The following is a 288,358-nucleotide window of genomic DNA, read 5'->3' on the forward strand; positions in this document are numbered from 1 at the left end:
GTTTTTATATGCACAGTTAAGAGAAAGATTTAAGGAATCTTTGGAATTGAGGAGCAGAAGACAGAATTTGAAGCTGAACTGTGTATAGATGATGAACATGTAAGTGCTAAAATGTATAAACTTTTATTGAAATTTGAAACTGAAGAAGAACAAGTGAAAGACGGTATGATAAAATGGGTTAAGAACTTTGGACACAATATGCTGATGGAACAGTGGGAAAATATGAGGTTAAAAGGATTGAAATTTACATTGTTATAACTTTAAATATTTTTTTTTTAATAAAATGATGTGCTGTTAGTATATGACTCCATAAAATTTGTCTAGAATGTATAAAGGTACTTCAAATTTATGTTGCAATTTGGACAACATGAAGGGTCATTTTATCATGCCTGGTGGACTTGAAAAACAACAGAAATTTTGGGGTTCAAATAGATATAATGATACAAAATTTTAAAGATCAATATTCAACTGAACCCAAAAATTTTCTTGCTTTTAAATCTTGAACAAGTTTTTAAGTTGAAAAACTTGTTCAATAAAAAATTATTTAAAAAGAAATACTAAGAATGAGAATGAATTTTCTCATTAGCAACTGAAAAATCTAAATAAATTTATCCCAACAACTTATCTTATCCCTTTCTTCCTTTTACCTCTTACGTTCAAATTTATCTCAACCATGCAAGTTATAGCAATGAAAAATTGCAATTTTCTTGAAAACTATAAATGTATGCATATGAGTTTTGATTTGTACTGTGGTTTGTACAAATCACAATTTTAGATATAATCCCAAATTATGGTTTGCCATAAAAACAGATTAAGTAGGTACATGGAGTGAATGGTAACATATAGACCTGAGGTTCAATCAAATAATGTAGAACCATTATTATATCCAATCCAAATAATTCTTACTACATTTATTCACAATAATATTTCTAATTTTTTAAATAAAAAGTTGTTATTATAAGACTTCAAATAATGCTACTTAGATGTAAGTAGCATCTAAGTAGCAAAAGATGTACATATTTCTGCACATCTTTTGAGGTTACACAAAGTTTTTTTTTTTTTTTTTTGCAAATAATGTTTCAAACACCGACACATATTGGAGTCCACTGGAATTGGGTGGCTAATATATTTTAATAACAACAACAACAAATCTAATATTATTCTTAGAATGGAGGCAAGACAACAAAAAAAAAGGTGAATACATGGTTATTAATACTCATCTATTTATGGTCATATAGATGCCCTTTCTCTCCATCCTGTTCCATTGGTCCTGGCAGACCAATTTGAGTCCTGGCAGCAATGAAGAATATTGGGAAACTATGACTTACCACTTGAGCAATTGCTCCTTTTGGAATTTGGAATATTCTCAAGTTAGGAGATAGGAATTGTCAAATTAGGTCAGCCATATTCCAGTCCATATAAAAGCTTATATAACATATCCTATATGGGAATCAAGCACATATCTGACTGCATTAGCTGCTCCTACTCAGCAAAGAGCACAAAGCCTCTTTTGTTGCTAGACTCAAAGTCTTATCCTACACAATTCTTGGCCACTTTTCCATTGAGGGAAACAAACAACTATTTCCAGTAAAAAAGCATATAACATCCTTGCAGTAGTTGGCACATGCAAAGCTGATTCAGTATGCTTTGAGGGAATATATAGTGTAATAAATTTAACAAAAATATTTCAGATTGAAATGGGAATTCAACTTTTAGGATTTAGGTATGAATTATTTTCCAGAATTGCTAGGTTTTACAACATTGCCACCAGATATGAAGGGATTCAAGGAACTAATTACATATCTAACAGTTTTTGGAAAATTAATTATCCATTCTAGTGATAAAAAACTGAGTGATATATCAATGGTAAATCTTCTTCTGCCAATTTCTTATAAGTATAATATTAGGTAAGTAAAAAAAAAATCTCAAGAATAATATTTGGGTAAATTTAATATTTTTCTTTCATTGAAAGCTCAATTGTTGCATAGTTATTACTACATCTAAATTCTGTATCTACTGTATTTGTATCAATTTTTGATTCCCCCCCAGTTTCTGAGTCATTTTTCACCAGCAGCAAATAAAGCCTAGCAAATATTCCCAATTACATGTAATAAGATTTCAGGTTCAATCAAGTCTTTTTACTGCTTGTTTCTGCTATTCTTTAATATTATATTATTTATTTAAAAACACTGAAACCAGTCAGGTGAACAAGATCATTGTAAAGAGTCTCAAAGAATTTTATCTTTGCTTATTAATAATAAAAACTTGCAATCTAAATGAACTGTTGTCTCTTCACTGAGCATTTTTGTGCTTTCTTTTTAATAAAAATCAATATTTAATAACTAAGCAAGAGGAGAAAAATATGGACTTATTCTTTTTTATATACATTTAACCCTGACATTATTGCATGATCTCTTGCCATCCACACTGTAACCCTTGATAAGCAACTGCCATGGCAGTACAATTTAAAGTTTAGAGCAATCAGTTTGCCTCTCTCTTTGAAATCCTGTAAAATCTTGGTCTTTATTGAATCATATATAGTTTTTGGGTTTTTTTGGCCAGTCACTTGATATCTTTGTTTTCAGTATGTATTAGAATCATTTGGGGGAAAAAAAATTAAGTTTTGGTGAAATATTCAATTCTTCCTAATGAAGACAATTTTTTTTTCCTACGTGAAAATATCTTGTGTTATATTTTTTTCAGCTCATAAATAACCATTTTTAAATAATTCTTTATTAATCTCTATCATGTAATTCCAAAGTATTTAACCTTTTCTGCAGTAATGGTAAACCCTGTTACTAGATGCAGGTATTGCTTTTTTTCTACTGCCAGCTCACATGTCAACATTTGGAGATAGATAGATAGATAGATAGATAGATAGATAGATAGATAGATAGATAGATAGATAGATAGATAATCATTGTTCCAATACCTGAAGCAAAACTATACTGCTGTACGTATTCCATTAATGGGACTTAGAAATCTTCTAGCTGAGTAACTGTGAATATAATATTGGCAGCATATAATTTCAAGTTATATTCTTCAATTGCTAGTTTAACTCCTGAAATTTTATTTTCTTGACATATTTTCATTTGACAGTCATTCTAATGCCAGTAAATAAAGATGGGGAAAGGGCAACTTTGTCCCTTTCAGTATTTGTTACATTTCTTATAAAAAGCCATTTTAAAGTGCCAATTTCTGAAGGAAGGCCTTCTGTTTAATTATTGATTGCACATCACCTAGACAGTTTATATTCATGGAAAAGGAAGATTTTTTATGTTTGTGCTAATAACCAGCAATTTTCTAGACAAGTAAATGAATAGGTATAAGGATTTAAAATTTAAAAATATAAAAAAGGCTCTTAAATGTCCTCTTTCTTAATATAATTAAAATATTTTATCACTTGAAAAGACTGAAGAGAGAGAGTTAATGCAGTATTATGGGAGAAAAACTAGAAGAAAAAAAGTGTTTTAATCAGATCCAAATAATGACCATTAAAAAAAAAAAGTGTTTTAATCTCCCCTTGGCCTTGCTCCCATTAACCCTGAGTGATAATTTTCAGTCCACATGGAAACAGGCAGTGACAACTTCAAGTGTTCTACTTAGCATGGTAGCATGATCAGGCCAAAGCACTCATTAAACAGCATGTAGCAGACACAGAGCACCAATTGGTCTAGCCAGATCCCCAACCTTTATTGCCAGTGAATCCAACAGGTGCTGTGCCTGTCCTATGGCATACTTAACTAAACTCGAAGTACCTAAACACTGGAGGGTCATACTCTATGCACAGTGCCATGCCATCCCCTCAGCTGTCCTTGAAGGCTGAAACAGGAAGATCCCTTACCCAGAGAGACAATGCCCCTGTGACTCTGGACACACAGAAACAACAGAGCATGTGTTTCTCCAGTGCCTGTATAACAGACATTCATACTAGCCTCATCTCACCATTACTGCATAAATACCCAGGGTGCACAGGGCAATTTTACACCTCCCTGCTGCTTTCAGTTACCAACCCCACTGCAACATATAATGTTGCCAGGTTCTGCGCAGCAGCAATTAAAAACCTTCAGATGACGACCTGTGCCATAAACTAGACTTAATGAGCATATAGTTCATCATACTAGAGTGCTCTGTAATTTGATAGATATAGTCCACCATATACCAACCTTTATGGTCCCCCCCCCTTTTTTTTTTAGATCCTTAAGGTGGTTTTAGACTCTTGGTCTATATATGTATGGATATGTATGTATGTGTATGTGTGTGTACACACACTCACATACACACACATACACAGACACACACACTTTGTTTTATATCTTTAGCTTGTCAAAACTTTTTTTTAATATATATATATATATAAACCCCCGTGTATCTTTTATGCTTTTTAATTGACTGTATCCCAGTCTCTTTATGCTGGTCTATGGCCGTAATAAAGAATTGATTTGATTTCTATTTTAATCAGATCCAAATAATGACAATTTCTTCTTCAAACTAATCACTGCCCAGTTCAGGCAGAATCTGGCTAGAATACAGTAGCTTAAAAAAACAGTTTATTTTGTGAATGTTAGCTCTTATGAGCACTTGTACTAGCAATTTATTAAATATCAAACTTCAGCACAAGCAAGGACTGCACACACATTTTCAGTGCAGGGTAAAATGATATCAGAATACTCAGTGAAAATAATGGCATCCAGTGCAGACACAAGTAAAAGTTATGGAGAGAGAGAAAAATAGATTTCTGTCTGGACCTACATAAAAAACTGAGAGCCTTGCAACAAAGAGCTTGAAATGCTAGTGACAATGTTCAGATGTTGACATGTCTTTTATAAATATTGTAAAATATTAAAATAAAATAACATCCAAATTAGGCAACAACTGGTTTGATGTATTTCAACCCCCTACTAGATTTTTTATGTTATTGCTGCAAATTTTCTCGCTGGCCTGCCTATCTTGTCAGCATCTTCCTGCTGCCCTTCTCATCCTTGATTTCTGCCTACTCCTAATCTTCCCATTGTATCTTCCTAGCGTCTTCCTAGTGGCATGCTTTATCTTCCAACCAGCTTGCCCATTCCATTCTTCTAAACATCTTCCCACTGGTGTTAACAATATTCCTGCAGCCCATCCCTTTTCATCACCTTAATGCTACTGCTGCCAATTTTCTTCCCAAATTACTCCCCTTCTTAAATTATACATCTTACAACAAGATTTCAGATTTAGTACAAATAGCATGTGTGTGTTTATGTGTATGTATACGTGTATGTGTATGTTTATGTTATAAGGGGAAAATGAGTTAGCATGAATCAGACTTAACCAGTTAGATACAATCTCTGCCTATCTCAGTGAATTCTACATGTGCTCGGCTGGCATACGGATTTTAAATGGTAGCTCTGTCCTAATGTTGCTATATCCTGACAACTTGCCATTTGCTTCCCTTATCTCTGTACATTTAGTCAAGAGATTTAGAGTTTTATATTCATATTTCTTTGAACAAGCAGTTGAAGTTGTTTTCCACTGACTTCTTCTGGAATGGATTTTTACTCCCAATTTTGCAATCTATCTACAGTTATGACATTCTTTTGTAGATTTCCATTAAGGTATTAATCAGCCCTGACCCTGATTAAGGCAAGAACAGACAAAATAAGCCCAGTGTTGCATCTTCTAATACTTTTTTTAAAAAAGACCTGAATCATTAGAAACAAAATGTAGGTGAAGCCAAGTACATAAACTTATTTAAACAACTTAAAGATCAGTATCATCCCAAAGTGAGGAAAATATTGTTTCCCCCAAAATGTTGTCTAAACATTGGAGGCTTAATCTGATATTAGGAATTTTGCAAAAAGCCAATAATCATAATTAGTTCAATTCACTAGGTAGTGTTATTTCTTGTGTACCACTGAAAACATAATTTCAAGACAGTAACACATGCCTTATTGCTACAGCATTTTAGAGGCTTAAGGCCATGCCAAGCACAGAATCATATTGTGGATCTAGCAGATACTACATACATAAATGGGGATAATTTGAAAAGTACTTATCTGGATATCAAGGTGGAAGAAATGAAAAAAAATGAATTATGTCCATTGAAGTAGGGATTAGATCATAGATGAAGTAAATATTACAAGATACAATGTTTAAAAAAAAATCAATCTAGTTCTAGAAGTAAAACAGTGTGTTGAAATTTTTATGCAGGACAATGAGCAGGTTGTAAACCAACAAGGAAACTAATTCAAGGACTGACCATGAAAGAACAACATGATTTGTACTGTCAGGAAATAAACAACAACAATTATGAGAAAAGCAACTTCAAAGAACTATACCCACAAAGAATGAGAAACAAACAAACAAAAAAAATAAACCCAAAAAAACTACACATTCTGGCATTAAGTGAAAGTCAGAGGATTTACTGAAAAACAGTAATTTAAAGGCAAATCAGTAACTTGGAGTAGCCCTTAGCAATATTTTAATTGTAATACTAATGCTGTAATTTTTAAAGGTTTAATGTTTCACTGTTGGGTTCTTTTTTCTGCCATGTTTCAGGATTAGACAATTCAAAGTTTTAAATAATTAGCAAAGTGGTTTTCTTAATTAATATACAATACAACATCCTTTCATCTTAATCTCAGTCTTGGTCAATTTAATCAGGGAGATATATATATATATATATTCCTGATTAAATTGACCAAGACAATATATATATATTCACTCCCATCAATTCAACTATGCACAGAGATACACAGTCAACAATAGCAATCAGGATCATTTGTTCCTAATGCTTCCACCAGCATTTCCTAGCTGGACCATAATTTACAGAAAACAGAAACTCAGGGTAATGCTAAGTAAAGCATGAGACACTAAAAACACACAAAGAGCCAGCATATCTGACCGCCTGTATTGATTATCTTGACTTACCAGAGTATTTAAACAAGAATTAATTTAAGAATAAAAAAAAATACATGGGTTTGTTTTGCTTAGTAACTTATTTTTGAACACAGCAACCTACATTCTGCTTGGAAATTAACAAGCAGGATATAGAGACAACACTATTTCCATGTTTTCAGATATTTCTCAGCCAGTTGGTACCAGATGTGTATTAATTTAAATCTGATCGTTTGTTGACAAGTATAACCAATAAACATGGATAAGGCCTAAGAATGTTTTGGTGGGCAATCTGAAAAATTAACACATGTTCTATTCTGTTTCTCTTGTGTATACTCTTTTAATTAGCTACCCTTGAAATTTCTTCTAGTCTTAGTAAAGTCAACACTATGGAAATGGGACTGGAGGAAGGCAGCAATGGGTGGGGTGATATTTTAACATGTATTTTCAGAGGGCAATACAAATTGCATGAAGTGTCTGAATTAGCTGAAGCATGAGAATTTTACATAATTCTCAGATGAGTAAATGACGCAGCAATAAAATTATACAAAATGACTGCAGTGATAGATTGTATAGTAATACAAGCATTTTTTAAAAAAAGTATGTTGCATAACTAAAACCAGCATCATGATGATTCTTTTTGATATGCCATCTTGACTCTTTTAACACTTATACAATTTCCCATGATGACTGTAATGGTACTGATACTATTTGGGATTGGTACAGATTTGAACTTCAGGAATTTAGGAAGGAAGGGAAGATTCCAGGAAAAACAGCACCTAGATAGAGACTCTGTAATGTTTTAGCTCATTGATTATAATTGCTTAAGCTACATCCAGTCACACATTCATACTCAAAAGCCCACTACAATAGTGTCCATGTAATGAATGGGGTGTTAAAGAAGACAGAACACTTGATAGATGATTGCATATATGCATCAGGTCGTCAACAAATCCCTGTAAAGCCTGTTAAAATAACATGACAACAACCCTCCATACACATCACCTAAAGTGTCATTTCCTTCAAGTTTATTGGCTTTGGTTGCTCTGACTGGGTTATGTAAGACTTTCTGCTTGTGAGTCACTTTATTCTTTGCCAGCTGTCTTTGGTCTTACCTGATTTCAGCTGATATCAGCATACTTGCCACTTGGGGTTATTCTCAGTCACTTTCTTATTTCGGATTTTCTTACATGGTGCCACTTTTATAATATAATCAAAATCAATTAATAAAAATAATAACCAAGAATTGAAATTATTTTTAAACATATAAATTAGAATTTCCTCTTATGTAGTAGTGAGAATAAGATTCAATCTTCTTTCTACATACAGAGTAGCCTTTAGTTGAATCCATGCCTATATTAGTCACCTTGAGTGAAAGGATATTTAACAAAAGACAAGTGAAGAACAAATCTCAACCTTTTTCAAATGTGAATATTTAAATTTTCTCTATAAAATCTGGGCATTTCATTTTTCCTTCTGATAATGAATTAACCCAATCTCCTCAACAACTCTATGTTTTATTTTGCCAATAATAGTAAAACATTTGCCAATAAAAGTAAAACAGTCCCATATTCAACCTTACAGTTTGTCATGGCTCCTGACTGAAAGTATGACTGATGGAAATTTTTATTGTTTTAAAGAAAACATACTATGCATTTTTGTATACAAAAATACAAAACAATTATGTTTAATAATTATTCAAATAAGTTTTATCAAACAATTATTTCTGATAATTAAAAACAATTATGAGATACAAAACAATTATATTCTTGATTTATGTAAATATATTTTAAAACCTTTTCCACATCTTTCTGTTTGGTTGAATTCTCCTTAGATATATCCTAGTTCAAGCAATATGTTTGTTCTTTACCACACACCTTGCTTAATCAAATGTTTCCTTTTATTTTCACTTGTAATTAATTATTTTATTTCTCCTTATTGCTTTTCTCCCAACACCCTTTGGGAGTAAACAGTTTATTTATTGCTTAGCAAATAAATACCCATACTAGTCCTTAGCCCATTTTGCCTTCATTTTACCTTCCTTTTCATGTGATATAAATTTACAGAGTTGGTACTTTCACTATGCTTCATAACAATGAACAAGTAATCCCCATTTCTTTCAATAAGAATCACAAACATAATCAATTAACAAAGGTTTCTAGCAATTGGAATGGACAAATAATTGATCATTTATATTTAACCTTAACTAAAACTAATTAGAGAGCCAATTCAGGCTACAAACCAGGAAACCGTGATTTCTCATCCCGACTTAGGCATGAAACAGCTGGGTGACCTTGGGCCAGTCACTCTTTCTGAGTCCTAAGAAGAAGGCAATGACAAACCACTTCAAAAATTGTTGCCAAGAAAACTGCAGGGACTAGTCCAAGTAGTAATCAGGAGTTAACACTGACCCAAAGTCACACACACACACACACACACATGCACATTAAATTAAAATGACATTTTAACATTAAATGTTAGAAAGTTAAAAGTTATTTCTTAGTGCACACATTGTTTACACACATTCCAAAGCTTATCCCCAAGAGGCTGATTTCCATTTAGCATTATGGGTAATCACTATCTGGAAGCATGTTCCATGCTCTCAAATTTTAAGTGCTTTACCATTTCTTATTTATTTCTCTTTTTAGATCTGAACAAAAAACTGTCTGTAGTTTCTAAACTTTTCCCCAAAACATTGATGTCATCTAGTTTTAATGGAAACCATGAGAAAAGGTTGAAGGAAGTATTTTTGGTCTGTAGAACTGTGAAAAAAGGGGACGAGAAATAACCTTCAAATATTGTCAAATACTATCCCAATTACAGTGGCATTTTTTCTGCTTTCTCAAAGGGCAGGACGTAATGTAAGGATAGTTATTGGTTAACTAAAGGATAGTTATTACTTAAATATTAGGTAAACCTTTCTGTTGGTGCAAAATATTACAAATTAAACAAACACAGGTGGTGGGGAATTCTTCCTGACTTGGACTGCCATCTCTGGACAAACCAACTCTGGACTGCCATCTGCTGGGGATGCTTTAATTCTGGATTTTCTGCACCAAGAAAAGGGTTGGTCTAGCTATTCCCTCCAACTCTATGGTCTCAGCTAATAATTTATGTGATTTTGGGACATACTTAACAACAAATGGAATATAATGCTACTTCAGTGAATCATGTGAAGCAGGTGAACTATGAAAGACAATGTTATACAGTGATTGAAGTACTGGATTTGAATGTAGGGGATCCAGATCTTATTTTCATTAAGTCACAAATCTCAGGGTATAATTGCTGCCAGGTAGAACATCCAAGATTTATTTGAAATGATAAAATGGAAAGTGTGTGTGTGTGAGAGAGAGAGAGAGAGAGAGAGAACACTATATATGGTGACTTTAATTTCTTCCATAAAAGTGGACACCCAATAAATTGTGTGATGGTCCTGTCTGGAGTTGATTGCCCATGTAATCTGCTTCATTTCAATCCTATGGACAAGGTTTCTGATTTCAAATTCACAACAACCGTGGAATTATTTTGGGATCTCTGATGATCATTTCCTTTATTTCCATGTGCACTGGTTTCAAATGCATTCCAGACTCCTGATTTTTTTCTCTTTTCCCCTCCAGCCATTTTGTTTCTTCCTAATCCTTTTATCATCCCAACACACACACACACACACACAGAGAGAGAGAGAGAGAGAGAGGGTGCTTTCCTAGGGCTGGCATGCAATTTTACATCTGGAAAGAATCACCATCATGAAATTTCATTTCGACCCCTGCTCCACCCCATCTACAGTAGCATTTAAACAGTAGGCTTCTTTCCTACCACCAACTCCAGCACATGCCTGCAGTTCCTCCACATCTGCTACATACTTTCCAAACACGTCTGTCAACCTGTCCACTGTCTATGCATGCAAGTCTCAGTGCTTGCCCTCACAATCTGCATATGCATTCATGCCTTTGCCTTCTGTAGCTTTCAGCTCCTGTGAACTTCTGCCTCCTTCTCTGCCTGTTCTTTTTTCCTTGCTTTTGGCATTAGGAGCTGATTCCTTTGGAGGAAAGGGGCTTTCTCTCAGTTCCACATCGAGAGAGAGAGAGAGAGAGAGAGAGAGAGAGAGAGAGAGAGAGAGAGAGAGAAGCTTAACCCCCCGTCTTTTCCCCTGAATAATCCGTTTCAAGCAAGAAGAGAGGGTTGTAACGCTCAGGCTGAAAAAAGACACGGAACACCCTTAGCAGCAACAGCCGACACTGCCGCCGCCGCCGCCAGAAGCTTTCGAGGGCAAAGAGGCGGAAGAATCAGTCTCCTTCCTTCCTATTTCTTCTTCGCTCTTGCCATTTGTAAAGGCTGGTCCAGGTCTTCTAAAAACGTGCATCTCTGCTCGCGGAGGGATACTTTGCATCCCTTCATGTGTGTAGTGGGTCTGTTTTTGCTACTGCTGCCGCCGCCGCCGCTGCCTGCCTGCCTGCCTGCCTGCCTGCTGCCTGCCCGATATAGCCAAGCGGCGAGAGGCGCTTGCCGTCAGTCGGTGAGCGGCGCTGCTCGGCTTTCCGGGCTGGGGTTGATGTGAGTGTAGATGTCTCTGCGCGGGCACGCGCGCGCGCTTGATTGAAGGGTAAGACTTGAACGCGAAGAGAAGACGCAGGAGCAGGCAAAGCGGCGGCAAAGTAAGCGGCAAGAGCTGGCTTTTCCTGGGCTCGGCACCCTCTCTTAACTTGGGAACTGTCCACCAGCGCGAGCTCCTGAAAAATGAACCTCCCGGCGCTCTACCTGTTCGGATTGTTTCTCAGTAGCGGGCGAGGTAGGAGTGCCTGTTCTTCTAATCCTGGTTTATTTACCGTCCAAATCTCTCTCTCTCTCCCCCCCCCCCCAATCGTTACAATGCAAATCAAAGACGAGCATCCCTCTCACTTCTTTGCCACCCCAGCAGATTAACGGTTGAAACCATGTTTGCCCTCACACCAATTTGTTCCTTAAATCTATTTTTCGGGGTGGGGGGAGCTGTTACATTTTGTTGTTGTTTAAATGAGGGTGAGCAAAAAATGCTAATTCCAGTTTCTTGAGGGTTATCTCTTTCTGTCCTCTTATTATGGAACAAGGATTGTCCTTCTTCAGAGCCGTTTGTTTTTTAAATGCAGTGAAAAGCATGGGTCTGAATGTATTTCTGAATGTACTAATTAAAGTTATCTCTTTTTAAAAAAAGAATATTAACAGGGCAGGAGAGTTCTAATGAGGGAGAAAATTTGGGATTCTGCTATGAAGAAAAACCAATCACCCTTCTTTCGTGCCTCTGTAAAGGAGGCTTCATTCTGAATTTCCTGTTATTTGTCTGGTGTGTTTTGTTGGGCATGACATATCTGTACATATATAGGTATGTACACAGCAGTTTTGTTGCAAGGCAGAGCATAACATACACACAGGCTTAAAGGAATGACAGTTGCAAGGAAGTAGTGGTTAGATGCACAGGGCTGCATTTATATTCCACTGGTTTTTATCTTTCTCTGTGGTTTCCAGAAATGTGTCTTTTAAAATGGATAGATGATGATTTTGTGGTGTTTATTCCTAGGTTGTCTTTGGATTCTACTAGTTTTGATCAGGGGAAGGGAGTACTGAAGTGTGTCAATGTAACACACTACCAGAGCCTCTCCGTATAAATGAATTGCAGTGCTTTGAACAGTTCTGACAAGTTTTTGATAGGGCAAGGACTGGACTACATTACTAAAGGAACTTATTTTGTCTATTCGGTGGAAGGTTGAATGAATTTCATCACAACATATTTGTGCTGAAGTTTATATACCCTAAGAAGGAGGCAAAAATGAGGTGGGGGAGGGAGGGAGGGAAACGTATATATTATATGTATGCCATATATTTTCCAGGGTGCTCTTTTTAGTGACTTGATCTGTCCAGCAGGGGGTGATAGAATTCCACTGAAATACTATATTCTTTAATTCTCCTCTGTCTAGGCAAGTTGTTTTACACTGACAGACTATGAGTCTGTCTTTTATCATTCTTGAAGCACAGCTTGACATTTTGAATTGGACTTCTTCAGTTCTCATCTCTCCATCTATCGCCCCTCCCCCATGCCATACTTTAGAAACTGACTTCACACAAAGATATGTAAATTAGATGAACAGGCCATTTTCCTCCAAGGCTTCTCTTCCATCACACATATTAGGAATTATTCTCCGCAGTATCGATAAACTGTGTCTTTGCAAACTGTTGCACAGTGCTAAATCAAATGTCCATTCAAGACTTATTCCAAAGAATAATACTGTAAGTCTTTGGATGAAATTGTTTCTTGCTGAAATAGTGGTGTAACAAAGTGATGCATTTTTATTATCTCTAAAGCAACTAAAATGCATAGCCCTAATAATGTGCAATGGAGCTATATTTAAGAGAAGAAAATGGGCATTAGAAGAGATTAGTTATTAGTTATGTGTCCCCCTCCCCCCAAATTTGGTCTTATAGTATGGTTTTGTTTTTGTTTTTCAAATATTTTTAGACTCATCAAGGAAGATTTCATATCTTAAAATGCTTTGTTCAGATAGCATTTATTGATGTAATTACTGAACATATTCATCAGTCTTTTCTGAGAATCCAGAGTGGCTTATATATGATGCCTAGACCTTTTTCACTTCCGCAGTAGAACTAGATCATATATCTTCGGTCAAGAGCTATCCTCTGGATTGGATTGCATTTTGTACTGTGACAGTGTGGAATGAAGAGGTTCCAAGAGAAGTAGGACGCTGTTCATTTCTTAAGTTCTTTCCAGGGTGCTTCATGCAGTTCTTGTATTCATCGTATATACAGCAATCATATGAGGCAGCAACTTGTCCTTGGCAACTGGGATCATTTGCCAAATAGGTAATAATTTACCCTTAACTTTTTAGACCCCAATGCAACATATTATTGCTTGCCTCTACATGAAATAACCTTCTTAAACTTGTATACAGATTTGCTTTTGTTCGGAGTAATCCATCTGATGCACAGCTTTTCTACTGTGAGATACTCAAGAGATTTCATAGTAGCATCTAATTATCTACAATAGATAATTAAAATGTTGGCAGAACACGTAGATTTAACAATATTTCCTTGACTACCTAAAGCCTAAAGATAAAGAGAGAGAAACACTGTTTATTTACATAAATTATAAGCATCCTGGTAGGGTGAGGGTAGGAAGAACAAGCTACAAAAATTTGGGACAATTTCATTGAGCATTAAAAAAAAAAAAAAAAAGGAATGCCATGCCATTTTGAAAAAGATTTTTCCATACCTTTATCTAAACAGAATGCTTTCTTTGTTAATATTTTGAAAGCAATGGGAGCATATGGGAGGCACAAATAAAATAGGCAGTAATCATTGGGGTCATTTGCTTCCAATATATAAATTGCCAAGGTCCAGGTTTTATGTTGGCAATATAGTTGCTGTGGATTTTATGAAGCATGATGAAATCTTCTTTTTTTCAGATGCATTGCAAAGTTAGAGTAGCAGAAGGATAATGTATTTCTTTTTAAGCAGTCATGATATTTTGAGCTTCAGCAACTGGATTCTCAAAATGACTGAAGTGAAAATTGACAAACATAAGTGCTCTCTGATGTCGTAATTAGATAAGGACACAGTGTTCCCACTCTTAACTTTATTCAGATATGTAAAAAAAGAGGTTGCTTTAATGGCAGCCATCTGATAAAATGCATCCAAAAAGATATTTTGAAAGCAAGATTTGTTTGTTCACTCTGAATTGGGGTTTTTGATTAATAATGTAAAAGTTATTTAATTCTTTGTTGATAACCTCAAATTTCTGGCAAAATATATATTCAGAATGGAAAAGGGTTAAACTATAATCCCATGCACAGTTGCTAAGAGTAAATCCACTGAATTTAATGAAATACTGTTCAATATACATAGTAATCTGTCTGTCTGTCTGTCTGGAATGCTGATTTATGGAGAAGGCTAAGACTGCACTTCAGGATCTCATGGTATTGATTTAGGACACTAATATTTTCCACTTAGCATGCTTTTATATTTGAAAGAGTATGTAGTTTCTATACTGTGATGAAATATACTGTAAATGTAGTCTGCCAGGTCTTGTTGCTGTGCTCAAAATACCCAAATATTTTACTGAGGTAAAATGTATAGCTAGGAGACTTTTTCTCTGTTACTTCAGTTTTCCCCTTCAATACGTAAATGTTTTCAGAAAATTCACTGATAATCAGCAACTTCTCTTCAAGAGGCTCAGCAAATGGCAGACTATAGTGGTAGGATAAGATTAGGAAATCATAGAATGTCACTTGAAAATTGTTTCTTGAACTTTCCTTTCTGACTGATAAAAAAAACAAAAAAAACAAAAACAAAAACAAAACTCACCTCTGACTGAACAATTAAATAATATATATTTTAGAAACAACAATAACAATGACTTTTCCCTATATTTCCCATAAATACATTATCTACCCCTGCCAGTCTTAAAGAAAAATAGCTAATCTAGAAAGAAAATTTATACTGATGAACAACTACTTGGAAAACACAGGAATATAGTCTAATAGTAATCTGTTATTCTTCGTTATTACATTTCTCCAGCACAGCCTTAAATGAAACACTGAAAACAATATTAGTCACAGATGACTTTTGTTTCTCCAATACATACAATGTGGCTTAAAAGTCTTATTTGTAAATCTGAGGGAGAAAAAATTGTAAGGCTTATTTTTGATGGAAATCTGTGGAAAGGTCATAAAAAGTTGTTCCCAAGTAAAGTTTGACCATTAGTAGCAGGACACTATAAAGATGGCCTTTTTCCAGGATTTTTTTCCCCCCAACTTCTTACTCTAACATTTTCCCATCAAAGTACTAATCAGGTCCCATCCTGCTTTAGTTCTTTGAGATCAGCCAAAGTCAGTTCTTAAGTCATCCCAGACTTAAGCAGACAAGTAGGTCTATCCATATTGACTGCAGAATCCTAGTCTCCAAGGAATGGGGAAAGAAACATGTCCGGGCTTACCCAATAGGTTCTCTTAAGTGTCACCCTTGCTGCCAAAATCTTTGCCTGGAGCAGAAGAATAAGGATTCTTGGAAAAATACCTGGGAAAGGAAAAAGGAAGAACAACCTCTGGAAGAGAAAGAACACAAAATGGTTGAAAAGATGGAAATGGAAACAGCCAACATGGTTTTGGTTAGCTAGTTTCTAAGATAAACTGAAAGTTAAGCAACTTTATGTTTAGATTATGCAGTTAGTCTGCCTTATTGATTATGATAATTGGAAAACACCTGTTCCCTGTACCAAGGAATTGCCTCTTATGATTGTATCAAATCTTCATTATCTTAAGCTTTTTGAGCCCAGTCTCCACCTGTTGGATCTGCACCCCAGTCTTCCCATAGCAAACAATGCAAAAGTGATGTTTGAGACACTGTAAGTATTTTTATCAATGCTAAATATTTCATTCCATCCAATTGTAACTGTTTTGGCATTTGACATTTGTTTTCATTTTCTTTATTTTTAATAAAACCAATTTTCAAACAAGAAGGTTGATGCTTTTATTTTTATCTTGGCAGAAAAGATAGAGCTGCTGTTCTTTGGACACGTATCTCAAAAGTACTATGGCCCAGAGCTGATACTACATAATTGGATGGCTGCTGCTGCTGCTTCTGTTACTGCTATTATTACTATTACTATCACTATTATTATTATTATTCAGAAGAAGCAGCAGTATTTCCAGTTATGGAGTAAGGAAATTGATCAGTCAGGGACAGCCTCATATTGATTTTCTCACAAACTCTTGTTCTGAAATAAGAGCCTGTTAAGGCATTTCCTTTCTCCAGAAAGATGGTGGTGGCATCAACAAATACTACATAATCTATAACCAGAAACCGTGCCATGCATTTGGGCAGGAAGAAGGTAGGAACAGAGTACCTGGATTGAAGAATCAAAACTGTTCGAATTGATGCCCTCCCTGGCTGGTTATCACTTCACAATCCAATAAAGCAATATAATTTCAATGGACATGACAAAGTAAGGGAAATTAATCAATACTGTACCTTTGGTCTTGTAAACACCTTAGCAGATTGTCCATTTTAAAGTACAGTTGTTATTTGTTCTAATAAATGAGCCCTTTAAAAGTGTGTGTGTGTGTGGGGGGGACATAACTTTCCAAGAAGTCTGTGCAGTGCCCCAAATCAGCAATTTCATAGATACATATGTATCTTTTTTTAAGTTTGATGCATCTTAGAGAAAAAATTAAATCTTTACAGATATGCTTTTCTCACATTTTGGGAAGAATCACTATAACTAAGATCCTGTATATTTTAAATTTGATGTCTATCAATTATAAATGAGGCCTTTAAAAGTGTGTGTGTGTGTGGGGGGGATATTAACATAACTTTCTAAGAAGTCTGTGCAGTGCCCCAAATCAGCAATTTCATAGATTGTCAGTGTGTCAGTGTGTGACAGTTTTGTGTGAGACCTTTATTGTGAATGTATAGTTGTTTGTATTTGCATCTTGATTATTCACTTCTTGCACTGTGTACTTAAATAAAAATTCAAGCATAATACAATAACTTCACAAAATATTGTAGAAATATTTATGTAATCAATCTCTTGTAAAACACAAGCATATACAGTATGTAATTAATTATTTTAGAATATTTCGTAGGACATTGGTTTTAATGGTATATAAATGACTCTTTATTAATATCACTACTGTGTCAGTCTGAATTTGTGAAATAGGTTAAACTTCTGCTGCAGATAGTGGCATGATCTTCTATAACAAAATTATGAAACAAACATATTTTTCTACTTTTCAAGAAAATATCCAAAAAATGGCAGATGTGGATTATAACATTTGATATTAAATAATGCCAAATATCAGTAGTAAAGATTGATGCTATATGTAATGCCTTTCACTAAACAAAATGACAAACAAATGTGAGATGCAAGGTTAGGAGAACTGAACATTTCAGAAGTGGCAGAAACCAGTATAGTGTAATGTAGTGGTTCAGGTATTGGACTAGGACCGGGGAGAATAAGGTTCTATAGGATCTTACTGGATGACTTTGGGCCAGTCACTCTCTCTAAGTCATACCTAATTCACAGTGTTGTTATTGTAGGGATAAATAGGAAAAAGCAATATGTATATTGCCTTGAGGTCCTGAATGAAAAGTGAGATATAACATATGATTTATATTTATTATGCATATAATATTAAATGTTATGATTTAAGAAGGTTTGACTGTGCTGACACTGGCATCATATCATGCTAGTAACCTAAGAGGGAAATTTTGTATCCTAATGCTTGCTCAAAAATACATGGACATAATATTTTATCCTAGGGTATATATTGCTGTTAAAATAATCTTTTTTTATTGGTCAATAGCTATAACTAAGAAAGTTATTAAGAAAGAATTAAGTTATAGAACATTTGGCTTTCATGAATGAAGAGTTTTATTTTACCTCAAGAATAAGCAGTACTGTTTCAAATTTATGGAACAATTTTTCTCTGAAATCAGACTAGTGCTATAGTACAAATGAATTTTTCAGTCATCAAATTGGTACTTTCCACAGTGTTTCTGTCTCTCTCTCTCTCTCTCTCTCTCTCTCTGTGTTTGTGTGTACACACACATACATGTACTACTATTTTAAACAAGTTTATTCTTTGCCAGAAAATCTGGCAAAATTCTAGGCAATTGTGCAGGTTCTTTCAAATTAGTTAAATGAATATAAACTGAATAAAAATTTTGTAATGTACATCATTTTTGGTTTTTTGTTTTAATCAGTCATAATAGGATACACTTTGTAAACTACAATACCAACAAATTTATACTCATGGACTCTCACAATTCTGATCATTCTATGTTGCTTTTAACAACATTATAATGAACTGTATTGTGTGTGTGTGTCTGTATATATATATATATATATATATATATATATATATAATTATTATTATTATTACTTAGCAGTGGTAGTAGCAACAGCAGCTCAAAATCTTTTTTTCACTTTCAAAGGCCAATATTTTTTTTTCTCCATCTTTGCAAAGAACCAAAGTTGACTCTTTCCCTATTTATCCTGGTAATTCTATTTACATAATAGCAATGTAATGCAAATGATTGAATGCAACAAAGTAGTGAACTGATTACATCAAAACCCAAAGTCATCAAAACAATCACATAAAATGAATTTATCATTTCAAGTCATAAAACTCTTTCTGTGTGTGTGTGTGTGTGTGTGTGTGTGTGTAGTATGAAGCCTGGTTGGTACTTATATAGAAAATACATTGTAATACTAGGGCTGTGGGAAGTGGTGGTGGACAAGTTAAAAAATATGCAGGAAGAAACCAATGACTAACCACTTCCATTGTGTTGGTAAGATAATTGCATGGTTATGTCTTGTGTCATCTTTCAGGTGACTTCACTTATATAAATAAATAAATAAATAAATAAATAAATAAATAAATAAATAAATAAATAAATAAGGATATACCTCCAACTACAGTATAATACTGTTCAACTGATTTCCCAGAAACTTTACAATATAGGTAATATCTAATCTATCACATGAGTTTCCTTTATTATAATTGTCAAATCTTATTTCCCATTCAAGTGTTTGTTTCCCTTAAGAAAAGATCCAATCAGTATTTCCTAACATAAGAACATAATATGTCAGATCTTCTAAGGCTACTGTTCTCAAAATATATAGTCTTTCTTGAAGAAGAATGTCAGCCCCTCCATACTATAGAATCACCAAAATAAAAATTACATAAAAGATCTCTGTTTATACTCCTTGCCCATGCAAAACAACACTTTTTCTTGTTTGAAACTGCCAAGAAACAAACCATTCAAGAAGCCATTATATCATATTGTACACCCATCCCTAACACTTCATTTAAATAGTTTCTATCAGCATTTTGTGGCAAAATATTTATTTTAAAAAATTAAAATAATATAATAATACATTAAAAATGCAAAATTAAACTAATACATATAGGAACCATAAATTTCTTATCCCAAATGCACATTTTCTTCAGACAGTACTTTAGGAATTTGCTGCATTTATCTGTGCTACTCAAATACCACTTTTACTTTTTTTTTTGTTTTTCCCCAAATAAATTACTTGTAAATTGAAGTGGGTATCCTGTTATATTTGATGAGAAGGGGGGGGGGAAGTAGGTAGAAATAGATAGAGATTGAAATGGCTACTCTTGTCACTGGTAAAAGTATGAAAGCTTTTGAAGATTTACCTGGAAATAGATGTTGCTTGGGAGGACCTGTTTGTCTAGTGAATTTAACCCTGTCTGTAATGATTAAACAGCCCTTTCCCCTCTTTCCTTCCTATTTCTGTTGATTTACTTCTTCACCTTGCACCATCTTTACCCAGTCAACACTTCTCCTAGAGCAGCTTTCCTTCCTTCCTTCTTTCCTGCCTGCCTGCTTACTTGCTATTTCTCCTGGAAGGATGAAAATGTTTATGTTCATGTTTCTCTGTGTGTGCATATTGTAGTTTTTCTGTGTATATGAATAGTTTGTGCATGAGAGAAATAAATGCTGGTGTATGCAGATAGAAAATTGAAGTTAATGTCAATCCCACACACACACACACACCCACACACCCTTTCATTCATGATGCATCCCCACTGAAATAATCATGAGCCCTTGCTTCCTTTATATTTACTCAGGCATGCAGCCAAGTCTATCTTACATCTAGGCAATGAACCTCAGACATCCCAATACACTTATTCTACTTGCCTGAGCAGACTGGCAGGAGAGTTCAGAATAAGTACAAATAGAAAAACGTACATAGGCAAGAGATTGATTACCTCACATATCTGCAGCAGATAAACAAAAAGAGAAAATAGATTCCTAATAATTTTAAATCCAACCTTTGTCCAAACATGCCCAGGTTTTCTCCACACACACACACACATACACTTTGCTGGTTAAAACCTTTTTGTTGAGATAAAAGGTTAGGAGATGCAAAGGAGAAATAACACTTTATAGTACATCTTGTAAGACAAAGAGAGATTACTGCAAGAGGTAGGCAAAGTGGAAATTGGAAAAAAGTCACAAGGGTTTTATGAACTAGTTTCCAGGACAGAGAAGAGAAAGACAACATTTGGTGGAGAGCAGTAACTGTCATAGTGTGTACACCTTGGAAACAGTAAGAGTGAAACTAAATTTCTCTGGTACTTGAAAGGAAGGAGAATGCAGAATCAGATCCAGTAAATTTCCAGGGAGCAGAGAAAGGCATTTTTTGAGTGGGGAGGCAGTTTGGCTGGCTGGGGAATTCTGGGAGTTGAAGTCCACTCATCTTAAAGTTGCCAAGGTTGAGAAACACTGATCTACATAAACAGATTGGTAATTGCTTTGAACTCAAGGTAAGAGCACATTAGGACCAGGAAATCATGATACAGAGTGCCATGTTCCATGATGATGATTGATGATGTTGATGATGATGACTATTAAAACTATTACTCACATTATCATAATGTCTGATTGTCAACAAGTAAGTGTTCAAATTGGAATGTCTTCATATCTCACAAACTAGTATTAAGGGAGGGAATGAAAAGTTAGGCAACCCCATCCCCACAAAGATGTGGCAGCAGAAGGTACTACATAACCCATAAAGACAGTGCCAAGGCAGGAAAGTGAAGTAGGATTGTAGGGCTTGATCAGAAGGGTTGATATTCCTCCCAAGTTTAATTTAATTTAATTTAATTAGAATTAGATATTTGCTTTTTGTCATGGATGATGATGATGATGATGATGATGATTGTAATATAGCTTCTAGCAGACATCTATCCCCACATACACCTGTGTATTCTTACATAATACCACCTATTTCTGTGTTTACAGACAGACAGACACAAAGCAACAGTGAATGAGGCAATATCTAAACATTGTATTATTTTCTATCAGCTCGACTTACCTATCTGAAAATGAACATTTTCTATTTGGAAGGAAATATTACTCTTGAAGAACACATCTCCCAGTCAATTAGCTGTATTTGTCAGCATTTGCTTTTCCCCTGAAAAACTCCTTTGAGAGAACCAAAATTATGTCTTTTAAAACACCATCAAATACACAGAGAGACTTGGAAATCATTTTACAAATACACAAGATATTTTTATCAAATGAGCAAAACACTGAAGATCATCAATTTTTTTTCCAAACAGAAATTTTTAAGCAGTGTTAACTTTGAATAATATAAAGTCTGTAATGATATTGTAGATATGATGGACTTAATTGTGTTACACTACTGAAATTTCAGATTAGTCACATTAGCTTGCTTGCCTGGGATATACATGTTAAACTGGTACAGTTTGTTTTGTGTGAGGAAATATAAGCTTTTCCTTCTGGCCAGAATGAAAGCTGCTGAGGAATAGCTGATACTAACAAAACAATGCAGAGAAGCTAAGGAACAGATTAAAGTAAAGAGTCTGACTGAAGTTGCAGAATAGGTGATGGTCAGCAAAATAAGAATTAGAAGCATGTAAACGGAATTTACATTAGTCCCACCTAATAACAAGGTTTGTAGGAGTAGCATTTACAATATAAATCATACTAAGATACCAGGTTATCTATTCCATGTCAGTAGACTCTAGGAAAAAAAAAAAATTCCCCCAAGAAGGAATTTCTATAGTGTTACGGATCAATGTGGGGAGAAAAACCTATAGCTTTCCAAATATTGTTGAATTATAATTCACAGAAGACCCAGCCAGCAAGGCCAGTGGTGAAGAATGCTAAAAGTTGTAGTTCAGCATAAACTGGATGGTCACTGCTTTTTCCAGCTGTGCAATATTTTCTGGAGAGGCAAATGAATTCCCAATTTTTTATAATTCTTTGGCTGCAGTCTTTTGGTGATCTTTGTTTATATTAACTGAATTGATCTCTTTCTTTTTTGATATTTAGAATAAGATGAAAGCAGGATTGTAAGTACTAAAGAAAAAGCAAAGCAATTCATTTCTGGGAATGTCAGTCTTTCATAATCTGAATTTGTTGACATCAAGGATATAGCCTTTTAGGGAACAGATATTTGCACACAAAATGTAAGCTTTATGCCTTAGGTTATGGTTTTATATTACCAGTTAAATCAGTATTCAAATCATGTTGCTAGCCATTCAAGCATTTGGGCTGAATGATTGGATATTAAATGGCATTGTGCCATTTATGGCAGTTTTAAGCTTTGATTCCAGCAATTGCTAAGCGCTTGAATGGATCATTCCATAGATTTACATTTGATTTTTATAGCTACTTCACCTCATAAATTTTGAGTGCATATGGGATTATTACAAAATGTTGTTTGTTGATTTTTAAAGCTTATTTTTAAAATAGGAATACTTATTTGTGTTAGAATAGTTCAGTTCTAGCACTTCTAGTTCTGTATCTAGAACTAGATATTAGATTCTATATATTGCTGATTTAATAATTGAAGACATGGTTGAATTTAATCATAGCATTTTTACACCCATTTCCAAATATATGGAATTTTATTTTAGTTGTCTTTCCCCATTTTTAAATTATTATTTAAATTATTATATGCCTATGACATAAAAAACATGGGCTTCTCCTAACACATCAAATTCTTAGAGAGTTTATCTTGCTAAGAAGTTGTAGAACTTCTCCCATCCCAATCTGTTCTTGGAGAGTTTATCTTGCTAAGAAGTTGTAGAAGACTCAAATGGATGACCATGAATTAGGATGATAATTTTTAGACATTTAATGCCACTGGCAATTGAATTTAATTATATTTAATTATATTTTATCTCACTATTCCTCTTTTTTATTGTGTCCAGGTTGTGTATGGTTTCTTTATAATTAGTTTTCACTGAAGTAAGTTAAAGGTCTTGATCTTTAACATGTAAGTATATGCATAATTAAATGACTGCACAGCTTGTTTTTCTGATTGATGCACTCTTGACATCTGAAAAAGCAATAAAAGATCACCTAGCTATGTGAAAGCTTTTTTACATCAATGTATATAAAATAGAATATTTTCAGTAATTTGTGGCTACAAAGGAAAAATATCTGACATTGAAAAGTCAGTTTACTATTTGTTTTATTGTTCCTGTCAGGGATCACCCTATCCAATAGTGGAACTAGAAAGCTTGTAAGAAGATTCAAGAACAGAGCTCTTTTATTACAGATAGTAAAAGACCTGTTAGTGTGAACAATTAAAACAAACAGAAACTATAAATTATAAGACTCATTTCATACACAAAATTTGATTCAAGGTTTAATTCATGTGCTTTTTTCTTTCTTCTGGGGATCATAACAGTTTAAGGATCATTATTTCTTTTAGCAGAAGAACAACTGATATTTGTGCCTTATAATTGGTAATGGGCCCAGTTTGGCCTTGCACTCTTTGCTTCTGACTTCGTCTGAACTAGTCCTCACAGTTTTAATTTTGGTTAGCTGCACTTAAACCAAACCAGAACAAAAGAAAACAGTTGTTCACTAGCTATACAAAAGACAACACATACCATTATATACTCAAGTCCAATAATTTCTTTTATGGAGGCTTTACGAAGACTTGTTTTATGTTGGTCATTAGAGCTCTATACATTAGCTGCAAAAATCAACTTTGAAACAGCAGCGAATAAAGACCAAAAAGCAAAGCAAGACGTACCGTAAATTCCACAATAGATTATGATTTACCAGGCCAAATACATCTTTGTCCCTAGTATAATGACCACACCATGAACATTGTCTCACTATGAGTTAAGTTATTTTTCAGTCTTTGTTATGACTTCATGTTTTCAAGTATAAGCTAATATAACTTCATAGCTGCTAGGTTGTCCTTTTCTATACAATATAAACTGAGCAGACTGTAAGTTACTCTACTGGGTAACATTCATATTCATATCCACCAACGTAAGACAAGCAACAACAAAGTATTCGAAGACAGAACTTGTACCATAAGCAGTGAATTGTCCCAGTGTACTTTTCCAAAAAATAAGATGATTGTTCATATCAAATTGAAATTGATAGTTATTTTGTGAAGGTGAGAGCCTACTGAGATTACTAGTTGGATCAGCATAGACCACTTATGAATTTATGTCCTTTCCAATACTTTGACTTCAGTTGACTATTCCTGCCAATAACAGCTATAGTCTCTGTGTGTACTAAATAAATAATACTAAATAAAATATTGGGCCTGGACTGAGGAGACCAGGTTTAAATCTCCATTAAGTCATAAAGCTTGTTAAAGTGGTATCTTGGACCAATCATTGTCACTCAACTAAAGGGTTGTTGGTAAATAAAATGTGGAAGTAATAAGGATAATAATATATCCCAAGTATGTCCTTCCCTAAAAGGAAGTGCCTGATAACTGTCATAAATGGAATAAATACATAAAATAAATACAGCATCATATTAGAATGTCAGAGGTTTGTTTTGTCCATTTCCCTCCATGCTACCACTATATCTGCTTCTTCTGTCTTGTTGTTTGAAGAATTTCCAATGGCATTAGGAGATGGTGTTTTGAATAAAAGCTGAAGAGGGTCATGACCATCAGAAGACATCATCAGGAAACATTTTTGTTTTACAACATTATTGCTTATTGAAGCCAATAATATTATAATATTATAAAGCCTATCTAAAAACACTGACTCTGGTATAAATTGCCAGACTACTGTAAAAGCAGAATAGTGTATTTCTAGCCCATCTGAAAGTGACATGGGCTAGAAATACACTAATTTGTATTTCTCTAGTCAAAATATGAAAAATACCTGTACTGTATAGTCATGTTTTGATTATTTGAGTTTAATTAGTTGTATCCTGAAATGCATAACTTACTTTCAAACAACAGCAAGAATAACAAATAGTTTATTGGAAATTGCAGGATTTTTAGCACTAAGGTTTTAGGTTTACCAGTTATACCTTCTTAAAAAATATTTTATATTTTATTTTATTTATTTTGTAATGTTGTTGAGAGGTTGGGTTCTTTTCATCCCTCCATGTAAGTCACTGAAAAAGAGCTTTTCTAATTAAAAAAAAAATCTTTGTTGTTATGTTGCTGCTGTGTATTGCTGATCAGAATGCTAAGTAGTTTCATTCTACATATCCCTTTTAGTGGTGGAGGATAGCTGCCAAACTTATGTCAGCAATTAACTTTGGAAGATTTTTATATATAAAATGTGACCAATTGAAATAATAACTTTTTTTTCTTAAAGAAGTAACAGTATATTTTTAACTCTGAGGATTGTGTAAATTATTATAAATCTACAGGAAAAAACCCGTTTCTAGAATAATTTTTAAGGAGATTCTCTGAATAGTCCCTGAACAGTTGAATCAGTGATAGTTCAACTTTAGCTATAAACTGTGGCGGTTTTCAGGTGCTTTTAGAGGAAGTACAGAACATGATTATTCCAAGCTTTGTGATTTAAATATTGGACCCTCTCATACTCCATATCTGTTTCTTGACTTCTAGAGTAATAAAAATATATCCATCTATATGATTGATGACATTTTTGTAAAGAAGATTAGCAAAAGTGGAAAACTGATCCATGTTATGAATATGTTAAGACTGTCATTGCTCAATCATGAACCTTAACAACTTTGGAATTTTCATTCTGTTTTAAGAAAGAATTATTTCTCTGCATCATTAAATTATCATTTTTAACTATTGTTTATTTAAGACATGCTTCAGAACAGTAATTACCAGTTCTCAGGTGTGATTTGTAAATATACCATATTTTTTTTAACATATAACATTTTTTTTTTATGAAAATGAAGAAATATTTTAGTACTAAGTTATACTATTATAAAAAGGGGACCTGATTCAGGTAAAATTATTTATTTGAGTGGTGAACTGGTAGAGATTGCTCATTTTCTTTCTTTCTTTCTTTCTTTCTTTCTTTCTTTCTTTCTTTCTTTCTTTCTTTCTTTCTTTCTTTCTTTCCTTCTTTCACTTATATGGTTGCCCATATAAATCTTAAACCATACTCTGGGTGGCTCATAACCCAAGGATAAAAACAATATATACCAACAATAAAACAATAAAACCCAAAACAGAAAAACCTGGCAACACAGCTCATTTTCCAATGCAGCCCACAGTACATTTTTCCCATCTTACCCTATCCTGGTACTTGGGGAAAAAACAGGTCTTAAGTGCTTTTCAGAAGGTTAAAAGGGTAGGGAACTTTTTACTTGGTGTTCCCATTCATAAGAAAACAAACCAAGAGTCCTGTTCAGTGCTTTTTTAAAAAAATATTATTCAATTGACATCAGAATAATTATAATAATAAAAACATATTGGTGCATGATAGTTGTGGAGCCATGGCAGAAGCAGAAGGACTTGAGCATCCAGCAATCCTAGCTCCTACAGAATGAGCTACACCTCTGAGTGAATGCACACATTGCCATAAGCTCTGCTTGGAAAGGATGAATCTTCTAGTCACATTCCTGTATGGTACATTGCTATGAGGCTGACTGTTGAAAATATTCTGCTTTTTCATTTTAATCTTCTAATCACCAGAAAAGAACATCATAAGTTGTTAGAGCAATATGTGAAATAATTCGGTAATGCCTTATTGATATTCTTCTTTTAAAAGCACAAGCTTATATCATTCTTTTTTTTCTCTCCTCTTCTCATCCAATTCTCCCCCCTGAAAAAAATTCTGATAGGAGAGATGAAGAACTTGTTACTAGGTGGCACAAAATAAGACATTGAAAACACATTAAACCACAAGTTGGCTTTAATTCACATCTGCTATTTAGGACCCTGGGCCAATTCTTTTTTCCCCCCTGAGACAGACATAGCCAACTTCTTGCTTTGATCTGGAATCTAGCTGCAAAGGTCCCGGTGAGTTGACTGATACACAGTCTAGTATAATCATCTGGGAAGAGTCTGAGCCTATTGGTCCAGAGGATATGGACAGGGTTCCCAGAGCTGTTAAGTCATCTTTTGTTGATTAGATTCATGCACCTCTTGGTAGGACAAGGCCCCTTGGAAATGGCATGTCTCCCTTCAGGAAGCCATCTCTGAATCCAATAGTGTTGGATAATTTCTGATTGATTTTCAAGATCGATCCATCCACCCATCCATCCTATTAATATGGACATCTTGGTTCTTATACTCTGGATGGCTAACAATAAATTAAAATCATAACAATAAAACCCCAACATTTTGAAAAACAGACACCATATCAATATTAATACAATATAACCAAGGTCATCAAAAAGATTTTCACCTTACAGCCGTACAATTCTACTGCTGGGCTGATCTGACTGCTAGGTCCAATGACAAAGAATCCAGGTTTTTAAAGCTTTGGGGAATGAAAACATGGTGCACTAACTCTGTCGGGGCAAGTGCTACCCATTCATAGACAATGATAGAAAATGGTTCTTTCCCATTCAAACCCTCACAGCTGTGAGACACTGGAAAAGGACCTGGGTGGCATCACATAGTCACCCTAAGGCAGAGTTTTACAATTCACTGTCATGAGCATACTGAGGATACTTCACCCTGAGCTGTCTCCCAAGGTATCTTAATACAACTTTTTTTGATGCATACATTTTTCATCCTATAAACTGCTGTCGAAGACAAGGAGGTTTTTAATTATCTGAAAGATGCAGAGCTAGATTAATCTCACGTCATATAACTGGTATAATAGCAGTTGCATTATGGAATATTTTCAATCTGATAAATTTGTCACAAATTACATATAAATGACAATCCTTAGCAGTTAAACTTGTTGCTAATGCTATATTTTTATGCTGTGTATGAAAATGTATTTAATACATTGGCATATGCTTTATTTGAATAGACTTTTAATACACTCCTCAACACAAGCAATTTCTTCATACAACAGACACCCACTTTTGTTTTCCTGGCAAACCCTCAACTGCTTATTTTGGCAATTCTTATGTGTTTGCCTTTGGTAAATTCATTGCTGATTTGTGTATGTGTATAAGGGAAAAATAACACAAAGAAGGATGGGTATTAATGGAGAGAGAAAATTTGGTTATTCCCTGTGTTTCAATCTCTACCAATTTTGGGTTCTGGATCAACCTATCATTGTCTCTAGTTTAACCAAATAATGACTGCTGCTGATGTTGCCCATGGGTCAATATTTTTTTTCACAGGATTAAAGTTTTCCACCCTAGCTCACACCATTGGGAAACAGTTCCTCAAGACTCAAATGGGAGGTGCCCCCCCTCTTATTCTGGATATGGACTGAACCTAGAATCATATGCATGGAGAACATGTGGTTTATCACTGAGCCAGGAATCTTTCTCTAATGGTGTTATTAGAGATGGAATTTTTATTTGTTTTAAGGAAGTAAACCAAACATACTGCCCTATTTTGGACCATGTTCTTCATGAACACCTATATTATATACATACATACACACACATACACACACATACATACATACAAACACCCATATACATAAATACATAAAGAAAAAAAATCAACATTATTTTTATACCCTGCAACTGTATATGCTAGCTTTTGAATTATGTACTGTAATCCCTTCCAATTTACCCAAAAGTACTGTAACATATTGAATATTTTTGTTCCAGCCCTTACTTATTAATTTGGTTGTCTAATTTGAGTTTGCAATTATACCCCTGCAACCTTACGGATCAGGAAGCAAAGGATGACTTTAACAGAAGCAATTCTTAATTGACATGTAAAAGAAGACAATGGCAGGTAGCTTCCATAACATGTCCAGAAAACAACCAGGAGCTGTGATCAAGACTGAGGGTTTCTTTAATAGCTACCTTAAAAAAAAAAAAAAGTCATAAAAGCAGTAGCATTTAGAAAGGAGTATAAATTGGGATATATTTTTATTTAAAAAGTATAAAATTAAATGGCATCAACATTTTATTTGAATTATATTTGAATCCTAGGCCTGCCTCTGCCTCCTTACATTCATTATGTCTTATGTTCACTAGACAATTACACCTTAAGAGGTCAATTTGTCTCTTTTAATACAAGAAAGTGGCTCATAAATACTGCCTTATTCCTCAAAAGCTGGAAAGAGAAAATAAGAAAAAGAAAGGAAAAAAGGTATAAATACAACAGGGCAAAAAATAAAGATAAAAAGGTGTTGAGATAAGGTCTGTAGCTTCCTTCTAAAAGTGACCTCAGCTGAAAATCAGTCTTCTTTTGCTAATTTGTGCTAGCAATTTAGTTTTCTAGTGGTCTTCTGTGGAATATTATTTCTCAAGACAGCAAATAACCTGATAAATAAAGTACTAACTCAGAGCATAAGAACATTTAAAAAAAAATCATCATTGTTTTGGGGCATTTTAAAATGATTTTGTGGCCTACATCCATGCTGCCTCAGCTTTCCACCTACCTTCTGGATTGCATTAACCTTAAGAAAAGTAATAATTAAACCTTTTCTTGTGTCTTCAAGGAGATTGGAACCATTCAACACTTTTAGTCCAGTCTCCTTGAAGTGAGTGTAGTTCTACTTTTCTATTTTTTAAAAAAGCCATTTATTCCATATTTTACATTTTTAAATTGATTTACTAATCTTCCCCAGCTAAAAGAATTCAAATTTCTTGTAGCTTTATTATTTCCAAAGTAATTATTTGAATACTTTGATCATGTCAGTACTTGAACTGGCATCAAGAAGTGAAAGGTCAGAATGAGCTGAGATTAATGAAGTATGCTAAGAATAACAGAAAGATCTGTTTTAGATATATTCAAAATATAATAAAAAGACCATGTTTGCTGCTCAATGAAGAGGGCAAAATGCTAGCAGGTAACAAAGAAAAGGCAGAACTACTTGATTATTCTTTTTGTTCTGTCTTCTCCCTCAAAAAAAAATTATTTTCAAATTGTAAAGAGCAGAATAAAGGGTCATGATTGAAGTTTGAGATTGGTAGATACATGGTCAAGGAAAACTTTTTTTTTTTTTTATGAGTAATCTATCTTAGGGTACCAAAAAAGTTGCTGATGTTCCAACTGCACCCTTGTGCACAGCGGCATCCACAAAGGTCAAAAGAGGCAAGATGGCAGAAACAATGGCATGATTCAACCCATCTCCTTTTGTATATACAGTATGTGTGATGTTGATGCACGTACAAATGAAATATTCTTGGAGATAGCCTCTCCAACCATCTTTTTTTTTTTTTTTCACCCTGAAAACAGTGCTGCATATTTATCATTTGGGATAAATTCTGGAAAAACTAGTGAGGGTACTGATAACTGGACACACATAAATGTGTCCCTATATTCAAAAGTAGGCAAAATGAAGATCCAACAAACTGTGAACCAGTCATATATCATACGTCAGAAACATCTCAAAAACAACCACAGACTATTACAATCACCATAGCACACAAAGCAACTAAAGCCTTCCGAAGCATCTTAACTAAACCAAAAGACTTATAACCAAGAAGAAAAAACAGGAGTCATCTACAACATACAATGTAAGGACTATAACAGCCACTATGTAGGACAGACAGGTAGCAGACTAGCAGAGTGCATCCATGAACATCAACTACCACTCAGAAGATGAAAACTCCTTAATCTCACAACATATGGATAGATTCAGTCATAGTTTCAACTGGGAAATTGTCAGTGTCTTAGACCAAGCTAAATCCAAAAACACGAGGGAATTCCTGGAAGCTTGGTATTCAAGGAAATACAAAAGCCAGCCATCAACAGGCACATAGAGAAAAACAACATTTACACACCATTCAAAAGAGACAACAAAAAGCTAAAAAAGGAAACAACAAGTCCAGAACATCTCCTTGCCAAAAATCAACACACAGAAAGCAGGGATTAACACCAGGATTAACACCAGACAAATAAGCAATAAACAATAATCAAGCAATAAACAACTCAAAGAATCAAGCAGTAAACAACCTAATCAAGGAACTACCAAGAAGAAAACACCACCTCCTTCAACACTGACAGGGCAAGCTACTGTATATAAACAGAGAGCAAATCCCACTCCCTTCTAGCACTGAAGATGTTACCTAGTTGGGTAATTAAAGATCTGCACGAAAACAACCAAGCTCAGAGAACACCAAGGACTCCAATGTGAACCAGTCAGTTGGACAATAGATAGTCTGGAAGATATTTGAGCAAATAAGAAAGAAAAATATATGTAAACATTTTGAAAACAATTAATAATATTTGGCACAAGTCAGCGAGGATTTGTCAAGATCAGATCTTGCCTGACTAGTATCTCAGTTGATTCCTTAATAGATTGTAGGAATGCTTTAGACATCACTTAGGTTCATTTTGTCAAAACATTTGAGAAGTTGATTAACAATCCTGTTAACAAGGGGACTTCTGAGGGAGGTATGGCGAATGGAAGATGGTTCTGCAAAGAGGATCCAATGACCACAACAAAGATCAAGGAACTGGTGAGTAGAACAGTTCCTTTGAACCTCTTTGAATAAAGAGAGGACAGGAGATTGCCCACATGTGCTCAGGACAGTCGTTCCCTACAAGGAAACTACAGGACAGATCCAGGATTCACTGGATCTTTCCATGGGTTTGAGTGCCAGAACATAATGAAATTAGCCATCTTGCTCACAACTGTGGTGTAGACTTTTAAAGGACACTAAGTTTGCAAACCTCACTTTCTAATCATTTTCAGAAATTGCTCATTAACTATTTTTAATGACAAATTAGACAAGAGACCTTTGGGATGACAAGTTTGAGAATGGTGGGTGAGTCTGCCTTTAATCCTGAACTAAATAAAATTTTAATCATAAGCTTAAGAAGTTAAAGAACCTGAAATAAACAGCAAAAAGCTAAATAAGAGTTTGATCCTAGAAAATTATAAATGGACTAAGGATCCAGATTAAATTGGAATATTGAAACTGTTACAATAAGATTTTGGAATTCATTATAAAGTACAGACAGCTTCTTGTAGGAAATAGATCCTGTTTTGGTTTTTACAAGACATGACATATATAAATAATTTCATGATTTCAAAAACTGGACACTAGGGGGGACTAAAGATTTTAGGTAGAAGAAAGATATACAGGCCTGCAAGATGGTGCAAAATGTTATAATAATAAAAATACTGAAGGAGACTTTTGAAGAATGGAATCAGAAAATAGTAGCCATAATACCTAAAATGTCAGTAATGATATCTGCTTCTATAGATAGACAAAAGGTGTTATTGAAGAAATGTCAGATATAGAACAAATTTTACCTGACAAGATAGAGATGGTATCAAAAGTGGATTTACAACTGACAGGCCAAGAGGATGATTTAGAAAAGGATGTTTCTCTAGATCTACAAAAAAAAATTGGCTGAAATTTTAAAATTTAAAAGGGAAATACAAATGACAAACCAAGAGAATGACCTGGAGAATTTTTTTCCTACTGGCTTAACAAAAGAGGCTTGTTAAAGCCTTGAAGAACTCTGTGCAATGGGAAAAAGAAGAAATGACAATATTTGAATGAACTAAAGATGAAGACAGAAGTAAAAGGAAGGAATATGAAGTTGGTTTATTTGATCAAGGTTAAAATAAGATATGTTGTTTTCGACTTTCTGCTGACACTAGAACTGAAAAGATGATGCTTTATGGATTTGTTTATAGATAAGAGATGGGTTATGGGATGAAAAGATAAATGTTTCTAATTTTAGAAAGGGTGAAGAGTTACTAATTTTGTTTATATTTGTGATATAAATATAAACTTCTTTATATATTTCTTTTCTCTTTATTATATTCTTACTTTTCTTTTTCTTCTCTTTTTTCTTACTTTTTCATTGTACTTTTTACTCTTCTCTATTCTCTTTTCTTTCTTTAAGTTTAGTTTGTATTAGATTTTACTATTATAATCAAAATTCTTCATAAAATTATACACACACAGACACACAGACACATATACACACAACTCTATTAACAAGCATGATAAGTAGATATACAGTTGGCCCAAAACTTGTTCTCAAAGAGTATACAGCATACAACAATGGTACCTCATCAGACTGAAAAAGGTATTGTGTGCTGTACAAGATTCAGTTCTTCATCATCTACTGTTCAATATTTTGAACTTGGATAAAGAAGCATAGAGAATGCATATAAAACTGGCAGATTAGACAAAATGAGATGGGATAAGTAGCAATCGCTAAGACAGAAATAAAATTCAAAACCATCTTGATAGGTTACTTAAGACCTTAAGTAACAGAATGAAATTCATCAGATAAATGTGAAACTCTTCTCTTAAGAAAAAGAAAAAAACGTTCTCTTAGGAAAAAGATAATATACTTAGGCATGCGGTGGATGATTCCTAGCTTAATAATAGTACTTGTGATTGTTACTAAAATCTTGGAATAGTAGTTTATTAGTGTCCAGTGTGATGTTATTGCAAAAAAAGCAAATACAATTTAGGCTGTATCAACAGAGTATAATTTTGAAATCACAGTAGGTGATAATTCCACTTTATTCTGTATTGGTCAGACCTTTTCACATACTGTATGAGGTCAAAACCAGTTCTGGATACCATATTCCAAGAGGTATTCAGAGAAAATGGACTTCAGTTCAGAGAAGGGCACTGAAGATGACAAGGGAACTAGAAACCAAAACATATGAACTGAGATTGAAGGAGCCCAGCCTATTTAACCTTCAAATAGCCACAAAAAATGACATAAAAGAAAGTCAGGATCTGTTCATATTATAATGTAGAATCATTTTATAATGCAGAATACAAAATAATGGATTTAAGTTAGGAAGGCAAATTTTAATTAAATGATTAGGCAACAGCCAGGGTACGGGGGGAGACTTTCTAACTGTAAGAACAGTTCAACAATGAAATCAATTATCCAAACAGAAATTGGGTTTTACCTGGAAACACCTGAATGTGTTCAGGTGGAGGCTACAGAACTACTATTTGGATGTTTCAGTTGTATTCCCACAAGGAGAAGGGGATTGGACTTGATCTAAATGACCCATTCCAACCCTATGATTCTGTACCACTTTTATCATTAGAAAGCAAAGTTTGGAACTAATCTGGTGTGGAGATGGTTTTATGCAAGAGGAATTGTCTGACGTTCTGAGTGCAACCTGAATTAGTCATGGGATAGATCAACTGGAAAGACAGAAAAAGTACATAGGAAATGGAATAAGCATGTGAAAAAAGATAGCTGACCACATTTTTTAAAGATGTATTTCAAAGAAATAATATGGTAAGGACTCAATGTTTCTGAAGTATACTCAGCATGCATCAGAACAAAGAGAATACAGGATCCTTAGACTTTGTTTGATTCTGTTACATGAACAATGATGCTCCTGGCTATACAGTTTTCACTGCTGTGTCCTCCAGAATCTTCAGAGTGTCATCCTAATTCACAAAAATTTTCAAAGCACCTTGCTCTATACATATTTCAGAATATAGAAACTTGAGCAAATACATCTGCCATTATGCAAAGCAAAATGAAAAGCACTATTATACAGAAACGATAAGTCAGAATATCTGAGCTACTGTATACCACCTCCCACTTCTACAGCATAAAGTTAGTATTTCACAGAAGCAGTTAGTTTGAGTTTTATAAAAGTTTAGTGAGATGAAGTTCTGTAACTCCTGAAACTGAGGGCCATCTGGGACCTATCTAGATTGGCCCAAAAGAGAGCTTTCTAAGGCCTTTTCCATGGTGGCTCCATTCTTGACAAGTAAAATATAATTTGAATAAAATAATATTGTGCAAAGTACAGTTCTAATGGATTCTGAAATGATTGTTTCTCATGCAGTTTGGATGATAGTGGTGGTCTAGACATAGATGGATTCTTTTATGTTTGAGACAGAGAACAAAAGCATGCCACATATAACATTTTTCATAGCATAGTTCCACAACTATGTTGACATAACTGTGACTTCTTCAGACGTAATTGTATCTGCATTTATTTATTTATTTATTTATTTATTGACTGGAATTACTTCTTTTCAAAGGCAGATTTTACTTTCTGTGTTACATTCTGTTAATTTGATCATTCATCTCTTATGTTTCATTTTCTTTAAATAAACCAGAGATATTAAATTTTCCTTATTTATTATGGGAGGATTTTTTTAATTAAAAAGTTGATTATGCATAACTGCTCCTGATGAAATGCACAAGGCTACTGTTTATCAGAATATGCTTTGTATATAACTTTACCATCACATTACCCAATCTAATTTTAAATATGATCCCAATATAGATATTAAAGTTTTATTTTGTTTTGCTTTTGGAGAAGCAAGGGTTCCTTAAAGGACAAAATCAGCATAGAACAGTGGCCATATAGTCAACCTGTATTTCTCCTGAAGTTGCTCTTCTATATAACATGCTTTTATTGTATACTGCATTGCCGTCTGCAATTTGTTTTATTTGGTGATTTGTGGTGACATAGAGGAGTGAAATATACTCCTAAGCTGAAAAGTTTTGCAAGTGAAACAGCTTCTAAAAGGAATTTATGCTGACATTTTTTGCTACTGAACCATATGATTGAGCCTTCATTTCCTTCTGATGTAATCTGAATAGATAACCAGGAAGAGTTATAAGAGATGTATAAAGATACCACAAAGAAGTTAATCAGACAAAATGGTGGGGGTAATTGTTCATCAAGTTTGATGGTATCAGACCATCAAGGTAGTCCAGATGAGGAAACAGACACTACAAGAAAGATAATACAGATAGTCCTTGTTTAGTGACTGCCTTGGACAGCGACTGTTCACAGTTACAATGGTGATAAAAAGGAACTTTGAAACCCATGAGCACATTTACAATGGGTGAAACATCTCTGTCTCAGTCGTGTGTTTGCCATTACAGTCACTGCATTATGTCCTGTGCCTGAATGATTTTTTTTTCTTCCCCCCTCTTCACAGATTGAAGAGATTGCCTAAACAAGCTATCTCTTCCTGAGCTGCTTTTCTCCACAAGGCAGCACTTCCCTGAAAAGTGCTAACTGCAAGTTAACAAGCTCAGCTCTGTAACCTTAATTAGTTGATTAGAGCTCTTGGCTGGCTTGTGCTACTGCTTGAAATTGACCAGACCCTAATCAGTTTCACACTAAAGGCCTTCTTTTGCCTCCTAAGCAGCTCTGGGCCAGTGCACTAGGCAAACAGCTGGTGCTAACACATTCCTTCAATATGTATTTTCCATTGTGTGCCTGTATACTTTCTCATAATCCACTCCTCTCCAATGAATGTAAATATAAATATTAATTCTCTTCTTGCTAAAGGGCTGAGGAGTGAGGAAACGGGGGTATAAGATTTGTCCTTTTAACTGGCTTCCTCATGAGTCAAGTTCTGGAAACCTTCCCCACTGTTTGGGGTCATATCCTTCTGATGCTGTAAAGCAAAGGAAAGCTGAAGTAAAACTGTAAGCAGAGTTTCAGTCACGTGATTTTCACTTAGCAACTGCTTTGCTTAACATAACAAAACAAAACATATACAGCAGAAAAGGCTATCCTCCTAGATCCTGCCAGAAGATGCTCCTTGGGTGATTGGATCTGGAACATGCCTCCTCCTTGCTAGACCTGATGGGATAGAGAGATGTAGTTGGGAAGAGGTAGTCTCTCAAGTAACTCTCAAGTAATATAAAAAGAAAATAAAAAAGGAGAAAAAATGAAAATAAAAAACTCCACAAAAACAAAATAGAAGAAAGAAAGAAAGAAAGAAAGAAAGAAAGAAAGAAAGAAAGAAAGAAAGAAAGAAAGAAAGAAAGAAAGAAAGAAGGGAGGGAGGGAGGGAGGGAGGGAGGGAGGGAGGAAGGAAGGAAGGAAGGAAGGAAGGAAGGAAGGAAGGAAGGAAGGAAGGAAGGAAGGAAGGAAGGAAGGAAGGAAGGAAGGGGCAACCCCTGAGCAGCAGCACAAAGGGGCTTTTTGGCACATGCGTCTCAGGGGCTGATTTTTGCTTTTTTTTTTTGGGGGGGGGCAGCATGAATCCAGCCCCAGCCCAGCCCAGGAGCATGGCGCAAAGGGATTTTTTGGCATACCATGGCTCTAGGACTGCTTTTTACTTTTTATTTTTTTGCCAAGTTTCACCCAATCGCTCTAGATAAAATCTGTCCCCAATAATGTCATTTAAATAACAGTTTCCATAAATGTCCACAGACAGCATGGATTTCACCAAAGTGAAAGCATTTTATGTTTGTGTTGTGATGTATGGACTTCTGCTACATGTGTGCATTGTAACTATTGCATTGTTTAGTGCATTGTTTACAGTCTTACCAATAAAATATTTGTCCCTTCAGATGTTCATGCTATTCCCATGTATATCCCAACCTAAGCTTAGTTGGTACATTTTCTTTTAAAATAAAGCACTATCCTTAAAGGAGGGAAATATATATATATATATATATATATTCCAGGAAAAAAAAGGCTGAAGTATCATTACAACAGTTAACATATATAAAACCAGCTCAGTAAATTTTGTAGGTAAAGCTCCATGGATATTCTCCTTCTTTTTTTATCTTTCCACCTGTTATGGCCATACAGGAATGGAGGGCGCTCCAAGAATTAGTTTTCTTTTTATTTATTAAACAAAAAACACATACCCTTGCCAGGCACATTCACAATAGCCCTCTTATGGTTACTCCTCATCTGACTGGGGAGTAAATATTTAACCTGGGGAATGCCTGACTAGGTCAGTTGTGTGAAAATAATAACCACTACTTAGTTTGTAAGGTTTTAGGTACATGACCAAAATAGTCCTTATTCTAATATATGATGTGCAAAAGGCACATATTTTTGGTGGAAAACCACCAAATCTACAAGACAAGGGAAATTTCTATACACCCTGTGTTGTATAGCTTGCCACCATATATCTGGTTATATAAAGCTGCATATTCAAAGACCCTTATTTATGTCTTATGAATTATAGACTCTTAGTTTTGATTCCTTGTGAAAAAAAGGAAAAGTGAAGAAGATTTCATATAATGAAGGTCAAGGAATATTTGAGTGACTATGCCTGCAGGGAGCTGGTTATCAGAAGGCTGTGCATGTGTTGGTGGGGGTGGGCGGGTATCTTTGTGCAGTGATTTTGGTTTGGATATGGTGGGACATGTTCTTTCAGTAAGGCAGAAAGGTAAACTGTCACCAGATACTTTTAAAATAATACAACATATGTAAATTAATGGGTTTTGGAGAGATCTAAACCTACACTTTCCATCACTTGTTAAATGGTGAACTTGAATTCCACAGATATGTTTATATATTGTAAAGGTTCCTATCTGATTAGTACTGATGACTTCATTGGCATCAATGAGCCCAAAAACTGAGTTTTCAGTGCATTTCCAATGGCAGGGTAGGGTGGGGGGTTCAGTGAATACTAGTGTGTCCATTAGTGCCACTCTTCTGATTTTCTTAAAGGAAAATAAAATCTTAGGTGGGATGGGGGGGTATTTTTCAAATTATGGGCTGCATTGAAATTATGCAGCTTGCATTTGTTTTTATTATGCCAAAATGTATTGTTAAATATTTATATCCTGTAACTTCTTTTATGCGTTTAAAACATTTTACATGATGTACATAAGGTCAGTAATTCATCCAAAAATTTAGCCTCTTATTTCAGTGGTGTTCAATCCACTGTAATATTAAAATTACATAACATTAAATTGTATTTTAATGAAAAAATAAATGGGCAATGCATTCGTAGGTGATGGGATGACTTGTGAAAGTGAGTTGAGCTTTTAGAGAAGTCTTGTAGAACTGTTAATATATCAATTTATTTTCTTTTCAGGTTCATTCCCTTTTTAAAACCTGATATGATAGCACTAGTAATATTATTACTGTTGTTGGTAATATATTAATAATAGCTAATTTTATATTGTGATTCTGTCATGACACAGACTGCTTGGTTTCAAAACCAAAGGATACCAACATCAAATAGCTAGCATTTACTAATTAGATAGATTGTCTATCTTTTTTTTAAGCTTTTTTTTTTTTTTTTTGCTGCTTTGAATTTTTTGTTTGAATTACTTGTGCTTTTGTTTTGCTATTAATAGTAGCCACCTTTGAAGGGCAAATATGCTATGTAGTGGCATTCTGAAACCTCAGATGTGCTCAGTTATCATATGATCATCACTACTTAGTCTTTCTCAGGCTCTTGCCTTTTAATGTATTGAGACTACAACATCCAGAATTATTCATGTGTTGTAGGTTATTTAGAAACATTTAGAAGATTACATTTAGAAAGTTATAGTTTGGTAGATGCTGATTTCAAGAAATCATCAGAGGAGACACTTGACAGTTAATAGATCCAGCCCATGCTACATTGTTGTTTATTCAGCTCTGGAGCTGAATCTCTCAGTTGCCATGTTCCATTCTTTCTTTGTTTTAAATTGCCTGCTCATGTTGATTCTTCCATGAATAGCTTCCAAATATATGATGTTGAAAACATTCCAAATAAAATGAGCTAAAATATGGATATTATTTTATTACATTGTTCAGGGTTTTATTTCTACTAAATGAATGCTTACAAACAAGGAGAGAATATTGATTACCGATAGAACAAAGCACTTTTGCTATTTCATGAAGAATGAGAATTTGGTTTTTGCAAATTAGAGATTTGGATCATGCACAAGCACATAACCACAGCTTTACTGCATTCCCTGTATGTTTTTCCCCACACATCATATACAACAGTTTAGACAATAAAGAAAGGAAAAAGAAACACAAGTATCCACTGCCAAATCTTTGTGTAGGTAGTCTATTTTATCTAGGGAGCTTTTTGCATAAAAGACAATGTTACCCAACTAGAATAAAAGAAAGAAAGAAAAGACATTATTTTTGTAAGGGGAACTATAAGCAGAGGTATTAATTTTATATATGGTGAGTGGAAAATCATGGGTAAGCCTCATAAAAAGCAATAGCAGTTATCCGTGAGAGAAAAATAATCCAAAAAGCAAAGAAGAAATATATTCATTAGACCTTTTAGTTTTATTAAATTGTTGTAAACATCTGCTTTTTGAAAGCCTCTCACAGTCAACCTTCCTTTTATGACATTTGGATTTAGGTATCCTACAGTAAAATTTCATCCAGGAAAAAGAGGACATTGCATCATTTTACTGGTTCTATTACATACGAATCCGTTTTCCACAATTGCTAAATAATCCTATCCAGTTTGGCTCTTTCTGTTTTGTTACTAGATGTTCACTCCTAACCATGCTGACCACAACATGACAAAATGTGCATCATGATGTCACAGTGCAAGCAGTGCCCTTTTGCACTGAAGTATATAAGGGGCAGAGTTTGCATTGCAATACCCTAATTTGCTCACTCTGCAGATGTCTCATATCTCATATCAGAATCAAGACTAACTAATTTCTGTTCTGCATCCCATTACTTAAGTTCTTTGTACCTCAACTAGGACTGAGACAGTTTTGACTGTAACAACTAGAATTTATGTTTTTACAATTATACGGGACTTGTCAATAATTTCTTGATTTTTCTTCCACAAAAGTATGGGAAGAGTCCTTGTTACAACCTGACAGTACTTTTCTTTATCAATGTTCCAATTAGTGACTGTAAGCCTTCTCTTTATTCTGTTAATAATATAAACTGATTCAGACATTGCTCTAAGAACCCACATTTTTTCTTCTCTCCCTCTCCCTCTCCCCAGGTTGACTAATGAATTCTGAAAACCCAAAAGCTTTCAATAATTTTACAAAGTTTGGATTGCTTTACCTAGATGAGGTGGTCCTAACCATACCTGGAAGCTAAGCCATGATCAAACCTGCATTCAAATTATGCCCAGGATCTTATTGAAGCCAATGCAATATAGTGCCTGTCAACTTCTAGCATGTAGCAGCTGCTACAAAAGCAACCCCACATAAATCACATTAGTAGTGTGGCCTGATTGCCAGACTTTACTATACATTTAATGTCCCATGTAGATTACCTGTCTATCTCCATTTTATATATAACAATATAACAATTACATAAGAGAAATTGTCTCAGAATGCCATATCTTCCACTTTAATAACTTATTGTTCCCTTTCCCCTTTTATGCAACATCTACATGAATCATCTGGGGGTCCAGTGGTTCAGAGTAAAGGTCCAGCCATATATGTGGTTGGCAGGAATTGGCAGCATATTCTAAAAGCTTCATCATGGCCTGGATCATAACTAAAAGCTTGTCATTTGTCATACCTCTACTTGTTATACAGAACTGCTCTCTGTTCAGTTCATAACTGATGGCCTAATGGAGTTATAGCAAAAATTCTACTGATTGGTCAGAAGAAGTAACTTTGTACTTCCCAGGTGTACAACAGAGGGGGAATGGGCTGTTTATTCTGTTTATGAGGCATTTTATATCTCCATTTTTTTGAAGTGCAGAACAATTTAGTTAATATTCAGACTTAGCAGCTGATTTGCCAGAAGTGTTTTCAAGACCTCACAGAGAGGGAGAGACAGAAACAAATTGCATCTCAACAGTTCATCATCTTATCAGAAGTCACCTCAGGTGCCCCATTTTTCTGGGGTCCTATGCGGCAGGAAATGCTGCAACCCTGCTAAATTGGCTCCCATCAATCACCTCCTGATCATCTGCTCCTGCTACTCACTGAATTACTCCCACGTACAGTCATCTCTCCTTCAGAAATTCTTCCTTCAGCAAATAGAAAGGAAAAAGATTAGGTGATGGAGATTAAAGGAGTAATGGAGATTTATTAAATAAATGAATAAATTACATAATCACATAATTTAAAATGTATTGAATACACTAATAAAAGCAATTGACTCTCCTTCAGAAATCTTCATACTGGCAAACAGAAATCTTGATGTTTCATATATTCTGCAATTACTTTGGGTCAATAATGTTTGTGAACTGGCAGAATCTCTGTTTCTTTCCTCTCAGTCTGTATATTTAGAAATCCTATAAATTTCTAATACTAATAGATTTGTTGCTATGTTATGTTTTATTTAGTGCTCAACTAAGTGATGTATCACCAATTAAAACAGCATCATAATCAAACTGGAAATGCCTGCAGTATCCAGTTCTCTCAGTATATTTGGAGAATATAATTATAATCTCTCAGTAAATTTGGGGAAAGTAAGCTTTGATCCAACCTTATAATACAGAAAAAGTTGTCTCGGCTACTTCCTGAGCTTTTACTTTAAACCAGGAGTGCACCATTTTGAGTCTTTTGAGTGGAATGTGAGGGATAAACTCAAATTGGTAGAAGAAGGTAAAAATTAAATTTGGTTATACTGAAGTAAAACTTAGATTAATTAGATTCAGCTAATATCACGACTCTCCATGTACTGCATATTTTTTTTCCCCTTCTGTAACATTAAAAACTACAGATATATGGGACTATTGGGAATTGTAGTCAGGAATTCAGGGTGAGGCATATATTGCTCTAAGACCTCAAACCGTGCACTTCAGCTTTAAACAATCTGTTTAGATTGCGGTCTTAATGCTTGCTACTTCAGAATAAACCAAATTAAATGGTTTAGGGCTTACTTCCTAGTCCTTTGCTTTGAAATCTGGAAGGATTTTTTTAATTACTGTTTTCTTTCCTTGACTGCAGGAATTACTTTCGAAATGCACGTTCCTGTGTTTGCATCTCAGCAACTTTCTTTACTCTTTCTTTTGTCATTATCAGTTCTTCCTTTTCTTCTTTTCTCTTTAGTAGTTTATTTCCTTCTCCTTTTCAAATACATAAGAGCAGAAAAACTAGATATAAGTAACTTTGTCAATATTGATTACTGATTTAATTGCAAGAAAATCATGACGGGTCAAAGCTGAATTTTCAGCATGCTATTCAACAGGTTAACCAGTCACTCCAGGATTACAAGGGGGAATATGACACAAGAAATTTCACTAAAACAAGCAGATCCAGCAAGGCACAATGACCCTTTAAAAAATACCAACACTGGATTTAGTTTTCAAGTTCACCTGCTTTATTGAGAAACTATCCTATTGAATGCCTTTTCTCACCAATATAAGAAGTGTGCATGCACACACACAAAAGACAGAAAGAAAAGAAAAGGAAAGGAAAGGAAAGGAAAGGAAAGGAAAGGAAAGGAAAGGAAAGGAAAGGAAAGGAAAGGAAAGGAAAGGAAAGGAAAGGAAATCCTGCCATTTATAAAGTAAATTGAATCCTGCTAAAACAATAATTTTGTAATCATCAGCATAGACCACAGTTTGCATTATTCCTTATAACCTTCTGTCTAATTATGTCCATTCCAGGTGGGTCTCCCAAATCACCTGCTACAAATTATGTCCAACTTTCTAAATGCCCTTTTTAGTAGTTGTTTTGTAAAAATATACAATCTATTAACCTGTCATGAGATGGTTTAATGTACAGATAGTCCTCAGTTAACAATTGTAATTGGGACCAGCAACTGCATCGCCGAGCAACGCAGTTGTAAAATGAAAAATCATGTGACCGCACTGACTTACAACAGCAGTTCTTGCAGTTCTGATTGCAGTCATTAAGTGGATGATGCAATCACTGACATCATGTGATTGCAACTTGCAACTTCCTGCTGGCTTCACCATTGACTTTGCTTGTTGGAAGCCAGCAGTGAAGTTTACTAATGGTGATCACATGACCAAGGGACACTGCGACTGTTGTAAAGTTTCCTCATTCAGCACTAGCATAACTTTGAACATCACTGGATGAGTAGTTGCTAAACTAGGACTACCTGTACTCATTCCTGTTATGCATCAAACAGTGTAGACTCATGCACAGAAGTATAGGGATTTACACAGTGCCTTGCAGAACTGAGCAGTTGCCTCAAGCACTTGAAGCCTAAGAGTGCCATAGTGAAGAAGATTGTTACCTTGAGCAGTAAACTGGATTTTTTGGTAGGCCAATAAATCTGGAATCTCTAACCAGGTTGCCTGTGTTTATTGGAAATTAGTGAAAATAATCAGCTTAGTTCCAGCAGGAAGAAAGGCTTCAGAGTATGAGTCACTTTATACAGTACACTGCATTAATGTACAAAGTGATTTGCTTGTTTCCAGATTAGCGTATTGTATGGACTTAGCCACTGTAATTTGTAAACAGTGGTTTATGGCTTAACTCAATATGTGAACCCAGATAATTGTGGCATACACAACAATCATTATAAAATAGACAATAAGTTCTGCTATTCCATCTGATCCCTTTGCAAGCTATTCCCAATGCACATAAATGCAAATCACATTTTACATACTTTCTCTTCACTGTTTGCAGCTTGAAGAGCATTTGGCATGCAAATTTGCCCACATGCAGAACCTGTAAGTGCATCCAACCTCAGGTAGCCAAATGCTACCACTGCCTGCCTTAGTCCTTCTGGCACTCTAAATAAAAAAAGGAAGAACAAGGGGGGGGAAATGCTACCATCCTGTCCTTGGCTTCTCTCTAGCAAATGGCAACAACTTCCATCCTAGGGCTTCTATCTGGTTTTGTCTGCCATGCACTATAGATAAGACTGTAGTATACAGTTTCGAACATACAGGACCATGAATTGCATCCATGGCTAGTGTGGGAGCAAAATCATGTTTTTTTGGAAATAGAAAGAAATTCAACTTCCATCTTATTTAAAACGTGACAGATGTGGAACAGACAGGGATGAATTCAGGTGCAGCAGCACTGCAATACAGTTCTCATCTTGTAGGCCTAAATAATGTGGCTGATGTGCAAGTAGCTGTAGTCTTATGCTATCTATAGTCATCATCTCCTTATTCCAGCTAGAATCCATAGCAGCAGGTGACAGTATACACTGATTCCACCATGTACACAGAAAGAAAATAGAAAGAGATAGCGTTCATTATATAAATATACATTCTACATAAAGAAGGTAAAGAAGGAAGCAATATGCAGCTATGTCATTACTCATTTTGATTAGTTTTTCCTATTGCAAAACTTGCTGAAACTTCCTTTTTGAAAAGTTTGTCTTTTATACATTATTATGTATTGGTAGATACTCTTTTGTAGTAGTTTGCCTTTTAATATCACTAGGTGTTGACTACAGATTTAGCCTGTTAGCTCCATCGATTTATAAGTCCATTTTCTGAAATGGTTTTGTAATGACAGATACAGCCATTTCTACAGATACAAGAAGTTTAATATTCTTACCTAATTATAAAAAAAAAAAGTGACAAGCAGCTTTATTTTAGTGGAGCATGTACTTTATGCTATATCTTTGTAAGACAAATTAAAAATGCAAAATATTGGTGGGATCAAAGAAATCATTGTGTAATAGCTGTCTTAGTGTAATGGTCTTTCGAACATAAATAAGTCCTTATGTGCAATGATGGTCCATGCCTTTTATTTTGAATAAAGGGTGGCCACTGTCTGTCATCAAACCTGAAATATTCATTTTTCCTTTATCATCAAATTGATTTATAGCTTACCTGTGCTACCAACTTACCCCACAGTCAGCAACCATTTTTGAAGGACAAGAACAGACAATATCATCCCATACTCACACACTGCAAACGCAACTTCTTGACATGTTTTTCTTTTCTACTTTCCAAGTAGTATTTTCCTGCTGCTGTTCAGGTTACCTGCTGTGATCTGCTATCTTTTAGGCTAACTCCTGCACCTTAATTGGCTGTTTCACCAAGGTAGGAATGCCCTTTCACCATATTTTCCCTGGTTTTCCTGAAGAACACCTGCTACAGAGACTCTAACAGCAGGTCTGCTTACATGAAGAACATCCTTGCTTTGAAAGCTGGCAGGGTGGTGTTTTGTTTTTTTAATTACCATTTCTCTTTCCCTAAGCTACAGTACCTATTTTTCTTCTGGCCTTTTTCTGTTTTAAAATAAACCTACCAGAACACCATTTCATTATTTTTTCCAGTCATTTGAGGGACACCCAGTTGCTTTATTATTACAGTGGTACTGGCAGTTAAAAGGAATAGCTTCTTGTGTCAGCCATAAATCAAGTGTTCCGTAAATGTATGAGATTTTTTGTGGAAAAAAAAATCATACACTGTAATTCTGATATGGAACTTGGATGGATGGATGGATGGATGGATGGATGGATGGATGGATGGATGGCTGGCTGGCTGGATAGATGGATGGATGGATGGATGGATGGATGGATGGATGGATGGATGGATATTTATATATTCATTTATCGTATGGCACATTCACATCACAATTCAGTAGAATTGAAACACAAGAGATAAAATACAAAATATGAAATATAAAATATAAAATTATAAAACATCTAGTTTACAAATATAATTTTTTACTTCATTTGTCACAGCCAGGAAATCAACAAAATTTCCATTATAGCCTTTGTTTTGGCATTCTGTCCCTATATGTTTGATAGTTTGTTTTTCAGTCCCACAATCACAATTTGGCGATCTTATTTTGCCCACTTATAAAGGGCATCTGCACATCTACCATGGCCCATGCAAATTCTGTTCAATGTTATCCATATCACATGGGGCTGGTCAAATCCAGATGATTTCTCTGAGATGCAGAGCAAGCTTCAACATTGTGGGGGGCAATTTTCTAGCCAGTACTGTTTCCACATGTTGTGGATATTAAAGTCATCTTCTACAAGTGATTTAGCAGTTGAAATGGCTGGATGTCTAGTTCTCAGCCTATTTCGCTCCAGGCAGATTATGTCACTCAGTATTGGTAGCTGGGGATTACCAATAATCTTCCGGTATTCTTGAAGGACGGCATTTTTCCATCTTACATCTGGGGGTGGTATATGAGTCAGAACAGGCAGCCAGTATGTGGGAATAGATCACATTGTCCTACTGATGATATGCATTCACTAATGCAGTTGTGCATCAATCCTGCTTGTGTGTGGACTGTTAAGCCACACTGGGGCACAATACTCTACTGCTGAGTACACCAAACTGAGTGCAGAACTCATAACGTATCTGTTGCCAAACTCCAACTAGTAGCTGCATAATTTGTGTAAGATGTTATTTCTACTTCTCAGTTTGGTGGCAGTCTTCATCAGATGTTCTTTATAAGAAAGTGTCCTGTTTAAAGTAACCCTGAGATACTTAAGATCCATGTTATGATTAAGTCGATTTCCCTTAAATCTTACACTGAGCTCTCTGCCTGCTGATCTATTGCAGAGATGGAAACATGTTACTTCTTCTTAGTTGGATTAGGCTGTAACTTCCACTTATGAAAATATTCATCCAGTATTTCTAAATCAGTAGTAAGAACATCTTCAGTTGTCTCAAAAGATTTATGTTGGGTGGCTGTAGACCACTCATCTGCATAGCCAAACTTCCTGGACTTTGTATAGGGTATGTCGGCTATGTATAGATTAAAAAAAAGGGGTGCAAGAACCGAGCTTTGTGGTAAGCCGTTATTTAGTATTTTAAGGACACTAATATCCTTTCCCATTTCCACAAAAAAAGTTCTTCCGGCAAGCATATTATCAATAAGTCAAATACTTTTTCGACATGGGATTACTTGTATTAATTCATATAACAATCCATGTCTTCACACTGTGTCATATGCTGCACTCAAATCTATAAAGGCAGATGACATTTTTTGCTTCGTCTGATATCCTGCTTCTATATATGTTGTTAGTGAGACCGCTTGATCGATGCAACTTTGGGCAAGTCGAAATCCAGCTTGTTCTACTGGTATCATTTGGAAGACCTTCTGGTTAATTCTATTATATAAGAATCTTTCAAGGAGCTTATAGATTGTGTTTAGCAGTGCTACTGGTTAATAATTTTTTGGTTGACCATTTGTTTTTCCCGGTTTAAGTATTGCAATAATTTTTGATTGCTTCATCTTATGTGGTATTATGCCTGTTTTCATAATGTCTGAAAAAAAAAAAATCTGTCAACCATCTTTTTGCATATGTTCCACACTACAAAAGGAATTCAGGGTGTAACAGGGCCAAGCTCCTTTGTCCTAGGGTCCTGAAAAGGACCATTTATATTCATGTCCTTAGGCATAATGTAATGTGATATAGCCAGGAGATCGCTAAGATTAACTGGCTGCAGTAACTTCGAGACTTCAGATGTTTACCTCAAGTGACTGTTCTTTAGCACCACCCAGGGGACACGTGTGACTTATGAAATGTCACGGATGCGAACAGTCCTTGTTCCCCGATAGATAGATAAATATATAGATACTAATATTGGTATTTGTTGGATACCAATCTTGAGAACCAGTCCAGGGTTTATGCAGCAGCCCTCTGGAACAACATTCCCTCAGAAATTAGTTGACTCCAACTCTTTTGAGTTTTCATAAATCTATTAAGACCTGGCCTTTTTAGCAAGAATTTAGGATGTGATAAGTTGAGTTGTCCTTGCTGCAGGAGAAAGGATTGATTGTCTTCTTGCAGATACTGTTGCATATAATCTGGCTGTTCTTTGGTGATTGTGCATTTGTTATGCTATTTCATTAATTTCTGTTTTAATGTTATTACTGTATTCAGGTCTGAAAGCTGTTCATAGTTTGTTCTGCAAGTAGATCAACCTAAGCCCACTCTGTCAGTCAATCAATATATCAGTAAATGCTTTTTCTAAAGGCTGCTATACACAATGGTAAGGAAGTGCACTGTGAGGCAACCTGCACATGACAATCAAGAAAGTATGATTAATCTTACCTATTTTTTGAAACAAGCAAAAGTAAAAAAGCATACCTTAATACATAATTTAAAGCAGAGGTCCTTTTTATCTGAACAGAGGGCCACACTTAACATTTGAATGGTATAGTGGTACACCAAATATTAGTGGGTAAAACCATACCAAAATATACCGTATTTATCGGCATATAACACACACTTTTTTCCTTAAAATTTGGGGCTGAAATCCTAGCTGCGTGTTATACGCCGATACTCAAGCGGCAGGGCTGGGAGAGTGGAGCCTTCATTTGAGCCAGGGCTGTAACCAGGACAGCTCCAGAGATGAGAGGCAGGCGAGCGAGTGAAAACCAGTGCTCCCCAACGCTCGTGTGAGTGCAAACAAGTGCTCCCCAGTGCTCATGCGAGTGAAAACCAGCACTCCCCAGTGCTCGCGCAAGCACTGGGGAACACTGGTTTTCACTTGCGTAAGATGGGGAGTGCCATCTTAGTTGTCACTCACTCGCCTGCCGCTCACCTCCTGCTCTGCGGAGCTCAGGCGCTTCCACGAATGATGGGGAGTGCCAGTTTTCTTTGTTCAAAGAGGTGCTTTTTCTTTCATATTACATATTTACCTTATAAGTGGTATAAATATTAATAAACAAAAAGTTCAGAGCTCCCTTTATTTTGCTTCCAAGTCATTTATTTTAAATTTAAGTTTTTTTACTCATACTTCCTTTTTAAAATTAAGGTGCGTGTTATATGCCTGTGTGTGTTATAGGCCAATAAATAGGGTAAATTTCATTTCATTTACCTTTACACTTAATTAAGAGTGTATATTGGAAATATGATTAGTCACTAGTCATGTATGACTTTCTCCCTTGTGTTGCATTAAAACTTACAGAGTCCTGAGCATCAGTTTATAAACTTCTAGTTTAAAAGAATAACAGTTTGGCCTAATTTCATTGTAACACCTACTTCACTCATCAGAACAAGCCATCACTTTTTGAATAAACTACAGTTGGCTAAGCCATAAATCATGATTTACAAAACAGAATTGTCAGTTAACATACTGCATGAAACTGAAACCATGAAACTACAGTATAGTGTATGTCAAACCAGTTATGAATAGTTAAATACTTCCGATGTCCATCCGTGTACTGATTCTTAAGGAAGCAGAAATTGGTGAATCTTGCATCCCGGCACAAGAAGGTATATTCTATGAATTCTAAACTCTATTAAGCAAGCAACTCTATTAACTCTATTATATCTAAGCAAGATGGCAGTACTGACTGAATCTGTATATATTATTATATCATGAAGAATCCTATGGTCAAATGTCCTGCTTTGGGTATGCTTAAGTCATTATGATTAATGATAGTAGCAGGAATTAATCTGTGGTAAAAATTTCATAGATATATATTTTCTCTTTTCAAATTGAAGTTGTAAGTTATGTTAAAAACAGTTGTTTAACAACTTCATTGGTTAAGAAGTTTCTGGTTCTTGCAGTTCAGGGAAGTAAGTGGGAAATGTGCATTCACAGTTAATCCTCCAGATACTAGGTCCCAGGCAATTTAGAAAGTTAACAGGGTGGGAAGTGAGTCATTATGCCCATGGTGAAGGTAATTCTATAGACAAGGAATGAAACCAGCACTAATATGAATTACAGACTGATATAGTAGTCTCAAAAATCTGCCAAAAATGCCCCCCCCCAAGTTAGAATAATGCATTATTTAAGGAAAATGCAACCAGGATCTGGAAGTTTTTATAGTAGGCTGTATAGCTAGGTGGATTGTTATGGAATTGAACAGTTTTTCCTAAGGGACAGCCACACCAACTTGTTCTGAAATATTTTGACACAACAATGAAGGAGAAGTATCCATATGGTGGGTCAAGAAGGAAACAAGTTATCATGCAATCTCTACCTCTTTTGCATATGCATCATGTCACATGCACATATGAAAGGGATGGAGCTATCACAGTTTTGCTGAAAGCATTGGATCCTGTAGATGTATTCACACTGAAAATGTTTATGTCCTGCTTGCTTCTGATACAATTTATTCTGCTAATGAACATAACAACAATTATATTCTGGAAAATGTGAACAGTTCACAATGCATTATAACAATATGTGAAAAGGTCACTGCAAGAAGCTCATTTTTACTAGAGCAGTTTCCTGATAGTAAGAGATAATGATGTTATTTGCAAAATAAGAATAGTTTATTTTCTTTATCAGTGTGTGTGTGCATTCAGATAAGATGGGAAAATTTCTCATATGATATGCACATAATTATGTGGTGAGTACCCTGCCTTTCGTTATGTAGTTATTTCTCTAAGGGCTTACCTGCACTGCCTAGCTACCTTGTCATCACCACCTCTTACATACTAGGTAAAGCTCTTAACCACTGTGCCTTCTTAGCACTGGCGATTTATTTATTTATTTATTTATTTATTTATTTTAAATCCCACCTCTATTATTTTATAAATAACTCAAGGAGGTGAACATACCTAATACTCCTTCCTCCTCCTTTTTCCCCCCACAACAACAACCCTGTGAGGTAGGTTGGGCTGAGAGAGAGTGAGTGACCCAAAGTCACCCAGCTGGCTTTCATGCCTAAGGCAGGACTAGAACTCTCAGTCTCCTGGACTCTATGGTCAGCACCTTAACCACTAGACCAAACTGGCAAAGGTAACTCTAGAAGTGCAAAAGGCTGACAAGAAAGGAATGTTCCAATTAAAACTGCATTTATGTGCACTTTTATACTTTGTATATATAAATATGTTACTTCATATAGATATATTTGTGTGTGTATATACATGTCCACACACATATACTTACATATATAGAGACACACATATAAACATATGTACATGAACAAGTACTTATGTCCAGGAAGATCAGCTCACTGAAAGGAAAGCACTTCACTTTTACTTTCCTGGAAAAGAAAGATGAAAGGGCACCATATCAGGGGAATTGTTCAAGGATGTAGTAGCTTGCAGTCAGGACTGAATGCCATGGAAGGTATCGTCAATGTATCTCAGTCCAGAAGTGTTTTCTTAAGCCACTTTAGCCTTACTCTGCTCTGGGAAAATGACATAAGCTGCTTAAACAGTATAGATGTAAGTTTTTGTGGTCTTCCTGTCTTGCTATTCTTTTAATAAAATCTGGAGTCCCTTCCCCCCCTCCCCCCCACAGAAAGCCAGGGATGGAGACATTTACAAATACAAAGATAATATATTTTTTTCAACTTTACAAAATAAAGCTTGAAAAGACTTCCAAAAAAGATGTGAAAATATTTCTAAAATGCCTTGGATACGAGGCAGAAAACTTGAAGCCCCTTGCAGTGTAAGAACATTTTTGAGAATTTGATGATGTTAGCACAGTTTTAATTGTGGTATCACCATATTTTAGGAAAATGCAATGTGGGTTGAGAGTAGGATATGACAAAAACGTCTCGTGCAGGTAGGATAAGGGTAATACATCCATCCTTGTACTCCTTGATCTGTCAGAAACTTTCAGTACCATCAGTCATGCTATCCTGGACAGCTGTATGGTTCTGGCACCAGGAGTTCATTCTCCTCCTTTCTCTGCTCAGCTCCAGTCAGTGTTGATGAAGGGAGAGGTCATAATGTTGGCCCTTCATTTGTGGGTAAGTAATGGAACAAACCAACATCAGAACAAACATAAGTATCACCCTTAATACCTGGATAAAAATCGTTTGCAGTCAATGACTGCCTGAAGTCTGGAACCCATGGACATGACCAAATGCTGAGTATCCTCCCTCAAGATGGTTTGCCAGACCTTTACTGCAGCTGCCTTTCAGCTGCTGCTTGTTTGTGGGTCTTTCTGCCTTCAATCTTGTCTACAGTAGATGTTGAGAGTTCCAGTGAACAGCTACCGAATGCAGATGTAACACTCAGAACCACGTCCAGGACTTTTATCTGCTTGATTGGTCATGGGGTACCCAGGAAACAGGCCACACGTCCCCATGCAGCTGCTTGTCAGCCATTTGTTCAGTTACTTATGAGCCACCAACAATGGGTGTGTGTGTATGCCACTGGCTGAACTTCCTTAATCGTTAGTGCCCCACTTTTGTCAAATCCCTTGAATTACAGCTGAAAGTCCTGACTTCGCTCCCATCTGACTTCACTCCCATCCAAATCCTGTTGTCTGGAGATTGTGCAGTTCTAGAAGGAAGAACAGACTCGGGTACAATCCTGACAAGACTGAATGGCTATGGATTTTTGGATCACCGAGATCCAGGGATATTAATCCTTATTCTTGCACTTTCCCACTCAAGACTGATGTGCAGTCTTGGGGTGGTCATGGACTCATAGCTCCTGCTTGAAGAGCAGATGGCAGCTGTGGCCAGGAAGACTTTTGTACTGTTCCATCTAGATGCCATCTGTGCCTGTTCCTAGCCTGGGATGCCCTTCAGATGGTGACTCAGGTCCTAGTCCACATGGTTAGACTATTGCAATGTGCTCTAGGTGGGACTGCCAGTGAAGTCCACTCATAAGCTATAGCCAGTCCAGAATGTAGCAGCGCAGGCTGTAATGGGCTTGCTACAGTATTTCTCCCTGAACTACATTGGTTGCTGCTGCACTTTTGGGTCCAATGCAATGTGCTGGGTATGACCTATAAAGCCCTTAATAGCATAGGGTCAGGTTATTGGAAGGACTTCCTTCATGATTTTTGTCTATCCAGTCAAATTGGCAGCGATCGTGCATTTTGGGTCCTTTAGATTAAACAATACCAACTACTGGGACATAAGAAGTGTATCACATTGCCTTCTGTCAGAGAGATTTGTGTGTCTCCAACTCTGAAGTTCTGCTGGAAATCTTTACAAACATAGCAGTTCTTCCAGGCTTTGAGGTAGATGGTTGTGGAGCTCCTGTTGATCACATTTTTGTGGTACATATAGTGCGGCCTATCTGGACATACATGTTGTGTGTGTGTGTGTGTGTGTGTGTATTCATTCTTCACCTTTTATTGTTTCCTACTTTTTTTTTAAGTGTAAGCCACGTAGAGTTGCTTTGCAGTTGAGCAGACTCTAAATGTTGTAAGTAAATCAAACAACAGTATTTAATTTTCTTTTACGCATAGATAAAACAGCTTGCATTATTATTGTAATATTGCATTATGGTTAAGTTGATTTATATTAGTTATTCTGTGTTTTGTTTTGTTTTGTTTTTACTTTGGCTGCTGAATAAATGTATGTTGCTGTTTTAATTTTTCTGTGTTTCATGGTGTTTTTAACTGTTGTTAGAAGCCCAGAATCCATGAATCTGAGATGGATGGCCACATAAGTTGAAATAATAACAAATAAATGAATAGGTTTTAGTTTTATGGCTACTTCATCAACACTGCAGAATAATTTACAGTGGAAAGTCCTTATTGCTTATTAGAATTCTAAGGTCACTAATTAGCTAACTTGAATCTTTGAAAGGGAAGACAGACCCATATAATAGGGTTATTCCAATTATGGTTCAGGACTCTCTGGAAGGTTGAAGCAACCGGGAGCAGGGTCACAAGTTCGTTTTTTAAAGTGGGAGAATTGCCAAAACCTATCTGGACTTAACTTCTAGCTTTGTCATTTCACCTAGTTATAGTTTGCCCAAGAAAATTAGAACTTGTGCCACAGTTTGGTTTCAGCTTTGTTCTTTGTTTTGCTTGATCAAGCTCACAGTGAGCACTTTTGGTACTTCAAAGTTTCTGAACATTGAGTAAAATGTAATTATTAAAATAAATTAGTATTTTTTTTTGTCCAGCCATAACTCCAATGGAATCATTACTTTATACATGCAGTGGAAGGGGTCATAAAAGTTAAGTTATAGTTTCAGTTGAATGTTATTTGAGTAGTAATTACATATCAGTCCAAATGTCTAGATGAATAGTTCACTATGGATATAAGATGGAGCAGAGAGAGAACACAAAATATTTTGACCAATCAACAAAATGTCTAAGAGAAGAGCAGCTAGTATGATAAGTACATGATTATTGAAGTGTAGTGTTATAGATTTATCTGCTGAGAATAATTATCATGGTTGTTACTGTTAAAGTATAGAGAGATTCAAAATACTTTGATTTCCCTTTTATTTTCTGTGACTAGCAATTTCCATTTTAGTTTTGACCCGATTTATTATAGTTATCACAGAATTGAAATCTGATACAGTGAAAAATTCTAAACATAAGAGACATGACTCCTGATTCAAGACTAAGCTGAGGTGTTTTTTTTTTTAGCTAGGCAAATACATATTCTTTCCTTTTTAAGTTGGTGGCAAATCTAATATTTCCAAATCATCTAAATATGGAGTTGTTCTACTTGTTTAGAGACTATACTAATGAGAAGCCTTCATGCTTGAAAAACCTCTAGGCAAAAATGAATGAAATACATCATATTAATACAGTGCATATTCCTGCTGGGATGTAATTTGTGTATTTATGAATAAATGCTTGTTTCAGAAAATTTCCTTTCTTATTCCACCTCCCCTCTGTTTCCTATCTAAGGGAACAGTGATCATAAAACATATTTGCTACACTACTGAAATTCTTCAGAGAGAAGTTGCTTTCACTGTTGTGCAAAAATCACATCTATAGACAATATTAATAATTCAAACCAAAAAGTATAATCCTACTATTCACTTGCTCCCCCAAATAATATGTGGTAGATCATAATAATCCCCAGACAAATAAATTAAAAGTAGTTGTGTGATGATTTTATGCTTCAGATATATAAAGGCCATTGCAGATACTACTGGACCAGCATCACAACCTTGAATTAGTTTAGTGACAGGTAAAACCAAGGTGGCTAGAACAGTACTGCAAAAAACCAGACAGCTATATATGGTGGAGAGGAGTTGATGTCTTTTATCTGCTGGCATCTAGCGGTAGTCTGGATTTTTTTGAAACCCAAATCTGGCAGCCCTAGGTAAAATAGAAATTAAAAAAAAAAAAAAATCAGGGCACTTTTTGTTTAACTTCAAAGAGCCCTTTGTGGTTTAGGTAGGTAGGTAGGTAGGTAGGTAGGTAGGTAGGTAGGTAGGTAGAAAGACAGATGGGCAGACACACAATCAAAAGAACACAGCAACTTTATCCAGTTTTCACTAGAAAGAATTATTTTTCTACAAAGAATGTAGGAGCAAATCTAATAGAATAGCTTTTCTTAAAAGCCGTTTATAAAAATATTCCATATGAAATGCTCACAGATTGTAAAAAACAAAACCAGTAATATCATATTACTGCTGCAGTTGTAAAATTAAACCCACCTTCACTTTTCAGAACTGTCAATCTTCACCTACACATTTATGAATATCACATTCTCTACAATGTACCAGAAGAAACTTACAGCATAATACTAGTGAACAGCAGCAATATATTAAAATGGTTTGTGATCTGTGTCATTCAATGTTTCTTGTTTTTATCATACTGTATTAATATAGTATGAGGTCAAAACTATTGGCTATTGGAATGATGTGAGGCAGCAGAACTTTGTGAAGTGGTCCTGGCCATCATACATAACTCCATTATTCAATGATATGAAGACTTAGAATGTTTTTTCCCAGCCCATCATAGCAAAGGAAGGAATAGAAGATTGAGATGATTATTCCACCTTTTCTTTCATGGAGAAAGCTACCTTTACTCCTTTTCATCTACAACTAAAGCTGGCATTCAAGTGCTCCAGTTGAGAATATCTGCAGTGTTGGCCAAAAAGGAAAGATGTAGGTGCTAAACAGAATTAGACTTGTGAGTTCTCTCATCTGAAAATGTTGTCTTTGGCTATGGTGATGAGGCCCATCATTACTTTAAAAAAATAACAAGCCTGTGAGAAACATCTGAAAATGTACAAATTAATTTTATACATTTTCTTGGTAGAAGCAAGCAAATAAACCAAAATGGTATTTGACTGTCTCTATCCACAGCAATTTTCAAAGCTGTAGTTACCCCTATTTCTCTGCCTAGACCAAGAAAACTCAAGAAGAAAAAGAGAACTGAAATGTTCTGAAGGTTGCTTTATTCCAACTTTTTAAAGTTAATGGAACATGGTGGTGGCTCAAAAAGAGAGAGTGCAGTTAAAAAAACAACACCCATTAATTTTTTAAAAAAATAAATAGGGCAAAAGTCCTATTTTCAGTACAACAGTAAGAATGTGCATAACAGTACATTGGAATGTGTTACTGAAGTAATATAAATGTCTTTTCTGCATTTGCTTTGCATGAAAGGCTTTGAATGAGGACCATACTAGATATTTGAATGTGTACAAATATGGGAAAAAAATAAGTCCAATAGTGAAGTAAAATATTTACTATGCACACCTGAAAATAAAATAGAACAATCCTTATTAGCACTTATTTGCTAATTTTATTCTTCCCAGTATTTTTTGAAGTTTCCAGAAATGAAACATATACAGAGATACAAGAACATTTGACAAATTTCTTTTCTGCATTGACAATTATGGATTGCTCATTTAACTAAATATTTGATTCCTTGCCTACTTTTAAGAACAACATGCTAAATTCCTGGAAACATGCAGTCTGGGAAATGCTGATGTAGGGGTTTCCAAGAATCCAATAAACTTGATATGTGAGGTGAAAAAACAATTTCAGTAAATGAGGTATTCCTTACTTAATCATCTTTATTAAAACAAATAAATATAATGGTCTATGTCACATAAGCATTCTCTGGATGCAGAAATAGCATCAAGATAAGTGGGCACATTATGAAAAGATCTAGCTCTCTGGAGAAAGCTCTAATGCTGGGAAAGGTAGAAGGATAGAAAAGAAGAGGATGACCAACAGCAAAATGGATGGACCCAGTTAAAGTGGTGCTAGGTGCACCTTTGTAGTATCCAAAAGACTAAGTTAGGGACAGATCGTCATGGATAAAATCTAGCTATGTATTCACTAAAAGTCAATACCAACTTGATGGCACAGTATCAGTCAAGTGGAAAACTCCCTGGCTTTCAAAATGATGTTGGTAAATTGACAATATTAAAATGTTCAACTGCAAGCTTTAAAGTAGGATTAGGTAATATAAAAGGGAAGCAGTTCTGTCATCATGTGAGAGGGCTGGCTTTTTCTTATTTTTCTTTCTGGCAATACTTTTTCTTAAATTTGTATTTAAAATTGCTTCACAATTTTGGTGTGCTTCTTATGTCAAAATGGTAGGAGACTCTGCAGTTGACATTCAGCTATGTGGTCAGTCAAGTTCCTGTGTAGGCTGTGTACAATTTCTGTGTTCTTTTTCCAGAAACATTTTTTCCAGCCTCATTCTTCCCAGCATGTTAATTTGTAATATTTTCCAGAAATAACTACTTGAGTTGCATAAGTAAAACAAATATAAGCTGCTGTGTGTAAGTTGCAATAACATCTTAACTCTCACTGAAAGGTTCACAAGCTCAATTTACACATTGTGAGAACATCCAGCTTCTACCATTTTAAGAGCTGTAGAGAAAAATCAGACTGTCCTTTTTACCATCCTTCTTTTGAAACTGATATGTGGAATGAGAAATGATATCTTGAAAATAAACCATATGAAGCAGAGATTAATTCTAAAAGCAAACTTCTTTTTAGCACTGTATTGTAAGAAGTATTTACCTGACATTAAATAACATAGATTTTATTTTCCTCATTCCTATGAAAAGTAGATAGATAATAAATAATACAGCAGAAAAAGTAACATGGCAAAAAATCAGTGTGGGATATACTTTCTAGACAAGAACAAATCAGTACTGCATAGAGGTATGTTACAGAGTGCTACATTTGCTAGAACATCTTACAAATTTTTTTTTTTTTTTTTAATCAAAACAGACTTGATGGTTTAAGGTGCATTAGAAAAAACAGGGATGAGACTAGGGAGAAAAAAACGGCAATTCGTATCACAACATCAGAACAGGAATTCCAGCTTGTATATACTTGGGTGTATACTTGCACCATAAGTACAGAAGAGTGGAGGTTACTTCATGACATTGCAAGGAATGTTTCATCAATTTAGCATCATTGTGGTTAGGAATGGATGCCTATGCAAAGAAGACAAGAACAAGGACAAAAGTATATATTTTAAACCTGAGGCAGTAAGCAAAATTAACTCCATAACAGGGATATTTGTAAACAGGAAAGAGAAACATTCAACCACTTTTAGTGGTTTGTAATATTAACAGGAGTGATGGCTATTACAAAAGGCTTCATGCATTCCCTTGTATGCAGGGGAAATAGCTGCTAAGAAGCCATATAACTGAAGCACCAGTAGAAAGTATAAATATTATATAAATTTGAGCTAACTTGTAACATGGGTTCCACTATCATTAAAGAAATCCTTAAGCCTCCCCCCATTTTTATGTCATCCCCCCACTTCTGACTGGAACAGCCTCATTTCAGCCTGTCTTCGGGGGGGGGGAGGAGTCCCATTTGGTTCTGTACTTATATGTTTCAGTTTGGGCATGATCCAGAGGAAGAGGAAGAAGAAGAAGAAGAAGAAGAAGAAGAAGAAGAAGAAGAAGAAGAAGAAGAAGAAGAAGAAGAAGAAGAAGAAGAAGAAGAAGAAGAAGAAGAAGAAGAAGAAGAAGAAGAAGAAGAAGATTTCTGTCTATGGAATGGTTCCTGCACATCTCAGTTTTGCACATTCATCCTAGATATGTACAGTATGAAGAGAATAAAGTGCAGGATAATTATTTACTGATTTCCATTTGGTAAATTTGACAGTCAAAAAACCATGTTGCATGCACAGAGTCAAGGTTGGCATCATATAATGACACCCATTTCATCATTTCCCTCCTCCATGGATGTCTGGGCATATCAAACATCAAGCCAACTGTGGATCCCAGAAGTATATTGGTGATAAATATTTTATTTTCCTCTCTGCTTGAAAGTTGCATATAAACTGAGCAATGAATCAAGTTGCATGTATAAAGGCAGGGGACGTATTATTCAAAGAAGTTAGAAAGATATAAAATCAGGAAAAAAAAGAACAAGACTGTCAGAAGAAGCTTAAGTCATTCATTTCCATTAAAACTGGAAAACTGACCATCTTTGTCTTCTGAAGGTATATTTTAGGCTGCATTGAGCTATTAATTCTTGGTGATATAGTTTCTGTTGTGTATATAATTCTGTAGGAAAGGATATTATAGAAATCAAGTGAAGGTTTAATTAATATGACATAGCTCCTTTATAGCAGCATGTTATAACCCCCTCTGTGCCCATATACACATACTGTATGAAGCTACTAATAGTCGACAAACATTCCACTCATTTATGACTGTTTGTTGAATAAAGCAATTAACTTCTCATCACCGATTCTGAAAAAGGTCTTTGTGCCAGTTACATTTTACCTAATACAGATGAAAAGATATTGTCAAAAGAGTAAAAGCAATGCATTTAAAACTAGAATTTAAAAATGTTGGGTTTTCTGCAGGAGGAGGAGGAGGAGGAGGAAGAAAAGCTAAAAAGACCACAATTAAGAATATGAGAAAGAAGCACATTAAAATAATTTACTTTGTAACTATAGAATACATAACAGAGAATTAAACCTTCAGTCAGTCAGTCAGTCATTGTATTGTGGTCTCAGACCAATACAAGAAATATGTCCACTAGTGATCTGTAAGTACCTATAAAACAGTCAAGCTTAAGAAATCAGTAAATAAAAAGTTAAGACAAAATTAAAATACATCTATAAAATAGCCTGACATGTATTTCTAGTACAGAGAAAAATGAAGTATCAGATTAAATATGCTAACCCCAAAGTTTGAACCAGAGGTCATTCGAAATTTGACTGAGAATGCACTCAAAATCTTTTTTTTTTTTTTTTTTTATTGCTAGAATGCTACAAAATTGTGACAAGGTGAGGAATAAGGAAACACATATGTATTATAATTTTAAAGCTTGATATGCAGATACTGTCCAGCAGGCCAATACGCAAGCAACAACATTTTAAAACTATGCTTCCCAAAGTATATATGGATCTCAAGAAGCCACATAAGCTCCTGAGAAAGAAACTGTTCAGAGGAATGACAGAATAACAGCATGTCAAAGGGAAATGTCAATGAAAGCTCTCAATGGGGTAATAACATACAAGCCATAGTAATGGCATATACTGTAAGCCACACTGTAGGCTTTACAACTGGGACAGATTTGTGGAACTCTTTGGTGTTTGAATACTGGACTGACATGGACCATTCTTGTTTCTTTGCTACTGCCTCATCCCATTTTCCTGATCCTGCCCTGCCTGCCTTCTAGTCCTGCCTCTTATCTCTTATGGCTATTATTCTAGACTGGATTCTGTAAAATCCTGGCTCTGGATCCCTGAACTCATGGCTTCAGGCCACACTGGCTCCACAGGCACTCCATCCCAGTTACTGGGCAAAATCTTGCTTTCCCTGTACTGTATTTGTTTGAGGACATTTATGTGACTGCTCAGCCAGCTTGAAGTACATACAGTATTCAATATTAAACCAGTTGCAACTTGCTTTGATGGATTGCCCAGTCTAAAACAAGGCAATGCCTGACTTAGTTTTCAGAGTCACATATTGGGAACAAAAAGAGGAAGAGGAATGTAAGGAAGCAGTTACAACAAGATCCATGAGTGAGGGAGGAGAAAGGAGGAGTGATGTACAGTCCTGATATTCAAGAACTGGTAATAAGACAGCATCTCCAAGAGTTCATGGAAGGAAAAGAAGTAAAGCATAATTATAATTATCAATACCAACTCATCCTTACACTTTGGACTTTGTACTGCAGCTTTAAATAGCTTGAGTCACTTTTCTAAACTAGGTAGAATGAAGACAGCTTAAGAAATCACTTTCTGTATTGCAACCTGATCCTCCAATTTTTCCATGATGGTGGTGTTCTGTATAGACCACACTTACACTGGTCCCTGTTTGGTGGATTATCCTCCCACCATGTCGGAGAAGTAAAAACCAATTGCTTTCTTGTCCATTGGTCAAACTTTCCACTGATCTTTTGTATGAACATCCTCTGTTGATTTCCACTTGGACATGATACCAATAGAAGGGGTGGGGAGTGGGAACGCTGCCTTTCTTGCCACTCAAACCCTAAGGACAAACTGACAGAACTTTGGGATTGAAATTTGCCATCTTGTCTAACTTTCTCTTGAGTCCCGTGATCCAGTCACTCAAAGGAATTATTTTTTTCATTTTACCCACAGGTCCTAGGAATCTCTTTTCACCTTAAATATGGTCCCAGGTGCTCACTATTCCTCATACTTTTGCCTACCTGCCAAACTGCAACTGAATCAATGTAATTAACAGCCCAGAAATGTGTGTTGATTTATTCCTTATGCAAAAAAAACACAAAAACCTGAATATGAACATTTGATAATACAAAACAAACAAACAAACAAGCAAAGCCTAACTTGACTCAGTTGCTAAAACAAAACAAGTGAGTGAAGAGGATGGTAGCTGAAATAAAAATGGAAATTAGGAGAAAGCTGGGTAATAATCTGGTTTAAAAAGCTGATCCAGACCCACCTTTCTTAACTAGCCTGATGAGCTAATGCCCTAATATCCACCTATGGCATATGTGCTCTGTGACAAATAGTTTGTGAAAGAACAATTTAAATATCCATTTTGATAGGAAACTGTGGAAAACAAATGGAACAAAATTATAAATAAAAAAGTATGAAGGTATTCAGGTTTTTTGGTCAGGTCATCTTTCCGTGGTTTCTACAGCTACAGTACACCTTAGTAAAGACTGTCATTTTTACTAGGTCACCATACTATTGTTGGCAAGTGTGGCTAAACTTACTAAAGAAACAAACCCTATGAGTGAATAAGCATCCTTGTCAAGTATTTTGTTGCCAGTTATTCAGAACATATACTTTTACATTTGTTTGAAGTGTGCCTCTTGGCTTGCAAGGACTACTAGTGAAATGGAACTGGAGTATGAAGCAATTTCATAATGAAATTGCTGGGGAAGCAATTTCAACTGAAAACTTGGCTTTATTTTGCCAACATACAGGATAAAGTTCATCCACCTTTTACACTGGATTATTTTATTTTACTCATAGTCGGCCACTGATGAAATAAAATTGTGTGGATACAATTTTGTATGGCATTTACATTAACTACACCTGTGTTTCTCAACATATATGAGTATGGGATTGGATTCCCCTTTCTTGTACATTTATTATGCAGATTGTAGTTAATAGTCCAGAATAGCCTTATGATAGGTAGTAACAGTTAGAAAATACATCAATTCTACTAATATACATACAATTTTAATAGTCAGTGCTAATTGACTTGCCTTTCATTCTGCATAACTGTCTGGAATGTCAGTGATTATGGACTCTGAATAATGAAACATAAGTGTTTGAATGTGTGAAAGTGTCAGTGAGTCTGCCAAAGTTACACTTCAGATTTCAGGAAGATATGAACAAATTTCTCCTAAATAATATCCAGTAGTAGTAGCTGAATCAGATCAAACCAAATTAAAACAATCTTTGTTATGGACATATTATTATGATGATAGACTAGCATAAATAGCTAAATGAAGAATTACTCTGATAATCCGAAATATATATTGGCTTCAGCACCCTCCCCCATCTGCAACAATTTTTCAGCAATTTCCCATTGCAGTAGAAACATATAATTCTAAAGTTTGAAATGATCACAAGAATCACCTAGGCCAACTCTCTGCAACATGTAGAAAAACAGTTAAACCATCCATGAAACTTGGCTGTCTAGCCTCTTCTTAACAACCTTGAGAGATGGGAAATACACAGATTCTACTAGATGTATAAATTATGTTTTTGAAGCATGAGGTGGCTCACAAAGTAATTGGACATGTTCAGTCTACCAATTGTGTGTTCAACAATTACCCTTCTTAGATTATTAAATTTAACAGCAAGAGGCTTTCCAACTGGGTCTTATTGAGAGAAGGAGCAATTCCAGCATCTGTAAAGGAGGCAGTGATCAGGCTGCTTCTGAAGAAACTGAATCTGGACCCAGAGGATGAAAACAACTGTAAGCCGGTGGCCAACATTGCCTTCCTAGGCAAGGTGCTTAAGCAGATGGTGGTCAGTCAAGTCCAGGCTTTCTTGGATGAAACTAATATTCTAGATGTATTGCAAACTGATTTAAGGCCTGACTATGGAACAGAAATCACTTTGGTTATCTGTGAGTTACCTGGCTGGAAAAAGAAAATGAAGGTTCTTCGACCCTGTTGGTCCTCCTAATCTTCTTGGTGGCTTTTGATACTATCAACTATGATATCCATCCAAGCAGTCTGTCAGAGTTGGGATGCAGGGGTAGAGTACTATGATTACACTCCTACTTGGATGGCCATTTCCCAAAGATGGTGCTAGGATTAGTCTTCTACCTCTTGGTGGTTGGGATACAAAGTCCCTTGGGGCTCCATTTTATTCTTATGCTATTTAAATCTGCATGAAACTTCTGGGAAAGGTCATACAGGATGTGGGCTGAGGTGCTATCAATATGAGGATGACACCACTTCTACTTCTTCTTTTCATCTAATGCAGGAGAGGCAGTTAGCATTCTGAACCAGTGCTTGGACAGGGTAATAGGCTGGATGAGGGCCAGTAAACTGAGATGTAATACAAACAGGATGGAGATACTGTTTGTGGGCAGTGCATCTGTCCAGCTGAGTGGTGACCTGCCTGTCCTGGAAAGGCCTGCAGTGTCCCTAAAGGAGCAGCTTCATAATTTCGTGTGCTCCTTGATCCTCCACTGTCACTAAAGGACCAGTTGGTCTCAGTGGCAACAAGTGCCTTTTATCAGCTTCAGTTGATTTATCAACTGCAACTTTACCTAGACAGAGATAGCTTCATAATATTTACTCGAACATAGGTAACTTCCTAGTTGGATTAGGACCAGGCTACCTAAAGGAGTTCCTTCTTCCATATGTACCTACTGACTTTAAGACCTTCTAATGAGGTCCTCATCCAGGTCTCTTCACCAAAGGAGGTGAGATGGACCTTCACAAAGGGGAGAGATTTTTGTGTGGTAGCACCCCATTTATAGAATTTCCTCTCCTGAGAGGCTTGATTGATGTCCACATCAGCATCATTTTAGTACCAGATGGATATTTCTATTTTCCCAGGCTTTTTAACTGGCTTTTAATTGTAGTTTTACCGTATTTTAATTCTTAGTTGTTGTTTTTAATGATCACTGTACTGCTGCTTAATTTACATGATGCTTTTATTTTGGTATTTATTTGATTTCATCATTTATGTTTTTAACTCAGGTTGTATTTTTAGGGTGTTTGTAAACTACACAGACAGCTTCAGCTATTGGCTGGTTTACATTTTTATTAAATAAATAAATAAACAATCTCATGAAAAATGTTCCTTATATTTTAATGACATTTATAAGAAGAAAGTATTTAGTGTGGGACTCACTACAGCCCTGCCAGATTGAGCATTTGCCATCTTGAGTTTCTCCAGATGTCTCTGGAGCAACTTTCCTTGGCCAATTTTTTCTTCTTTCTTTGAATGCCAAGCAGGAGCAGCAGCAGGGTAGAGCCTATAAGATGAAAGGTTTCAGATCTGTTGCTAACTTAGAGGCAGCTCTGTTGTAAAGAGGTTTTAAAGTTACATAAACCACACACAGTTACTGATCTTACACAGATAACATTCCAGAGAGAAAACAGCAGGTTTAAACACACAAAGAGAGCCAGTTTAGTGTAGCGGTTAAGGCACCAGGCTAGAAACTGGGACTAATGGGTTTTAGTCCCACCATAGGCACACAGTCAGCTGAATGACTTTCAGTCAGCTATTCTCTCTCAGCCTGAGGAACAAGCCAAGGGCAAACCATTTCTAAAAACCTTTCCAAGAAAAGTGCATGGGCTTGACTTGAAGGCATAAAAAGATGCACACACACATGATTAAAATTCTAATGTAGTTTTCTCATTTGACTTGTTTGCCTATTCTTTAGACAGGAATGGATTTCCTGAAACAAAAGCATTTTCCTTTCTTCTCTGGAATTTTCCAGTTTCTTGTAGATTGTAGCTACAACAGTAGAGGTTCCTAGCCTGCCCATTCACTACACAAGTGGAAGAAAAGTTTGTTTAAATGAAGACAAAGTAAAGTTGGAATCAGTTATCATGGATTTCAGTACAGCAAGTTACAGACATTATTTCCCTATTCTACACCTCTTTTCAGTGAATTCAACAACGGTCATAAAGGGCTCTAGTTAAAACCAGAGGATAATGTAAAGCTGCACATATTCCCATATATCTTAGGATAAGCAATGGCATAAAGACTGTGAACAAAGTTATTGAGGCTGTCTTTACACATCACATTAAATCATAATTTGATTTGGCTTTGACATTTGGATTGTGAAAATCCAACCACTGGAGGTGGTATAACATGGCTCATGGTTTACACCGAATGAATCTAGACAATTGTGAATTATTTAATAGGCAAACCATGGGTTAATGCAATGTATGAATCCATTAAATCATTATATTCAAGCCATATGTTAATTTTTATTCCTGTTTCAATTATCTTATAAAAAGGCTTTTTTAAAAAAAGTTGTAACACCCATGAATATTCCAAGTTTTGTCTTTCTTTCCTATGTTACTATATGTTCATTTAGATTCCAAAAAAGAATCTACAGATGAGCTACAGATGAGATCATTTGCTTTAGAAAAGGTAAAATATTTGAAAGCCTAGACAGAAGGGAAAGCAGTGATAAATCTGTAAAATCATTGTTATAAAAATTTAAGGAATTTCAGAGTTCTGGTTATAAAACAGACATTAATTGTTTGAGGAAATATGCTGGGTTTATATGTTATGCAAAATTTATTTCACTATATTTTAACATTAAGCTTCAAAACATTTCATTTTTCATAATTCTCCATTGCTTATATCATTATATTCCAGATTCACAGAAATTTTTAAAAAGTAAGTGCTAATTTTAAGCAATTTTTTTTAAAAAAAAGTTGGTTAAAATAGTATATTTCAAAGCTGATGTGCGGAACTAAATAAAACTGGACAATTACTCCACTTTTAATTATAGTAACAGCAAAGCATACAACATTTCCTTGTATAGTATGTGGTATATAAAAATCCTATTGTATAAGATTACTAGTTTTGATTTTTAGAAGAGCAAACAATTTTCAGAAAAAAACCCAAATTATATGTATTTCTACACATCATGCAGTTCAGTCTTTGTTATTTTTAGCCACACACAATTACATCTTAATTGGGAAGGATTGATACATATACAAGGGGGACCTGGTGGCGCAGCAGCTTAATGACGCTGAAAGTTGCCAGCCAGAAATGGTCAGCGCTTCAGCGGTTCAAGTCCAGCCTTCGCGTTAAACAGGGTGAGCTCCTGTTTCCTCCCCAGTTCCTGTCAACCCAACAGGTCGAAAACTCACGTGAGTAGACAAATGGGTACTCTCACTCCGGTGGGAGGAAAAATGCTGGCAGCGTCTTGCAAAAAGGAGTTGGGAGAAGTTGCTGGTAAGCGTGAAAAACCATGCGCGCCCGAAAAGGGCGCGAAGCAACGGAAACCCCGCCTCCTGCGCTCGCCAGCTGGGCTCTGCTCTAGGAAGGAGGCTCTGGCAAACCACTTCCGAAAAACAATTGCCTTGAAAACTGCAAGGACTCGTCCAAGCAGTCACTGCAGGGTCAGCAATGACTGAGCGCAGACCAAAAAAAAAAAAAAGATACATATACAACATACATACATAAATGCATACACACACACACACACCATAAGCAGCAACGGTTGCTATAATATTTAATGATAATTAAAGTGGTTTTATGGAAAGAACAGTAGCAAAAAGCTATAGTTACAGCAGAGCTGATAAAAGGAACACCAATAGTGAAAGAAGAGATTTGTATAAGATATAAACTTTATTCTCACATATCTGGCTTAACTTTTCATCTTTTTTTTTTTTTGGTAAGCAACTGCTAAGATCAAGATAGCCTTTGGTAGTAAATTAGAAAATTATCTCCCATATTCCAGAGCACTTGCCTCAGCACATGATTTGGCACAAGTTTTCTTTTCTTTTAATTCTGATCTTTTCTGCATGACAAAATGAATAATATTGGCTTTTCAAAATGTTCCTGTGTTGCTGAGGTAGACTTTCTAAATCAAAACTTATTTAATTTTTCTAATGTATTATCAATTTATTTTATTGTTTTGTTGCCCAATTGAAATGGGTTGAACCTCCATCAAACACTTGCCATAAATGAAGATCCAGTCTCAGTTCCTCAGTGTTCATCGAAACAAGATACAGTAATCATTAAGACTTTGTACCAAATATTTTGCACTTTAAAGAGCATTGCATAGACTTACTGCATAAACCCACTTCACAGTTAACTGCATATAACTGAAAACTATGTGTAAATGCAGGATTGTATGGGTATATATTGTCAAGAGTATTATCAGAAATATAACTAAATAAAAGAAATGACAGTCCCCACAATTAAACTTAATGTTGCATTAAGCTGTGCATATCCATAAACAAGATATTTCTGAGCAGTACATTAATGAAAATACTTCTATATCAAATGTAATGCCCTGATTACAAAGCTTCAGGAAAGTGATTAGTGAATTTGCTGACTTTGTTTCCCATTCCACTATCTCTGCCAGCAGGAAAATAACCACTAATCACTTCCTCACTAACATAGGACAAGGTGAGTTTGGGTTAGTTTAAGTGAGTGTTTTGAATTACATGCTAGCCACTTGTCAAGTTGCCTGATGCAAGGTGTAGTGCTCTGTACCTGTTGACCTGTTAAGCTATTTCTGAACAAGGATCTAGAGCTTCTGAAAGCATATTTAACCTATATCCAAAAATAATCTGGCTGACAGGCCTGAAAGAAATAATGATTGAGAACAAGTGTGCAATGTCTTCTGATAGTAATGTAAAGAAGTGGTAAGCAGTGTGTCCAGTTCTGTTCTTATGGATGGCAGCACTGGAAGTAGCTCATGGATGCCTATTCAATCAGAATGGAATAGGCAAAGCGGCATCAGCTTCTCCACCAAAGTAATAAAACAGCAAAAAGACAAACAATAAAAAGTATGGCCAGCCAAAGCCCTTTTTGTCAAAGGCAAAAGAAAACCTGTACAAGCCAACAGGGATAGAAGAAGCAATACCCAGCTCGTACTGTCAGTTCTAATTCATGGTTGAAATCTACGTTCTTTACAGCACAGGAGTATCTATCTTGTTTCTTGAAATCATGCCTTACATTCTTGCTAAACCTGTAACAATTTCCCTTAAGGCCCAACACATATAGTAACCACCAGACAGGAATTATACAGGTAGTCCTTATTTACCGAATGCCTCAGACAGTGACTGTTCACAGTTATGACAGTGCTGAAAAAGTAACTTTGTGACCAGTGCCTGCATTTACAACTTTTACAGCATTTCTCTTTCGGTCATGTGTTCACCATTACAGTCAGTTAGTATGCATTGTCCTGTGTAAAATCGTAAGCATAGTTGAGTCTTGTGATTTTTCATTTACTGTGCCTCATTTAATGACTAAGTTGCCAGTCCCAATTGTGGTTGCTAAACGAGGACTACCTGTATCAGCAAATGGCTCTTCAAAAGTCAGTTTTCTGCAGCCCAACCCAAACCAGCCAGAGAAGGCAGTTTCCACCAACTGGAGGAGAAAGGACATGCTCATAGTAGCTTAAAGGAGCTCAAGAGATCCCAACTTTGATGAATCAGCAAGTGCATTGTAAATGAAGCTTTTGGGTCAAATCTATACCAAAATTGTGTTAGTAGAAGAGGAGAAATGTTAGTTTAAGCTGGAACAGCTAAAACACCTTTAAATTAGCTCAGCTGTGGGCTTGGTATAAGACAAAGACACCATCATTAGGATGTGGCATAAAAATGGTTGTTGGTGTAGGAAGACATGAGAACGAGCCATTTAACTGAGTCCTATGGTTCTTCCCCTAAAGGAAATTAATCAGACCAAATGAAGAAGAGTTAAACCTGAATCTGCAAGGCCAATGGAAGAAATATATCTGAAAGTGGCCAAAGGAGTAGTTATTGTCTGTTTGCTGTGTCTGTCTGTAAAAATAATATGTGTGCACATTAGCCATACCCACTTATGTATCTTCTGAATGATGCTACAGATGTCAAGATTTCTTCTCAAGCATAAATCAGAGGTTAATGTAAGAATGGCATTTTATCTTTTGTGTGTTGAAGCAAGTCTCTAAATCATATTCTTTGGAGCATATAAAATCTTATCCATGCATAATTATTCATGTGCATATGCATATGCACAACTTAACTAACAACCAGTTGTGGGTGTGATGTAATTTGGGGACATTAAAGTAGCACAAGTTTAAATAATATTGTTTTTATAAGTTGTAGCTATTGATTTTCCCTTGAAATCTGAAATGCCTATTGTACATGGCGAATCATTAATCAAAATGTGATCAGAAGCTGACTATAGACTAAATCAGATGTTATGTCTGAATAAGCTGAATGTAACTCACATAAACTTTCATGTATGCTAGTTCTACCCTCAGAATTCTTAAGTGTACTTCCCTCCCCAAGCTCACTATCTTGTGTCTAGATGTTTGTAGCAATCTTCAATTTGTTTTCATGTGCTAGAGAGTTGAACTTCACTTGCATTTAACCAAAACAACTAGGAATCACCTATAACCTTCAACAAAGCAAGGTGGTGGACATAGAAGGTAGTAAGCATCTATGTCCTTGTCTTTACTATTCATGTGGTTTGTACATTATTAGAATGTAATAATAATTATTGTAAATCTTAAACCAGACAAAATAATCCAAAATTGTGAGTTACAATACAATACTAATGTGACTTATACTTTGAACTGTTGATAATTCCTCAAGCCTTGAAAAAGTGAAGCATTTTTCAAAGGAAAAAAGTGTAAGGTTGGGCAGAGGGCATCTGGAAAGAGAGATACCTTTGTCTTTGTGTCTTCTTTCTATCTCTTTGTTATAAAATTACCTTCTTTTTATTTCATATTTTTGTGTTTTTCATGTAAACGATATAAAGATTCTAGTAGGCCTTTAATTAAATATACACAAAACTCCTATTAACCTTGACAGCTGGTCACATTGATTTGGGCAAATAGGTGATATGTTTCAAAACATCTGGAAAGCATGAGGTTGTGAAATCTGTTATGTTAAAGATATTATTTTATGCTAGATGGTTTGCAAGTTAGCTTAAGATGTTTTTGGGAAATTTTACTGTAATGAAGAGGATGAAAAGTACAAGTCCAACAAAGAAGTAGCAAATGAATTGTAAAACTGGATTATAAAACTGAACAGCATCTGAAACTTCATTGTTCATGTGCAATGTTGCTGTGGTGGTTGTCTTTTAGTTTGTAATTTTGTTGGTAATTACTTTTTCCCTTCATCAATATCATGAACTATACCATCTCTCAAATATAATTAAGGACAAATGAATATTTGGGTGGGAAAATCAGTGATAAAAGAGAATATATGTTTGGCAGCTGCAAGTAAAGTACTAATAATTAGTTTTATTTATCTATCCACAGATAACAGGTAGACAAAAAAATATAGGTGGCTCCATAACTACATTTTAAAAGAGATCAAGAATTCCACTTAAAATGCTTACAAACTTTCCTAAGGTTTATGGATTAATTCATGAACCACTGTATTGGTCACTGACTGCAATTTAGTTCAAGTATACTTTTTTTATTTAGTTCTACTGGGTATTAGATTGAGGCCAACATTTCTTACCCTTCTTTTTAATAGTGGGATTACTAAGGACCTCATCAAGAATATTGTTGCTAATGAGGTTATTAGCATACTATTTTTAAACATGCTGATGTTTTAGAGCAATTTATACCTTGTAGCACTTCAGCTGACTAAATTTGCAATAATCTGAGTAGGCAGGCTTAGTTGCTATTATTTATTTATTTTTTAAAAATACAGCAGCAGTGGGGGGAGGAGCAGTAGAGAAAGCCATGATGGCAAAATGGGGGTGAGTGCTTGATCAGGATTGCTAAAATACTCCAAAGCATTTCGAATTTAGAGGTATCACTCAGAAAATTGCTGTCTTATATATGAATAACTTTTAAAATAATTTTCTTGAGTTTTTTTAAATAATTAAGATTATAACACTTAAGAACAAAACTTACGCATTCTATTTGAAACAATATAAAGAACAACGTGCATACTTTAATAAACAGCAGAATCTAAAAGGAAGAAATAACTAAATAGCACTAAAAGTGACAAAAAAGAAAAAGTAATACAATGCAATTAAAAATTTACCTCTTTTCTACAATATCAAACCAGTAATATTATATCTATATACACTACAATTCAATTTTTAAACAACAAATTAAACTTATGTCATATAGCTACTGTCCAATCTTGCCTCTCTGTCAGTGCAAAACCAGTTCAGAGGTGGAGAGCCAATAAAAGTTATTGGCCGTCTTTAAAGTGTGGTATATATCCATTCTTCCTAGAATACATAATCACCCTTTTGGCAACAGTTGTTGTTGTTTAGTCGTTAAGTCGTGTCCGACTCTTCGTGACCCCATGAACTATATTGCGCCAGGCCTTCCTGTCCTTCACTGCCTCCCTGAGTTTGCTCAGTTTCATGCTCATTGCTTCAGTGATGCTATCTAACCATCTCATCCTCTGCCGTCCTCTTCTCCTTTTGCCTTCAATCTTTCCCAGCATCAGGGTCTTCTCCAAAGAGATCTCTCTTCGCATTAGGTGACCAAAGTATCTGAGCTTGAGCTTCATTATCGATCCTTCCAATGAACAATCAGGGTTGATTTCCTTTAAGATTGACTGGTTTGACCTCCTAGCAGTCCAGGGGACTCTCAAGAGTCTTCTCCAGCACCACAGTTCAAAGGCATCAATTCTTCGGCGCTCAGGCTTTTTTATGGTCCAGCTCTCACAGCCATACATTACTACTGGAAAAACCATAGCTTTGACTATGCGGATCTTTGTCGGCAAGGTGATGTCTCTGCTTTTTAATATGCTATCTAGGCTTGCCATAGCTTTCCTCCCAAGGAGCAAGCGTCTTTTAATTTCATGGCTGCAGTCTCCGTCTGTGGTGATCTTGGAGCCCAAATAAATGAAGTCTGTTACTGCTTCCATTTCTACCCCTTCTATTTGCCAGGAATTGATGGGTCCAGATGCCATGATCTTAGTTTTTTTAATGTTGAGTTTCAAGCCAGATTTTGCACTCTCCTCTTTCATCCTCATCAAGAGGCTCTTTAGTTCTTCTTCACTTTCTGCCATTAGGGTGGTATCATCTGCATATCTGAGGTTGTTGATGATTCTCCCTGCAATCTTAATTCCAGCTTGTGATTCTTCCAGCCTGGCATTTCTCATGATGTACTCTGCATATAGGTTAAATAAGCAGGGTGACAGTATACAGCCTTGTCGTACACCTTTCCCTATTTTGAACCAATCGGTTGTTCCATGACCAGTTCTAACTGTTGCTTCTTGGCCCGCATACAGATTTCTCAGGAGACAGGTAAGGTGGTCTGGTACTCCCATCTCTTTAAGAATTTGCCACAGTTTGTTGTGATCCACACAATCAAAGGCTTTTGCATAGTCAATGAAGCAGAAGTAGATATTTTTCTGGAACTCTCGTGCTTTCTCCATGATCCAGTGAATGTTGGCGATTTGATCTCTAGTTCCTCTGCCTCTTCGAAACCCAGCTTGTACATCCGGTAATTCTCGGTTCATGTATTGCTGAAGCCTAGCTTGTAGGATTTTGAGCATAACCTTGCTAGCATGTGAAATGAGTGCAATTGTGCGATAGTTTGAGCATTCTTTGGCATTGCCCTTCTTTGGAATTGGAACATAAACTGACCTTTTCCAATCCCGTGTTGGCAACAGTACAATCCTCATATATCCAGAGTTCTTCATAAATAAGTGAATTCCAATATTTTTAATCTAAATTAACAATACATTAAGATATTTCAGTTGCAGTTTCCTTCCAAGAATCATGTTTACCCCTGTAATATTTAACTCATAGGAAACCATGAGAGATGTGGCCAAAGCATATGCACCAACATTTGTTCAAATTTATTACACTCAATCAATAAATATATATAAGATATTACAGTCAACCTAACTAATCTAGTTTTTAAATCAAACATAACATATTTATTAGAACCTGAGGTAATTGGTTTTACAATATAGGATACTCCACTTCTGCATTCCAGATTACTTGTACAGTATATTGTACAAATTTATTTTTGTAATTTTTCAGTAAACCTTTTATGGTATGGAATTTTAGTTTCATCTTTATAAAATTCTTCTTCAATATACTCGAAGCTTCCGGAGACAAGACCAAGGCATTAGGGCTAAATAAGGAATCTAACAAATATTTTGTCTTTATTTATTACTGCTCAGTTGTTTTTGGTAAAACATATTCCTATTCAAAATTTTCAAAAGTTTTAAAGGCATCATTATTTATTAATTGATTTAGAATAATTATGCCATTTTCAATCCTCCCCCTCCCACCAAATTCTTTTTTCCTGTCATTTTTAGTAAGGATTGTTCTGGAACATCATTTCTAATGAGAACTAAAATTTGCCTTAAGTTTTGGAAAATAATGAAGTCCTTCCTATAGTTAGAGCTGATAACCTGCCAGGTACCAAATAATAACTCTCAAATGGAAAGCATAACTGTGCATCATCATCAATGTGTGTCTGTGTGAGTGTGTGCATGTATGGATAGATATGTACTGTACATATATTGGATAATTGAAGTTATCCAATGGTATATCTTAAAATGAGGAAAATTAAAACCACTGGTATTACATGAAAGCTGTAGCTTTGAGAGAAAAATCCTGGAAATGTATGCCTTCTATTTAAAAAGAAACACACACTTGCTTAAAATGTATAAGCACAGCCAAATTAGGCCTGCCTTCTGTAACTATGCATAACACAGAGTCCATTAATCAGCACTAATGAAATTCAGTCTCACTCTGAATTTTTGTACAAAAACTATTTGTACAAAAAACAATATACTTGATTCCTAAACCCTTTCAGTTTAGAATACTGTCAATGAACATAGATTTTCAAGATCCGTATAGGCTCATACTAAGAAGCGAACCTCATTAATGCTATTTAAACTATCAAATAGCTAATGGAAAAATATCAAAGGGTTAGAGAAGCCTAGGTAATAATTTTTTTCAACTAGCTGAATTGCATAATATAATATTCAGCACAACATACCATAGCAACTGTTCATGAGATCTCTTTGAATAGTAATTACTCAAGCTTTTTCTTTGAAAATAAAATTTATTCAGTAATTTCATAGTTAAGGCAGTATCTAGGCAAAGCTCAGCTTATTTCTGGTTAATTTTTAATTTCTACATTGGACTAAACTGGACTTTAAGATTTTTCTCTTTGGTGTATAACACAGTGATTTAAAATCAATAGGATTATGGCTTTTTAATACTCCTAAATTTCTGTGGATTGTTATCCACTATATTTATTTTATATAGTTAAGGATGAAACCCTTGCATCATTCTTTTCACAGTAGAAACATCTTTATGCCCCATGGGTTGAATGAACTCTATTTGACTTCTAGTTCAATCCCATCAGACACAAACAAAGCTTGCTTGCTGTAATTCAAGTTGCATATCAAACTAAGAATTTAATATACTAGCATATTGATCTACAGTACAATTATTGGTTATAATCATTAGATATAATCACTGCTAAAACTAGTCATATTGATTCAATTTATACTGACACATGTCAACACACATATGTAATAGAAAGGCTAATAAATAAAACACTCAACACAAACTATTAATGATAAAACAGTTCAAACCTTTTCCTTTTCTTAATTACTTATTGAACTTCATGCCAAATCATTACAATGTAACAAACAAGCCTTATTAACTTGGGACTCTGGAGAATGCCGTTTCCCAAATATAACCAGAAAAATTAAACAGTCTCCATAGAGTTTTAAGACTTGAAGCTGGCAACTATAAGTTAAGGGAGACTTGTGCAATTATTAATTTTCTGGGAGGGGGAGGGGAGATCAAGCTCCTTTCTGCCAAGCACTACTATCTGATGGAACAAAGGAAATGTGCTTCCAGTTGCAGTAACTGCCCCAAGGAAGAGCTTGACCGTCAAAATTCAAATAACACTGACTCTATTAATGTTTAATAACCATTGAAGATTTGGCTGCCTTGCAGACACTGGCCAGTGTGTTGAGTCCATCTCTAAGGAGAATTGCAGTATGTTGATTAAAGGGTAACTAATGAAGTCCTTTTAAAGTGTAGAGCAACCCAGAGTCTATGGGAGTGGGCGGCAATAATAATAATAACAACAGCAACAACAACAATATTAATGTTCAAGTGGAGTCCCAAAATATCTGGACCACCACTTGAACACCATTGGCATTGACAAAATCATTATCAGTCAATTGCAAAAGGCAGCTTTACTTGGAACAGATTATATCCTGCTACGGTACTTTAACACCATCAGACAACAACATCTGCCTATCCCAGGTCCTTGGGAAGGACTCAATATGTGGATAAAAATGCCAAATCCAGTCTAAACATCTGGCTGATTGTGTGACTAACCATAATAATAATAATTATAATAATAATTTTAAAAAGTGGTTTGTAAAAATATTGAAAATAATTTAAAGAGAGATAATAGTGTCTAAATATATCTATTATTTTAAAACGTGATAAGTTAGAGAGTGTGTTTTTGGGAAGAAAATGACATGTAAGAAGAGGCAGAGGTGAAATTAGAATGATTGCAGAAAGATAAAAGAGCAAGTCTTGTTTGATGAGATAATAGAACATAGAATGCTATTTGAAAAAAGTTCAGTTGCTCAATAGTTTGAGCACACTTTACCACTGGTCTTTCTTGGTTTTGGAATATAAAGGAAAATTATCAGTCCCATACTTGCTTACATATCTCAGTTATCATTTTAACTTAACACTTTATTATCTTATAAGATATTAAAGTTCTGCAGTTATTTCATCAGCTCTTGCAGGTTTGTTATTAGCAATTTTTTAGGGTCCATTTACATTCACTTTCCAGAATGTCTAGTCTAGTTCAGTCATAAACCCATATAGTCAATTTCGAGATCATTTCTGTTCAGTTCTTCTGTTTGTTCATGTTCTCTCTTCTTTATAGCTTCTTTCTCCTATTGCTTTTTGCTCTGTTTTTCTTTTTATTTGCACAAAGATGGCTTATTTGCTTTCTATCTTTCTTCAACAATTTTCAGTATATTAGCAGATCCCCATTTGGTCTTCTGCTTTTTGTATTTTGGGTTATTTTTGTTTTTAAAATGTCACAAATTTCATTTCAAACATTATTTATAAAACCTTATTCATAATATCTGTTCTTTACCTTCACTGTATGAAATATTGCTGACAATGTATCTCTTGATGTGATGACTTTGTTTTCCTTAATTTCTAATTTTACAATGGATTAGTGATTTGAGCTGTAGTAGTTTTTCCTGACTGAGTAGAACTTATACATATTTGCTCACAGAGTATATAGTCAATCTGTGTCATCCATTTTGTGATATCTGCATGTGGGTTTATCTTACAGGTTTTTGAAAGAGTAAGCATTGCATTTTTCTTCTCAGAACTCTATTACTCTGTTCCATGTTTTATCTCATGAACCAATGCTAAATTTCCACATTCTAGAATATATTTTACTTCAAATTTTAGTATTCTAGTCTTCTCTAAGGAAAATGGCTTTTTTTGTGTGTGAATTGTAAGATGTTGCAAGCTGGCATAGAATGGTTCAAATTTAGCCTGCTCTCCATCTGCAAACACAGTCTTGGAAAACTATAATATTGATTGGCTTGTGTTAGACTTGAATTGAAATTATTCTACCAAGTTTTGGGATACATCCAAGCATTGATTTTGACACTTAAAAAAATGTTACTATATTTCTTCTGTAATTTTCTGCAGCTGAACAACTTTTCAACTTTAATCCAGGCATATCATAAGCACTGGTAATATTCATATTTCACCTCTGCATTTCCCTCGTATTTTGTTGAGGGTGGTGGTGGTCATTTTCCAGTATAACACCGAGGTCTTTTGTTCATGAATGTCATTCTGATTTTCTTGGAAGAATACTAGTGTGAGTTGCAATTTTCTTCTCCAGTAGATCATACTTAATGATCTGCCCATAATGGGTAAATCTTCTGGGAATAAATAATCAGAACAGTGAAGCTCATAGTATCATTGGATTTCTCAAGACCCTTCACTACTACAATATACAATCCACATAGGGGTGGAGGTGTAGTCATTGTATAACAAATAGTTTCACACCCAGTATGGAATAAGACAAGATGTGTCATCTTGATTGCTGAATGTATTTGCATATGGATCAATGTTTGTATAAACATTATTATGGAGTTGTTAGAGATATATTGGTGGGGACATGAATGTTCCTGAATTGTTGTATGTAGAACATGCCATTCTGTTGGCTGAGATTAAAATAAATTGAAATAGATAGATTATATGAATCAATGAAGTGTATTGATCTGAAAATCAATACATCAGAAACTAAGAAAATAGAGAAAATAGAATGAATGATTGCAAGTCTTATTAAAACGGTTAGAAACTAAAACAAGCAGATGAATTTGTATACCTTGGTGGAATATTTACCAGTGTTTGAAAAGTTAATGGACAAATTAAAAAAAAATGCTGGTAGAAAGGTAAGAGGTAGTATGCAGTCTATTCTGAGAAATGAATATTTGTCAAAATAACTGAAAACAGCTGTGTGTAACAGCATACTTCTTTCCACACTGTTTTATGAAAGTAAGAGTTAAATGCATCAGAAGAAATATAAGTGTAAGAAGCAGGAATGGGTTACTTAGTTACCAGTATGAAAGAAGTACATGGATGTGATTTATTCATACAGAGATAGAATTGGAAAACAAATACATGAAGGAACATTGAGTAAGTTAAAAGATAGGGGAAGAAAGTCACAGTTGGATGGAGTTATTGATATTCTCAAAAAGAGAAGAAATGTGAAGAACAAAAGGCAAAGTATGAACTGGTATATGGGTGTAGTGGGAGAAAGGATGTTTTGCAATGTTGAAAGAAGTATAGTAAATGGCATTACATGAACTACATTCATGTATTTATTTTTCTTTCATCATGCCCTTAAATCTCATTACTATTTTTTATTCTTTTTTGTGAGTGTGCTTTGCATAATATTACTTACCCCAACAGGAATTGCAATGGGCATTTACACATGAATATATGTGAACTGAATACAATGATCCTTGCTTTTAAATAAACAAATGTAAATCTGCAATGAGTAGAATAAATAACTTACTAGATAGAGGAGACATATATCTCAGAATATACTGAAGCGCTGATTATACAAGAAATTTGGGCCAGGGTGGAAATTAACTCTGCTAGGGCACCAGGGAGATTATATTTCGGGGAGGGGGGTTGCTTGTTTTTAATCCTGTAAACTGCCCAGAGTCACTTGTGTGAGATGGGTGGCTATATAAATGATATAAATACATTATCTAAATAAAATAATGTATGAATAAGATTTATAGTCTAATTAATGGGGGGGGGGAGTTTCTTTGAAGTCACTGATACTTCTCTCAGCAGAGTGATTGGAATAGTTGAACTAACTTGTTGTCTTTTATTTTTTTATTTGATTTATAATTTACCTTTATTTTTCCAACTCCAGATGGCATGCATAATGTATCTGCCTCTTATTTTCCCCACAACCCTGTAAGGTAGATTGGCTGGTAGGGATTGAATGACCCAAAGCTACCCAGATGCCTTTCATGCCCAAGAAAGGCCCGGAACTCATGGTCTCTTAATTTCTAGTCCAGCACCTTAACCACTACACCAAATTGGCTCTCAATGTTATTCATGCATATTGAATGGATTCATTCATGTTGGACTTCAATAATTAATTTGTAATAATTATGAGAAAAAAGGAATATAAACAATTTATATAAGCTTTTTATACAGACACATATTCAGTGAGAATATACCAAGAATATTATATGCCGGTCTGGGTATTCTAACCTGGTTTGTAGCTCCGATTGTTTTGTGTATCTGAATTATTAATTGTCTGATAGCCACATTCTGCTTCTGAACTGAAGTTTAATAAAACTTATTTAAAATTATTATGATGTTTACAATGTTCAAATCAAGTTTATATATAAAAGAAAAAATGTACTGTATATATCAATGTATGCATTTTTCTATTATTTTTCTTGTTTTCTAAATTTTCTTATTTAAGTAGACTACCTTAAATCTATTACTTTATGTCTTACAGCACTTCAAGTGTCAATTTCCCTCAGCAAGGTAGAAGTCAGTGTGGGTGTATCCAAATTCTTCACATGTACAGGTATAATGAATTTTATTGTTTTGTATTAGCTTCATTGTCAATATTATTATAAATTTTAACTGGAAAAGGTATGGTACATCTTAGTGGCTTCTTTAAATACTTTATTAAAAGTATTAGAGATTGTGCAAGTACAGAAGTCAAGGATAGTAGAATGAATTCAAACTTTTAAATCAAGAATATTATAATTACCAGGAAATTATTCTTCAAAAGTCAATATGAAATACAATTGTATAACAAGAGTTTTTAAATGGTTCTGTTTGGATAGTTTATTGTGAGCCTTTTATATTTATTAAGGATTTTTCTCAAGCAAAAGCTTTGTGTTATATATCTTTGTCAGTATATAGTAACCTAGTGCAATGCTAACCAGATAACAATAGTCAATGAACCAGCAAAAACAGGATCTTTTTTTTTTCATTTGTAGTATTCAGCAACAAGAACAGCATGCATAGAGAACACAAAACAAATACAGTAACGCTCAACATTCCAATGAAATCAATTCAATCTTTCTGCACTGAAATGCAAACAAGCCAATAGTCTTTTGCATTTATGATTTACAATCTGAAATTCCCAATTGCATTAGAAACACTTCTATGGTGCACGTAGTACATTATTGTAAATGCTTTGTGTGTGTCTAATGGCTATTTGCTTGCAAAATAAAGCACAATATAGGACACAATACACATGCAGCACATCCTGAGAACTATAACTTAAAACAGTAAACTTACTACCTAATACACAGGCATCCATCTATACTGGGATTGGCTAATAATTATTGTTTCTTTACAGCTGATGCAGCATATCAATGTGTGAGAGTTCAGAGTCAGTGCCCCTTCTTTGACCCAAGTGAGCTACTTAAGTTTAAAGAAAAAGATCAGGAATTACCCCTTCCAGTGGCAGATTAGGATACTCCAGCAGGAATGTAGAACAATTTGTCAGGACATCCAGGGTTGAATACTATGAAACCACTATATTTCTTCCCTCCACTATGTGGAGAACTCTTCATACCTGATTTGGTGTGCAAAAGAAGAAGTTCCAGGCAATAATTGTCAGGTCTGGTCACATATCAGAATTAACTTTTATAATGAATTGGAGTGTCCCACAGTGCTAATTCTTCCAGGACTGAACACTAAGATCTTAATACGCTTCTAATATTGAACATTTAATATTCAATCACTCCAATCCCAATATGAGTAATATCAAGCAAGGTTCATAAAACATACATAGCATTAGACAGACGACTAGGAAAGTGAAAAAACAAACAGAGAGTAGGATCTGAAAAATTAGGGTGAAATCAAGAAATTGTGGTGGAATCAAGAAGTGTGTACACCCTTTGGAGAATTCAGTAAATTTAGTTCAAAGAACAAGCTCAAAGAAAAGCAGAGAATGCAAGGGATTTTGACAGTCCATTCACATTAATAGAGCATTGACAAAGCTCACCTATAGAGAGAGAAAGCCAAGTTTTTTTTAAAGCTATTACATTGTGAGGCATCTCTTAAAAGTAAGATTATGAGAGATCCAGAATAAGTATGAAAATAGAAAGCTACATGCCCATTTGAAAAAATGAGAACCTTAAAGATAACAAAAGATTTACAGAAAGAACCGTTTTACTACTGCAAAGACCTTACACTGAAGTTCAGGGGAAGCAGGCTGAGAGTCTCCTAAGGCATAAATATTACTAGTTCAGGAGTTTCCACCAAATAAAGATGGGAGGAAGAGAATGTGAGATGAACCAAAGAGCATCACGATGGAGGAAAAAGAAAAACAGTTGATCAGCTGTCTGTTAATTAATGGTTGCTGGCTGAACAAAAGGTTGCCAAGGAGGTTAATAGCCTTAAAACCTTATCAGCCCCTTTCTTTTAACTAACAGAAGGAATTGCCAAGGAAGATAGTTTGAGGCTTTATCTAGCAAATCTCTTGATAGTTGTGTTATTATGTTATCAGGATCTAGGAATCAACAGTGCAAATGGGAAGAGGCTAGAGAAGGATTTTATCCACTCCTATAGCTGTTTGGGAAAGTCATCCTTGGGTCACTTTAATATCATACCGTAACACTGTTAGCTATGAGCAGGGATCATAGAAGTGTTCTCTGAGGGTACGTGGCCTCTCTACCATGGTAGGCTCCCTTTATAAGCCATCTAGATTTGTCTGTCAGCTAGTTTCTAATATATAAGAATGCCAGTTTTAGAAATATTGAGCCAAATTAGGGATTAAAGCTTTTGGGTAGATTAAAATCCTACCAAAAAGAGCAGTATGTCTATGTTCTTGCCTGCCTTAATAAGGATATCTTCTTCTTGACAAGGTATCAAACATAGCAGTTTAGAGGACACTAGACAACCCAATACCCATTGGGTCATCATTTCAGAGATATTTCCTTACCTAAACAGAGAAACAGAATGAGCAAGGGAAAAAAAACAGTGGGAGTGTGAGCAGTTTATGACTTGCTGCTGGCTTCCCCATTTGACTTTGCTTGTGGGAAGCTTGTGGGAATCTTCCTCTCTCCTTTTCTTCCTTTCCACATATGCTGTAATATAGGCTTGCACTGTTTGCCCTCCCTCATGACTCTCAGGAGAGCCCAGTGAAGTCTCCTTCTCTTCAGTTGACCAACAGAATTGCCTGCCACTTTGCTGGGTGAAAAAAAAGAAGAAGCCATGGACTGTGAGGAAAACTGCACCCCCTCCCTCATTCTGGAGTGTCCCCAAGGGCCCTGTCTCTCAAGGGAGGAAGAGAGCTCACCTTTTGACTGCAAGCACCTCCCACCCAGCCCTAGCTCACCAGCAGGCATCCAAGTCACTCCCTCATCCTTCCCTTGAGAGATTTCAAATTTCTGCCTCGTTTCCAAAGCAGCCAATTGCTGCTCATCTGTAGGGCCTTGCTGCCACCCAATTGGGTACAGGGGCCACATGAAGACAGGAAACAGGTTGGGGATATGTCCATGATGATCATGTGACCTGGGCTGACAACATGAGAAGTCATGGCTCCCACATTTTGGACACATTCTGTAAGTTAGCCATGTGAGGTACCTTGGTTCAAAAGTTGTTGCCCTATAACACATCATTTTGCCCAGCTGAAGGTTACAGACACAAGAGTTTTAGTAGTATATAGATTAGAATGCTTGTGCTCGCTAAGGAAATACAGTGCTTGGGTGGACAGAGAGGTTGGAATCCTGCTTGTTGCTGTCCAGCCTTCTTCCCCTGGCTTGCACAGCTTTCTTTCATTGGTCTGGATCTCTCCACAACCAGGAAGGAGTAAAAATACTGACAATCTCTTCATCCTTGGAAAGACAGGCTAGACAGCACAAAGGAGCTGTTCTTCAATTTCAAAAGGCATACGACTCAATATGAGGTCAATCTGCCAAGACTCTGCAGTCTTCAGGAGTCAATTTTTTTTTCCTGGAGGTCACCCAAGGTCTTTTCTGAAAAAAGAACTGTGAGCAAAATGTTACAGAACATGGTTTTCTCTAAAGTCAATAAATTAATCATGAAAAAAGTATGGTTTGAATTTGCACACATCTTCATCTATAAATCAGTTACAGGAGGTGCTATATAAGACATAATATTATGTTTTTATTGTCTCCTAATATTGCAAAAAGAACATAATTGATTTTTTTTAAAATGTTTGATTTGGTATAAATTTTTAAAAGCTGCTTAATTTCATTCAAATAATATGTTTGCATTTAAGTATCTTTTGAACATTTGTTATATTCATTATTTCTTTTTTCCTTTTTAGTAATTGGTGAACCTGAGAGTATAGATTGGTATAATCCACAAGGAGAGAAGATCATTTCTAATCAAAGAGTAGTTGTGCAGAAAGAAGGTGTCAGATCACGATTAACCATTTACAATGCCAATGTGGAAGATGCGGGAATATATAGGTGTCAAGCAACAGATTCTTTAGGGTTTAGTCAAGAAGCTACTGTTGTTTTGGAAATTTACCGTAAGTTAATGCATTATCAATCTTTCTCCTTCTACTTATAGTGCTGGAAATGTTGAGTAGAAATCTCTGAAAATTTAATTACAAAGTGTATAATTAAATTATATTATTTCTTCTAGTGAACTGTTAAGAACAGGGCTATCATATCTAAGCTTTAAAAATCCAGATAACCAACAGATAGTAGCAAAGAGAGAAAGAATAACTCTCTGCCCTGTCTCATCCAGATCTTTGCTATCCAAATATGGTAACTATTGTATATGTAGGTAGGCTTTAACAGAGCATGTTAATTCAAGAACACTATAACCAACACACTTAGAACATCAATGTATTATAGCACAATGAAAACTCAGCTTCCTTAAAAAGAAACTACCTAAGAAAATTCAAAAATCTGAGTAATAGTTTTGGTTGATCACTCATCCCTTACGTATGAAAGATGTTCTATATTTTTAAGTTCATGAAGTTATATGGACTTTAAAATATTTTAAAAATCAAGAAATAGATTTTCTGAATCATAATTATACATAGCCTTTTTGCCAACAAAAAGTGGTCATGGTGACTCATAAATGATTTATCTACTTTGAAATTCTTAACAAAATAAACGATAATCTATTAATTATTTTTAATAAATAAATAAATAAATATTTCATTTTTTTTTTCTTAGAAAAGCTCACATTCCAAGATGTCTCATCACCACAAGAGTTTGTACAGGGAGAAGATGTACAAGTCATTTGCCGTGTTACTAGTTCACCTGCACCTATTGTCAGCTGGTTATATCAAAATGAGGAAGTCTCAAATATTGCTGACAGTTAGTATTTTGGTAACTCTTTAAATTATATGTTTTATTACAAATTCATTCAGATTGTATACACATAATACTCTTCATATTTAAGAAAGTGTTACGTGGAATCAAGAAATAGAAGTCCTTGAATATTTAACTTGACATGGGTATTGCATCCGATTTTACTGTTTGCTCTATGATATGAAGACTATGTACAAAAATTTCCAAAGGTTTACTAAAAAAAAATATGACATAGTAATTTAAATGGTAATTCACATTAGAAAAACCTTGACATAAATCTGAGGTTCAGATGTCACATCTGTTTAGTCAAATTTCCCCCAAAAAATTCAGCTCCATTTTTCCCCCTTTTAATTGTTTTTTATCTTAGTTTTTCACCTTTTTAATTGTTGTCCTTAGAGCTGTCCTTCTTTCTCTAAAACTCTTCTGTACATTGAGTTAGCCAAAATGTTTTAATAACTTCCACTAACTCCACTAATCAGTTCCCAATAACTTCAGTTCAGTTTTGAACTGAAATGGGGCAGGCAAGGAGTTGACTGTTGAATGGAACTGATTGACTACAGTACATCTATTACCATCTTTGGGTACAGACCACAAGCTTGTGGTTTTCAAATCATAGTCAGGATTCCACTGAGTTCATTTCTGATATGGGTAAAATTTTGAAAATGCATGTTTTTGTGCTATTTTGAGGTTTATCTATAATAATTAACTTTGTTTATAATAATAAATATTTATTCATAATGTGCCATTATTAAAGAATTGTTAAGCTAGCTAATAGCACCTAACCAAGATTGGCTGATCATAGAAAGATAGTCAATTTTGAATCAGGTTAGTATCTGGAAAGGAGAATATCAAGAAATACCAGAACTGTTGACTAGACTAAGTATTAGGAAAAAAAACTTGGAACAAAGCAGTATAAACTAATGAATTCTTGCCAAGAAACTACATGAACTTGTCCATAAAGTCACTATAAGTCAAGTTTGATAATAGGAAGATTATTTATCTTTATTTAAAGTATATTTTTTTAAGTCTTGAATTTTAAACTTTATCACTTGTTACAAAATAATCATCAGTTTAGATTCCTATCTACTAATCTCCTGTTAAGTAACTATGGCTGTTCCTTATAGTGTACTAATATGCATTCTTCTGGTTCTTTAGTTGACAGAAAAATACGCTGGCATAATTGTTATTACATCAGTGGCTGAACTTTTATTGTTTCAGTAATGAGGTTTGCAAATAATTCTGTCCTTATACCTTTACTGCAAAACAGTAAATTAAAAATCTACCTAGTTTTGTTTCCCCTCCTTCCTAGCATCACTAGCTGGTATGTGGAGGATACACATACCAAAAAGTGGAGGAGTGCTTCACTTTTTATCTTTAAAGTATGATGGGACAAGTTTCAACAAATATGGACAGGTGGAGAAAGGGAAACTATAGCTACCTTTAATTTTGCCCAAGTGGCATGTTAGCAGTGTGGAAATGCTCCATACTGGTAACTTTCACTCAGACTATTTATGTACATCGCTCTGCTGGAGATCTAGAAGACTGTTCAATCTGTGTCCAAAAACAGCCCAGCTGAAAGGTCTGTGGGACAGAGAAACAGTGTAAGGTGAAGTGGGAGAGAACTCACAAAAAACCTCAAAATGGTTTCTTCCTCATTCATCCCATGCTGGTCTTCCACTCCATTACCTATTGGTTGATTATTTTGGGACATGTGTTAACTGGTCTTCCAGAAGACTGATAGATCTCTTTCCAGAAATAACCTGAGTGGTTATTACTTTACCCCTTTACATTAATCTATCCCCTGGTGGGGTAAAAGGGTTATGAGGAACCTTGAGCTTATCCTCTTCTGTCTCAGTCCCACATGCTTTGTCTTGCCTGTCATTCACCCATTACAGACAAAACCAGCTGCAGACTACTGGCAAACCTGGCTGTCTCTCATGGTTTAAAATTACTTTATGTGCACGGTGCTAGTTCGGTTTTTTTTTTTTTTTACTTAGATCTACAGTTTTTTCAAAGGACTGCTAAAAGTTTTTGTTTTTGTTTTGTTTTGTTTTGTTTTAAGTCTAATGCTCTTTCAGAATAACACAAATCCTACCACTGGAAGCTTCTACTGGTCCGGAATGCAGTGGTGTGGCAGTGATGGCCATGTCTTTGTATGTCCATGTAATCCAAACAAGCTGCACTTGTTGGCAGTTTGGAAGTTTATAGGCTATGACCTATAGAGTCCTACATGGCATAGAGCCCAGTTATTTGGGGAACTGCCTGTCTCCCATGGTGCTTGCAGGTTGGTACAAGCTGACAGGGTTGGTGCACTCCCTGAGCTTCAATCAGACTATGTCATTTATCAGGACCCAGGAAGTGTACATTCTCTGTTGCAATGAGATCTCATATATCATATCTCATATCTGAGATCTCATACCCTGACTCATACCCTGATGGTATTCCAGAGGGTCTTAAAGGCCTGGCTTTTCTTCCATGCTTTTGCCTAGGGTAGCTAAAGCCCCTTGCTGGTTGTGTTTGCATAGGTCTTGTGCTGCTGGCTGGGTTCAACATCTGTTGTTTATTTAATTTTCAAATTATCTTGTACTTTTATTCTGTTTGTTACTTTGTGAGCTTCCTGATATTGGTTTGGAATTGGGTGACAGCTAAATGAATGAAAGATGAATGAAAACCCTGTATATAACACCTGATTAGTGCTTCACCAATTACTAATCAGACATAATTCAAGTAGATGCTTCTGTAGAAGCCACACATCCAGTATCTCTTGATGCCCAAGCCAAAGTAGTCATGTAGGCTATGACCAATAACCAGAGGAAAGGGGATAAACCCAGACTTGTTGGGAGGAGAGGAAAACACTGAAATACTACTTTGTATTTGAGATGAAAGTTGCATTGTGAAAATGTACCCTCTATAAATGGATAGCAGGGTATCTTCCTGTGCCACTTAGCAGGATGGGAAGATGAGCTACACCATCAATTATATTTGGGAAAGGATGGGAAAATTTACTTTTTTTTTTTTTACTTTGACAATTTTTCATCATTTGCTTTGGATTTATTATATAATATTTTATATGAATGATATCTCAGTCTTAGCTTTATAATGGTTTTAGCATTTTTTGTGCTAAACACAAAAGAGGCACAAATTTTATCCTTCCCAGCCTGAGTTAAGTGAATAAAACCCAAGGCTCAAATTGCTTTGTCAAGACCAATTGCATCATGTCTTTAATTCAACAAAAGGAATCATGTCACCCAGCAGTGCAAATCTCTTTATCAAAATGAATGTAAGTAGTATTGCACAGATCTATTATAAATACAAGATGTAAGAAATCTAAAATACTGAATTGAACTTTCAGGATTACATATTCTGTGAAATTTGAAATATGTTTTGCTGATAAATGCTTTAATAGTATAGCAGAAGTATTTAAATATGTCAAAAGTCATATTTACTCATTGCCATTACTTATGGATAATATTTTTCTTGTATGCTTTTCCAGATAGATTTGCCATGTTGCCAAACAACAATCTTCAAATTCTTAAAATTAATAAAAGTGATGAAGGAGTATACAGATGTGAAGGAAGAGTCGAAGCCAGAGGAGAAATTGACTTTCGGGATATCATTGTAACTGTAAATGGTAAGAACCTAAACTAAACTGTATTTCTGATGTTTTAGTGTTTTAGAATAAGGTAAATTAATTTGTAAGGGTAAAACTATAGTAGTCACTCCAACAGAAGAGAATATATGTAGCTCAAGGTTGAACTGTAGAGTCCTTGGAGCTCTCTGAGCTTGGCTGTTTGATTGTAAATATTTCATTACCTGACTAGATACCTCACTTCAATGCAAGTGGTTTTCTCCCTGTTGATATACAGCTTGCCCTGCCGGTGTTGGGGTGGGGGGTAGATCCTTCATTAGGGTTCCGTGATAGTTCCTTCATTATGGTATTGTTCTCTGCTTGATTGTTTGCCTGGTGTTAATCCCTGCTTATCTGGCAATTGGGTGCTGGAGTGGATGTGTTGTGACTTTTTTTTTTCTTTTTATCTTTTTTATTGTCTCTTTTGAATGGTGTGTAAATGTGGTTTATCTCTTTGTTTCTATTGATGGCTGATTTGTCTGAATGCCAAGCTTCCAAGAATTCCCTAGCATCTTTTGGCTTTAGTTTGGTCTCTGTAGTAAGGACTCTATAGCAGTCAATCTTCAGCATTGCCCTTTGAGCACTAACTCATCACTTCCAAGATGAGTATATGTGGTTCACTTGTATAAATGTGTCCTCTAACTTTGGTATCATTGCAATATAGGCTATAAATCATTCCAAGTTTGTACATGGATATGTTATATGTTATCATAATATGGATGATTTGGATTATATAAAATATATCAATATTTTTTTTTGTTGTGAAATTTATCTTGAAGAAAAAAATATATGTAAACGCAAGAGACAGAGGGTTATACATTTTGAATGCATTACTCAGTGACCAAACTTGCTATGTTGCATGACAAGATCTAAAAAGATATTCTTATTTTAATTTCATAAAAAATGTTTGAAAAGGGTAGAAAAGTATTACATTTTCCTTTTTTTTTCATTAATTTACTTTTTTCATGAAAACAAACTGTAGAGATTAATAAACTCTTACAAGTTATTTTATGTGCACTAATTTGCCTATTCAGAATCAGTGAGTTGGATTCAGTCTTGCTTCTTAAGAATTGAAGAACATTCTATTCCTTTCACTCACAGTGAGGAATCACAGTGTGACTTCCTATACTGTTTTAGGAGGCTGTAGAATTAAGTGAGAATCAGCTAAAAATGCTCCAGGACCAGAGGAGCAGTGCTAAATATATTCTTGGATTCATCTCAGAATTGTAGCAATTCAGGAGATTAAAAAAAAAAAAAGTTAAGTACTTATATGCTACCTTTTTTTAAAAAAAGCAACCCAACGAATAAATTATGGTTGCTTACATTGTTCAGTTATCAATACATTGATAAAACAACACCGAACATTGCATTCAATCACTACTAAATTCTAAGCCAAGACGTTAAAAAAAATGCACATACTGTACATATACACACAGAGACACATATCATCTTTTCATATTGCAATATATAGGATGGTGAACAGGAGACCAGAAAGCAAACTAGGAGAAAATACAGTAAAAAATTGACAAATGTAGCATAATATAATTCACAGTATAATTACACTTTGTGAATTTCTTGTTCTATTGCTCTGAAATGTTAACAGCAGTAAAAGGTTCTTTGCAGTTTAATTGGCTTTACTTGGTACCTATGTAGTGATTCTGCCACTTAAATATATATGAATTCCTTATCACAGGAAACTGATAACATAGTTATTATTTCCTGAAATCATATAGATAGATCTTTATTACAGTCCCAAGCAAATTAAGCAATTGGCTTCTTAAAGAATAGAATACAAGATGCCTTTTGTTGGAAGAAAAAAAAATATGGAAAAACAGTAAAATGTCTAAAATCTAGAATGTTCATAAATAAAAGTACACACAGAAATTTATAATACCAGTGAGTATAAGAGTATAAGAATAGAGTCCAGGTAATAGAAACAGCTGGACACAGCATCACAAGGAACTGATTGTCTAATAGAGGTCTCACATTTGTCAGTCAGTGAACATGTGGGTGAAAGAAATTCCAAAATTCCAGTAGGAGCTCATTTTTAACAATATTGGGGATCAGAAACAAACTGGATCCTTTTTTCTGCCATTCACATTAGGGAGCCACTTAATACTCACAAGACCGATAGTGTAAGTCTGGTCTCTACTATTATTTGAGCCAAATAATTGGCTCAAAGAAAAATGAGTAAAATCTCTTCTAGACCATCTTCCTGCATTAATATTGCTATGGAGAACAAATAAAATAGTTGATTGTGTTGCTAAGTGGGGAAAAATCCTTTTTATTGTCTGGACTTGCAGCAGCAGTAAATTTGCTGCTTTCAAACTATATGGCATGGAAGCTTGGTGAAAGGGTTTTTTGTTTTTTTTCTTTTTATCTCTTGGGAGGAGTCTGTGTGAGCATCAAAATTTTTCCTCAGGTCATCAGTTTTAACAGAGATAGCTGCTAGTTGCTCAAACAAAGCTATAAACAATTAAAAGACAGTATTTAGCAGAAAAATCTGAGGGAGGTTTTGCAGTTACATCCTTGTAAAGCTCATCTGTGAATACCTCATTAAAGGCATAAGTACAGGTGGTAGGCAGAATGCTTCCTGGATACAATGTTTTCTTGAAAGTCATTGCTCCAGAGGAATCCATTGCCTTGTTTAGAAGAAAGGAATCCAACACTTCTATTGGATTGCTGAGGTAACACCTCAAATCTATTCAGAGAGTTCATGGGGTTCCAGGAGATTAGATCTTCAGCAGCAGCCTTTGTACGGAGAAGCTGGTTAATATTCAGTTGTTTTGCTGCCTCAGCTGGTTTCAGAATTCCCAGGCTGGTTCTGTGTCTCTTTTTTGTGCCTGTAATTTGGGTAGTTTGGGGTTCATATGATAAGTAAAATAAAATGAGATAAAATAAAATATCAAAAATAAAAGAAAGCAAAAGGTCCATAAAACCATGGCTAAGTGCCAAACAAAACAAGCACAAAACAGAGCTTGCCATCAGGGCCACTCCTCTGACTCCATCTTAGGAGAGGGGGTACTCCTAACATCATATACATAACAATATACAAATGTTTCAATACTAGTCTTTCTCCTTCTCCTTCTCCTTCTCCCCCTCCTCCTCCACTAGAAGGGGGATAAGAGCAATATTATTGTCTGATGTTCCATCTATTTTATCTTTAAATCCAAACTTATATATGTCCAGTGTTTTATGACATTGTTGTCTTTTTTTTTTTATGTCACCTTCATATTTCAGAGCTTTGGAAGTAGGTATTATCATCTGTGTGTGTGTATGTGTGTGTGTGAAAGAGAGAGAGAGAGAGAGCGAGCTGCTTCCTAGCTTATTCTGCTGAGCAGATCTCTTAACTTCTGATATTGCCCGTAGCTGGAAATGCTACGAGACAGCACAGACTGTTTTCCTGGTTTCACTGGATAGCAATGTGACTTTACTTCTGTAAGGAAGTGGATGGTATTTTATAATTTCATTTGATTAACAAGTTATCTTCACACATCCTAATTCCATGCTGTTCTGGAGGCTTTTAAATGTTAACTTCTGGAATCAATATTTCAGATTGTTTTGAAGAATACAGTCGATACCCTTTTGTACAAGTGGAATTCCAGTTGACAGTTATTTATAAAATTATTAGTCTTGAATACTTGCATACCCTACATGTACCCTTGCTTTGATGTTCCTTTTTTTTAAATCATTCACAGATTTTGTGAAACAGGGTGGGGTTTTGTTTTTGTTTTTTTGCTTTTTATTAATTTGAATTGCTTTTTCAGTGAAACAACTCATAACGATCAAACATGAGAATGTAATCAGAAAAAATAAAATAAAAAGAGTTGGAAAAGAAGCTATATATGTTAGAGTAGATTTGTATTCGTAAGGATAAATGTAGAAATATTAGCATCTATATTAAATGTTCAAGATGTCAGTATAGGTGTTTGTAAAGCTCAGGTAATACAATAGCCAGTATGTATTGTCCAACCATATTCTAAAGTGTGACTGAAAGGATGGTGATACAGGCTTCCTTTTGATTCCTCCTAGCAAAGGTTATTCTCATGTATTTAACAATGGTATTATAATCCGCACATTTTCATTACGAATGCTAGAACCTATTGACTTAAGATTTAATATTGATTAACTCATCTAATACTACTAAAGTCATTTCACTTAAAATACCTGCAATTTGAAAACTGCTTAAAATTACTTCATGTTTGAGCTGCTTCCCATGTGAGACATTTATGTGAAGCAAATTATCTTTTCTCCAAACTGTCTCCACTATTAAAGTTGGAGTAAAATGAGGTTATATTACAAGGCTTGGCTCTGTGCTTAGAGCAGTATTTGGTTTGGTGATAACATGTTCTTACGTTAGTCTTTCTCAGTGTCTCACTTTCCAAATATGTTAGAGCTGCATTTTCTAACATACCTAAGAATTTTCCCTCAATATACAAATGGTAAATACTGTATGTCATCTCTTGATCCCCATAGAGGAATATTATAGATAAAGGAATTTCTACATTGCTGAAAATTCTGCCTCAAACTTGTATTAAAGGTTATCGCAATATCCTTGACAGGGTTGCTAATCCCTCCCCCCCAAAAAAAACCCACAAATGTGACCCCTCAAATACTTCTGTGATAATATTAGCATTACATCAATTCCTGGGCTCAACTTGCTAAAAAATATTTATTTGCTTGCATACACAAACAGTAACTTTCAAGATAAAATATTATAGTATCTGAATGGTATATGGATGGTTCAGCCTATATTACAGTTTTGTTGTTGTTGTTTTCCTACAATTTGCATGTGTCCTTGCATTTGCAGGAACATGTACTCTCTGTTTTGGGAATCATACCAATGAAATTCAACCTTGTCGAAAGTTTCACAAAAAAGAGGATTAGTGTACTTGTGAAGGGCTGCTCACCTTGTTTTAGATCTTGTGGCCTTCAGAAGGGGATAGAATTCTGTATATTAATTTAAAATATGACTTTTTTTCTTTCTTTGGGTAACAATTTTGATTACTAACCCAGCCTCTAGAAATGGAGCAAATCCATAAAATAAATAATAAATCAGAAAATAATATGTTTTGACCTTCATATTTAAAACTGCTCATAAAATATTGCTATCCAACATAGTATCAGTTGCAATTTAAATTTCCTCAAGTGAAATTGTTTATTTAAATATATATATATATATATATATATATATATTTTACAGGAACATTTTCTGCATTAATAATTCTCATATAAATAAATAAGGCTGGAACCCGGACCATTAGCTGCTAATTAACTTTATTCTCGATATCAGTAAAACAAAATATCATCAGATGTTTTCAAGAAGATAAATGACACTTTTTTTTTTCATCCTGATTTCTCCTTTATAATCTTCCAGATTCCATGTTGAAATCATTATAGAGAGATGTTTTGAGGGACAAAAGAAATCTGTTTTCAATTATCTAACATCACATCCATGTTTTATATTTATCCAGTTCCTCCAACCATTACTTTGCTCCAAAAGTCCTTTAATGCTACGGCAGATCGGGGAGAGGCAGTTACTTTGTTCTGTAGAGCTACTGGTTCTCCTGAACCTGAAATCAACTGGTATAGGTAAGTTTTGCAAGCAGAGATATTTAAAATACAATGGGTTTTGGAATAACTATATAATGAATGGAACTTTTAAGTCAATAGGAATTTTTTAAAAAAGTGCTGATTGAGAAAGTTTTTGTTCCCAGTCTGAGTTCAGTTCTGAATGTGAATGACTTGCTAAATATTTTCTTCTTGTATCAGGTTCTGTGTAAGCCATTAAATTAACATGCACACTGGCTAAGTGCTGTAAACATACAGCAAAAAGATGCACACTGAAAAATGTCTAATTGGATTATGAACTACACTAGCATAGTAAATAATGTGTCATGCTGAAGAAAGTCTCAACATCCCAAACAAGTATTCTCAGAAATTCTTCCAGTGTGCCTCTAGGGCCTTTTAATGATATAATGATTAAACATAGTTAATAATATTAAAGATAATAAAAAATGTTATTTTTGTATCAAGACAGATTTTTCAGATTCTGCAGTACAGAAAGGAATTTTCACTCAAAATTATGTTCTATAGTTTTGAACACTGCCAATTATATAAAATTAAATGTAATAAATAAGGCTAATCACTCGGGAAATCTATATTATTGGTTCATATATTTACATTAAATTCAGACTCTACAGCCATACAAATATATTAAAGAAGAAATAATCTTATTATTCTTTTGGGGAAGTGAGTATTTATTCTGAGAATCATAGGAGAAAGTCACTTTGTGTACTTTTGCAAAAAAATATATTTGAGCATACTCATTTATTACAGGTTGCTGGTTAAGATTTTTGTTCTTACAAGATGGAGAAATTCATTTACAGAAAGCTTCAGAAATCTCTTGCTGTATACAAATCACATTTGTGAATAGAAGTAACAGATTTAGCATATTAAGTAAAAATGGTATATGAAAATGTCTTGATGTGTAAGATATTATTTGAAATTATTAATGGTAATGAAAAGAAATTTTCTTGGTAATAAAATAAATATAAAATGTTAATAGTTTCATTGGTGATATTTTTCTTGAGAATTTCTGCAAATATTGATAGCATTCTGATCCTTGCATCATATCTCCTCAGTGATATATATCCCTGCATGAAGTTTACATGATTTACATCTTTTGGAATATAAATCTTTCTTTATATGAAGGTATTCAGTAATCAAAATGAAAGTATTCAGAAATCAACTCAAAAATATTTTTCGGTTTTCCTTCCCCTTCTTATAACTATGAGGAAAAAATACATTCTTCATGGCATGAATAAGTTATAAATACCATTAATGAATGATATTGTAATATTATATTATAGAACATTTTCTCCTATATCATACAGTTAAGCTACATGATTTTAGCTTTGTTAAGCAGCCAGCTTAAGTCCTCAGGATATGTCCAATTCATTATGTCATTTGTGATAGTTGATTACAAGTTTTAATTTCAATAATAAAACAGGTAGAATTTGAAACCTCATGATTATAGAATGTCAGATGCATTAATTTAATTTATTTGAATTAATAAAATTGCTACATCAATTACAAATTAAGTTATATGTTCTTATTTGATTAGACAGTGAAGCCTATTAAAATGCATTTTCACATATAAATGAAATAATTATAATTTATAATTTTCCAGTTAGTGATGAAAATCTGTGCTTTTCCTGTTACTAGCACATTACACAGTAGTAACAAAGTTGAAATTTTAGAGTTTAGTAGGATCATTCACCTTATAAAGAATACTGTCTTTATATATTTTTCTTATTCTATAGGAAGGGCAAACATATTGAAGAAAGTGATAAATATACACTAAGAGGAAACAATATGGAACTAACCATAAAAGATATACAAAATATTGATTCTGGTCCTTATAATTGTGAAGCAAGAAATAAAGCAGGAAAAATGACAAATCAGACTTTCATGCAAGTTTTTGGTAAGTATTGTTTGGTTTGGCTATCTCTGAACCTCAGTTCAAATTTATTGGATATACAATTTCTTAGAAATGTTTCCATTTACTTTGAAACAAATACAGAGGTCCCTAATTATATTAGTTGGGAAAGCCATCTGATCTCAGGTTGCTATTAATTTTCACTCTCTCTCTCTCTCTCTCTACATATATATTTAATCAGGCCTTTTAAAAAGAAGGTTATAGAAAAAGTGTTGGGATTTTTTTTTCATTTAGTACAAATTAAAAGTTTGATTTTTTTTAAATAAAACCCACTGCTACCATAAAGATTGTAATGAATGTATACTGAGAAATTATAAGTTCCTCTGTCCAATCTACCAGACCATGTCAAAATTCTACTCTTTTATACAGAGGAGTAACTCTAAATCAAGAATCAGGAAATCTGTGACTTTCAACTTGCAAAGACCCAGCCAGATTTTCTACAGTCTGAGAAAAGATGAAAGACTCAAATGGAAATTAAATGATGATAATGATTAGATGATATTGCCATGTTGATATGGGTGTAAAAATTAGTTATTGCTGATAGATAGATAGATAGATAGATAGATAGATAGATAGATAGATAGAGCAAATAATATGTATTATTTGCAGCATCTTTAAATTATAACATATGCCAAAGCTTGTAGCTTTTCTATCATACTGAAATATCTATTAATCTTTTGAAAAATGAGTAAACAACTTACCTGAAGAAGAGAAATTTATTGATTGATTGATTTAGTCAGTATGAGTCTTGCAAGATTCTGTTACTATAGCCTATCTCAGTGAAGTATAGTTCTTGTCTTTCTAAGGAGTCTGTTGTTTGATCTGGGCTAACCTGCATGGCTGTCATAAATCTTGTAAGCCTCTGTGCTTATAGCCCAGTAAATCAGGGAGGAACTTGCTTGATCTCTTCAAAATACTGTATGGTTTCCCAGGACTTGTTTCAGCCCTTTTTATTTGTGCAATGGTCCCATCCTTTCTTACACCAAAAAGAATCAAGGTAGAGTTGATGCTTTCCTATTTCCTGGGAGTTGTCTTTTACTTTCCCTTAATGGCTCCTGTATACCTTTATCAAAGTTACTTTTGCTTACCCCTATAATTTCCCCTATAATCATTCAACCTGGAAAGTCTTAATGCAGTATTTTTTATCACCATATCTTTCCAGTTGCCTCCATAAAATTAGGAATTAATGAAATTATCCTATATCAAGACTACAAAAATAATAGAATATTCTGCAGCACATTCTATATATGCAGATTATTTTTAAATTAAGCCATTTTGCTATTTTCAGAGGCACTTAGTCCATTCATAAAAAAAGTTGAAGAGGAAAAGCACTGTGACAACGTTAGCTGTAAACAGTTCTCTTTCACAGAACCAGCTTCTGGAGAGATCTGCTAGGATTATATATAAATTGTGACCACAGCAAAAGAACTGGGGAGGGTGGGGGAGAAGAGGAGGATGAAGAGGAAGAGGAATAGGAGAAGAGGAAGAGGAAGAGGAAGAGGAAGAGGAAGAGGAAGAGGAAGAAGAAGAAGAAGAAGAAGAAGAAGAAGAAGAAGAAGAAGAAGAAGAAGAAGAAGAAGAAGAAGAAGAAGAAGAAGAAGAAGAAGGAGAAATAATTAAATAAATAAATTCAGGATTTAGGCTTCATAATGTCCCATCTATCTTATCTATAGAGGATCATAGTGTGGAGAGAAAGATCAAGGATAGAGAAGAATATCTGAGATTGAATAGACTATTATTTTACACAATCATAGTTATTTTCATTAAGCATATGGAACTAAATTTAGTTTACCTTAAATGTATGGTGTGCTGAAAACAGGCAAAAAATATGCCAATGTTTAATATTCTAAGCTACAAAACCTGTAGCAAAAATGAAATAATGTTACAATACAGATAAATATAAGGAGTAAAACAAATGTGTGTATCAAGATTACACGGTGTTGTATGTATCCTTTCATATCAAGAACAAGTAATATAATTTGTATTTCTAACAGTACAGCCTCAAATAATACAACTTAAAAATGAAACTACCTTTGAAAATGGTCAAGCTACTCTGGTATGCGAGGCAGAAGGAGAACCAGTTCCTGAAATCACTTGGAAAAGAGCCATTGATGGAATAACTTTTTCTGAAGGTGACAAGGTAAATTAATATATGTTATAATTATCAATATTTTATTTATTCAAAATATAAATATAACTTCAGTTAGATAAAATATTTTGTGAGTGAAATACTCATATATTAGTATAAAAATCCTGCCTTTCCAGGTTGCAGAAAACAAAACAAAGCAAAAAAAAAAAAAAGACTAAGGAGAATACTTCTTCCTTCAATTGTTTTCTGGGTAGCATTTAATATTAAGCTTGAATTACAATTTTATTTTTATTTTTATTTTTTTTGTCCAGCAAAAAATGGCTGTTTTCTATGCTATCCTTAGGCTGCTTGAGAGTTTTGTTCAATTTTTTTGTTGGTGTCTTTGAAGTTACTTTATTATTGGAGTTGACAAGAGGTATTATTGCTGGTGTTGTTGCTTTTTTATTTCACATCTTCCATCATTCTGAAACCACTCTGACTGCACATTGGCAGTTATTTCTTCCTAATGTTTTCCTTCCTTTCCTTTCTTCATTTCCTTAAATGAAATGTGGGGAACTACAGAGGATACAGATTACTTAAGAAATAATGGTATGATGAATACAAGGCATTTGTATAAAAAAATCTGGTGACTAAATAGGTAAATCAAAAGACCACACTCCATAATTATTTCACCAAAATTCCGTCATCATTAGAAATAAATTTCTAAAGCATTTTAGCAAATGGAAAATTGGTTGGGAAAAAGAACACAAGGTTTGGGGTTTCTTGCACAGCACTGGCACCAACCAGTGAAAGCCAAACAAGACAAAATTGATTTAATTGTATAAATACTTTTCTATGAATGTCCAATCAGAACCTATTTATGTGTGCATTTAATGTAACATACACACACATATAAAATCATCATTTTGTGAGAAGCATACGTTTGTGAGACCCATTTTTTAAAGATAATTGAATTTTCTGTCTCAAAGAAAATTTTAATATAGTTTTTTTTAATGTATACAACATAATATTGTAGCAAGTCTTTATCAAGACTTAGCTTTGAAAAGAACCAGCTGATTCATCACATGAAGAAAGTGAAAAGTAGTTTTTCTTCCTGACCCCAAATACTACAACCAGGGACCATCCAATGAAGGTGTTTGGGGGGAAAAAAAATATGGAGAAGAAATAATTAACGTATGGAATTCATTACTACAATCTGTAGAATTCATTAATAGAAGACTGAATAAATTAATGAAAGGTATGTCTTTAAAGGTCTATTGGTCTTGAAGGGACACTGGTCTTGAAGACCTATTTGAAGACATGTTGTCTCCAGCTTGCAAGTGAGACAGAATAATTGGTTGTCCTCTATGAGAAACAAAATGCTAGACTAAGATGGACCTTGGTCTGGCCAATCAGGGTGCTCTAATATGTTCTTAATTATACCTATTATCAATATTTATTTCCAATGCCACCATAATAATTGTGCAAAAAATTATCTGCTCTTCTGAGAGCTCCAATAAAAATACTGAAGCATTCTTGAGATCCTAGTTGATAAATAATAGCACATATAAATGATTTTATTGATTTAAGTTATTTACAGTTCATATCCAGGTAGAAATAATTCATATAAACAGATATGTACATACAGACACACTACAATTGCTACCTAATACACTAAAAACCTATTTTTATTAGTGCTTTTGACATAATTTGGCTTTTTAAACATTTGGGTCTTATATTGTCTTTTTCTGCTTGACTTTGCCTTAAAGGCTTCCCTTATTTTATAATATATTAGAAATAAGACACAAAAGAAGTTTAAGCATACCTATTTGCACCATAATTATTGTCTCTCTAATTAACCATGAGCCAAGTGCTAAATTAGCTTTAGGGTTGTTTTTTTTATTTAAACTCATTGTTTATAATATTTTGATTAGCATTTATCTTTCCCCTTTCTATATATGAAGAGTAGTCTAGAACAGTCTCTTGCCAGAGACATTTCTGACTTGTTACATTGCTATCCTGATGCCTGCATTACAACTGGTGGTGATCTAAATGACTGTTCTAGAGCCAATGATGGCTTTTTATTTGCACTTGAAATTCCCCATTTAAATGAGAGATATTATGTGTTCTAGGGCTCACAGTCAAAACATTTGGCCTGTTTTGTCTTCTTACAATTTAGTCTACATAATATTTTTCTTAGTAGGTCAGTGAAAAGTGGTTTTATTGGATAGTATGTGTAGATGATATCCAGTAGTACATCTCAACCCCAGGCCAACCAAAATACAGCATTGATGTCCTGTCCCTGTGTCTGGAGGCTGTCCAGGTCTGGATGGAATAAACAGACTCAGAATCAATCTTATCAAGACTGAATAGTCATGGATTTTTGGGGCCAATGGATCTGGGGACATTCCATCTTTAATACTGTATGGCGTTGCACTTTTCATTCTGTAGTCTAGTACTTTATCCACTGTTTTCCAGACATGATCTGAAGCAGAAATTAAGGATCACATTTACCAACTGAGATCAGGAAAAGCATCATGTCAAGATTTTATCCACCATGAACTTTAAAAGGAAAACATGCATTGGAAACTTCAATTTTGCCAGCCCTTTTAAATAAAAGCAGCCTATCTTCCTGCATTCAGTTGTCAACATGCAGTTGTCATTCTATTCACAATAATATTAGTAACGGGCTAGACATTTATAGCTATACATATATTTGCTAATTATGCATTAATAGGAAATACAAAATTATTTGTGTTAATGTGTCTTTGAATAGAATACAAATAAGGTATGCTAACAGATGAGCAATCAAAGTTGGGGGGGGTCATTCAATATTTGATTAAGGTTTGGGTTTCATAATCTGATGATGTACATGATATACCTGGAAGAATTGTTTGTATAGCCTTTGTATGTTTAAATTTACCTTTGACTTGACTCCTAAGATGGGGGCGGGGGACTATGGGGAAGCTAGACTTGGCTGCTATAGATAAGAGGCTGTTAATGTTTATGAAAAGGCTTCATACAAGCAACTATATTAGATTTAGATGCTTTCTTCAGGGTATTTGTCAGATCACATTCCCATCCTTGGAGGAATAAAGCAGTTTTATTTTAACTCTTCATATTTTTTTTAACTATATTCATGTAGTTGGGAAGTCAGTGATGACTGAAATCTTCATCCTTCAGTTTTGGAAGGCAGAGCAATTTTAGTTTTATTATGTGGTGATGTTGCAGTTGTTTTGTTTGTTTCACAACTGGGCATGAGGAGGGATAGGTTCATAATATACATAATTACTGTATAAACTGTTATTCAGTTATCTGACTACACAGATGGTGGTTAGGAAAAAGGCTAGGGATATTTTTGATGGTAAATGTGAAATCATATTTTAATCTTCCTAGTCTTAGTACTTTTTGTATGAAATCCAATATTATTTCTCCACTAGCTTCTGTTTATCTATATTCTGTGGTTGTGGCATTTTAGTATAACTACTATAAACCACTAGGATATATTTATAAAATTTATTAACTTACTTTCATTGCTTCTGTTTTTTGCTTGGCACTGCATTACATTTAATTCTCTAGGAAATACCAATTTTTTTTTTTTTTACTTGATTAATAATTTGTAAACTACATTCAGAATGATATCAGCCTCCCATGGTAATCTTTGAACTAAGATTAGATGTAATTGTTGACCTTCTACAGTACAATTTTTATTGGCAAAGGTTGGAAGTAGTAATAAACATGACTTGTTTCTTCCTCAAGTTCATTTTCAAGCCTGATAACTTGCCATTGTCATTTTTCATTCATCTTTGAAGGTTATTCATCTTTGAACGTTTCCAGATTGTTGGAGAAAAGGACAATGTTGTCAGCAAAACATATATGGTTGATCTTTATTGCTACTTTGGACCAGTTCAGCTGTTTGAATATCTTTTCTAAGCTTGATGATGATAGTTTTGATAAATTTAATAATCTTGTTGAATTTATTTTGTATATTGTATATTGTCTTTTCATTTATGTGGATGGTAGCTGTGGTATTTCTGTATATTGATTTCAGGAGGCTGATGTAGGATTCTTTCACACTTGTCCCTAAGGGCTTCAATTATAACACTCAATTTACCAGAGTCAAAGGCTTTTTGAAAGTCAATGAAGGCCAGGAAAAAGTGGTATCTGGTATTCATTGCAATGTTCTGTAATTTGCTGAACCACTTGTCTTTGTTCTATAGTGTCAAATCCTTTCCAGAAATGAGCTCATTCTCTTAGTTGGCCACGTGTTTTTGCTTAGTTCTGAAATAATTCAAAACTAAGAAATTTATATAGAACTTCTTATTGGTCTGTAGTTTTTAATATCTTCTTCATCACCTTTCTCCTTTCTTTGGCATCTTTCCATGATGGTGGAATGGTGGAATGTTTTATTGTTTTAAACAGTAAATAAATAATTTTGCCAATATTCTGTAAAGCTACCAACATAATATCTCCTGTGATAATTTCTTGGCCAGCTGCTTTGCCATATTTAAAGCTGCAAATAGTACCTTCTACTTCTGCTGGAATTATGTCAGGCATGTCAGCGGTCAGGCAGTTACTGGTTTCTGATTGTTCTACATTGTCAGCATATAATTTAGAATAGAAGTCTTTGATGCATTCTATGTTTTATAGCTGATTTGTTGTGATTGAGTTATCCTATTTCTTGAGCTTAAAGCTTTTATGATTTAAGATCACCTTCTATCACAGTTATACAGATTCTAAACTTTTAAAGTTAGCGTCCATCAGTTTATAAATGGACTAGAATTTCAATATTTTTTTATCTGATCTTGATGAAGAAGTAATACATCAGGGGTTAATATAGTGCTGTCTAATCCATCACTTGGGAAAGGAGCCATCACTTCTTCATTTCTATCCAAGATTTCAATAAGGTGCCTAAACTTTAATAGTGTACTTAACCTTACCCTGCTTTTCACCCTCACCACTACCTGGAGTGTAGCTCTTGCCTTGAAATGACTGAAAAGGAGCTATCTTCTTCATTTTATGAGGCATACTGTTAACATAATGTTACATCCAACCCATTACAGTAAATTGAGAGAGTTCAGGCATAAACCACTCACCCGTTCAGCTTTTTATATGAGCAATTCCATCCACAGGGTCAGAGTGGGATAAAGAAAAGTAATTGTCTTAAGCAGCCATGAAAACCCAAAATCCTAAAATATCAAATATTAAGGAGTTATGCAACATTTTTGGCTCAATTGGCACATTTAGAATGTGTAAAGTTGTACAGGAATATGTAGATAACCTTGAAGAAGGACTGCTAAGGTTGTTACATAAACATCATCTAAGCCCTGAAAAAGAAAAGGGTGTGAGAAAGAAACTCAAGATTGTCCTCTCTTGATTCTCTCACTCTAAGAGGAGAGAAAGAAAAAATTCTATCAGGTTTTCAAGGCTTGATATTGTACACTGTGATAATAAAGTAGAGTTCCAGTATGTTTGTCAAATCTATTTCTTGATCCAGCTTATCTAAAAAGCTAATAACAATGAAGGAGAACATACTATTTCATGTGGCAATTGGGTCAGTTGATGTCTAATTGGAACCTCTTTCTTTACAGTATTTACCCACTGAGTCTAGTCCAATTCCCTTGGGCAATATAGACTATGTCCACGTCTTCTGTGTGACAACACTTCAGATATTTGAATAATGCTGTCATATCTTATCCCAGTCATCTCTTCTATAAACTAAATAAACTAGATCCTTTAATTTTTCCTCAAAAGTTGGGTTACCAGACCCTTGACCATGGTGATAGCTCTCCACTGAATTTCTTCCAATTGGTCACTGTCTAATTGTGGTTCCACAAACTGACCACAGTACTTAAAATGATGTCTGACCAACATAGAATAGACCATAGAGAAATTTTATATTAGATTAAAATATCACCTGATATAGGATATAGAAAACTATGCCTATTATTTTCTCTATTTTAAATAATCATTTTAAAAGAATTTTAATCAGATCTATGTGTTACATATGCTGCTCCCAGGTTCAGCTTATGGTCACTCACTCACAAACTCACAGGCTGTTTAGGCACATGGATCTTGTCAGCCCCCTTTGCTTTCTACCTGGGTTTTCCAGATAGGTGCAGCCAGAGCAGACAAGACACACAACCCTGGTAAACAGCCGGGACACACCCAAACACTTCCAACTGAATACAGAGGCACAAGATACACATGGTCATCCACACTTACCCACGTCCTTCCCAACTAGGCTACCAGGCACTAGCTAGAGGGATGGAAGCTACCAAGTCTGGATCCAAAGATGACTCAGATGACTCAACGACTCAGACGACTCAGAGTGGGCGGGCTTTGGGACCCCTTTTATCCCCAAAAGTCCTTGCTTTGTTGATTCACAAGTCTGGCAACTGTTGATGGGATTAGGGTAGGGTTTTCCATGTGCTCAGGCCCAACTTCTTTTGTATGGTTCAGATCACATTTTTCCTTTGTTTCCCTAATGACTTGCTTCCTTCTTATCTACCTTCCTGAAGGGATCTCCTAGACAAGATTCCTGGCTTTTTGTCCTGTCTGCTTACATACCTGCTCCATCTTTAGGGTATGGCAGCTTCAGCCTGGTCTCACATAAATGTAATTTAGAACTGAGATCAACACAGCTAATATATTAAAATGTAAGAGAACAAACACTATGTTGAAATACCATCAGGCTGGTTAAAAATAAAAAGAAATCTGTCAAGACTTCTTACTTCTGTTTCAATGTTTTTATGTCTTTTGTAAATAATGATGGTTTTGGCAATTATGTCCAGTGTAAAGAATCTAGTGTGTATTAGACCTTGATTTATACAATTAACTAAATATATCATACTGTGCTATACTAGTAATCTATATTCCTTCCCTTTGCACTAACACCCACAAGATGATGTGCTTTAAAATACCTGATGCTACTAAGGAATATTCAGAATGGAACAATTAGCTATGACCATTTTTTTCCCACTTGAATAAAATTTTAACCATGTAATGTAACCAAGTAATGTTTATTACTTCTTTTGCTTATTTCAAAAGGTGGAACTACTACAACTCTTATTATTCATCTGAAAAAAAAAGGAGGGGTGAGGGGTGATAGGAACTAAATGGGGATAGAGAAAAGAATCCATATCACATAGTTTACCAATGAATAGTATATATATTATGAAGGTATAAATAGAAATACTTCTGTTATTAAATGCTTTACATTGCAGCTGTCATCTTTAGCAGTGCCAGCATTACTAGATGAGGCATGATATGAACATACATTTGGGAAATACAAGCTACATAAATAGAATTAAAGAAACAATTTTGCATTGGCTGGATTGCATTCTAAAATTCAGTAGTACTTTACAGTATCTTATATAACATGATTAGATGAACAGGCTTTTTTAAAAAGTGACAAAATATCTGCCATTTTGTCACAAGCTACACTTTTCATTAGTTTCCAGTTTTTAAGAAGCACATTGTTTTTTCATTACATCTAAAGAATATGCTGAAAAAGTTGAGCTTTTTGATTCATTTGTCTAGAAATTCTGCAGTTCTTGCGGTTCTTTGAGAGGTTTTGTGCACCACAATTTGCTTAGATCCCAACAATAAGTCTGCTCAAATATGTAGGAACAAAAATACAATTTTATAGTCACTTTCAGAAATAATTAGCAGTTTGCTCAAAATATTTTAATGCTACACATGAATTTGAAAGAACCATGCTATGAGCTGCTTTATGATTAAGCGAGGAATTAAACCATGAGGAAAATGAGCAATGCTAAATTCTGAGGTTGTACAAAGTTAAAGAATTTCTTTTTAGATACTTTTTGATAGCATCCACATGGAAGTTACACAATATTCATTCAGTACAAAAATCTGTCTGTGAAACAGTTTCAGAATTAAAACAATGGATCAAAGGGTACTGTCAGAAGTGATTGAAAAAATATTATATGTAGCATTATAAAAATGCTAAGCTAAGGGAAGGAAAGAGAAAATGAGGACCAGAATGGGTGATTCTGTTTTTTTTGCCTGGAACAAAATATTGTGGATTCTTATATAGGATGCTACTTAACTTCTGTAGTGGAGGAATGATGCCTTCCACTGATTCAGGTAATGACCTGAAATAATTTCATCCCTTGTCTTCTGGCTAAAATTTGCAAATTTAATTTGAATAACAGCATTTTTTTTTCAAATATTGTATTTTGGGTAGTTGCTACTCAAGATATAGTATTGATAGTTTTTATTATTCAAAAATTGCTAATTTCTAGGCTAATTTATTACTTTGAATATTTAAAGTGTCCCTTAGCTTCATTTCCCCCCTTTTTTTTTACCTTCCTATAATTACAGGTGCACCAATCCTGCCTCTCACAAGAACAGAAGAAATAATATTGGTTTTGGTATGTACAATGCCCTGTGTCACCTCTTTGTATAACTTACCAAAATATTGCATGAAAACACCAGCATAAAGCAGTGATTAATCATATCTCATATTGCTACCATTTCTTAAATTATATCTTATATTCTTAAGAATGTATTATTATACCTGTATGTAGTGGATAATTATTAAGTAATTTTCAGTACATACAAAAAGTCATTTTCACTTTTCAGTCTTTGAAATTAGCTGCTAGTTATACAGATGGACAGAAAGCCAAAGCAACAACAACAAAAAAATTTTTTGGTAATGATTTAAATATTAAATGCTTCTTAAATGGGTTACATCAAATAATTATTTTCCCCTTGGAAGGGAAATTATATCAGCCCATTTAGAAAATTATAAAATGTTGCAATAATTTATATTTATGTAAGAAATTAACTGACTTGTAGATTTCATTCAAGGTGTTCCATTGAAAACATACCCACATACATCAAGCGCAAGGTGAAGTTTAACATGACTGAATCAGTGGACAATAAGGAATATACACGTGGCAATACTCTGGAATTTTCTGCTGTTTCCAACAGGTGCATGGATAGAATACATTTACCTGAAGAATGTGGGGAATATTGTGAATGTTTCATCCATATCCCAGAAGGAAGCTTCCATCAGCTTCTCCACATTAGTGGCTGTTGTGAATAACAGCCGTTACTCATCAAAGGTAGTTTTTCATCCTAGGAAAACTGGACCATCTGTTTCAACGCTGGAATTTTAATAATGCCTTCAGTTCAGATAGCACTTTGTGTCTCCATTGCTTTTCTGCTACTGAAGAACTAGCTCTTTGCTTAAGGTGATTCTCCTCGTGTATGATATTGAAGCCTGGCTGACTTACAAGTAATGGTACTTATTTATTCATCTGTCCCATGGATACTAATTCATCAAGTATACATCATGTAGTGTATTCCTTGGCAAATTGATACAACTTATGGACTACAAAGAGAGTGACAGTATACTTCGTTAAGGATTCAAATTTATTTCAAAATCTAGTAATATGAATTCTCCTGGATGCATAAGTGCACCACATACTTGACTTTCAGAGATAGTTCCCTTTTACTTGCTTGTGTAAAGACCAGTTGAACTAAATAGTAGCAGTGACAACAATGTATACTCTTAAGGCATTATCTTGCTTTGGCTCTCCTACCATCTATATTTAATGGCAACTTTTTAGATATTAAATTATTTGATTATTGTTAATGAATATTTATTTGGGGATGTTATAAGTACCACAAAGCAACCAATATTATGATCTGCAACATACATTTGAGAAATGGCAGTATTGCACATAATAGAGGTTTATTTCCTGTCATTATAGCTGGTGACACATGGCATTCTCTAGATCTAAGCCAAAAGAAGTGTATTTGAAAATGTTGCTATAAACAAGTAAAGCAAGTTTTTAAAAAAGTTAAAAAGTAAAAATTGAATACTAGCATATTTTACATGATTTTTCTCATGACCAAACACAACCCTCTTTCCTGAATATTGTTTCTGTTAAAAGAATTTTGTTCTTGGACAGTAATAATATAGTTTCAGGTAGATTCTTGTTGCTGGACTATATAATACAGTTACATGCAGAATCCAATTAATAGCCACTGAAATCTGCAGAGAATGTTATATCCAAGCACTAGGTAAAAAATAATTACTTCTTGAGCTATTTTTATGTTGCAGTCAAAATGAAAAATCTGGGCTACTGAACAACTATATATGATCACGGAAGGACATTCATCACTTTGACTGAGTTACAAAGCTACGCAAATTGTAATAAAGTAGAACTGGGGATCCCTAAAAATGCATTTTCAGTTGAAGTTCTTATTTTATGTAGGCAGATTTAAAAAGAAAAAAAAAATCTGAAATGAAACAACTAAAATTACCATACTGGAAGGAAGTGACTTCTCTGATCAGTGTCAGAAATTCTTACTAAAACACTGAAAGATGTTAGTGTCTACCTTTTCTGTTCTTGGAAATATGTATATTATTTGTTATTTATCAGCCTTTCTCTGCTACCCATACTAAATCCAAGCTGTAAAATCCAGATGACCACTAGATAGCAACATAGACTTTTATATCTCTTTGCTGTCATCTAGCGGTGGGGAACCCATATATTGTATGCTCTGATGGCCTACTAATATTATTGTGAAAAGACTAAATAACCTTTTCCAGACAATGTTTTATTGTAATGCAGTAATAGTTCTTGGGAAACATAGTAAGTATGAAAACAGCACAACAATTTCGGAAAATTCATTTATAAATATTATTGCAAATACAGAGATTACAGTAGAAGTACTGTAACTGTGCAATTATAAAAAGGAAGGATACTTCCAGAGTGAGGTGTTTTAATGAAATTAATAAAGTCCATAATTACAGCTTTCTTTGGAAGAAACCAAATAGCAAGGTACTTTTGCAAAGATGTCCATTAATATACAATTGGGCAATGGGATCTTTGCTTGCTAATATTTTTAGTTTGAAACACTTAGACTTAAACTTATGTAGAAATTTACTTTTTTCTTATAGACAAATCTGATACAGTAAAAGCAGTAAAAGAGTGACACTGATATCCATGCTTAAATACTGGAATCTAAACTTACTTGACAATTAATGTTACATGTATTTTTTTCAAAGAAAGTATGTGTAGAGAAACCAGAATAATAACTGTATAAAATCTATTAATGTGCCACAGATAATAATAGAGTGCTTTTGCTGGAACTTTGAGCAGTAAATATGGGAAGTGGTTTTCTGGAAGGTATTGTAGGTCGCTAACAGTTGACACTGACCTGATGGCACATAATCAATCAATTATAGAACTGATTCTATACTGTAATTACTGTGCTTATGAAGCTTCATTAGCTGTTCTTATGTAGACAATCTGGGAAAGTTTTATAAATTTGAGTTGTTCTGCCTAGGGAAATACAGAATGTTTTGTGCACAAACTGTTCTGTGCATGGAATACCTGATTTCAGATGGTCTATGCCTGAATCCAAGTAATAATGTTTCAGGTGGTTTGATCCATGAGTGGAATGGAATGGGACATTTTGTTCTGGGAAGAAATAGTTTGGAGATTTTAAGGATAAAGCAAAGACATTGGCCACTAACAAAAGGCAGAGGAGCAAGAGAGGGTGTTAGGATGATAGGGAAGCGGTTAGTCCAGTGGGATTTGTCACTGCAGCTTCTAAGATAAGGGGAGAGAAAGGGCAATGCATAACAATCTTATCCTGTTTACCCTGTCTGGATTTTGTTTCATCTAAAACCTGAAATAACCAATGTCTTTTGGATTTTGATTCTGCCAAACCATTGGTAGTTTGAAATAGTTTGGTAGAACTTCCAGAAGTCAATATTTTTGTCTCAGGTTAGTAATAGAACATATTTCTTTGATGGATATCCCTAGTTTTATCAGTTTCTGTGAAAGAAAGGAAATTAGATTTTTCAGTTCTACTTAGTGTCTATTCCTAATTTATCTACACAGTACTTTGTCTATTTATTTTGTTTTGTACATGTATATTTTATGCATTTATGCATAATACTATAGCTAACCTTCCTGCAACTGACAGAAGTCAATTTGTCACTTTGTATGGAAAATTTCAAGTGATCAATCAGATGGCATTAGAAGTTATTAACAAGGATCCTATCTTCTTCAGAAATACCATTGTATTCAAGCTTCAAGAATCTGTTTCTTTCAGCCACAATAGTGACAAATTACAAAACTTTCATTATAACAATGATTCACAAGCCAAAAAAAAAAAAGGGGGGGGCAGTTAGTAAGTCAGAAAGGAAGAAGCAGAAAACAGTACTAACTGGCTGGTTCACAGGAACCAGGAGAAAATAAACAGAATGTGAAGTGGGAGTAGCTAGAAAGTGAATGTTCTAGGGATGCAAAAATCTTGGGTCATTCAGAACCAAAGAAGAGGGAAAATACATGATGGGGAGGGGGAGCAGAGACAGAGATTAAGAAAAAATAGGATTCTTAATTCTTCTATGAATGAATGAATGAATGAATGAATGAATGAATGAATGAATATATGACATAGAAGTTCTGGACTGCATATTGATTATTTTGTTTTTTACATAGTTTCATTCTTATCCTTGAATGTGAGATCTGTATGAAAGTACCGGTAGTCCTCACTTAATGACTGTCCTTTTTAGTGACCATTCAAAGTTATGATGGCACTGAAAAAGTAACTTTATGACTGATCCTCACACTTACAACTGTCACAGCATCCCTGCAGTCACGTGATTGAAATTTGGGCACTTTGCAACCAGTGAGTGTTTATGACCATTGCAGCATCTCGCGGTCACATGATTACCATTTTCACGCTTTACAACCAGCTTCCAACAAGCAGAGTCAATGGAGAAGCCAGCCGTAAAATCATAAGTCATGGTCACATGATGTTTCACTTATGATTGCAGCAGAAGTGAGTTTGTAAGTCCATCATGGTCCCATGAATTCTCACTTAATGGTTGCTTTGCTTAACAATGGACTTGCTGATCCCAGTTGTGGTTGTGAAGTGAGGACTACCCTTAATAGAATTGTCTTGAGTAGATCACTTGCATAGTAAATGCTTTCAATCTATAAAGTTGGTGATACACACACACACACACACACACACACACACACACATTTAAACTATTGTAATGGTTATGCTTTTAATGATATAGTATGTTAATGACTAGATTAATTGCAGTTGGGCTGATCAATTCTAAAAGTGTCTTTTGTTATAGCTTTATCCTTAAATTGCCAGGGCATGATATATAGACAATAGTTCTTGTGGAAGTAGATTTCTAACTATACATAGTGGCTGTATTCAAATGTATAGTACATTTTCTGTGGACAATGTCCTATACTGACTCTGTATCTAGACATACTGGTTACATTGTGAATGGCTTGTAATTTATCTAGCTTTTTAAAAAATAATTTTCCTAGCCTATGTATTTGATATGGTTTATTTTTTCTTAAGACTATATTCTCTTCAGTGTTTGATTAATATATTTATTAAATATAAAAATAATAGAAGTACTATAGTATTGTAAATCAGTAATTATTTTGTAGCCATAGAACCATGCTTCTATTTAATTCTTCATTTGAATTAAGAAATCACTTACATTATTAGGTCTGAGTTTTGGATTCAACTGAAGCCCAAAGTATCTAAAGAGAAATTATTAGTATTTCCATTTAGTATTTAGCCCATTAGGTTAGAAAAGAAAGACAAAAATGTTAAATTCAATAATTATTCTGACTAACCTTATATCAGAATAAGGATCATTGCTATCAAAGCCACCTTTTAATTCAGTCACAGCATAAAAGATGAAGGATAGAGCTTAGGTATTGCAATGATCTATGATTTTTTCTGTTAACTCCATTTAGTCTCATTTAGACATATGGTAGACTTGCTGAATTAATTCTTTGATTTTTAGAAAATATCACAAATTAATCCCTAATACCTCTGTCTTACATACATTTAGCTCTACCATATCGATAGAAACATCTTTTTTCATTATCATATTGATAGAAACATCTCTTTCAATACATTACAATCTTTTCTGGGAATTATCTATTATATGTATGACTATAAAAACTGGGTGGATAATTTTATTGAATATCTTCAGATGAAGAAATGTTCTTGAATATTCTAACAGATCCAGATTTACCTTCATAATCATAGTAACTCCATTACCCATTACAGTTTAAAGACTGAATGATAAAATTATTATACATCTATACTGCAAATCTATTTTTTAAAAACAACAAAGTATTTATTTATTTGTTTATTTGTTCATTTCCTTGGAACCAGTTTTGTGTAGTGGTTAAAGTGCTGTACTAGAAATGGGCAGACCATGAGCTCTAACATTCCCTTAGGCATGAAAGCCAGCTGGGTGACCTTGGACAGTTTCCCTTCTCTCATTCTCTCTCCCCCTTCATTTCCTTCTCTATTTCAATGCAGAACTGTAGTCATTTTTAAAGATATTGTTATCATTATAATAATGAAATGCAAAGGGAAAAAAAGTTCTACACTGGATAGTAGCAATTTAATAACACGAAAAAGGAGCAACTTCTAAGCATGAATAAAACATAAATGAAAACATTATTGAAAAACTTTCTAGTAACACGTTCTCCCCACAGCCCCCTATTGGTTTACTTCTGTAACCACTGATCACCTCCTAGACATATATGCCTTGAATGCAGAATTGTTGCTTATGTTTTATATGTGATTTTTTCAAGATTATCTTCAACATACTGGACATTATTTTTGAATACCAAGAATTCTATGATATATTTTTTTGATTTCCAAATATGTTTGTGATACACAATATATAATATGAAAAGTGTTCTAAACTAAAATATTCTTTTTAATTCCTATAATAAAACTGTATTTAAATAATTAAATGTTTTCACTACTTCATGTAGAGCATGTTGGTATATTGCATATGTATTTGTGATACATAGCATGAATACATACAAACGTCACACATCAAAATCAATTCCACCAAAATTGTCATAAGCATAATAGGCAACAAGGGGGATATTCTACAAATGTTCTGGTTGATAAAGGATTGAATACTCTGGTAAATAATTCTAAGTCCTATGGGCAATTTTTTTTTCCTCTTGTCCACAGGACTTTCTTTTTACCAACAGTTATTTTAATTTCTGCATTATGATATGAATTACAAGGCATTTATAAATAGGTATCATGAAGTCATATGTAAACAATTATAATTGTGAATTCTAAAAAAAAAAAAAAAAAAATTAAAAACTTTTTTTCTACAAATAGAGTCCAGATGGTCGAATAGAAGTCAAAGGACAACATGGAAGATCATCACTACAAATTAAAGATGTGAAATTGACAGATTCAGGAAGATATGACTGTGAAGCTGCAAGTAGAATTGGTGGGCATCAAAAGAGCATGTACCTCGATATTGAATGTAAGTTAGATTTTTTTTTCTCTAAATATACTGGTAAGAAAGGACATTACAATTCTGTTGTATTTACACACTTGTGGAATCAAACGCAGGACCCAAAACAAATAATCAAGGCTAACTGCAGTATGTATTAAACAGTACATACTGGAGGGGGCCCAACCAAAAGGACAGTGAAAGACACCCCTGCAAACAAAGGGATGCACTGATATTTATACATTTCAGAAAAAAGGAAATGATGTAACTATACATATTCATGTGATGATGCAGGCATACATATTCATAAGTAATAGGTCTCAAGTTACTTCCTGCCCTTCTGCTATCTACTATCTACAAAGAAAACAATAGTCTTACTGAGAAGAAACAAATCAAAGGGAGGAGGCAATTCAGGATTCCAAATGCCAGGAAGAACACATCCTCCTTCAAGACAGATGCCTCAGTTGCTATGGGAATGTTCAGATAAGATTAACAAGCTGGTGTGACCTAGATGTTAAACTAGTTTCAAGGCTGTTTGCAAATTCCTTTATGTTTCAATTTAACGCAACCGGCAGTATGCATCTAAAAAAATTATTTTCCTCACACATTTAAACAAATGTGACCAGAAGCTGCAATTCAGTCACCAAAAGCTTTAGAGGCAAATGGGAGATCTTTCTAATTCTAAAATAAAAATCTTTTTTTCAGGCAGATTTTGGGCTTAAAACAAATGAACAAACAAAGGGTTATAGGAGTAAGATTGGATATTCTGTATTTTTGTAAAAAAAAAAAAAAGTTGTGCCACTAAAATCTAGCCTTTTTGCTGCTAAAATTCAGTGCCATTATATGTATCAGGCTGTGAATGGAAGGAAAGCAGCATACAGATGGTGAACCATAGAGCGCATATCCCTGAATTTAAATAAATCTCCTTATTAATTAGCATATGAAGGTATATAGTAAAGTGTTGATGGTATAGCATTATAATGTGTTACTTTAAAAAAATATATATTTACTTTAAAGCAGTGTTGTCCAAACTTGGGCACTTTAAGATGAGTGGACTTCAACTCCCAGAATTCCCCTGCCAGCCATGCTGGCTGGGGAATTCTGGGAGTTGACGTTCACTCATCTTAAAGTGCCCAGGTTTGGACAACACTGCTTTAAACAGATATATTTAAGAAATTTTACTTTTTTCCCTAAAATCGAGTATATGCACACACACACACACACACACACACACACACAGACATACAAACACATAACCTGTTATAATAGTACAGATGCAGATATAGATAACCACATGTTCATATGGATTGCAATTTTCATACCACTTTTGTTTATTTGGATAATCTTTTTTAAAAGAATCTGTACCTTTTAACACTTAGCTTTGTGTGATAGTTCCCAACAGGAACAAGTTAGGGTTACTGCTGTTGTACTGACCATCTTGCTGTCCAACTGTATCACTTCATGAGTCCCCAGGCCTCATTGTGTTTTGGAACTCAGTGGTAGTAAGGGAACTGTACATGACCTGCTCCCAAACAGATCTTTGTGATCACTAATCCTGGAGTGTTCTTTGGTTTATGGAGATGTTCCAGGAGACAAAGAAGCAAAAGACATGCCTGGAGCATCAGTTTGAAAAATCAAGAGTGAATATGACTGAACATAAGAACTCATGTTTGGGCCTGTACAGTAGTGATAAGTGTGGTGAACAACTGTATTTATCTGTCATTACTCATCAGGACAGTCCTTGTTAAAGGAACACTGCTTCCTGTTGAAAAATGTCAGGCAGGAAGATCTATCTGTAAACCACTGTAGCATGTTTGCTAAACGTTTTGCTGATAAACTTACTTTATTTGCTCAGATTTGGATTCCACATGGGCGTGTTTAGTTGAGATGATTGGGGCAATATCTAACAATATTACTTGGAATATGAGGACTCTAATAAGGTGGATAAGGTTTGCTGGAACATGAATTCTGCACCTGCAGGCTTTGAGCTTGTAATTCTTATGCCTTATACAGTAGTTGTAATGATACATACATTCTTTGTAAAACTTAGGATTCCAAAAGCCAAAAGTAGGCTTGTGAATTCAAATGTAATGAACACACAAGTGAGGCAGAAGCTGGAATATTATTTACTTACACACACACACACACACACACACAAATATGGGCCTCATGTTTCAAGACAATTCCAGATTGTTATAGCAGCACTGATTCCTTGAATGAGCTTAGAAACTAAAGGGAAACTAATGCAATTCTTACAGTTCTGTTTGAATGTACAGTATCTTCATATTAGTATATGTGAGAAAACAGATTTTAGGAACATGAAGTTTCTCAATCATTATCAAGGATCTCTAGCTATGTTTTTTTTCTAAAAGTTTACTCTGGATAGGCATCACATTTGGTAGTAGAAAAGATACTCCATTCTCCCTTGCTGTCGAATACCTGATTTCTTGAACTGCAATATTGCTATCTCAACCAGACTCAGTTCTGATTCTCCTCAATTCAGCAACTTAGTTCCGGTTTATTCATGACTGAATAACCTTCAGATTGAACTTTATATGTGAAGCTACCATCAGTGATGGCTTGGTAATTGGAATTAATCCAAAATATAGCTGTTAGACTATTATTTCAGATAGGTTATTGTAGCTCTACAGTAAAGTGTGGGCAGTAGGCTTATGAATTCAAATGTAATGAACACAAATGAGGCAGAAGCTGAAATATCATTTATTGATTTATTGAATAAAGGAAAGCAAAAGAATGACAACTTTAACTGCAGAGCATAATATAAACAGGAAATATCCACAGTCAAGGTAATGAAACAAGAAATGGCCACATTCAACAGAATAAAGTGAATAACGAACAGAATCTCACATTACTTCAGCTGTTGAAAATTCTGTACACATCAAAGACAATAGCAAACAATGCTGATCTTTTATCATCTCATGTATAGCTGTATAGCATCTTCCCTATGTAGGTCTACACCGAAGCTCTTCCCTAGGAAGATTTACACAGTTAGTATAGTGAAAATTGTAATTATTCATGTTTCTAATTAATTCCATTAATTTTTATACCACTTGCCAATCGGCCATCAAAAGTTTAAGTTCCATCAAAGCCTTTCTAGCTATAAGCGGATGACCTTGGAGCTAGCAGAAGACTAGAAAGAGATAACAGTATTGACTGAATCAGGAGGTTTGAAAACAACTAAGTGAAACTGTTTTGGGGAGAGGAAAGGAAGGGGGAAGTTTAGATGATTGTTGTTAAAAAAAATAACACATTGCTAGGTCAAGCAATGCACAAGAATACAGAAGAGAAGAATTTTAATCAAGAAAGAAGGAAATGGGACACAATATCTGTTCCATTACAATAATATTTCAGAATAGCAGAACAGATGTTGCCATTGTATGTTATCTGTACTCAGAGTTCTATTCCAAGCTCAATGCTTTCCATGTAGGAGCTCAGTTTTAAAACTGAAATCTTTATTATCTAAAGGCCTCAAAAAGCAAGGTGTGAATTGTCTCTCCTCTAACTATTCTGGCATTCCTCCAAATGCCCTTCACCTTCTGAAGTTTATAATATTCTAGGTATAGTAGGAATATTCTGGGTGCTTCATGATTCATGTCTCATTTCTAAAATGAAATCTACAGGAAAAATTGTCAGTGTTCCATTTTTAAAAAGTTTTCCTCAAATCTTCAGCAATATTTTGTTTTGTTGTTCATTCCTGCACTTGTAAACTGAGCTGAAAGTAGTGGTGCAATGCTGCACTGTAAAAACATACAGTGATGATACTCCAAAGCTACAAATGCTTGCCAGCTTTTTATAAATCCTAGTAACACTGGAAATATAACTGGAAATATAAATATATCTACATGATTTGGATCATGTAGAATTCCAAATCATAGGTAGCTTACTATTCATCCATCTATCCATCCATCCATTGATCCATCCACCTACCAACCTGCCTGCTACCAATCTGCTGTGTTTTTATACTGCTTAACTCAGAAAAAATGACTCCCAGTGGCTTCTATAATAAAATATAAAAAATGTTAAGACCCAATAAAAACATAAAAGTGCTATTTAAAAAATAAACAAAAAATTCTTCAGAAGGAAAAACAAAAAGATGCATAAAAAGTATTCATGCAACTAACATATCAGGGTCAGCAACATATTTTTGGTTTCATATATAGTTGGCATGATAGTTGACAAAGGCTTCTAGTCAAGGGCAGCATTTAAAAAAATATGCTTCACCAATCATATTATTTGAGTGAAGCAGTACTCCTTGGTGTATTAAAGTCATGCTGCTTTGAAAGCCATGCTGGACCAAGGCATATGAGTAGATTGAGGATGCTAATACACTTTGTAAAATTTTTCATTCAAATTATTTGTACGGTTCTACTGAAAATACTATATATAGGTAAATACAAATCTTGTATCATGGTATGTACATATAATAAAGTAATCCAAGTAAAATAAATGACTGGATTCTTGGCAAAAGGCTGGAAGCATCTTACAAGAACTAGGAAGAATATGTTTGGAAGATGTCTTGCAAACCTTAATCACAGGCTTTAAACTTAATCCTTGAGGGAGGCAAAAGAATGCCCCAAAAATAGTGTAATGCCTAGTGCTGAAAAAAAAGTGGCTGTTTAGAATATTGAAGCATCTGATACAAAAAAATAATTACAGGAAGGAAATAGGTCATTTATGTGACCAAGAATTTCAGTGCCTCTGTATAAATTTAGAAATTATGGGCAACAGACAGTAAGAACTAGGGGGAAAAAATGCAGAAGGCAAATTTCATTTAGTAGGCATTACTGAAACTTGGAGTGACTCATCAGTGGAATGCAAAGATTGAATGATATAAGTTATTCAAAAAAGAATATGGCGTAGCAACAGGAACATATGAACATATGTGAAGGAACTACAGATATGTATCGGGATCCAGGAAACTAAATATGAAAGTAGAGTCAAGAACATTTGAGTAAAAATACAAGGAATAGGAAGCAACAAAGATATTATTGTGGGCATTGGCAAATCAGGAAAAAAAAAAGGTTGGTTAATTTTCTTCTGGCAGATTCCTTCTGGGAAGAGAGACATAGACTTGCATAATGATAGAAACTTTAACTGGGCATCTTTGGAAAACAAGTTTTGAGGCTGCAAGGTCCCAAAATTTTGTCAGTAATCTTACTGTTTCATTTATTTGTTTCCTTATTTTTAATTACACTATTTGTATAGTATTTATTCCAGTTGGACTCCTGGTGGCTCACACATACAAGACATAATAAAACTACAATCCTAGGTATCCACCTCAGCAACATCACAGTTCACAACATCACCCTAATCCTCAGAACATTTTGTTTTGACTGCTTTACCAAAAGCCATCCTAATTTTCAGGGGTAGGCTGAAGCAGAAAAGGAATGTAGCCTTGTATTAGAAACTAAAAGTAACAAAAATAACATTTTTTGCAACATTAATACACAAAGGAAGAGCTTGCAGGTATTATCCTTCATCCTCTTTGAGAAATTATGGAGGATGGACATAGTGCTAGAGGTTTGAAAATGTACCTGTCTTCAAAAAGGGGAAAAATTGGATCCAGGTAATTACAGACTGATGAACTTGATTTAGTACTAGACAAAATTCTGGATGTCAGCTTCTGAGCATTAGAAAAGCATGTGTTATTTGGCAGAAACCACCATGAATTTATCAGAAATAAATTATGTCAAGCCAACTTGATACTTTTTGATAGAGTCAGTAGTTAACAATGGGAAATAATAATAATGATAATAATAATAATAATAATAATAATAATAATAACAACAACTACTACTACTACTACTACTACTACTACTACTACTACTACTACTACTATATCAATTTATATAGTTGCTCATCTCACCACAGGCAACTCTGGGTGCATACAACAAAGCTAAAAACAGTAAAATACATTAAAATATATATAAAACAAAATAAAACAGAGAATAAAAGGAAGTTAAAAATAAGGGGGCCACCTCATTAATTCCCTCGTCCCCTGGAGTCCCCAGGCCTACTGGCATAACCAAGTCTTAAGGGACCTCTGGAAGCTCAACAATGATGAGGCCAAACTCACCTCAGAGGGGAGAAGATTCCACAGTGCAGACGCCACAGCAGAAAGGGCCCACTGCCTGGGGTCTGCCAAATGTATCTCCCTAGGCAATGGAACCTGTAACATGCCCTCTCTGCTGGATCTGGTAGGACAGGCAGATGAAATCATGGAGAGGCAGTCCCTTAGATAGCCTGGCCCCATGCCATGAAGGGCTTTAAAGGTCAACACCATCACCTTGAATTGAATCTGGAAACAAATTGGTAACCAATGCAGTTCACAAAGCAGAGGTGTAATGTGTGTTCTACTAGAAACACACATAACTGCTCATGCCGCTGCATTTTGCACCAGCTGAAGTTTCTGGATACTCTTCAAGGGCAGCCCCATGTAGAGCACATTGCAGTAGTCTAACCAGGAGGTGACCAGGGCATGAGTGACCATGAGTAGGTCCCTAGTATGAATAGTATTCCTTCACTTCAGCAAGTATTTGGCAAAGACTCCCTTGAAATTTAGTAGAAAAAATGTTAAAATGTGGGCTCTACTGTATTGCCATTAGATGGGTATAAAGCCAGTTGAACAGTTGTACCCAACAAGTGTACATCAATGGCTCTGCATCAAACTGGACAGAAGTGCTTGGTGGCACACCAAGGTTTTGTTCTAGAGCTGCTGCTGTTCAACATATTTTAACTGGCTTGGATAAAGGGTATAAAATATGTCTATCAGATTTATAATTGACACAAAGGCAGAGGGTGGTGGGTAGGGAATAACAAATTTATTAGAAAACAGTATCCTGAATCATGTCAAGCTAGAATAATTGGGAGAAACCACACAACATAGTTTCAAAATTAAGCGGGTATGAAAATTCAGGTGCATGAGTATAGAATGTGGGAAACCATAATGGCAACAATACATGTGAAAAAAATCTGAGTGTATTGTTAGATTACAATTTGAACATGATCCAACAATGATTTGGCTGCAAAAAGGCAAATGCAATACTTGCTGTATCAACAGAAGTATGGTATCAAGATCAAGAAAAGTCATTGTTTCTCCTTTCTATTCAATGTTGGTCAGATCATTCCAAGTATTTTGTATTCAGTCTGGGGCTCTGCATTTTAGAAGGGACAATGGCATATTAGAATGTGTTCTGAGGAGATCAAGTAAATGGCAAAGGGTTTTGAAGGAAAAAATTATAAGGAACAGTTGGGATATGTTTACTCTGGAGAAGACAAAACTGAGGGGAGACATTAGAGCTGTCTTCAAAGATCTGAAGGCCTGTAGTGTAAAAGTTGGATCATAATTGTTCAGACATGTTCTAGAATTGTTCAGGTGACAAGAAACAGTATTGGTTTAAATTATAAAATAAATTTTCTTTGGATATCAAAAAATATTTTCTAATGGTTGAGACCTGTTCAACAATGGAACAAACTATGTCAGGAGATTGTAGACTATTCTTTGCTAGCAGTGTTTAATCAGAGTCTAGAAGGCCATCAATATGGGATGCTGTAATAATAAATTCTAGCACTGAGCAGGGAATTGAATTCCTTTATATTGTATGATTTTAAGATTCTATTTTATAGCATCTTGAAAAGAGCAGGCAACAAAATCAACCAAAACAGGCACTGAAAGTAATTCTGTTGCACTGATTAAAAAGTTAAAGTCTGTGAGGTCTGTTTATTTTGTAATAAATGTCACCATCTGTATATATAGCAGAAAATCATGTGGCACCTTAGTAACAACAGATTTATTATGTCTGTGACACAATAAATCTGTTAATCCTCAAAGTGCCACAAAATTATTTGTCATGTTTGAAGCAAGAAACTAATGAAGCTCCCTCTTCAGATTTGTTTTGTATACATTGTTTTATTGAAGTAACAATTTCTCAAATACTCCCAAGACTCATATACTTGAACAGAAGACCTATTATGGGTCAATTATCTGATCTGGCAGGGTTTGCACATTCTGGGTACCTTCAATTAAGCAATGCCATCTATTGGGATCCAGGAAGTGGCCTCCTCTGTAGCACTACCTGCCCTCTGTAATGAGGTCCCCTGAGATTCAAATAACCCCCGCCTTACTGGTATTTCAAAGGGCAGGACTGAAGCCCTCTTTTCTTCTTTTTCTTTGCTCCCATGTGGGTTTGTTCTCTCTGCCATCTTTGTTCTTTTATTTTGTTTTGTGTTGTTTTCTTGTTTTAATGCTTTAACAATTTGTAAACCACCCAGACTCACTGGGGGTCAGCTTGCATATTAATAATAATAATAATAGTAGTAATAATAATAACCAGATTAGAACAGTGTAATTCTCCTGGACAACATGATGTCCATCAATAATGTCAACTCCTAAATTTTCCAAATAATTACACATCAAATAAGGGGTGTGTTGTTTTATACTTGCTGGGAGTAATAGAGGATAGAATTGAAAATAACTGAATGGGAAAAGAAGAAAATGGCTAGAGAAATAACTGCTGAGAAGAATGGATGTCTCTGAAGATTAACCTAAATATAACTGTTGCTTTAGATGGATGGCTTGCCTGGTTTATTAATATTTTCTGAGCACCTACATACACATATATACTCCCATCACACGATCCCTTTTCAGGCTAATCAGTATTATGCAAAGTACAGAAAGAGAAAGAAAGAAAGAAAGAAAGAAAGAAAGAAAGAAAGAAAGAAAGAAAGAAAGAAAGAAAGAAAGAAAGAAAGAAAGAAAGAAAGGAAGGAAGGAAGGAAGGAAGGAAGGAAGGAAGGAAGGAAGGAAGGAAGGAAGGAAGGAAGGAAGGAAGGAAGGAAGGAAGGACAGCCTAAATCTAGTTTACACGAACACCATTCAGTTTACCTTTCCATTCCATTCTATTCTTGCAAATTATCATCATTATTCCACCATGTCCATACATTGTTTCATGCATTGTGTTTTATTCTTTAAACTTCTCATTGCTTTCTTTTTGAGGACCTCATTGATGCACCTGGACAACTTTATTAGTGTTCTTCTTTCTCACAATTAATTCATTGTTTTATCATAAACTGTTCTGTGATATGATCCTCTTTTTTCCCCCCCTAAATATGACAAAATCACAATATACTTATTTTATATTGGTCAATGAGTTTTATATGTGAAAAATATGTTTTCCTATTTCCACATGTAAAAAAAGAAAATCCATCTGTTAGTACAGATGAATATACTGTAGATACAAGGTACAGTTATTCATCAATTGTCTTGTTGTTGTTGTTTATGTATAACTTGCCATTGCTCACTCTATTTATTTTTTTATTTTTTTTATATTTCAAGTTTGTCAAATTTGAAATTATATTTCAAATTTGTCACCACCCATCTCCTATTTCCCTTATTAAATGCAACTATTCACAATATAAATTTTAGATATATACTTCTTGTTAACATAATACACCCTAATGATTTGTTATCTGATTATTACCCATCCACATTGTATTGTCAGTTTGCTTCAATGTTTGTGCAACCTTGATAGCCAACAGGACAAAACACTGGTTATTGCCAGAACCATGAATTCTTCCTTGGTTATTCAGTTTGTTATTCCTAGCAATAGGCATATATTCCTTAGATTAATAATGCTTCTTCAATTGCCATGCTAGAAAAGGTTACAAATAAAATCAGAAGAATGAAACATTAGAGGCAGAAACCAAAATTTTATCAAATCTGGACAGATTTTATCCATTATCTTAATTGTAACAAACCTACCATTGGTAATACTCTCGATATATAGCAATATGGTTTGTTTATTTGTGTTGCTCTACTTTTTATTTTGTAGTGATTTTTTCCTTTTTTTCTACTCATGATCGATTTATATTATTCAGTTACTTGTTTGTTAATTACTGTTCACATATGTTTGTTTGTTAGTTTGTTAACTACTGTTCAACTAGGTATCAGTGGACTAGCATGTTTGTTAACTACTGTTCAATAAGGAAGAGATGTTAAAAACCACCAAGTGTGAAGGAAACTTTCCTGTCAGTACACTGACACTGCATGTAACTTCTAGAAGGTGGGATTTGGTTATAGTGTGCTGGCTTGTAAGGCAGGCTTTAAGCTAGAGATCACAGCTTGCATAGAACAGCACGGGCATCATTGGGGTAAAGCTGGGTTTGCTTGAACTTGTGTTATAATGGCCAAAATTGATTGACATTATCATTCCTGTAAGCAGGAATGTGGTTTGGATATAAGTAAGGCTAGTAATCTAGCCCTTCTCTTTCCTCCCTTACTAAGAAGCATCCAAACACCTATATATGTGTATATACCTGCGTCTGGCAGGTATATACGTACAATTATATGTTACAGATATATGCGGGTGTGGGTATGGGAATCTTCAGGACTGCTTCAGCTGCAACTGGCAAGCTTAGTTGACAAGTTAGAAGCATAATTGCATAGGACTTTTGTCTATGTTGGGGATGGCATCATTTTCAATTCCAGTTTATCTCACTTTGAAGATATTTTTCTTCTTATCCTCTGCTATTTTAGCCTTATGGACAGATTGTCCCTGCATGGTTTTGTTCCCTTGAAACAAAATCCAGAAAATAGTGCTGGAGACAGGTGCATGATTGTGCTGAGTGAATAATCCTGAGCTTGGTATCAGTGGACTAGCATTACACAAGGCTTCTTCTTCATATTTGATTAAGTTGAAATAGTAGTCTTGTTAGATTAATGACTGGAGACGTAATAAACTAGAATGGGATAGTGCAATAATCTGAAGTTAATTCAAATAAAATGGGACAAATATATATTTAGCAAGTTCTAGATTGGGTTTAGCCACCTAAATAAGCATATTCATAGTTACCAGCTGTTACTCTTCCTGATATAATGTCTTAACTTCAGTAATTCATGCTCTGGCAAAATTGAGAATAGGCTATCCTGAAAGTATACTGTAGCTATTTCAAAATATGGTTGTTCATCTTCTGATTAAGGATTAGTGGTGTTAAAATAATAGACAGCCATTAGTACCCTTCTCCTCCTCCTTTTTTTCAATATGTGGCATACAAATAAATAGTATGGTATGTTTTTGTTATAACTGTGATTCTGTACAGTATATTTCTACTTTGACCTAGCTTATTTCTGATCCATTTTGAACTACTTGTCATATCAGAAGCTATGACAACACTGCAATTTAACTGTCATAATAGTGTTTCATATGCCAAAATTATAATAATTCAATTTGTTGCTAAAGTTGGTAGCAACAGTATACTACATTTGATTCAATGACTTAAGCTATTTTTTATTTTATTTTATTTATTTTAGGATTCAACCAGATTTAGATATTATCTTACATCAGGATTAAGAAGATCCATTTCAGGTGTTAATACATAATTTTGTATTTTCTTGTCTTTTGCTTTTCAAGTTTTAGAGAGTTGGATAGAGAAAAAAAAAAGTCTGTAGAGAAAAACCAGTGGAATTATTATGATTGCTTTATTGTTGTTATTCACTTCACTCCTCCCTCTAACAAGTCCCCTAAAAGCTCTTGCTTATGATTGAATATAAAAGGTATGAGAGAACCTATTGATAAAAAATGGTTCCACCTAATTTAAATCTCAGGATGCCTAGACTAGCCTGTGTCATAATTATTTCAAAATGTTTCTGTATAACTTTTCCAACCTGTAAACAGTCTTTAAACAATGCATAACTAAATGCATAGTTAACATCATCATTTGGGGGGGGGGGATTTGACTGTAAACACATTGTCATCTTAGCTGGCCCCATACTCTGAGATATGTTTCCCCTAGAAACACTGAAATGTGTTGGTTCTGCTATGAGATAATATATTCATTATCTGTGTTCCATCTTTGTGTATTTTCTTCTGTGTTGCTGTTGTTTTAATTCTGTTTAATTTTTTTGCACCCCTGACACTCTCATGATTCATGATTTACAAAAATTCTAAGTAAAAAAATAAATAATGGAGCTAGAAAGAATTAGGCCACAGTGAAGATAAGTAAAACATTTACACACCCCTCTGAGATTTTAACAAACCAATGAATTAGTGTGTAAAAATTGTTCCGGGGCTGGGGGGACAGTCTGCCCTATCATGTTTTTGATGTGAATGAGCCAGATAGATGCTCTTGTGCATAAATAATTAGTCACTGAACTTTTTGAATTGTGGAAAGTAAATAATTAAGTGCTTTAACTGACATTCATTTTAAAGGTTTTCACAGTTAAATTATCATATATCTGAATGGTTTACACCATTATAGATAGGATTTTGTCCAGTATGTGAGGTTACTTTGTTTTGTTCTATTATAAAAGTAACATTACAATGAGCAAACTACAATTTAAACTTTTGATTATATTTCATAATTATTAGGATGTGCTTAACATTCTAAAATAGTGTTTCGATAAATCTGAACAATTGATGTATTTTTAATAAACTGATCAACATAATGTTAAATGAAGGCAAAGCAATAATATGCTTTTACAATATGTGTTGCAGATGCTCCAATTTTTGTGTCAAATCAAACAATTTATTACTCTTGGGAAGGAAATCCCATCAACATAAGTTGTGATGTTCTGTCTAATCCAGCAGCATCTATTCAATGGAGAAGAGGAAAATTGGTTTTACCTGTAAAAAATACAACTCATTTAAAGACTCATATTAGTGAAAACAAATTGATATTAGAGGTAAGCTTTCAGGGATAATTTAATATTTTCTTTATTCAAGATTCTTTTTTTCCCCCCATCACCATATATATTTAGATTATTTACTAAAAATTCAGGCACATCCCTTTAAAAGTTATCATTTGTTTGAGGGAGCATGTGAAACTGCTTTACTTCTTTATCAAATACTTTATTCTACAAAGAAAAAAGATTAAAGAATAGTACTCTCTATGTGCAATTCCAGTTTCCAGGGAATCAGTACAGAGCTCCATACAATCCTCTTTTCATCCCCTTTTTTATCTACAAAAATGCCTACATTGGAAAAAAAGTGGTAAATGTATGATGAAACATTTGTATAATTCCTATGGGCTCCTCATCTCTAGTCAGTTCAAATTATTCTGGTAAGGACTACACATGGTTGCATAGAACCCTCTATTATTTTCAGTGTTCTTGGCCACATGAAAAAAAAGATTGTGGGATGAAAGAAATGTGGGTTATATTTAGAGATCAGAATTTTACATATCAGCTGATACACACTTCTCTCTCTCTCTCTCTCTCTCTCTCTCTCTCTCTCTCTCTCTCTCTCTGTCTCTCTCTCTCTTTCTCCTTTCTACAAAGTTTGATCCCACATCAGACATTGACTTTGGACATTACAACTGTACAGCTACAAATAGTATAGGGAAAAGATATCAAGAATATATCCTTGCCTTGGCTGGTAAGTAATTTATTTATTTAAAAAGAAATGTTTTGGATGATAAAACAAATAGTTTGTATTCTTTGCTTAAGAAATAGCATCTATTTCAGTGTATTAAAATTAATAACAAAAATGTAAAATATGATTTTAACAAGGCCAAATATCAAACTAAGTGCAACCTTCCATGTTTTGGAGATCATAACTGTCTACATGAGAGGTACTAACAGTGTATTTGTCCCCTTGCATTTCATTTCCTGTCTCTTAAAAAAATTCCAAGCTCTCCCTTTACTGTGTCCTTCAAATAAAGAAAATAAAATCCATGATCAATAAAATCAACTTTTATATATTTATTTAGCCTAGTATGCTGCAGAACATTGTCATGTCTCTGGTGTTTATAATGAAAACAAATTTAAATCAAGACATTAAAATCATTAAAAAGCAATTAAAACCCTTCTTTTAAAAAAAATCAAATTAGCAATCAATAGTTCAAGAATATGTGCTTAAATGGACTTTTTAAAAAGTTAATAAACATGTTAGACCTTTGAGCTCTGTAGGGGATACATTTCAAAGAACTAGGGTGGTAACAGGAAGCTTGACCCAAAGTCACCATCAGACAAACATATACTAACTGTAGTTGAATCACTTAGTAAGCCTGGCAATTTATATAGAAAGAGGTATTTTCTGAAATGTACTGGACCATACAGAGCTTTAAAGGTAATAATCAACACTTGGTAGTTTGCTTGGAAAATATTGGTAGCTGGTACAGTGCTTTAATCACATGTGTATACGGTCACTTTAAGGTTTATCCAAGATCTACTTTTTTGTCCCAACTAAAGTTAATGAACTCCACAAAAAGGCAGGTTCATGTAGACTACATTACCTTCAATCTTAGAAGTTACCAGCACATGTACAAGGTTTAAGGTTAATTTATTCCAGAAAGGAATACAGTTAGTATATCAACTGAAACTAATAAAAGGCCCTCCTGGCTATTGACTCAATCTGGATAATCATAGAGAGATTCAAGTTTAGAAGCACCTCCAAACTGTGTACCTCCTTCTTTGGAGGAATGTAAGCCCATTCAGAAAAGGCAGATATACCATCTCTCTGACATTGAACACTCTCAGAGAATCATTGAATTGTGGAACATCATCAGTCCAACTCTCTGCAATATGCAAGAAAATCAAGTAAACCATCCTCAAGAGGTGACTGTCCAGACACTTCTTGAAAACTTTCCAAGTATTTATATTAAGCTTCCTGGCTTACTGAGATTCCCCACCACCACCACCACCTTTCTTGAAGAAGGGAATCACATTTGCTGTTTTCCAATTTCCTGGCATCTCCAAATTTTCAAAATTCCTTAAAGATAATTAACAGAGATCCTGACAGGTCTTCAGCCATTTCCTTAAGTATTCCAATGTATATTTCATCAGGGCCTAGTGATCTGAACACATTCAAATTATCTAGAAGTTTTTTTTACCACATACTTACTGACCTGCACCTTTCCCTGTTGCATTTGTTCACAATCTGATCTATCAAATCACAATTTTGTTTGGCTGTAAAGGCAGATGTAAAAAGGAATTTTTGCTTTCTTTTGGTCCTCTGCTTTCTCTTGGTCCTCTGTTAAGATTTTTCCATTTGAAGTAAGCAATGATCTCACTACCTTTTTTTTTTTAATTCTTCTTGCTGGTAGTATATTTGAAGAAAATCTTGCTGGACATTACCTCTCTTGCTCTTCTTAGCTCATTTTTCAAGCTTTGCCTTCCTCACCTCATTCCTACATTTCTGAGCTGAACCTTTGTCAACATCCTTTGTAATTATACCTTCCTTGCATTCCAGTAAGCATTGTCTTTAATCTCAATTCCTTCATGAACCTTTTTTGTCTATTCAATCACATTGGATTTTTTTAGATGTCTTCTTCCTCATTGGTATGCATGCAGAATGCATGCAGATTATACTTAATTTTCCTTACAAGAAGGTCAGCCAACTAATAACTAATAACTTTCCTTTAAGAGTATGTTCCCAGGATATCTTCCTTACTATTCGATTAGTTTATTAAAACAAGTATTTCAAAAATCCATGGTTTGTTCTTGACTTTTTTTTAACTATTTTTTTTTTTCAAATCAAGAACTTTAACAATGCATTCTCATTTGTACCCAAAGTTCTCACTACTTTAATATCTTCAGTCAAATTTTTACTTGTTGGTAAGAACCAAATCCATGATAGAAGATCCCCTGATGCCTACCAATTTTTTTAATCCACCTTTTCTGAATTTAATTTTAATTTATTATCCCTCATGTGGCTATTACTGATTTCACACACCTGTCATTAAAAAAAAAAAAAAAAGATCTGGGTTTCAGCCTCATTCTGATAGCATTCAATGCCTAGATCCTGATGATGTTTTCCCATAATGTAGGTATTGAAAAACATTGTAAATATAACTGATATTTGATCAGATTCCCATATGATAATTCTTATTAGTTCCTATTTCAAGGAGCAACTGCTTCCACATGACTATATCTGAAATATGAATGAATTGAATGAAAGCCCCCATGAACTGAAGAAACCTATGTTACACCTTGAGCTAATTAATGACTCCACTTCAGCTTGTATAAAAGTACTGAGTTCATATGGTTCTGTCCTAAGCTCCATGCAACAATTCCTTTTTTATCAATGACTTAGGGAATTGAGGGGACACTTATAAAATTTGCAGATGACATGAAATTGGAGGGGTAACAAATACTTTAGATAAAAGACAGGAGACTCTATCCTCTTTGAGAATGGACTTAATCAATGAGGTGCAATTTAAGGAAGAAATTTATAACGACATACAATATATCTCTATCAGATAAATAGTAAAAATATAAGGCACAGATATAGGATGTGAGAATGTGCTTGGCAGTAGTACATGTAAAAGGAATCTGCATGTTCTTGTTGACCACGAGTTAAACATGACCCTGCAGTGTGTTGTAGCTGCTGAAAAGACAAATGCTATCTCGGGATGCATTAGCAGTTCATAGAGCACAGATCATGGGAAGTAACTGTTCCACTGTACTTTGCCCTAGACTGATCTATTTGCAATAATGTGCCACAATATAAGCACCATAGCTAGACAAACTGGAGAAAGTTCAGAGGAGGATTACAGGCTGGTGAAGCCTATGAGGAAATGCTACAGGATCTAGGTAAAGATCCAATAGGTGATATATGATTGCACTCTTCAAATAACTGAAGAGTTGTCACAGAGAAGATAGAATGGCATTATCCTCTATTTTCTTATGGATCAAGACCAGAACCATTGGGTTAAAATGACATGTTAGATGTGATGAAGAAGTTCCTGACCATGAGTTGTCAGCCAGTAGATCAGGCTGCCACATGAAGTAGTGAGTTGTTCTTCCAGAGTCTTCAGAGGCTGGTTGGTTATCTCTCAGGGATGCTTTAATTGATCCCTCACTATAATTGAGAATAGTTCTTTATTTGTCATAATTGTATAATTTAAAAAGTGAATAATTTTAATAATATTTTAATAATTCTTTGTTAATAATAATAGTAATAATAATAATAATAATAATAATAATAATAGTGTGATAGTTTGAACTCTCTCTTTTATTTGGTATTGGTATGTATATTTGACCTCCTCCTACTATATATGTTGGCCACTATGCCATTATCCAGATTTATTGACATAATTTTATTAGAGTTTTACTGATTATTCTTCTGACTTGGTAATGACTAGAGTACTGATTTAACTTCCTCTTCTAGTACTAGAGGTTCTTGTAAGTAGGGAATATCTTCTAAGGTTTCTTGGATGTTGACCTCTTTACTGTACAGTATTTCAGTATACTCTTTCTTTGTTTGATCTCCTTTGAATTGGCTATTATCTGTCCATTAGAGTCCTTAGGTATAGCAATTCAAGGTTGGAACCTCCTTTTGGGTTCAGAGATCTTTTGGAAGACTTTCCTTGTTTTTTCCATGTCTGTTTCATCTTCCATTCCAAAAAATCCTAAAACAATCTACAACAAAAACAATGGATTTAGTATACTATGATTTTCTTCAGTCAAAAATATCAAATTAAAACTAGTTTGTGTATAGTTTTAATGTATTTTTTCCTATAAATCTTTTATAGAGCAAATTTCTATGATTTTAACCTTCCTTACTTACAGTAACTTTCTCAACTGCAAGCCTTTCAACACACAATTTAAAAAGACTCAATTGTGCCTTTATATACCTTAAACTTATCTGGGAAAAGTTAAATTTAAAAAAAAAACTAAATTCAGAAGAGTTTTCATTTAATAAAAAGTACATTGTATGTATTTTATTTTTGTATTGGTGAAATAAAGTTGAAAATAGCCATGTAAAGCTTAGCATACTATTTTCCATTAAACATCTATACAAAGGGTTTTAGCCTCAAAATGATTAAAATGATTCAGTCAGTCCCCTAACCTTAACCTTCCTGAAGACTCCACTTTCAATCTTTCAGTGTACTGGTCAGTTTTGCTTATTTAATAGTGTTAATGTGTTAGTCTATATTTCCCCCATGTAGTAAAATAACTTACTCTTTATTGTTCCTTATATTGCCTAATCTTGCTATCTTATTAAATGTTCTTTAATTTTTTTCCTAGATGTACCATCCAGTCCACATGGAGTGAAAATTGTAGATGTATCACAGACTCTTGCTAAGGTATCTTTTAATAAACCAGATTCTCATGGAGGTGTCCCTATTCATCATTACCAAGTGGATGTAAAAGAAGTCACTTCAGAAACATGGAAAGTTGTTCCTTCACATGGAGTTCAGAGTAAGTCTACAATAAGAAAAATAAGGATAAGTCTTATAAAAAATCTTAAAATAATTGTTTGTTTTCCTATTTTTTAATATAAAGTTATATATTTTAAGAAGAATTAGTGAAAAATTAATTCTTCCTAAAATATATAATTACTTCATTTTCAAATCCTTTTCAACAGAAGCAATTCTAACAGGCTATAATCCTATTGTGCCTAGGACAATCCTATCCTCTGGTTTTCCCTTCAAGGTCAGAGACAAAATTTAAGATACTCCCCCAAATTGTAGCTGTTACTAGTACAGTGACATTAATTATAAGGATTTCAAAGTATATACAAATACGAGACAAGGGTCTTAACATTTTCATGCTATGTGTGAACTCTCTTTATTATTTATACATGTGCTTGGATGTTATTTTTTTTTTAAAAGTTTTAATTTATAAGTGTGGTATAGGATTTAACTGTAGGTTATTTGTTGATAATATTTTTTAAAATGTCAGATTTTATTTTCATGTACACTACTTCATTTCACTCATAGAACTAATTTGGAGATTCTGTTTCAAGAAATTTTACTGCATATATGCAAGTGCCTTTACAAAACAAAAAAGGTGAAAATATAATCCATCTGTCTCATTTAATACAAAATTGAAAAATGTATGTTGGAATATCGACTGGCCTGGGCTTTCCTTTTTCATATTTATCTGCAGTGGCACTAAATCAGATAAAATAAAGACAAGTGTGTTTTTGTCCTTTATGAACAAATTTCCTGAAATCATAGAACAATAGCAACAAGGGAATCTGACAAAGTACTCAATTTATGATGTAGATAAAAAGTCTCTCAGTCCTAGTCCAATATTTTAACCCTAACCCTATCATTTAAAATATTGATTTTCCAAGTTTGCAATATTCATAAGGATTTAGCTCAAGTAGAGAAAGCTCCCTTCTTCAGAGGATACCCTCCTGACTTGTGAAAAGCAATTAGAAACTTCATTCATTTCTTTAATTTTCTTATATACCATCAAATTTACTGACTCCTGGAAGTTTACAGCAATAATGCAACCATAAACAATAATGCAACTGTATATACAAAAATAAGCCAAAATCAATGATAAATACAGCATAGGGATAAAGACCAAACATGATAAACCAGCTACCCCAATTAACAGCAGTACTGTAACTCAAAGGTCTCTCAAAAAAGTTCAGTCTTAATGGCCTTCTAGAAGATGCCAGACTAACTTCAGAGGCCACTGTATTAAAAGATTGCCTAAAGTACTGTGCTCCTCACCTCACATTTCAATCATTCATTCATTTATTCATTCATTCATTTAATTTGTATGCTGCCCATCTCCCCCAGATAATGCGTGGATGTGAACAAGAGGATAAAATTCACTCCAACTGATTCATAGACTTTTGTTCTGAAAGAACAGTATGATATACCATAACCAACTTGTCAATTATATATAGAAAATAAGTAATGTTCAGAAAACTGGAGATTGGGGGTTGGTGTGAGAAATACTGGAAATTTCTATATAATATTTTATATATGCAAAGTGAACAAATTAATATAAATTGATAATCTCAATATTTTTGTACCATATTTGTTTTACATGTTATTGTTGAAGTAGCATTGGAAGATTAAAACTGGATGCCAGAGCACAATGGAAGCTTGTGGAGATAAAATAATTTTAGGATTCCATGTGTTTAATCTAATTGGGCCATTTATTACAACAAGAGTGTAATAAACAAGAGTGGGATCATCACTTTCCATATTCATAGTAGAGACCATGATACAGCATTTAGTAGCTATAGCGCTCCCACACATATAACCAAAAGCATGGATCCGGCACCTTTATCATAATAATAATTAAAAAAAGGAACAACTAGAGAAGACTAATGAAACAATCAATGATATCTTCAAAGGAATAAAGTTTACAATGGAAGAAGAAAGCAACAACACTTTCCTTCTTGAATATCCTCATCAGAGGAAATAATGGCAAACCACAAGCCCAAGTCTATCAGAAAGCAACCACACTAACCAAGTGCAGCACTACCAAAGTAACAACCCAACCTTCCAGAAGAGGGGCTGCGTAAGAACGTTATTCAGATGAGCACAAACAGACTGTAGCAACCCAGAACACTAGAAGAGGAAACAGGTCAACATGTTCCAACAAAATAGATGCCAACGCAGCTTTATCAAAAAGTGCTTGACCACACAGACAGTATAACCTCAAAGGATAACACTCCCATACATCAAAAACATCTCTGAAACACCCAACAAATTACTGCAATCACACAGGACCACACTGTAGTATACAAACAAACTAAAGCCCTCCAAAACATTTTAAGCAAATCAAAAGACCCAGTAGCCCAAGAAGAAAACAACTGGAGTCATCTACAGCTTATAGTGCAAGGACTGCAACAGCCACTATGTAGGACAGATAGGCTGAAGACTAGCACAGCGTATCCATGAACACTACTTAGCTGTCAGATGAATGACAAAAACTCCTTAATCTCATAATACAGACAGACTCAACTACAGTTTCAGTGGGGAAAACTATTAGCATCTTAGACCAAGCCAAATCCAAAAATAGTAGGAAGTTCCATGGAAGCTTGACATTCAGATAAATCAGCCATCAATAGACTGTTAGAGATAAACCACATTTACACACCATTCAAAAGATACAATAAAAAAAACTAGGAGGGAAACAAAAAGTCTACAACACATTCCCTCCAGCAGCCAACATTCAGATAAACAAGGATTAACACCAGACAAACAATCAGGCAGAAAACGATACTCTAATCAAAGAACCACCTAGGAGGAAACTAAATCCCCACCAAAACTGGTAGGGAAAACTACTGCAAACCCCATACTCACACCCCCTGATTATGTTACTTAGTTGGGTAATGAAACATCTGCAAGCAAACAACCAAGCTCAGAGATCACCAAGAACTCCACATTTATTACAATATTAGAACATTAAGTAGAATCTCTATGACATTGAAAATATTTAAATAATTAGCTGCATTAAAACAAAATAATATCCCAAAAATAATTAGTAATGAATAAATTAATAAAATGTTTTATAATGGTAATGAATAATTTTATTTCTTATATGCAAAAACCAAATTTGAATAGTTATAATATCAAAATTTTTGCTGTTTGCTTGTCTATTTATATAACATGCATTGAATTATAGTGGCAATATTTAGTAATTTCTTTGGAGATTCTTTTTTTTTAATCAAAACTATGAAATCTACAGAATAAAATAATAGAAAATGATGGTATTTAAATATTTTAAATAAATGGTACTGTACACTATGTTTAGCTTCAGACTGAAAAATGTATAGTTTTATATAAGAAAAAATTAGATTAGAGTTTTTAACTGCTTCCATTCTGTCGTAGGAAGAAAACTTGTGCATCAAAATGCAGAATTCATACTTGACTTTCCTCTGCAGATGTTTTTGTACCAAATGTTTCTTGTTGTTTAAGCTTTGTCATCTTTGAATAGTCATATGCAAATATTTTATTTTACTTTTCCTCGCTCAAGAAACAGACAGAAATTATACCTTAAATATTACAATATTATTAATCAACTTTTATCACTAGAATCTTAGTCAATGTATATGAAGGCATGGAACACTATTTTTAAATTCTGGCTCAAACTACTGTTTCCTCCGTTAGGTCTAGCTCCTTTAACATTTCAGAAAAAGTATAGTTCCACTAGGGATAATGTAATTAATAACCATGAATGTTGACATCTAATCATACAGAAGTATGGTATCTAATTAAAAGGAGGCTAATTAAAGTGTTTAGGGAGCTCTTTACAGAGTTAAAAACATCTTACTAATCCTATTAATCAGAGAAGAGTGATCACATGCATGCTTTTTAATGTGCTTTCCATCAGCTTGGATGATAAATTCTGAGATATACCACACCTTGATCATATATCCCCACGTGTCAGTGAGATTGAACTGATAATTCAGTTGATTGAATTGATATTGTACTGGTAATAAGATGAAGATATTCAATTATAAAATGTTACACTCCTCCTAACTAAAACTCCAGGAGGAGCCTTATATGATTTTTATTCAGAGACATCGGAGCGGCAGGGGGGAGGGAATCTGCAAAATGGTGGGCATAGCAAAATGATTAAATCTCCATCCTTTTTGTATGTTACAAACCTTCTCCTGTGAACACTTGTTCTTATTAGGAAATCATGCCCCACAAAAAACAAGGAAAGTGGAAACATTTTACACAAAAATAATTGTTTTTATGCTAATACATAAAATAATTGAATATATTTTGTAACCATCTGCAATTGCTGTTTTCTGTCCTTTTTTTTTTTTTTTTCCTGTTAGTTTCCATACATACTGCTGTTGAGACAGTTTCTTATTTTCTAAATACCTGGATTCACCACATTTGGAAGTAGGGACATATGAGATATTTGTCATATCACAACTTTTATACAAATTTATTGATTTTGGACCTCCCACTACAGTGGGGCAAAAAAGTATTTAGTCAGCCACCAATTGTGCAACTTCTCCCACTTAAAAAGATGAGAGAGGCCTGTAATTTTCATCATAGGTATACCTCAACTATGAGAGACAAAATGGGGGAAAAAATCCAGAAAATCACATTGTCTGATTTTTAAAGAATTTATTTGCAAATCCTGGTGGAAAATAAGTATTTGGTCAATATCCAAAGTTCATCTCAATACTTTGTTATATATCCTTTGTTGGCAATGACAGAGGTCAAACATTTTCTGTAAGTCTTCACAAGGTTTTCACACACTGTTGCTGGTATTTTGGCCCATTCCTCCATGCAGATCTCCTCTAGAGCAGTGATGTTTTGGGGCTGTCGCTGGGCAACACAGACTTTCAACTCCCTCCAAAGGTTTTCCATGGGGTTGAGATCTGGAGACTGGCCAGGCCACTCCAGGACCTTGAAATGCTTCTTACGAAGCCACTCCTTTGTTGCCCGGGCAGTGTGTTTGGGATCATTGTCATGCTGAAAGACCCAGCCACGTTTCATCTTCAATGCCCTTGCTGATGGAAGGAGGTGTTCACTCAAAATCTCACGATACATGGCCCCATTCATTCTTTCCTTTACACGGATCAGTCATCCTGGTCCCTTTGCAGAAAAACAGCCCCAAAGCATGATGTTTCCACCCCCATGCTTCACAGTAGGTATGGTGTTCTTTGGATGCAACTCAGCATTCTCTCTCCTCCAAACACGACGAGTTGAGTTTAGACCAAAACGTTCTACTTTGGTTTCATCTGACCATATGACATTCTCCCAGTCCTCTTCTGGATCATCCAAATGCTCTCTAGCAAACTTCAGACGGGCCCAGACATGTACTGGCTTAAGCAGGGGGACACATCTGGCACTGCAGGATTTGAGTCCCTGGCGGCATAGTGTGTTACTGATGGTAGCCTTTGTTACTTTGGTCCCAGCTCTCTGCAGGTCATTCACTAGGTCCCCCCATGTGGTTCTGGGATTTTTGCTCACCGTTCTTGTGATCATTTTGACCCCACAGGGTGAGATCTTGCGTGGAGCCCCAGATCGAGGGAGATTATCAGTGGTCTTGTATGTCTTCCATTTTCTAATTATTGCTCCCACAGTTGATTTCTTCACACCAAGCTGCTTGCCTATTGCAGATTCAGTCTTCCCAGCGTGGTACAGGTCTACAATTTTGTTTCTGGTGTCCTTTGACAGCTCTTTGGTCTTGGCCATAGTGGAGTTTGGAGTGTGACTGTTTGAGGTTGTGGACAGGTGTCTTTTATACTGATAACAAGGTCAAACAGGTGCCATTACTACAGGTAACAAGTGGAGGACAGAGGAGCCTCTTAAAGAAGTAGTTACAGGTCTGTGAGAGCCAGACATCTTGCTTGTTTGTAGGTGACCAAATACTTATTTTCCACCATGATTTGCAAATAAATTCTTTAAAAATCAGACAATGTGATTTTCTGGATTTTTTTCCTCATTTTGTCTCTCATAGTTGAGGTATACCTATGATGAAAATTGCAGGCCTCTCTCATCTTTTTAAGTGGGAGAACTTGCACAATTGGTGGCTGACTAAATACTTTTTTGCCCCACTGTATATAGAACAGAAATGTCTGTATAAGCTGCAGAACTTTCTGATACACAAAAATGTGTATATTAGGAGAAAGTTATACCCATACATATTGATTAATATGTAACTGTTTGCAAAAGTGTATATTAGGAACTGAGTACAAAATGCAAATATTAGAAAAGGCAAGTACATTTATGCATTTTTGTGTATATTTCTGGCAGTTTGCATAAACTAATGTTTATGAATATTTGTGGTTTTGGGCTGAAATAATAAATGAATGCTATACAGACTGCAATCAAGCTCGCACCTAGGATATCAAAAACATGCTTTCTCCTTCAAAAACCTTGCCCATTAATATTCCCTAGCCTCCTTTTTACCAATTCCCAGTTTGTATTACCATTTTATAATTTTGAAAATGGTTTCATTTTGTTTTTAAAAAGGACAGTAGAGGGCAGATGGGGTTTTAGAGTACAGGTAATATAAGAATGCCTGATTCAAAGGAGCAGAACTACAGTGGTACCTTGGGATACGAACGCCTCTACTAACGAACTTTTCAGGTTATGACCAGCTCCGGCCGCAAAAATTTACCTCGATGTGCGAACTCCGCCTTGTGGTACGGTCATTTTTCCGCCCTGACACGTGGTCCGTGGCCATTTTTCCGTCCCTGACACGCGCCCGGCCGTTTTCCCGCCGCGCCGCGCTCGGCCATTTTCCCACCGCACCGCGCCGCACCCAGCCGTTTTCCCGCCCCTGACGCGTGGTCTGCGGACGCCCGAACAGATTAATGGTAATTACATTGAACCTTATGGGAAAATTTGCTTCGGGGTGCGACCAAATTCGGAGGGCGGAACAGATTAACCGGATTTACATTGAACCCTATGGGGAAATTTGCGTCGGGTTATGACCAACTCGGGATACACCCAGAGTCACAGAACAGATTAAGTTCGTATCCCGAGGTACCACTGTACTAGAATTGTTTGGCTAATCTTTCTTCTGGCCATTGTGCAGACTTCTAAAACAGCTTTCCCTTTGGTCTTCTTTGTAAAAAGGTGGGGTATTGAATCAATACGTAATAAATAAATATATACATAAATAAATAAGTTCAGGACACAAAGAATAGCTTTGCAGAATAAAATTTAGTAGATATCATTCTAATTTTTTAATGCTATTTTTTTACCAGTATTTTTTTTTTTTTTACAAAAACAGTGAAACTGTTATTATTATTATTTTTACTCTGGGGGACGCAGTGGCGCAGCGGCTTAATGATGCTGAAAGTTGCCGGCCAGAAATGGCTGACGCTTCAGCGGTTCGAGTCCAGCCTTCGTGTTAAACAGGGTGAGCTCTGTTTCCTCCCCAGTTCCTGTCAAGCCAACAGGTCGAAAACTCACGTGAGTAGATAAATGGGTACTCTCACTGCGGTGGGAGGAAAAATGCTGGCGGCACCTTGGGAAAAAGGAGTCGGGAACAGTTGCCAGTAAAACGCGAAACCGCACTTACCCAAAAAAAGGGCACGAAGCAACAGAAACCCCACCTCCTGCGCGCGCCAGCTGGGCTCTGCTCTAGGAAGGAGGCTCTGGCAAACCACTTCCGAAACACTTGCCTTGAAAACCGCAAGGACTCGTCCAAGCAGTCACTGCAGAGTCAGTAATGACTAAGCGCAGATTAAAAAAAATAATTTTTTTTTTACTATATCAGCTTGAGTTTGATGATTCATTTAATATTAATTACAATATACTTTTTTCAATTGCCTTTTATTTAAAATAATACAAAAAAAAAAGACTTAATGGAAATGATGTTGTTTAAAAGGAAGTTGGACTTTGGAGATTAAAATGAAGTCTATTTGAGAGGGCAGTGCAGTTCCTCAGAAAGTTCAAGTTCATAGCTTGGGAGTGCTTGTTGGCATCTGGATTTGCAGGGGCAGCTGTGGTGAGGACTGCATGTGCACAATCACAACTAGTAAAGCACCTGCAACCCTTCCTGAGCCAACTAGATTTAGTGACATTTATCCATACTTTGGTTCTTATCAGTCTCAACTATAGCAATGTGCTTATGTGCAGCTATCCTTGAAAGCATCTGGAAATTGCAAAATGGGATTGCCAGGCTGATGATTGGTACAAGCCCTAAGGATCATATTATGTTGTTGCTAAAAGATTTTCAAAGGTTGCCAGTTGCCTGGCAGACACATTTTAATATGTCAGTATTGACATTTATATCTCTAAACGGGTTACGGCCTGAGTATGTAAAGGATAGTCTCTTCTCCTATGAACTTGCCAGGTTACACAGAACAGAAGGAGAGATCCTTTTGAAGAAGCCCCCACTGCCAGAATCTTAGCTGTTAGGTATGTGGGAAAGGCCTTCTTCTGTATAGTCCCCAGCCTATGGAATACACTCTCCAAGCAAGTGGATTTGACTTGCATTTTCCTATCATTTAGGCAATGACAAAAATGATGTCTTCACCATGTTTTGGACTGTTCATTATGCAATGATTGATTTTTATTTTATTTTTATTTTTACTGCATTTGATTATATTGTTATATTCTTTTTCATGATTGCAAGCTGATTGTTGGAATCAACAGATAGGCAATTTAGTAAAAAAAAAAATGCTTAACATGAAAGTGAGAATTTATGAAATAACTATTAACAAACCACACATTTGATATTTAGTTGATAATGTCACAAAGAGGTAAACAATCATTATTTCATGAAAATAATTTTTTCATGAAAATCAATACAGTTATAAATAAAGCTTAGGAAGAAAAGAAATCACATATTTTTGCCTTTTAACAGCTAAGAACGCTATATAACAATATACTTTTTTGGGAGGAAGTAAAAATTCTTTCTGTAAAATTCAACTTTCACTTCAGTCAGTGGATGAGTTTTTCATAATAGTCTAGAGTCTTCTGTAGAATTCATAGTTTACAGTTATAAGGATAATTTAAAAAAAAAAGATATTAGTACATAAAACTACTTTTTTCCCCATCTGTTATTATAATATACTAGATTTATTATTTAATGTTCATGATTTTCTGTTCATTTTTAACAGAAGACATATATGCAAGGCTTATCTTGTATTGATAACTTTATTTCTATATGAATTACAATTATACTTTCAAAAATAGTATTTATCTAAAAAGTTGAAAATCATATTCATTTCTCTCAGGTTTTGGTTTACTCACTAAACTGGAAATCTTATCAAAACTGCATTGCTTCTGTTGAACCACCTATAGCATATCTGTTGCCCTCTGCATTACAGGATTTTTGCATAATTTTAATCAGAAACTAATTGAATATGTACCTCATTCTTGTCACATTTATGAAGTTTACATTTAAATAAAATGATAAATTTTGGTATCTTCTTTACAGTTAGTTTGCAAGATGTGTGACTCAGCTTTAATTAGTAAACTTTAAAACACTGATCTAGAGTCTAAATACTTTCCATATGCTTTTCAGAGTTGCTATATTTGAATGGCACATTTAGATGGCCACTCTTTTCTTTTGTCAGGGTCAAAGAAAGATGCTGCAAGGCAGTGTTTCTCAATCTTGGCAACTTGAAGATGTGTGGACTTCAACTCCCAGTGAAGTGGAGTTACAATGCTCCATTGTCATAATACTACCCTTCTGACCCATCAACAGTGTTGGAGGGTAACTACAGATAGTCCTCACTTAATGACCATTTGTTCAGTGACCGTTCAAAGTTACAGTGGCACTGAATAAATGATACTTACACCCAGTCCCTGAAGTTATGCTCGTTGCAGTGCTCCCGTGGTCACATCAAAATTCAGGCACTTGGCAGCCCACCCACACTTACAACTATAGGGGTGCTTCAACTCCCCCCACCTTCCTATTTCTCCCACCCATGTCTACCATTTTTGTGGTTGTGGCAGTGGCACTGGAGCTAAAGTAGAGTATGTAAACTACAAAACAACAATTGTACTACTAAATAAGTGTCTGCTGAATTTTAGATATCATAACAATATATTAAGAGATCTATAATCCTTTACAATTTAAGAACCAGAAGAACCAGAAGTGATCCTTTCTACACTATAACATATAACAAGCTATAACATATAACATTCACAGGGGTAGTATGATGCTTAGTACATGATACTGGATCATTGTCAGTGAACCTAGAATTGTAGTTACTACATAGAATTAGTAGAAATAATAATGCTGTCAGTGGATCTATTTAGACAATGGGCTTAATTAACATGAATGTTTTAGGACAAGCAATGGAAAACACTAGTATTTTGTATTCAATTTAAATATTTTTACTTTAGCGTATGGTATTAAGCAAATTATATTGTTACATATTCTCCACTTGAAAAATTCAATGAGCAATAATTCTCAGACTTTGGATGCTTTCATAAAAAGAACATGAAGAACAAAACAAAACAAAAACAAAAATATGGAAGGCTTTCAGAATTGTTTATGTACATTGGTAAATGTACAGTTAAGAGGATGTAAAAGAGTTATACAAATCACTAGTTCCATTGTTTTACTTCAGATTTCAACTCAATTCTCAATACATTTTTTCTAAAGCTACTTTTGGATGCATTTCCTAACCCTAATTGACACAGTACCATTCACTATAAGACTGGGGACTGGTTGATTAATTCTCTGCCAGATAATACTGTTATGCTCCTGACTGGCACATTTTCAGACATGCAAGGAAAAGAGCAGGAAGCAGATTCCCTGGAAGTTCTGGGCTACAGCAGCCATGACACAGTGAAACTATTTCATACCTTGTCGAGATTTTGCAACTCAGGGATTCTTCTGCCTGGACTGAGTGATCGAGGTCCTAATCAAAGTTAGACCATCAGCCCTCAGGAAAGATGCAGATTTAAGATACAAAGTCAAAAGGCTACACAGCACAGAAGGTTATAAATTCTGGCAGGAGAACATATGAAATGCTACGTAGGTTTGATGACTCTTAGCTGAGTGCTGTGAGGAGGCTCGATAATTAAAACCTCCCTTACACACTTTGTGTGTTGCTGGAAACAATTCTTCTACTCCAGCCACATGTTTTACTGTTGTCTATGTTGTTCCTGTTAAATCCTTATGAGATACAAATAAGGATAAACTATAATTCTGAGACATCAAACTCCAGAATCACTGTGACACTATGGGTTGCAAGATAAATTGATTAAATAAATATTAAGCAACATGGAAACGCATAAGATTATCCAGATATTATAAAAATAATATAGTCTATGCTGTATGTTAAGCTTCCAATATCATCTTGTATGGAGGTGTTTCATTGCATCTATATGAAATAATATCTCATGTGGTCATGTAATGATTTGAATTGCATGTGAATTGCATGTATGAAGTTTTTCCCCACTTAGAAACTCAGTCTGTCATCAAAGGAAGTAATCAATGTCAAATGAACAGTATCATGAACAGAACTATATTTTCTGTGTATGGTTTAATTACAAGTCAATTGCCTGGCCATGACTAGGTTTGTTTCTGAATAAACAATAATAGGATTATTCTTAATAATTCTATTTTAGAAATAAATGTAGAACCAAAGTATACATAATCCAAAATCACAATTTTAAGCAGGTAGATACATTTTGTATTATTTCTTCCTCCCCCTCCTCTCTTTTTCAAGATGGAGGTCATGTGGGCCTACTCTGGAAGGTACACAGAGTAAGCTCTGGTTTCATAGAACTGAAAAAAAAGTACTAAGTGTGGTAGCTTTCCAGTCCATATCTTCACTTTTACAGAAGGAAAGCAGTGTCTTGCATTTCAGAGGTTGCATCTAGCTCCCTCTTCCCTTCCAGATCACATCTAGATTAGGAGTTCTCAACCTTTTGTTGCTCATGACCCCCTTCTGGCCCTCATTATCTCTTTGGTCCCCAGCATAGTTGTTAGTTGGAAAAAAGTACTTTTTTATTAATCTAAACTGTATCATCTAATTATCTTTATACTATAAAGAAAAAAAATATTTGTAATAGCTAACAAAAAGAATTAATTATATACAGACATAATTGTGTAATAGCTAACAAAATTCTTAAAGACTTAAAATGTCTAGTGGTAGCATAGGCCCCCTAGAAATGGCATGGCCCCTTGGAGGGTGATAAAGTCCACATTGAGAGCTACTACTCTAGATGGTTCTAGAAAGTAAACATAGATTCTGCTTTGACTCCATTTATTTTAGTAATAAATTAAATATATATTTTGAATATCTCCTATTCTGGTAATAACTAATAGCATTTAGTTAATTAGCTTGTACATTGAATTCAGTGGTAGCTTCAGAAATTATTATTATTATTATTATTATTATTATTATTATTCATTGCTTATTATTGTATGTTTTATCTTTAAAAGTAAATTGATAACTTTGACAATTTTCAGATAAAAATTGTGGGCAGTTATCCACTTTTCTTTTTTAATATGATAATATCCAGAAAAATAGTGCTTATCCATATATGATTTTTGTGAGCAATATCTGTAAATCCAACACATTTATCTGTTCCTATTTACAAACCTGCAAATTTTTGTAAATATTTGCTTTTGTAATCTCACTTCCAGAGGAATTGTTTCCCCCTTTTTCCCTTAGTGGTTATTTATTTGTTGCCATGTTGACAGGAATGGAATAAAGTATATATGATTTTACATAAGAAACCTGAAATATTTTAATAGGATATGTGCAGCTGCTTGAGTATTATGAGACATAAATATCAGCTGTTGCTGTTATTCTGCTCAGGTGGCACTAGAATCATAGAAAATTCAGTATGGCCTGGTGGATGGTAGATGTGGCAAAGATAAATTTATGCTGCATTTCCAATCAAACTTTTCAATGTTATGCTCTCCCAGGTCCCACAAATTTTACTTTTTTTTTTTTTAAGAACTTCTTCTTGCCCGAAGAAGGCAAGAAGATTGATCTTTAGAACAATACTGTAATACTTTATTTCAGCAGTTCTTTTTCAAAGTACAGTGATTGGATAAATCTAATGAACCTTCAGTGTGATAAGCAAATAGAACTTGTTATCACATACCTATCTTCTATTATTGTCATCTTTCACTACCCAGTTGTTTTCTGGAAGAGACACACTGTTTGTAAATGTGTATGAGCATTCCTGAGAGTGGGAATTGAACCTCAGGCAAACACAGTGAAGAAAGATTTATTGAATGAAATGCATGATAGGGATTAGGAAAGCCTAGCAGCTAGTGAACTACATCCTATGCTACATCCTACATCCATCCTCCCAGGATGGGAGCTGAGAGAGCAAGAGCTCCATACATGTGCATCTGCAAAGAAATACAGAACGAAGACCCAGAGATTATCAATTCATAGACAAAGAGTAGTAGAATGAAAGTAGGAGATAGAGTAAATTGCTATCTATAACTCTCTGTCCCTTGTCAAGAAGTGAAAAGCCAGTGGCGTGAAAGTCACACCTGGAATATTTCACATCAAGCATATTAATTCACATATATTTTCTTATTAAATGTAGTCATAAATAACACTACCATATTTTCCTTAAATATTAAATACTTATGGAGAAATACCAAGATATTATGTGTTTCCTTTCACTTATCTATGTATTAATTAAAGAAATAGATAACAGTATGCTCAAGTTTGCACTTTATATTATTTGTTAAATAACACATAGATACAACTGGATACATTGTCCTACACCTTCTTGTGGTCACAACACACCTTATAAATGACTACTTTTTTCTTCCAAATAAAAATTAATGTGTATAACCTTAATGTAAACATTGTGAAATAAATGAAGCAGAAATATTACAACCTAATGTATCCCTTTTCACACAAAATATGCTTCTTTTAAATAAAGTTTTTATTTGTTTTCTCTTAGCTATGGTTATTCTCAGCAATCTGGAACCAAATACAACATATGAAATAAAAGTTGCTGCTGTAAATGGAAAAGGGCAAGGAGAATACAGCAAAATTGAGATATTTCAGACTTTACCAGTTCGTAAGTAATTTACTGTTCTGCCTTATGGTAAAATAAAGAATTTTAAATTAATTAAATTTATTTTAAAAAATTATTGGTGCTCATTTTTATATTTAATGTGGTATTGGTGCCCTTAAGCATCACAAGTAAAATCTAACACAATTGAACAGCACCCTGAATTTTCTTATGACTGTCTGATAATTCTCCACCATAAATAGGATATGTGAAGTAACTGAATTGTCACTGTTCTGAAAGCACTTCTGAATTTCACAATGTAGTTCCAGTTTTGATACTCTTTTTTTTTTTAAATGAATATAGAAATTACAAGATCAAATAGGATACTGCTTTAACTATATAGGAAGCAATGGATTTATTATCAATTATATGGCTATAGGGTAATTTCTTAAAGCATTTTACATGTATTTCAGTATCTGTATTATTAATATATGTGTGTTTATACACACAAACATACACATATATACACATACACATACATATACACATGCACATAAACATACACACACAGACACACAGACATGCATTTATTTTTACATATATGCAGAGTAAAGTTCCTGGATAATATATTTTATTAAGAAATAGATACTCTGCCATTTAACATGTCTTTAATCACATTTGTGTGTGAGAGACACAGAAATTCAGTTTTGCTCAGGTAGCCTTATATTATTAATATTATATTGTATCAGGTTTTGTAGTCAGCCCATTGTAAGCTCCAAACTGTGAGGATATGGCCATTTTTTCCAAGGAAGGGGCAATTGTGAAGGCAGGATTTCTGCTTATATGAGTCAACATTTGTGAATTATCTCATATAATACCTATCAATAATTTCAGGTAATTATGTTTTGAAAGTTAACTTCCTAACTTTTATTAACATAGTTGTGAAATATTAAAACAAAATATAGTTTCAAGTTTTTAAATGAGAAGTAAATTGATGAACTTTTTCAAAATAACATTTTGAAAAACATTATGGACAGTAGTATCATAATAGTATCTTTTCCATGAGTGTTGAAATCACAAATCTGTAAAAGAAACAGATTTATTTTTACAGTATATGAAAATATGGATTTGTTTTTACTTTATGAATTATTATGTAATAGCTTGAGGGATTATGGCATAGTAGAAATGTATGCTTTTCATAAACAAGTTTTTGAGCATGCTTTACCCAATCCTTATTTCTGTACTGTACATAGATACATCTGCAATACTATCTACAATTAAAGACAAAATTTGTTATCACATTTGTCTTTCATGGACTGATTTAGAAAGACTGTTTTTTCCCCCTATAGATCAAAAGACATTCATTCTGTGTAGGAGCATACAATTCAGTTAATTTTTTTCTTCCTTTTGTTCTTCATATTTTCTCATATTTTTCTCACTTTCCTGCTACAGTGCATACTTTTTGCTGTGATGAAATATCTATATGTATATCCATCTATATCTCTCTATCTCTATTTCTATCTCTCTATCTCTATCTATCTCAATCAATCCCCTCTCACCCATATGGATAGTATGTGTCTTCCTCAATCTCGGGTCCTCTACTAGAGGCCTGGGAGTTTGAGGGTTCTGTGCAGTATCTTAGTTGTTCCTAACACTGCACTCTTCTGGACAGAGAGCTCTGATGTTGTTTCTGGGATCTGTTGGAGCCATTCTCCCAGCTTAGGAGTCACAGCCCTAAGTGTGCCTACCACCACTGGGACCACTTTGGCCTTTACTTTCCAAATCCTCTCTAGTTCCTCCTTCAGGCCCTGGTACTTCTGCAGCTTCTCATACTCCATCTTCCTGATGTTGCTGTCACTTGGAACTGCTACATCTATCGCCACGGCTGTCTTCTCATCCTTGTCTATTACCACAGTGTCTGGTTGATTGGCCAGTGCCTATCTGACTGTCTGGATCTTGAAGGCCCACAGGATCTTATCCCTATTATTCTCCACAACCTTCTGTAGAATCTCCCATTTGGACTTTGGAGGTCTAGCCCATACACTGTGCAGATGTTCCTGTACACAATGCCAGCTACTGGGCTGTGCTGTTCAGTGTATGCTGTTCCTGCCTGCATCTTACACCCTGCCATTATGTGTTGGACTATCTCTGAGGCCTCTTTGCACAGCCTGCAGCCTTGGATACTGTCTAGAGTGGTAGATCCCTGCTTCTATGGATCTGGTGCTGAGTGCCTGTTCTTGTGCTGCTATGATCAGTGCATCAATGCTGTCTTTTAGTTCAGCCCTTTCCAGCCACTGGTAAGATTTCCCAATGTCAGCCACCTCAGCTATCTGTCAATGGTACTTCCCATGCAGGGGCTTGTCTTGCCATGGCACTTTCTCTCCTTGAACCTCTTCCCATGTGTGCTGCTGCCTCAGACATTCTCTCAGCTGGTCATCTTTGGATACCAACTTACTGATGTACTTCTTGATGTTTCTTCCAGGACAGTGGCTTTGACACTCACTAGCCTGCCTGCCGTCTTTCCAGCTGTTGTTCAGTCTCTGAGTATTGGACTTGGGATGGAAACCTCCATACATTGTGAGGCACTTTCGGGTCTTCACATTGGCAGAGTCCACATCCTTCTTTGGCCAGCTCACTATGCCAGCAGGGTATCTGATGACTGGCAGAGTGTACATGTTGATAGTGTGGATCTTGTTCTTCCCATTGAGCTGGCTGTCAGCACCCATATTATCCTTTGGTGGTACTTGGATATTGCTGCCTTCCTTGCTTCTTCATTATGGTTTCCATATGACTGTGGGATAACAAGGTTCTTGTAGCTGGTCTGTATGTCTGCTATGTGGCCTGCTGGTAGTTCCTCTTAATTACCTCTGTCTTAATTACCTTACCTCTCTTTACCACCATCCAGCCACACTTCTCTAGTCGGAATGACATCCCAACGTCCTCACTGTAGATCCATGTCAGGTGGATGAGTGAGCCAATGTCTCATTCATCACTCTTAGCATACAGTTTTATGTTATCCATGTAGAGGAGGTAGCTGATGGTAGTTTTACTCTTGAACTTGTATTCATACCCAGTCCTTGTGATTATCTGTCTGAGGGGGTTTGAGCTTATGTACAACAGCAGTGGGGACACTGCATCACCTTTGTATATGCCACATTTGATGACCACTTGTGCGAGCTGTCTTGAGTTGACTTCCAGTGTTGTCTTCCACAGTCCCATTGAGTTCTTGAGGAAAGTCCTTGGTGTCCTGTTGACTTTGCATAGCACCAGGCATTCACAGATCCATGTATCTAGCACTGAATCATAAGCTGTCCTGTAGTCAATCCAGACTATACTCAGATTGGCCCATCTAGATCTTGAGTCTTGGGTGACTGCTCTATCTATAAGCAACTGGTATTTTGAGCCTCTGGTGTTATTCTCAATACCTTTCTGAGTTGTGCTCATGTACTGGCCCATCTGGTCCTGTAGTTTGGTGGCTATGATGCCTAATAGGGAGTAGGGAGGCAGGTTATTAGCCAGTAGTTGGACAGTGCTGTTCCCTTGTGTGGATCTTTCATGATCAGCACTCCCCTTCCTTGTGTTAGCCAGTCTGGGTGGGAGCCTGCTGCTAGCAGCTGGTTCACCTGTGCTGCTAGGTGTTCATGCACTGCTCTTATTTTTTTTAGCCAGTAGGTGTGGATCATGTCCAGGCCAGGTGCTGTCCAACTCTTCAAGTTCTTGATCCTCTGCTGGACATTTGCTACTGTGTTAGTGACTGGTTCCTGTTCTAGGAGATTGTTGTGGTCTGCTTTCAGGTCCTGCAGCCACTTTACACTAGTATTATGTATTTTCTCTTTCTTTCCATGTGTTCTTCCAGTACTGTTCAGCTTCTGCTGTTGGTGGCTCTTCTGTTACTATGTTGGGAGTATACCTTGGATGATTCTCTGGAGAAGAAGATATTTATCTTCTTGGCCTCTGGTTCTCTAGTGTATCTCCTTAATTTGTCAGCCATTCTGTAAGACTTTGCTCAGCAGTCTCTAGGGCTTCAGATGGAGTTAGGCCCTTGTATTTTTTCAGTAGCCAACTTTTATCCTTAATGTCCACACCCTTCTGTAGTTCCACCAGCTGGCTAACGTCTCTCCGAGTTACCTTGATCAATTTCATTTTTGGGGGTAGGGGGTGGGGGATATGTGCTGCTGTTCTTCTTGGTCATGTAGCCAAGCATCTCCAGGATTACACTGGCTACAGTGTATACCAGTTTATTGGTTTTAGTTATGGTGGTAGTAGGAATTGTCTGGAGGGCTCTATTGGCATCTTCTAGCATACTATCTAATGGTCCTTCTCCACTGAGCCTTGGCAATCAGTCTCAAGGGTAGACTAGCTAGTTTATCCATGATCTAATATCATCTGCTTGCTCTGTAATGGAGGGGGTGGCAATGACATTCCATCTTCAGGTGTTGGCTGCACATCCAATTGTTCTTCTGGGTCTTCTTAAGTCCAGGGTGTAATATGGAGTTGGTCTATTTCAAGTTGTGAGAGTAGCTTCCTTGTCACTATGTTGAAGTGTTGGTAACTACTGTAGCTGTTTCTCAGTGTGGATGTAGGTCTTCTGTCCATTCATAATTCCCTCATATGTTTTGTATATCCCCTCCTGTTAGGTCTACTGTTATGGTAGCACTCCATCAATTCTAGATTCTCTTGTCTTGTCCTGTATCATTTGTTCCAGCTGCCCACATCATCAGATTGCACTTGTTCCCCAAAATCTGGCACAGTCCTTGTTAACCCGGACAACACCCAAGCCGGCATGACTCTCTTAGTTCGTGTCACTCTAATATCCCAGGTAGGCAGGTGAAGCATTAGGGGGGTTTTGCCCAAGGTCCTCTACGTGTAATATAGGTACCAGCTGGGATTCAAATCCCGGTTTCCTGCATCAAAGGGCGACTCTCTAATCACTATGCTCTCCAGACATGTCATTTTTTTGTTATTCAGTCATTAAGTCATGTCCGACTCTTCGTGACCTCATGAACCATATTGTGCCAGGCCTTCCTGTCCTTCACTGCCTCCCTGAGTTTGCTCAGTTTCATGCTCATTGCTTCAGTGATGCCATCTAACCATCTCATCCTCTGCCGTCCTCTTCTCCTTTTGCCTTCAATCTTTCCAGCATCAGAGTCTTTTCCAAAGAGTTCTCTCTTCGCATTAGGTGACCAAAGTATCTGAGCTTGAGCTTCATTATCAATCCTTCCAATGAGCAATCAGGGTTGATTTCCTTTAAGATTGACTGGTTTGACCTTCTAGCAGTCCAGGGGATTCTTAAGAGTCTTCTCCAAAACCACAGTTCAAAGGCATCAATTCTTCGGCGCTCAGCCTTCTTTATGGTCCAGCTCTCACAGCCATACATTACTACTGGAAAAACCATAGCTTTGACTGTGCGGATCTTTGTCAGTAAGGTGATGTCCCTGCTTTTTAGTATACTGTCTAGGTTTGCCATAGCTTTCCTCCCAAGGAGCAAGCATCTTTTAATTTCATGGCTGCATTCTCCATCTGTGGTGATCTTGGAGCCCAAAGTAATGAAATCTGTTACTGCTTCCATTTCTACCCCTTCTATTTGCCAGGAATTGATGGGTCCAGATGCCGTGATCTTAGTTTTTTAATGTTGAGTTTCAAGCCAGATTTCGCACTCTCCTCTTTCACCCTCATCAAGAGGCTCTTTAGTTCTTCTTCACTTTCTGCCATTAGGGTGGCATCATCTGCATATCTGAGGTTGTTGATGTTTCTCCCTGCAATCTTAATTCCAACTTGTGATTCTTCCAGCCTGGCATTTCTCATGATGTACTCTGCATATAGGTTAAATAAGCAGGGTGACCGTATACAGCCTTGTCGTACTCCTTTCCCTATTTTGAACCAATCAGTTGTTCCATGACCGGTTCTAACTGTTGCTTCTTGGCCCGCATACAGATTTCTCAGGAGACAGGTAAGATGGTCTGGTACCCCCGTCTCTTTAAGAATTTGCCACAGTTTGTTGTGATCCACACAATCGAAGGCTTTTGCATAGTCAATGAAGCAGAAGTAGATGTCTTTCTGGAACTCTCGTGCTTTCTCCATAATCCAGCGAATGTTGGCAATTTGATCTCTAGCTCCTCTGCCTCTTTGAAATCCAGCTTGTACATCCAGTAGTTCTCGGTTCATGTACTGCTGAAGCCTAGCTTGTAGGATTTTGAGCATAACCTTGCTAGCAGGTGAAATGAGTGCAATTGTGCGATAGTTTGAGCATTCTTTGGCATTGCCCTTCTTTGGAATTGGAACGTAAACTGACCTTTTCCAATCCCGTGGCCACTGTTGCGTTTTCCAAACTTGCTGGCATATTGAATATAGCACTTTAACAGCATCATCTTTTAGTATTTTAAATAACTCACCTGGAATACTGTAACCTGTGCTAGCTTTGCTGTTAGTAATGCTTCCTAAGGCCCACTGGACTTCACTCTCTAGGATGTCCAGCTCAAGGTCAGTGATCACACCGGCATGGACATCAGGGACATTAAGATCTTTCTTGTATAGTTCTTCTGTGTATTCTTGCCACCTCTTCTTAATCTCTTCTGCTTCTGTTAGGTCCCTGCATTTTTTGTCCTTTATCATGCCCATCTTTGCACTAAACGTTCCTTTGATATCTCCAATTTTCTTGAAGAGATCTCTAGTCTTCCCCATTCTATTGTTTTCCTCGATTTCTTTGTATTGTTCATTTAAGAAAGCCTTCTTATCTCTCCTTGCTATTCTCTGGAAATCTGCATTCAGTTGCTTATATCTTTCCCTTTCACCCTTGCTTTTCGCATTCCTTCTTTCCACAGCTATTTGTAAAGCCTCATAAGACAGCCATTTTGCTTTCTTGCATTTCTTTTTCTTTGGGATGGTTTTAGTTGCTGCCTCCTGTACAATGTTACAGACCTCCGTCCATAGTTCTTCAGGCACTCTGTCTACCAAATCTAATCCTCTAAATCTATTCATCACCTTCACTGTGTAGTCACAAGGAATATGATCCAAGTCATACCTGAGTGGTCTAGTGGTTTTCCCTACGTTCTTCAATTTAAGCCTGAACTTTGCAGTAAGAAGCTCATGATCTGAGCCACACGTCAGCTCCTGGTCTTTTTTTTGTTGTCTGTATAGAGCTTCTCCATCTTTGGCTGCAAAGTATATAATCAATCTGGTTTTGGTATTGACCATCTGGTGATGTCCATGTATAGAGTCGTCTCTTGTGTTGCTGGAAAAGAGTGTTTGCTATTACTAGCTTGTTCTCTTGACAGAACTCTATTAGCCTTTGCCCTGCTTCATTTTGTACTCCAAGGCCAAACTTGCCTGTTATTCCAATTACGCCTTGACTTCCTACTTTAGCATTCTAATCCCCCTTGATGAAAAGGACATCTTTTTTTGGTGCTAGTTCTAGAAGGTGTTGTAGGTCTTCATAGAACCGGTCAACTTCAGCTTTTTCGGCATCAGTGGTTGGGGCATAGACTTGGATTACTGTGATGTTGAATGGTTTGCCTTGGATTCGCACTGAGATCATTCTGTCGTTTTTGAGGTTGTACCCCATTACTGCCTTTCCCACTCTCTTATTGACTATGAGTGCTACCCCCCCTTCTCCTAAGTCTTTCTTGTCCGCAGTAGTAGATATAATGGTTACCTGAATTAAATTCACCCATTCCCATCCATTTCAATTTGCTGATTCCCAAGATGTCGATGTTCAATCTTGTCATCTCATGTTTGACCACATCCAGCTTGCCTTGGTTCATAGATCTTACATTCCAGGTACCTATACAATATTGTTCTTTACAGCATCAGAACTTCTTTTTGCTTCTGGATACATCCACAGCTGAACGTCCTTTCTGCTTTGGCCCAGCCACTTCACTCTTTCTGGAGCTACTTGGAATTGCCCTCTGCTCTTCCCCAGTAGCATATTGGACACCTTCCGACCTGAGGGGCTCATCTTCCGCCATCATATCTTTTAGCCTTTCAACATTGTCCATGGGGTTTTCTTGGCAAGGATACTGGAGTGGGTTGCCATTTCTTTCTCCAGTGGACCACATTTTGTTAGAACTCTCTGTCATGTCCTGTCCATCTTGGGTGGCCCTGAACAGTATAGCTCATGGCTTCACTGAGTTATGCAAGCCTCTTCGCCATGACAAGGCAGTGATCCATGAAGGGGACATGTCATATATATATATATATATATATATATATATATATTCAGCCCTGTATGTCGCTTTGACCACAAAAAGTTTAAGAAATGGATTGTGGCTAAGAAAAATCTGGTGTGTTCTAAATATTTTCACATATTAGGGGATTATTTCAGTATTACCAAATAAATATTTTTAAGGCCAGCACCCAAAAACCTGACTGTGAACAACTCCCTTCTACAAATAATGTCTATAAATGGATCTCTTATTTTTATTCCTTTTAGGTGAACCCAGTCCTCCATCAATTCATGGACAACCAGGTAGTGGGAAAAGCTTTAAACTTAGTATAACAAAACAAGATGATGGAGGAGCACCTATTTTAGAATATATTGTAAAATATAGAAGTGTAAGTATTATATTAATAACAATAAAATGTCTTGATTGTTTTGTTACTCTCTAATCACAGAGGAAAGTAAGTTTGGTAGAACTAGTCTTTTCAGAACTGGTTAGCTGACTAATGTCAACTAGGCTAATGGAAGGAATCAGTTTCAAGAAGTATACGCAATTATCATAACCAGTGATGTCACTTTGGTTAAACAAGTAATGAATAAAGAAATGGGACTGGAACTGTGCAGAGACCCAACAAACCTTAACTTTCCTGGGACTTCTGTATTTCTCTGACAAGGGCATACAGGACAAGAAAAGGAAGTATGTCCAGATAAAACCAGAATATCTACAAATTCTTCTTAGTGAACAGATCTGGACACAAAACATATTTCTTTCAAGGGGTAAGATCTTTCATTAAGTAGAATTTCATTTTTGTTTAAAAAGTTCAAACACCTGGCAGGAGTTTTCAATTCGTCTAGTGACTGGCTTAGAACTTTCATTAGAAAGTTAAAACAGTTATTGAACTCATTTAAGTTTTGACCATCCAATTGTAGGCTTGTTTGTGACCAAAAGCAATGGTCAGATTTACTACTTCTGTGGTTTTCACATTCAGAACTGGGAAATTCCTAGTGCCTAATTGACTTAATCATGTCTTCCAACCCTACTCATATTAATTCATAACTCAGGAACAAAGGGGAGGAATTTTGAAGTGCCATATTGGCAATATCACAACTGGTTTCCTGTTCCATTAGAGCTATACTGCTGGGTGGACATTCAGGAAGGACATTCTTTTTCTTTAGGAACCCAGTGCCTTCCTACTAATAATTTGTAAGTTGAACAGTAATGGTTAAGTAAGTTGTTTTACTTAATTAAGGACCCTAGGTCTTTGTTTTCCTATAAGAATATTTCTATTAACAAGGCCTATTATACCCTGGGGAATCTTCCTCAGGCAGATATTGTCCATGTAAGGAGCCTCATATTATTATGAAACGTCTCCATGAGGATTCAAATATCAATTCAATTAAATGTTAGGCTGCTGCTCTTAATGTTTTGAGTTACAAGTTGTTTTTTTTCCCCTTCGTCTTTCATTCCCATTTCAAAGGATTTTAGAATGGTGTAGCCTTTATAAATCTTGTGGTTCATAGTATCTTTACCTGGAATATTAGTGGACTACACTTATGTTAGCTACATATTGTTCAGATTACTTACATTTACAAGCAATTTCTTAGTGGCCATAACTTTGGTCAAGAGCATTATAGATTAAGGATACTTTCTCCAAAAATTTAGATAGATAGATAGATAGATAGATAGATAGATAGATAGATAGATAGATAGATAGATAGATAGATAGATAGATAGGGTGTGACTTAAATCTGATTCTTTCCTTATACAGTCAATTCTACTAACACCAGTAACAATTTGGAGAAAATCTGAGAAGTAACAACAACCCTGCCAACTTTCTTAGCAAGGTCGGGATTGCTGGTGTTCTGCCCAGCTGAACTCACTGTTTAGAGGTTCCATTATCCACTCTGTTGTCCTGGAATGGCAGGTTGTTTCTGAAGGGGTGACAACAAATAATATTTTAACCCTTTGCTAGGGCTAGCTCAACCCCTACTAGGTAGACCAGATCAGGAAACCAGTTACAGAAAGGTTAAAACTACTTTTATTGAATTTGGCTATAGTAAGAGAACCTTGCAAGTCTAGATTGTTACACATCCTTATCCTTATAGTTCAGTGAATATGGGGGAGGGGGGCCTGCCTGAGACGCTTCCTAATGTTATCTCATTCTAGATTTAAAAAAATGTTTCAGACCCTTCTGTCTAGGCAACAATTCCAACATATCTCCATCAGTCATCTTCCTTACTTTCTATAGGCTACCAGATTTGGATTGCAACAATCTAAACAACTACTATCTGGCAGTAAGTTTTATGTATCTGCTGCCAACTAGTAGTAGTCATGTTACAAGTTTGTGTCAGAAACTTGGTCTTGTGGGTGGTCTTGTGAGGTGGGAATGGAGCATGGTCTTCCAAGAAAATATTAATCTAGTAATTGGCAGGAAAAACTATGGTGGGAAGTTACACTCTAGATCTTACAGAGAAAGGAGTATAGGACATCTGTTGACTTATCTTTCCTTTAGGTTGCAGTCTAATGAATCAAGTCAAGGTATGACATCCATCTTAAAGGTCTTGCTTTTTAATGTCAGTGCTGTTACTGGTTTTTTTTAAAAAAAATCTGCTACCCAGGATATGATTCATAATGATCTGCATATATTACAGAAACCTGCTGAGAAGATGGAGAGGCTAGTCTGGTATATCCTGCAATGCAGAAGGCTAGGGCTGAAAAGTTGTAGGGGAGCTGGCCCTCATTTGTAAAAAAATCCAGCTCAATTAACAGAAACTCCCTCTGACAATCAGCCAAGTATTTTAGTGTGTGCTGCTGTGTTGGGTGATCATGACAGGGTAGATATGCTGTTTAGTGTACCCTCAACTACACTATATTTCCTCTTTCTCAGCTAGCTGAAATTATTTTTAGGGAGGCAACAAAGTACCTTAGACTTCATTGTCCATATTAAGATTGCCCAGTTTGAATTAATATAGGATTTCGTGTGTGCCTTGACTATGGACCTGTTCCACACATGCAACAAAACAGACTTTGAATTTCCTATTCTGTTTAGCTGAAGTAAACTAAAAGTGTTAAAAATAAAATAACTGTTTTAGACGGAACTCTCTCTGGTCACTTTTACATTGGGGCTGCAATAAGCTTCTCTAGGGACATATGATTGATCAAAATGTTATGATCCAGGCATCTGATGGATTCAGATTAACTTAATGCTGTTGAGGAATTTTCTGTTTGATCTTCCAGTCATCCTGTTGAAGCACTGGACAATTTATGGAACATAAATTTGAACCATATGATTGATACTATCATTTCTGAGTGCTTCTAGCAGAACTAACTCAACACTTTGGCTTACTGAAATCAGTGAAGCAGATATGGAGAGAATAGGAACAGAAGTGGAAAAATGTTCAGAATATATCGGATTGAAACAGAGTGGGGCATGTTTAAAGGACAATCTGAAATCCTGCTTTATGGCAGTAGATGCAGCAAAAATGGCAAACATCTTTGCTTTCTTACCGGCTTTTTTGTCCTATTTTGGATATTCTCCATCAAATGAAGCCAGAATCATTTGAAGCTGGCTATACACACCTTTCATTGTACCTTGCAGATAAAGCTGATTAGCTTTGGTTTAAATTTTAAGTTTGGTAGGGTCATAGAAAGACAACTTTACATTGTCATGTTCATATGAACTTTTTAAAGCTTGTAGATCTCAAGGATATACATGATTTTTGTGAAAAGATAGCGTGTTTGCCCACATGGTTGATTAAGTCAGCCACATACTTAAGGATGCAGTTATAAGGTCTTTATTTTAAAAAAGTCCTTACCTGACCCCAGAGAACTCTGGAACTATAACAAGTCTTAAATATTCCATTCCTATATGAGATAACTAAGGTGGTGGGGACCTCATAGATCCAGATGGATTTGCATCAAACTGATTATTTGAACCTACTGTATTTCATCTTTGTGAATACTGAGATTCTTTGGTTCCCTTGGTAGATTATTTATACCAGAAACTGGATGGTGTGACCTTGCTAGTTCTCTGGACCTCTTGGTGGCTTTCAGTACCAGCAACTCTGGTATCCGGAGCTGCTATATTGAGTTGGATCTTTTGTGTGTGTTGGAGGAGGGGATGCTTTGCCCACGTTCTTGAGACTCTGGGAGGTTAAGCGAGGTTACTGCTTCAGATGGTCATTTTGTTCTCTAACTGAATTAAGAAATAGCAACTTTTTGCAATGGAAAAAGTATAAGTTACTTCCATAAAATTATTCTGTCCAACCTAGAAGACCTTTAAATAATGACTAATGGGTGGCATACTAATTAATTAATTAATTAAATAAACAAACAAATAAATAAATAAATAAAATTGATCTTAAGTCATAATATAAGGCGCAGCATACAAAAAAAAAAACAAAAACCTCTAGTAAAAATCCATGTTTCCTGGATTCAGTGATGCCTAATCCACATTGCCTCTGATACCTACCTCTGGATGTTCATCAGATTTGCCCTTCAGTATGGCTGAAGTGAGAATGTGAAACCAAGATTAGGAAAGGGTCCTTCTACAGTTGGAGTAAATAAGAAAATAAAAAAAAAAAATTTGTGGTACAAGCCTACAGTCATGAGTTTTTAGCCATATTGTGATTTCCAAATCTTGACCTCCATAATGGGAAGTCCTGCCTACAATCTTAATTCTGCAGTGGGCACCCTAGGTTTTATGAACAAGTATAACAGAAATTCAGATTGCATTTTTTCCACTGGAAATTGAACTGGAATCATGTCTCAGCTATGTCTCATATAATAGTTATACAGCAGGTTCTATATTAAATAATTTAATAGCAGCTGGAATAAAGTATCTTCCCTGATTCCAGTGAAATCTGAAAATGGCAACTGCACTGTTATAGGCCATATTGGAAGCATAATTGGAAGGTAGGGTGGGCCCCTACGCTCCTGATCTTCTGGAAAGGGTAAAGACCTGGCTCTGCCAACTCGCATGGGGCGAGAAGGGGGGCACCCGACCCTGGGAGTGACTGGCACCTTGAAGATGCTCCCATAAATTTTATTTGCCATCAGTATCTTGGAAGCCATTACTTATGTATGAACACTTTTTTTTTAATTGTATGCTTATTGTATTTTAATTAATATTTATTCTTGTTTTACTGTAAACCGCCATTTTGAATTGCTATCGAATGAGATCGGTGGTGACTAAATTTGAAATATAAATAAATAAAATAAATAAATGATTTGCATGATCTTTATTGGTTCTAGAGACTTGCAACACCTGCTTAGCTTGTTCAATTTTATGGTTATCTATATACTAATTTTATTGCTTTTTCAGAACACAATGACATTTACCTTCTCATAGTTTATAGTGAACTCATCTTCCTCCTTACTAAAATGAGCCAGGGACTTAGGGCTCTTCTACTGCCAACTGTGTCAAGTAATTGGCATCGAGGACTTTAGAAGGGGTTGCACTCCCTCCAAAAGAGCAGGATCCCAGTTTAGGAGTGTTCTCTGAGTAGATTTGCTATCTGGATTTGATTGCAGGTATTGGCCATGGTAAGGAAGGGTGTGTATGGCTAACTCAGTCAGCCTCGGATACAACAACCCACTTTTATTTTGTTTCTTTTACACCCCACCTAAATTATTCTATGCATGTGATGAGGGACTGCTCTTCACAAGTATCTGGAAATTTCAACTGAGGAAAAATGTAGTGATCAGGCTTCTAATTGAGGCAAGGTTCAGGAATCACTATACCTGTACTGAAATATCTAGTTACGAGTTGCCCAGTGGACACAAATTAAAGTATTGCTGGGCCAGGCCCTTTTGAAGACACCACCACTGCCAGAACATCAGCTATCCGGTACACAAGAAAGGTTTTCCCTGTATGGTTCCCAAGCAATGGAATATTCTTCCCAAATAGTGCTTTTTTTGGGGGGGGGGGAGGTTTGTCACTTTCCCAGTATTTATGAAATCTCTTTTGCCAAGCTTTTAACTATTTAATTGATTTTAATTGACTTGATCTTAACTTTATATTACTATTTTTGTTCTATTTTTGTAATCACCACAGATGCTTATGTAAACATAGAGGCAGTTACCATTTAGCAACTTATTGATACATATAGTAGTAAGCAATAAGCAAAATAAATTGAAGGCAGGAAATAATAATAATAATAATAATAATAATAATAATAATAATAAGAAGAAGAAGAAGAAGAAGAAGAAGAAGAAGAAGAAATATGATTAAAACTTATTTACCCATTCACCATTCATACTTCTTTCTATTTTTCTATCCTTGCAAACACCATGCCCATAGACTTATTCAAAGGTTGCATTTCATTTTTAAACTTCTCTCTTCTTGAGGATCTCATCAAGACCTTCTCATCATGACTTTTTCAGTTCTACCATTCCTTAACCCAATCATTGTTCATATATATTTTTTGTGTTATGATCGTCATACATTTCACACCAATCATTTTTGTACTCAATCCACATTCGAGACCAATTTATTCTTGGCCCTAACCTTGTTTTATCACATACACTTTCCACTGAATTCAACTTGTTTTTATATCTTCTGATATATTCCCACACCTTTCTGTTTAACAAATTAGCCATAAGCATGCATATAACACAGCATTTTCGCTTCTTTCCAGAAACATTTATTCCTTGTAACAGACTTTATTTATTTATTTACTTGATTTATTGATTAATTGACTGGGTGATTGATTGATTCATATAATGGCAAGAACTACTGAATGAAAACAAACAACTATAATACAATATAGCAACAATTATATATGTCAGCCTTTAGAACATTAAAACAACAGCATAGTGGAATAAACGGAAATAATAATTAATGAAGTAATCAAGGCCAACCAACATATATTTCATTCAAGGGTTTTAGTTCTTATGTGGGCTCTTCCCATGACAGGGGAGGCAAGATTCCTTTTTAAAAATTGGGGGATAATTTACTACTTTCCAATCCTCCTTAACTGAGCTTTAAGGTATTATTTATTTTAGCTAGTTTATTAGAACTTTCACATTTGAATTCTTTAAGATCTATTGGGTATATGCAACCAAATGTATTTATTAATAAATAAATAAATTTGGACAGGATTTATTACCTGTCAAGGTGTCCTAGGAATATGCTCTGATATATAATTTTAATGTGAAGACCAAAAATTGAGATTTGTATTAGCTATGATACTAAACATTTCACATAGTTTATCTCTGTATTCCTTACATATGTTTTCATTATAATATAAAACAGTAGCTCACATACATTTTAATGGACTAAAGATGAGGACTACAAAGTTGTCTTGCTGTGTATGTAGATGAACTGATATTGAAACAGGAATATTATAGCTTCAGTGTGCATATATGACCACTTTGTTACCAGAGTATATGCATTTTGTTCCCAGATTAAATGGTTAAATAAATTTTTGTAAAAGTGTATATGTATGTATTTTTTTTTAACCCCAGTTCTAAATGAGGTTTGTAAAGATTTAAGATTAGTTGATTCTGTATGCTCAAGAGGAAAGTAGTCATAATGCCTCACTTGAAGTAGTTGCAAATCAATCTTGAAAATATTTATTGTCAGTATTCTGTTCACCACAATTTCAACTACTATTTATACTTTACAGAAAGATAAGGAAGACCAATGGCAAGAGAAGAAGGTTCAGGGTAATAAAGATCACATTATTCTTGAGCATTTGCAGTGGACAATGGGCTATGAAGTGCAAATTACAGCTATAAACAGGCTGGGATATTCAGAACCAACTTTATATGAGTTCATCATGCCACCAAAGCCCAATATTATTACAGGTAAGTTAATGTTAATATGTTATCTAGCAATTACCTCAACTTTTAATTTTAATTGAGGTTCATATGCTTTCTAAATTCCCTTATGAATTATTAAGGCTTTCTGTAAACTTTGTTTCTAGCTTCTAGTAGAATAAACATATAACTCATTATTGTATTTTATATGTTGAGCAATAAAAATCACAAAGCCTACATTGTCAGTGTACAGTTTAGTAATTCTAGCCATTTGTTTTACATCAGCATTTTAAAAGAATGTTTTTCGTATCATTCAAATATAAAGGGATTTTATAAAGGGATTTTCCAGAGTTAGAGTGAAGGATATGTAGCTACCAGTTGTTGCAAAAAAAATTGTATAGAGAATTCTCCTCCTCCATGAATCAACATTACTGTATATGAAATATTTTCAGATGTATATGAATTGGGTATATTTTGCTTAAAACAGCTGCCCAGTGTTAAGCATAATGACATTTTATTGAAACTCTGTCATACAGTAATGACATCTTCTTTGCCAAGATAAATTAATTATGCTACTTACAAAAATTAAACTAGAAATGAGAAAAGGACTATCACATTTGCATGAGTGAATAAAACAACAAAAATAAAATCCTAGACATGAAGTGTAAATTAAATTTCAACACTGTTCAATAGCTAAATGCAGGACAACATAACTTTTTATGTTGTGTCTTGCAATGAACAAACACTTTTGGGATTGTAGTTTTAATTATGAGATACATTGTGACATTTAAAATGCATCATCTGAAACTGAGATAGGTTTAAAAAGCAATTAAGTTGTGAAAAAGTGAATTATGATAATAATGAGTAATATAGGATTAATTTTAAAAAATGCAAAAAATTATATTCTTACAAAGCGAAGTCAAAATAGCAACTGTCACACCAAACTGACATTAAGGTGGCTGAATCTGTACAGAACTCCAACCTCTTCTGAAAGTAGAGATGGACTAACTGATGTGTTTGTTCGTCCATTCATTCATTCATTCATTCATTCATTCATTCACTCATTCATTCATTCATTTTGAGCTGACATTAGCTTTATTAGAATTTGCTTGTGATTGCCCTCATTCTGGCCAACTTTAGTCAGCATTGTGGACCTCTCCCAGTACAGACAGAATTTGGATGTAGTCTAACCCTACATCTTCTTTTCACCTTTTTGCTGATATATTTTGAAGTCAGCCAGGAATGACTGGCTTAATTTCCTCTGGGCTGCACATTTTTATTTAATATTTTGCATTATATCTCTGCTTGACTGCCTGCCTGCCTTCCATTTGTTGTGCAGAAGAGTTATAGAAATTCTTCCAAGGAATATTTAATAATTAAACAGCTTCATCTTTTTCCAGGGTTATGTGACTGCTTCAGCAGCTGTTTCTGGCTGTCTCTGTATGTGTTTGCATGCAAAACCATTCTACCTGGTTTTTATTTCAGCAAAACAAAGTGGCTGTACCCACAAGCACATGTGGAGAGAGCTGGATGCTGCTTCCAGAACAGTAGCATAAATCTGAAAAAAAGAATTGTGAAGAATTTTCTTAGCCTTTTTGTCTAACTTCCCAGTTCACTTCCTTTAAATATAATGGCAGCAGAGATTTTTACAACACAACGCTTTTGGGACCCCAAAGTCCCAAACACCCCATGTTTTCCCTCCTTCCGTTCTTTTCATCAATTTGGGATTCTTTGCAGGACAGATACATGCTTTAGCACTATCTGCTTCAGTTTTAATTGGCATAATCATATCCTTTAGTTTTTCTAATGTTTAGATACTTATTTTTTACTTTGCTGTTTTGCTTGCTTGCAATAATATCTGAGCTAGAAAGAGCCTGAGCTGCTGTTGCTGTCTGTGTTTTGGCAGGACATTCTATTGCCAATTGCCAATTCAATAAACAGTGGATATTTCCATTAATTTACATAATTAATATTCATAGACCAAATATGTAAATCAAATCTGAAAAATGTTAATCATACAGATTTAAAAATTAAAGTCACCTTTTAGTCAAATTTGACTCCTGGAAACTTACATGAACATGTCAATACATTTTGGAGGTTATTTGTTGTGTTATTTGCTTGTTATATTTTTGACATTGCAATCCAGCATGCAGTCCTGCACTTCTCACATGCTCTCAAGTAGTAACTAGATATGACACTATTTAACTCTCTACATCACCCAGGGTTAGTTGATGTTTTCATATGCTCTTACCTTTTTCAGTTATGTATATGATGGGTGCAGGAACTGCTTCTCACAAAATGATTGGACAGATCAGTATATGATCATTTAGTCATATATGTCACATTCCATTAGGGCTAGACAGGAGATACTGTTGTTGTTGTTGTTGTTGTTGTTGTTGTTGTTGTTGTTGTTGTTTGACATTAGAAAATCTGGAGTCTTGTGAAGCAATAGTAGCAGCCACCAGCTAATGGTAAACACAGGACTGCTTAGAACACTTATACATGAGTATGGAGAATATTACATTTTCAAAAGTAGAAAATAATCAAAAGGATCCTTTCGGATAAATTTAAACTGTCCTTCCTCATATGAAGGAATTTCATATGAAATTATTATTTCCTCCCTTTCTTCGATTAGGATTTTGACTTTATGTTTCCTTAAACAACGTTAAAGTTCCATATCACAGACAATTTGTGCAAGATCAGAAACAACAATTTTTCATAATATATACTACTGTTAATTAGCATTAATCGTATTAACTATTAACTAATATTAATGATAACTGAGAGGTTGTTCTTGAAATTCAGTCGATCCTCAGGCAAAGCTTTTATGGCCTGAAGTGAAGAAAAGCATTTAGTTCTATATTCTTCACTCTGAATTTCTAGTAGAAATATGACAGCTGGCTTTCTTTTCCTTTGGCGGGGTTGGGATAGTTGATAATGGAGGAAATCATTGCACTCACATTACAGAGCTCATGCTGGCTTCTCTATCTAGGCAGCTCTTTTGTGACCTTGATAGAAGGAAATATTGATTGTGCTGCCAAATGTTAGTGCTATCTGCAGGTTCCTTGCAATGCTCAGGGTGACCCAGGAGAACAACTCAGTAACACAGGCCACCTGTAGATAGATGATATTGAAGATGCCAGGGAGGCCCATTTCTTCTATGAAGTAATGGAACTTGTTTAATTTTTTTCTCAGTTTCTTTAAAACGGTTTAAGAATAGGTATTCATAAGCACAACAGAATTCATTTGCTGATGAATTGGCACAGTTGTCTAACTTCAGTAGCAGTATTTTGGAAGATGCTACTAAACTACACCCTGCACATGGTTTCTTCAGAATTTTTCTCTACACGTCCCCTGCTATTGGTGTCAGTCTTTCTTACCCATCTACCTTACCACTATTCTATGTTATTATTCATCTGCAAGAACAGTGAGAACAACTGTGGCCATAACTATCTGGCAATGAACAATGTGATTGAGCTCTAAGATCTGTAGAACTGGAAGGAGCCATTTAAGCCATAAAGTTACTGCTCTGTCTAATGCATAAATTCACATGAAAACATGAAGATAGCTATCTAATTTCTGCTTAAATCCACTCAATCAGAAAAGTCCATCATCTCTCCTGGAAAGTGGCCCCTATATTGTTAGGAATTTTTTGTTGCTGTTTTCCTAACATTCTATTGGAATTTACCTTCTTGTTAATTAAGCCCATTATTCCATGTCCTGCCTCCTAGGACAAATCAGTAAATCAGAGGCTGATCACATTTGTGTGTTGTCCTTTCCTTCAGAGGTTGGAAGAGATAGTAACCAATCAAGAAACAAGGAACTAAAATACCAACTAAAGTCAATTTCATCATTATACAGTGACTAACATAGAAAATAATTCATGCTGCCAATGTTCAATTGCAGCGTCCTTATCTATTTTACTTGTGTGATTCCTTAATTACAAAACTGATTTAAATATGCGATTACAATAGGACTTTAGTGAGGGAGAACAAGACACATTGCTTCATTGTGATTGCCATATTTTATCTTTATCTTTTATTGATTTTATTGTAATGTTTTTTGTTTGATTTTTGTGAGCCACCCAGAATCATTGAGACTGGGTGCCATATAAGTTTAATACATTTTTCTAAGTTTATTTCCTAACACACCCTCTTGAAAAGCTAGCAACTGTATCATGCTTTTTATTTTATTATGGCTTTTGGTTCAATGCTGCCTTGCTCTATAGCATTCTTCCTCTGTCCTGCTCAGATTCCTTTTCCAGCCCAACTCTCATTCCTGCTACTTTTCCTGGACATGTTTAATTCCATCACACATTCTTCTGGTCTCTCTCAGTTGAGCCTTTTCCCCGCTTTTGCCATCAATCTTCTTCAACTTCTTCAGTAGCCCTGTTCACTGACATTATCCCCTGTGGATCTGGGGTGGGGGTAAGGAGGAAATTCTACCAGCCTAACCTGTCCCTTTTAAACCTTACCCCAAATGGTGAACTAGTCTGCAGGTAATCTAAGGGATGCTTATGGGACTTAAGCTGAAAATCTGGCAGAGCACCAATAAAACAAAAACAAACATACAGAAAACCTCTTATTTTGACTCTTTAAGCCTGAGGGTGGATGGGTGGGTGGATGGATGGATAGATAGTGTAAATAAATAAATACATTTTCTGTCAGGACAACTCATTGTGCCCCATTTTCAGATATTTGAAGCAAGCTATTGTATTTCCTATCAATCATCTTCTGAAAGATACAAAGAGTCCCCTCAACATCTTTATTGCTCATTTTCTGAATATGTTCCAGTTTTTCTGAAAATTCTTAGATTGTGCCACCTAGAGCTGGATATAATAGTTGGGATGGGCTTTGACCAAAGTAGAATAGAGTGGTGGCTTGCCATAATTTAGAAATCATTTTGTTGTTGCAGATTGAAGTTGCATTTCTCTTCTTTGAAAACATATTGTACTGCTGGCTTATCAACTACTATTTCAAAATCTTTTTTCACAAGTATCATACCATTACCAAATCTATATTCCCCACCATGTTCCTATGCCATCTGGTTTTTGTTTCCTGGGTGAAAACTTTCTTCTTTTAAAATTCATTACTTACTTTACTTTCAGCCCATTCCTCCAGCTTTTTAAAATGCATTCCTCCCCCCTCCCCATATTTTAGTAGATTAGCTATTTTACCAAATTTTGTATCATCTACAGATTTGATAACCACATTTCCATCTCTTCATTAAAATCATTAATGACAGAGTTACACTCAAAAAAGACAGAACTTTGATTCACTAGTAATATACAAGTTCTAGGACGCTTCTAGATCTGGATGTTCTGCTATTATATTTGGCTGGTTGACTATCTTATTAAGTTATTAATTTGTTTACTGTCATAAACAATTGTACATGAAAACATTTTGATAAAAACTGTTACATCTAAATGTTCAACTTAATATCCTGATCTGTTGAATGTTATTTTCCAGATATGTAAACAAAGATGTTCATTTTAGATTTTGTTTTGGTGTTGTTATTTTTTTATGTTCATAGTCCTGAACAAATTCCTTTGTCCTGAACAAATTCCTTTGCCTAGTTTAAAAAAAAATAACCCATGTATCGAACTGTATGACTGGGATAATAATAAGTCATCATATTCATGACTACCTGAAGCAGTGATCAAAATGCAATAAGTTAGCATAAGGGCAACCCTACAATTCCTACACTTATAAAGATCAGCAGGTTGAAGTTGTCAACTTTATACATAGTGGTCAATGGTATTCTTCATCAGACTAGTTTGATTCTGACCCCACACAACTCAAACTGGAACTAAAGTTTCAAAAAGAACTAAGGGTTATTAGATATAAATGAATTAAGTTAAGAATAAATGTGCATAGCATTGTACAGCATTATATAAATAAAATGATTTAAAAAAAATCTGAATGGTTTTGGACATTATTTAGCAAGTTATGAACAAAGCAGAATAATGTATTACTGCTTATTAAAGTAAAATACTTAATACTTTAGGTTTGTGGGATTAAAATATTCCTAGATTTATTCTCAAATGTAGACTGAAATACCCAGAAAAAATGATAGCACCAATCCTATAGTAAAATCTTCTCACTGATTTAAAAAAAAAAACTCCTAACTCTAACGCTTACTGTTAGAATTATAATATTCCTGAACAACTTAATATGCAAATTTAACATTTCATAGCTGAGGTTAATATGTGCAATCACATCAACTTCCTGCTTGCAGAGAAATGCTTTTTGTAGAGGCATTATCCTGCATTCCACCCGAGTACCTGAACATAAATTATTGAAACTAAATAATTTGTAGAATGAGTCTAGTGAAATGTTGTAACTTCTAGGTGTCACTTCTAGTCATCTGGATACTCAGTACAGGTGAGTTGAAAAAAGTTCTATTATATTTTCATTGTCCTTGCTGAACATGTCACATGATGAACTAGCTTCAGATGTAAGTGAACTGTAATGATTAAAGGACAGCAAGCACACTCGTGTGATAATATGATATTCCTACTCATGTAACAAATGCAAGTACAAGAGAGCAGCCTAATGAACTTGATCTGACCATTATAGTTCATGGAGGAAATTATGCCTGAAATGATCATAAATTTTAATCACTGTTTACTCTAAAATTCATTCCACTTTTTAAAAGCCTTTCATTTATCTATAGTTTCAGCATTTTATATTAAAATGATTGCTTTAAGTAACTGACTAGCATTGTATAAATATTGCATTAATTATTTTTTCTCTTTTTTTCTTTCTCACTCTCACTGTTTCTTTTCAATTTTATTTTTTCACATACTTTTTTCTTATTTTTTTCAACTTTTCAACCCAATTTTTATATCAATTTTCATCAAAGCAGATACTTGCTGTGAAGCCCATAAAGGTGGAATTGGAAGTCAATCACTGCAGCTGAATGCTGCTGGTTTTGTTTTCTTGATAGTCATAAGTGTATTGTGTGTTTTTTAATATTGGTGAACCAGGCCAATTGTGGTGCATTTATTCTGTGATTTTTTTTTAATCGAATGGGAAATAGTATGAATAATATTAAATTTTTTGGCACTCTTTTAAAATATTTGTTATGTTATACTAACACTAAAGCAACTGAAGAAACTGCATGAATATTTCTTAAAAGTGGTTTTTTCAGTGAAGAAACCATAAATCATTATTTGCTTTTCTGTATGTATAATTTGATGTAAAGGCTTCATTGCCTAGAAATGTTTTGCAACTCAGAGGTGACACCTACTAAGCTAAAATGTGTTCTTGGTGTCATTTCTGGAAATAATTTCAGATACACTTATGATTGGTTGCTTGTAGTGTGGTTTAAAGTAAACAATTTTCTTCTCATCTAACTTAAGTTTTTTTTGCCAAGAAATGCATAGTTATTAATAGGATTATGAAGTTACCTGTATATTATTTTTAGCATCTAATTTGAGCCTTCTTATTAAATATTTGGTTTCATCTAAACCACTATGCATATTGCTGTGCCTTTATGGAGATGTGTTTATATGTGATTCTTCCTTATTACATCTTTCTTTTTAAAGAAATAAGTTCAGCCTTCACTTAGGTAGATATACATGCTAATAAATAGGTTTTTGTGTCTTCAGAAAGGTTTCTTCATTCACTGAACTATCAGATAGATTTTTTGCATACGTCTCTGTAATACATGTAAAGTTATCTCTGCCATTTAAAAAGAAAAAAAAAGACTTGTACTGTCCTTAGATTTAAGCAATACCAAATAAAGATACTACTAAAAACTACTAAAGTCAGAGGGAAAGCCGGAAAATGTAGGGTCCCATGGGCTTTTGGACTGGATGATTTTTGCATAATATATATTTTAAAATAATATAACTACTTTGTAGCTCTACAGCCTTTGTAACTTCCCTTAATAAATCTCCTTTGTTTTTCCTTATCACAATATTTCAGACAATTGAATCCTCTAAATATTATTTCTTTAGTATTACTTTAGTACAATATTAGTATTACTTTAGTACAATGCTACCCTAAACTAAAACAGTGGCACATACATATCCATGCAAACACAATTTTTTCCCCCTAGTGTTACAGCTATCCTTTAAATGTCATCCTGACCTTTACTTCAAATGTCATGAAATTTTAAGGAATCTTTCAAATTAGTTACTGATAAAATGATTTGCATACACCTTACAAATAATAATAATAAAAAAGATGTCGCATTATTGACCTTGTAATGGTATCAGTTCTTAGATAGACGGTGATTGACTACAATAGCAAAAACATATTTCTTATACCTTTATAGAAAACATCATAAACATATTTATTCCAGATACCAAGATACAAGATTACAGCCTATTGACTTTTTTTTCTTATAAATACATACACATGTTAATAAGTTGAATTAATATAAGGAAAAAAACCCATCTCAATACCTGATAAGAAACGTAATTTACTTAAAATAGAAGTTATGTAATAGGAATAATTAGAATATGTTATGCTTCTGCCAGATAACAATGGTTCTATTTTAATCTAATTCTAAAGAACAATAGAAGGCTGCAACAGGTTTTACTTAGTTGGTGCAGCTGTGACATTAATATTGTTACCATACAAAATCAGCATGACTGAACTAAGACATACTTGCTTAATTTCAGTTGCTCCTTTTCATATATTACTATGTTGAAGGAAAATATTATATGTTCAAAAAAACAAAGATTAAAAGTTGCTGTCCAATCTTTTAGACTATTAAATTACCAAATTTAAAAATTGCTTTATCATACACAGTGTGCTCTGACAATTCCTCAGTTATGATGGCAGTATCAATTGCACAATGTTTTCTTTTCCCTGTCTTAAATAGGAATCAGTTGATAGTATTATGCCTTCACTTTATGAATGAAATTTCTATTCATCTAAATCTTTTTCTCTAAACTTATTTGGGGAAAAATATTTTCAAGGAAAGAGATCTGTTGATGCAGTATATTTAGAGGGAAAGCACTTAATTATACAGCATTCATATTCTACCTTCTTCGAACTATCAACAAAGCAGCTTATTCTTTCTATTACCTGAAATGTCAATAAAATGTTGATCAAATAATATATGAAATGTGAGACTACTGAACAAACAAATCAGTGAAATATTTTATCATCTATTTTACATTTAATTTTATTACCATATGCTGGATATTTATCTTTTAAGTTTACAAGGCATGATGTGTTCTTATTTTTGCTTTTTTTTTCATTCCCTATGAAATGGATTATTATTGTTGTTGTTGTTGCTGCTGTTCTTTTCCAGAGATTGGAAGAATACTAAATGTTCAGATTTATCATTGGCCATAGAATCTTATTAAAAATATATTATTCTATGAGTTTACTTTTTTTAAAAAAGTTGTATTTCCATTCAAATGAATGGGATAAAAACCAGCATGGCATTAGCTGTAATGTCTCCCACTGTTGCATTCCTTTATTAGTCTGGGAAAAGAAAAAAAAAATTAAATAAAACAAGTAAAACATGGTTATGGAAAACTATGGTATTTTAGTAGAAATAAATATTCCAGATTTTCCATTTTCTTTAAAATAAATAACTTTTTAAAGCTTAGGCTTCCACTTTCACTAAATTTTATGAAATTATTCTTTACTAACAGTGATTCAAAGAAAGTTTTGGGAAAGTATTGTGCTACCACCATCTACCACCTAACATAATCTGTATCTCATGAATTATTTTAAGTGTCTTAATATTTTTCAGAATAGTTTATGCATTTAAAAATTAAATTGTGATCATCTGTAAGATTCGTTCTAAATATACGCAGTTCTTTTTCTTTACTTAAGCTGTAATCCTATTCAGATTTACACATTTTAAATTTATTTGAAAAAAAAAATCCCACTGAACTCCATAGAGTTCGTTTCTGAAAATGAATTAGAGTACTTTTCAATATGCATAGAATTGTTCTGCTTCAGGGAAAGATACTGCTAATTTTGGTGATTGGAGGAATTTATGGAAGGATTTTTTTTCTAAGAGACAAGGTAAATAAAGCCGATTAACATAAAACATTGGAAAATTACACATAGAAGTAGGCATGCACTGTATTTATGTGAAAGGAATATTAAATTGAGAGACTTGGCATTAAGTATTTATGTCTGGTATAAGGGAGAACATTCACCTATTTCAGATTATATTTGATGGATATTACATATAATTTATAAATAGAAATTTACGTTTTAATTTGGGACAATATTGTCACTAATTCATTGTGGCAATAAATTGTAATGTTCAAATAGCAATATAATTCTTTTATCATGTATATGTTCCTTTAGCAAAATATAGGATATTAAAGTATGACCCATAGTATTGGACTGATTTCTAAAAATTACAGTGTAGCATCTAGATATTGGATATCTTCAGGCAAGAGGTAGAATCCATAAGAAAACAGGAAATTCTGCTCCCAAATAAGTCTCACCTCCACTGGCCAATCTTTGCCCCAGTTAATGGTAGTCTGTGACTACCAATGACTGGCAATAACTCCCTCTTCTAATTTTCAGACAGGGTTGTTAGAAGGACTTATCCACTGAAGCCTGCTGCAAAAAGAAATTGCAACAATGGGAACCCTGAATTAGATTGCTCACCTTGTGTCTTCACCATGGTTCATTTGTTGGTAGCAGGCTTTACCAATGGTTTTCCCATCACTCTGCTCACAACAGTTGTAACTACACTTTTGAAAAGTGACTGGTAACAGCATAAATAGCATAAATTACCTGATATTGGGAACTAGCAAAGGAGATATAGGACTTATCTACATTGGCCAGTTGCCTGGTTGCCAGTGTGGATCTGCAACCATGTTTTTTTAGGACAGGAATAGACAATTTCATCCTGTCCCATGCAAATGCTTTCCATTAGTTCAAGCACTGTTGTCTGGTTTCCCTTTTTCTAGGCCAATCCCTACAGTTTGATGGAATGTAATCAAGTGTTATGACCATTATGCTAGTAAGAAAGACCTGCTGCAACAGAATCTGCAGCAATTTTTTTTCAGGAAGAGCAGGGGAAATGCAGGAAAGGAGTTTTTATTTTAAAGATGGTTGTTGTATCTACATATGTATGTATTTTGATGTTTTTACACTGTGTGTCTGTGTGTCTGTGTATCTATGTATGAATGTGTGTAATCTGTACACACACACACACACACACACACACACATCCCATGTCAACTGCTTTCCTAGAAAGCCCAGCAGCAGGGCATTGTCCTATGAAATGACACGGTCTATCTTGCAACCTACTGCTAATGTGTCTTAGTGCAAACAAGTTTTTCTAAAGCCATCTACTGAGTAGCAAAATCATTCCACCAGAATATTGTGAAGAAGAAAAGGATGGTATACTACATGCATTCTGCCTCCAACCCTGATATATCCAATGATAAACAAGGCAAACAAGTTTGGTAATAGCAAAGAACTGGCTCAGGTCTCAGAATTCAGAGGGGAAGGAAAGTCTGCAGATATGAGATTCAGAGAACTAATGGAGAGGTTAGATGGCAGTTGAAAGATGTAGAGGGAGGAAGAACATGAAAGATAAAAGAAAAGAAAGCCTCGGGATGGAAGGGACATAAAGAGTGTACCATAATTCTCTTGCCCTTACCCCAAACAATTTCCAACCAGTAAAAAAGTAATGTATGAGTTTTAAATTATTTAATAATTTTCTTAATTAGTAAATAAGAGGTGACTAATTCTATGGGATTGAGCTCTATTGTATAACATTAATGAAAAGCAGTCCATAATGTGGTGTGCATTGGAAGCTTGTATCTAGGTTAGGTAATTCAGCTAATTCATTGCCTTTAGTATTAACCCTTAAAAAAACAAACAAACAAAAATACAAACAAACTGAAATACAGGTGGAACAAACCTGATTAAACATAGCCAAATATATACATAGTCCCTAAGTAAGTGTCATGTTAGTCTTAATCCAAAGACTGCAGAGCATTTCAACCTTAAAAAGAAAAAAAGGAAAAGGAAAACATGCTGGCCTGAATCAGATAATCACTTAGGTTACATTTAATCTTGAATTAATTTAATTAACTTTGATTAGAATGACAGTTCCCTGAAGCTAATTTTAGAGTGAAGCTGGTTTCTTTTAGCATGAGACCATCAGCTTTCTGTTTCTTCCCACATGTACAAAGAAAAAGGGTAGAAATAAACATATCCAAGATTATATTCATGACTCACTGTACCTTATGTACTACCACTGAAACAGAACAGTGTGAGAGTGTAAGAGTGAGTGAATGAATGAAAGACAATAGATCACATCTCATATCTGAAATATTATTTAAGAACAAAACTCTCCAAATGTAGAATATGTATATTTAAAGTAGTTTATGAAGCATTGTGTATTTTTTATTTCATTCTTGTCCATGTCATTCTGTGTTATTAATAACCACAGATGCTTACTGTCATGTATCTTATTTTTCTTAAAATATGTGCAAATTGTGTATGTAATAGCCTTCAAGTCTTCCTAAGTGTAATGTCAAAACATATGTAATTTTATGCACGTTTTTCATTACTTGCTTGGTGTCAGTTTTATTTTATGTAACCTTTGTTTTGTTTTGTAATCAATAAATGTGATATAACATTCCTATAGCAGTTCATTTATTACCAAAAAATATATGATACCACATATTGGCAGTGTTCCACATTTTTTTCCACATCACATTTAATTTACAACATTCTTAAAAAAGCATAAAAAGAATCAAGATCAACAATGATTTATCCAGAAATATCATTAAGAAAAATATTAAAATTTTGTTTTATTATACTATGCTATGTACCCTAACAAATTTAACATAGTGCTTCTAGTGATTTAAAAAATGATGCTAAAATTGGCTGAGGATTAAGAATTTCATTTACCTGAAGGAAAGACTCCAAGAAGTATCCATTAAGCAGATTAGTCATCTTTTCTTGCATTCTGTATCTTAATGAGGTATTAGGAACCACAAATCACAAATCAGTCAGTATGATTCTCTTGCCACTTTTTAGGCAAACAGGTACTATATATTTAGAATGTTGATTCCTTGACATGGCCAGCCTGACAAAGTAATTATTGGGCAGTATATGGTTAGTATTAAAATATTATTTCATAGAAGCTGAGCAGATAGATGCTTTCACTACCACCACCCTAACATTCTTGTTGTGCTGGATATTCTACTGTCTCAGCTTACCTTTTCCTGACCAGAGAAGTACCCTTCCAAACAAAGGACCAGGCTATGGACTCCATTTTTCTATCTATCTATCTATCTATCTATCTATCTATCTATCTATCTATCTATCTATCTATCTATCTATCTATCTATCTATCTCCCTCCCTCCCTCCCTCCCTCCCTCCCTCCCTCTGTAGCTATCTATCTATTGCTATCATTTTATAGCTATCTATTATAGCTATACATTAAGCTATTATATACATTAAGCTTTTGTAATTTATGTGCATCCCCAAACTTTCTTGCAAATAAAAATGCTTAAAAATGGCACTTTTCTTTGCAGCATAATACTTTCCCATTAGAAAACTCAAACAAAATCAAGTGGGTCATAGTTCCTGGGTTGTGGCAAAGGTCCCTGGTTATGTGCATCCACCTGAGCAACACATAGAGGATCTAGGATTTACATGTTCGCACACACCCAACTTTTCTGTTCCTCCCAGTGGTGCTTGCATTATTTGGAAATTGTTACAATTAGCAATGATTGAGTTACATTATGTCCACAGAGTAAAATATGTAGAGACATCTTCACGTCCAAGGCAGGAATTTGTTTGATTAATTGACTTTCTATGTGCAGTTCAATAACTGTGTACATTTGTATTGTTTATTGCCATGGAAATCATAATTACATTGATTTGATTTTCAAAAAAACCCTATGCCATAGTGTATTTATCTTTAAGCTGATGAAAGGCTTATTTTTATATTATCTGAAAGTTGTTTACTTATAATAGTAATAAATTTAGTGACAATCTTTGAGGAATTTGTAAATTTGTTCTTGTCTCCAGGGTGGTGTTTTAGTTATCACTCTTACATGACATTTCTTAGGCTATTCCTCACAAACTTCCAATTTTAATACTGCTATTTGTATTTCCAAATAGATATATGATACTAAAATGATGAAATGTGTGTCTTGATAAGATACAACCTCTGCCCTTTAGTACCTGTATTGCAATGTTGCACACAAGCATATGAAGGGCAGGATTTGTGTCACAATGTCACATGCATATTTTGATACTTGCTTCCCCTTCCCAGTCTGACACCTATGGTGTTGAGATATGTATTCATCTTCACTAAATAAAGACAGCAGTGTTGCTGAAAAACCCATACATTACATTATAGATACTGCTTGCTTTATGCTGATTTATAACTATTCTTCATTTAATAATGATACAACATTATTAAATGTTGATGTCTTGTGGCTTTGCTTATAGATAAGGTTATGGGAAGAAGGCATATCTGTTTGTAACCTTGTAGGGGGGTGAAGAGCTACCAAACTTGTTTATACTTGTGATGAATATTGGCAGTCACTTCTTTATATAATTCTTTTCTTTTTCTTTATTTCACTCTTTCCTTTTTTTTCCCTTTTCTTTCTTTGCACTTTTTACTCTTTCTTTTTACTTTCCATCTCTGAGTTGAGTTTTTATTACTGTAATTAAAATCTTTAATAAAAATATTATATAAAAATGAATTTATGACATTCTGGACTGACAAAAATTGGAGCAAATACAATTTTACATGGTTTCTTTTTTTTCCCATTACAAACTTATTCCAATGAGAACACAGATATTTTGATTCTAGTTAAGATTTATATTGTCCCAAGTGATAATGGCAAAACATTTGCAGCATAGATCTATTTGAGCATTCAACTATTTTTATGTCCTGGCCCTGAAAATTACTCACTAAAATAATAGAATCATATTATCATATAGAAGGATTGGAAGGGTTTTTGGAAATCTCATCCAAACCCCTTCCAGTACAGGAATCTACTGCCATACAATCTCAACAGATGGCCAACCAGCCTCTCTCTCACTACCTCTGGTAAAGGAGAGTCCATCATGTTCTCAAGCAGCGTGTTTGAGACAGCTCTTATTATTAATAATTCTTTTTCCTGCTTTTTTTATTATCATTATTAATAATTCTTTTTCAAAGCCTAATTCCTGGTTGAATCCATTGTTTCTTGACATGTCTTCTGGAACAATTCTAAATAATTCTTTGTGGCAGCCCTTCAGACACTTAATGTCTTTCCAGAGTCTTCTTTTCGGCAGGCTAAAAATGTCCAATGTGCCAACCATTCCTCTTTTTTTTTTTCCTCCCTTTCCATGCCTTATCACCTTGGTTGTTTATTTCTTCTTCATTTTTTACTATTTCTGATGAACTGCTTCAGAGGGGAAAAAGTGTTGCATCTGCATGTGTTTTGTGTTAATATGTGTGAATATAATTTCTAGGTGTGAGAGAAAATGGCCAGTATATACAGATAAGGGGCCCATTATTTCTATAACAGTATAGCTTGTTTGATGGCAATTGATTTTAATGAGTTGCTATTTATTCTATTTTTGTTGTCCTGTATTTGCCCTGATTTCAAACGTGGGTTCTAGAGGTATACATAATATACCTAACATAATTTTAGCTGCGAGATTACAGTCAAAGTCTAGAATAATATTGTATCTTAAAAGCAAATCTGACACATATTTCAGATGGAATTCTGGAACTGGAAATTATTCCTAGACTACAACATGGATTAGTATCACGTTTGAAATTTAGATTTCTCTAGGTAAAGCTTTAAATTCACAAGATATCAAAAACAACAGTTTTTTAGTATTATGGATTGAATTTTATAGCCTGTAATTTTACTTGTTGATGTATACTGTGTTGATGACAGTCCTTGTTATTGATTCTTAGTTTAGAATTGAATAACTATATTTAGCCTGTTAAAACATCCAGTTATTTATAACTAATGATGTTTTATTGGAAAACCACAGTGTCCATGACATTTCTAAATCTTTGATCATTCATTTATATTTTATCTGTTAGACTCCCTTGTTATCTTCTTTCTGTTTATACACTTTCTAAATGTTCAATAAAATTACAAAAACAAAACTACACATGTGACACATACACACATTTATTGTAAAAGGGATATCTTCAGGGCTGATTTCAGACAGAGTTGTCAATTATAGGCTGACAGATGGAAAGCTGGTTATTAATGAGGTTTTTTTTTGTTGTTGTTTATCTATCTATCTATCTATCTATCTATCTATCTATCTATCTATCTATCTATCTATACCAGTACAGTATGGTGGAAAGACTCAGCATGGTATAGTGGTTAAGATGTTGGGCGACCAGCTCAGAAACTTAAATTCTAGCATAGCTTCAGCTATGGAAAGCTCACTGGGTGACTTTTAGGCCAGTAACTCTCTTCACAGTCTAACCTACCTCACAGGGATATTGTTGTGATGAAAAATATGTGCCTGATGCCTTGAACCCCTGAATAAAAAGTGGGATATAAATGTAATAAATAATAAGTGTACCTTTTTAAAGACAATCTTAAATTCAGGTCATTTTTCTTTCTGGAGAACACAATATCTCTTAGAATTACTTTAAAGTGCTATAGATGGGCATTATTATAATATGACTTCATTTTTAATGTAATTTAATTTATTGCACAGACACAATATTGCATACCACAGTAATTTTTCTATGCTATTAAAAATATTGATTAGTATGAACAATGACTAACCGAACATCTGGACCTGGAAGGACTATTCTGTAAATACCCAAGAGAGGTTACCTTTTACAAAAGTGAGTAGGAAGTCTCACCTGATTCACTTCTCTTCGGTTATCTACAGCATCATTTTCTCTCATGTTTCCTAGAGGTTTCTAGGCTTCAGACCAGCTTTTCAGGAAGTATGGGAGCTGTAGAGAAAAGAAGAAGTGAACATTTTCTCTTTCCTCAAGAGTCACTAAGAACTATTCTTAATCCAAACTGAAGTGTAAAATTTTGCAGTTAAAAAGCTAGGAATTAATAAATTATTCAAAGTTGTTCAAAATACCTTATTGTATTTTTTAAAAACATGATACTGAGATTACAAGACTTTGTTGCATTAATATGATAGTCATTACTTATAATGATTAATTCATTTTTGAAGCATATAATGGATAGTTATCAATCAAAATCAATCAAATGAAAATTCACAGAACAAAGGTACTTCCCACTGTTTTAAAAACTATAGTAAGGGTGCAAAACATTACTTTTACTTAGCCTTCAAGCTCTGCTTGTTTCTCATATTAAAGGTGAATAAATGTATTTGTAGTCCAGTCTTTCTCCAAGAAGCACAGTGATTTTAATTTTTTACCCTCCTTACAAGATGTTAGACTCAAAAAGAAATAATCTAAACCTAAAAAGTCCCAATGAAACTCACATAAATTTGTTCATATTAATAGAAATGATACATTTGGATTTTAATAATAAAAATTGACTGCTAATTTCTTTAAAATAGGAATATTTAACACCATGAAAGATGAAGTCCTGGTTTGATAATATAGAAGTTTGGAAAATGAAAATACATTGGGATGAGTTAAGTGGTGCATCACCACATCTGCTGATATCTCTAGCTCTATCTCTGTTTCCTCTCTCTGTCTCTCTATCTGAAAGTTGTAGTTTTAAAAAAGCCCTACAAGCCGAGAAAAGAATGGAAAGCATGATATCTGGATTTTTTTCCACCTCCTATTTTCACATGTGTATGTACATGTTTGTGTATGTGCATATATGTGTATTAGAGACTCATTAGGATGGGTACATATATATTGCCTGTGTATGTGTAGGGATATAATCAGGGCAGGTGTATATGTGTTACATCTGTGAGCATGTTTCTGCTCTCCCCTTGTTTTGTGTTTACACGTCTTTATGAAAGCAACATGTACTGAAAAACACAAGGAACATTGCATATACTCCACTAGGAATCCCATGACCAGCAGCATAGAGGAAAACCTAGAATGGAATAGTTGGCAGCATTTGAAACTGCTGCTCAGCTTGGATTCAGGGGAAAATATTAATAGATTTTCTTCTATTTTTCTGAGCTAGATTATCTTGATCCTTCTGCAATCTTTCCTGCACACCAAATTTGGTCTCATCCCATTCTGTTTTCTCATAGAGTTATATTGCTGATGGCCAGATGGCCAGATAGGGCCTTGAGCCCTTTTTTGCCAATACTTGCAACAATTATTTGCATTAGAAATAATAGAAAATATCACTGGTGTCTGATAAACTAAATATCAATATAGACAGCCATACTCAATGGAACATTTGGTAGATTTAAACTACAGTACAAACAACATTATAATCTAATTTTGACAACATAGCAGTGGCCAGACATCTAATAGAAATTTGATTCACCTTTTAATAATATGAAAACTTTCCAGCATCACATTTTTCAAACCAATTTGTACATTAACTTAGTTTTATTTAAAGATCTGCAATTTTGCAAATAAGTTTCCAATCAACAAATATCATTATAGCCACTGAACAGTATTTATATATTATTTTCAGTTATAATGTATCAAATGTCATGTTATAGAAAGTTACCTGGATAAAATTTCATGTAAAGAATAAAATATTGAGGAGATCCATAGGAATGCATAGATGTTTTACGTGCACTTAGCAAACCTGACACAGTGGAAAAAAAAGAGAGAAATTCAATTCGGTCAAAATTGATTGATTTGTGCATTTTTAAATCTCATCATAGATTTTTAATGTACATGTAAATATAAGAACTGTAAGGAGTTGCAATAATTATAAATAATTGCAATTATATTGCAAACAATTTATGTCTTATACACTTTCTTCTTCATCACTGGATGTTTACATTTTATATATAAAATCACAAATGAACCCACGCAGAATGACTTTACATTTTCTCAGGCAATTTTTTTTTTTTTTTTTAATACAGCTAATTCACTCTCAAAAACTGCAATCCTATGCATAGCTATATGGAACTAAGCTCAGTAAGAATTTAATTGAACATCTGAGTATGCATATATAGAATATCACTACAGCATTCAAATGATATCCTGAATCTATGAATTAACCAATATATATTATACCATAAAAATTATACTTTAGGGTAATGCAATAATATTTATTTGTATGTATAAATTCCTGCTAGTTTGCTTTCCTTCCAACACTGGGACTGATTATGTTGGAGTGCCACTGTATAAAAAAGGTTTTGAAATGAACCTGCAAATGTCCTTGTCCACAGAAGCATGGATATTTGCTGATATTTCTTTTATATTTGTTTATATCTACTTTAAAATCCAACTTTGTAACATACAGTACATACACACACACACACACACACACACACTATATATATATATATATACAAGTCAAGATGATGGGGGGAGCTATATATGTGAATAGTACACTCACACAACACATTAAGGATGTATAAAATAACAAAGTTTTGCTTCAACAAAATGATTCTGGCTGTGGAGGTGACATGATTCATTTTGCTGGAATAAAGAGCTGTCAAACTTTCAAGATAGGCCAGGTCAAAAAACAGATTCCCCAGGAATGACTGGAAGTTTATTTTGTTGATACAAGCTATAGTAATAAAATCTAGAAAGCCTGATAGTGCTTTTTTTCCCTCCCTTTATACCCAAGAGAATTAAGGCAGAGTCATTTTAAGGGTTTTTCTCCCCCCACCCCACACACAATGATCTCTTCCTCTTCTGGGCTTAACTCATGTTCTCCAATGCAGGAGGTTAACTGTTTTGACTTTGTCTATTTTGTTCATTTTCAAGGTACGTTCTTTAATGGCCTTGGACTTGGTGCAGTCATTGGACTGGGCGTAGCTGCTCTTCTGTTAATACTGGTGGTGACTGATGTCAGCTGCTTCTTTGTACGGCAGTGTGGATTGCTAATGTGTATCACCAGAAGGATTTGTGGAAAAAAGAGTGGGTCCAGTGGGAAGAGTAAAGAGCTGGAAGAAGGAAAAGCAGCATATTTGTGAGTATCGGTCACAACATTTCAAGAAAAATTATATGTACTGGTATCTTGCAAATAACTTACAAACTGTGGTATCCCATGAGCCATAAGGATTGTGATTCAACAAATGTTCTCTAACATTTACCTCAATGCTGTTAGTACCTACACTTCTAATCAAGTATTGTGATAGATACAGTTTGGGAGATCGTTGAAGTGTGGCATTAACACACATGTTTGTAATTTTATCAAAACTCTACAAATTTACACAGTGGGACATCTGAAGCAAATGTGCTAAGGACAGTCATTGCACAGTGTGTTGATGCTGAGCTAGGTATCAGTAATATTCCCAATTGTGTTTATATACAATCTTGTTTGTATATTTTAAAAAATATCACCGAACCATGATTTCTGCCTTGAGTATTCATTGTGTAGGATTCAGGGATGTTTATAGAATATATTTTGTATTATTTTATTTTACTCACTTTGAGCAGCTGAGCTTGGTGTTTTGATATAATCAAGATCAAAGAGTATATGATATGATATATGCTTCCCCCCCCCCCTCATTCTCTCCTTAGTAAAATGGAATGTTAAAGAGTTGGAATTCAGCTAAGCTTAGAGAAATGTTAGCTAATAAATAAATAAAAAAAAAAGCTGAAGCTGCTTTTTTTTGCAAGACACTCATATTTTTTCTATATACAAACAAGATTTGAAGAAAAATTGGGTGCAGAAATTTGTGTAAGTGGTAGTACTAAACATACAAGAAGTACTGCAATTTTGATTAGTAGATTTGCTAAGGGTGATTACTGAAATAGAAATATCTAGTAGTAGGAAAACTCTTTAAAACTGAACAGTATAGGATTATATTTGGTGTGGAAGAAGATACTGATAAAAAAGTGATTAATTTTTTAAAAACATATTGTCTACTTATGCATTCCATATGTCTTATGACCAGTATAGATTTTTGGTGTATTAAAAGTTTGAAATTAACCAGCTTCCAAAACAGAATTTTAACTATATTGCACAAATTAACAATATTGGGAAAAAAGTAGAAAAATCTAGTGAGTTACTGGCTTTCAAACTTTAACAAAATTAAACAACAGATTATTATTATTATACCAACTATTCAGGTACAAATTTGAATATGTATACATTTCCAGATCAATTTGGGGAAAAAAAATCTGAACTGTATAGTTTAATTCTATATCAACAGAAGGTTATATGTATGTTCTGTATATATATGTATGTTCTGGGTACACGCACACACACACACATGTGCGCACACATGCACACACACATTATATATATGAAAGTGGTAAAGATGACTAGGCTATTAATTTCACTTGACAACTTTTCTCCAAAAAGTTTTCACTAGTATGGAATTTGGGGAGATCCTTCATCCTGCTTTCCAGTAGATTGTTAGAAGAAGTGTAAAAAAGCCCTATTCTCTGTCCTAATTTTATTAGAGGCTTACAGGGAAGCTTTTCAAAGAAATCATTCTCTTTTGTGATCAAGCTAACAACATGGTTATTCTTAAAGAAGGCAGGGATTTCATTATGTGTTCTAATTATAGATCTATATATTTGATAAATTTGGATGCTAAAAAGTATAACAGCTACTTGTCCAATAGATTATGGACTTTCTTCCAATTATAATGCACTTAGAAAGGAAAGGAATGTTTCTGGCAAAATCATATTTTTTTAAAAAATGATGTTCTTGCTTTAACTTAAAAGAACAGGATGCTAAGAAAGAGTTTTTAATGGCTTCTTGAACTTGACTTATTTTGTGTTTTCCCAAAATTTTAAATTTTGATTTGATATGATTTACTAACCAGTGAAATAATTATTTTTGTTTGTTTTTTGTCTGTGGGGAAGACTTAACTTTCTTTAAACTTCTGGACATACTACTCAGTTCAACATTTGTATTCTGGATTATTTGATCAAAATGCTTTCACCTCTTTTGAAAATCTACAGTGGTTAGAAGAATTATCTGGGACTCCTAAGTCACTAACTCTCTTGATAAGAAGTTTGGGATGAATATAGGGCTTCTTTAAACAGTGTGAAATTAGTACCTTCTGATCTAAAAGTACAGTTAGAAGAAACAAAAATATTTTACCTACAGTGGATGCCTCAGAGAATGTTTAATAACAGCTAATTAAAATTATCTCACTATTGGAGAAACATTCAGAAGTTGGAATATTGAAACATATATTTGGCTTTATCATATTGTTTTCTCATAGTAGCTGACATCAAAAGGATTGTTAATATAACTCTGGCTAAAATGCAATGTGTTGATTTATTTTTGTTTATATCCTGAATATTTGGAATCTATCAAGAACTGTGGACTTTTCAGGCATGGAATTTGGTTAAAAGAGCTATATTAAAATACTGGAGGGAAAATATATATATAAGGATATGAAGCATATATTGTATTGTCAACATTTGAATTAGTTTTTCCCACACCCACAAGGGTAAATAGAAGGCTTTCAAGCAATATAAAGTTATTTTTTTCAAGATGTTGTACCAAGGTCTCTTTCCCATTTTTGGCCTGTCCCTTATATTATTATTATCTTATGTTATTACGATATCATCAGAATTTAAAGTTATATTGTTTAATAGTGTTTTGTGTGTGTGTATACGTTTTGTTAACTATATTAGCAAAATGATTTTTGTATTAAAAACATTGATTTATTTGAGGAGGGGCCATAGCTCGATGGCACAGCAGTCCTTCATTATCGCAGTAAACAAATAATATATACTGTATAATTGTGTTAGTTCCAGTTAGAACAGGAAAGTAACATTTTATCAAACCTGATTGTTATGCTGAACAGACAATCTGTATTTTTAAAATAAATATAATACAAAGTATACTTAATATTTAACCTTAATATTTATTTCAACCTGAATACTTGAAACAGGCTTTAGGCAAGATAGAAACAAAGCTTGGAATAATAGTAAAATGGTTTATCACAATCGATTACTAATTTGGTAATTTATAAAGTGAGTATTACCCAGCTGGATTACTGTAATGTGTTCTATGGGGCAGACTTTGGTGATATCCAGAAACTACAACTGGACTAGAGGCCAATTCCGTCACTGCAAACTACAATAACTCCTCATCTGAAGCCATGGTACAGGTTACCAGTAGGTTTTGGGTTAATTTTAAGTGCTGGCAATGACCTACAATATAAAGGCTAAAATTATATAACAATGAATCACATTAAATATCACTATGCCAGAACTGAATCTGCCGATCCAGTAAGAGCATCTCAAGAAAGCTATTAAAAGTCTTTTCTCTATCTGAAGTGAACGGAACAGGAATAACATAATATATTTCAACAGAAGAGAATATATGTAGCTTAGGGTTGAACTGTAGAGTCCTTGGTACTCTCTGAGTTTGGTTGCTTGATTGTAGATGTTTCATTACTCGACTAGGTAACATCATGAGTATGGGATTTGCTCCGTATTAATATACAGTACCTTGCCCTGCCAGTGTTGGGGGGGGGGGGGCGGAGTGTTGGTAGTTCTCTTTTTGGAAGTTCCTTGATTAGGGTATTTATTCTTCCCTTTGGTGTCCCACACATTTTAAAACTCTTTTCTTCCAGAACTCCATAAAACTCTTTCCCTCTTTCTCTTTTAGTGGCTTTTACAAGATCTTTAAAGTCAGTTTTATTTTACCAGACCTACAAGCATGATTATTTGGTTGGGTGATATGTGCCATCAAGCCAGAGTTGACTCTTAGCAACCATATAGATAGATTTTCTCCATGATGATCTGTCCCTAATCTGGTCCTTAAGTCTTCCAACAATGCACCCACCACCAGTATAACTGAGTGTATCCACTTTGCTTATCTTCTCTTTTCTTCCACCTTTCCAGACTTAAAGCATTCTCCAGAAAACTATGTCTTCACACAGTGTGCCCAAAGTATGATAATATGAGCCTGGTCATTTGTGGCTCTAGTGAGAACTCTGGGTTGATTTGTTTGATGATGGTTAACAATATAGTGACGAATGATAGGCCCCTTCAGTACAGCTATGTTTTATTGACATTCATCTCATGGGAAGGTTGATTTATTATTACAAATAATAAATATAGATAATATATAAATATATCTAATAATATATAATATTTGATTTATTTCTATTGTTGTTACTATAATTTAAACCTGTTTTAACTCATCCAGAATCTTTTCAGTTGGACAAGCTATAAAAGCAGAAATAAAGATACAAAAGCAGAAATCTGTACACACTTTAAATATAATTTTGAAAAGATTGCTTGGAATCCACAGCTTTTAGGCTCCTACTTAATTCTAGAAAATTACGTAGCTGCTTTAATGTGTCAAGTGATTAAAACAGCCATTACTTTAATAGGACTGATGAAAACAGTCAATTTTTTTTCCAGGTTTGTGAAGAAGCCTGAAAAAAGGACATCACTTTTCAAAGATGTGTTGCATTCACTCTCCTGCATATTCTGAAATATCTCTCTAGAAATTTTAGTATCACAATAAACTTTTGTGATTAATAATATGTTGATCCCACAGCAAAGACTGAGGTGGCACCTTGAGAATTAATAAATATATTTTAACATAAGCTTTCATGGAATAAGACAAATAAATACCCACCATTTTTTAATCAAAACATTGGTGAATTAAGGATTTTTTAACTTTATTTTTATTTAGGAAAGATGGATCAAAAGAACCAATAGTTGAAATGAGAACAGAGGATGAAAGAATTACCAATCATGAAGATGGAAGCCCAGTAAATGAGCCCAATGAAACAACACCATTAACAGAACCAGAGTATGTATTTTGATATTTTTTTAGTAACTTCACATTTCTCAGATTAATGAAGCTTTTGGGTGACATGGCATTTAGGTTATTTTTTTAAAAAAAAGTTTAGTTCTATAAACTTCAACAACTATATAACAAATTGTTAAAGGCATTATGTCTTTTACATTCACCAGCAGATACTAATAGGGTGACAAGAATCAAATTAATGTATTTCATTTTAAGTTATCACTAAGTGAAATCAGTTCTAATTCACATTGTAAACTTAAAATATAGGATTAATTAATGAGCAATATAATCTGTAAATATCTGTGGCTAGTTTTATCTAATAGAAAAAAAAGTTATTTTTAACAGATATAAAACTATAATCTATCATATCTGAATGCCATAATCTAGAACTTTTTTTCAAAGCCATTTTTCCTTATTATCTAAACTACAAAGATACATATGTGTAAAAAGGATGAAATATGCAGATTTGAAACAGATTATATCTATTTATGTAAACCCATTCACAGAATTAGCAACTGTAAATGGTTGTTAAAGTGTAAATAATAGGCATGGAATATACTTTAATGCTTCTTTCTTAATCTAGTCCAGTCTGTATGAGGGGAATCAGAAATTGTATTAATATTGAAAGGAACAATTAAATTGGTGTGACTGATGTTATATGATGTTATATTGACATTATATTGATGTTATATGTTTCTCATATTTGATCATGGTAAAGCTTTGATTCAATCATTTATTTATTTATTTATTTATTTATTTATTTATTCCTTCATACGCATTAATGATACTTCCAACATATATATAAAATTTGGAAATAAACTTTGTGGAGGAGGAGAAGTATCTTATTACATAGCCTTATTACAGGCATTGACCAGCTCAAAAAGCAAAAAAAGAAGAAAACACATTGTGAGACAGCAAGTAAAAACCCCAGTAAAACCCAGTAATTATAATACTAGAATGGTTAAAGTGTAGGTGTATTTTACAAATAATAAAACAAAACTTAGTCATGTTAAGAGAAATAACATCATAGTGTAACTGGGATAATAACAACTGTGGATAAAATGGATCTGGATGACATGGAAATCTGACCAGATAAGGCACAATTAGCTGCAACTATCTGTGTCTGAGGGCAATATAACAAAATGAGAGCTAATATTTCAGGAACTCCTTCACCACAGGGCATAGTCTTTGTAATTTCCCTTCAAGAACAGCTCTTGGGAAAGCATTAAATATTGCTAAGTTTAAGGGACTTCTGAATTTGGGAACTGTTATTTGGCTTAGATAACTAGCCAGCTTGAAAATTGGTGAGCACCTAGGAACACATTTTTGGGTGTGGCAGCCAGATTTGATTGGGCTTCCAAATCCTTGGCATGTTTCTCAACGGCTGCCCCTGATGCTTATATCCCATAATCAGGATTGCATTAAGTAAGAAACCATAGTACCTCAGTTTCTCATGCAATATCTTATCCCAAGATGAAACAAAGTCATCACTTAAAATCAGAGCTGTCAAGTCCACAGGGAAAAAACCACTAACTTTAACCAATAAGAAAAGATGCATGTCCAAATATGAGTGTCAGTTTTGGTCACAACAGCCTCAAGGTGTTAGACCAAGTTAGAGCCACATTGTGGACTTGACATATGTTCCTTGAACATTTAGACTGCACCCTTTCTAAAGGAACAAAGGAGCTATATGGGCCCAGTTGGGTTTCAAACAAAAGTTGTGTCCACACTCTAGCTGAGAATACCTTTAGTGTGGCAGGTATGAATAATCCACCTCATGTATAATAAAAAGAATGCAGAGCCGTTGCTGACTTCTGTGCATTTTGGACAACATATTCCATTTACCACTAACATGAAACACTTTCCCTAAATACTTTAAGAGTTTGACTTGTTCACTCAGGTCCTTATTCAGTTGCCAGGCATGAATATTAGGGCGATAAGCAAATATTAGCAGTTTAGGTTTTGCATGATTGAGTGCTTCTGTACTACAGTATGTATTTAAAGGTCATAAAGTTTGCTTTAGACCAGTTGGGGTCTAAGATGATAGCACAGCATTGTCTGCATATAGGAGGATTTCAAAGTGTCCATCCTTCAATTTTGGGAGATGATATATTAGATTATTCATCTTGGCCACAAGAGGATCGATATACAGATTGAACAGTAGTGGTGCCAAGATTCATCCTCTTCTACCAACAAAAATTTCCTTAGTGTACTAGTTCCTCTTACTGCACCTAACTTTTAAGCTAGAGTTCTCTCCAAGTTTTCTCACCAAGCAGGTGCCTATCTGTGGTAGAGTTCTTAAGTCTATACCATCTTTTTTTTAAAAAAAAGACAAGGTCAAAAATGAATTTGAAGTTGATAAAAACTGCATATCGTGTAGTTCCTGGCCTAAAAGTATATTTTTCATCTAGATGTTGCAAAATAAGAGCCTGATCTAATATCAAATGTCTAGCTCTAAAGCCTGTTTGCTCTTGATCCAAAATGTTTTCTGATTTTGTCCACTGTAAAAGTATATTGTACAATGAGTAGTATAAAATTTAATTATTATACTAAGGAATCTAATGGGCTGATAATTATCAGGGAAATTTGGTTGCCTTCTTTATAGGTTAGAACTATCAGAGCTAAACCTCATAAAACATGGATTTTGAGTTAATTCTTGATGCCCCAATTTTATATTAAAAACAACTCTAGATAGATTGAAACTGTAAAATAATGACATACATTTGGATTGGGAATATATGTGAGAAGTGCAATCAATCAATAAAAATATGTTGCAAAATGAAATATGCATACTCTGTTAACCCTGGTTTCCAACTGTAATACTTTTTTTTTTCCTGAATTTATCTTAGGAAATTACCATTAAAGGAAGAAAATGGAAAAGAAGTTTTAAATTCAGATACTATAGAGATCAAAGTATCCAATGACATCATTCAGTCAAAAGAAGATGATAGCAAAGCATAATACAACGACAGCTATCTAGAGGGGTGAAAAGGCATGTGGATTCTAATAAATCTGTGACCAAAACTTTACATTTGACCTTAGTTTTTGGGGCAATTTAAGAATAATTCATGGAAGTAGTTTGGTCTACTTCTGTTGACTGTCTATTTTCATTTTAATTCAATAGTTTTAGTCTGTAGTCCTGGCCGATATCAGTACCATGGTCTCAGTCCAGCAAGTCAGCCAATATAAATACTGTAATTTATTTTATTGCTGAAGAAATTGAAATTATTTATCAAATATTAAGATACCCTCTTAGCCACAGACTATACATAAGATAGCTGTACTACTTTTAATGGAATTAAACCCATGAGAGAAAGTGCCATAGAAATTTATATTTGTTTGCAATTTTAAAGATTTGGTTGCCTTTATATAAATATATATAAATGTCAGTTATAAATTAGATTTATGTGGCTGGATGATTGCAGCTGACCCTTTACATAAGAGTAGATTGAATGTCTTCAGGGTGTTAGCCTTGTACTTCAAAAAAATTCTTAAAGAGAATGAACCATTCATAGGTTTGATGTACAGATTTTAACCAAGTTGTGAACTATTTTGATGAAAATATTGAACATATCCTAACTTCAAAATCCACAGAAATTTCAGTGCATCAGATATTTTGTATTTATGTTTGAAAAACTGTGTGTAAGCTAAAAATGTCAAAACTTATTTTGTGTAAAAAAAAAAAAAAAAAGCCAAGAATCCTGACTATGACCATAGCACTCAGCTTCAAAGAACTCTTATAACAATAAATACAAGCTCAACTGAGTTATCTCAGTTGTGGTTATAAAACATAATATTGTGCAGACTTTCTTTTCACTCATTTAGTGGAAAAAAAATCACTTTTATTAAAACAGGTAAATACTGATGTAACACCAAAGCACATTTCGAGACAGCCTCTTGGCCCTTTTTCATACTTTTATTCCTTGTTGAGAAGTTTTGGTTTTGGTTTTGATTTTGGTTTTGGCTTGGTTTGGCTTGGTTTGTTTTGTTTTGTTTTGTTTTGTTTTGTTTTGTTTTGTTTTTGTTTTTGTTTTTGTTTTTGTTTTTGTTTTTGTTTTTGTTTTTTATCTGCTGTGTCATAAATCAGGTTTGATTAAAAAAAAATCTCAGTTCTAAAAGAGGTTTAGCACACAATAGGAAACAATACACAAGAAAGAAAGAAGAAAAGCTTCCTTAGATGTATGGAACCAAATACAGAGTTATTTTCATTCCAGACGTAAATATACAATATAAATAATGAGACATTTGATCTTTATGGTTGTTGTTTGTTTTAGTTTGTGATACTAACAATATTTACTTCATATTGGAATAGCTATCAGGAAAATCTACAGCTCATTATTAGGAAACATAAATAAAAAAACATGTCCTTAAATCATATAAACCAAATATATTTAGGACATTCACTCTTTGATTTAGCAGTAATGTTATCTCGACCAGAAATAAGGACCTCTGAAAAAATTGAGGATTCAAATCAAGTCAAAAGCAGAAACATTTTCTCTTGGAAATCAGCAGGTATAGGCTTGCTTGTCACTACAGACCTTTAATCTTAGATTCTTGGTCAGGAAAGCAAAATGGAATATATATGTATATCACTTTTATTTCAATGGATCTGAGATTATTAAAGTATCACAAGATTTTTCTACTTGATATTTATGGGAAGCTTTATTATGAGAATACAGTATATGTGTGGTGTTCTCTATCAGTTCTTATTACACTATGGACTATCTATCTGTCTATCTATCTGGGATGAAACTGAAAACATCCAGTTTATTACACTGATATAATATGTGAAGAACAGACCAGAATCTTGCTGATTGTTTCACTGATATTTAAAATATGCATATATTTTTAATAATTTCTCTAGTTTCTGATGAATTAACATTATAATTTCTCATGCATGTAATATTATTAAAACTATAATGAATATTATAGTCCCCCAACTTCATGTATACCTGGAGTTTCCTAAAATTTAATACATGGTACAACAAGAAAAACAGTAATGTTAGCATTTGTGTAGCATGTCATTAGGAAAGCTTATCAGTTACACAGGCACAATAACTTGCTCTCAAAATGGACCAAACAACAGAGAAACAAATATATCACCAAGAACAGTACTGCAAGAGAAGAACATTTTCAGAACTAAGGCAACATTCGTTGTTTTGCTTTTATTTTCATAATGGACAATTACCCACTGACTCTTAAATATACCTGTACATTTTTGCTATATGAGTTAGAAGTGCATTCATAGGAAATAACAGTAACTAGATAACTAGATACCAGTAATTTGAATATAATTATCAGTAACTGTAACTGTGGTTAATACATAATAAGCTTAGGTCCAGAAATCCATTAAATCTTTTGAGCAAATTGAACTAATATATAAAGCAGCAGTACTACAAAGAAAACATTCTGAATGGATTTATTTATTTAGTCATTCATTCGATTTATATAGCCATCCATCTCACTTTTACTTGACTCTAGGTGGCTTACCATAAAATAAATAAAATACCAAATACAAAAAATAAAAATAAAATACACAGCAGCCAGGCATTATCCAACCAATCATCCATACAGCCAGGAGATGGACTGTATCCCATATCAAGGGCCCCAGGCTTAGACCCAAACCAAGTTTTCATGGCCTTATGAAAGGCCAACAGAGACAGGGCCAATCTAATCTCAGGGAGGATGATATTCCAGAGGGTGGGTGCCATGGAAGAAAAGGGTCTCCTTGTGGGCCTCACCAGCCAACACTCCTTAGTCAATGGTACCTGGAGCATGGCCTTCCTGCTGGATTAGGTAAGATGGCTAAAGACAATTGGGAAGAGATGGTCCCATAAGTAACCCAGTCCAAAGCCACTAAGGGCTTTAAAGATGATAACTGGCACCTTGAATTGCACCCAGAAGAACACTGGTGTCACATGTACCGACTAACAGGAACCAGTAACTGTTGCGCTACCACATTGTATACCAGTTGAAACTTCTGAATATTCTTCAAGTACAGCCCCATGTAAAGCGCATTGAAGTAATCCAATCCGGAGGTCAAAAGAGCAAGTGTAGGTAGCAAAGGAATTTCTTCCTTTCTGTTCTTAGCAGAAGGTTTGGGGCATAAGGTTGCATAGTACTATGTGTGGAGAGATTCTTCTAATACCATATTAATGATTTATCCAATGGATTATTAAAGAGAACTAGACAACCCATGAGCCACTGGGTCATTGTTTCAGAGATATTCCTTACCTGAACAGAGAAAGAGAATGACCAAGGGCAAAAAAGCAGTGGGAGTATGAGCGACTTGCAATTTGCTGCTGGCTTCCCCATTGACTTTGCTTGTGGGAAGCTGGCAGGGAGCATCAGAAATCTTTCTCCCTCCCTCCCTCCCTCCCCCCCTCCCCCTTCCTTCCTTCCTTCCTTCCTTCCTTCCTTCCTTCCTTCCTTCCTTCCTTCCTTCCTTCCTTCCTTCCCTCCCTCCCTCCCTCCCTCCCTCCCTCCCTCCTCCCACATATAATATAGGCTTGCACCATTTGTCCTCTCCTCATATCCCTCAGGAAAGCCCCATAGAAACCTCCTCCTTTTCCTCCTCCTTATCATCAGCTGATCCATGCAACAGCCTGCGACTTTCCAGGGTGGAAGTGGAGCAAAGGGAGCCACAGACCACGAGGAAAACTGCACGCCCACTTCCCATTATGGTGGTAGTCCCCAGCCAGCCCTACCTTGCCAGCAGGCATCCAAGTCTCTCCCTCCTCCTTTCCTCAATGTCCACAGCTGTTAAGAGATTACAAATTTCTGCCTCATTTCCAAAGCAGTCTATCACCACTCACCTGTCAGGCCTTGCTGCCAACCAGTTGGGCACAGGGGACAGAGGAAGGCAGGAAAGAAGTTGGGGATACACCCATGATGATCACATGATCTGGGCTGACCACAGCAGCACAGCAGCACAGCAGTGCTGAAGCAGCCACAAATTTCCCAAATTTCAATCCCACAGGAGTAATGGGTCCCAGATTTTGGACACATTCTGTAAGATATCCCATTTGAGGTACCTTGGTTCAGAAATTGTTGCCCTATGATGTACCATTTCTCCCAGTTGAAGGTTACACATACAAGAGTTTTAGTAGTTCAATACCAAAATATATTATGCTCTAAAATTAGGAATACCAGGCAAATTTAGTGCTGAACTTAAGTATATAGATTATTGGATTTATACATATTTGCAACAGTCCCTCATAAATAACTTAAAAGAATGTAAATCAGATTTTTAAACTGTATTTTCATAACTATATATAGCTTAATTCTCAATAAACATTTGCTTAATTTTTTTAAATGTATAATTATTAATAAATGCACTAAATATATCAAGTTTTGTTGTTTCAGTGAATAAAGTATCTCAGATTTCCAGTTCTTTTCATGGATATAAGTTCAGTTGGGCATCAAATTCAACTACATTAATTATTAAAACTAATAATCAAAATCTAAAAATATCATGAAATAACCATTTTATTTGCCTTTGTTACACTACGTGTATTTATGTGTAGAATTTTGTGTTTCAGTGGATAGAGAATGTAATATCAAATAAGAAGATTCAAAGATTCAAACCTGCAACAAATCAGTATCCTCCATAAAATCAATAAGAAAAACAGAAGCACCATTCCTATATAAACTTAAAGAATTTTATTACCTGGCCAAAACCTTGTGACTAACATTTAGAACAATCCCATGAATAAATACCATTCAATATAGTTATTAATTCCCAATTAATATGGATTTTTAAAGAAATTAAAAAGAATCTCTGTGTTTTATCTATTTTTTTCTGAAGAATAAAATAATTAAGCTATTCTAATGTTGCTGATATTAAATTAATTAAATTAATTACTTTTGCTTTAGTTACCACAAGAAATTATTTATCCAAAACTTTCACTACAGCATGTAATTTAATTGCTTCTAAACATGGAAAGGCCACAAGTCTGATAAATGCTATCTATTAACTTCTACAATTATAGTCACTTTATAAATAAAATAAACTCTTTCATGAAATGATTTTACTTCAGTAGGTCCTTGCAAATATTTAATAGGTGGTAGCATATGTTGTCTTTCATAATCAAGATGCTGAGATCACACTGAAAATTATATCTCTGCTTTTCATAAAATATAATTGCTGCATACTCATCAGATTATTTAGCTCTTAATATATTTCTAAAAAGTGAAAATAAATCTTTTTCCCTGGATTGCTCATGGTTCTATATAGCATATATTTAAAGGTACAAGTGTGTGTGTTGTGTGTCTACACACACGCACATGCACACATGCACACACACACATACATACACACACACGTACATACATACATACACATAAATATCTCTTAGAGGCATACAAAACAAATCCATAAAAAAAATAATTATTTCTATCACCAATTGATAAGTAACTAATGCACATATATCTATGTTCCAAGAATCTGAATAGATGTTTACCAGTACAACAGGGGAAGATCTTCATAGCAGTCTTCAGATCAATTTCAGCTTGTTAGCCATCTTTCCTTTCAAAATGACTTTGTGAACCCTACTTCAAGTTCAGATTTGAGTAATGGCCTTTCCTAGTTTCTGGAATAAAATAAAATGTGTGTAGTCTAGCCCATGATTTCTCAACCTCAGCAACTTTAAGATCTGTGGAATACAACTCCCAGAATTCCTCAGCTAACATGCTAACAAAGTAAATAGATATATTGAATGGCTGGATAGCATAGTGATTAGAGCACCACCTTTTGACATGGGAGACCAGGGTTCAAATCCTAGCTGGTACCTACCTTACCAGTAGGTGTCTTTGGTCAAAGACAACCTAACGCTTCATCTGCCTATCTCGGATATGAGAGTGACACGAAATAAGAGAAACATGCCAGTTCAGACATTGCCCAGATTAATACGGTCTGTGCCAGATGTTGGGGAACCAGGATAATCTGATGATAAGTGGGCTATTGGAACAAACCATACATGGACAAGACAAGAGAACCTGGAATTGATGGAATGCTGCTACAACAGTAGACCTAATGAGATGAGATATATAAAACTTATTAGGGAATTATGGATGGACAGAAGACCTATATCCACATTGAGAAACAGCTAGTTACCATACAATACTTCAACATAGTGAAGAAGAAGTTGCCTTCACCACCTGAGATAGATCAACTGTGCATTACATCCTGGACTCAAGAAGATCATGGATAAACTAGCTATAGTCAACCCTTGAGACCAATTACCAAGGTTCAGTGGAGAAGTACCATCAGATAGAATGGTAGAAGATGCCAATAGAGCCCTCACAACAATCACTACTACCATCATAACTCAAACCAATTAACAGGTATATGCTACAGCCACTATAATTCTGGAGATGCTTGGCTACACGATCAAGAAGAACAACAGTACATAACTCCCCCCTCCCCCCAAAAAAAGGGTGGAGGCTAAGATCAAGGCAACTCAGAGAGAAATTAGTCAGCTGGGAACTACAGAAGGGTGTGGCAATTAAGGCATAGATTCAGCTACTGAAAAAATATAAGGGCCTGTGTCCATATGAAGCCCTACAGACTGCTAAATAAAGGCTCACAGCACTGGCTACCAGGCTAAGGAGATACACTAGAGAAGCAGAGGCCAAGAACATAAAATCCCTGTTCTTCAAAGAACCATCCAAGGTATACTCCTAAGTGTAGTGCAACAACACAGTAGCAGCAGAGCCACCAACAGCAGAAACTGAACAGTACTGGAAGTACATATGGGAGAAGGAAAGATACATAACACCAGTGCAAAATGGCTGCAGGACCTGAGAGCAGACCACAGCAATCTCCTAAAACAGAATCAGTCACTATCACAGTAGCAAACATCCAACAGCGGGTCAGGAATGTGAAGAGCTAGGCAGCATCTGACTAGGACATGATCCACATCTTCTGGCTAAAGAAAGTGACAGCGGTACATGAATGCCTAGCAGCACAGATGAACCAGCTACTAGCAGCAGGCTCCCATCGAGACTGGCTAACACAAGGAAGGAGAGTTCTGATCATGAAAGACCCCCAAAAGGAAACAGCACCATCCAACTAATAACCTGCCTTCCCACATGGAAAGTCCTATCAGGCATCATAGCCAACAAGGTACAGGACCATCTGGGCCAGTACATGAGCACAGCTCAGAAGGGCATTGGGAACAACATCAAAGGCTCAAACTACCAGTTGCTCATAGATAGAGCAGTCGCCCAAGACTCAAGGTCTAGACAGATTGATCTGAGCACAGCCTGGAATCACTACAGAAAAACCTGTGACTCAATGGCACACACATAGACCTGTGAATGCCTGGCTCTATACAAAGTCAACAGGGCACTAAGAACCTTAGTTAAGAACTCAATGGGACTGTGGAAGACAACACTGGAAGTCAACTCAAGACAGCTTGCACAAGTGACCATCAAGTGAGGCATATACCAAGGTGACGCACTGTCCCCATTGCTGTCTGAGAAGCTTGAACACCTTCAGCCAGATAATCACAAGAACTGGGTACAAATTCAAGTTCAAGAGTGGAATTACCATCAGCCACCTCCTCTACATGGATGATATCAAGTTGTATGCTGAGAGTGAACAAGAGATTGACTCGCTGATCCACCTGACACAGATCTACAGTGAAGACATTGGGATGTCATTCAGACTGGAGAAAGGTGGCTGGATGGTAGTAAAGAGAGGAAAGGTAGTTAACGCTGATGCAATGGAACTACCAGCAGACCACATAACAGTCATACAGACCAGCTACAAGTACCTTGATATCCTACAGTCACAAGGGAACCATGATAAGGAGGCAAGGAAGATAGCAACATCCAAGTACCACCAAAGGATAAGATGGGTCCTGAAGAGCCATCAAGATTCATGCCATCAACATGTATGCCCTGCTAGTCACCAGATATCCTGCTGGGATAGTGAGTTGGCTAAAGGAGGACTTAGAGGCTGTTGATGTGAAGCTCCTCACAATGTACAGAGGTTTCTACCCCAAGTTTGTTTTTTGTTTCTTTGTTTTTGTTTAGATTTTTTTTATCCCACCTTTTTTATTTTTTATAAATAACTGAAAGCAGCGAATATGCCTAATACTCCTTCCTCCTCCTATTTTCCTCCTGTGAGATGAGTTGGGCTGAGAGGGAGTGACTGGCCCAAAGTCATCCAGTTGGCTTCTGGCATGCTGGTAGTTCCATTGCATCAGCATTAACTACCTTTCCTCTCTTTACTACCATCCAGCCACCCTTCTCTAGTCCAAAGGACATCCCAATGTCTTCACTGTAGATCTGTGTCAGGTGGATCAGCGAGTCAATCTCTTGTTCACATTCAGCATACAGCTTGATATCATCCATGTAGAGGAGGTGGCTGATGGTAGCTCCACTCTACACCTATGGTGTAGACTGGGCAGAGGCACCTCAGGGACAGTTCAACATATAGTGGCAAGGTGTAAGATGCAGGTAGGAACAGCTTACTCTAAACAGCACAACAAAGTATATGGCTTTGTGTACAGGAACATCTGGATAGTGTATGGGCTAGACCCTCCCAAGTGCAGATGGGAGATTCCACAGAAGGTCATGAAGAATAACAGGGCTAAGATCAGACGGGCAGGCAGATATTGGCCTGAACCAGACACTGTGGTATTAAACAAAAACCAGAAGGCAGTGGTGGTGATAGATGTTGCAATGCCAAGGGACAGCAACATCAGGAAGAAGGAGTATGAGAAGCTGGAGAAGTACCAGGGTCTGAAGGAGGAATTAAAGAGGATGTGGAAAGAAAAGGCCAAAGTGGTCCCAGCGGTGGCAGGAGCACTCGGGGCTATGACTACTAAGCTGATAGAGTGGTTCCAACAGATCCTAGGAACAAGATTGGAGCACTCTGTCCAGAAGAGTGCAGTGCTAGGAACAGCTAAGATACTGTGCAGAACCCTCAAACTCCCAAGGAGGACCCAAGATTGAGGAAGACACACACCACCCATTGGGTTGAGAAGGGATTTTTTTTTTTTAATTCTAGCCATGCTATGAAAATATGTGCAGAGAAGGATGTTCTAAACTAACTGGAAAATAATACTGTTATCTGAAGGCAAAGAAGGAAAAGATCAGAGTTAAACTCAGGGCAGATTATATGTAACCACCCTGAAAATTATCAAGAACAAAAAGATTCGTGTATATTGTGAAAATAAAAATTCAGGAAATCCATTGCCTGAAACAGAACTTTACAACATGCTTTTTAATTAAGCATGATAAAATTATAACAGTGACAACATATATTTAAAATTCTAGATATATAGTATGCTTAAAAAAATTACAAGTTTTTGTCCCCATGAGAAATGTATATAGAGGTCAGGAAGCCACAGTATAGACAGAACATGGTGAAACAGATGCGATTCAGGTAGGAGATTAAAAATAAGCATTTTGCAGAAGGTTGTTCAGACATTCGTTTTATGTAGACTACATGTAAAAAGGTTAAAAAATGGTCACACTATTTGGGACTATTTTCCAGACTCACACATTCATATGTGTTTATCAGCAATATCTTCAGCATAACTAATCTTATATAAGAAAACACCAAAGTCACGTGTAAAGAATGAAATTGAAAGGTTGAAAGCAGAAATTTAACAAACCTCAGTAGACCAGGCAAAATGATAAATCTGAAATAAAAATTAACAATAAATTAAAAATGAGGCATGATAAACTACACACATTCAGCTTGAGTTCCAATGACACAAAACAAGCTCATGAGATTTTGCCACAAATATCAGCAATACTTGAAAAATAATGCATATCCATATCATATAAAAATTAAAAGAATCTTTTTAATATCATGCAAAACTCCATTATCTATCACAGTATCCTCTGTCAAATATTAAAAAAAAGGTATGGAACCACACTTGGATTTCAACTTATAAGGTAAAATTCCCTTCAAAACTTTTTTTAGCAGCTTCAATACCATTGTCTCATATCTTTTAAAATTGCATTGTACTGATCAAAATCATTTCAATTTGTATTGGTTTTGCAATGAAAGTGCAACATATTATCTCTGATAGTTATATCCTCATAGCTACTAATGTTCTTCATGTTTTGGAGGAAATAGGGAAATATTAAAGTTCGGGAATGATTTCTACTATAACATTGTTTATTTTCCTCCAAACCTATAAAATGGGGCATTATAAGAAACTAATGTATTTTTTATGGTTCTTGAAGCATTGAAAAACTAAATTAGACCTTTTGATGAATGGTATTTAAAATTCTGAAAATAGCTTTGGCTGTAAAATTAGCACAGCAGCAAAGATCCTCAAAGAATTTTTAATGAAGAATTGGTTTACACACTTTAGGTTTTCAATTTCTTAGTTACATTAAAGAGCTAATTTCTAATATATTTCCTCCATCTATGCAAATATCTTACTGGACAAAAATGTTGAATATGGGTCATAGGCTTTCATAGCTTTATTTATTGGTGAAAGGATTTCGAGGTCATGTCATGTGAAATAACAAATCATGCTGTTACTTTATTCTGAACAGTTCTGAAACAGAACTTGGCAACATATATTACATCTTCCTATATTCCCAGTGTTCCGTGGAATGAAATTCTCACAACAATTGCTAACTGGCACATTGTTTTGCAACCATTCTCCATATTTAAATTCTTTGGATGTTTATAAATCTCAGTTGCCTTTCTTATAGTTCTTCAGAAATATCTGCTATTTCATGCGAGGAAGCTGACATTCTTTAGATCTATTTTCAGGTTTAGCCAACTCTCAGGTTGTGATCGGTGTTCTGCCAATTGTCCCATGTTTTGGGACTGGGCCTCCTAAAATTGTGCTGTCAGAAGACATTTTGCCAACACATTGAGAGCAGAGAAGTGCTGAGTATTTAATACTATCAGCCCCACAGTGTAGACCTGAACCTGGGCTTGTACCTGTGTTCAGTTGTATTCTCTTCTCACCTTCTTTCATCACCATCTTTCAAGGCACCACTTCTGCTCCTTTGTGTCCTAGGGCTCCTCAGTAAAGCCTTGAGCCTCCCAGATCTGTAGTCTAGAAAGGCTGTTTGCTGGCCAATCACATATACTATTGCAGCCCACCATTGGTACTCAGACTTCATGTTATGAGCTGCTGATTTAGGCAGCATACTTTTGTGTTATTATGAGAAATGTGATATAATATTGAGTAAGGCACTGAAAACCTGAAATATATTTTTCTGTATATTGAATTGGAAGACATAAGAGGCTTTTTTTTGGATTCATTTATTTAGCCATAAAATCCACCCTGGAATAAGATTAAACACAGATGTGCCATAATTAGATAATAACATTCTAGAAGGAATGTTGCTCATCAGTATATTATGCCTGCTTTTCAAACAAAATACAGCTCAGTGGTTTCAAATATACAGAACCTAATGCACATTGTAAAGGTCTGTAGCTATATTAGGCTATATGTCAAGCTTAGTTTTCAACATGATGAAATTGTTGAAGCTGCTTAAAATTCCTCATGAACTAGAATTTTTTTAAATGAGGAAATTCTGTTCTTTTCATCCCCCAAACGTCACCATTCTAGTGATATACATGAGAATTAAAACATGTCCTCCCTCCTCCCCCCATATTTGTTTGTTGGTTGACAAGGTTCTTATTTAAAATTATTTACACACTGCCTTCCAGTTTACGTCTAACTTCTAGTCCATGTTGGCATTCTTAGTTTCCCAATTTTCTTTACTTTCCATTTTTCTAAGTCTATAGGGGATATAACTATATATTCATATATTTGTCTGTTTTAATTATATAGAACATTGATTTCATTCATTTATCCTGTCATATATATATATATAATCTTAATATATATATTAAGAATATAATAAAATTATAATAAGAATATAATACGAATAATATAAGAATAAGAATATAATAAGAAAGGTTTTTTGCTTTTAGAAGATTTCAATCTGTAAATGGCACAAGATCCTGCACTTTGTCAGAAAATTATTCTTTAAAATGTTGGCATGGCCACATAAAGACAGAAAGATGAAAAAGAAATGCCATCTGTTTTAAGGTGACTTTTGATGACTAAATGGCAATGAATAATTCACCTGATAAGTTTTATGCCTTGTAGCAAATTGCTTCAGAAATCTTGGTTTGTAGTTTATTCGTTTTTCTACTAATGCAATACTGAGTTAAAACAGAGCTTACACTACTTTTAACATTCTTCATAAATTGCTATGTGATGTTGGGGCAATAAAGATTGGATTCAGCAACAACTGGGAAAGCATGTGTTGCTTCCTAAATTAAAGAATTCATCAACATCCACCAAATAGTTGCTTCAAAGTAAAATCCCACCGATGTTGCTGACTACTGATCCTATCTAATGATGACCATGCTGAATTTTTTTTTCGGTTGTGTGTAACTTCAGAAACAACAGCAAAAGCATATGTTATTTTTTAAATGTGGACTTTGCTTTAGAATTCTAAGACTTCTTGGAGTAATTCACAATAAAATGAAATAGCAAATGAAATAACCACTCATCTCCATACACAAATCAAGTTGCAGAAGAAAAGAACTGTAAGCCAGATAAAATTGTCAAGTAACTTTTAAAAAAAGAAAAAGAAAAAAGAAAAATTAACAACTCAAAGAACAATAACATCAGATTAAAAGTAAATTAAACTTATAAATATGGCTTCTACCACTATTTAAAATTCAAATAAATATGGTGCTATGTGTGTAGAAATGGGAGAAGTTTGTCTATTTATTTCTTTGTTTATTTGTTTTAATATGTACTTAATTAATTTCCACTTTCCAAATCAGTACGTAAATATAACCATATACCTAAATATAAATTTAGTTATTAGGCTGATATTAAACCTTTTTTCTAGGTGCTCAGGCAGCATTCATAAATTCCCTCCTTCATTTTTTTTTACCCATAACAACATATTTGTGGGGTAGGCTGCTTGAGTGAGAGAGACTAGCTCATTGTCAGGCAGTTTTTCCATGGCTACTGATGGACTTGAACTTGGATCTTCCCAGTCCTAGTCCAACTTCTTAACCAGTACACCATACTGATCCTTTTGTAGTTAAATTCTTCTATTAAAAGTCATATACAAAAATGCAAATATAATAGGTAGAAGAGCTCACAAAATATTTAATAGAGCAAATTGCTTTAAAATGTATCTATCAGCAAAATTCCAAACAAATTAGAGGAAAATTTCATGAGTATAAACTTTTTCATGTAAAGTTTAGAAAAGAAGATTGGGAAAAAAATTATACACTGAATGGAAATATGATTTACAGATTCACTTATCCTTGCAGATTAGCTTTATGACAATATATTTCAATGATGGACCACCAGAACTGACTTTTTAGAAGTCAAGGATTTGGGGGGGGGGGAAGGGGGAGAAAAAGGATCCATAAATAATAGAGTTGGATTTTAAAACATGGTTCTCTAGTAAAGCAAAAGATGCATAAAAGAACATACTAGTCATACTTAGAAATACCAGGAATGAGAAAAGCAAACTTCTGTCTGGCTGCTAGGCAACATACATGCAAAACAGTTAATTTGGATTGCACCCTGCATATATAGTATTCTGCATTCCTTAGAGTATATATCTCTGTGGCAGGTGGGGGAAAATGTCCCAGAGGTTGCTAAGCTACAATTTCCAACAGCTTTAGCTCTAACTATTGGAAACTGAGAGATGTTGAGAATATATTCTAGGTCAGCAACTTCAGAAGGACCAAATTTGCTGTTCCTCTTTCCCTTAATATGATTCCCCTGTCATCATTATTCTAGTACTATAATTAACAACAGTGTTCAGAAATAGCCTAGAAGCCAGTTCAATTATTTTTTAAAATTGGTGAGATGCCCAATTATTACTCACCAGTGGCCATTTTTCACAATGAAAGGCCTATGGCTAAAGGTTTTGGAATGCCGAAATGTGCTATGAAAATATTAGAACTGATTGCTTGAATACTTTTATGTATTTGCATATTCCATACTTTCACAGAATAGTATTTGCTGAGCAACTTACATTAAAAACATTATCAACAAGAATATTTTTTACCCTAGTGGTCAAAAGTTGAAAATAGTAAAACATTTATTCTTGGAAGGAGGAATTCTTCCTGGCACTTCATTATCAGGATACTCTTCTTGGCATTCCAGAGACATGGCGCTTAGCACTTTTAAGGGAACTTAAATGGCTTAGGAACCTATTCAGCTGTTTCAGCATAAGGGAAGAGAGGAATGCTATCAAGTCTAGCAGTTGTTTAGAAAAATAGAAATGTCAAAGTAAATAATACTTTAAACATTTTTTTTTAATCCATATTATGATGCTATCAGTTTTCAAGTGTAAACAGCACAGGCTGCAACCTTCATTAACAGGACTTTTTGTTTTCCTTGTGTCCTATGTAATCAGATATTATTTCCACATTATAACTACAGAAGAACAGATGAATCACTGTTAGCCTTACTCCTTGCAGCTTTTAGAAACATGGCATCCAATGATCCTAGCAGATGTCTCTGGTTCGAGCCTTTTTTACCTCTTTCCAAGAAGAATTATGTAGTTCTGTCTGCAAGTCCAATCATAGCGGAAACAATGTGTTCTCATAACCAAGGGTCTCAGAATCCAACCATACTCCCAACAGCTTAATTTCTTGATAGTGCATAATGATCGTATGCTGATATTTTCTCTCACCTGAATCACTGCATTCCACATTACGTAGTATTTATTTATATTTGAATCCACATTTATTTTAACTTTTACATTGTCACATGACACCTTGGCATTCTGTGGATATCTGGAAATTGAGGATTACTTGAATGCTAGTGATGCTTTAGTTTCACTCTTCGTCACTATAGTCAGCTGCTGTGCTGGCTTCTTGTGTGGCTCTGATTTCCCTTTTCTGTGGAATTTTCTAATTTGCTGTTCTAGCCATTAGAAACATAATGTGAACTCTTGATTCCTTGGTCAATTCTTCTTTGAGAGAGGGGATGGTCCCACCATCTCTCAAGGAGGTGGTAGTAACCCTGACCTCAAGAAGCCATCACTGTACCTGACCACGCTGGACAATTTTCATCCATTCTCCAACCTTCCCTTTTTAGAGAAGGTTGTTAAGAAGGTGGTCACATAGCAATTCCAAACAGCTCTGAATTAGGCCAATTATAACACATTCCAGTCAGATTTCAGACCTCGGCATGGGACCAAAACAGCATTGATTGCAGTAGTACAATAGATGACCTCAGGAAGAAGCAGGATGATGTGAGGCATCCATTCTCACTCTCCTTAATCTCTCAGTGGCTTTCAATACTATGAATCATAGTATCCTTCTAGATTGATTTGGGGATTGGGAATAGGTGGCACTGTGATGCACCTATTCTCTTTCTTCCTCCTATATAAACTTAATGGAATGGCAAGCCTCACTTAACAGAATGATATTTGGCTCTGAATAAACAACACATATGGCACCATGATGCACCTATTCTCTTCCTACCTCCGATATAAACTTAATGAGACAAAAAAAACCCTCACTTAACAGAATGGCATTAGGCTCTGAATAAACAACACATATGGGATAATATTGCATAAAACAAATTCTTCTTGGGAAAATGCTTGGAGTAAACACAAAGGAAAAACATATTTTACTATGAGTTTGGAACAAAATAGCCCCAACCAGAACATTCAACTGGAAAATATTGAATTGATTTTGTTCAGTGGAACAAGATTCAAAACAGCTTAAATGTTCTGTTGGGACATTATTTGAAACAGCTTCAGCAGAACAAAACTTTCATGTGTTTCAAAGGTCTGGTCATAGGAAACAATCAGATCTTGGCATGACTCCCTTGACTTTTCCTTGAAGCTTCAGTGGTACAAGTTAATGGGGTGTTCTGCCACCCAAACTTCAAAAGCATCTGGCAAAGGGTGAATTTTAAAACATTTCTGAAATCCTGAAGACAAATCCTAAGAAAGCAATTGGTTTCCTTTGTGACTACGCAGGTAATCTGCCCCAGAGGTCATATGAATTGCAAGAAATATGAGGAAATTAACTGTGCTCTTTTTAAAAGCACACATATGTACTGTCGCTCATTCATTTCAGTTTGTTCCAAGTAGGCTCTCTTGGGTAACTCAGACATAAATCCCCCTCTACCTGAGCAATGGACTTTCTTTCATTTCCCTCTAAAATCTTTTAATGTTTGCTTGTTTTGCAGATGCCATCCCAGCTACTGAGTAATTAGCATATTAAAGTGGCAGATACAGCATGTTTTTTTGGCAGCCCAGCAGTGGCTGGGTGCCTGCCAAAAGGGGGGGGGGGGAAGGAGGCTGTATGATCACAGATGTATGATCACAGCTGCTGATTGACTCTAGCTGGCATGAGACTGTTATAGACCTTCACCAAAAAACATAAAGCCATCTCTGTCTGCATCCCCGTTTATAACCTAAAACACCTACATTCAGAACAAAAAAGAACAATCGTGAGACATGCACCTAGCCTTTGCTTAGCAAAATAAACATCCTTTTTTCTCTTAATGCTTGAAACAGCAGAGACAGAAGGCAGCAGCAGCAGACAGGGCAAGCATCTTTACAGCAAAATACACCATCACAATGCATGAACTGAATGTACCCGCACTAAAACTGAAATCAAATCAAATTGAGAAGTATAGAGCCTTTGCATTTTAAATGCTTTCTGGCTTTTCTACATCAACACAGCACAAGGGAATGCATAGAGTGCAATAAAGATCAGAAGCCCAGCCCAAACAGAACACAAATCTTTGCATTTTTTGGTGTAAAATCTTCAGAATCAGTAGAGTGAACATGAGGAAAACACCACAAGCTCAACAAGCCAATCAAACAGAACATAGATACTTTTGAAAATGCTCTTGAAAGCTTAGAAAAAGGCCAGTCAGCCAACCAAACAAGGAAAGGGCACTTTGAAAATAAGACTCTAAACTGTTGGTTTATTAAGCTTCAGTATATGTGTGTATTCTGAGCATGCTGTTTTTGTCCTGTTGATTACAGAGTGTTTTTGAAGAAGAAAGCTCTATTTTTAAAAGTATCCTAAAGCCCAAGCCCAACTGGTATTGTATTATTAATGGTTCTTTGCACTTTCAGTCACAGACTGACCATCAATAAAGTGTAACCAACATTCTCTCTTTTTTATGTTTTTTTTTAAATAATTGTATTAAAAGCTTTAAAAAACAAAGATAAAAATTAATACAAACTAACATAAAGTAGGAAAAAGAAAAGAAAAAGAAATCAAAGAGAAAGCTAAAAGTACAAGAAAGAGAAATAGAAAAACAGAAAAGAAGGGAAAAAAGATATAAAAGAGTAGCTTCCAATCTTCTTACAGCAGTTATAAGTACAATTATAAATTTACTTCTTACTCTATGGTTACAACATGACTCTCTTCTTTGTATAATTTATCCTGTCTAATCGTTAATACCACAAATCATAAGTTCATTTTTTTCTGCTTTATGCAAAAAGCCAGTGGTGAAGATAACTAGCAGAGATGGCAAAATTAACTTGTTTGATTAGAGAAAAATCAACAACTACATTTATTAGTGACTGGAAACCCCTCATGGACTTTTTGCTGAAAAAAAAAGGAAAAAAATGAACTGTGATTTATGGATTTGATGATTAGAAAGAGTAGATTATGGAAAGAAGAAAATTATGATATAACCTTAGAGAAAGAAGGTAAAATACAAATGTACTTATAACTGCTGTTAAGAAGATTGGAAGTCACTTCTTTATTACAATAGAAGAGAATATAAGTAGCTCAAGGTTGAACAGTGGAGTCCTCTGAGCTTGGTTGATTTCTTGCAGACATTTTATTACCCAACTAGGTAACATCTTCAGTGGTACTGAGTGTGGGGTTTGCTCCCTGTACAATACAGTAGCTTGCCCTGCCAGTGTAGGTGGGAGTGTGGTTTACGTCCTGGTAATTCATTAATCAGGGTACTGTTTTCTCTTGATTGTTTGTCCGGTGTTAATCCCTGCTTATCTGGGTGTTGGGAATTCTTTATTACTTTTTTCTTCTTCTCTTCTCTTCTCTTCTCTTCTCTTCTCTTCTCTTCTCTTCTCTTCTCTTCTCTTCTCTTCTCTTCTTTCTTTTTCTTTCTTTCTTTTGCTTTGTTTCTTTTTCAGTTTCTTATTTTTTTCTCTATTCTTTTTCTCTTCAATACAAAATTTGTATTGTTTCTATTCTGTTGAAAACATCTTTAATAAAAATTATTAAATACAAAATCTGACTAGTACTGTCATTACCCTTATGCTTGATGTGACATTGCTATGATTCAGCCTGGTAATCTAGTCCTTTTTTGTCATACTGAAAACTTGTTTTGCTTGATCAAAGCCATGAAAGTTTTGCTTGATCAAAGCCATGATGGGTGACAGAATTTAATATTATGGACCCATCTAATGATAACCATGGGATACAGAAGTTTGTGGCATGGAATGCAAGAGGAGTAAATAATTAAGAACATAAAATGAAATAACAAAAAGAATTATCTTGCATGCTTGTGAAAGTAAGACAAAAAGGAAGGATATAACAGATCTATACTATTCTTGAGGAGATAGATCTGATCTTGAGAAGTGGTGTTGTTGAATTTTTGCAGGGAAATAAAGGTGTAGCTTCTGACATAAAATGTATATCAGAAAATATGAATGTGTATCATGTAGGTTGTGATGGAGTGCATATGAAAATAGGAACACATCAGTCAATTGTAGTTCCATGTTACATTTTATTGAATGATAATAATGAAAGAACTATTATCTAGCATAACTATTATCTGGCATAATTATGAATGGGTATAATCTAGGTTGTGATAGGGTGCATATGAAAATAGGAACACATCAGTCAATTGTAGTTCCATGTTACATTTTATTGAATGATAATAATGAAAGAACTATTATCTGGCATAATAACTATTATCTGGCATGCCTTAGGATATTTATTATAAAATGTATATAGCTACCTATCATATACAACATAATCCTAGGTGGCTGACAACAACAGCCAATAAAAACAACTTTCATCCCTAGGCATTATCCCAAGTTAGATTGTTGTATGTCTTTTGCTCTTAACTTGGTGTTTCTCAACCTCAGCAACTTTCTGAGGTTGAGAAACACTGAGTTAGAGACAAAAGACATGATGTCTGGGGAACTCTTGGAACTGAAGTTCACACAACTGAAAGTTGCTGAGGTTGAGAAACACTGCTCTAACCATTACTATTTGTTTCCTACATACAACAACTTGTCTTATAAGGATTTAATCTGATTTTATTTCATCCATTCAGATCCTAACAGACTCCAGACTTTCCACCTCAACCCTGGCTGCTGCTGGGATGGTTATAGCCAGCTGTGCATCATCAGTGTACTAATGAGAATTCAACTCCAAACAATGAATGACATTGATATGACATATGACAGATAGATAGATGTCAAATAATATATGGGATAACACTGAATCATGTGTCATCTGACACAGGACCAACCACTTTCTAGTACTGCTCCCTACCGCTCATATCTACAAGGTAGAACTGCCCACTCAGGTAGGAGCAGAACCACTGAAATGAGATGTGTCAATCTTCCAGCATTGTAGATGATCTACCAAAATATTGTGGTCAGCAGAATTGAATGTCATTGTCTAATGAGACAAAGAGGAGTACACTTCTTCTATCAGAATTGCGATGAAGGTCACTGACAAGTGTGAGCACTGTTGTTTCTGTGCCATGACCATTCCTGAATCCTGCTTGACACATATTCAGATAATCAATTACTTCTTGGATTCTCTGCCAAGATGCCACCACTTTTGCAACACCCTTCAACACCCTTTATAACAAAAGTTATAAAAAATACTGAGTCAAGAGAAGGCTTCTTTAAGAGAAGGTGCAGAATCATCTCCTTTAAGATCTGGTCACTCACATCTGCCTGGCCATCCATATGAGCCAGGAAGAGCATGTGTCCAATTCACAGATGGCAGAGCTTATACTCAGTAAAAAACAACTCACCACAATGGAGTCTTTCCAAGCAGTATACAATCCAGAGAATATACAAGCAGCTTTATCCACCAATAAACCTGAAAAATTATCCAGCAAACTTTGTCCGACCTGTCTTTCTATAAAAGTGGCCAAATAACTCTGTAGGGGATGCCAGGAAGAAATATGGATAGACAATATGTCCAGAGAAGAATTGATGATTCACCACTCTTTTTACCACCATGTAGCTTGAAGATGAACTCTTAGCAATGATTGGCTGTGTCTACTTCTAGTTTTCTTCTGTTGTTCTAGGCATCTTTTCAAGTGTTCAATTTCACTTAGGAAATGCTTGGGATTGGCAATTGGACGCCTCACAAGAACAACTTATCCAATCCTCTGTCCACATTCAGTATAGAATTTGGGCAACATAGAGCTTCCTACCAAATTGTTTGGGAATTCCACAGATGGTCTGTGAAATTCCTTTGGATGCATAAGACACCTGAGATGGACTAATCAAAACCACATGATATTCATGGGGAGATCTATGGAATCTGCAAGGCATTTAAGTCTTGCATGTCCAATTAACATTTGGAAATAGCTTAGACAGAGACCTCCCTAATTCACTGAACTATAAGGAGGAGGTGGTACAGCACAATCAGACTTGCAAGATTCTGTTATTATAGCTAATCTCAGTAAAAGTAGTTTTCCTGTGGAGTTGATTTCATGGTCTAGTCTACCTAGTGGGCTGACACGATATCTTATAGTTCCGAAGGCCAGGTCTAGCATATGTCTGTCTAAGTGTGTTGAGTCCAAGATTATCTGGGACAAGCCCATGGTTGACATTGAGGCCATGAATTTATGAGCTACATCAAACCTTCCTCCTAGGACATGTAGGTTGAAGTCTTTGCAATCAGTTAGTCTTGAAAGGTCTAATACCAGCCCCAAGATGGTATTTAGCAGTTTGTGAAAGACCATTGCCAGGTTGTTAGATAATTGGTACCCCAGCAGTGGCCCTAGTCTATGCCTATTCCTTTTTCTTCTCACACTATTGTAGAATGTCTGATGTTACAGGGGAAGGTATATTGAATGCTATATTTGGTCTAATGAGAAAGTGTTATACTGCTCCCCACTTTCTTACAATACAGATGATCAAATTCCTTTGTTAATATTCATTTGTCTTAGATAATATTGCTTTATCTAACTTTCATTTGACTTTTTTTTCCTCCTCCCCATTATTACTTTTATGTATAATTCAATTACATTCATTTTTCATATATTTTCCTTTGCACAGTACAGTATAACTTTTTGTTAAATTAGAAAGATGAATGCATTTCAGGAAACTAAATTCCAAATTGGAAACAAAAGTTGTATTTAAAAAAAGAAATTTCTTTTGCTGTGTTATAAAAATTTCACTAAGACAATAAGTTTAAAATCTAATTATATAACATTAAATCTTTCAACTTATTGTAATATAATGATATAACCAAAATTATACCATATCTAAGATGGATTAAAAAAGAAATAAACTATAGACTAGCATAAACTAACTGATCCCAAAGTCACATTACTTTCTCTCCTTTAGGAACGGCATGCTAATTATGTTTTTAAAACAATGCACTTCATTTTCAGGCTGAGAGTTCAAGCTTGTACTTAACTATCTCATCTTGGAATAATTGGACCTTGGCCAATCTAGAAAAGTCATAAGAAAACCATGTTAATCTTTTTATTTTGGTGTGTGAGGGTGGAGTGGGTGTAGAACTGAACTAGAATTATAACATAAGAATAGGGATATAATATTTCACAAATAAACCTTCCCAAGCTGTTTTATGTGGGTCTATAATATGTTTGCCAGTAAAAAAGCAATAGTTTGAAAAAGAGTATTTAAATCAAGAACATTATCTGTAGACAACTCCTTTTATCAATACCATTATCACAATCCAATTTAGAAAGTGCAAACAAGTTATGATTCCACTGTCTTTAATATTATTCATGAATAAATGATGCAAAATACACAATTTGAATTAGTTGGGACAGAAAGCCATTGGTTGCCAACACTATAAGATTCAAGATATGAATATTCTAATACCAAATATGAAAGGGGAAATCTTAATAGAATTTCTACCGTAATTTACTAAATGTCCCATTTTTAAGACAACTTTAAAGATTCCTTCTTGGACAAAACATCCAAACAGCTTCAGTCTATAATATTTTAAATTCATTTTTAACCTCATTATTGATTCTTCTGATTTCAGTCTTACTTCTTCTCACAGGTAATTGTGTATAAAATTGCAGATTTACTCTGGTTGATATGAAGTCATTTGATTCCTAAAGCTGTTCTGCTTTTGCAGGAGGAGGGAAAAACAGATTTTGTGTTTAGTTTCCCAGCTGGCCAGTCTGTTAAGTCAAGTACAAACTGGTCAACAATTTGTCTGCACTCACGTTTCCTAGGGCTCTATGTACAGTGTGTTTGTTTCAGGCCCTATAATAACAGAAGTCTTTTCCTCTGTAAAGTATATGCCTATGCCTATGCCTATGCCTATGTCTGTTTATACATGCAATAACTGTCATAACTGTACAGAACATAAGGGAGGGGAAGCAAAACAAATTGTTCTTTTCACGTTTCAACTGTTAGAAACCTTTTTTGCTAATAAGTTAGAAAGCTTTCAGCTTATACAGTCTAATCTTTTGGCCTTTTAACATTTGAAATTATACAGTTTCCTCACCTCCACCCCTTTTACCCTCTAGTAATGAAGCTGAAGATGGTAATTAAAATTTAAAAATCAAATTAAATATTGTTTTAAAACATCTATTACAACCAGCAAATTTTTCTCAAGAACCAACATTTAAAAAAAAAAAAGTTCTCTGCTAGAACCTGGCGGTGCACCAGTTAGTATTTTTGGATGAAGAAAGATTTAACATTCTTCAATGGTACAGACATATAAAGACACTGAGTATAATGACTCTAAATGCACCTTTTGCCTCCAAACCTTTGCTCTGGAAAAATTGGCCCTGTGAAGTCATAACATCTATTTCCATTGACAATAACTGAACTTGTGTTTCAACCACTGTGCCCTGATAGGAAAAGGAACCATATGGGAACATACTTTCCAGCCTGCAGAGATGAAACAGAAATGTTGCTTTTAAATGCCTTCTCTTTCTCTTCAGCTGTACTGTTTCATTATTCCATTGCTTTTGACTCATGATGGTATTCTGTATTCTATCTCCATGTATATTGCATTGTCATATCTATTCTTTGCTTTTTAAATTTTTGGGCTACCATATGTAGGCCTGGGAGCAACAGCGCTAATTTTGGCTTCCATTCTTGGCAAGTAGCATGTTCATTTCCATGACTGATATTGCATGCAATGGTTATCTGCATATAGTTTTGATGGACTTTGGTTTCATAAATGAACCAAATAACACAGTAGTTATGATATTAAACTTGCTCATTATATGGATTGCCACAAGCATGTTAGAGGTATATCTCATTATGATAACCACAAAAACAAAACAAAACAAAAAAACCTAGCTGAAAGACTCAGCTTTTATCCACCAATACAGAAATTCAGTTCAAATTGGTTAAGCCATGCAGTGAATAGTTCTAGCATTTTAAGTTCCATCACTTTTAGTCTGTCATGTGACATTTTTCCTGAGAATGTAATATTAAAATCAACTAATATTTAGTTATAATGAAAATTGTGGCCTATAAGAATAAGTATCTGCATCAGCCTAATACTGTATCTTTTTACTTGGTTCAATGGACACTATTTCCTAGGACCATGAATTCCAATATCTGAAGGAAAACTATACATTCTAGCATTATTTTTATTATTGAGTGTCAAAGCTATATGCAATTACTACTTAATATGTTTCTATAAGATTCCTGTCTACAAAATTATAATCCCAAGAAACAGTAGGGGGTGTATATTAAAAGATAATTCATTGCAACCTAAAATGTGCTACCATAAAAACTGAATAATCAATAGTCTTCACATGGAAGCCAGCTATCCAGTTTTCCAGTCAGGTCAATAAAAGACTTCATGGTAGAATTTACAAGAACTGGGTAATCCTTAGTATCTTGCTTAGATTGCTTCTGGTTGCTTTAATAGAGGTTAATCTCATGCTTTTTAGATTTCCTCTCAGTATTATACCACATCTAATTTCTTTGTACAAACAGACTTTTACACTGTAATTTAACTCATTAGTTCACTGCACTTTGATATTTCTTGGAGATATATACTAATTTGTGTTCATAAGGTATTCTGCAAAGTATTCGTTTATCACAAGCTAATAGGACAAAGACTAATTTTTACTATTTTTTGGTACCCAACAAGGTAAAGTCATCTCTCCTTCACATCCCCGCCCCCCAAAAATACAGTAAAATAATTTCTTCTATGTATTACTGCTTTCTTCTGCTTTATCTTTGACTGGTCATCCAGTCAGGTATTTCAGTCCAGATCAGGGAGAAAACTGGGTTGTAGCTCACTGTTATCCTTGTTTCATATAGGAACATCTATTTGCATTATTATACTTCAAAAACTCAGCATCATGGTCTCACTTTAGTTTACAAAGTCAATTCTTTTACAAGCATATTTAGGACCCAAGACGGTAATGTATGGCTTCAGTCTTAGCAAGAGTCATGATTGTAGAAAAGACTAGAAATGGACAAGAAAAAATATTCCTGGCCAAACAATATTTAGGTAATGTGACAAATTTTCAACTACTTAAGAATCAAACTTACTGTTTTCATTCTAATGAAATGCATGATTCTCTGCAAGAAAGGTTTTATGGAGACTGAAACAAAGGTTGTTAATTTGACAGTGTTCACATTTGATAGTAAAAACAATCTGTAGGCAAGCTATTACAAATAAGATTCAGTTGCATGAAACTTTCATTTAAAATAGATAACCATATTACCTAGCTTAAAAATAAATAATTAAATCTGGCAGTATGGTAGATACCATAAACATTTTTACTTCTATTGAATTTCATTAATAGGATGAAATTTATTCTGAATATGTTAATCAATAAAATACATTTGCTTTTGGTATATAGTAAAGGAGATAAATCAGTACAAATTCCCTATATATACATAAAGCTCACTGGCTGTCTCCCCCTCCCCCCCCCCGCCAAAAAAAACCCCTTTGGCAATTCACAGGTATCCAACTTGTCTGCCACATAGAACTATTGTTATCATCTAAGAAAGACTCATCACAAAGGTGATTCTAGTAAATCCTCTGCACAAATGGGGCAGGTGTTAATACATGACTTTCTGAGACTGACTCAGATAGATTTTTATTAGTAGAGAACCCTGGTGTAGATCAAATATCACAACATGGGAAAGTAATGAAGTGTATGGTTACAATGTTGAAATCTTGACAATAAAAATATACCCAAGAGTAATTTAATATATTTGATGAACTTTATGTTATATCAGTCTTAATAAATGTCAAACTCAGTATATTACAGATGCTTTCTGAGCAAAACTAGAAGTGCCAGAAGAACATCAATTGAGTTAAGATAAGAGAGTTTTGGCTTTTAGTATTAAGCTTTCTGTTTGATAGAAACTCATTGCTCATTTCCATTACTGGAAGATATGACTGTTGGTTGCTAGCCTGAGCAACTGGTTACTCTTTATCTTTGCAGTGAATGGACAAACATTTCTTCTCCCACCCCTCCTTTATTAACTTTGCTCAGTTTAGGCATCTCAAGATTGACAGCTCTTTCCTAGACATAGAATCAACATATTCATCTGACACACATGCATGCTTGAATATTAAATCTTCAACCAACTTTTCTGGTATCCAGTTATTTGCTGCATGAGGGATGAAGCTAAAAGTAATCCACAATGGAGCTAGGCAGATAAGCTTTCCAGGCATGAGAAAAACCAAGCACCCAGAATAGACAATTACAAAACCAAACTTGAAATAATGACATGGCTGAATCTTTTATATAAATTCAGGTCCCAAATTATGAGACCTCCAGCTGAGAAACATCCTCATACAGGGGAAAAATATCAAACTTTCATGAGTTGATCTGGGGGTGATGAAGTGGTAAGACTAAAGGGCAAGGAAATCTGTTCACAGACATGTCAAGATAGAAAGAGGAAGTGTTTGCATGGATCGGGGGTGGGGGTGGGGATGAGGGGATCAAATGACAAAAGCAACATCATTTAATCATGATGTAAATTCCATTGTATAGATCATGCCAGAATGTGCAATATATTAAGACTTAGTGGGTGTGCCACAATGTCTGATTATTCTTCTCAGCAAACTTTATATAACATAAGAAACTATTTATAATGTGGTATGTATAAACAGAATAGGAAATAGTACACAGGACATGGATACAGCTTGTTTCATATCTGTTTAACTTATGCAGTCAATCCAAGAATGACAGGATGGAAGATATGACAGTTGAAATCAAAATAAAAGTTTGATACTCTAACCATTTGAGATGTAGATGACCCATTATTAGCCAAAAATAAGGAAGACTTAGAAAAGTTCATTGTAAACATGGAAAATTAAAAATGTGGGTTACTATTAAATATTAAGAACTCAAAATATAATGTCAGTTATCTTATTTGTTTGTTCATTTACCATCTGAACCCAAGGAAACTCTAGTTTATGTACAGTAAAACTCTATGTATAGTACTTAGAAGTATTATAAGATAGTACTAGTAATAATACTGATAATACAAAATCCGAACACCAGTGTTAATAACTACACATTAATCAGTTGCCAAAGATAATGAATGTAGAGATGATGATGAAGAACTGAAGTTTTTAGATTGCTTTGTTTTCTTGGCCTGAAGGATAGATAAAGATGAAGAGTGAGCTGGAGAAATAAAAAGTATATTAACTCTAGAGACTTAATGTCAAAGTTAGAAAAAAATCAGGAAATCTATAGAAAGTTCAATGACATAGAGTTTTAAAAATGGTCTTTCTAATGGTAATGTATAATCATTGAGAAATAGCAAGAGAACAATGATTGCTGTTTTCAAATGATTGATCTGGAGGCAGTTAAAAAAAATTCCATTGGCTGCAAGAACCAATCAATTAATCCTTCACCAAAGGCTCATTCCTCCCTTAAAGCAATTATCAGAATGATCAAGAAGGAGAAACACATGGACTAAAAACCACATATTTGATCATGTGATACAAGCAGATGAAAGAGAAAGACAATGGATGAAGAAATTATAGGACATCCTTGAAAAAGCTACTGGTTATTTTAAAGAGGTTGAGATGGCAAGCATTTGTCCATGTAGTTTTCAGGAGTTGAGTCTGACTCATGGTATCTAACTAATAAATATATGCCACCTCGAGCTTTTAAGAGAACATGGGATATAAATATAATAAACAAAACTTAACATTAGTTTGATCTAAATAGATGCAATGATTCTTTTCTCATGATATAATTTAGTTATGTCAAGGCAATCATGTTATTAACTATTGTGTTACTTTTCGGTTCATTTAGACACAGTTTAATTATAAGACACTGTACTTTACATTTCATTAACTACAGTTCTTATGTCTTCTTATTTGTAATTCATCTGTATATCTATTGACTAAGGATAAAGTTTGTAGAGCTGGTAAAGTGGTTTATAAAAGCTTGTTTTACTTTTTCTGCATAATTGTAAAAGCTTGGTTTACAAATCTGACGGTGTCTAAGGTGTTGTAAAGACTCACTCTTATTATTGCTCTTAACCAAACTGTTTAAATTGTTATAGCGGAAAGATTCTGATTTTCATGGCAACCTTACAATTTGTTACACCAGTTTACAGCTACTGCATTACAAATATTATTATAATATTAATCAAACTAATTATTAGTTCTACTACAAAAGCATTCTGTTATGGTCAGGGAGCTATGCTGTAGTGGATAAGACTACCTACAAAAATATTGTATGCAAGTGTTTCAGGAAGGAAAAAAAAAAGGCACCAAAATAATTTCCTTCTTCACTTTCAATCATTTCACCTTGGGTCACTTATTCTATACCTGCCACACTCAATAAGATTATGACTTGGGCAAATCAAATTTGTGGGAAATCTAGTATTGCTGGAGGGAACTGAATACATATGATTTGAACTAGCATCAAATGCTTATTTCCTAAGAGCAAAGTTGTCAAGCTATTTCACATGGGAATCAATAGCAAAATAAATGCTTTGATCTAAACATGCCCTAGATGTGCTCTGGGGGCTGCACTCTATATGTAAATGTGATGTCTACTGCAGACAATGTTTAAAGCCAATACAATTATGGGGGGGGGGGGGAAATGTCAGGAAGGGAATATATAATGTTAAGTAAACACATTCTAATTCTTGAACAAATGCCAATGTCAAAACTGTAGCAATTTGTAACCCCTAAGAAGTTGTCTAGTATTTACTTTAATTTGGACAGGAAACAAAGTCAAGAAAAGTTACAGACTGACTTGTTACCTGTTCTATATGGTTACTGCTTCATATCAAGTACTGGTTTTGATTTATATAGAAAATTTGGGTTCAGTGCCATGATCTTGTTATTCAGTAGGCATATAATTTGCTTTTTTTTTTTTTTTTTTAACTACATACCACCCAGTGTCCTTTGGGATAAGGTAGGTTGTAAATAGTGTTAAATACATGCACATTGGATGCCAAAGTAGAAAATAAGCATATATTGATACATTATATATAGAACTCCTTGTTTCAGATTGTACCATGTTTCCATCCAAAAGGAAATCCTATTACGAAATTAATCACATTCAGATATAGAAAAATGAGACCATTTGTATGAAATCAGAGTGTCCAAGTTTAAGCAACACCAGTATTTGCAATCCTGAAAGTTTATTTAGGAACCCACATGCTTAAAAGTTGATCACACTTACTAATGAAGAACATGACAGAAATTAATGTGCAAGCCACTCATATAATGTGATTTTTCTATACATTTAGCTGCACCTAATGAGAGAAATACCAAAAGTATTTGATTTTATATTTTAAACATGTTTGAACCTTAGTGGTAGATAGCTGTAATGTATTCTACCTAAACTTGTCTTTGATCATTATGGAAGTATCAGTCTCTAAGCACAGATAAGCACAGATCATAAGAAAATTGTACCAGTACTGACAAGGAGTGTCCAACTCCCCTGAGACAGGCAGAAAATAGGCAATAAATCTCTGGGATTTACTGGAGAATTCCTAAATTCCTAGGAATTATATCTTCTGGAATATAATTGTATTTGTAATTCTGGAAATGAAGCCATTAAGCCAGCTGAAGTCTCTGAGAAGGTGGGAGCGAAGTTACAGAACTGATGCTCACTCTTGTTTCAAATCTTTCATGCACTTTTCCAGGGTATCTCCTTGTGATAAGATTTTTTGGTTGCTAAATTCAGAAATTAGTCCCAATTCACAGAGTACTTGAAGCACATTTCCACGTTCTGTATTATTCTGTTGAACTGAAGTTTTAAAATCACATGGTTTAAAAAGTTATGCTTTTTAAATGTTCCCATTTGAACAAAATACCATCTATAAACAATTCAGAATGACACAACAATCAGTACTAGTTCTAAGAATCCCAGCATTCTCTTACTTTTCCATACTATCTCAAACCATTTGATAAAAGTAGTTTCAGGTGTATATTCTCTACATACCTGTTCTGAGAATATTTGTAATAAGGGAATCCTGGCAAGATGGATCAATGTTCAGCTTTATATAGACTTATATAAGCAGGCATGAGTGATGCACACACCAACAACCTCTGAACTGGATTACTGCAAATCAAGGATGTATGACTATCCTTGAAGATAATCTGTACACTACATGTATTGCAGAATACGGTTTCCTAATTGTTATGTGGAACATTACACCAGTCTTGTACTGCAGACCCAATTTAAGATGTTAAATGTTAATCTGACAAGGAGTGTCAGATTAATCTGTAAAGCTCTAAATGGTTTAGAACTTTAAATACTCAAAATGTCATTTCTTCCAATATCGTTCAACTTAAACATTGAGATCAGGAATTTCTTACTGTCTTACCAGTCTTACCAGTGCTTATCAGTCAGCTCAATGTACAGTGGCAGTTTATCAGTTATTGATATATTATTGGTAAGTTCAACTAGGTTGCCCTACCACCACTCTCCCTGGAGAAAGATGATATTCCTATTTGCCTAAAATTTATTTAACTCCCACTGTAAGATCAGGTTAAATAATTTCCCAGATCTCTCTCTTCAAATAACTGTATTTTCATTCCACTGCTCTTATGTGAAATTTTCAATACAGCTTCATTCCTATAGTCTTTATAGTCTTAGCTGATGTTTTAATTTATAATTTTATGATTTTGCTATTTGCTATGGACAACTATAAAATTTAGAACTACAGCATGTCTTTATCTAATAAGAAGATTGGCATGCTGCTTTTAATGATCAGTTATACAGGACAGTCTTTAACATATGGGTACACTAACTCATATTAGTTATATTAGTTATATTGCTCATAAAGGCCAAAGGCCATTCCTGATTTTTGAGTTATGCTGGAAGCTATCCTCCCAAAATGCCCATGTGGGGCAGCAAAAAAACTAAATTTTATTCAATTTCATTTATATTTATACTTAAATTTAATTAACATTGAATATAGACCACTGGATGTCAGCCTGCTATTATAGTAAATGAGGCTATGCTGGCCTTTGACCATAATAAAGATTTGTTATTTTTTTTTACAGTAAGTGAGGAGAAATTTTGCCTACCTTTTCAGCATGGGGTAGACCTGAATATGGGCTCATATCCATATTTTGTCAGAACAACTGTTTCTCTTCTTCCATTCTCTGTGCATCACTTCTGTCATTTCATCTCTTAGAGCTACTAAGTAACCCAAGGAAATAACTGGGGATAGCTGAAAGAGAAAGGCTGATTGGAAGCAATTATATCAAGTGGTCAGGAATCATCCTGTGTCTTTTAATTGTATTCCACACCTACAGTGACTTTATTTATATGCTAATGTACTGCAGTTACTATCAACATTTTGCCTACAAAGAAATTTAAGCCAAGTATATGTGTGTCAACTTATATTTCAATACAAAAAAGGCAGCGCTAAAGAATGCTCAAACTACTGAACAATTGCATTTTTTCTTATGTTAGGAAGATAGTGCTCAAGATTTTGCAATCTAGACAATCTAGACAATTGAACAGATGTCAGAAGAACTGCTAGGCAAGGATCAGGATGCTGATTCAGAAGAGGCAGAGGCACCAATGATCACATTGCTAATGTCCAATAGATAATGTGAAAGACACGGGAATTCTAAAAAGTTGAGTATTTTTGCACTATTATTGTTGTTGTTGTTGGTCACATAGTCAGCCAGATGTTTAGACTGGATTTGGAATTTTTATCCACCTATCGAGTCCTTCCCAAGGACCTGGGATAGGCTGATGTTGCTGTTTGATGGTGTTAAAGGTATTGTTGCAGGATGCAAGCTGTTCCAAGTAAAGCTGCCTTAGAGACATCACCATCACCTGGGCCATGCAAGGTGCTAAGTGCTGGACAGATCATAGGCTCACAGATCAACTTGCACGTAGCCTCTTTACATCATAAGCAACCAAGGACTGTCAGAAAGTCATTCAACACTGGCAGACTGCAAGACCCAGGCCAAGTCCAACATTTTCAATATGTACTTAATGAAAAACTCTCCAGCAATTTACCACCTGTAGAAACCTGTTCTGAAAAGTAAACACAGTTTAAAGATGTCATCACATAGACTGCAATCAGACTGAAAATCCGGCACATCAAGATTAGATTGGATTGATGAAAACCACATTTCTGCAGCCCTCCAGGACAAGAACAAGGCTTATGCAAACTGGCAGAATGATCCATTGTTTGTTTCAAAGAAAGACAAGTTTAAACACCTGCAGTCCAAAGTATAGGAGGAACTGTGAGAAATGCAGGATGAGTGGTGGCAGAGAAAGGCTGAGCAGATGGAACACTCTGCAGACATGCATGCCACCAGAGAGTTCTTCAGTGCCATTAAGTCAGTTTATGGACCTTCTAAATCAGGATGCTCCCCCTTGCTGTCATCTGATGGGTTGAGCCTGATCAAAGACCAGTAAGGACTGAAAAACCACTGAGCTGAACACTTTTCCAACATACTCAGTAGTCTGTCAACAGTTGATCCTGATGACTTACAGCAGATTCCTCAATTGACAGTGTTGGATGCCCTAGCCTGTCTCCTTCTATGGGTGAGACCAATAAAGCAATCTCACAGATATTCAAATAAAGCAACAGGGCAGGATGACATTTCTGCTGAGAATTTCAGGGCACTAGATCTAAATGCCTTACAGGTGTTCCAAGACATCTGGTTCATAGAGGAGATGCCTGACAACTTCCATGATGCCCTTATTGTGGTTCTCTATAAAAATAAGTGAAGCAAATCAGACTGCAGAAACTACAGGGGTATCTCAATGCTGTCCACCGGAGGCAAGATTTTTGCCCATATTCTCCTGAACAGACTTTTCACTGTCTCAGAAAGGAACATCCCAGAGGTGCAGTGTGGCTTTTGTCCAGAACGGAGTGCGGCTGTGATGGAATGGAATTATGAAGGCCAGGCTCAGGAAGCTAAGCGTTTTCTTAGTTCACCGAAAGAGCGTGGGAACTACAAGAGGATGAGGCTAGGACATCCCTGAGGAATTCACGGTGTTGTGGCTGGCTGGCTTGGGAGCTGGGGTTTCAGTCTAGGAAGATTCTTGCTAGAGGTTGTAGCTAATAAACATAGCTGAACTGATTTTGCACTGTCTCTTGGAGTTCCTTGGGCTAAACCTGACAGCAGCAGACACAATATTTCTCATGAGTTAAGTCCAGTAAAAGTGCATTGAGCAGAACAAATCTCTTTACTCTGTCTTCATTGACCTGGCAAAGGCATTTGACACTCTACACAGGGAGGCTCTCTGGACCATCCTGAGATGTTATGGATGCCTGAAGAAAGTCATGAATTTGATTCAGCTACTCCATGATGGAATGACAGGACAGGTCTTTTATAATGATGATATATCAGCTTCATTTGCCATTTCCAATGGGGTGAAGCAGGGTTTTGTGCTAGCCCAGTCCTGTTCAATCTGTTCATTGCTTGCACGTTGTCACATGCTGTCCTGGGTATGAAGGAGAGCATGTACATCAAGTACCGATTGGATGGCTCTCATTTTGACCTGTGTCACTTGAATGCTGGGATGAAGTGCCTCCATACAGTCATTCAAGAAACCCTCTTTGCTGACAACTATGTGCTCCTGGTGAACAAAGACAGTGATCTACAGTTGATGCTGAACAAATTCTCAGATGCTGCTATGCTTTTTGGCCTATCAGCCTGAACAAGACTGAAATACTTTGTTAGCCTGTACTAAATACCAACCCTGTAGAACCATAAATCACTGCTGATGACACCCAGCTGACAAAACAATAAACAGCTTCATATACTTGGGAAGCATAATCTCGAGTAATGGGTCTTTGGACAAAGAAATTGACTCCGGGATCAGCAAGGCCAGCCAGGCTCTGGGGTGGCTGTGTACTAGAGTGCTCAATCAACACAGCATCTGTATCTCCACAAAGCTGAAAGTCTACAGAGCTATGGTTACTCCTTTTCTCCTGTATGGATGTGAGTCCTGGACTCTGTACCGACGACACATCAAACAACTGGAGAAATTTCACACATGTGCTCTCTGCTCCATTCTTGACATTTGTTGGCAAGACTGTGTCTAAAACCTGGACATCATGGATCACATTGAGTCCCTGATTATCAGAGCCCAGATGCAGTGGGTGGGACAAGTCATCAGAATGGACAACCACCATATGCCTTGCCAGTTGCACTATGGTGTACTGGAGACTGGGAAGATACCTCAAGGTTGTCCACACAAGCACTACAAAGATGCTGTGAAGGAAATCCTACGCCATTGTGACATCCAACCAAGGAAACTAGAAGCTGCAGCTGCTGACAGAACCCACTGTCGAGCCCTGTGGTATAAAACCTCTACTGGCTTTGAAGACAGATGCTGCCAAAAAACTGATAGAAAATCATGAGCAGTGTCACAGAATAACACCCACAGTTATTACAACAATGGACTTCCAGTGCCCCCAGTGTGCTAGACTCTGCACTTCCAGACTGCAGAGTCACCTTCATGTCCACCGATGCTGCACGACAGTGTGTCTTCTTTGAACCCAAAGGACTGCCTATCTTGCATTATATAATTCAGTAATATTAACTGTTTCTATGAAATAATTAAATAGCAAAAACAAATGATGGCTGAAGTGAGAACATGAAGAAATAATTCATTTCCTTAAACTATTTTACTTATTAAGTGTCTTGCAAGAATAACATTATTGGCAGCAATATAGAAATGAAGCATTGGTAGTTATAAAGCATAATAAACCTCTTACCTGGAAATTTCTATTATGTATTGGAGATCACACTGAGAATAATAGCAATCCCAAAATGCTACAAAATTATATTTGCATATTTAATAGCTAATGATTAAAAAGTCATTCAACTTGTTTGTATTAAATATTTTCTCATATATTTAATCATTTAATAGGACTATGTTCTTAGGCATTAGGCCAAATATACTAGTACTATAATACATATTTCCTTTCCATAAGACTGCATTCTGTGGTTCTGACTGCCATGCAATGGAAGTGAATTTAATTATTATTATTTATTATTTAAATTTAAAAAAGTATAACTATGTTGCTGAAGCCATCATATCATGTCTCTATATTCATTGGAACTCTAGATTTTACGTGATCCCAGTAGAGGATGAGAACAGACAATTCTTTCTTTTTACTCCCTTATCTCCTGTTTATTTTTAGTAAAAAAAAAAGCTAATCCAACATCTTTGTCTGTATGTAAAATGGGCTTTTTTTCTCCTTTTTGTTTTTCTAATTTTTATGTCTTCACAGCCATATGCACATTAAAAAAAAAGGCTAATAGCTTCAGGAAACTTATTTTTTCCAGATCATCAGTGGGACACTGGAGTTGGTGACCACAACTCTATTGCTATGGGTTAGACTTCCTTGTTGGCTTTGAAAAGGTGAAGTGATTGTTGAAAAAAAAAGGGGGGGGAGGGATGAATCTTATTTTTTACATGCCAACACCAAAAATGAAATGTTACTACTGCAATTTAATAGGTACATTGTTTCCAGCACTGACCTTGAACTAAGAAGAGCCTTTGAAATACAGTGGTCATATACCTAATTCCTAGCCTATTATATTTAGACTGTTTGTTATTTGATCTTCCTGGGTTAACAGAGGAGTAACTCTTACTTTTATTGTTCCTTGCTTAACTACATTCCTTCGCCCTCAAGGTCTCTTTCTTCCTAGTCATTTATATCTTATTGCTTGGACTCATCAATTATCTCTAAGGTATAGCCTCCTGTTATTTCTTTAATGTAGCACTTATCTTCAGATAGTGGAATAATGATAGAGTTTTCAACATGCACAATTTACCACAAAGATCAAACTAAAAATATTGAACAGTCTGCTCAGCAGGCTGAATTCATTACATGGCAAATTTTCTTGGTGGTAAACCCTATTTAAATAAAGATTTACTTCTAAATATTGGGTGCAGACTTTGGTTGAAGGAGACATAGGCCTATCTGATTTTTCCAGCAAAAAAATGAAAACCACCAAATAGTATTTTGAGGTATAGTTATGATGCTCATAAATACTCTTACCAGTACAGTCTTAGACTACAGCTACCAGCACTTGGCTGAAAAATTCTGCCCAACTACAAGTCAAGTGATACAGGGGAAAGGAAAACGCAGCGGCTTAATGACGTTGAAAGTTGCCGGCCAGAAATGGTCGACGCTTCAGCGGTTCGAGTCCAGCCTTCGTGTTAACAGGGTGAGCTCCTGTTTCCTCCCCAGTTCCTGTCAACCCAACAGTTCGAAAACTCACGTGAGTAGATAAATGGGTACTCTCACTCCGGTGGGAGGAAAAATGGTGGCAGCGCCTTGCAAAAGGAGTCAGGAGCAGTTGCCGGTAAGCGCGAAACCGCGCTCGCCCGAAAAGGGTGCAAAGCAATGGAAACCCCGCCTCCTGCGCTCGCCAGCTGGGCTCTGCTCTAGGAAGGAGACTCTGGCAAACCACTTCCGAAACACCTTGCCTTGAAAACTGCAAGGACTCGTCCAAGTAGTCACTGCAGAGTCGGTAACGACTGAGCGCAAATTAAAAAAAAAAAATGCTTATCCAAATATTTGTGTCTGCAACCACTTGTACTAATACAATGTGTTTGTTTGTTTGTTCATTAGAAGTAAAAAATAATATATCAGCTTTCCCGTGGAAAAGAAACTGAATTTTATTTTATTTTTTTATTATCATTTTGCTTTATTTAATTTGCTGTGGGGATATTATGGGGTTACATAACTGGTACACATTTATTTAGTGCTTAAAGGAGATGAACAATTGAGTGCTTTCTCTTTTTTTCTTTTCCTGATCCCTTTAATTACTTTCTCAGTATTTCTCCAGAGGGCGGAGCTGGCGTCGCGGCGATACGGCGGGCGATCCTGGGCTCCCAGGATGGCAGCCGATATCTCCTCGCCCGGACGGTCCCGATGGACCTAAGCCGTCCCGTAGAGATGGCGAACGCAAAGGGCGCGTCCCGCGGATCTCAGGGACGCCGCAAGTCCCAGATCGATCCGGGGAGAAGCTCTTGAAGCCGGTGGAGGAGAGGCAGCCAAAAATGGCTGCGAAAGCCGGGACAGCTCCAAAGGAAGATGGAAGAGAAGGGTGTCAACTGGGTGAGATGGACTTTTACTATTCAACTATTCTTAGAGAACACCTTAAGTAACTTAAAGAGATTTTTAAAAGTGAAGAAAAGTGGATTAAGCGGCGAGATTGAACCCTATTAAAAAAAAGAAGGGGGAGAAAATTTTTCTTTTCAACTTTCCCTTTTTAGTGGAATTGACAAGATGTTTTTCTTTTAAAAAAAATATATTTTTAACTGGATTGGCTTTCTCTTTTTAATACTCAATAACTTTTTATTTTAAGCCTTTTTTTTTACTAAGATTTTTTTATTGTTATAAGAAATTTATATCTTTTTGACTTTGAAATGGGGAAAGTGGAGTTAAGAGAAAGTAAATGAAAGAAAGTTGCACTGCCATTTAGAGGCGCGAATTAGTGCTTTTTTTTTTCATTGTGACGCACGCTCAAAGACCCTGTGCTTTCTAAAAAGATAGTGGGATGTGCATGTTTATACAGGTGCCATCCGTAACTATAAACAAGAAAGTGGAGTTGAAAGCGACTTTGAAGTCCACTCATCTTAAAGTGGCTAAGTTTGGACAACACTGCCTAAGGGGAAGGAGTAAAGAATTGTCTTCCATGCAGAGCTGCATCTAGAATGTATGGCTGCTTCTACTTGAAGGCCTGATAAAATTATCAGTATCCGTGTTTAAATAAAATGATCAGCATTGTGTATACTGTATATCAGCTAGGTATGTATAAAAAGTATGTGCTCTGCTGTTCCTACTATTACCAGATAACAGTTAAGAGTCTGAAAAATATCACTTGCAAATAAGAAAACCACAAAGAATGGTTCAGGGATAGAAAAATGGGTTACTTACAATATGTTTATTTGTAACAATAGCAGCAATGTTACAAATCTAAAGATTTTCCCCCCCTGTTATTGTATACTTTACTAAGGTTTTTTTCAAGTTATATCATTAGATTTGCTGGAAGGGTTGGAACTACTGTTTATTTTCAACATGCCCTAGCTTCCAATGTCTTCTAATCAACTCTCATTTCAATGCATATACCTATATATACATTTTTATATTGTAATAGCATTATATATCCATTCACAATCAATGCACCACTGAGAACTGCATCACACACACACACACACACACACACATATATGTATGTATGTGTGTGTGTGTGTGTGACAAAAATAAGATACATATTCCTCATCATCACCATACTAGATTATGATTTTAGAAACCAAATGAATGAGGCCTTCATATCTTCTGAGAGATTCATTTTCTGGACACATAATCCATTAAATCTGAAAACAAGGTTTCTGTGAGTTTTTTTCCATAAGTCTATTTTGTTATTAAATGCATTTATTTTTAAAATTACATGTACTTTGCCTTGATTTCTTCTTCATTTCAGTTTTGTATTTTTGCATTTTTATACTTTGTTTTTGCTGCCACTTTTGAAGATGACACCAATGCAGCTGATTTTGACAAATGATTCTTTTGTAGTACCTGCTACTTTGTCTTCTGGGATGTTACAGAATGATACAACAACTGGAATATATTCAAGGGGAAAAAAAAGCAATTTTTCTCAGCAAAAGACTTCTGCTTTACTAGAGAACTAACTTAGATGAGTGATATATGCAATACCCATTTAATAAAATGAACGAAAACAATCTGTTCAGTTGGTATCTCATTCATTAAGAGATAAATATATTTTCCTAATGCAATATCAGTATACAATTGCTCAGTATATACAAAGTATCAAATTACTTCAGGAGAAGTATTGGTTTGGACATTATTACAGATTATGTTTATGGTCCTTTAAGTTTCATAAGTACAAACATGTTGCTTAAGAGAACTTGAAGGATTTTAGGTTTCACCACAAAATTGCCTTATTAACAATGCTTTTCCCCCCTTACAATGTAGCTATTGTATATGCTGTATTATGTGTATAGAAGTAGAAATTCTTTTACTATTGATACTCTACATATAGATTTGTATGTTTAAAAAACCAAAATGGCAGCTGTGCCATGTGATCAAAGACTTACTGCTTTCTTAGGTGTGCTGTATATGTCAACAAAAGTATACTCTTCAATCACAGGGCATAACCACCATCTTGACTTGTTTTAGCTTCCCCATGGACACCCTTGATTGTAGGAAAAAGTTGCTTCTTACAATCGTCGTCCTTTTGGCCATGAAGCAAAAGCTCAATTTTATCTTCTGTCATATTTCTTTTACTCTCAACCTTCTTCTATACTATTTAAGAGGAGTTCTGTGAAAAATATAAAAAAATGTTTTTAAAAATGAATCAGATTCTTGCCCTTTTTACAGCAATCTTAACTTATTTGTGTACTTTACTTAATGGAAATGATTTCTGTGAACAAGAATATGTTAACTGAACATCCATAGAGTTATTGTGTGAAACATTAATCAGAGTTCAGGGCATAATGTAAAATAACATCTAACAAATCCACAGCTTAATTTGAGCTTCCAGATGTACTACAAACTGTGTTTGTTTGTGTTTCTTTGTTTCCCATCTGTTAAGCTTAATTCCATCCTCCCTGCATGACGTTTACACCCAAATACTTTTCCAAACACCACCAGGATGCCTTGTACTATTCAGTTGGCTTGTACTGAACTAGAGAGGGAAGAGAATATAATATCTTAGACATAGACACATATGTGCACTTAGCTAAAGGGAAAAAAATGTAAGAAATGCATACAGTATATGAGAATCTATAGTTTATTTTTGCAACTTCAGGTAAGTTTGAACTGATGTAGCCTTTTTAACAATGAAAATTCATTTTACATGATACTGGTGGCACAAGCAAATGAAAGGACAGTACAACACATTGTCTATTTATGTTAACAAACAATTTAAAAAATCACAAAATGTAATATTTAAGGCATATTTGCAAAACCATGTAAAATCTTTTATAAAAGAGAATAAAAAATAGTGAATGTAAAGAAACAAATGCTTCATCAAACACTCTCTGTGTTCAGAGACTGGGCAGGCAGAATCTATATGTAGTAGGGAGATATTCTGACTCTAAGCCATAGTTTTCTCTAAGTTTCTACTGCACTAATACATGGGATGATAGTTGTCTAATAAAATCAGAGCCAAAATAGGCCTCTTGAGAAGTGAATGGACCAGTACCTCTTTCAAGATTGCTGGCATCACCTTTCTCACAAAGAGACATCTGTCTCCTTGTTCCTCTCTTATTGCTTTAACTAGCTATCTAGGAAGGGAGTGGTCAAGTCCACTTGGCAGAAGTAAGGCCAAAGGGAAGCATCTTATTTTCCTTAGGAATTACAGATTCAGGACCTCCCCTCTAAGTCTTCAAGACACTACTTCTGCCATCCCATTGGATCCTGTCCATAGGCTTCCAACTCAGATTGGATATAAGTGATTTTTTCCACCAAATTCCTTTTCAATTTTGTTTCTTCCTTCTTCTCTTCTTCCTCCTTTTGCACTTTTGGATCCATACACTATGATGGCCACTCTAGCTCTCTAATATATATATATATATATATATATATATATATATATATATATATACACACACACACACACACACACACACACACACTATCCTTGAGCCTGGCCAAGTTTCCAGGCTGCAACAGCAGTCTACATCCTCCTGCTGAATTAATAATATGGGAGCTGAACATAGTCTGTCAAGGTAAAATCTCAGACTTTCCCCACCTATTCCAGTCTCATCTTTTAAACAGTTTTTTTTAAAAAAAAAAAACATTATTTCACTGTCTTCTTTTCTTCCACATTTCTTTCTCATTCTTCTAAAACATAATTCACTTTAATTCTTACTATCTATTTTACAGTTTAACATACAATATGGCACAAAACTACTAACATAACCAACCTCCTTGTTCTCAGCTTCAGTTAACCATCTTCTAATTTTTAAACAAGGAATACATTTTTTACATTAAATGTTAATAGTCTTTGTAACCAGGCCATAAGGGCTTTATATCTGAAGAAATATGTTTTAAAGCATAATGTAGGGGGGTGTACACAATACCTTACTGCATTGTGTGTGTCTGTGTGTTTCTGTTTGTACATAACACTTGACTGTAACTCCTTAAATAAAACATTTTTAACACACTTTTCCTTGGCTTGTTCTAAAACTACCACACAATCTCAGAAAAAGACCTATCTGCTCTAAGGAATTCAGATCAGTGTTATGTGACTATCCCTATGTCCCTTGAAGCACCATGGGGCCTTTGAATTTAAACCAATGCATAGCTCTACTAGGTAATTGGGGTGGGTAATGCTGATTCATATTCATATGGGAAGATGTACCTTGGAATATAGGGTACTCCAAAAGCAGCACTGTGCCTGTTTCTTTAATGAGGTGCAGCTAAGTGCTGCTTTTATGCATCCTGTGCATTCTGAAGTACTTCTTTCCAATCTAATCTCAAGTATTGCAAAGCTCTGGTATGTAATTTGTAGACTATAATTCTAGTCTGATTAGGGCAAATTCCCCTTTAAAGTTCTCTCCCTAATCCATGGGCAGACAAATTGGATGGGCAATTTCTTACATGCATGACTCCACTTATGACAATACTACTACTACTGATGAAGACCCACTGAAATATTTACTCATGATGCCTTCCTTCAGATTTAATTAATCACTAAAGTTCAGATTGCAAAATGATAGACAAAATACTTTTGGCAAGCTTATTGCTAAGTAAATACAAGAACAATCATACCCTATCCAAGAGAATTCCTCTAGCATTTTCTTCTCCTTTAAAATAATTTATAAAGCAAATTCTGTTTCATTAAACTTCATTTGAACTAGGAAACCTGTAGGAAAGTGTGCATAAGATATTCTTTGTCAGAACCTAATTCTATTAACCTGACTATCTTCATACTTTAGTATTCATGAACTGACAGCCATGAAGTTTATTATGCCATTTATATGCAATCAAGAATCCACATGAAATCATAATTTTCCTGAATGAAATATTCCTGATGGAATGATCTATTGTTTCCCTTCTTGGATTCAGTCAACAATACATGTCCATGGATTAGATTTTTGTTAATCAAAAGCTTCAAGAAAAATTCTGCTTTGCAATGTCATACTGGTAGATGTATTATTACTTCAAGAAATTAAAAACAAAACAAAACACTTCCCCTTTTCTTTTTGAAGTGCTGTAAATTTATTCTAAAATCAATACAAAAGTCAATGGGAGGGGGAATAGGAAGGTGGGTGAACTAGCAGCTATTATGTTGACATCAAAGCTTGGCATGTACATTTAAAAGGTTTGAAAAAAGGAGGTCAGATGCAAGCCTGTTAGGTGAAATTAGACATGATTTGTGCTTTTCTGAACCCATTTTGGCAAGCAACAGTGATTTGCAGGAAAATAACACCTGCACACTTGCCATCTACTAGAGATGAATTAAAAATTACCACTTATCCATCAACAGATTGATGGTAAGATTATTTTTGATGAAAGGGGGAAAAAAAGTCAAAATGAGATTATAATGCAGCTCTTTCAGACTCTTATTAAAAAAATAAATAACCCTCATTTGAAGTTCATCCTTCCAATTTAAGATTTTTACAAGATAACTCAGAAGGATGTTGCTTCAATCAAGTTAACATCTTGAAGAATATGATATAGAACCAGAATTTACTTAATGGGTTGTTCTAGATTTTGTCTGTACCAGTTTTATTTTCAGTGGATCTGGGAAAGTAACTTCCTCTACAGTAATTTCAGTCTCCAACTGTCACACATTTTTAATGTTTTCCTGAAATATTTCTTTCCATATTCTATGATACAGTGGCTCTTTATTGCCAATTATTTTTCATGTATTCATTGCAAAGAAGTTACTGCAAGTCCAAGCAGATGTTTGAATAGCAATTATAATAGCTTCTATCTAGAAGCTTCTCAAAAGCTATGGGCTATACGTACATTTGCTGACTGATTATAGGCATAGTCAATGTTGGTAGCCCAGCAATTCAAAAGGAAGAAAGAAGATAGGGTACCAAGTTCCACATGCCTAACCTTTTCAATCAGGTGATAGTAAATGCAAAGCTGATTAACTGCTCAGCTGCCATGTACATGGATCCAATCTAGTTTGAATCAAGATTTATTATGATTCAAGATAGGAAATAAATATTAAAATCAAGGCAATGAAGGAAAATAAAATTATGTAACATAATCTACATGTGAAATATTTGATGGAGAATATAATGCTAATAGCTTTAATATATTTTGAGTACCCTATACCTTGTATGCATGGTCAGTAAACAAAAGCTGTTAACTTATTTGGTAATTTCCACACGTAGACAGGAAATAGGTTTCCTTTGTCTTCCCCCACCCCCACCCCCTTAAGTTCTCTATAAAATAGGTTATACAAACTGGTGAGAATATCCATAATATGGATAATGAAATAATACATGATCCACTCTGGTTCTACTGCTAGCAAATATTAATATGCATGGTAATCAATAGTAAAAGAAACTCATTTATTTTTAGTACAGTTGGGAATGAGCCATGTTTACATAAATGCTCTTTGTCAGCTTATACATGTGAAGGTAAATAAAATCCATAGGTGCATAAAAATTCTGATATTAGTATGCAGAATAATCATAATTTTAGATTACCATATGCTTACAAAAAGGGAAGAAAGATTAATTGCATTCATACTGTATGCTTACTATAAATTTCTTGCCTTCAGTTTACTGATCATTCCACTTGCACGTGTCATTATTTCACCCTTCAATAATTTCAGACAGAATTATACTTTAAGATAACTCCCATCCCTATACTTAAAAATGCAGAGCAAATATTGCTATGAAATTCTGAAAACCATATCAAAGTCATAAGCAACACTTAAAATTATTAATATTGTATCTTAAAATACATGCCACATTTCTTCTACATATGACCAAATGAAAGTTAAGCACATAATATGAAATAAGTTAATGGAAATTATATAGTTGCAACTGAAAGCAAGAACAGTATTGATAGGAAGCTACAGTTTAAAAATAGATAACAGAGAGTAGAAATACACATGCAATTTCACATAGTTGAAATGTGCAAAGCTGGTGCTGGGGGCAGTGCTTTTTAATGTATAAATCAGTTATCTAGTTTTAGGGCTGAGTAGTGAGATGGACAAGTTTGATGATATTATTAAATTGTTCATATGGGAAAATCGAGAAGGAACTGTGAAGATCATCAAAAGGATTTTTTCCAAACTGGTTGAATAGTTGTATCATGAGCTGCTTTTGAAATTGGTTTTTAAACTTCCACATGCATATCCTTCAACATCTTGATATATGAATCAATAATAATAATAATAATAATAATAATAATAATAATAATAATAATAATAATATAATTCTCAGAAAAGATGCACTATTTGCATCTGCCACTTTAAAGCTACTTTCATGTATTACTTTCTTGGTGAAAAGTATAAACTGTTTCATTTGTATTTACTAACTTAATTTCCACATGCTTCGTACTTTGCTTTTTTCTTGTGCTGATAGGTTTTATCACCGAGTATGACCTTACTTCTCCAAAGGGTTCTTTTTAACAATTTGCTTGACTTTATTTTGTCATTTACTGTTTTAAGGTGAAATGAATCATGATGTTTGTGGGCCGTAATAAGTGTTTAACTTACACATTTTCTTACTAAAGCTGCTGCCAACGTTTTTGGTCTTTGTGGACATATTTGGCTTGCCTGTTCAAGAGAGAGGGAGTAGTTTCATGTATTGCTCATGCTCAGTGCTTAATAAACTAACCAGATAAAAATTTTTAGAAGGATCTCTCTTTCCATTCCTAAAAATAAGCACTAATATGGCCAAACCCAAGTCTTTGGAAAGTCTATATACGTATATATAAATTGATCTACATAGGTAAATATAGTAATTGCTGTTAATTAAATAGTAATATAGATTTATGAATATGGATTTGTATAGGTAAATAATGAAGCCAGAAGAGAAGTTAGGGTCACCATTATAGACTTTTTTTAATGGGTTTCAGGATTTCAGTTAGTTAATTAGAAATTTTTGAGATTTAGATCTGCAGCCAGCATAGGAAAATAATTTGTTTGAGAACTGTATTGTTTTTATGTCATTAAGTTTATGACATTGTAAGCTTTTTGTAATTTTAAGGCTGAAAGGAAGGAAGGAAGGAAGGAAGGAAGGAAGGGAGGGAGGAAGGGAGGGAGGGAGGGAGGGAGGGAGGGAGGGAGGGAGGGTATTGAGTCCTTACATTTATTTGAATGTCTTTAGACCTGAAAGTGGGTAGAGGGGAAATGGTGAACATGCCAGCCCTGCATCCTATTCCTTCTCATATACATGCTTTATTCTTTCAATTTCAGACTGAAGCAGTCTTAAATGAACATAAATAGAACTATTGTCATTCAATATGGCAAAATCCAAAGAAAGGAGGTGGGGTACATGTGCAGGAAAGGTATCTGAAGCAGGACCTTCATGGACCTGCCTATATATATACCAATGCTAGATACAGTGTTATGTTTAGCTTAATTACAGTAGAAAATTAAATGGTAAAGTTAGTATAACTGGCAACTTATAGCCCAATATTGATATTTTTCTTCAGAATAGCAGACAATGAATGTGTTTATTGAAAAGAAATGTTTGACAAGAAACAAAAACTTTTGAGCTACCTGAAAGTGATATTAACATAACTGCTTTTTGCTGCTTTTAACCTTCTCATAGCTTTTCTGATATAAACATGCTAAACGCAAGACTCATCTGAGCAGGTGTCAAACCTTGACTGTCCCCTTAACTCTATTTACCCTCCTGATTGCTGACCTTCTCAAAAGGTGAGCCATTCAAACATTGGAGAGTGTGGCATTATGCCTGATATAGAGCTTCCGTTGAGGTACAGTACATTCTTTGGCAACTGAACACTAATTTCCATACCGCATGATTGGTTCTGGAAGAGCTAAGGAAATTGCTACCCTAATTGGTCAGGCATAGTTTGTTCTTTTCTCATTAAATTATACTGTCAAATTATACTTTTTAAATAACCAAAGAAAATTAATATATGTTTGGAATGGAAATCATAGAACTTGGAAAATGCTTTCCCTTCCTCTTCAGATATTTTTCAGAAAGATCATTCTGATGTATTATATTCCAAAGGCAAGTTAGAAGATATTGCAAAGGCCAATATCTAAACAAAATTTTGAATGACTTATGTCCTAAGATACATTGGTGTTCTTTTTTTTTTTTTCATATTTTAATTCTGTCTATTTTTTCTTAGAAAGACTGGCAACTTATGCCTATCTAACACTAATGAAAAGAGTGTCTCACATAGGTCTACTTTATCTCACAACGGTTTGAGCACGCCCCCTTTGCCTTTCTCCACTTTCATTTTCCCCCTTCAAGGCAGCTGCTTAGCTGTCCTCCAACACCTGTGCTCCAGATATTAAAAGAAAATGCCACATATTTGTGTCTGTGGTGTGTGCTATTTCCAAAAAGAATCCATCAAAATAAATCACTTCCTAAAGACACTCCAATAATATATTATTGTGTGCCCATAGAAATAATGTTTAACTTCTTTTCAAGCCATAATGTTCAGATTATATAAGAACTTAAGAAAGAAGCTTGCAATCACCTAGCATGGGTGTCCTGAACTTATCTATTCATCTGAAAGGGCCATCATTATGAAGATTTTACTCTACAATGCCTGAGTGAACAGAATGATTGTAAGGGCAATGCTGTGACTATGTTCAACTGTAACAGGAGTGTATCAAGAACATAGAGATAAAAAACTAGGCTTTCTTATGGAAATCTTACATTCATGTAAGTTACAAAAACCCTCAGTGTTATTTTAACATTGTGTATGAATCACAGACTGTTTTACTGAATCTACTTTAAAATAACTGTAGAACTCTTAGTAAACGTTAACTTATATACAGACCAAATATTCCTTAGACACACTTTCCCTTACACTAAGAACAAAATCAGGGAATAACTGAATGCAGAAAACCCAGAAAAGAGTGTGCCTGTTTTATTTATACAAACACTACATTTTGGATTTTAAAAAATCCCTTTCCCTAGGACTATCTACCCAACACAGCTACCTTCTAAATGTATCATCTCATACTTTGCTTACATTGCTTGAACGTGATTTGTGGGGGAAACCATTAAAGTCTTTGGATTTAAAAAAAGTGAGTTTTAAAGATGTTCAAAGAACAACAGCTCAACCATATCTGAAAACCTAAATATATGTTCCTAGCCATAATCAATAAAATTAACATAAATGGACCAAAGCCAAACTAATTCTAAAAATGTTCTTAAATTCTGCTAAATTAGATTAGGCTTTAGCTACATACATAAATACATACATACCTTCATATTACTTTTTGAGGGTTATGAAATACATACAAAAAGAAGAGGCTGTAATAGAAAGCCAAAAAAAAAAAAAATGCAGGCAGGATAAAAAAAAAAGTAAAGTTGGCTTCTGTGTGCAATAGAAGTCTTGGTTATTGTCTTAGAAGCTCTACATGGTTCAGAATCTAAATATTTGCAGTGCATCTGTCTTCTAACAATATCTGCCCAGCTGATTTGGTCAAATAGGGTGGGGTGTCTCTGTGTCCCCTTGCTCAAAAACTGTGGAAAGAGTGCCTTCCTACTGCTGTCTCCCCTTTTGGAACAGCATCCTCATGAACCTTCCCATTGAAATTTAGAAAGTCTGGAAGGATTTACCTGTTTGAACGAACCTTGAAAGTTTTGAATTAGCTATTTGGTCCTCTTCTAATGGAAATAGTTTTAATCAGGGGTGGGGGCTATGGGGGGATTGAAACTATTCCCAGGGTTTTATAGCACAATTTAATGGTTTTGATTTGTTGATTTTATTTTGTTTTAATTTGAATCACAGAGGGGAAATTGTGTACCACTTAAAATAGGTTGTGATTAGATTGATGTATAAGCCCTGCAAAACAATAAATCAAACAAACAAACACTATATTAGATTTACTCTGCACTAACATAATTCATTATATGGATATTAATCATAACTGAGACCCACAGTGCAACATTTCCCTAATGGTGATTTTCAAAGATTATTTACTGAATATTTTACTAGTATTTGAAATTCTACTACTACTGTCCCATTTTTATTTTTACACTCCACTGCTATTTTTATCCATGAACTCCACACTGTCTGCACACTTAGCCAGAAACCCAAAGCTCACTGATACAGGAACAATGCACCCTTTCATTCAGAAAAGAACAATCAACCCTTCCAACACTGATTTACCCTACAGTTCATGATTCATGCCCCACTTTTAATGTGCTTCTTACTGATCAGGATAGGACAGGCATAAAGTCACCATTCTTTTTCTCCTACAAGAACAATATCACTTCACAGCTGTTCCTGATTTGCTGCCAATCCTTCTTTTCCTTGCTCTCTTGGTTCTTGACAGCTTTTGGTACATGTGTGTATGGGCTTACATTTTACCTTTTATTTTGCTTTAATCAGTAAAACCAGAAAAGCTCTGATCTTGTCCCTTTTATATCTTTCCTCACTGGATAATCTGCCATCAAAACTTAATTTCCTTTCCTTTAATATGTATGTATGTATATGGATATGTATATTTACAATGAATAATACAGTGGAGTAACTATAGAAGCAAATGCATATAACTGTAATTAGATTATCTAGGAACTGGTAAATAGGTCTAATAATTAAGGCTTTGTACAGTACAATTAATAAGTTTAAACCAGGTAAGGCAAAAATCATCTTTATTATTGTGATATTGCTGTCTTTTTTGGGGGGGGGGTTAATCTTTCCATTACAGTGATTGTCTAGCATATCTGGCATCAAAATAGAAATATTCAAACTTTTTAAGGCTCTTGCACCTATGTGCATGGTTGAAACCAATAAGAAAACTACCAGCTCTTTACGTTTTGGAATATTTGATTATCAAAAAAAAAAAAAAAACCTTACAAAGAACAGCTTAGAATAATATTTAATGGTGTGGGTTGTGGTCTGTCCTATTTCAGTAAAAAAAAAAAATCAACCTAAAAATACTGGACAAGTTTACTAGATCACTACATGCTATCCATGTACATTTTCTCCAACACATGTGGCTTATTCTATAATATATCATGTTAAATTTCCTTGGTGATAAGTATCATCTATAAAATACTTTCACAGAGTTTTCTGTAATGTGTGCTTAAATTAATTTCAGTGGCTTTCAGTGACAATCAGTAACCATTAAATTAAAGATAGAGGAGAAACTTAATTTAATCTTATCCTACATGTGCTAATTTTTGCCTTACATCTCCTGGACTAACCACAACTAGTATTCTGGCCAGCTAAAACAATTTGATACACTAGATAGCCATAAAACAGGAGTATACAATCCATGCCATGAGTATCATGTGAGGTGTCATCAAGTCTCTATTTTATAGCTATTGATGGACTTCAAATTCGTACTACTTAATTTGGCAGCAAAACCACAAATATTTGTGATATATTTTAAGTTACTATGGGAGAAAAGTAAACATTTAATAGTGAAAATAGTGTAAGTGTGATTAACATTCTAATAAGTTTAAAAGTGTATTTTGTTTTAAAAGACAAACAAAAAGTAGGCAAATACAAAACTGGAAGTAGGATAAAGTTGAGATCAGAACTCTGTGTTATCAACCTGTCTATAGATCAAGACTCCCCAGACTCTTCAGTTCATCGACCCTCATACTACTTTAACAAATAGTACTATGAGTAATAATATGATTTTTGTATATATTTTTATTAAGGAATTTGATTACAATAGTAAAAAGTAATACAAGCTAAACTTAAATAAATGAAAGAAAATACAAAGAATAAAAAGTGCAAGAAAAAAAGAAAAAGAAAAAAGAAAAAAGAAAAGAAAATAAAGAAAAAGGAAAAGGAAAAGAAAAAGAAAAAGAAAAAGAAAAAGAAAAAGAAAAAGAAAAAGAAAAAGAAAAAGAAAAAGAAAAAGAAAAAGAAAAAGAAAAAGAAAAAGAAAAAGAAAACAAATATATAAAGTGACTTCCAACCTTCATTCAACAAGTATTGAAAAATTTAGTAACTCTTCACCCCCTGTAGGTTACAAACAGAAATTTCTTCATCCCATAATCCATCCCTTATCTGTAAGCAATTCCATAAAACATCAACTTTTCAGCCCTGCTGCCAACAAAAAGTCGGTAAAGGGTTGCCAGAACTTTGCAAAAAAAAAAAAAAAAGGCTTATTTTAACCTTGGTCAAATAAAATGTATATATTCCTTCTTTTTTCTTCTAACAGTCTTAATCTTTAATCAAATCAAATATTGTCATAGGATTTGATTTCTCTTCAATTCTTATTCATCCCATTGCACAGACTTCAAGGGTTTAACAAAACTTTTTTGTAGATCCAATAAAAATATAAAAATTATATAAAGTTAACTGTTTATAGTAGTTCAGCCTGAAAGGATATTTAATTATTATTAAGTTAAAATGATGCCTTTTATGATTGCTATTTCTATTTATGGAGTATCTGTAGTTATTAATATGTTCTCGTTTTTCTGTATATTAGGCATGTGCAGAGAATGGCCAAGGTGTTTTGAGGTTCACTTTAAATGTTCTATAAATAATCTGGCTGATGCCAGTATAGTAAAGCCTTGAACCTACTAGATCTTAGTTGCAAGATTGCAGATGAAACAAAGTGAGATGGAAAGCTCTAACCCTTTGCTGCCATCTAGTGGTCTTTAGATTTTTGCAGTCCAGATTTCAAACTCTTCCTGCTTTAAAAGTGGGACTCAGGGAAATCAGTTATACTTCTTTACTATCTAGCATGGAAACACACACACACACACACACACACACACACATATTCATAATGTTGCCTGTAACTTTTTTTTTCCAGTACATTTCAAAGTTGTTAGGAATATTAGTGGTGAAGTCAAAATTCATAGAAATAGTTATCAGACTATGGTCTTTTGAATTTGATTTTTTATAATAAGTTTGATTACAACACTATACCACATAACACTGGTCATACTGTGGTATATTTTTATATTACACATGGACATACACCAATTTTTTCTTGATGTAAACTGAATAATCAAATCTGGTACCATTATTCTTATGTGAATGAACAACTTTAGATGGAATATAATTACAGGTAGTCCTCATTTAACAACCACTCATTCAATGACTGTTGAAACTTATGATGGCCTGAACAAGTGATAGTTATGACCACTGACTGGAGTTCCAGCTGTTGCAGCATCCCTATGATCACATGATCATATTTGGGGGCGCGGCGGCATAGTGGCTTAATGACGCTGGAGTTGCCGGCCAGAATTGGTTGACGATCCAGCGGTTCAAGCCCAGTTCTGCGTGACAGGGTGAGCTCCTGTCATTTGTCCCTAGCTCCTGCCCACCTAACAGTTCGAAATCATACCATCCATGAGTGGATAAGTAGGTACTCACATTTTGGTGGCAGGAAATGCTGGCGGCGCTTTGCGCGGGGGACCGCAACCGGTTTCTGGACCTGCCTAGATGCAATCAGCGGAAGGCATGATGCGATCAACGGAAGACCTGCGGAGGAAGAAAGCCCAGATGAGCCAACTCCCTTGCGACCACTGCTGGCCAAGTTTAGTCAATGCAATCATTAATATGTAATTGTTAGTATATAAATAACATTGTAAGCCGCTCAGAGTTGCTTGCAAAATGAACGGCCATATAAATATGATGAAATAAATTAAATAAATAAATAAAGTTTCTATCGTCCCTGCTGGCTTTCCACAAGCAAAGTCAATGGGGAAACCAGCAGGAAGTTGGAAGTCATGATCATGTGAGGTCCTCAGTTAATGATCCACATGGTCATCAGTTAACGACAGCAACCAGGACTGCTGGAATTGCCATCATTAAGCAACACGGACACATGATATCATGCTTTACAACTGTGTCACTTAGCAACAGTGTATACCCTGGACCAAGCTAGTGTCATATTTAACCACTGCATGGGCTTTTAGTATAAAAAAATGGTGGATGCATACCACAGCCTGGGAATAGATGTGGGGGTAATGCCAGGTGCAGAGACACTGAGAAATTCAAAAGGAAGTTATTTCACAGGCTGATAAGTTAATTTCTCACACATTTTAAATTGACAGTTTGTGTTGCTCCCATGATTAATGAATGCTCAGTGTGTTGGGTATGTTTTACAAACCCTCCCCCTGACACAGACATGCCATGACAGAACATTGCATATATACCTGGTATCCATCTCTGGGAGCATTGTGTGTTTACTCCTGTAAGTATTTACCTTTAATAAAGCTTGCGATGATCACACTAGGTTTCAGCTCCTCTTTCTTGGAAATCCCTCCTGGGTATTGACCCCTGGAGGGCATTTACATGTGAGGAAACAGATGAGAACTTCTGGTACCAATTATCATGGTTAACTGAGGACTACTTGTAATGTATATAACTCTAGAGTACATTTGCTAATATATTTGCTGAATCAAGTATGGAACCATAGGTATCCAAAATTGTTTGAGTTCATTAGGATGAGCACTTTTGTAACCCATGGTAATTTTTACTCTAGTTGAAGAAATCTGCTGCTTTGATAAAATAGCACCTTGTGTCTTTGCCTCAGTGGAAACTCTTAGGTGGTGATCTTTTATGATGCATCACACAACATTAAAAAATTATATTGTATAGTTGTGATGGAATAGAATTATGAAGGCCAGGCTAAGGGATATAAACATTGTATTAGCTCTCCAGAGGAGTGTGGGAGATACAAGAGGATGAGAGTGGCACCTCCCTGAGGAATTCACACTGTTGTGACTGGATGGCTTGGGAGCTGGAGTTTCAGTCTGGGAAGATTCTTGCTAGAGGTTGCAGCTAATAAACAAAGCTGAACTGAATTTACATTGTCTCTTGGAATTCCTTGGGCTAAGCCTGACAATAGTGGAGAAAGGAGTAGAAAAGGACAATCAGATTACCATAGGATTGGCATACCTGCAAAGGAAGCTTAAAATTTCTGACTCATTGGATGACCCCTGATACACAATAAGCAATGTTCCACATTGCTGAACCGTAATTCCCAGCATCCCTTATATCAGTTGACTAGGGTTCTGGGAGTTGCGATGTTTGAAAGGCTACATATCATGCACCTATGAAGTAGATGAAAAGAACATGCTGAATATCATTCTATTATCTATCTATCATCTATCATCATGATGATGATCTTTTATCTGTTTTTTTCATTCATTTTCCATTTGCATAAAACAATTACAACAGAAGGCTACCAATCGTTACATGCTATATGCTGTTTCTGAGTTTCCAAAAGCTTACTGCTATGGGCACTGTAAGAAATAGAAACCTGAACTACTTAAGAAGGGCTTTTTATATATTAATAAAACAAGACAACAACAACAAAAAAAATCTCTGTTCAAATGCAACATAATTGACAATTTAAATGTATGTCCTTGATAAAATTTCCAAGCCCAGCAATCTTTAGGAAAAGGAAGGCTGTAGTTACATAATTTGAAAAAATGCTTAACCGATTTAGGATAACTAAATACTGTATATCCTTAAATACATGATTGAGTAAATAAACATCCACCATCAATATACTTTCAAGATTTATTTACATTCTAAAAAGAATTACTAACATTGTGTAAAGCCATGGCCAAATAAATCTGCTCAGCTTTCCTTTATCCATATACGTAAGATGATTTTAAGAATTTGATACTAAGAGTCTTTTTAACCAAATTGTTAAGTGGTGACTTCTGCTGTGAAATGTATTTAACATCAGCCTAAATTAATTTGAATTGCTTTTCTTGAAACTCTTTGCATGTTTAACACGTGAGACTTCCCACTGAGCTATTCCTAATATGATTATTTTATATCTCTGGAGATGTGTTTTAATGATAACTTTACAATAAATCTTTCAGATAGTTTTATGAGAATTGTGAGATTATATGTGTAGCTTTTTTAGCATGATATTTATTTTATAAAGATCCTTCCTAATTTGAAATTCTGTTACCTTGGCACATTTACTTTAGATAACAATTGATTTAGCTTTCTATTTCTTTCTTAAAGAATTTTTATAAAGTATCAAATTAAAATAGCTCACTTTTGAAATTGCTGTTCAGTTTATTAACATCACTGCTTATATGTACAATTATCTTGATAAAACATGGTTTGCTTATTTTGTAGCCATGTTTCAAATAGCCTAGGCATACACAACTACAACCACAGAAAATCTGTTTATATCATACATCTACAAATTATACATGCCCATACATCTCAAAACATATGCATTAAAAAAAAATGATTGTGTGTAATTTGAGATGATCCAGCATGTATGTGTCTGAATATATGCACACAGATACAGAAAGAGAGCGAAATATATATATATAATCATTAATAACAAATTTATACTGTGCCTTTACTGAACATTATAAAAGAAAGAGCTTTCTCATTTGGTCAAATGTTTTTGCTTTCTTTGCTTCTATCTTCGCAGTTACAAGTACACACATATTTGTCAATATTCTTTCAGTCAGTAAGTAATTGTTATTCTTTGTGCATAGGGTCCAGAGAACTAGGAAGTTATACTTGTTGCATAAGAATTAGTTGCTGGAAGGGAGGGAAACATTCTGACAATTCACTATGTATTGTAAGAAGTATTTGGTATGCTCGCACATACAGAGTCTTTTCTTTCTACAATTCCTCCATGGAGAGAGTATAGAAGAGGTTTCTCCAACATCATGTATGCAGTAACAGACATCTAGCTGTTATCCCACAGCTAATTATTTAATAAGCTGTATTCTTTGCATTTCCCCAGTCTCTGTAGTTTTTTATATAGTATGTACTACTCAGTATGTATATACAGTTTGGGTATATACAGACACACAAATATATTCCCACAAATATAACCAATATAGGAAATCAATAAACAAAAAAAGTATTTTGACTTTACCTGGATGATGGTTCTAAATTGAAAACTTCTGAATCTCATTCTCAGTGAAGGTTTTGGAAAGGACAAATACAAGCTTATACTATTATTTTGGGCTATTTTATTTTTATGGCTATTTTTTACTTAATGGTGATACAGTAATAAGTGCCATGATTTCTCTTTCTCTTTTCTACATTGTATAGCAATTGGCTTGACAATATTAGGCAACTACTCTTGAAATAAATAAAACTTCAGAGTAGACATGGATAAGATGATTTTATAAATCAGTAGAACTTACTTCTTCACAGAACAACATAAAATGATGCTGAAAATGTTTGTATCAAAGTTATATATGGTATCCAACAATGGCTTTCTTTTGCCTCGAAGAAGTCCAATAATCAAATATTTATTGACAACCCTTGTTACCATTTAAATCATTTGAGACTTCCAATGCAGCAAGCATAAACATAAATTGATTAAATATTTGGGATGTTGCAATCTGATTTGCATTCAAGTCATAGCCTAATATATATAAGTACATAGAACATGTATCTATCTATGGCACTAGTAAAACAATTCAAAAGCAGAAGAAAACAAATGGTAATTGGTAATGCTGTTTTCAGGTGATGTCCAAAACATCTGTCCCCTCCTAAGGTTGTAATCAGCTGTGCAAAAGATAATAAGTTAACTACAGCTTAAAGAATGACAAACTGCACTGGGATACAAGAGATGATTCAACAAAAAGAGGAATCTAGTATTCCACAAAAAATTAGAAGCATCTCTTCAATATTAGTGTTTAACGTTGCTGGAGATTAGAAGGAATGCTTAATTTGATCAATTTGCGGAGATACTCTAGGCATGTTTATTCAGAAGTATATCTCATTTAGTTCAGTAGATTTAATTCCCAGGTAAATAATTTTTGGGTTGCAGCCACACTTTATAATGTAATAAAAACACCCTCAGTTGTTACTGAGAATTATAATAATAAAAACTTCTTGATATACATTTTGGAAAAATTCAGCTGAACTCAGTATTATTACTCCAGACTAAATGCATGATTTCCCTCTCTCTCTCTCTCTCTCTCTCTCCCTCCCTCTCCCTCTCCCTCTCTCTCTCATTTAAAGATATAATCAAAATTACTTAAGTAAATATATATGAATGCATGCGTGTGTGCGTGTGTTGATAACAAACACAGAAACTCAATTGATGAATTAATCTTGAAAAGTAAGTACTCTTTCTTGAATACTACTTTTAGATCTAGACTTTGGATGGATTCAATCAGAAATAGTTCAAAGGAGATGATGACTTTTTAATGCTCCTGAAGGAAATCAAGCTGAGATTACATGTTTCTTTGTAAACTGGAGTTTCTCCAGTTCTTTCATTTTTCCATTTAAAAAGTCATACATTTACATTAAACATTGAAAACTGAGAATTCTAGCTATGACAGCTAATGACCTCAAATCAAATATTTCCAGATAAATATATTTCACAGAATAATAAAATGGAGAAGGTTTTCTGTGTGAATGTGTGTATTTTTGTTTCCTTTGTTTTCACTGACATACTGTATCCTTTGAGAAATGACTTAAGATAAGTAGGACTACTGTGTATGTGGAACTCAAGTGCTATTGTTCCCCAAACAATGCAGCCCTGCAAAGTCAACCAAATTAGTACATCAGACATTGCAGTGATGTATCTTGCTGTCAACCTGCAATCCAGTCAGCAGTTATGACCTGTAATAATACCCTGTTCAAAGTTCTCATGAGCCTTGCCTGAAACAACATTGATTTACTGAACTTCTATGGGAAACTATGATTGCATTAAACAAACAAACAAACAAACAAAAATCATGGTGTGGAATTTGTGCCTACATTTTACTCTGCACTTCTTTTTAATTAATATTTTATATATCAGCATATATGTTTATATGTCTGAAACATGCTTTGATTTTTGCAAAAGAACAAGTACTGGAAAATGCAGAAGCATGCTCCTCTAGTGTGGTTGTGCGAATCATATATGATATTAATTTGGTGGTATTGCACAGATTCCAGATAGCTTTAGGCACAATTTGAAATGGTACTAAATTCTCCCATCATATGATTTTTTATTCTGAGGAATGTGGTTGTGTTTTGTATTTGTTCCTACCATGAATGTTTGCATTTTCCTCCTGCACCTTCTTTTACGATTACTCACATTTATTTACCCAATATATTTTTATTCTAAATGGAATCTACTGCATGTATGAGTTATACTTATCAGATGGTTGCTGTTAACTTCCTCTCTGCTTCTCCATAACATAGAAATCTATACTTTTCAAAATGAAAAGAAAATCACACAGCTTCAAGGAGGAGAGTATCATCCATGTAGTGAGAATGCTAAGGAAACATTATTTTGTAAATGAGTGGGAAGGTGAGGAGAGATTTGTAGTTTCCATTTATTTATTTATAGATTCCATGTATTTGGTTTAAACTTCCAGTTAATGCATAGAGAGTGAACAGTGAGATTGTAGTAGAAATATGTATGCTGATCACAAAAGTCTGAAATGACCCCTGCATCTAAAGTGCTCTGTCTCTTTTTCTCTTAATCCATAATTCTATTTTCTTCTTTATAAGTATGCAGTGCATATTTTAGGACAGAACTTAGCATGTACTGTAAATATGTTTAAGTCAGGGTAAAATTTATCACTCTATTCAATTCACTCATATATTCATTTGAACACATTCATTTTCAATGCAGAAAACATCTTACCTCAGGCATTCTTTTTCAGTAAGTTTCCTTTTTCCATTTGTAGCCTTCCATTACTAAAGGACAAAAAAGGAGATACTCTTCTTGTGGAAAATTCTAAACTGTGGAAGGAGCCTTCAAAAGTGACATATAGAGTTTATAGAGGTCTGTAAATGATAGGAAAGTCATGTTCAGGAAACGGTTGAACCTGCTCATGCAGTCTTCCTTTTCAATCATATGAAGAAGTGGAATGCCCAAAGGCAGTCACTTCTTCCATCATATCCAATTGTTTGTCTACAGCAGCGTTTCTCAACCTTGGGAACTTTAAGGTGTGTGGACTTCAACTCCCAGAATCCCCCAGCCAGCATGGCTGGCTGGGGAATTCTGGGAGTTGAAGTCCACACACCTTAAAGTTCCCACGGTTGAGAAACACTGGTCTACAGCCATTGCTTTATCAATGCCACCTCAATTTGAAATGAAAGGGAGTGTATATTATCTAATGACATCCTTAATTGCAGTGATTTCATGCATTTCACTATTCATAAAGCTTTTTCTAATGAAGCTGAGGATATTTTCAACTGGGAGTTGAAGTCCACACACCTTAAAGTTCCCAAGGTTGAGAAACACTGGTCTACAGCCATTGCTTTATCAATGCCACCTCAATTTGAAATGAAAGGGAGTGTATATTATCTAATGACATCCTTAATTGCAGTGATTTCATGCATTTCACTATTCATAAAGCTTTTTCTAATGAAGCTGAGGATATATTCAACTGGGAGTTGAAGTCCACACACCTTAAAGTTCCCAAGGTTGAGAAACGCTGCTGTAGACAAACAATTGGATATGATGGAAGAAGTGACTGCCTTTGGGCATTCCACTTCTTCATATGATTGAAAAGGAAGACTGCATGAGCAGGTTCAACCGTTTCCTGAACATGACTTTCCTATCATTTACAGACCTCTATAAACTCTATATGTCACTTTTGAAGGCTCCTTCCACAGTTTTAGAACTTGTTTTGATGCCTCACAAAGTCGAACAATTTAAAAACATTCTTTGAACATTTAATTGTATTGTAACACCATATCAATTTTTATTTGCCTTTGAACTAAATAGATTTTTTTCTCCAGTTCTTCATGATGAACAGCTAAAACTGCAGTATTTGACTCTATTTGAGCTATAAATGTCTTTTAAAAAGATGCATGTAGAAAAATTAATGTTATACCAATGTTGAGGACTACTTCACTTTAAATTATGCTTTCCAATTCTAAGCAGTACTTCAGCTGGTATATCTGGATCTGACCCAGTTGTACTGATTCAAAATGTTTTATACATTTGAGTAGAAATGGTCAGGACTGATATTAAGAGCTGGCATTTCATTCTTTCTACATTTTTTCCCCTCTTGCCTTTAGTTTACAAACCATAGCTGATGTATTTCTGAGTTGATTGTTGCCTCCTTGTGAATTACATAGCAGCATGTGGTTGAAGATTATTGCTGCTCTCTAATTTCACATTTGTTTTCATTTTGGAAGACAAGAGAATAAATCTGACTGTGAATTACTCTCCTCACTTGATGTGACTGTTGAGTTCAAAGAAATGCTGCACTAGCTAGCCTAAGGAGGCTTAACAGCATTGAACCAATGGCAACCATCTTTCTCTAAAATGAAAATGCATAGGGGGTTTTCGTTGTGTGTGTTTGTTTGTTTTAAACTAGGCAGAAAAGTATGCAATTCAAGCTGTTTTGGATTATTTCACTCCAGTGCATCTGTAGATTAGGAAAAGGACAAATGTTGCACTAAGTTTAGAAAGAAATTAGAAAAAGATAGAGAATGCATGCTTGGATTATATAAAATTTGCAACTTTGAGGAAATCTATTTACCATAGTGGTTTATGGGTAACTTTTACCTTAAGAAAATATGTAGCAAAAGCAAGAAATCCATATATTTTTCCTATTATGTCACATCAGTCCATATCAGCTTTATTTCAGAACTGAAATTTCCACAAGAACGTGGAGAACATGGCATAGAACTATACATTATTGTAATTAGGAAATGAAAGCCATATAAGACAATTGACAGAAGTGAGGAAACCTTCTAGCTATACAGTATATCATCTATATATCTATACACACACACCAGTCAAATATCAAATCCCTTCTTCCCATACATTTCTTTATGAACATATGATTTCTTTGCAATTTTCACTGTCTCCTCTCTCATTTGTTGGAAACTGTCTGGGCTCCAGGAATGACAGTATTCAATTCTCTGTATTACTGTCATTCCTGGAGCCCAGACAGTGCCCATTCATTTCTAAGTAGTTGAAGAGAAACATAACACCTGGTTCCATTGGGCTTCATCTCGTCATTATATTTGAGACAAGAAGAGGTTCAGAGTAATGGCACGTGTTGCATGTACATTTGTAAACTGTTTTTAAAGCAAGAGTTGAGTATATACTCTTTATTTTTTTTTCTTAAGTGTGGTTTTGTTTTTCTGTTGTGAGATTGGTCTGTCTCCTAAAAGGGAAAAGGAAAGGCTGAAACCCTTACTCACATTTTTTTTTTTTTTTGTCTGCGCTCAGTCATTGCCGACCTGCAGTGACTGCTTGGATGAGTCCTTGCAGTTTTCAAGGCAATTGTTTTTAGGAAGTGGTTTGCCAGAGCCTCCTTCCTAGAGCAGAGCCCAGCTGGCGAGCGCAGGAGGCGGGGTTTCCATTGCTTCACGCCCTTTTCGGGTGCGCGCAGTTTTTTGCGCTTACCGGCAACTGCTCCCAACTCCTTTTTGCAAGGCGCCGCCAGCATTTTTCCTCCCACCAGAGTGAGAGTACCCATTTATCTACTCACGTGAGTTTTCGAACTGTTGGGTTGACAGGAACTGGGGAGGAAACAGGAGCTCACCCTGTTTAATGTGAAGGCTGGACTCGAACCGCTGAAGCGTCGACCATTTCTGGTCGGCAACTTTCAGCGTCCTTAAGCCGCTGCGCCACCGCGTCCCCCCTTACTCACATATCACAATGCTATAATGATAGTAGGTTGCATTATATGAATTCTTTCACCCACCTTTTAAAAATTTCACCTTTTAATAATCAGAAAAGGCAGATGGCAATATCCCTTTCAGCCACACAAACACACTGGTCTTTGGGAGAGAGCATCAGATGAGTTGCCTTTTAGAAGATCAGTGTGGGAAGTTTAAACTACCATGCCATTATTCCAAAAGGACAAGAGTCACCCCCCATGTCTGAGGAGAAGAGTTTCTGGGAAAGGTTGGAGACGTCTACTCTTCCATTCTACCAGCTTAGCCATGCCAATACACTGGACTTTAGTGTAATTAACCAAATATAAAGATAGTATTTCCTTTGGTTTTTAAATATAAATATTGATGCTAGATTTTAACTTTTACTGTTGTTCTCATTATGCCTTAAATAAGAATTCACCTTCACTATCTGTCATGATGCAATGCTGTCCTAGAACAGTTTGTGTGTGCGTGCCTTTGAGTCAGTTTTTGACTCCTGGTGACTGCCTGGATTAGTCCCTGCAAGGGACTGCCTGGACTAGTATTCTTGGCAAGGTTTTCGGAAGTAGTTTGCCATGGTCTGCTTCTTAGGGCTGAGAGAGAGTGACTGGCCCAAGGTCACTCAGCTGGCTTCATGCCTAAAGTGGGACTAGAACTCACAGTCTACAGTTTCTAGCCTGATGCCTTAACCATTACACCAAACTGGCTGTCCATCCCAGAACTGTTTACTTGATGGCAAATTGCCTTCAGCAATATATTATACCATTCTATCCCACATGATCAATTTTGGGCCCATTATTTGTGATCCTTGGCAGGAGGTGCTAGCATTAGATAGATCCATATTAGTTTTAGTCTAGCTTGTGTTTCATTACTACAAATTAAATTAGAGCAAAAGGCTAACATGACAGGTTGTCATACTCACACCTGAAACATTTTTTTTTTTTTTAAGTCACAGGGTCAAAACATATGAAAACAGTAAAGGGCAGAACTAAGGAGGAATCAGACATCATTACAGCAATTAACTTTCTGAAACAGAGGGGTTTTTAAAAGCTGAATTCCCTGAAATTCAGTATTCTTGAAACTATACTTGTGATCAGACTTTTCCTCACAAAGACCTTCAATATCAATTGAATCTATATTCTTTTCACCTTTTCTTTCCTGGGACTGGAGTGGCTCAGTGTCAGCTTTAGGACCAAAAGGCAAACTTTCCTTCACCTGAAGAAAATTATTTGCCTATTTTGTATGGCTTTTATACTGCTCAGTACAGGTAGTCCTTGGTTGTTGACTGCCCTGCTTAGTTCAAACTTATGACACCACTGAAAAAGTAGTTTTACGATCAGTCTCAAACATATGACAGTCCCAGTGTACCTACGGTCACATGATCACAATTCAGGCACTTTGCAACTGGTGCACAATTATGACAGTCACAGTGTCCTGTGGTCACATGATCACCATTTGCGAGCTTCACAGCTGGCTTCCAACAAGCACAATCAATGGAGAAGCCAGCAGCATGTTATGTCACACTTAATGACCATGGGTGATTTGCTTAACTAACACAGTGGAACTGACATTGTAAGTCTGGTGCTCTCACATGATGTTTCGTTTAATGACCATGTCACTTAGCAGTGGAGTTGCCAGTCCCAATTTCAGTTGTTAACTGAGAACTACCTGTACTCAAGATATTTGAGTGGCTCATATCCAGCAATTACATAATATTAGCATGTAATAGAAATCATGATATAGCAAAGACATTCAACAGATAGCCATCCAACTGGAATAAGTGGGTCCTTATTGTACCCAAATACTTTCATAAAGGGTGTCAAGTCCACAATGTCCATGCCCCAATCCCGAAGAATTTTCATGCAACCAGGCCTGATTCAGAAAATGCTTCTTTATTTTGTGGTACATGTAGCTTTGAACAAAACATTGCTAAAACTAAAGCCTAGAAAAATTTCCCTCTATTTATCCCCCCTCTCCTAATTGCCTTGGTGCCTCAATTCCTCTTCACCTGGTGGTGACCTCTTCCCTTCCTCCCACAGATACATAGCTCCTTCCTGGCCAGCAGCCCCCCACTGGCCTTGCCTGCAATTTGACCCAGCCTCATTGCCCATATAAGGTTAAGCTCCTCACCATCTCCCGTGACTACTCCTATTACAACCCTTAACTACTAGCCCCCCTCCCCAGTCACAATTGGCAGAAGCAAATCAAGCAAACTCCCATTGACTGCTATGTTTTGTAAATTAACAATTGTTGGTTGATGCAGGTTCTGACAAAGGGTGATGTCTTCAGACATCTTCAGAAGTTCAGGGGGGCAAGGGAAAAAGAAGCCAGCAAAAAGCATTTCACTAACCACTCTTGAGCAGCTCCATTAGCCTCTAATCCTCAGCTATCCCCCAATTCTCCATGCTGAGTTTGCCACCAACCACTATCCTTGCTTGCCTCATAGCTGACTATTTGCAAGGATGAGCAACATTTTGGGAGCTATGGAACTACAATATTTGCAGAGAGACACCAAAGTGCACATGATGAAGAGACTAATGGTGCCATATAATACACCTGGGAGATTAGATTTTTTCCATTTTTTTAATGGGTTTGGGCTTTCTCTATTCTATCTATCTATCTATCTATCTATCTATCTATCTATCTATCTATCTATCTATCTATCTAATAGAAGCAAATATGTGTAGCTCAGGGTTGAACTGTAGAGTCCTTGAGGTTCTCTGAGCTTGGCTGTTTTCTTGCAAACCCTTTGTTACCCAGCTAGGTAACATTTTCAGTGCTAGAATGGAATGGGGCTTGCTCTCTGTTTTTATACAGTGGCATGCCCTGCAGTGTTGGCGGGGGCAGGGCATGCCACTGTATATAAACAGAGAGTAAACCCCATTCCATTCTAACACTGAAGATGTTATCTGGCCGGGTAACAAAACGTTATCTATCTATCTATCTATCTATCTATCTATCTATCTATCTATCTATCTATCAATCTATCTATCTATCTATCTATCTATCTATCTATCTATCTATCTATCTATCTATCTATCTATCTATCTTACTTTAGGGCTTATGCAATTATTTTCCTATGTTTCCTGCCTCAGGACCATTGGAAACCTGTAAAATCATTGAAATTTAGTAGCATAGCTACAGCATGCTACAGCCATACCCCTCCCCCCCAAAAAAGTTGGGTGGGTGGGTGGGTGGGTAAGATCCCATGTGGCCTAGTACATTGCCTAGTATTGAATACAACGCTCAGGGCAGTTTTGGCTTTCATATTTCTCTTCATCACAAAACTGGTACTAGCCTTTGAGATTGTCAGAATCTGCCCATAGAAATATCATTCCTAATTTTCTTTCTCTAAGGCAGTTGCTTTCCTCCCTCTGTCATAGACTTGTTTATTCATTTCTTTTTAAAAGTGGGGTTTGCATGAAATCCATTTTCCTTCATATAAGTATCTTTGACTTTAGTGTATCTTCTTTTTTAAATAAACACAAAGTAGCATCCTGACATCAGCACACTAAATGGAAGTATGTTTAGTTGAAATTAACAGGACCAACATTTTTGTAGTGGCTATTTCTAAGAAAAGATAGGGAAATGTTATTTTTAGCTCCTTCCTGGGAAGATTTTTATTGTTGCAATATCCCATTAAAGTTTCCAATAATTATTAAATATAATTTAACATTTTCATGGTGACATTTTCTAAGATAAAAATATCCCCAAGATGAACTGAATCTCATCTATTTAATTCAGAGACCCAAAGTACACAACAAACATGCTGAACATCCTTATCTGAACTTTGCCATTTATTTGCACATCAAAGAGAGCATTTTAACAAAACAAACCTGACTCACATCCCTTTCTGAGTAGATGTGCAACAAAAGCTCAGCGACATTTGATGGAGGTCTGAGGAATTATAGAGCAAATGTCTAATTTAAATTTTTCTATTGCTTGGTCTTTATGAGTTCCTGCTGTTTAAAACCTATTAAATTTGCCCTTCTTTCTTCATAAAAGATAACAGGAGACAAAACAACATTCTGAAACAGAATATCGAGTATCCAATCCTTTAAACCAGTGACATATTTTAACGACAAAAGAGGCAGCAAACTTTTTGCTGGGGCCTCAAGCAAAAATTATGTAAAGTCCACCAGTTACAGTTTAATGGGTTGCAGGAAGAAGAAGTTCATTATTTTTGATTGTTATCTTTTTTCTCCTGATAATTTTGTTTGTTTGTTTGTTTTTGTTTTTGTTTTTAATCTGATGGTAGTATCCTTAAGATCATGAAAACATTAGGAATATTTATATTCTAATATGATGACGTAATGGTCATGAGGCTTCTTTGCTAGAAATTTTCAATTGTACATTAGCAATTTAATTTAGTAATTCATGAAACTAGCTAAATATTATCAGATTTGAAGTAACATACCTGAATGGTATCACAAGGAAAGATAATCTATGTATCTGTATTTGTATTTATACTTATACCTATACCTATCTAACCATAGTATGTAATTGCTCTTACCATTCCAGTGTTGCTTGTGTCACCTAATAGCATATCAGTTTTTATATCAAAGTTATAGATGATCTAGTAGTGAACATTTTTAAAATTTCCATTTAATTTTAAAATTATTTACATTAAATAATTCTCATTCAGTTTCATTGTAAATAAATCCCTTTCTTTAAAAAGAAAAAAAATGTTTGCAGGCTCATGGATTGGTAAGTGGTTATTGTTTTAAGCTAGTTAAAAATGCTGAAATGCCTTTAAAAATTTTAAAATGGTATCAACAGATCTGATTAAAGTTGATTCATCAAAAAATTGAATTTAGGATGTACTGGACTCCCAAAATAATATATTTGAAAGGATGGACATCAGATTTTCTATTTAGGAGGTAAAACAATTTATCAGGAATTAAGGTTGTATCAAGCTAAAAGAATCATAATGAGAAATTGGAAATGTGATATTGTTCCAGATGTCAAGGAATCGTTGTTGGAAATGCGTGATCTATCTCTTTTGGAGAGGCAATATTATCTATTAGTCAAAAGATACAGAAAGATGTGTTACTATGGCACTTATTTTACAGTGGATATTTTACAATAATATTTTGTACTGATTACATTATAGTGGTGCATTTATTAGTAAACCAGTAACTATTGATAAGTATAAAATATACAGTGTGTGTGTATTTTTAAATAAATTATAAATAAATAATTTGTCTTTTCCTTTTATTTCTTACTTTCTATTTTTAGTTTGTTTGGGGTTATCTATTTTATAATTTTTAAGGTTTTTAAGTTTAGACAAATTAAAATCAATAATTAAAAAAAAAATAGAGTAGCTAAGGAACACAATGATCCTGTCTAGCAAATTTTAGTGTCCGTGATTTCTCATGACTAATCCAAATGCCTGGGCGATCAGCCATATCTTCAGAGCCTTATAAAAGATTAACAGGCTGTAGATATAGATGCTAAATTTAATAGCATCTAATATATTAATTCACAAGGGTACCTCTGACTCCACAAACTTCCCATTAGAGTAGTAGACAACATCCTTGGGAGCCATGTTTTATAATGTTTTATAAATATATATGCCACCCAAGTAGCCACTCTGTGAATATCAAGTACCATATATTGCAGCCATTTTGTATGACTGCTTATAACATGATCTCAAAATGCCAAGTATTTTTTGCAACCCTCCAAAATTTCCAGAAAAAAAAAAAACCTTGGCATTTTGAGATCATGTTATAAGCAGTCATACAAAATGGCTGCAATGCATGGTAGATGATATTATATATCTATCTATATCTATATATCTATATCTATATCTATTTTATCTATCTATCACCTAAAGTGTGTGTGTGTGTGTGTGAGTTAAGCAGAGGTTCTCAATCTTTCTTAGTTCATAGGACCTTTAGTCTTGCACAGATATGACATCACAAATGGATGTTGCACAACCCAGCTTCACTAATGGAAAAATTAAAATATTCCATGGCATTCCTTGAGTATGTTTTTGTGCCCCACGGTGCTGTGGCACACAGTTTGGGAACTGTGGTCCTAAAGAAATGAGAGAAGAACATGTGTTTAAGTCTTGAAACTTTTAGAAATACTGATTTCAGTATAAGTGGCTTAATCTGAATATTCTTAGATAGTTTAAGGATAAAGTATTCTTAAATGTTTTAAGGATAAAAGGAAAAGAGAAAATAGGGTCCTCTTTCCAAAAATTGAACTCAATTTTGATGGCTTATGCAAGAAAGTGAAAGATATTTTTTATGAGTCTCCCAGGATCAATTGACTTCAATTTTACTAGAAAAGGGTAGATTATTTTATAGGTACATACATTTCTTTGGAGGCAGGGGAGAATTTATCCAGTACAGAATTAATATCCTAACTTAAATCTCTTTCCAAAATGTAAGATCCTGGGAAATCTGCCAAGTTTAGTGTAGTCATATAGATTAAATATTAGAATTAATAAACTGCTGAATTGTTTCCAGTATATATCCTAACTCTTTCAAACATATTTGATATTAATGGTTCAATCAGTAAACATAACTTCATTAAAATTAAAGCTAAATAAGAATATGAAATTCTAAAACTCTATGGGACTTCAGATTGTTATTTGTACCTTTTCATGTGTAACTAAAGATTGATTGATTGATTAATGTTTATCATTGGTATCTCACTGTTACATTTCTGTATCATAAGGACTGATTCACCAATGCATGCACAATGTTTATCATAATTTGACTCTAATTTGAATATATGAAATTATCAATAGTGATTAAACTGTGATCATTCAATATATATAACAGAATTTCATTGGTCTAATCAGAAAAAAAAAATCTATAAGAATGGCTGAAAAAATTATGGAAATAGTATTTATTTACAAAGCTGAGAAACTATTGTTCTTTATGACATTTCTCTCTGTTTTTCCATCTGACTTTGGGTGACAGATGGAGGACAGGTATTATTTTACATCCAACAGATGAAATAGAGCTTTCCAGATACATGTTATGAACTGTGGACTTCTACCACAAATAAACTTGTTGAATGAACAAGTAGAAATTGGCAAATAAGGGGACACAACAGGAAATAAAATGAGCTATCTTGGGGAAAGAAGCTCAGCTTCCACTGGAACGGCATTCAAGCCTTTGACATGTAGTACATCATTTGTAAAATATAGGTCTTTGATAATTGGTTGGTGTCCCAAAGCCTCTATGAAGAGGAATAAAATAGCCCTATGGGAAGTGATGCAGCAGCCCAAACTGTTGGTTCATTATATGCTTGGCATTGTCAGATTCAGCCTAGTACAGCCAGCGCCACTGTTCAGTTTCACCACTGCCTCAGGCATAGGTGGGCAGGGAAGGGAAAGAAGGCAAACCACAAGCTAATTGCTGGCAGGTGGCGGCAATTAACTCATGGCCGAGAGTAAATTGAAACCGGCAACATTGTACCTCAGGTGGCTCCCCAGATGCCCCGGGCAACGCGAATTACAATGCTTCAGGAACACAGCGATCCAGAGGCAATCAGCGACCAGTTGGAACATGGCTTAAGAAACCCCATTTCATCTGCATGATAAAAGCCCCACAAGCATACTGACAATGCAGACAAAAGATAACAATCATGAGGTCAATGAAACCTGACTGAATCTGCCATTAAGGAGAGGGGAGGGAGATCACGACAAGCATAGGGGTGACCCCAAGGGCAGGGGTAGAACCCAGGGGTACTACGGGTCAAGGGGAGACCCCTATAAAACACTGTAAGGAACTGCACCAAGCCAATCCTGGCTTTGTCTGTAACTGCTACACATTACGCCTGAGTAAATTAGCTTTCATTCAAGTCCATGTCTCACAAGGGTTATTTCCAGAGCCGAATGCAGCGAACCTTACAGGCATGGTATCAGTTATGGCAAGAAAAAACACAGGCTGTGGCATCTGCTCTAACACAAGGCCATCAAAAGAGTCATTTTAAATATACCAAAGTGTCCAGCTGGCCTGCTTTCATAGTACAGCTATAACACTTCTTCCATCAAGGAAATAACATATAGCTGGTTATAGTGGCATAACTGTCCTCAAACCAAGAAAAGGGGAAAGGAGAAGACAAGTATCTAAATCCACATGTATGGATCTTTGTCTTGTACAGGACCATTGTAGTATATTCAGACTTTCCATTAGAAGAATCATCAAAGGCAGTTCGTATTCTTGAACCTCTTTCATGTAAATTAGATGGTTGCCCACCCACCTGCTTCGGCTCTGTGAAGGCAACTAGAACTATCTGCATTTGTTAGTTAGAAATGAAAGGAAGATGGTAGTGATCCCTAATGGTTACAAAGTTCAGGACACACTATGAGAGGGTGCTTTGAGGAAACCATACAGACCACCCACAAGGAGAATATTGTTGTATTTCCTATGTTTCTAGTGAAGTTTTTTATTATTCATAAAATAATATCTTACCAAACGTATTTCCAATTAACATTGGAACTCCTCTTAAAATACACATGTATCTTGATGTAATATTCATTTTTAAACTACATTCATTTAAACTACACTAATCTCACCCCAAAGACTTCATAGAGGATTTTGCCACCAAATTATATCTACTGAAATTGTATCTATACATTTAAACATATTGAGCTCAACATCTTGTGATATAATTCAATAAAAATATAAATTGGAGTAATTTATGGAGTTTGTACAAATGGTAAATCCTAGTAGTTTATCAATATTGTAGATACCAAAGGCATCAAATGAAACTTTTCCAATTGATAGTGTAACCTGATTTCTACAGCTTCCATAAGCTCTAGTTGTTACTTGCTTGACTGAATCATAGTATGTAGCCCTTAGACACATCACAAAATTAGTATAGGAGTCCATCCAAATCATTCAGCATCAGAAGGAGAGTTGCCCATTATGCCAATTATGAATTTATTCAAGAATGTTCAGTGGAGAAGGTCTTAGTGTTGAAGAGATGTATAGTTTAGTATAGTTATAGTTTAGTGGGGGAGGTAGTAAATTTGCTTATATTCCCATATCTGTCAGACAGGGAAGAAAGTATTTGGCACTAGAAAGCTGAAATTGTTACCACTACTCCCGCATTGGCTGCTGAGTCCGGTCAGGATTGGTATGGGGACAGCATCCATACACACATATATCAAAGTTCCAGGGTATGAATTCTAGGTGTTTTTTTTTTCCCTTCCTGCTTTTACAGGTTAATGGATATTTGGCTGTTTTATTCAAGGTTAGAAAGGGTAGTTGAGATTTATTAACATAATATTACTCACTAGTTGGAAAAGCATTGATCCTTCTAAACCTCACCACTCTCTTTGCATTATATACAGTGGAAAGTCATTAATAAAAAATACATTATGGAAAAATATGGGGAGAATTGACTCTTAGTATCCATAGCATGCAATTTTGGAGGGTTTTTTTTTTTTTTTAATGATTCTTTTTTTACCTTGAAAGATCCATCTGCAAAGGTTGGCATAAAGGTGAGTAAAATAATCCTACATCAGATTTCTTCTTCCAAAGAAACAGTACTTTATCTGGACTTACAGGTTGAAGGAATCCTGGGTACTATCACCTGAACATCTCTTGGCAGAACTGAGACAATGAAGATCTCTCCCTTGATATAGGTATAGGGACTTTGGAGTGCTTGAGCATGTGGTCCAATACACTCTCTATGATTATTTGGGTAGGATTGTTATTTATTTGCTCAACTTGCTGAACAAACACAGAGGCTACCATTTGAATATGTAAAAAAAAGAAAAGAAAAAAAAGCTTTCAATACTGTGGTAGAAAATTCACACAAATAATTACCAGAAACTGGAGAAGTTCCAATAATCATTTTATTTTTTAAAGCTAGCAGGTTACAATGAGTCACTAATCCTTTCAACCAGATGAGAAAAGAGTAAGAGTCCCAAGGTTATATAAGTCTCAAATAAAATGTTAATCAAAGATAGTTTCAGTATACTGACATACTAGCAGAAGGCCCTAAATACAAAAAGAATAGTTTTACAAATTATAAGGATACAAGATAATAAAAAGGGAGACACAAGTGTTGTTCAGAGTGTAAAGACATTACATATACATATTTTAAAATGCAGCACAGCAGCTTTGATATATAGAGTGCCAAGGTTCTAATTGTTATTCTAAGAAGCTGACCCCATACTTAATTGCTGAAGGAGGGAGAGAGATAAGGAGGCAGTATTATACTTCCTTGAATCAACAGTCTGTTCTTATAGCATATTTTCTATAAGTATTTACATCATTGGCAGCATATTGGCACAATTATAAATTCCATACTTAAAGGAACTACCTAGAAATGCCACCTAAAGGCATATAAGTGATAGTAACTCTTAGTATCCATAGCATGCAACTTTGGAGGTTTTTATAGAGCTGTGTATCAAAACAATTATAAATAAGTACAATGAATTAAACATAAAATTATTATCTCAGTTTTCTACTATACTAAGGGGATACTAGGCTGATATCAGTAAGAAACATGGTCTCAGTTCTGCACTGATTGTGTAAATGACCTGAAATGACAGTGTAGCAATGGTGGAAATGTTACTGAACTACAACCTCTAGGAGTTCTAATTAACAATGTTGATGGATACTCTAAGTTGAAGTTTACAAAAAGTGAAAGGCCTGAAGTTTCCTACCACTGCAGTACAGGATCAGGTTAGCTTATGAAAACAAATTTTAAACACAACCAAAGATGTAAAGCACAAAGCTTGTAAGATTACCTTACAAAGCTTGTAAGATTACTTTAACTCATTATTTCTATCAATTAAAATAGCTTCAAGAAAAACACACGGAAATAATATAGCAAGTCATAAATTCTAATCAGAAGTGGAAACCAAAACACTAAAGGAAAAATTCTTCAACCAATTATTGTTATAGCCTTAAGAAAATTGAGATCAATTTCTGCTTCAATCTTATTGATTCTCTTCATTAGCAAGGAAGATAAGAACTGATTCCCTGAGGGGGATGTTTAGTAAGAAATTACTGTTCTCTTGACCCATTCTCTTCCAAATCAACATTTCTCCATTTAAGATAATATATTTTTGAAGCCAAGAATACAGCTCTTTTATGTACAAAGTATGATCACTGTTCATTAGCAATTTTAGAAATGTCTATTATTTAATGGTATTATATACAATGTTTGTTTTTTAATGTTTCATTCAGTATAATTGCTTTATGATAGATATTGCTGGTGTTTCCTAGACAACTTTTTAAAGCATAACTTATATATATCAATACATTATATATTAATATGTTATTATTACTATATCTTATATATCACAGATGGTTGTACCTTTTGACATTTTCCATGTTAGGCAATATATTTTGATGAAACCAGAAAGAAGGGATCAGGGAATACATTTCTCTTCTAATATTGTTGCTGCTGTACCAGAGGTACTTAGTTTAAATGCTATTGATTGGTAAAGTCGATGGCTAACCCATACAAATGGCACATCACTTAATGCTAGTCTGGGGAGGACAGTATAGAGACAATCCCTTTACAAGGCCTTTGTCTGTCAAAGGTAGCATAGAATTATTCAACTGTTTCATATTCCAAATGGCCTTAGACAGTGAAATGGAAATTTTCTGAAGTCACCTTTAATAAATGTACTTATAGCCACTGAATCTAAGCCTCTTATTTTGTAGTCCTAGCAACACTTATTTAGAAATAATATATCTGCTTAGCTGACTGCATGTTCCTGTCTACTTTCAGGAACCATCCATTCATTAAACAACAGAATCAGCACAGCATTTAGCTGAAGTTTATGCTAACATTAAATATGTAATAACACATTATTAAAGTTGTAATGGTAACTATAGTTATTTAACCTGGTAAACCACTGATTCTTTTTGTAATTATTTCTAACATCTCCCAAACTTCCACTTTCCTGACTGCATTAATACTGTGATATAAATTACTGTTCATAATAGTTATAACTATGACACATTCTTCAGCAGTAGAAGCTGACATTTTTAAAACACCGTAAATCCATACTATTCAGTGGAAAATTCAGGGATGAATAAACAAATCTTCCCATGGATGTCACAGGCATCCATGGTGGGAGCAAGAACAACTGGGCAAATGCTGACATGTGCACAAAGATATAATCATGCAAATGTCATAATTTATTTATGTCAGACATCTTGAACAAGTGTGTAATCATAGCATTTGCATGATTATGTTTTTTATATAATCTTTTGGGCATCATAATAGATTCTGCTGCACATCTGCTGCACACTTCCTCCAATGACAAATCATTCCATGTAATCAGTCATTGATCTGCAGCAAATAATAATATGGAAAAGCCTACTGTTTCTGTACCATTATAAAAACTGATATTGAATGAAACAGGTGACTAGGTGCAGATTAACAGTTTAATGAAACTACTATGGGGATTATCTGAAGCTCTTATGTTCTGTATATATGTCACCATTTAAATAACTTGTAAAAAAGATAATATTACAATACAGTAGCATTTAAAGAGGCTTATTGCTTTATTTTATTTTTTTCAAATTGTGAAGCATTTTACTGCTTCTAAAAATAACTGACTAGATTACAGATTTGATGTAATATTTAGATGCCACATTTATAAATTACTGTTGGGAAACAATATTATATATGTCAATGCGAGGAGAGGAAAGTGAGAAGTTTTCATTTTATGTAGCCAGTAAGCACACTTAATTGTGAACATCTATTATAAAGAACGGTTGACCACAGCACACTTTGAAATATTTAAATTAGAAATGTATTTGCATTTTCATATAACAAACTGCATATGTATGAGTAGAGAAGATATATATTAATTTTTCTGTCTGTTTCAGTGGAGCTGTACACTGAAATTGTAGAGTTTCAGAGTCTTCAGTGGACAAGGTGATATTGTGCTATGTTTTATTATGCTGTATGCTTCTATAAAAATGAAATGAGATATTCCTTATGCATTTCTTATGCCACTAGAAGACATAGTTATACCTGGATGGTCAGGAAAGTAGCAAAGCCTTCTTCCACATTTTAGGGTCACTGGGGATATTACTTCTAGTCTTAGTGCATAATACCAATTTCTAAATGCCAATAAATAAATTAAAATCTGAATAGAAAGAGTAAAGCTATTTCTTTTTTTCTAGCTATGATGCTAGAATGATAAGTATTCAAATGTATCTTGATCTTCAAAACTTAAATATTTTTGGAGAATTTGGTAAGGATTTAGGAAAGTTTGGAAGGAAAAGGGAAACTGTGTTCTGGAAACAGTATGTCCTCTAAGACTACAATTCCTTTGGGGTAAAACCCACTGAAGATAGTGAGGGTTTGCTTAAAGATTGCTTCTGGTGCTTCAGGACATTATTAAGCAGCTGTCAAAGTAGGTCAGACCATCCAGAAACAGGTTTTTATCCAATGATGGAAGAGCAGACATTACTCAGTGTGTTCTCTGGACCCTGCCTGGCTCTTTTCCCAGTTAGTCTCATTTCTATAAATGAAGTTGTGGATGTACTGGTGACAATGATTAAAAGTCTGACTTTGGCTTTCTAATTTGGTGAAACAAGTCACCTTCTTTTATAAGCGGAAAGGTTGAACAATATACAAGAAGATAATTCTGTAATCGGCTTTCTATGTAACTGCTCCATTTTAATTCTCTTTCTGCTCTAAATGTAATTTGGTGATATCATATGAATAATTGTTCAAGAAACCAAGTACACTTGGTGTTCTGTAGCAAATCCTGGATTTAATTCAAAACCTAATGCTAAATAAAAATTGTATTGAACCAATTTTCCAAATAAATCAAATAGCCACATAAAACTTCAAAAGAGGAAACTTCTGGTGAATGAAAGATAGTGTTAAATCCAAATGACATTATATTGCAGTTATTTAAAACTACAATAATAGGTTCTTAACTAGAACATATATCGCTGATCAGGAAAAATAGCATCAGCTCCAAGAGGCCAGTGCAGTTACCAAGCAGAGTAAAGAAAGCTATTAAGTGTTGCCCAAATGAAGAGAACAGAAAGAACAGATTTTGTAGGGAAAAAAGATAAAGACAGAAAAGTGTATGATTAAAAGCATGAAGAACATTTGTCTACGGAGAGGAGAGGAGAGGAGAGGAGAGGAGAGGAGAGGAGAGGAGAGGAGAGGAGAGGAGAGGAGAGGAGAGGAGAGGAGAGGAGAGGAAGAAAGAAAGAAAGAAAGAAAGAAAGAAAGAAAGAAAGAAAGAAAGAAAGAAAGAAAGAAAGAGGAAGGAAGGAAGGAAGGAAGGAAGGAAGGAAGGAAGGAAGGAAGGAAGGAAGGAAGGAAGGAAGGAAGGAAGGAAGGAAGGAAGGAAGGAAGGAAGGAAGGAAGGTGATCAGACCATGAAATGTAAAGCTAATTAACCATGTACTAAAAGATGATAAGATAGTTGTAGAAAAACTGGATCAGTTTATTTTCACTATGGAAAATATATAACAGGTATCCATAGAAAATAATGGTGACAAGAGATGAATTAAAATTAACAGATCACTAAGTCTTTCACTAAAAGTAAACAACTCATTGAAAGTGGTTTGACATCTACCAAATTACACACACACACACACAAAACTACACTTGCAAACATAGTTTCAAGTTGTTTGTTTACAGCATTCTATACCATAGATACCACAAGGAATTCCTGTGGTTTACAAGAAAGCTGAATTTAAAAATTCATTCAACTTCATCCCCAAAGTATACTCTTACCACAAAACTCAGCATCTTAAAAGAGACTTCCTTTTATTCACCAGTTAAAAGGTCTTCATAACAGCTCATTTTAGATGACTTCCAGAAAAAAAAAAAAGTTTAAGCCAATCAGTTCTCTGGAGACAAGCTATTTCATAGAATGTGGTTATAACTGGAAAGACATTGCACTCTTACCCTTCTCCTCCGATGAGGACACTCTTTGGGATGAATTAACCTGATGAGTTGATTCCACTTGAAGAAGGTAGTCCTGAAGGTCCCTTAGCATCAAGCTTTAAAGAGCTTGATAGGTTTCAATGAACATTTTGAATTCTACCTGGAAAATTACTGGAAGTCTGTGCAGCACCGGCAAAACTACCAGCATTACACAGTTATAGTAAGTATCACCCACCAGTAGGTAGGCTTTGCAATTATCTTTTTTGCTTTCTCAGAGTCAACAGGCCAAAATAAATCCAGGTAACATTGCAAGTCAACTATTCCATCTGTGCCCAAATGAAATCCAAGCTGATAAAAATTTGAACAGTTTTATATCTGTGAGCTTCTGCATCAAGATCTCCTGTGGTCCTCTTGAAAATCTTCTTGCATCTTCATCCTCAGAAAGCAGGTCTTATCCGTAATTATTAGTGGCATTGCTAAGGCACTTTGGAGCTTTTCTTTCTTAAAGAGTAGGATTAAATGCTTTAAAGAAATAAACAATTAGGACTGGTCTCCATACTTGAAGGCCAAAAAACACACAAACTTTTATTTCAAGAGATAAAATAGGTGGCGGTGCTCCAGAAATTATAAGACTTTTATGTAAATTAAATGAATACATGAAATTGAATTAAGTGAAAGGGAGATCAACACCTTTCTTGGTAGTTAGTTCAATTGTCACACTGGTTAGAAAGCTTTTCCTAATATTCAAACATAATTTTCCTTACTGTAACTTCAACTTATTCCCCTACTATTTCTTGACCTGTGTGATACCACTTCACAAATCTCAGTTATCTCTATCCAAGAAAAAAAAAACACTTCACATTCTACCAATTTCCTTTCATAAGACTTGCTTTCCACTTCCTGATCATCTCCAATGCCATAATTTGCAGCTGGTACATTTTTCCTAACTCTTATTTTAAATGTGGTGCCCAAAACTGTATATATAGTGGAGTCTGAACAATGTAAAATGTGATGTCATGAAACTATTACCTCCTATTCTTTAGAAACTATAGTTTTATGAAGCAGCCTAAAGTAGCATTTGCCTTTCTTGCATCAACCTGCTTTCAGTTTATGATTAACTACATCACCAAAATCTTTTTCATAATTCTCTCCACCCTTATTGTGCATCTGATTTATTTTTCTGAAACAAAGAATTTTCATTTACTTCAATTAAATTTAATTTTGGTTCATTTCGCTAATCTGTCAAGATCATTAGATATTCCACCATGCTTTGTATCATCTGCAGCTTTAATAAACAGATAAAGCTCATACTGAATTCAGTAAAGAGTTATATTCCAGTGTCATCTTCCTGCTGATTTAATAATAAAGCCTTCCACTTTTTCATCTGAGCAACTGATTGATACATCACAGTTTAAACAGGAACTATGGATGAACATTCTTTGATTGTTTTCTGACCAGCTGTGGACCAACCTAAAGTTATGCCATATTGCTCATAACTAGTCTGAAAGTCAGGATGGCATGGGATATTTTGCCACTGCTGAAATCAAGACATATTACATAGAGCTGTGTATGCTCTGAAAACAGGAAGAAGTGCTTTGGACTTTGGATAAGCAGTCTGCTATTTATCGGTACGTTTTTCCTCCAGGATCCTATATGAACCTGAAAAGAAGATGCTGCTGTTTTAAGAAATTCATCATTTATTAAAATTAATGTGACTCTTAAAACAGTCACACTTTTTTTCAAACTCATACAGAGACAGTTTCCTGAACACAGGCTCTTATGTTTCTTACCATGATCCTGTTAACATGTCCTTGGTTTTTTAAAACAGTGTTTTGCTATACAACATGACCCATATTTTCAAAGAGGCAATGGAAGTTAGCTGTTGGACCCACTCTCATAATTGTCAGTTCTGGTCATCTCATATAATGCATGAGAATTTTCAGCTATACCAGTTGATAACCACAAAGGAAAATGTGATGTGATGCATAAAGGAAAATATGAGGTGTGCATGTGCATATTGATTGTGACTTCTTGTCCCTCTGTGATACACATTGCAAAGTTCTATTAGGCCAATAAAGAGATTTGTGTATGTATTTGTATATGCATATTCACTTCTATATGAATTTTCAAGATTCTTCAAACTCCAGATCATTGTCAAATTCCAAACATTTACAGTGCGCCTGCTCGTATTTCATGCATATAACTTGGTCTTAATCCTGAGCGTAGAAGAATGCAGCACTGAAGTCTGATAACTTAATATTCACATCTTCCACTAAAGCATATTGTTTAACAAGAGAAACAAAGAGAATGCCAAATTAATATTAGATTCCATTAATATTGAGTCTGCTTTGAATTGGCAACAAATGAGATACTTGGAATTCAGACAATTCAGTGGCCTTTAGAAGTGAGGATCCCAAGTCTATCCAAAACTCACAGCTGAACAATTTTAGAGGCAGGAATCATTGTGCCATTCTTGATCAGGAAGTGTAATTAAATCACATGCATGTAGAAGATTGACTATTTCCAGAATATGGTCCTAAGCCATCCACTTTGAAAATAATTTCCTGGAATATTGCTAATTGATTTAATAAGTGTAGTGACATTTCTTTTACTTAGTTTTGAAACCTGAGTGAACAATCATTTTCATTTTCAGGGTTTTACTCCTCTTAATATAAAGGCTGTTACAACTTCCAAGAAAGGCTGTATTAGTGCAGGCCTAGTAGCTCTTGTTTCAACTAGCTCAAAGGCACAGTAATCCTTAGTAGGGCAATATGAAGAATATGCTATTGTAGTCCAATTAAACAAAGTAGTTTTATAATCATAAATATTTATCTTACACCAGTTAAAACAAGAATCCAAATTAAACATATCTGGATAGAATAAAGCTCCTTCTCTCTTTCCCTCTCTCTATTTATATATGATCTGCTGTTAAAATTCTCTCATTTTTCAATTTTGGGTGATTTAAATGTGAGAATTGGCTCTAATAATGAAACTCTAGTAATTCCTTGACTTATCTGACATTACTTGGGTAAGTACAATAGACAGTCTAATGATCAGAGCATTAACTAAGTAGGCTCTTGTTTAGCCAGTTTTGTAGTAACTTAAATGTAACAATTTTAAATGGTACAATAGCCCAAGATGATCCTCATGAGTTTATGTTTACTTGTGGTTCGGAAGCAAGTGTACTAGTTTATTGTCTAATATCTACTAATTTATTTTCTTTGGTTAGGTTTTTTGAATATTGGCTTGAGATCAGACAGTGACAATCAACCTATAATTTTAAGTCTGTTAAATAATGATGAAGGTGTTCATTTGATCCAACGTTACTCTCCTGATCTTCGCTTTTCAGGAAGGCAATTATAAATTTAGGATTACTTGGGCAGAACATTTAAATTATTATTCAGCTACAGGTTGAACATTTAAATCATGCATAATAGAAGATGGGAGTTTTGCAGAAAAAATAAATGCCTTTAACATTCTAACTAATTTAATCACTAAAATATTAGAATCTGAAGCATCAACAGCCTCAAATCACTCAGCTGAGTACTACTTTGACCTGGTTTGATGTAGATTATGCCATTACTAAGAAGAAATTAAGAGCTTTATACCAAGCATAGAGAAAGTCTAATTTACAGCAGCCCCAACTCAAGTTACTATGAAATGAAAATATTCTATAAGATACTAATATGCCAGAAGAAACAGAAAGCAGAAAGAGATTCCTGTCCTTATTAATAAATGCTTATTTGTACAAAGACTCTAAACCTTTTGGAATTTAATTTCCATGGCTTCCATTGCTCCCTCATTTCCAGATTGCTGTATTCTTTCTAAGGGAAAATATTTCAATTCATTTTTTATGGAGCAGAAGCAGCCTATTGTAAATATAGCAAACAACATCCGATCAAAGCTGCTTACTATCTTGGAACCACTGTCTGAAGAAAAAATTGTTGACCTTATTTCAAAAGTAAAATCTGGTGAGTGTCTCACCTAGGATAATGTACCCATCAAACTTCTTAAACAAAACCTAGATTGGTGGGGCCCTCTGTTACTGGCCCTGTTTACTACATTAATCTCCTATCTTGAGGAATAGTTTGCTTTAACAAATGCTTTAACAAAGGCTGCTTTTAGAAAAGGGAGATTAACAATTGATCAGTGTTTTATATTAGCCTACCTGGCAGGAAAATATTTTATTATCCTGAAAGCAAATTATTTGCTGCCTTTATAAATTTTAAGGCTGCCTTTGATTCTGTTAATATAACCAAACTCTGGGTTAAATTAGAGAACTTGGTTCCTGACTGGCACCTTATGTACTTAATACAGGTATTCTATCAAAATGGTATAATGCAGGTTAGATGCAACAGAAAAGGCTTACCAAAGGCCACATAATAATTAATAAAGTGTGAGACAAAGTTGCATTCTTGCCTGAACACTATTAAATATCTTTGCCAATGATTTGGAGACTGTATTAGTTTAGGTTGATGGCTGACTGTTCATTATTAGTCAAAAGGAAAATACGTGCTTTGTTATATGCAAATGATACTATTCTTCATTCACATACTAGATTGATTAAAAATATCATCTTGAAGCATTAGTCAAGTATCGTTAAGATAATCAACTAGAAATCAACTGCAGTAAAACTAATTTTTTGTTTTTTGAGAATATAGCTTGAAATTCAAGATTATATGAGAACACAAGTCAAGAATTTCAATTATGTGATCATTTATTTAACCATGTTCTGTCCTCACAACATCATTGCAAGGCAGTACTTCTGAAAGCATAAGCTACTGTGACAGCCTTGCTTTAATTCATTTATTCAAAATGGTAGAGATTTGTTCCTGTAGTAATATAAGTATTTAATGCAAAAATTGCAACTCAATTTTTATGTGGAACTCCAAATTGGATTACAATTGTCAGTAATAACATAACCCAACTGCAGGAAATATTTTGAGAACTCTTTTAAATGTTCCAAGTTGATTTCCAAACTGCTATTCTCCTGGAAATCAGGAAATGCCCTTTGAAAACACAAGCTTGGCTAGTACTATGAAATTTTAGCTTCAAACTAGACAACCCATGACCTGTTAGGTCATTGTTTCAGAGATATTTCCTTACCTAAACAGAGAAACAGAATGACCAAGAGCAAAAAAGCACTGGAAGTATGAGTGACTTATGACTTGCTGCTGGCTTCCTCATTGACTTTGGTTGTCGGAAACTGGAAGGGAGCATCAGAAATCTTCCTTCCTTCCTTCCTTCCTTCCTTCCTTCCTTCCTTCCTTCCTTCCTTCCTTCCTTCCTTCCTTCCTTCCTTCCTTCCTTCCTTCCTTCCTTCCTTCCTTCCTTCCTTCCTTCCTTCCTTCCTTCCTTCCTTCCTTCCTTCCTTCCTCCCTCCCTATTAATTTTTAGTTTTAAATATTTAGTTATTAAACTATTAAATTTTAGTTTCAAATATAAGTTTTCAAAAACAAGGAAGGATAGCTATGTGAAATCCCAAATGATTCTTATATAGCTATCTGGTTTAACAGGTGACCCTAAAGATTAGTGAGATTGCTATTGATCCTGCTTATTTTCCAGGGGTATGACATCAGCATATTATTGTATTAAACAAAGATTCTGAGATGATACAGCACAGTAATTAATGGCAGAAGCCAAAGTTCTGTGGTCACCTGTGACTTTGGAAATAAATTGCAAATATACTTTTCACCTCCCTACACACCTTAGTAGTTTACATTTAAGCAAATATAGAATAGCATTTTGAAAAATCATGTATTAAATGTTTTCCCATCAAATATGCTATATGGTAGATTTGAAAAATTCCCATCTGGTGTTCCTCTGATGATATTAACCTTGAAATAGTGGATCATATTTTTTTTGCATTGTGAGTTTTACAAGATTTTCTGCAAGTTATTATCTAGCCTATTTTAAAATCAAGGCCAGGAAGAGATATTTCTGAGTACATTATGTTAAAATTTCACTCAGAGATAAAAATCCTAAAATTACAGTGGCAATAGCCAACTTTTTATCTATAATTATAAAAACAAGGTCTTTAATAAGACATTAATAAGTTTGAGTTTTAAATGTTTTATGTAATATTTGTAATTTATTTGTTAAATTATTTTTTCTAATGTGAAATGTTTAGATTATATTGTACTTTGCTATTTGTGTCTTTTGGCTGTAAATAAATATTATATACTTGAAGAACTCAGACATTTAAATAGTGTCCTCATGGACACTGAAAAATACTTTCTGTTACTCAAGAAAGTGATTATTGTCTCACTGATAAGAGCACATGGCTGTTTATCTCTTAAGTTGCCTAAGGACAGTTAGGCTACTTAAATGTCAGAGTAACAAATAGGATTGTGCAGCCAAACTTCATGCTCTTCTGAAGTACTTGTGAACTTAAAAGGACCATATTTAACCTAGAACACAACAAATGAAATATTATTTATTGGACTTGCTCATTCCATTCCATACATAGCTATTAAATTTCATTTAATATTCTGTTGCAAAGTCTATCATTTTGCCATCTTAGCCCTTAAGCTTTGATAAAATATCCTATTAGTGCTTGTGTTTATGGTTTATTCTAATTCCTGAAATCACAGACACTTATTGATCATTAATAGTATGATATCTCCCCTTCATGGATCACTGCCTTGTCGTGGCGAAGGGGCTTGCGTAACTCAGTGAAGCCATGAGCTATACCGTGCAGGGCCACCCAAGACGGACAGGTCATGACAGAGAGTTCTGACAAAATGTGGTCCACTGGAGAAGGAAATGGCAACCCACTCCAGTATCCTTGCCAAGAAAACCCCATGGACAATGTTAAAAGGCTAAAAGATATGATGCCGGAAGATGAGCCCCTCAGGTCGGAAGGTGTCCAATATGCTACTGGGGAAGAGCGGAGGGCATTTCCAAGTAGCTCCAGAAAGAGTGAAGCGGCTGGGCCAAAGCCGAAAGGACGTTCAGCTGTGGATGTATCTGGAAGCGAAAAGAAGGTCCGATGCTGTAAAGAACAATATTGTATAGGTACCTGGAATGTAAGATCTATGAACCAAGGCAAGCTGGATGTGGTCAAACATGAGATGACAAGATTGAACGTCGACATCTTGGGAATCAGCGAACTGAAATGGACGGGAATGGGTGAATTTAATTCGGGTGACCATTATATCTACTACTGTGGGCAAGAAACCCTTAGAAGAAATGGAGTTGCACTCATAGTGAATAAGAGAGTGGGAAAGGCAGTAATGGGGTACAACCTCAAAAACAACAGAATGATCTCAGTGAGTATCCAAGGCAAACCATTCAATATCACAGTCATCCAAGTCTATGCCCCAACCACTGATGCTGAAGAAGCTGAAGTTGACCACTTCTATGAAGACCTACAACACCTTCTAGAACTAGCACCAAAAAGATGTCCTTTTCATCATAGGGGATTGGAATGCTAAAGTAGGAAGTCAAGGAGTAATCGGAATAACAGGCAAATTTGGCCTTGGAGTACAAAATGAAGCAGGGCAAAGGCTAATAGAGTTCTGTCAAGAGAACAAGCTAGTCATAGCAAACACTCTTTTCCAACAACACAAGAGACGACTCTACACATGGACATCACCAGATGTTCAATACCGAAACCAGATTGATTATATACTTTGCAGCCAAAGATGGAGAAGCTCTATACAGACAGCAAAAACAAGACCAGGAGCTGACTGTGGCTCAGATCATGAGCTTCTTACTGCAAAATTTAGGCTTAAATTGAAGAATGTAGGGAAAACCACTAGACCACTCAGGTATGACTTAGATCATATTCCTTGTGAGTACACAGTGAAGGTGATGAATAGATTTAGAGGATTAGATTTGGTAGACAGAGTGCCTGAAGAACTATGGACGGAGGTCCGTAACATTGTACAGGAGGCAGCAACTAAAACCATCCCAAAGAAAAAGAAATGCAAGAAAGCAAAATGGCTGTCTGATGAGGCTTTACAAATAGCTGTGGAAAGAAGGAATGCGAAAAGCAAGGGTGAAAGGGAAAGATATAAGCAACTGAATGCAGATTTCCAGAGAATAGCCAGGAGAGATAAGAAGGCCTTCTTAAATGAACAATGCAAAGAAATTGAGGAAAACAATAGAATGGGGAAGACTAGAGATCTCTTCAAGAAAATTGGAGATATGAAAGGAACGTTTAGTGCAAAGATGGGCATGATAAAGGACAAAAAAGGCAGGGACTTAACAGAAGCAGAAGAGATTAAGAAGAGGTGGCAAGAATACACAGAAGAACTATACAAGAAAGATCTTAATGTCCCTGATGTCCACGCTGGTGTGATCACTGACCTTGAGCCAGACATCCTAGAGAGTGAAGTCAAGTGGGCCTTAGGAAGCATTGCTAACAACAAAGCTAGTGGAGATGACAGGATTCCAGCTGAGTTATTTAAAATACTAAAAGATGATGGTGTTAAAGTGCTGCACTCAATATGCCAGCAAGTTTGGAAAACGCAACAGTGGCCACGGGATTGGAAAAGGTCAGTTTACGTTCCAATTCCAAAGAAGGGCAACGCCAAAGAATGCTCAAACTATCGCACAATTGCACTCATTTCACATGCTAGCAAGGTTATGCTCAAAATCCTACAAGCTAGGCTTCAGCAATATATGAACCGAGAACTACCGGATGTACAAGCTGGGTTTCGAAGAGGCAGAGGAACTAGAGATCAAATCGCCAACATTCGCTGGATCATGGAGAAAGCACGAGAGTTCCAGAAAAATATCTACTTCTGCTTCATTGACTATGCAAAAGCCTTTGATTGTGTGGATCACAACAAACTGTGGCAAATTCTTAAAGAGATGGGAATACCAGACCACCTTACCTGTCTCCTGAGAAATCTGTATGCGGGCCAAGAAGCAACAGTTAGAACCGGTCATGGAACAACCGATTGGTTCAAAATAGGGAAAGGTGTACGACAAGGCTGTATACTGTCACCCTGCTTATTTAACCTATATGCAGAGTACATCATGAGAAATGCCAGGCTGGAAGAATCACAAGCCGGAATTAAGATTGCAGGGAGAATCATCAACAACCTCAGATATGCGGACGATACCACCCTAATGGCAGAAAGTGAAGAAGAACTAAAGAGCCTCTTGATGAGGGTGAAAGAGGAGAGTGCAAAAGCTGGCTTGAAACTCAACATTAAAAAAACTAATTGATGGGCATCTGGACCCATCAATTCCTGGCAAATAGAAGGGGTAGAAATGGAAGCAGTAACAGACTTCATTTATTTGGGCTCCAAGATCACCGCAGACGGAGACTGCAGCCATGAAATTAAAAGACGCTTGCTCCTTGGGAGGAAAGCTATGGCAAGCCTAGATAGCATATTAAAAAGCAGAGACGTCACCTTGCCGACAAAGATCCGCATAGTCAAAGCTATGGTTTTTCCAGTAGTAATGTATGGCTGTGAGAGCTGGACCATAAAAAAGGCTGAGCGCCGAAGAATTGATGCCTTTGAACTGTGGTGCTGGAGAAGACTCTTAAGAGTTCCCTGGAATGCTAGGAGGTCAAACCAGTCAATCTTAAAGGAAATCAACCCTGATTGCTCATTGGAAGGATCGATAATGAAGCTCAAGCTCAGATATTTTGGCCACCTAATGCGAAGAGAGATCTCTTTGGAGAAGCCCCTGATGCTGGGAAAGATTGAAGGCAAAAGGAGAAGAGGACGGCAGAGGATGAGATGGTTAGATAGCATCACTGAAGCAATGAGCATGAAACTGAGCAAACTCAGGGAGGCAGTGAAGGACAGGAAGGCCTGGCGCAATATGGTTCATGGGGTCACGAAGAGTCGGACACGACTTAACGACTAAACAACAACAAAGTATGATATCTATATTCATTGTTATATACAACTGATTATTTAAGTATTTTAGAATAGTAGAGTGGGAAAAATTAAAGTGAGAATTTATAAAATTGCAAATGGAATGAGCAAAAGTGAGGGATATTTACAGAGGTGTCCACAGGATCCATTTAATCAAAATGATAAAACATGCCATCCTGATCTAAATTCCAGTCCTTTCATTCAAGTGTGCATTGTCACAACACATGTGTAAAAGGAGTGCATCTTGCATCGGGTGAGTGCAAAATGCTGTCATCATCTGCCACCTTGTTGGTGCCAATAATCCTTCAGCACCCCCATGTGGGTCTTTGCCCTAATACAGTAAATATTTAGAAATACTGCATATTTTAACTAAGAATAAATGTTAAAATCAAAGCACCAGCTGCAAGCATTATTTTGTGATTTCAGTAAAGTCTTTATCTATTTAGTATTTTATCTTCTTTTTAGAAAATAAAATGACAAGTGGCTATAGTCCACTTCTTTGATTAGAAATATTCCCTTGCCAGGGAAAGGATGGAAATGTATTCTCAGGTATAGATTATTCTGGGAAGCGAAAGAGGAAGGTGAAGAACAATCCTGCCAGACTGTTTTCTGGTTAATGGGTGTTTGGTGATTAGCTATCCAACCAAGGAAACTGCAACAGCTATACTGTACCTATAATATTTGCTCAAATTTCCAAATGTGGCCACAAGCTCAAAAAGGTTGGAGATGGCTATATATTATGGTTTTAATTCTGACTGAATGGTGTGTAACAGGCTTATAGAAGTGATCTTTCTCACTGCTTTCTTTCTCCCTTATTGCTCTACTGAAGTTGTGGAATTGTGCTGAATGAAATAGGCCATTATTCCCTTTCAGTGTTTGCACGCATTTTGGACAGTGGAAAATAGCTATGGGGACAGAAGAGAAAGGCCTGCTTCCATTAGCCTCATTACACATATCTATATCTATTCAGTGCTACTGTATATACATAAAACTGTAAGATATATTTTCTCATTGAGAAGATTTTAAAGATGTTGCAAGAATCCTTAACAGATTTCCTGGATATTAATTTGAAATTTGAAGCAATAAAAGGTGGTCCAACTATATTTTTCTTTTGGAATTATATAAAATAGAAGTATCTAATTTTTTTTTCCCCTGGGAAGGAGATAAAAATTGAAATATAAATAATATATGAGTCCACTAAATTAATGACTGGAGAATATTAAATTACTCCAGATGAAACTTTACGGGTTTAAAGCTGTGACCTCTAGAGTTATTTGTGGCAGACCTTTAGACCTTCTTATCTGCAACTATGAATTGTATGTGCTGAAATTCATTCTATCCACCTGCTAGCTTAAAAGGCAAAAGTTAAGAAATCTAGTTGCTTCACTGCACGGACTTGCCACTGACCCTTAAAATTTCTCATTATAAAAGCCAATAACTAGAAAAAGTCTTTCACTCCAATATGACATAAAAATGTGACTATATAGATAGATACACACCAGAGGGGAGGAAAAAGAGGAGTCATATCCTTTAATATAAGTTGAATGGTTTTAGTCTGTAATAGACCTGTCAAGCTTTGAAGAAAAGTTAATGGGGAGAGCTTTTTAAATTTTCCCATATAGTTTTAGCTTCAGAACTACAGATTTCTGAATGCACATGCATCTGGCAAGGGATGTATTAATTCCTGTTGAAATAATAAATATGACTATGCTAACTTTCCAAAAGGTGCATTGATTGGGCAAAGCTTCAATCAAATCATTCCACTGAAGCAGATCTATGAATTGAGGCGAGGAACCTCCTCAGAGCACCAGATGCAGCTAATAATTGCTTTTGTGTTGGAGTTTGATGAAGTTTTTGTTGATTTGGAATTTTATAAACAGTATACAGTGTTGAAACTTCACTTACATATATGGGAAATAGTCAGGTGGAAATTGAATAACATGATGGGTTCCCTGACTTTAAGATACCTGGCTGGTTAATTAGTTTTTTCCACTCTGTACTTATTGGAGTTCCTCTGAGGTGGCATAACTAACAATGCTTTGGGCTTCCTTTACATTCTTACATTCTTAGTTTTCTAGTTCTCTAAGATGGCCATCCAAAAGTCTTAACTTTATTATCTCCTGCATTAATGAAATGTCACATTTCCAATTCAAAATAACTGGGAATTCAACTAAACACTCTCAATATGGGTGCAATGCTGACCAGCTGGTAGGGCTCTTTGGTCAAATCTTTAAATTCTTCATGACCGGGGCATATGAAAAATGCATGTGATGAATGGATGGATGGATGGATGGATGGATGGATGGATGGATGGATGGATACCAGTTTGTTTATATGTATACTGAAATTTTAAGAACAAGAGGCTTCAAAGCTACAAATATATTTTTCTATTCTGCCTTCTTTCCTTATAGTCTACCTGCTTCTGATATCTTTCCTAAACTAGGTTTGCCCATCAAACCTGACATACTCAAATGCTACCAAACTGTGTTTTGTAAAATAGGCAACAACTGTTTTTTTCAATAATTAATAATTATGTTCCTTTAAAAGAAAACAAGGTTGAAGTAGTTATTAACCAGGATGTATCAATGTATCTTTTAAAAAGCTATATTATTTCAACAAACATAAATATATAACAAATCAGAACAACATCAATAATGTTGCAGTGCTGTGAACCACTATAATTTCAAATAGAAATTATCTTTTTCATCACCTTGACATCAGTAATTCAAGAATCTCTTCTAGATAATATAATTTAATTAAAGTTAAATTGAAATCCTTGAAAACTACAATTATTTTGGAATGTATAAAACCTTCCATATAAAGATTTCCCTTTGAGCTGGCTGACATCTCTAGATAATAAAACATTAGGAAATTTACTCCTGGTTGCTTTAGTTAGAGAACTACAAATGTAAGAAAAAATAGCTACACATTCCTTTAGAGTATGTATGATGAAAATATGTATACTCAGAGAGGGTTCTGTTTATTTAACTTGCTACCCCTCCATCTTTTTAACATTGCTGATATGAAAAGCAGGTAAATAATTAAATATTATTAATAAACCACAATTCTGCTTAGAACTGGGTTGATGTATTACAATTTTGTGCCAGAGACATACTTGTGCCAGAGAATTAAAGAGTCACATGGACATATATATATATATATATAAAAAAAAGGGAACAATTTTCATGCATACATCAGATGTACATTCACTTCTGTTAAAACTGAATCAGTAAAAGTTAAATTCTTCTCTAAGTGCTCAGGCCCTAGTACTTTTCAATACAATTAGAATTAATGTATATTTTCCCCCTCCTCTGGATAGACAAGTTGGCTGCCTGCAAAATGACAGTGTGAGCATGTCAGAGTCCTGACTTTCTCTGTGTATGCAAAACCAGTCTCTCTCAGACATGATTGGTGAGTTCCTTCTTAGAAAAAAATGTGAGATTTCGTTTCTATTGTCATGTATGCAACAATTGAACAATCCCACCAGAGGCAGCAAAGCTTTATCATCCTGTAAAGATCAATAAACACTGTTCACTGCCATATCAAGTCTGGCATTTCAGGGGAAAAAAAGTACCCTGAAAAGAGTTTGTTTTTTAAACTGATAGTTTATTTTATTTTTAAGGCATAATATCATATGAAATAGTCTATTTTCAGCATCACTCTTACCAAATTTAGAAATATTCTATGACCCATGAATCAATATGTTTATAATGGCTGCAAGTGAGTCAGCCATGATTTGATTCAGATCATAGATTCAAAATTTAAAGTGCACATGTTTCTTAAAGTTTGTAGTTTAAAATCAAGGGCAGATTCATTTGACTTGATGTTTCAAGTTTTAAGACTAAATTTGGAGGGAGGGAGGGAGGGAGGGAGGGAGGGAGGGAGATAGATAGATAGATAGATAGATAGATAGATAGATAGATAGATAGATAGATAGATAGATAGATAGAAGAAACTATTAAACTGCCATAACTGTTTCAATATTTAAGCAGAATGGGATGAAAATAAAACAGATGGTAGACTCTTGAGACATTAACTGTACCAAGTTTCAGCTAGATACTATCAAATATTTTCATATATTTTTATGACCAATGGTTCTTTTTGCATAGTTAAAAGGTGACTTAGACTATCTAATGGGACTTCCCTACTGAATGAAGAAAGTCTTTCTTTCTTTCTTTCTTTCTTTCTTTCTTTCTTTCTTTCTTTCTTTCTTTCTTTCTTTCTTTCTTTCTCTCTCTCTCTCTCTCTCTCTTCCCCCCTTTCCTTTCCTTTCCTTTCCTTTCCTTTCCTTTCCTTTCCTTTCCTTTCCTTTCCTTTCCTTTCCTTTCATTTCCTTTCCTTTCCTTTCCTTTCCTTTCCTTTCCTTTCCTTTCCTTTCCTTTCCTTTCCTTTCGTCTTAGCTATCCCTTGGAATAAAAAGCAATGCTAGAAAAAGAGGACATGATAATACTGCAATCTTCTTTAGGTAGCAGATAAACAATAAGAAAAACGATATGCTTCGGAAACCCCAGTGGGAAGTGTGAAACTAAGCTTCAAGAATTACTTCCAAATGTGTTTATATACAGTACCTTTTCACATACATGTAGCTTTGGAGGCATAAGTTATTGAGGGGAAAAAGTGATAAATTACCAACGATACCATAATTAGATCTCCTTCTTTTTAATATTATGTTTCCAGTCCCAGTAGATCACCCATTTGTCACAGTATTCTGAATTCTATTCTCAAAGGAAATAAATCATCATTTTATCACGTTATTTCTCTCACCCTTCAAGGCATCAGCATGCACAACACACTGTGTGTTACAGGCTTCTGAATTACATTACACAATTCTGAATCCAGAAGCTCCAGATATTATGCCCTCCTGGGCTAGTATTCTCATTGATTACCGATGCCTGACATAAGATTGTGTTTGTTTTCATTAAGCTCTATAAATTTAAAGAAGGCAATAACCTAAAGGTGAAGTAGAATTATTATTGTTGTTGTTGTTGGTCACACAGTCAGCCAGTTGATTAGACTGGATTTGGCATTTTTATCCACCTATCAAGTCCTTCCAAAGGAACTGGGACAGACATATGTTGTTATTTGATGGTGTTAAAGGGGTCATTGCAGAATGTTAGCTGTGCCAAGTAAAGCTGCCTTTTGTAATTCACTGATGGTGATTTTGTCAATGCCAATGATCTTCAAGTGGTGCTCCAGATGTTTTGGGATTGCACTATTGGTACTATTTTGCTTTCCTTTTCCACAGTCATTCTATTTCTATTTGCAGGTCTTTGTATTTTGTGATTTTCTCCAGTTCTTTCTCTTCTATTCTGCTGTCTCCAGGTATTGCAATGTCCACCATCCAAACTTTTTTTTCCTTTCTTATCAACAATTGTTAAGTCTGGGGTGTTGTGTGGCAGGCGTTTGTCTGTTTGAATTCTAAAGTCCCAGAGCACTTTAGGTTCTTCATTTTCTATTACTTTGTCTGTTTTGTGATCCCAGTAGTTCTTGCTTGCAGGCAAATGGTATTTCTTGCAGATATTCCTGTTGTTGTTATTGTTATTATTATTGCTATCCTACTGATCCTATTCCATCTTCTATAAAGCTAAGTAATATTTTACTGCCCATTATTGTATCACAGACTGTTCACTAGCAGGAAACCTTATCAATACATTTATTCTTTTAAAAATGTGCTGTACATTTATAGAAGGAATTACTACTGACTCAAGAGCAAATATTGGTTGATTGATATAAATGTAATAGTCATATGTCATATGTGTAGCAGCTGGACTGAGCCCTTAGGGTGAAAGATTGGAGGTCTCAAACCTCTATTCCCTAGTCCTCTGTGTTTACATCCCATGGTTTTGCCTTCATGTCTTGGTGTATAAGCTTGTTAGTTACTACTGCCACTACCTATCTTGCAGGATGCCTTGACCTGGTGCCCTTTTCCTTAACTTTGGTCTGTATCTATGTTCCCCATGTGCCTTAGTAGCAAACAGAAAGGGTAGGAAAGATTAAAAATTAAATAAATTTTAAAACAGCATATCCACATCCTAGGAAGCTATGGAAATATCATCCCTTCTTCTTTGGAGATAGAATATTTAATAAACCACTTTATTTATTTATTTTTTAAGTATAGCAAGCATGCAAAATTCAATTTTGTTGCTTTAAATATTTGTATGCATAGATAAAATAAATATCAGAAACAATTGCCAGAAAGCATACATTAGGCATAGACAACATAATCAAATAAACCATAAAATGCTAAGATACATTTCTAGCTAAACTCTTCCTTAGAGACAAACTGATTTCCTGAAACAGAGGGTTGTATGTTGCTCCCTTGGATATGGCCAGTTTTTAAAACTTTAGTAGAGGCTCAGGCAGCAATATTTTCCTGCCCCAGGATCCAGATTCTGGCTGAGATTTAAAATAAAAAAAAAAAACATTTTTTTCTGCAGAAAGAGATAAACTTGGGGAATCTCCTTTGGCTACATGTTCATATCTAGGCTACAGTCAGGAAGATCTGGGAAATAGCTGTCAGTTTTGTGAAAGCTGGCAGGCATCACAACAACACATCTCTGAGGCTGCATTCTAAGATTCAGAAACTCTTCAGAATGACCACTCCTTTGGTTAAATGATGGCTGGAGAATTCTGCGAGTTGAAGTCCACCCATCTTAAAGTTGCTGAGGTTGAGGAACCCTGGGTTAAAGGACTCCCCTCACCTCCCAGCCAGGGCAAATGACATTGGAAAATAAGAATTAACAAAAACAACAACAACAATTTCCAGCAGCATAGTTGTGTAAGAAGACTCATAACTATTGCCTTTATTGAAGCTGAAGAATTTTGTCACTAATGGCAAAAATATTGTTTTAACTTTATTAGAAAAAATGACAAATCAGAGACAACAAAATACATGACAATGATAGACCACATCTGAGAAAGGAAGTAAGTGGAATAGAAAAGAAAGTAAGATAGTGGTTGACTCTTGTAGGACTTCAGTCCATCTATAATTACACTGTTCTCTTTTTTCTCTCTGTCTCCTGCTCTACTCCTTAGAGCAGTTTTTGTGCTCTCTCTAGTAAGGCCAAGCTGTAAATGGGAATAACATTAGCCCATTATTGGAGTGCATTTCCAAATTCCAGTATTTTAGATTAATGGTGTTTGTTTATTTGTTATAAAGGGTTCAAGTCAATATTGATTCCTGGTGACTTGCAGTTTTCTTCTAGGATGTTTCTCAAGTTCTCAGTCTAAGGCGGAAAGATAGTGATTGCCCCACAGATCCAGCTGCCCCTCATACCTAAAGGAAGACTAGAATTCTGATCTCCCTACCCCTGGTTCAGCACCCTAGCCACTACACCAAACTGGCTCTTTATGTATATCACATTTGTATATTAAGTGTATATTAAATTTGCATGCATATTAAATTAAACAAACTGAATCTGAGATTATTTACACTGGTAGGTTTAGAGAATACTTTGTTCCATTTCTGAAGCAAAGTACATAAATTGCTAGACTGCTGCTGAAAAACTATCTGCTCTGGATGGAAGACAAATTGATTGTGCAACCTTTTTTTAATATTTCTGATGGCTTGCTTCATCAAAAATACAACCAGATATTGTTCCTCAATAAATTGTATACAATATCAGTTGAAATAAATAACAGCAGTTATTTATGACCAAAAATTGATGGGTTTAGTTTAAAAAACAAATCTTATGTTCACAGCAGCATCATATCATGGACTTTACAGTCTCGGTTGAGTTATCTATAGCTTTGGCATTCTTGAAAATTAATATTTTACTCAAATTAAGATTATTATGCAGTGCACAGCATAAATAAATAAAAACTGTCTTAGCACATTTTCCTAGCAAGGAATTCTGCATTCTCTTTTATGGAAGCATTACCTGCATCGTGGATTTTGAAACATAATGTCCGTATCTGATGCAGAATGAAATGAAAGTACCAGGAAGTGGATTTTTAAATTCTTAAAGGGCGGAAAAAAATTCATTTATATTTCCTATGGTAATATGGTAAATGTAGGTTCTGAATGTTAAGTCCCTGAAATTAATTTGGAATAAGGGTTTCATATAGTGAAAGTGCAAACATAGCACATTTCTATTATTCATTTACAGAAACATAAAAATCTATGTTTTTGGAAGGGACCCTGAAGATAGTCCAACCTTTTGCCCAGTACAAGAATTCAGTATTAGCCATCCCCAAGAAATAGTCGTCCAGCCTTGGTTTAACCATTCCAGTGAAGCAGCATCTTGTCACTTCCCAAGACAGTCTGTACCATTGTTGAACAGCTCTCACAATTAGAAAAAAATTTTTTTTCATGTCAGGTATTATATTAGGGAGCTGGCACTGTCCTCTTTATCTTAATTATTACAAGTACAAACACAGATAAGATGTAAACAACAGTGATTAACAATTTGTTTTTTTTTTAATCTGCACTCAATCATGACCGATTCTGCGGTGACTGCCTGGACGAGTCCCTGCAGTTTTCAAGGCAAGGTGTTTTGGAAGTGGTTTGCCATTGCCTCCTTCCTAGAGCAGAGCCCAGCTGGCAACTGCAGGAGGCGGGGTTTCCGTTGCTTCACACCTTTTTTGGGCATGTGCGGCTTCCGCATTACTGGCAACTGTTCCTGTCTCCTTTGCAAGGTGCCATCAGCATTTTTCCTTTCACCGGGGTGAGAGTACTCATTTATCTAGTTTTTGAGCTTCTGGGTTGACAGGAGCTGGAGAGGAAGCAGGAGCTCACTCTGCTGCGCGGAGCTAGGCTTGAACCGCTGAAGCATTGACCATTTCTGGCCGGCAACTTTCAGCGTCATTAAGCTGCTGCACCACCACGTCCCCATGATTAACAATACATGATGCAATCTGCAAACTTGCTATGTCATTTTTTCTAAGATTACATGTGGAAGAATTTGCAATATAAAGCTTGCTATTACATACAAATTGCCTCAGCTGGTTAAATAACCATTTCTGCATCGGTATTTCTTATATGTACATAGAAAAAGAAGCCCACACAATTATCTCCTTGCCCATGCTCTGCAGTGCCAATACACTCTCAAATATATGACTCTAAATTTGTCCCTGATAAAATCCCTATTGCTGATTTCTTGCCATTGTTTCTGCTTGTCAAGATCATATACTAGATAACAGCAAAAAGAAACATAAAACTATTTGCTGCCATCTTGTGTTCATCCAGATTGGACTGGAAGAAATATCCAATATTTTATTAGAAGATAAAGAGGTACAATTTGTATACATTAAAGTTAAATCTATGGCTGGGATGCTATAGATGTGAAGGTTGCAATGCAATATGTCCTCACCTGGAAGTAAGCATCAGTTAACTCAGATTTATTTCAAATTGATTTATAGAAGCTTGAACTATTAGATGCTTATTCTTCTCAGAATTAAGAATAATACTTTGATGTTGAGGACATAGAGTTGGAACTAAGTTGGGTACAATTTAAAGAAGTTACCTTATATTTGCATGAAGGCCAAGGACACTTTATTTGAAATAATGTGGCCATAGCTAGCATCTGGTTCCCAGTTACCAATGTCAATGTTGTGAATAATTTTTCTAGATACAAACATTTACTTAAACTGATTTTTTTAATGTCATATTTCATATAGTATGCCTAAACTATTTTGGAAGTTGTTTAATACATAGTGCATGCCTGTGTAGAAATGTTTATGATTTTTAAATGTTGCTTTAAAATGTGGTTTTGTTGGCACTGTACTATCCTTAATGAAAAACTATTCATTAAAATGAACCCAGAACAGTGGAAAATTATTTCACAAGATTAGTAATATAAAATAGTTTTGTGCAAATACCATATTTACACTGTTATCACCAGATGTATTGGAGTAGAAAGATGAGTGTTGTCTCTGATTACAGTTTTAATCACAGCTATGTAAGACCACCTAATCAACTAATTTAATGGAGGAATATGCATGTATGAGCTTGGGTACAGTTAGGGTCTGTGAAATTATATAAATAAACATTTCCTTTCAAAATTTTCTTTGTCTTCACAAATTGAGTATGGAAAGCAGTTTCTTAACACTAACAGAATAGTAAAAGCTTATTTCTTCCAATATAAAACTTTGCAACTTTGGGTTTCCATAGTTAAGAATAAGGAAAACTATAGCATGTGGATTGAAAGTGTAGGAGAATGTGAAATAACTGTAACTCCCATTTGTTTCACTGATACCACTTTCAGCAATAAAATATTAGGAACAAGCAGATACTAATTTCTTCTAATTAAATATTCAGCATGAATGCATTCCTCAGTCCTACACAGTACAGTGAGCTTTAAACTTTAATTTGTTTGTTGAAATTAACTCTGAACTGTTAATGAAGAAATCTGGTCATAATCACAAATGATGTATCACTCCAATATAATTACCAATCATACATTATTCAAAAATTGTTATGACTTTCCAGCTCCCCTCCCCTCATTCTTATAGCTTCTAGTTTACTCCTAGATTTTTTTTTTCTCCTGAATGTTGACAAATAAAAGGCAGGGCTTTATTTACTCTTAATATTCCACTGTATCATACAGCTTGTACTGTATAAATATATCTCAACTATTTATTTTCCAGATTATAGTGTCAGAGTACAGAGTAAATGTAAACCTTGAATAACATTTTTCTTTTTGATTTATTAAGGAAAGACATTTTAATGGCATCAAATATGTAATTGTTCTGTTGGATTATGAATCCTCAGATATGCCATAGATTATCTACTCTTTTGTCATTGCATATAGTAAATTACTTGCAGAACAAGAAAATGCAGTGGTTGTGCATGTAAGGAATAACCATCAAAGACCTGCAGAATTTCTGAAAGTACTTGAACATTTCATAAGCAGAAAACAATACCCTTTAGACATTTTATGATCAGTATAAGATTAATCTAGAGATTTGCTTAAGTGCCCTGAGGCATTTTTCATGCCTTTTTGAAAATCTTTTAGCTTCACTGGAAATTACTAAGTAGTTTTACTTTAGGAAGATTGTCCAAGCTGAACTTAAATATACCTTTAGATGAGAACCTCTGGCAACCTAGGAGCATGAGACACTCCCAGGAAATTTTACTAGTTTTAACAAAAAATATTAGGTTTTTCATGTCATTTCTTTCATGAACTCAGGGTTTCTTTGCATTGGTTTCTTTTTGGGATCATATAATTTAGCCTAGGCTAACTCATATGCCCCCTCCCCTTTCAAATCATACTACTTACTTTTTCTCCCCTTTCCACTTTGGGTATCAGGTTCACTTTTCTGATGTTGGAGGGTATCACTGTTCTGATGTAGTAAGTGCAACTACCTAGCAAGAAACAATCACTACTAGGAAGAAGTCAATAGCAACATTCATAAATTTGAAGTTGCAGATGCTTGGAAAAATAAACAAATAAAGGCTATTGCCTTTACGTCCTGCTTAGTCGGTTCCTGGAGGTAACAGGAATGACATATGCTAGACTAGATGGATCTTTAGTTTGATCCAACGATGCAATTTTCATGTTCTTATTAGCTGCTTCAACCTGCCCTATGGGCTGTAATTTGATTTCATAAGTATATGTAGATTCTACTATGAGAAGGTTATATAGCTACTGGCTACTTGAAATGTGAAGAGCAATAGAAAATTTACAAGTTGAAAATCCTGATTTATTAAAATCAGTGGTTTCAAATGCCCCTAAAGGCATGAAGATTAACATATTTGCTACTGTTACCACCAGGAACCATATTTATTCACAGAAAATATATATGTATGTATGTATGTATGTATGTATGTATGTATGTATGTATGTGTATATACACACACACACACATATATATATATATATAATTTTTATTTTTATATAATATAAAAATTTTATAATTTTTTGTTTAATTTTAATTTTTGATATCTAAGCTCCTTCAAATGCTTTAACTGGCTATGTGCTATCAGATGGTACAGTAATATTTAATGAAAGCAAACTATTGCAAATAATTTGATTCAATGAGAACATATTAATTGTATATGTAAGAAGATATTACTAAAATGTATACAATTGTATGTATTTTATGAGAAAATATATCAAATTTAAGATAAAATATATGGTATGTTATCAGCACAAAATCCTGGCTTTTTGAAGAGAATTGACTGATAGTATAAAGCAGGTATCAGCACCAGACAAACAATCAGGCAGAAAACATTCTAATGCCAATGCCAGTCGTTTTGTGATCACTACAATATTATACTAAATATTCTCAAATGAAACCTGAGGACATGTTTGTGTACTTTTTTGTTATGTGCATACATATGTATGTACACCCCCAAGTTCCAGATAGACACAAACTACTACTAAACTGATTAGTTTAGACAGCATGGCATAGGGTTTCTCTGTGTTATGCGGATCACTTGGTAAAGACAGCTGGGATTCTCTTTAATATAAGGCCACCACTTAGATAATCTCTAGTCAATACAACCTACTTTCCATACAGGATGGGGATTTTCTTAACAATTTTTACTCAACATATCTGGAAGGTCCCTTTTTGGGAAACTTGTCTAAAAGAACCTGCCTGATTGTCTAAAAGAAAGGCAAAAGATCTGTTATCAACAGTGGTACATTTATTTATACGTGTAACTATGGTCAGATAGAAATAAGATAAGCCAGGCAGTGAAGTAGAGATCAGATCTTCCTCCACTTAACTGCTAAACATTTTAAGATATTAACACCAGGAAAAAAAAGTGCAATGCCTCTTTTATAACAGCACTACACTGTTCCAATTCTAACGCCTGATTTTATTAATGATTTTAAGTCTAGACTGAAATATTATGCCAGTATGTTGTAATGTTTTTGAACATCATTCCATTGAGGGGACTTTCCTTTACATTTCTTCTGAAGCTAAATTCTTTGGTAGAATTATTAAAATACATGTACATGTGCCTATTGTGTGTTCATGGCTATCTTTCTCCCAAAGTAACTAATTACTGCAGATAAATGTTCATTAAACATTCTCCTCAACCTGTATCTTCCTTTCTTTTGGATTTGTACTAGAAGATTTGTTGCTGTAATCCTCTGTTTGTGCTATCTCAGCTTGTTGTTATGGAAATAGACTACTCTAGATGTGCTCCTAGTAAGATTATGGAAAAATAATTTGCTGAAACAATGCCATCCTGTACACTAAAGAATTTAGACACTGTGATTGTGCTGTGATTGTTTTTATAGAGATCTGCTATTTCTAAATTAATAAAATCTCTTTAAAGTAATATAGTTAGTGTGTGTGTGTGTGTGAGAGAGAGAGAGAGAGAATAAGAGAGAGAGAGAGAATAAGAGAGAGAGAGAAAAAAATCTTGGGATATTTGATACACACACACACACACACACTTGACAATTAAATGTCAAATATCTTGGTGATAATAGTTGTATGGCTCAAATTATATTTTCATGAACCCTGGACTTCCATTTTTAAATTTATATTTAACTATTATGGTTAAACTAAATTGGAGTTATTATCATTTTCCTGGAATTATTACTAGCATCTAAAATAATACTGTTTTCTAAACAAAGAAGGTGGCATATATATGTTTATATAAATTGGTAAATAGAACAATATGAGCTCTTTAAACTGACACTTGCAGTTTGGAGGAAGGAGGCACAAAGGCATACTATGTCTCACTTAGATTATCCTTGGCAGTTGGACAGTTGTCTCAGTTGCTAAGTTATAGACATGATGTGTCATCAGGCCATCTCCAGGTGTGCATCCTAGAGACAATGTCTTATTTAATAATAATAATTTATTAAACTTGTATGCTGCCCAATTGTTAATGACTCTGGATGGGTAACAACAATCAAACAAAGAAATTACAATAAAAGCAAAA

The 288,358-nt window shown here is 35.0% G+C and overlaps 1 protein-coding gene across 1 annotated transcript; it reads left to right on the forward strand.

Annotated features, from left to right (window-relative positions):
- The first annotated feature begins 11,437 nt into the window (after positions 1 to 11,437).
- NCAM2 (neural cell adhesion molecule 2) lies at positions 11,438 to 190,246 on the forward strand. The gene is made up of 18 exons (XM_088144603.1): positions 11,438 to 11,665; positions 80,456 to 80,527; positions 84,254 to 84,460; positions 85,119 to 85,262; positions 88,750 to 88,887; positions 94,359 to 94,476; positions 96,210 to 96,370; positions 98,380 to 98,525; positions 113,643 to 113,793; positions 126,276 to 126,463; positions 127,058 to 127,154; positions 131,750 to 131,923; positions 145,804 to 145,923; positions 154,286 to 154,407; positions 161,642 to 161,822; positions 181,561 to 181,765; positions 186,419 to 186,538; positions 189,385 to 190,246. Exons 1-18 carry the CDS (start codon positions 11,614 to 11,616, stop codon positions 189,494 to 189,496), a joined length of 2,508 nt encoding a protein of 835 aa, XP_088000729.1. The 5' UTR covers positions 11,438 to 11,613; the 3' UTR covers positions 189,497 to 190,246.
- Positions 190,247 to 288,358: the final 98,112 nt, after the last annotated feature.

The sequence above is a fragment of the Python bivittatus genome, unplaced genomic scaffold (assembly GCF_059951505.1).
Source record: "Python bivittatus isolate LINGU-HERP-01145 unplaced genomic scaffold, Pbiv_v1 ctg000350_np1212, whole genome shotgun sequence".
Taxonomy (NCBI): domain Eukaryota; kingdom Metazoa; phylum Chordata; class Lepidosauria; order Squamata; family Pythonidae; genus Python; species Python bivittatus.

Bases quoted from the DNA above. Each gene is read 5' to 3' on its own strand.
- NCAM2 (XM_088144603.1), top strand. From the start codon at position 11,614: ATGAACCTCCCGGCGCTCTACCTGTTCGGATTGTTTCTCAGTAGCGGG. The intron at 98,526-113,642 runs GTAAATTAATAT...TTCTACAAATAG, and splicing joins CTTTTTCTGAAGGTGACAAG to AGTCCAGATGGTCGAATAGA. The intron at 127,155-131,749 runs GTAAGTAATTTA...TTTTTTTCCTAG, and splicing joins ATATATCCTTGCCTTGGCTG to ATGTACCATCCAGTCCACAT.